Below are 233,125 nucleotides of genomic sequence, written 5' to 3'. Positions count from 1 at the left end.
TGGACCATCTGTTCATCTATTTAACTGCTTTCAAGAAAATGTAACACAGGAGGAGCCAGCCTCTTTGGTTTGATTCAGACTCTGCTTCCAGCACATGTCCTCTTATTTGAACTTTCTGAAACAAAAGGAAGCAAAATTCTTCCTTACAAAATATATAGAGATAATGACAATGAATAATCTATCATTGAATAGATTTTAGATGAGGATATGCAGTCTAGTTATATCACTTCACTTATACAAGTTAGCCTCAAGCACAGTAAATCCACATTTTAATGTGTTTTTTTAATTACAAAGTGCATTCATATCTGTAATGTATTTACCGAAATTGCATAAAATCATACACAATTTTTTTTTGAAAATTCTTATTTATCTCCATTCTGTTGTACCTGTCTTAACACCGTCACTTAACTAAGGTCATTCATTTACTGTTCTTCATTTGGAACATTTTCAGAAATTTCTTTAGTTGGCAAATGGTTAACTGGTAACGATGTTGGCGTTTTAAGTATTCAAGAGGTTTATTTTTCTATACTAGGTGGGAGATGTTGTTCAAACATTTGAGATCTGTTAGAGACTTAACTGAAAATATCTTGTAACCTTTGAATTATTTTTCTGTCTATTATCAGATTGAAACTTTCTTAACAGTTAAAAGAAGTTGGAATACACTGTCTTCTGTTTTCAAATCATATAACTACGTTTATTTGGAGTTGGACGTTACATTTTTAAAAATGTTATCCTTCTAATTTCCTTCCTTCTACATTACCTTTTCTGGAAGTTAACAATTCATGCTGAAAATCAATGGACAACAGTAGCTACCCTGCAGTGTCTTGGCCAAATAAATCTTGATTATGTGTAAAGCTGATTGTCCAAATTAAAGGAGGAGATTATTGTGCTCACATTTTGTAGCAACGTAGTGACCATGTTCTGTTTGTGTGGTCACTATCAAAAGCATCCCAGAAAATTCCCTCCCAAAGTGTTCTTGTGCTTTTCCTGTATTGTACGAATCTATGACTTTGCCAGTGATCCCTGTAAACTCAACTGTATTATTAATTTGTGAACTCAAGACATGGTCGGTGGGCTAAGTTTCTTGTAGAAGAACTGGGAAATGGTGAGGGCCACCGTTTTCTTGGCTGAGTATAGTTGTCAGTTCAGACCTGGAGTTGATATCAGAATCTTTTTCTCACCTGTTAATCCATCAGGTGGTAGAAGCTTTGTTACAGCACAGCCAATTAACTTATCCCCATCATCCTTTAATCTAAATATATCATGTCCTACTCATCCTATCATTGATAAATAGCAAGATTAAATATCTAGTTTTAAAAGCAGTGACCATAGGGCAAAGCTCTTTGTATCTCTCCACTAAATCGATTGTGTCTATTCTAAGCAAATAAGTTACTTCTGGTTAATGTTTTTCATATCCTTAAAGGGTAATAATGTTTTATTTTTGACCTTGGTAATATTGTTGTAAATGCAGTGCTTGAGTTTCATCTAAATTTTATGGGGAAAAGTGTTTCTCAAAGCTTTGCAAGTACTGCCCTTTATGAAGAGCAATACTTGATAAAAGGGATGTATTGTATGACAACAGAACAACATCGGGTTCAGATAGTATTCATGAATTGCTCAACCTGCACCATTTTGTCTTCGATGTCATCTGAACCTTTTCAAATATCACTGCTGTTTAACGCTGTCTGTAGTATAATTTGTCCTACGAACATAGGTGCAGAGAGGATTTTCACCTTTAAAAAGATCTGGATTTTGTAGAATGTGCTCTTGCTCAGAGGATTCCATTAATTTCATTTTTTTTTTCAGTGCCATTTGCATCTTTTGTCCAAAATTCACATTGAGAATAATCCACACCAAATACTATGTGGTATTGTTTACAGGACTTTATTCAACTGAATTCTGAATTTAATTCTATCACGTGTGGGTGTTCAGCAGTTATAGTACATGTTCACATCTGGTTCAATTACAGCCATCTAACAACCAAAAAAATGCACAATTTTTTATGTGTAATTAAATATATTCATATATAATAATGATAATATATTAGTATGCATTGTAGGAAGGCATTGCAAACTATGCAATGACCATAACTAAACAACATTTACAGTTCAACTTATTAACAGGTAAAAGCAGAGCCCGACAGGTCTGTGTAACAGGGGGAAGAGTCATAATAAAGTCTAAGTTAGCTGGAGAATGGCTGAACTGATATAAAAGTCTTTATCCAGAACTACATTACATCAATATAAACACACTTCCAATTATGTCAGTCTTATAGTCACATATGCTAACTGAGGTACCTTGATGATGTTTACCCTGTTGCAAAACTCATTCACTTCTTCAGTACCTCTTACTTTTAGACTAAGAAATCAATTTTATGCAGCGTCTTAAAGTGGTAACGTGTGACTGTTTTAATGTTAGTTTCTTCTACTTTATATTTTTTAGTCTGCTGCTGTGATTGATTACAGAATGAGCTGTGCACACTTGTTAACAGGGTCACAGCAAAGGCAAGGGTCATTTGTGCGACCTGAGTTGGTTGCTTGATGGAGATACTGATCAGCAAGGTTGAGATGTCACCTTGCCCCAATGGAACTGAAACTGGTCACTGGAACAAGCAGTAAATCATTGCCTGTAATCATCTACACAGTTACAAAAATATGTAGGTGTGAAGTTTACTGTGTAGGTGATGAATCCGAACCAACAGGCCTGTCGGATGTGGGAAGAGGAATTGGGTACATCCTCTAGATGTAGTTTTATCAAAAAAGTTATATTTCCAGTTGAGAATACTTCCAAAACTATTCAAGGCCTTTTAATAAAGTACTAATTATACAAATAGAAATTTTAATGAATTTGACTATATGTTAACATTTTAGAGGGATACAAGAACCAAGTGTCAGTGATTTTACTTTTTTTTTCTGTTCTTGAGCAGTGATTCTGTGAACCTGTAACAGAATTCATTTGAAAAGAAAATATAGCTTTATTTCAGTAATTTTACACTGTAAAGGTTTTTTTTTCACTTAAGGCTTACCTTTAACCACTAAGTTGATTTGAGGCTGTTTTGCTGACAGTATTTTTATAGGTCGTGAGTGAATGAATTCACGTTTCATCTGTAAAATAGGTATACACCAAGGCTGGAAAATATATCAGAGGGGCATATGCTTTAGGGAGCAGAATTTTCTATCCTCTCTAGTAAAGGGTGCAATCACCAACCCAGAACTAAGAAAACACCAGCAAACTTAATAAGTGTGAGATGAATGTCAATATGAAGTGAAATCAAACAAGATGTTTCCTTGACACTTTGAATGCTTTTTAAGTATTTTTTTTCTGTCTCTGAAAATATTGTAATAAGGAATATAATCTTTACATTGTTTGCCAAAGGTTGCAGGTCTTGGCAAATCTGGTTACAATCTAGCATTTAATATTGTGCCAGATATAAACTGGGAGGGGAAAGAAAATTGCAAATGAAACGTTGTAGCTTAACTACACAAATAAAAAGTTGACAGCGTAAGTTGGGATCAAACCAGTCTTGGCATGAATCCCAGCAATTGTTCAATAACAATCATCCGTTTGAAATGTTGTGCCCCTTTAACAAAACTCGTACTACTATTTGCAGAGAAGAGCATCTATGAAAGGATTTTGGTTGTGAAACAAATATTCATCATTTCAGACAGTGAGCTTTAATGTAAAGTGTAGTCCATCTTTATTTGTATCTTGTTTATTTTTTAATTTGAAATCAGCATTAGGTGCAAACTCGGCCATTCCAAAATCCCAAACTGCTAGATGAGTTCCTTCACAAGTTCCTAATTTTATCCTAACATCGGTTCCTGCCCACAACCAAGCAGCACAGTCTCTGTTTATGCCTTCTTGCACTTGCCTTTCTTCTCCCTCTGTTGGAACTTTCGCAGTCTCCTTGCCCACGTGTCCCTCCATTGTATCACCAAGCTGGTTTTGTTTGCTACAACCCCATTCTGGTCAGGAGAGTCCTCATCATTCCCCAGGAGGAGATACTTCTTCCCTGTTTTTATTTTTGGGCATTTGCAAGCTACATCCTTTGAGCGGACCCAGAGGAATTGATCTCCACGCCGTATCCGTTTCACCCCTTGTTTGTAGACTGATATGATATTCACTGTAAACTTCCACCATTCACCAGCCTTCTCTGCCTTCAAGATGTGGGCTTGAACAGCTGCAATAACAAAGAAAGGAACAAGAATATTTTGGCTGTCTTACACATTAAAAAATGCATCAAATAAATTCTTCACACCTCCGATGCAGCAACAACATTGAGTTTTAACCCCAATTGTTTAGATGACCACTCATCATTGTCGTAGCAACTGTTTCCATAGAATCTGGGAAGGACGATAGACTGAGGCTCAGGGCTATGAACTAAACTTGACAATGGAGACTGATTTTTGACAGAGGATATAAATGAAACCTTAGAAACTAATTTTCTTCCCTAGAAGAAGAAGTTTAATCTAACATGGTAGTGAATCATTCTTAATCAGCATGGAAAAAAATGCTGAAACATGGATGGAAAGGGGAGAAAGCTGATCATACTTCAGAATATATGCAGTGCTTATGCTTCAAAGGTTAAGAACTGTTAAACCAGAAGCTAATTTGAAAGCCTAGAACAAGTGATTGTTTATATCTAAGAAAATTTACTGTGTGCTGTTCGTTGTCAAACAGTAGTACATAATGTGCTTACATTCCTTTAACTGCACGGGAGAACCATAAAACAGATTGCAACTGCAGTTTGTCATTGTCCATGCTCTCGAATGCCCTATTCGCTTGGCTTTGTGTTGTCACACATTCTTACTCTCTCTGTCGGTCATTCAGTATTCCAAACTTGCTTTCCTTCCCATTTAAACAATACCAGTTAAGAGTATTCCACTCACATTGAGTTATGGCGAGTGAACCTGAATATTAAATAATAACTTTATAAATTGCCATGCATTGTTCCCTATTGCACAATATGTTCACATGTACTTTATGATTAAATAGACTTTGTCAATTCAATTCTGTTGTTAGTCTAACCCATGTGTTGTGGTCCTTTTTTTTCCAACTGCTGAAAATATTTTCTGGTTTAGCATCAACCTAGTAAATACTTATATCATGTAGGTAGAGTACTCATGCATGTAAATACTCTGAACTGTGTTTATATATGATTCTGCTTATTCAGCAGCTTTCTGAAGTAGTTACTTAAAATTACAATTACAAATAACCCTGATTAATTTCTGCAGACTTCAATTTTTTCTGACTACTTTTGAGTTTTCATCATTTTTATATCAAATAATCAACAGCAGTATCTTCATCAGAGAGCATTATTAGGATTTTCAGGAGGCAGTGAATTAACAACAATGGACACTATGACTATTCCAGAATGTTTCAGCATTCTTCTGTTCAGTATAGCAATTTATTCAAAACTATTTCTAAAATAATCACTTAAAAATGAGGAATACAGGTAGTAAGTTTGTTTCCTTTTAAAAGATGGACTGCATGGGCTGTGTTTTCTGGCTATGACTATTCCACACAAATAGACTTCACATTATTCAATAGGTGTGTGTATATCTATATATATGTATACTATATATATAAATTGCACAGCTCATTGTCTTCAGACAAATAGGATACAATCGCCTGGTATATATTTACTTCATTTTTTTAAGCAATATTCAGAAATTTGTAGTGCATTCTGAAAAATCTGATGTAAGTCTGATAATAGAAAAATGTGGCAATAATATTAAGCACTCTTATTTAGTAGTCCAGCCAAAATAACAGTAAAACTTTCCTAGTAGCAAAGAGACTTGACTGTGACTCCGCCAACAGCATTTAGGGAGCGGATCAGTGTTTGTTGATACATCATGACTGAATGGAGCAGATCTGATGATCTTTACTCATTTTTAATACATGCGTGTTACTGTGGCAATGGTAGATATAAAGGAAATTTCTAATTAAGATAAATTCTGATAAGAACAGTTTGCCTGTGAACTAATTTGAGAAATTGGTGTTGGGAAATCTCAGTCACTATTAAGAGGAATGGACTGCATGCAGAGGGTTAATGCAGAGAGCTTGAGATCATTCCAATTGCCTTTGTTAATTCACGCCTGAATGTTTCTCTGGTTCTGTAAAAGTCTACCACACACTAGTGTACGTGCCATCTTTCTGAAAGAGCACTTGAGCCATTCCACTGTTTTTAATTATGATATGTGGCATCATGAAAACAGAACTGCTTCTGACTGATTCAATTGTGCCTCAGTGTTTGACTCATTGTTGTGGAAAGCAGTAAGGAAGCAGCTCCTCAAACAATTGGCCTTTCTCTCCTGAAACGAAAAGGAAATCTGCCTAATGCAGGCAGCAACACAGGAGTGAAGGAAGCTGGGAAAGTGCATTTGGCAGAACTGACTGGAAGGTAACATGAATTGAAACAGCAGAATCAATATCATTTTATTCAAATCTGTTCACAAAGTCCATCTATCTGGAAGTATTAATTGTTAGAATGGCTGACAACTGTATTCTGTTATGAGAATAACAATGTTTCTTATGGGAAAAAAAGGTTTTAGACATCTCTTGCAACAACTATGATGTGAAAACAAGGCTGGTTGTTTGACCTAAGTTGTTCTTTAGCACATTGGCGGAAAACGGTCCAAAATGAGAAAACCATCCATAAGTCGAGCTGTACACAACGTGATTAGAAGCTGATAGTTCACTCCCTTCACCACTCTCTCAACCTTAGTACTAATATTGTGGATAGCTATGATCATCTGGTGGTGAATTTCTATGGGGAATATTTGATATAAGAACAGATAAATCTCACTCTGTGATATATGTTAACACAATATGAATTATCTGCATTTATATTAGATTCTGGATGAGAAATATAAAATTTATTGGTAGTGAAGAATTCGATATAGGCATGGTCCAGTTTAATGCATTGCCAATAGTAATTTCTAATACATGTGAAAAATGCTAGAACGTATGGACATTTTAAAAGTGCAATATTGTTACTGTTCTAATCTGGAATAGTTATTTCCACATCATGCAGCGGTACATAGCAAGAGATGTGCAGGAAGTACCAAGAATAATAAAGGATGAAATAAGTGAACAACATTGAAGGAAATGGTCAATTACACATTCACAAACGTAGGGCAGAATTTTCCCCCTCCCTGTAGGTGCTGAGAAGGGCAAATAATAGATGAGGTGGTCCTGAAGACACCGAATATGTTTTGAGCAAGATGATCCAAAAGGGACTTTACTGACTTGCCATCAATTAAAGTTCTTAAGTGACCAATTTTGCAGCTAGAACACAAGTGTGGCCTGTTTGTTGGATCGGGGTAATCAGAGGTACAGATGAGGGGCAGAGGGTGGTCTTTGAAAGCCACCCGTTGAGTCTTGCCTCTGACCCACTAACACTCCCTCCTCCTGATGCCTACCCATGCCAAGAAGATAAAGATTATTTACCTTCGTTGATACTGCACCCACCATAGAGTAGGCCTCAACTGTCAGTCCCAGAAGCTCTGATTGACTAACTGCTTGTGGCAACCTGGGGTGCCAGTGCTGAGGCCTTTGATAGGCTGAAGAAAAATCACCTGAGCTGGCCTGTCAGCTCTGAATGAGTGGGTGGGGGTTAGGGAGTTGTGTTAATCATTTGGCTAATATGCTCGCCCCTACAATTTCTTGAAATAGAGGAAAACCCGTACCCTGAGTGTTTAAATTATTCCAACACAAGCACTAAGAAAGATACATTAAATAAAATACTTCCTGGGCTATGATCTATAAATTTCACTTTTTTTTCACAAGACTATGTTACAACTAGTGCTTCTGTACAAATGCTTAACATGCTTATACTTAAAATTATGCAGAATTTACAGGTCAGAAACAGACCATTAACTGTTTATGCTCCATATAAGCTACGCCCACTGCATTTCATCTCACCCTATCACCAAGTCTTTTATTCCTTCCTGTTATATACACTTAACAAATTTCCCCTTAAATGAATCCATGCCAAAGTTTACATTAAGTCCCTCTCAACTACTTTATGGATATATTAACCTGTTAACCTTTTAAATGAGAGTAATTTCATTCTATTTGTTTTGTTTTCATAGTTCCGTAATGTTTTTAAAGATGTTACTGTTGTGAAAACTGAGCTACAAAAGTACTGTTCTAGTACAGTTACAACCTGACAATGAGAAAAATTGCCCAGGTGTGTCCTGCACACACAAAGCATGATAAATCCAGCCCAGCCAATTATTACTCCATCAATCAATCTCAATCATCAGTAAAGTGATGGACGGTGTCATTAACTGTGCTATCAAGCAGCTTCAGCTCAGCAATAACCCGCTCAGTGAAGCCCAGTTTGGGTTCCATCAGGGCCACTCAGCTCCTGACCTCATTACAGCCTTTTCCAGATGTGAGGTGATAGTGACAGCACTTGTCATTAAGACGGAGTATGAGTATGGTATCAAAGAGCTCCAGTAAAACCAAATCAATGGATTTTGGGCAAACCCCCACCTTTTGGAGTCATAACTGACACATATGAATATTTGCAAGTTTGAGAGATTTGTAACTCAGGTTGAGGTTCTGGATGTAGGTTTGCTCGCTGAGCTGGGAGATTCATTTCCAGATGTTTCGTCACCCTACTAGGTAACATCTTCAGTGGGCCTCAGGCAAAGCAGTATACATGATTCTTGCTTTCTATTTATATGTTTGGGTTTCTTTGGGTTGGTGATGTTATTTCCTGTGGTGATGTCATTTCCTGTTCTTTTTCTCGGGGTGGTAGATGGGGTTTAACTCTGTGTTTGTTGATAGAGTTCCTGTTGGAATGCCATGCTTCTAGGAATTCTCGTGCATGTCTCTGTTTGGCTTGTCCTAAGATGGAAGTGTTGGCCTAATCGAAGTGGTGTCCTCCTTTATCTGTGTGTAATGATACTAGTGAGAGAGGGTCATGTCATTCATGTAAACTGGTGGCTAGTTTTCTGCCTATTTGTCCAATGTAGTGTTTGTTACAGTTCTTGCACGGTATTTTGAAAATGACATTAGTTTTGCTTGTTGTCTGTATAGGGTATTTCAAGTTCATTAGCTGCTGTTTTAGTGTGTTGGTGGGTTTGTGGGATACCATGATGGCAAGGGGTCTGAGTAGTTTGGCAGTCATTTCCAAGATGTCTTTGACGTAGGGGTGAGTGGCTAGGGTTTCTGGACGTGTTTTGACTGCTTGTTTGGGTTTGTTGCTGAGAAAATCGGCAGATTGTGTTCATTGGGTACCCATTCTTTTTGAATACGCTGTATAGGTGATTTTCCTCTGCTCTGCGTAGGTCCTCTGTGCTGCAGTGTGTGTTGGCTAGTTGAAGTAATGTTCTGATGCAGCTTCGTGGATGTTGGGTTGATTGCTTCTGTAGTTCAATATTTGGTCCGTATGTGTTGTTTTCCAGTAGACACTGGTTTGAAGTTGCTCATTGGATGTTTGCTCTACTGTGACATCTAGGAATGGCAGTTTGTTGTTGTTTTCCTCCTCTTTAGTGAATTTTATGCCAATAAGGGTATTATTGATGGTCTTGAAGATTTCCCCTAATTTGTGTTGTTTAGTGATGACAATGGTGTCCGCCACATGGCGGACCCAAAATTTGGGTTGGATGGTTGATAGAGCTCTTTGTTTGAGTCTCTGCATTACTGCCTCTGCTAAGAACCATGATATTCGAGATCCCATGGGTATTCCTTTCGTTTGTCTGTAGGTTTTGTTGTTGAAGGTGAAGTGTGTGGTAAGGCATAGGTCCAGTAGCTTGACAATTCTGTCCTTGCTGATGAAGTTAGTGGTGTTTGGTGAATGTGTCTTTGGGTCTTCTAATAGTTTAGTCTGTGTTTCCTTGGCCAGGTTAACATTACATCAAAGGAGACCATTATTTCATCCTCTTCCATCTTTGTGTCTTTGGTCTTCACAGATTCTTAGGTGGAATGGATGGAATGGCATGAGTCTTCTACTAAGTATTTTAGTCTTTGGTGTAGCTCCTTGTTGGATCCAATACACCATGTGCCTACGGATTACCCAAAATTCACAAACCAGGAGCCCCCCTCAGACCCATAGTCCTGCTACCTGGAACACCAACTTACAGATTAGCCAAGGAACTACACAAAGACTAAAAGACATAGTAGAAGACTCATGCCATTCCATCTATTCCACCCAAGAATTCCTGAAGACCATCAAAGACACTAAGATAGAAGAGGATGAAATAGTGGTCTCCTTTGATGTAACATTAATCTGGCCAAGGAAACACAGACTAAACTATTAGAAGACCCAAAGACACATTCACCAAACACTACTAACTTCATCAGCATGCACTATATCGTCAAGCTAGTGGACCTATGCCTTACCACACACTTCACCTTAAACAACAAAACCTACAGACAAACCAGCAGAACACCCATGTGATCTCCGATATCAGGATTCTTAGCAGAGGCAGTAATGCAGAGACTCAAACAAAGAGCTCTGCCAACCATCCAACCCAAACTTTGGGTCCGCTACCTTTGTCATCACTAAAAGACTCAAATTGGACGAAACCTTCAAGACCAATAATACCCTTATTGGCATAAAATTCACTAAAGAGGAGGAAAACAACAACAAACTGTCATTCCTAGATTTCACAGTAGAGCAAACATCCAATGGACAACTTCAAACCAGCGTCTACTGGAAAACCACACATATGGACCAAATATTGAACTACAGAAGCAATCATCCCAACATCCACAAACGAAGCTGCATCAGAACATTATTTCAGTGAGCTAACACACACTGCAGCATAGAGGAACTACGCAGAGTAGAGGAAAATCACATATACCGTATATTCAAAAAGAATGGATACCCAATGAACACAGTCCGCTGATTTCTCAGCAATAAATTGAAACAAGCAGACAAAACACATCCAGAAACCCTAGCCAATCTCCCCTACATCAAAGACATCTTGGAAATGACTGCCAGACTACTCAAATCCCTTGGCATCATGGTAGCCCACAAACCCACCAACACACTAAACAGCAGCAAATGAACTTGAAATACCCTATACAGACAACAAGCAAAACTAATGTCATTTTCAAAATACTGTGCAAGAACTGTGACAAACAGGCAGAAAACTAGCCACCAGGATATATGAACACTAACTAGCCACAAAACGACATGACCCTCTCTCACTAGTATCAGTACGTACAGATAACCACATAATTACATAAAAAGGACACCACTTCGAGGCCAACACTTCCATCTTAGAACAAGCCAAACAGAGACATGCACAAGAATCCCTAGAAACATGGCATTCCAACCGGAACTCTATCACAAACACATCGAGTTAGACCCTATCTACCACCCCCTGAGAAAAAGAACAGGAAATGACATCGCCATGGGAAATGATATCACCAACTCAAAGAAACCCAAACATATAAATAGAAAGCAGGAATCATGTACACTGCTTCACCTGAGGCCCACTGAAGATGTTACCTAGTAGGGTGACAAAACATCTGGAAATGAACCTTCCAGCTCAGCAAGCAAACCTACATCCACAGAGGAATATGGTTGTTGAAGATCAGTCACCTCAGCTCCTGGACATCTCTGCAGGGTTCCTCTTGTAGTATCCCAGGCCTAATTATCTTCGGCTACTTCATCAATGACCTTCCCTCCATCATAAGATTAGAAGTGATGAGTGCAATCATTGGTGAACAATGTTGTGCACCATTCGCGACTCCTCAGGTACTGAAGCAGCCATGTTTAAATACAGTAAGGTTTGAACAATATCCAGGCTTAGGCTGTCAAGTGGCAAGTAATACTTCCACCACACAAATGGCAGGCTATGACCACCTCCAATAAGAGGCAATCTAACCACCATCCCTTCTTATTCAACAGTGTTACCATTGCTGAAACCCCCACTGTCAACATCCTCGGGGTTACCATTGACAAGAAACTCAACTGGACTTGTCACGTATTCACCTTGGTACAAGAGTAGATCAGAGGTGAGGAATACTGTAGCGAGTAACTCATCTCCTGCCTCTGCAAAGCCTGTCTACTACTTACAAGGCACAAGTCAGGAGTGTGATAGAATACTCCCCACTTCCCTGGATGGATACAGATCCAACAACACTCAAAAAGCTCAACACCATCCAGGACAAAGCAGCCCACTTAATTACCACCACATTCAATAGCATCCACTCTCTCCAACACCGATGCTCAGTAGCAGCAATGTATACTATCTACAAGATTCATTACAGAAGTTCATCAAAGATCCTTTGATAGCATTTTCCAAACCCATGACACTTTCACCTCGAAGAACAAGGATAGCAGACATGCAGGAACACTTTCAAGTTCCTCTCCAAGACACTCACCAACCTGACTTGGAAACATATTGCCATTCCTTCACTGTTGCTGGGTCAAAATCATGAAATTCCTTCCCTTAGGACATTGAGGGTCAACCTACAACATGTGGACTGCAGCAGTTCAAGAAGGCAACTAATCACCACCTTGTCAAGAGCAACAAGGCATGAGCAATAAATGCTGTGGCCAGCAATGGCAAAATTACATGAATGAGTGAAAAAATAACTCTTTAAATGTAGTGCATTTCATTTTATACTGACAAGCTGCAAGAAGATGCTTCAAAGTCAGAATCTTGAGAAAAAGGTTCTGAAACTGCAAAGTTGGATTAATCAACATAATCCAGCTAAAATTGGAAGTTAATTCAATCATTGCTACTTGTAATTAATTTCTGATGAGTGAACGTAAACCATGAAGACTGAGGAACAATTTCACTTGACAACGCTCTCAACAAAATAAAGCTTGTGGCAAAGGAACCTTTGACAGAAATGCAAAGTATGTGAGTTATATAAGTAATTAAAACCATTAAAACACTGTTAATTTGGAGAGAAACAGTATACTTAACACTAGATTGCTGAAGTCCTGAACTAAAGAGTCACAGATTTGAACTGCAGCCTTAACTGGGATCCTACATCATTACTGTACCTGGTTCTTGGCAATGAGGTTGGCTAAAATAAATCTCTTGTTAGTGGGGGAATATTTAGGGGATAGTATTTATTCTATTTTAAGGTATAGGTTGGTTTTGGAAAAGTGCATGTAACAATTATAAAAGTAATTAACTAGAGGAAAGCCACGTTCAGTGAGGGTAAGAATGGTTCCCTGCCAGATAAATTAGGATCAAAAATTAGCAGAAAAAATTAATCAGTTCATAAAGAAGAGAGAACATGGCTACAGTTAAAGTAGGAGAAAGTGAGGACCGCAGATGCTGGAGATCAGAGCTGAAAATGTGTTGCTGGAAAAGCGCAGCAGGTCAGGCAGCATCCAAGGAGCAGGAGAATCGACGTTTCGGGCATGAGCCCTTCTTCAGGAATGAGGAAAGTGTGCCAAACAGGCTAAGATAAAAGGTAGGGAAGAGGGACTTGGGGGAGGGGCGTTGGAAATGTGATAGATGGAAGGAGGTTAAGGTGAGGGTGATAGGCCAGAGTGGGGGTGGGGGCGGAGAGGTCAGGAAGAAGATTGCAGGTTAGGAAGATGGTGCTGAGTTCGAGGGTTGGGACTGAGACAAGGTGGGGGGAGGGGAAATTAGGAAACTGGAGAAATCTGAGTTCATCCCTTGTGGTTGGAGGGTTCCTAGGTGGAAGATGAGGCGCTCTTCCTCCAGCCATCGTGTTGCTATGGTCTGGTGATGGAGGAGTCCAAGGACCTGCATGTCCTTGGTGGAGTGGGATGGCCGCTTACTTGCGGAATGTTTCAGAGAACACCTCTGGGACACCCGGACCAACCAACCCAACCACCCCAACCACCCCATCGCTCAACACTTCAACTCCCTCTCCCACTCCACCAAGGACATGAAGGTCCTTGGACTCCTCCATCGCTAGACCATAGCAACACGACGGCTGGAGGAAGAGCGCCTCATCTTCCGCCTAGGAACCCTCCATAAAACAAGGGATGAATTCCGATTTCTCCAGTTTCCTCATTTCTCCTCCCCCCACCTTGTCTCCGTCCCAACCCTCGAACTCAGTACCACCTTCCTAACCTGCAATCTTCTTCCTGACCTCTCCGCCCCCACCCCCACTCCGGCCTATCACCCTCACCTTTACCTCCTTCCACCTATCGCATTTCCAACGCCCCTCCCCCAAGTCCCTCCTCCCTACCTTTTATCTTAGCCTGCTTGGCACACTTTCCTCATTCCTGAAGAAGGGCTCATGCCTGAAACGTCAATTCTCCTGTTCCTTGGATGCTGCCTGACCTGCTGCGCTTTTCCAGCAACACATTTTCAGCTACAGTCAAGGTGCTCTACTTTTCCCTTCATGTAAGTGTAAATAAATCCAGAGCTCCATGGATGACAAAGGAGATATAGAATTAAGATGAAAAGCAAAAGAATGTTCATATCAGGTGGATATGTTTGACATCCAAGTCAAACATAAAACATTCATTGACAAATTGAAAAATGAAGTAAAGAGAGGGTATGACAAGCGACTGGCAGCTAACGTAAAAAGAAATGTGAAATTCTTCTGTCAGCACATTAACAGTAACCAAGTAGCAAAGGGGGTAGCAAGTGAAAAGATAATTGTACATGGAGGTAGGGGGCATTTCTAAAGTACCAAATTATTACTTTGCATCTGTCCTTACCAAGGAAGATGATTAGATTCCCTACAGCTTGGAAACAGGCCCTTTGACCTAACAAGTCCACACCGACCCTCTGAAGAATAACCCACCCAAACTCATTTCCCCACAATTACCCCTGCCTATTGCACCCAACACTATGGGCAATTTAGCATGGCCACTTCACCTAACCTGCACATCTTTGGACTGTGGGAGGAAACCAGAGTAGCCAGAGGAAACCCACGCAGACATTGGGAGAACGTGCAAACTCCACAAAGAAATTTGCCCGAGGCCGGAATCAAACCAGGGTCCCTGGCACTGTGAGGTGTACTGATAGTGTACTGAAAAAGAAAAAGGAATTCAAACGCTTGAAGGGTATAAAGTCGATAAGGAGACGGTACTTGACAGACTGTCTGTACTTACGATTGATAAGACATCAGGGTAAGATGAGATATGCTCCAAGGTCACCATGGAAAGTGAGTGTAGAAATTGTGGAAGTGCTGGTCATAATTTTCCAGTTTTCCTTAGACTCTGGGATGGTGACAGGAAACTGGAGAATTGCAAACATTACAGCCTTGTAAAGATAAACCCAGAAATTACAAGCTAGTCAATTTAACCTTACTACTGGGGATGCTTTTAGAAATGATAATCTAATCCAGGACAAAACTAATAGTCACTTGGCAAATGTGCTCAAATTAATGTTTTTTTTTGCTAAGGTATTAGACTTGATGAGGAATAATGTTGTTGATGTAGTGTATTTCCAAAAGGTATTTTGGTAGGCAGAATGTGGAGAAACTGTACAAAATGGATGGTCCAACTTTGAAGAGGCTGTAGGGTGGAGGAACGTGGATGTATCTGTGCATAAATCATTGAAAGTGGTAAGGCAAGCTGAGAGAGCAGTTCACAGAATCAGAATTGCTTCTGTGCAGAAGAAGGCCATTCACCCTTTTCTAACTAATTCTGTACAGTATTTCTGTTCAACTAGTCAGCTAATACTGTCTTGTAATACCTCAACTGCACAACTTCCACCACACTGTCACACAGAGCATTACAGACTCTAACTACTCACTCAGTGGAAAGGGTTTTTTCTCACATCGCATTTATTTTTATGTAAATTAATTTAAATCTGTGCCCTCTTATTCTCAAACATTTTACAACTGGGAACGTTTTCTCCCTTTCCTTTCTATCCAGACCCCTCATGATTTTGAAAACTTGTATCATATTTCCTCTCAGCTTTCTCTCTTTGCTCTTGTACGATGTGCCCTACAAATAAAACCTGCATATTATGTGCTTTATCAACTGTTCTCTCTGCTTGTCCTACACATATATGCCAACTCTCTCTACTCTCAGAGTCATAGGGTCATACAGCACGGAAACAGAACCTTCGGTCCAACCAATCCAGTTACAGGGATAGAGTAGGGGGTGGGTCTGGGTGGGATGCCAATCCAAGCTGCCTGCTTCCACACTGCAGTGTTTCTGTGATGCTGATCTAAATGTCTTTTAGACATTGTAACAGTACCCACATCCACCACTTTCCCTAGAAGTTCATTTCACACATAAACCACCCTCTTTGTGACAAAAAAATTGCCCCCGTATCTTTTTTAAACCTTTCTCCTCTCAGTTTAAAAGTATGCCCCTAGTCTGGAAGTTCCCCACCCTTGGAAAAAACACCTGCTATTCACCTTATCTATACCCGTCATTATTTTATAAACCTCTATAAGGTCACTTCTCAACCTCCTACATTCCAATGAAAAAAGTCCCAGCCTCTCCTTATAACTCAAATCTTCCATTCGCGGCAACATCCTGGTAAGTCTCTTCTGAACTCTCTCCAGCTTAGTAATATCCTTCCTATAACAGGGAGACCAGAACTGGACACCGTATTCCAAAAGAGGCCTCACCAACGTCCTGTACAACCTCAACATTATGTCCCAACTCCGATGCCCCTGCACACCCTTTCCAGTAGTATTTTTCATTTGTACATATGTACTTTCTATCAAAATCTTTCATCAGTCTAACCTCAGTGATGGGGAAGATTTTAGAAAGAATTCTGGAGAGACATGGGTTAATCAGGAAGTAAGCATGGATTCAATATAGTGTTTGACATATTTGATCAAACCTTTGGAGGGGGTAATTAAATTGTTGAAGAGGGTAATATATTTGATGTGGCTTACATGGAATTTAGCAATGCACTTGATGGTAAACTGGACTTGAAATTAAAAGCCCATGGAATCAAATACAAAGGTCTTGTTGGATCCAAAATTGGTTGAGAGACAATAGACAATAGACAATACGTGCAGGAGTAGGCCATTCTGTCCTTCGAGCCTGCACCACCATTCCATATGATCATGGCTGATCATCCTTAATCAGTATCCTGTTCCTGCCTTATCTCCATAACCCTTGATTCCACAATCCTTGAGAGCTCTATCCAATTCTTTCTTAAATGAATCCAGAGACTTGGCCTCCACTGCCCTCTGGGACAGAGCATTCCACACAGCCACCACTCTCTGGGTGAAGAAGTTTCTCCTCATCTCTGTCCTAAATGGTCTACCCCGTATTTTTAAGCTGTGTCCTCTGGTTTGGCACTCACCCATCAGCGGAAACATGTTTCCTGCCTCCAGAGTGTCCAATCCTTTAATAATCATATGTCTCAATCAGATCCCCTCTCAGTCTTCTAAACTCAAGGGTATACAAGTCCAGTCGCTCCAGTCTTTCAGCGTAAGGTAATCCCGCCATTCCAGGAATTGACCTCATGAACCTACGCTGTACTCCCTCAATAGCCAGAATGTCTTTCCTCAAATTTGGAGACCAGAACTGGACACAGTACTCGAGGTGTGGTCTCACCAGGGCCCTGTACAGCTGCAGAAGAACCTCTTTGCTTCTATACTCAATCCATCTTGTTATGAAGGCCAGCATGCTATTAGCCTTCTTCACTACCTGCTGTATCTGCATGCTTACCTTCATTGACTGGTGAACAAGAACACCCAGATCTCTCTGTACTGCCCCTTTACCTAATTTGATACCATTGAGGTAGTAATCTGCCTTCCTGTTCTTGCCACCAAAGTGGATAACCATACATTTATCCACATTAAACTGCATCTGCCATGCATCTGACCACTCACCTAACTTGTCCAGGTCAGCCTGTAATCTCCTAACATCCTCATCACATTTCACCCTGCCACCCAGCTTAGTATCATCAGCAAATTTGCTAATGTTATTACTAATACCATCTTCTATATTTTTAACATATATTGTAAAAAGCTGCGGTCCCAGTACTGATCCCTGCAGTACCCCACTGGTCACTGCCTGCCATTCTGAAATGGAGCCGTTTATCACTACTCTTTGTTTCCTGTCAGCCAACCAACTTTCAATCCAAGTTAGTACTTTGCCCCCAATACCATGCGCCCTAATTTTGCTCACTAACCTCCTATGTGGGACTTTATCAAAAGCTTTCTGAAATTCCAGGTACACTACATCTACTGAATCTCCCTCGTCCTCTTCAGAGTTACATCCTCAAAAAATTCCAGACGATTAGTCAAGCATGATTTCCCCTTCATAAATCCATGCTGACTCTGACCTATCCTGTTACTACTATCCAAATGTGTCATAATTTCATCCTTTATAATAGACTCCAGCATCTTTCCCACCACTGAGGTCAGACTAACTGGTCTATAATTTCCTGCTTTCTCTCTCCCACCTTTCTTAAAAAGTGGTACAACATTAGCCACCCTCCAATCCGCAGGAACTGATCCTGAATCTATCGAACTCTGGAAAATAATCACTAACGCATCCACGATTTCTCAAGCCACATTCTTCAGTACCCTGGGATGTAGACCATCAGGCCCCGGGGACTTATCAACCTTCAGACCTAACAGTCTCTCCAACACAAATTCCTGGCAAATATAAATTCCCTTAAGTTCAATTCCTTCAGCCACTGTTACCTCAGGGAGATTGCTTGTGTCTTCCCCAGTGAACACAGATCTGAAGTACCAATTCAATTCTTCTGCCATTTCTTTGTTCCCCATAATATATTCCCCTGTTTCTGTCTTCAAGGGCCCAAGAAGCAAGAAGCAGGGAGTCATGGTAGAGGGATATTTCTGTGACTGGGAGTCTATATCCAGACTTGGGAATAGTTCTGAGGACATTTTCTGTTGATGGTGTACATTAATGATTTAGACTTAAATGTAGGGGTATAAGATGATACAAATTGGTAGGGTGGTAAATAGTGAGGAGAGGAGCCATACATTGCAGGAGGATATTAACAGACTGGTCAGCTGGGCAGCGCAGTAGCAAATGAAATTCAAACCAGAAAAGTGCAAGGCAATGCCCTTGGACAGGCTAAACAAGGCAAGGCATAATTAATTGTAGGGCTCTGGAAAGTACTGAACACCTAAGAGACATTAATGTGCATATCCACTGATCCCTGAAGGTAGTAGGGCAGGGAGAGAAGGTGGTTAAGAAGGTATAAGGGATAGTTGCCTTTATTAGCTGAGGCAAAGAATGCAAGAACATGGAGGTTATGAAGAAGCTGTATAAAATGTTGGTTAGGCCACAACTGGAGTATAGCATGCAGTTCTGGTTGCTACATTATGAGGAAGAATGTGATTGTACTCGAGAAGGTGCAGAAGAGGTTAATCAGGATGCTGCCTGGAGAGGAGGGTCTATGCTGTGAGGAAAGGTTGGGGTTGTTCTCCTTAGATTAGTGAAGGCTGATAAAGGTGTATAAGATAATGAGGAAAAGAGATAGGGTAGGTAGGAAGCCTTTTGTAATTTACATGGATGGAGGAATCACTAGCTGGGCAACTGCACCATCCGACGCCCTCCGACAGTTTGTTACTATTCTCCTCATTGTTTGTTACATTTCAGTTTTGTGTCATTTGCAAATTTTGAAATAACGAACTGTATACTCAAGTCCAAGTGATTAATACACTTCAAAGTGATCAGTGGTCCCGATACAGTCCTCTGGAGATCACCACTGTGTTCACTGCAGTCTGAAAAGCTCCAATTCACCATAACCCTCTGCTTTCTATTGTTAACTGATTTTGTATCTATGCTGCCACTATCACTTTAATTCCATGGATTTTAATCTTACCAACAGGTCTACTATGTGGTATATAACAAATGCCCTTTGAAAGGCCATATGCACTACATCAAACACATTATATTCATAAATCCTCTCCATTACTTCATTAAAGAACTCAATCAAGTCAAACACAATTTGCCTTTAACAAATCAACACTATCATTTATCATCCCATATTTTTCCAAATTCTAATAATTTTTGGCCTTAATGATGGTCTCCCAAAGTTCCTTACCATTGATGCCAGGCTTATTGACCTGGGCCAGGTGTTTCCTTCTTGACTTTACTAAATTGGGATCCAAAGCTGGCAATCCTCCAATTCTTTAGAAGCCCCTCCCTGCCCCCAGGATCACTGGAACATTTTGCTGATCAATTTCCACCCTGACTTCTATCAGTAGCCTACAATGTATTCCATTTGGGACAAGTGATTTTTCTGCTTTGAGGACCACCAACCTTTTACATCAATCCTCTATTTTTATCCTATCCAATATTGCTACTGTCTCCTGCTTAACTGCTGCTTTGATAACATCCTCTTCTCTAGTAAAGACAGATGTAAATTATTCATTTGGTAACTCAAGTATGCCCTTAGCCTCAACAAGAAATTCCATTTGGATCTCTAATTGACTCCATTCCTTTCACTAAATTTTTTTTTATGTGTTTATAAAAGACTTTTGGTTCCCTTTTATTTATACTTGTCCTCTGTCTGTATTACGAACCTTATAATTGTTAATAGCCTTTCTCTTCTATTTCACATAATTCCCCTTGGCTTTTGTCATCGAAGGAATTCTGGTTTTGAATGTCCTTCCTTTCCTCCTCACAGTAATGATTTTACTCTGTACACAAAACATCTTCTCTTTAGGTATCTCTTTGTTCAGTTGCTGTTTTGTTTATCAATGTTTGATTCCAATTCACCTGGCCCTGATTCTTTTTCAACTCTTGCAAGTTTGTTTTCCTTTGGCTCGGTATTTTTATGCAAGCTTTTGGCATCCTTTCATCTGTGAAGGATGGTAGAAATTCAGCCTCAGAAGTCCAGTGAGCTCAAAGCTGAGATCACCTTTCATCATTTGATGGCGGAAGAAGCTGATTTTGGAAAGGCAACATCTGCCACAAATATCACACATATCCCTTGCTGATGATGTACAATGCTTGCTACTGGAGCCTTCCAAAGCTAATGTTTGCTTTGGAGCTTCTCAAACCACATGACATTGTAGTGATGAACTCCTGACCACAGTTGGCATCACTGTTTGCATCAATTATCAGCTAGAGTTTCCCACTCAGTATGATTGGTATTAGGTCTTTCATGTCACTTTGAACAACATCCTTGAATTGGATTTTCCATTCAGCGCACATTCTCAACAGTGAAGCCTTCTTTGCTTGTTTACTGCTAGCCTGCTATATATGATTACCCTGGAAATGACTGTTTCATTGATGACTTTGCTTTTCTATGTGATGCTGAGGATGTGCTGTCGATACTGGAGATGTTTATCCTTTCTATAATTATTTGAATGTTGATGATATAATGATGACTGTTCACCAAGTGCTCTACCTTTGAAACCTACTCCACTTGTCTGACTTTTTTGCCCAAAATAAGCCTCAGTGCAGCTTTCTTCCACACATTTGAAACTCAAAGATGAAGAAAATTGCTATGTATCTATTTCAGGAATTCCTCCCCCTCCTTGCCCTTTACACTGTTAGTACTATCCCAGTCTAGTCTAGTGAGGTCCCCCGTTGAAGAAAGCATTGTTGAACAAAACCAGTTTTAATCACCCTACGTTAGCTTCCAGCTTTTCCACTGAGGTGACCTTAACCACTGTGTTATTGTCTTTTTTTGAATGCCTTTGGCTGCCCACACGAGGACTTTAGCTACAAGCTAATATAAACTCAGCACAACATTACAAAGGGGGCTCTCTGAGAACTGAATGCAGCATTATACGTAGGCTTTATGCACAAAACAGTGGAAAGAAATTTGTATTTAAAACCCTCCCCATAATTTTACTTCCTTTGCATCACCTTCAGTTTGGCCATATCGATTACTACCTCAGAAGGTATTAAATGATCTGTTTAACATGTCAACTTATCTTCATTTACACCTGAAATTAATTCAAGAATTTTTATTAGTTTTGTTAATTCAATGAAACTGAAGGATTGTGGTAAAAATTTACAATAATATCTTATCATTGTAGAGTCATAGAGATGTACAGCATGGAATCAGACCCTTCAGTCCAACCCATCCATGCCGGCCAGACATCCCAACCCAATCTAGTCCCACCTGCCAGCACCGGGCCCCATATCCCTCCAAACCCTTCCTATTCATATACCTGTCCAAATGCTCTTGAAATGTTGCAATTGTACCAGCCTCCACCACTTCCTTTGGCAACTCATTCCATACGCGTACCACTCTCTGTGTGAAAACGTTGCCCCGTAGGTCTCTTTTTTATCTTTCCCCTCTCACCCTAAACCTATGCCCTCTAGTTCTGGACTCCCCCACCCCAGAGATCCATGCCCCTGATAATGTTGTAAACCTCTATAAAGTCACCCCTCAACCTCCGACACTCCAGGGAAAATAGCCCCAGCCTGTTCAGCCTCTCCCTATAGTTCAAATCCTCCAACCCTGACAACATCCTTGTGAATCTTTTCTGAACCCTTTCAAGTTTCACAACATCTTTCTGATAGGAAAGAGACCGAAATTGCACACAATATTCCAACAGTGGCCTAACCAATGTCCTGTACAGCCGCAACATGACCTCTCAACTCCTGTACTCAATACTCTGATCAATAAAGGAAAGCATACCAAATGCCATCTTCACTATCCTACCTACCTGTGACCCCACTTTCAAGGAGCTATGAAGCTGCATTCCAAGGTGTCTTTGTTCAGCAACACTCCCCAGGACCTTACCATTAAGTGTATAAGTCCTGCTAAGATTTGCTTTCCCAAAATGCAGCACCTCACATTTATATGAATTAAACTCCATCTGCCACTTCTCAGCCCATTGGCCCATCTGGTCAAGATTCTGTAGTAATCTGAGGTAATTGTGGCTATTGAGGGAGTGCAGCGTAGGTTCACGAGGTCAATTCCTGGAATGGCAGGATTGCCTTACACGGAAAGACTGAAGCGACTGGGCTTGTATACCCTTGAGTTTAGAAGACTGAGAGGGGATCTGATTGAAACGTATAGGCTTATGAAAGGATTGGACACTCTGGCAGGAGGGAACATATTTCCGTTGATGGGGGAGTGCCGAACCAGAGGACACAACTTAAAAATACGGGGTAGACCATTTAGGACAGAGATGAGGAGAAACTACTTCACCCAGAGAGTGGTGGCTGTGTGGAATGCTCTGCCCCAGAGGGCAGTGGAGGCCCAGTCTCTGGATTCTTTTAAGAAAGAATTGGATAGAGCTCTTAAAGATAGTGGAGTCAAGGGGTACGGAGATAAGGCTGGAACAGGATACTAATTAGGAATGATCAGCCATGATCATATTGAATGGCGGTGCAGGCTCGAAGGGCAGAATGGCCTACTCCTGCATCTATTGTCTATTGTCTATTGTAATCATCTTCGCTGTCCACTACACCTCCAATTTTGGTGTCATCTGCAAACTTACTAACTGTACCTTTTATGCTCACATCCAAATCATTTATGTAAATGACAAAAACTAGAGGACCCAGCACCGATCCTTATGGTACTCCACTGGTCACAGGCCTCTAGTTTGAAAAACAACCCTCCATCACCACCCTCTGTCTTCTACCTTTGAGCCAGTTCTGTATCCAAATGGCTAGTTCTTCCTGTATTCCATGAGATCTAACCTTGCTAATCAGTCTCCCTTAAATTCTCTTTAAACTCCCACATCTGACAAGAAGTACATATCACTCTATCAAAGGCCATTTTTGCTCTTTCACAATGTACAGACCCAGAAAATAACACTGTCTTATTCCTCTACAAACACTGCCCCAGGTTAAATGAATAGTTATGGCTTATATTTTAAGTTTAAACAAGAAACATATCTCCGAAAACATATAATCAAGAAAGAACCCACTCTACTCACTACTGCAGATTCTCTGTAGGCCACACTTAAAACAATGATTAACTTATCTGATTCTGTGCTGTGAACTTCGCCCAACAATTTCTCCAAGATCAGTTGTAAAGAGAATTACTTGGATATGGTCGCTGTGATTTTCTTGCACATCCACAACGATAGTCAAATTATATCAGAAAACTGCTTAATAGTCTACAAGTTAATTTATCTTGCTGGTAGAAACAACCAGAAGAAATTCCTTCACATCTCTGGGACACATGCACTAAACAACCCCACCGCCCTGTGGCCGAACACTGTAACTCCCCTCCCACTCCGCGAAGGACGTGCAAGTCCTGAGCCCCCTTCACAGGCTGGGAAACATTTGAAAGTCAAGGATAGATTATTTCTGACCTTTCATTAGAATTAATAAACTGTCCCATTGCTGAATTTGCAAATTAATCATGCGGTGTATTACTCAGCCAAAGAGATCAGGGTTTAATCCCTGATTTATAGTTCTTGAATTTTCTTTGGCCAAGTGAATGGAAATTTGACCAGATTTACTGACGCTGATTACAGAGTAATGATCCCTGCAGGAAAGTACAAGTGCATTTGCATGGATAAACAATAAGATTCAGTCTTTATAGGTCTGAGGTTTGAAAGGTCTGTCAAACATACTGTCATATCAAGATTAGAAATAGGAGCAGGAGTAAGCCAATGCAGCCTCTTGAGCATGTTGCACCATTCATGATAATCACATTCATGGTTATGGGCAAAGGATACAATAACTAGTACTATATCACAAAGCTCATGAGGAGAGGTGGTACAGACATGATGGGCTGAATGGCCTCCATATGTAAGCAGAATGTGAGAAACAGTATAAAAAAAGAGTTTTAAAGAGGATGCAGGAATACAGGAACTTTGGTGTGTATGTGAAGGTGGAAGTGGCTGGATAGGTGGAGAGAGTGTTTACAGAATCGCAGAATTGATGTGTTGAATTGTTGCTTCCTTACTCTTGTATTCATACCTCTATTAATAAAGCCTCGGGTGTTGTGTGCTTTATTAACTGTTCTCTTCACCTGTCTTTTCACTTTTAATGACTTATGTTCATGTACACCTGTCTTTCTGCTCCTGCACACCCTTTAGAGTAGTACTGCTATGCAGATGTCCAAGTACTGTAAGCATTTTTATTTGGTAATTTGGAAATATGTTTTTAAAAGGCATATTATCTGATGGGAATGTCGTATTTATCGGCTGTGAAAGGAACTTCAAATGACAGCCCTTCAAAGTTGTCCCTCAGTTCTCTTTTAAATCTTTCGTCTCTCACCTTTAAACTATGCCCTCTAGTTTTTAATTCCCCTACTATGTCCTCATGATTTTATAAATCTCTATAAGATCACCCCTCAACCTCCTATACGCCAGGGAAAATGTCCCAGCCTATCCAACCTCCCCTTGTAACTCAAACTCTCCAGTCCTGATAACCCCCCTGTAAATCTTTTCTGCACACTCTCCAATTTCATAATATCCTTATCATAGCAGGATGACCAGACTGAACATAGTACTTGACAAGTGGCCCCACCAATGTCCTGTACAGCCACAACATGACTTCCCAACTCCTACACTCAATGTTCTGACCAATGAAGGCAAGCATGCCAAATGCTTTCTTAACCACCCTGTCTACCTGTGACACTGCTTCCAAGGGACTATGTACCTGAACCCCTAGGTCTGTCTGATTGACAACACTTCCCAGAATGTTGGAATTGAATCAGAGTTGAAAGGAATCAAAACTACAGAACCAGCAATCTGCAAAACCAAGGATCGTGAAATCGATTAACATCAATGGGGCCAGAACTGTGAATGCAACAGATGCAATGTTCAACTATCAATTAAACACTTCAGAGACTTATCTGTTTCTTTTTAAGCTTTTATCTTTTGGGATGACCCTCTTATTTCTAATCTGTGAATCTTTGCATATGTGGGTTGCATTAATATTTCTTCTTGTGTGTAATAATTAGTAAACTCATTCCTTTGTTAATTCAAGAAAAGCTGGCTCCTTTCTCAAGCATATGTTTACAAGGGAATCTGCAAGGGAAGGGATCCTTTTCAAATTAACCTTCTTGTAATCAATCAAAATAATGGTTAAACAATAAAGGAGTGACATTTCATACCTTTTCACCCAGAAAGTTAACAATTTGAGGTATCTCATTTGGAACTGTAACAAATTTAGGAACCTCACCCAGAGTCTGGTTGTGACAGTTCCTTTATATACTATGTCTCTATGTTCTTTCAACTAAAATGTACCACCTTACACTTCTTCACTTTGAACATCATTTGACACCAATCTGCCTATTTGCCAAGACCATGTGACAAAGGACCAGAAATAGATTGAGTCTGATCTGTCATTCAACAAAGTGTTGGCTGATCTGATAATCTTCAACTTCATTTTCTTGCCTTATTCCTGTTACCCTTGATTTCCTTATTAACCACAAACCTATCTATCTCAGTACTTAACCCAGACTCTACACATAATTGTATTAAAGACCTCTACAACTTGTACAGCCATAGAAATGCACCAGCACGGAAACATACCCCTTGGTCCAATTCGTCCATGTCGACCAGATATCCTAACCTAATCTAGTCCCATTTGCCAGCACTTGGCTCAAATCCCTCTAAACCCTTCCTATTCAAATACCCATCCAGATTCCTTTTAAATATTGTCATTGTACCATCCTCCACCACTTCCTGTAGCTGCTCAATCTGTACACGCACCAGACTCTATGTGAAAACGTTGCCCCTTAGGTCCCTTTTAAATTGTTCACCTCTCACCCTAAATCTATGCCCTCTAGTTCTGGAATCCCCCAATCCCAGGAAGAAGACCTTGTCTATTTACCCTGAGGGCTGTCTGGATTACAGGTGGAGGAAAAGCACATTGTTCGAAATAGGTGGACATTGGGAATGCTTGGGTGTGGAATGTCTGCTTTTTAAGGATATAATTAGTTGGTAGATTTTGGTGCAGTGCCATACTTGTGAACAAGGTAGAGCTCATGGAATAAAAAGGACAATAGCAAAATGGATAAAAGTTGTCTAACCAATTGGAAAAAAGAGAGTAGATTTTGATGGACATTGTTGAGAAAAATGAAGGCTTGCAGTAGAGCAGATGAGGTGGAGGAATTGGGAGAACGGAATGGGTTTGGGTGGAATATTCTTTGCAGGGTCGTGTGGACTTGTTGAGCCAAAGGGCCTGTTTCCACACTGTAGGGATTGTATGATTTTATGATTCTATGCCCCTCATGACCGTATATACCTCTATAAGGTCACCCTTAAGCCTCTGACACACCAGGGAAAACAGCCCCAGCCTATTCAGCCTCTTCCTATAGCTCAAACCCTCCAATCCTGGCAACATCCTTGTAAATCTTTTCTAAACCCTTCCAAGTTTCACAACATCTTTCTGATACTTGTCACTATCCTAAAGAAGAACAATGTCCAACAAAATCTACTCTCTTTTTTTCCAATTGTTTAAACAATCTTTATACATGTTTCTATTGTCCTTTTTATTCCATGAGCTCTACCTTGTTCACAAGTATGGCACTGCACCAAAATTTACCAACTAATTATATCCTTAAAAAGCTCTAATATATTTGTGAAGTATTGTTTCCTTTTGAAAAACAACATCAATTCCATCTGATCAGTCTATAACATTCAAAGTGCATCCTTAGGATTTTCATAATTCTTTTTATTCATTTGGATGAGGGCATAATGAGCTAGGCCAGCATTTATTCCCCATCCCTAATTGCCTAGAGGGTAGTTAAGAGGCAACCACATTGCTGTGGGTCTGGAGTCACATGTAAGCCAGGAGTCACATGTTGGCCAGACCAGATAAGGAGGGCAGTTTCCTTCCCTAAGGTCATTAGTGAACCAGATGGGCTTTTCCTGACAATCTGCAATGGGTTTGTGGACTCTTAATTCCAGATTTTTTCTTAATTGAATTCAAATTCCATCATCTGCCATGGTGAGATTTGAATCCAGATTCCCAGGACATTATTTGGGTCTTTGGATTAATAGTCTAGCAATAATACCACTAGGCCATCATCTCCCCAATAATAGACTGTTATTGATAATGGCATTTTCTTCATGACTGATATCAGGTTCACCGGTCTGTAGACTGCTGTTATTTCTGTCTCTCCTTTCTTGACAGCAATGCAATGTTTACTAACTTACTAACAGTTCTAGAATTGAGAGAATTTTGGAAAATGATAACCAATGCATGCACTACCTTGGCAGATACCTCTGGCAGAGCCCTAGATGTAGGTCATCAGATTCTGGGGACTTTTTGGTTTTTACTTCCTTATGTTTCTCCAATACTTTATCTCTGCTAATGTTAGCCTCTTGGTTAACCACTGTCACGTGTTGTAACATCCCAATGACCTTTCCTTTTAGAAAATTTGCGCAGTGGAAAAGTGAATAATTCCCCGCTGGAGTATGGTTGCAGAAGTACCCACTGGCACCTTGGCCAAGTATTTATTATTCAAATGAGAGCCTTGAGGATGCTAAGCACATTCTGTTTTGATCTCAGCACATTCTTTGCATGAAGTGCATTATAGTTGAATGGGAAAGACTCGCATCTAAATAGTGCCGTTCATGAGCACAAGACATCGAAAGCACTACACAATCAGTGAATTATTTTGTAAAAGCGTAATAACTGTTGTAATACAGGATGCAAAGCAGATCATTTGTGCACAGCAAGCTGCCACCATCTGCAATATGATAATATTTGGATTTTTTTTCGGATAATATGCAAATATTTGTGGTTTTTGATTGAAGGATAGCCACTGGCTACAACAACCCTTCAAAATAGAGGCATCCAATATTTCATATCTGATGAAGGACTTCTGCCCAAAATGTCGATTCTCCTGCTCCTTGGATGCTGCCTGACCTGCTGTGCTTTTCCAACATCACCCTTGATTCTGATCTCTAGCATTTGCAGTCCTCACTTTCTCCTAATATTTCATATCTGCCTGAGATGGTAATTTGAGAGCAGCTCCAACAGTGCTGCCTCAGTATTGCACTAGAATGCCAGTCTTGATGGTTGAATATGCTCATATCTCTATTCAACCTGCATACTTCCAGAAAGGGTCATTGGATTGTCTGTAAGAACAAGAACTCTGCAAATCAGAGATGTTGAGGCTAATTGTATTACTGCTGACAGCACCTCGTCTGTTATAACTAACTTAATACAGACTGGAGATCAAATCTGGAACCTTCTTAGTACAATTCAGCTACACACAAGATAAAGTCAGTGAGAATCTGAGGAAGCTTTACTTTTTTGTAAGAAAGTTTGAGAAGCTGAGAAAAGATCTCAGAAAAATGGATCAGGGCATTGTTTCTGGAACACAGTGAGAGGGAGTCCGTGAAAGTGAATGAGTTTGAAGCTGGATGGATCATAGAGTCATAAAGCATGGTAACAGACCCTTCGCTCCAGCCAGTCCATGCTGAACATAATCCCAAATTTAACTAATCTCATCTGATTGCTGCTGGCCCATATCCCTTCAAACCTTTCTTATTTATGTATCTATCCAAGTGTCTTTTAAATGTTGCAGTTGTACCCACATCCACCACTTTCTCAGGAGGTTCATTCCACACACAGATCAACCTCTGTTAAAAAATTTGCTTCTTATGTCTTTTTGAAATCTCTCTTCTCACTTTAAAACTATGTTCCCTGGTCTTGAACCCCCCTCCCACTCCCATTCTAGGGAAAGGACAACTACCATTAACTCTATCTATACCTCTCATTATTTTATAAACTTCTTTCAGATCGCCTCTCAACCTCCTATGCTCCAGTGAAAAAAGTCCCAGCCTATCCAGTCTTGCCATATAACTCAAACCTCCCCAAATCAGCTTCCTCCAGGGTGGTAAGGGAACAGAGGTTGGGAAAGAGCCCAAGGTAGATATTAGCACCATTCTTTTCAGTTGTTCAGGTGCTCTTTCCAAGCTGTTGGCCAGGCTGTTTGATTCTATTTTGTTATTCATCAAATAAAGGTGGCTCAGTGGTTACTACTGCTGCCTCACAGTACTATGGACCCAGGTTAGATTGTGGCCTCAGGCAACTGTCTGTGTAGAGTTTGTATGTTCTCCTCATACCTGCATGGGCTTCAAGTGTTCAAACCATCAAGTGTTCTGGTTTCCTCTCACAGTCCAAAGATGTGCAAGTTAGGTGGATTGGCTGTGTTAAATTGTTCTGTAGTGTCCAGGGATGTGCAAGCTAGGTGGATTAGCCATTGGAAATGCAGGGTTACAGGAATACGATGGGTCAGGGTGGGATGACTTTGGAGGGTCAGTGGTGAGTTGATGGACTGAATGGTCTGCTTCCACACCGTAAGAATTCTATAATTCAATGATTCTAAATTACTTTAGACAAGAAAATGGAAAGGAAAAAAACTGCAGATTGCAGACATGAAAAATTAAAACAGGAAATGCTGAAAATCCACAGCAAGTCAAGAAGCACCCGAACAAATGGACAAGTTAGCATGGCGAGGGGAGTGGAGTACTGAAACTGAAATATAATCCAGACATATCACTGTAGCAATCCTGGATAAAGACGATTATAAACAAATATATAAAATGTTATTTATATGTTTTGATACAGAGAGTGAAGCCAGACAATTCCAAGTAGGAATCGTGACTGAAATGGCGTAACCCACAGTTTGTCTCTATCACATAAAAACAACCATAACAATTACATTGAAGGAGCTAAGAGGATGCTAGAGGTGAATAGCATTTATAAAAACAGAGCAAAGCAGTGGCTAACCTACACCAAATTGGAATAGAATTCCATCTTAAAGATTATTACAGTGGATCAAGAACTGGAGATAAGGGTATTAAAATGGTGTGCAGTCCTCACTTTCTCCTATTAAAATAGTGTGCATAAGTACAATAAATAAAATGGAGGTTCTGTGATACGAGAAAAGAGCAATGGAATTAAACAAAGTACGGAGCAATTTCAGAGACATGACAGAAGTGTAATGGGCCAAATAGCTGCCTTTGGTGCTGAGAACTTTTATGAACAAATCCACAGCCCGGTGTATATTGAAAGACATTTTATCCCTACACCTATAACACTACTTTCGCTTAAAGTGAGCAATCGTGCAATACAAGCTGTCAGCAAGACTTAATTTTTTGCAAAGCACATGGATCAGTTTTAGCATTCTTCCACCAAGCTGACTGAGATTGGTGATGCTAGCAGGGGGTTTAAAAATAACCTGTTCAGCACTACCTGTGCGATTTTTGACTGTAACTGGGAAAATTTGATTCTCATTTTTTAGCTCTATGGATTTGTAATCTATGAGGCAGCTACTAGATTGTCCTCTTGCCTCTTCCAGCAGGGGAGAGTCACTTCTTGTAATTGACATCAACCCAGTTTATTGGCAGAAAAGCTTTCACTGTAATCCAAAAAGCCCTCCCGATGATCACAAGCAAAGTGGATTAGTTTAAGCCATGGCAGTCAAAACCTAGCTGTGCTGATTGGAGGAAATTGCCTGTAATTTGTAATTGAGGGCAGCTGTTAAAGTGAGCAGCAGGAGCCCTTGTATAGCCATGTGACAAATTCACATATCAGCAATACCCCCTGAGGAGGCAGAAAATCAAATGAGTCACAGTTTTCACTGAAATTCTGCCGGATGCTTAGTTCCTTGTGGTGATACCAATCATCGGCGAGGCTTGGTTTGGATCTTATCTAATCAATTATGGTCTTTCATAGACTTTGTGACAGTTTTAAACGATTATGTACGGCACTTCGAGATGCATTTACTTGAATCTGTAAAGAACGTTGCAAAATATTGCAAATTTCTGTGAATTGTCAGAGACATTGTTCGGTAGTAGTGGGCTACCAGAATTTCTTTTTAAAATGTGCCTTAAATTGTAGATTTTCAGTCACCATGTTTTAAATTGCAAGATACTTTGCACTGCAAACATAGAACTTGTCTACCTCTTGTACAGAATATATGTAGCACGTACAGAAAATTATCAATGGCCATATATTTTTAAACTTTGGAAAGATTCCCAATTCCCATTTTTTTTTCAGTCAGTATTACAGCTGGTCTTGTGATTCTCGGGTGAACGTTGAAGTAATGAGGTCCGATGGTAATGGGCTGCTGTTCATTTCAAGAATATCATTTGACACAGACACAATACATCCAGTGTTGCCATTTAAGTTGATACACTAATTGAATCAAAATTATCAGCAAAGTCTGATCTCTGTGAAATGTGGGTTTTAGAGACTGTGGTCTTATTTACTGCAGATGTACACAGTTATCTGCAGGCATCCACATCCCAAGGATAATTTGTAATAATTATCACGATTCTGAGGAACACTTTTAACTTTTCACATGGGAAAGCAATGTTTCTCTAAGTATATCCAGAATGAGTTTTACTTGGGAGATTTCAAGAATTTGTTTCATTGTATAAAAGCTACTCAGTGCAAATTTAGTTACAAGTAAAACATTTTCTCCAAAGATTTGTAAGCATTTGCTCATATATGAATGATGTCCCCTTCTGACATATCAGCCTGCATCTTAACCTTTATTACAACCTTTACTTTATATTCTCCACTGTTTATCCTATACCACAGATGTATAATTCTTTTAAAACAATCATTTTTTGCAGTAGTGGAAACCCTTAAAGGTGCTTTAACATTCTGTATGGTTTGCTTTTATCAAATTCACTCATGCGATGTGGGTGTTCCTGGCTGGGCCAGCATTTATTGCCCATTCCTAGTTGTCCTTGGGAAGGTAACAGTGGGCTGCCTTCTTGAACTGATACAGCCCATTTAGTGTAGGTATGTTTGTAAGGGAGTCACAGGATTTTAACTTAGCGACATTGAAGAAATGGCAAGTCAGGATAGTAAGTAGAAGGGAACTTATAGGTGGTGGTATTCCAATGTATCTGCTTCCTTTATTCTTCTAGATGGTACATGTGTAGTTTGGAAGATGCTGGCTAAGGAGCCTTTGTGAATTTATTTAGTGTATCTTGTAGCTGGTACACACTGCTGCTACTGAGCACTAGTGGGAGAGGGAGCAAGTGTTTGTGGATGTGATGCCAATCAAGCGGGTTGTTTATTTTCTGATTGGTGTCAAGTTTCTTGAGTTTTGTTAGAGCTGCACTCATCCAGGCAAGTGGGGAATATTCCTTCATACTCCTAATGTGTGCTTTGTAGATGGTGGACAGGCTTTAGGGGGTCAGGAGCTGAGTTACTCATTGCAGGTTTCCTATCCTCTGACCTGTCTAGTAGCCACACAATTTATATGGCTAGTTCATTTCAGTTTCTGATCAATGATAACACCCAGAATATGCTGCCTTGATTTCATGGGCAGTCATTCTTACCTCACGTCATGCTTCTACATAAATTAGTTACTGCCAATTTTAAAACTCTTTTTTAACTTTAGTTCAAGACCTCATTTAAATAAGGTTGCTAATCTTTTCAAACTGTAAGAATGATGCTATCTTTAAACCAAAAATAGTTTAATCGAGATATATGAACTTATGAAATCCATCTGGGCTCCATGCTGTGTGGTCATTTAAACTGTCCACTGTAGTTTCATAAGATTGCTCGGGGAATAAAATTTGGCAGTAATCAGCTGGTGACAAATAAATTGCAGGAGCCATGTTGGATCATCATTCTGATATGAATATAATTATCTGTCAAGGATTCGAAACCCGCTTAACCCACAATGATAGCACAACCAGTATGAAAGAAATGACCATAATTTAACTCAGATATTGAATTGAACTAGTTTATTTCGGTTCAAGAACTGATTTCCAAATTGCTACAGAGAGGGGAATTTTAAACTCCTAAAAGGGAGGGATTTTGATCAAGTGGTACATAGACATATATAAAACTCAAAATGTAACCCATCTATCTCAAACTCACCACTTCAAATTTTAAGAGAGTGGGGAAAAGGGGCAGGCTCCCAGACAGCTGACAAGAGGTGGTTGCACAGGCCTCGGTATTTCTCTCTCAACATCTAAAGGTGGTAATGACTGTTGTTGGAAGAGATAAATCCTTTTCCAGGCCCCCATCCTTGAGTTAAACTGTTTCCCTTCCCAGATTGGACCTCACTGATGATCCCTGACTACTCTGCAGTTTGGCCTCACCGCTGTGATCACTGATACCTTTCCTTTGATCACAGACCTGATAATCATCAAACAAGATCATTGAGCCCTTCACAATTGACACCACCCCTTGTAATCACTGGTTCCACTCACAATTATGGAGCTCCTTCAACTCTTCCCACCCTGAGTGATCACCAACTCTCTATTGTTGTCCCCAATTCCAAGGATGTTTAATGCTAATCCTGGGTTTCTACGATGGAAAGAGTTCACTTCTATAACCTCAAAACCATGCAAACAAACATGAAATTTTTACCAGCTGATTAATTCCCAATCATTCATCAAACTCTGTGTGAGAGTGTACTGAACATCCTGTTATCTTTTATTGTCACTTTTTTTTTCTATTAATTGTTGTCTGGAGCATCAAATCTCTTCTACAGCTCCTTGTTAATTTCTGCATCTGAAAATATTATTTCTTTAGCACAAATTGTCTTGCATCTAATAATGGTATACTGTAATCTTCTTGTCATCCAGACAACTGAAGTGTTTTCAGCTCCTTTTAAACTACCAGTGGGATCAGCATCTGTACCAAACCTCAGCAGGCAAACAGAGAATGCTGATTTCTATGTGATTACAGCGTTATATTTAATATTTCTGAGGAAGGCAGTATACAGAAGTGAAACTAGTCATTGTCATTTTTCACAATGGATAGCGGATTGGAGCCAGCAACAATCCACTGGAAGCTATACGTCAGTTTAGTTTACATTCACTACATTCCTGAATAAAATCTAAGAGATGCATTTAAGTACAGACTAAATAATAAGGGTGGTCAAACGGCAAAGTTGTTCTCTAATGCCCTATAGTTAGAGCTGATTCTTAACAAATGTTAGCACAATTTCAAGACCTTGTTACCCATTAAAAATATATTTTTAAAAATGGAAAATGAAGTATCTCATACAGATATTAAAATTAATGAACATTTGCAAATGCCTTGGCCTTGAAAAGCTCTTCAATTTTATTTCTTTGGAACTGCTCCAAAAGTCTTGCATCAATTGCCTGAAACTCGTACCCACTCACTCTATTGCCATTCACCTTGAAATACTCTTGAAGGTTTCCTGCTGCACTGTATCTTGCAAATGCATATGTTAATACTTAACAGTTCCAATGCCAGAAGTATCTATGTGGGGGATGGGAGTGGCAATACTGCATTTCCTCGAATATACCTGTCTATGGGACATGTAGTACAATTAAGATTTATGATTGTGTTTTCAGTATAACATTAATACTAAATTATGTATGTATGCTCCAAACTGCAGTGAATCACTATATAACCATATCAAAACAATCCAACATGGTCATCTCACACATAATTATTTTATATCATCAGTTACCAAGCACTATGTGCCAGCTTGTTTAATGGTAGCCCATTAGAGTTATCTTGGAATAGTTCACTTCAGAATTTGCCTTACTAGAATAGGAATATAATTTCAAAAAAAAACAAGTTATTTATATATGGAAGTATGAGAGGAGATGCATTTGCCAATTTCAAGGAAATTGCATACAACTGGATTCTCAAGAGCAAAGAATTATTTGAATGTGAACTTCTATATTGATGTGCACTTCTCCCTTGGGTGTGAGGCAAAGAAAGCTATAACCTAGTTTTTCCAATCATATTGCCAACGATAACCCATTAAAATGAATGGGCTGCTGTCAGCTTTATGATTGGAAAACTTAGACTAATAGTTATAACATTTAATTTCTACTTTTGTAAAAGCTGGATAAACCATTTGAATGTCATTTCAAGGGGTTATTTTATTTCCTAATCCCCCAATTTCCTGTGCTGATGGCATTGACTCCTTGCAGGGGTATATTCTGTGTCATTCTCACTCTGTCACTTTCTGGTGATTTACTCAAGTGACTGTTCCTCATTCAGTGATTGTTTACAGACTATTGGACTGAAAGGGCATGTTCAACTGGGGAATGAAACCTGGTCTGCACAGTCCAGCTACACATTGGATAAACTTGCAAAATTATCAAGGGATCTGAAGAGGCCAATTTCAATCACAGCTCTATGCTTCACTGCTCAGATGTAAAGTCTAGTCATAAATTACAATCTGTAACCTCCAAGATTATTTGTGTAGTGATTGTAATGAGGTCAGTCAGGTGGACCTCATAGAATATGAGTTCCCTGATTAGAGCTGCTAACCTGGTCCAATCAGGGAGCCCTGGCTGACGGATATAAATAGGAGTGTCAGAGATTCCGTTCTCTCTGAGAACTGGCTCTGAAGGAGCTGGATCAGTGTCAAGGACTCTCCAAGTGTAAATAAAAGCTGCCTTGGTGTCGGGATATCGGCCTCTGTGGACTTATTTCAGTGGCAATGAGAGAAAAGCAAACACCTGAAGAAATTTGCTTGCAACAATCATCTTTGAGTTGGGGTAAGCATTTTTGGCATCATGCTGTTATTTGGGAAGCTTGTCTTATTCAATCCTGCTGTTGAAGACTGGATCTAGTATGTGGAAAGAAAGCACTACTTTTTCTGCCCAAATGACATTGGGGCAGATGAAAAGCAATGAGTAATTCTCCTGACAGTTTGTGGACCCGCAACATTTTTGGTTATGAGGAGACGTGCTTTCCTTGAAGCACAAAAAACTCAAATCTTTCAAGAGTTAATGGGTTTAGTTAAAGAATATTACAACTTCAAGCCTCCTCTAATTCTGAGATGCTCTCGGTTTTATTTAGCAATTCGAGAACCAGGGAAATCCTTATCAAAGTTGTTGACTGTGTTAAGCTGACTGGCAGAGACATATGACTTTGTTTAACCCTTCATGAGATGCTGGGAGACAATTTGGTATGTGGAATTAATGATGTAACCAGGCAAAGGTGCCTACTAGCTCAAGTCCAATGGGACATCAAACAGAAACTACAAATGATTGATTGATTGATTGAGTACCAAAGTACAGTCAAAAGCTTTGTTTATGAGCAGTACAGGCAGATCATAGTAAGCAAGGATGTACAGATCAAAAAGACTTAGACAGAGGCGTACAGGTTACAGTGCACAGGGTGTGCACAAGGCCTATCAGGATTAATGAGATCAGGATTATTTGAGTCTAGAGAGCCCATTCATCAGTCTAATAACAGCAGGGAAGAAGCTCTCCCTGAAACTGCTAGTGTGTGTGTGTGTGTGTGTGTGTGTGTGTGTGTGTGTGTGTGTGTGTGTGTGTGTGTGTGTGTATGCAAGCTTCTGTATCTTCTGCCTGACTGAAGAGGGTGTAGGTGAGCATTATTGGGGTGTGAAGGGTCTTTGATGATGTTGGCAGCCTTTCCACGGCAGTGAGCCATGTAGGTGAAGTCCATGGATGGAAGGTTGGCTTCTGTGATAATCTGGGCTGTGCACACAATCTTCTGTAGTTTCTTATGGTTTTGGGCAGAGCAGTTACTATATCAGGCCATTATGCACCTGAACAGTATGCTTTCAATGGTGTATCTGTAGTTGGTGAGAGTCCTTAGGGATTTCGGCATGTCCACGAGCTGCGTGAGGAAGAAGAAGCATTGTTGTACCTTCTTGACTGTCACATCTATGTGAGAAGTCCAGAACAGGTTGTCAGTTATTGTCACTCTGAGGAACTTAATGCTCTCCACACTTATTACCGGTGTGGCCTTTATCTTTGGAAAATGCGGCAAGTGGAGCATAGCAGTTGCAGGATATTCCGATTGGAGTGGACACCCTTGCCAGTCCAGCTTCGGGAACACCACTTGAGTGAAGGCAATTGCATAACCTGAACAGAGAGACTCTAGGTCAGCCCACAGCAAAACCCCAAAACAAAGCCAAGCCTTGGCCAAATGGTGAAAATGTTCTTCAGGATTTGGGCCTGCAAGCCATTGTGGTTGCTGCTGGTATTCAGACTTAATTCAGCAAAAAAGTCCCACTAAATTGAGTAAGATACCTAAATTTGAGTATTCAGGAGAGTGCACAACCTGGAAAGTCCACCGACATCTGGTTTGGAACCAGATCAGAACCAATCAAAATAAATGCCTGTTTAAATAGTCACCCAGTTCCACAGGCAGTCATTACTCGTGTGGCCATTTCAGTGACTGCAGAACCAGTGTTTAACAAAATTCGCTCTGAACTCGAATCCTTAAGTTTTCACAAGACCTCAGCTTGACTGAGAACCTATGCTGAAGATTGTTTATGGATTAAGGAAACAACATCAGTTCCGGTCTCTTGTAAGAAGCAGCTGGTTCAGTTACCACTGATTGTGGTAAAAGGCTCGGGCCCAAACTTGATGGGTGAAATTGCTTGTAAGAGATTCACCTAGATTGGCTGAACATTTTTTGATGAGAAAATGGCTGCCTGAGTGAAGTCCTAATTACATACCAGAAGTAGATTCAGGAAGTTCTAGGGACTCTCAAAGGAGCCACGGCCACCTTGCATGTTGACGACAAGGCAATTCTACGATTCTGTAAGATTTGCCAAGTACTGTTTGCTTTATGGGCAAAAGGAGAGACAGAAATCAGGAGGCTGGAAAATGAAGGAATCCTCAAACCAGTCCAATCTGCAGAATGGGCAGCACCAGTCGTACCAATTGTGAAGCCCGATGAGTCAGTTTGCCTTTGTGGGGATTTAAGCAAACAGTAAACTGCTTTTCGCAGCTGCAATCTCAAATGGTATTCACCTTATAACGTCAGCTCCTTTGCCATTTATCATCCAATGGTCTGGCAGAAAGTGCAGTCCAAACTTTGAAGGCAGGTTTAAAGAAACAACCTTCAGCTTCCCTAGATACCAAACTGTTCCAGTTCCTACTTGATTATAGGACCACCCCTCATACAACTACAAGAATAGCTCTAGCAGAGTTGGTAATGGGGAGAAGACTCTGCACCAGGTCATATCTGACATTCCCGGAGCTGGGGGTGGGTGGGGCAACCATGAAATGGCATCAGGTATAACAATGCTGGACACACAAACTCTACTAAGCGAGAGAGATTTTACTTCAGGGGATGAAGTTTGGTGTAGCAACCACAGGAATGGCCCAGCACGGGTGAGAGTCATTGTCAACACGAGGTCAGGTCCATTGACGTATACTGTTTGTTTGGATTGGTGCGATGGTCCTGAATAAGCACATGGACCAGAGAGGTGCAAACATTTCTGACTGTTCTGGAACTCCTGGGTTCTCCCTCTCCATTAGGTATTGAGGATATCTCAGAATCTGAAATGGACACAGTGAATGTCGCTGCCTCAATACCTTTGCCTCTTTGTTAGGCAGTGCATAACACACAGTAGCTTGTTTCTTCTGCCCAGAGCATCTCAGAAGAAATTCATTCTCCTTTTCAGGTGGCAGAGTCAGAGGAACCTGACCCAGTGCTAAAACGCCCAGGAGGAGCTCCATAAAAAAGAACTGGCCTATGTTTTCAGACTCAGAGGGGGAGGATGTAGTGATTATAACAAGGCCATTCAGGTGGACCTCATTGAATATGAGTTCCCTGATTGGGACTGTTAATCTGGTTCAATCAGGGAGCCTTAGCTGACAGATATGAACAGAAGTGTCATACATTCTGTTCACACAGAGCTGGATCAGTGTTAAAGACTTTCCATGTATAAATAAAAGGTGACTTGGTGACAGGATACCAGCCTCTGTGGAGTTCTTTCAATGTACATTAGTAACCTCAGCAGATTCCAGCTATACACAGACATGTTGATGTTTATTGGTGATGTCACAATGTTTCACATCAATCTAATGTTCATAACAGCACATTTGTGTTTTAATAGACCGGGGAAAATGGCAAACACAAAGCTCCTTTAGTATGACCTCCATTAACCAGATGATGACTGCAAGACTTGAACAATTAACAATTCCAATAGATAATTTGCAGCATTTCTCAGAAGAGTTTGTAATGTAATGAGGAGGTTAAAGTGAAGTTGAAGCAACAATGCTTACTTGGAGTTGTAAACGTTAGCTAATTGAACTGACATTCTCACAGATAACCCTTCAACCACATAGCCTTTAGCCTTCCTCTTCCAAATATTTTAAAATAGTGATGGGACAAGATATTCGAAATAAATTCAATGATGTTCTAGCTGAATATTCCTGAGCATTTCTTCCTAACCTAAAATGGGATGTGATCAGTGGGGTTTCTATACTAACACTGAATGCCTTGACACAAAGTTGCTTTGCACGCAATTCTAAGACAGATGTTCTGTAGTTCCCTGAAAGTTGCCACCCAGGTTGATAGTGCTGTTAAGAAGGCATACGGTGTGTTAGGTTTTATTGGTCGAGGGACTGAGTTCTGGCGTCGTAATGTCATGCTGCAACTGTACAAAACGTTAGTGCCGCGTTACTTGGAATATTGTGCACAGTTCTGGTCACCCCATTACAGGAAGGATATGGAAGCATTGGAAAAGGTGCAGAGGATGTTGCCTGATCTGGAGGGAAGGTCTTATGAGGAAAGGTTGAGGGACTTGGGTCTGTTCTCATTGGAGAGAAGAAGGCTAAAAGGGGATTTAATAGAGACATACAAGATGATCAGAGGATTAGATCAGGTAGACAGTGAAAGTCTTTTTCATAGGATGATGATCTCAGCTTGTACAAGGGGGCATAGCTACAAATTGAGGGGTGATAATAAGACAGATGTTCAAGGCAGGTTATTTATTCGGAAATTGGTAAGGGTGTGGAATGCCCTGCCTGCCAATGTAGTTAACTCAGCCACATTAGGGAAATTTAAACAATCCTTGTATAAGCATACAGATGAAAATGGGATAGGTTACTTCACAGGTCAGTGCAACATCGAGGGCCAAAGGGCCTGTTCTACACTGTATTGTTCTATGTTCTCTGTTGTATGTTCTATCACTTGTAATAAATAGGTGATGCCCGCACTTAAAATAAACAAAGAAACAAGTTTCAAACCCAATGCATTCAGTATTTGTGCAGTAAGATTGTAAAGTGTGATTTCACCCAAAAGGAACTTCAATAGCTAATGCAAGCTCGAAGGATCCAGTGTATAAGAATTCCTGAAATATCTGATTTAATAACTGCTACGAATCTGTTTTTACAGGAACATACGGCTGAAACTTATACAGTTGCTTTAAAATCTCAAAAAGAATGTTGGCAGGGATGATTGTCAGATGCCATCTCAGGCTGTTGTTTTGTTCGATGGCCATTTATAGACATTCCGGGTTGTGTAATTGAACTGGTCCTGATCACAGACTGCTACTGGTATGCATTAATAATCAGTTAATGGATGCCATCTGCTCCATCATTATTGTTGGTTAAAATTTATGAAACCAATTGGTCATCCTCCTTGAGTGTGTTAGAATCTTTGTTAACTATTGTGTCCTTGGCAAGTCCTGCTGTAAACTGTAACCTTTTCCTGTTCTAAAATCATACCATAATTTTCAGAAAATTCATTCAAAAGAATCATATGATATAAACACTTTACAAGAAAAAAATATGAAAACCTTAAGTTTCTTTTTTTAAAGTAGTTGGGACCCCATTAATATCAAATGTTATACTCCAAAAAAACTTACTTGCCCTCACTTTAATATGAAGACACCTGTATACACCATCCACCGCTGTTCACCCTGCTGACACACAACTGTACAGTGATGCACAGGTCGAATTACATCATCAAGTTCACTGACAATACGACTGTAGCAGATCTCATCAGCACGACCGGCGAGTTAGCATATAGAGAGGAGGTGCAACGGCTGACTGACAGGTTTTTGGCTCTGCCCCAATCTCTGAATGTGGACAAGCTGAAAGAGATGGTTGTTGACTTCAGGAGGGCATGGAGTGACCACTCTCCACTGGACATCGGTGGAAATCGTGAAGAACAACAAATTTCTTGGTGTACGCTTGGCAGAGAATCTCACCTGGACCCTCCAACACCAGTTCCATAGCCAAGAAAGCTCAGCAGCATCTCTACTTTCTGCACAGGCTGAGGAAAGCCCCCCACCTCCCCCCAATACTCACCACATTCTACAGCAGGTTCATTGAGAGTACCCTGAGTTGCTGCATCACTGCCTGGTTTGGGAATTGCACCATCTTGGATCATAAGACCCTCCAACAGTTAATGAGAACACCTGAGAGGATCATTGGGGTCTCTCTCCCCTCCATTACAGATATTTACTCCACCTGCTGCATCTGAAAGGCTAAGAGCATTGTGGAAGACTCCACACACCCCTCACTCAAACTCTTTTCCCTCCTGTGCCATCTGGCAGAAGATGCCAGAACATTTGGTCTCTGTCAGCCAGACTGTGCAACAGTTTCTTATCCCAAGCCATCAGGCTCCTTAACACAGTATGATCGGATCTTTCCTATCTGGAATTCTTTGTATGACTTTGAATTGCTGCTAGAAAAATGTCTATTATTTATTATTCTTCTGTTACACTGTACATGCATGTTTTGCACTTCTTATACACGTTATGCCATGTATGATTGTGTAGTTTGTGCTGTCCATGTACCATCCTCGGTACTGGAGGAATGCTGTCTCGTTTTTACTGTATCAGTTGTATATGGTAGAAATGACAAAAAGCTACTCTATTGACCCCACCTCAACGACAACTGCTTCTTAATGATATAAGACAGCAGACAGGACAGTATTTCTAAATCACACTTTTCAAAATTCATTTGTGTGGTGTAGTATCATGGGCATCATTTTGCACCCATCCTTAAATGTCACATGATGATGATGATGTCTTGTGGATTTGTGTACAGAACAGCTTAGGATCTTGAAGGAGTGGCAGCTAGCATCTGGTCCTCCTCAAAGTCTCTGTAACAAGTCTATCATATCAATGTATCCTGTAATTAGTTGCTAAAGTCTCCCAAGAGCCACCTCTTGTTAGACCAGCAAGTGGTTTTCCTCTACCACACAAAACCAAGCAGGCCCTCTTGTTCCCTACACATAAAAATGATGTGACCTTTGTCATGAGCAGGGCCTCACACAATGTAGTGACCTGGCAAAAAAGAAGGGATTGCAGTCCACTTGGCAATGTGAATCCATATTAACTTTATGGTCAAATTCTGTATTCACTCCACTTGTTCGTGGGTATTAAAACTGGTTCCAAACTACAATGCTGTACATTTGGCTAATGATCAAGTATTTGGGAACATTGAGCAAATTATGGCCTACTTTGGTGTCGTTGTGATACACCTCCATGAAACAGTGTTGGTTACATGCAGAGCAATAATTTACTGATTCTAGATCTGATGTGAGCTGAGTTACATCAAAACTTGTACTTTGAAAACATCACATGGTGCATAACAATCTGTAACTGTGGTAAATAAAAGAATGCATGGCCCCATGAACTGTTACAGAATCAAACAACCTTTCAAAGAGGAAATTTGGAGGAATGAGTTCCTCTGTTCACTAATTATGGCCAAATTGAAAACAGTTTCATTATGAGCAGACTTTTATCAGTTGTTACAAATAGTGCATGAAGGAATTCTTCCCGTGTCTATTGGCATAAACCAAATAACAGAGTGGTTCAGTACAACACTCCTTAACTGCCTCTCTGAAGAGCACCAGCTATGCTTTCAAACCACAGAGGCAATTTTATATAAGCGATATCTAATCTTAAGAAATGTGCCCATGGAAATAATTGAGCCACTGAGACGAAGTGCAAGTTATATGTAAGATGCAGAAAAGTTGATAAGTTTGATTCCACACTGCGAATGCACATAATCATTTGATCCAAAGTTTGCAACCCTAATGGGCATTAGCATAGGAGACCAATGTGCTGTTCAGTTCTATGATTCTGTGCAGCAGTAAATGTCGATGAAGTTTCTAAACAAAACATGTTCAAAGTCATTGATTCTTGTGACAGCTGCTTTAATTTTACAGTGTTACCTATTATGTTTTAAGTAATATTCATTCACCATCAATTCCATCTGAAGCTAATTTGAAAATATGGTCTTTATTTTTGCTTAGTTCTTAATTTTGCTGAATGAATATTAAATGAATAGAATTGACATAACTTGTATCAGTACAAATATATTGGTTTGGAGGAACTGTTGCTGAGGGAGCTGCACATCATTTTGGAGTCCAACATAATTGCTGCAGTCATCTAAGGAGGGAATTGCAGCTGATAAATGGCGACACACATTAAACAGACAGAAATACTGTGACATGATATAAGCAATGTCTCCAACTGAGGGATTTTCAGCATTTGAAGCAACTTTCTTTCCATTTGCAAGTTAAGCATTTGAAAAACATGTTGAAAATTGTGGGCACCCTTGATTGCTGATTGGATTTAACTTGTGACCAGCTGAACCGCATACACCAGTGCCAGGTTTGATCTGCAGACAATGCTGTTTCTGCACATTGCAGCTGGAGATTTGGTCAATGTGCTGCAATTGATCTTAAATGCCTTTGGTCAGCATTGGGGAAAGTTGGCCAGAGTTCTTAGAAAGCTGTGGAGACAGGAATAGGCCATGCAGCTCAATGAGTCCTGTCTTCTGTAAAGTAATGCAATCTAATCCATTCTCTCGTGCTATCCTCATAGCCATGGACATTTTGTTCCCTCATTGGCCTGTCCAATTGCCATTTGAAATCATTCACTGTCCTCACTTCCACCACCCTTGTGGACAGTGAGTTCCAGGTTATTAACCCTCACTCTGTTTAATAGTTCTTCCTTGCAACCCTTCTGCAACTTTTTCCAAGGACTTTAAATTCTGGCTAAAGACTATTCTACAAATTCCCCATTTGCAGTGCACTACTGAGGCAGTTGAGAAAGGATGAATGATGGGATGCTCCCTCTGGTGTAGCCTTGATGAAATATAATTGGTGGCCATGTAAGCAAAGTACTGGAGGACAACAAGTGCCATCTCAGGGAAGTGGAGGGAAGGAAATTAATGACATTTTTATTTAGAAAGAAAGGAACATCAAAAATAAGAGCAGGAGTAGGTCATTCGGCCCTTCAAGCCTTTTTCACCATTCAATAGGTTTATGGCTGATAATCCAACTCCATACTTTCTGCCGATGTCCTTGATCACTTTAGTCCTAAGAACTTTTTTTTATGGTATTTGTTGACCTGGTCAATTTTCCTAATCTCCTCTCTGAAGCCATTTAATTCCTTAGATATAACTTTAAAGGTGCTACGTATCTTCTGTTACCTTGTCTGACTGGTGAAGCAACTCCATAGAGGCTGGTATCCCTTCACCAAATCACCCTTTGTTTATAAGTGGAAAGTCCCTGACACTGGTCCAGCTCCCTCTGAGCCAGCTCTCCAAGTGTCAGAATCTCTGACACTTCTCTTTTTATCTGTCAGCCAGGGGTCCCTGATTGGGCCTGTTAATCTGGTCCAACCAGGGAACTCCTATTCTATGAGTCCACCTGGCTGACCTTATTACAATCACTACAAGAGGCATACATTAATATGTCAGCCTTGGTCATGAATATGCACAAACTGTTTGAATAGAGCTACTGCCCTTATCTGATCGAACCCTTCCCTCAACCAAACCTTACAGCCATGCACTTCCAGTAAGGATCTAGATATTGGTTAATACTGAAGCAAGGTCTCAAAAACCAGATGTAGTGATCATTCCTTTCACTGCCTCAAGTGGGATCATTTATCACAACATAGACTGAACATTAAATATTATTAATCCTCCTGAAATATTCACTGGACAAACTTAATGACTTTGGAATATATATATATTAGAATATATCTTTCAGTTGATTCATGAAGTATCCTTAATGTGACAATTCAAAATCTGACAGCATTAAGTGAGCATTTACAATGTAACTATTATGATGTTGAAGTCGCCATATTACTTCAAAGCTGGAATCAATTCAAAAAAATTTAGCCCCCCCCGCCCCCCCCCCAAATCGGTGCAGTCTGAGAACATTTAAGTTTTTAACTTCATACGAAGTCCTGTGCTGTATCAAATCTGCTTTAAGAAGTGCTTGTGGGATCCATCAAATTTCTCAGTTCTTTATAAGATTAACTCCACATATTTTAAATGCTTGGACACATAGTTGAAGCATAAAAGCTCATTAGAATGTGAAATTATGTTTTTCAGAAACTCGTCACAATAAAGTTTTTCAAACAACATAATCAATCCTGTCTGTGTCAGCTTTCAGAAGGAGAAACTGGCTCATGCGTTGCCTGTTGACATAATCATAATAATAATTCTAAAAATCTGTTTAATTTCTTAATAACCATCCATCAATAATCCAGCATCTGCTGATTAAATTTCATGCTGGAACCAGCACTATAAATTTTATCTGTCATGCATAGCAACTGTGACTGATAAGAGTGGATAATTTTGTACTGTTGGCTGCTTATCTGTCAGCACAGCACTAACACTCTAAATGATCCCAAAGGGTTATCACACAAAGCTTGAATGCAAGATGTCAAAAATCCAAGAAATGAGTTACATGATAAAAGGGATACTCATTCAGTTATTTTTCCTCTAAGGATTTGTTGACTAATGATTTTTGAAACGTTTAATAGTCACATTACTTGTAATTGTTAGTAAAGCATAGTGTATAGAACTTGGATACTTATTTTTTAGCATATCTATGTAACTTTTTCTGCTCTATCGATCTCTAAATGCTTGCTTCAGGCCATATTGTTGAGGCCAATAATGTGACTGAATTCTTTGGCTGATGCATGGTGTGGTGGGAGAAGGCATGCAGAATTGGGATGGCATGGATAGGGTAATCAGTTTTTCCGTGTAGGGGAACACACCACTCAAAAGCTTAACAAAGAGCAGCCTAAAGAGATGTGAAGCAATTCAAAACATTTCTGTTAACTTAGTAACTCATTTCCCACCACCTTTGGCACACTAGACCATGATACATTTTTAAAAGAAGTACATCTGTAGCTTGTTGCTGCATTATACTGAAATTGGTTGAAGTATTTGTACATTGTTTAGATCAGAAATATTGACAAAAACTTAAAAGTTTAGGTTACAGTTTGTAAATAGAAAAATAATGGTGTGGTAAAGAACAAATGACAAACATATATGTATTTAAGCTGACAGCAGGCTTGCAAACATAATTAGAGAAGCACGTGGCCTTTTTAAAAACAGAATTAAGTGCTTAAATAGAAATATACATCTGAGGGCAGATGTGACATGGATATACATTTAATACAATATAGTGAGGAGATGGGCGTTTAACAGGTTGTACACTTAAAAGGATAACAAACTGAATTATGCATAGACTTTCATGTTCACATGTTCACAGAAAGGCAGTATCAATTACCACAAGACAGGGATTTTAGCTAAACAGCAGTTGGTATTTTGTCATTGACCTTGACATTCTTACCAAGGTTACCACTTCTGACCTAGGATGTATACTGTATTACAAAATGTATATGTGTGCATTATCAGGTGAGACAATAGCTATGGTCAGATGAAGTGTAGAATCTATTTTAAAATAAACTGTGGGAGCCATTTTAGATTTAAACTAGAAAATATAATTAGGGTACATACTGGAAAAATCTTCTCTAGAGAAAATGATTTAAACCTGGAATAAATTTCCAGGGCAAATAATAGAGGTGAAAGCCCTGGAATCTTCTAGGAAATGCTTCAGTGCTGAAGTGGCTTATTTTAAGGCATCTCTGAAAAATGAAATAAGATACAGCTTTTCTCATCCATAATTATCATGTGAATGGGAATATGTTTAACATGGAAAATATGAAATAATAAGACATACTCCTAACTGGTTTGCTTTCCTTGGAAATTTAAGCTGATCATTAGATGGAGGAAGAAAATGTATAAGAATTAAATTCATAAACAATGAGTCAATTATTATACAAATATGTATTGGATTCTGAATGGAAGAAGCAGTGTTTCCTCTTCTGGGTTCAATCTTGACTCTAAAATATTTCTTAATGTTTACTCTACCAAACTCTTTTTAAGATCAGTAATGTTTCCCACCTTTCCTTGATAATTTTTTACAATGAAATTTACTCATCGTCAAGAGCAACTTTAGGCTTTTAAGTGCAGATATGATTCAATTTCAACAGATCTGACAGATACATAACAGAAATAATTAATTTTATTCCTTTGGAATAACTCTATTCACAAACTAGGTGACATCGAAAAAGACAATGAACAAATCTGCTCTTGGACCTCTGAACTTATGACAAAAGGAGAATTATGATCCTACGTAAATAGGACTGTTGCAAAGATCCTACTCACCATAATCTTTCTTGCAATACTTTTTCATATTTATTTTCAGTTTTCCCTTGGAAGCCTTGCAGTATGAGTCACAGTCTGTTGTGGGATGAAGAAGTAAAAACACACACATCAGACTACAAAAAGAAATGGTAAAAACAGCATTGCTCAGAATAGCTGAGTCCTTACGGAATCCATCTGCTGCTGCCAATTGTGTTGTCTAATGGGTCTTATAGAGCATTCATAACGCCTTAATTTCTATAGAAAAAGTCACACAAAGAGCTTTGTCTGGTAAATACTTTGCTGTCTGCAGGCAGTCTTTGCCTTATTTGAGATCTTTAGGCCTCCCCTATTTACACCACCCAGGTCTCCTTTAAGCTACAGATTCTCCTCCTGTCAGAGTGGCACTGGCCTCTGATTAAGGCCTATGGACACCTCATTGTCACCTCACCTCGGGCTTGTGTCAAACTTTGCTTTCAGTCCATGAAGATTCTGACGACAGGTCATTCTCAAACAACAGAAGGTCAGTCAGGAAATGAGGACCCCATTGGGCATTAGCAAGGCTTTTGGTGTCCTGTCAAGATAGCTGAACAAATAAATGTCCCACAAAGCACTTTCAATTTATATTGAGCCTCTTGCTCCTGGCCATTTTATTGCTGCCTGCAATACCTCTATTTAGCTGTAATGATAGAGCACATTTGATATATTAGTTAACAAACATAAATGATTACATCCAAATATTGTTGTTAAGACTTGATCCAGAGACTTCTAAGTTTGGTAAAGTCATGATGCTCCTGAAGTGGGCTCCTCCATTGATTTATACTTATGTACCAAATACAAATCTTAACTCTCCACTTAGTCATTTACCTCAGAGGGAACTGTGAATGAATTTCTTCAGAGTTGCTTCTGTTCTGTCACTACAGCATAAACAAATGTTTCCCCCACATTTGCAGAAAAGTCAGGTGCAACTCCCAGTTATTTTCTCCTAATCGGGTATAGTTCCATGGATAAAAAATTCCCTCTAGTTTGTCATTCAAATAGCCATTTTTTAAACATTGATTACACAGTGACTATTAAGACTATTTTGGCAAGGATGATTTGGAGGTGCTGGTGTTGGACTGCGATGTACAAAGTTGAAAATTACACAAGACCAGTTTATAGTCCAACAAGTTTATTTGGAAGCACTAGCTTTCAAGTGCTGCTCCTTCATCAAGTGACAACCACCTGATGAAGGAGCAGCACTCCAAAAGCCAGTGCTTCCAAATAAACCTGTTGGACTATAACCTAGTGTTGTGTGATTTTTAACTTTGGCAAGAGGTCACAGCTCATTCAAGTCCAGTCCTATTATCTTCAGGCCAGGCTGTAACTGTAAATGATTGCTGGTTTTCCTTAAGAGTGACAAGATGGATCTGACATCAGTTGAGATCAGGTAACTTGGCAAGAATCTACTTGAGACTTTCTGAACTCTAAGATTCAGTTTCTCATTGACTTTACCAACTGAGCACATGCGTTGTTGTAGTCTCTCGATATTATTGTGGCTTTCATATAAAATGCCTTCTTCTGTGGTGATCTATTTTCAAGATAGCTACTGAAGTGTAAGTCTTGAACACACACATACACACGCTTGCGTATATACACACACACACACGCACACACATGGAATTAGCTTTCAGTTGGTTAAATTGACCTAAATGTAACAGTTCAGCTATCTGTCACTTTATTGACAATCAGCCAACCAGCAATTTGCCTGCTTGAGCTAACCTAAAAGTCAGAATGAATTTGAAACAACTTAGAAAAGAAAATTAACGGTACTGTTTTCATCAGCAAGAATGAGACAAAATTCCTTTTGGAAAAGACTGGTTTGGCCATCACCATGTTGCAACAAGACAAAATCTTATTCACAAAGTAGATGATTCACCAGAAACCCAAAATGAACTTCAGCATTTTAGAAGCAAAATTTCACTAAAGAAACTACAGATTCTTTTTCTTTTGACTTAAGTTCAGTAAGACCAGTTAAACTTCACCAATAGTATCAACCAATGCATTGTTATAACTTTTTTTGGAACTTTTATGGGCTAGAATATGAAGAAAGCTCATTGTTTTGCTCTTAGCTCAGCCAGGGCTTTATTTTCTTTTATGTTTTGAGTGAAAGTGGTTGCCTTGGCAACAGGGGGGAGAAAAGAATAAAGCAGAAACATTGCAAGTAATACTGAATTAGCCCTGAACAAAGCTAAATTCTGATCCAAATGGAAGTGAAGTCTATGCTAACTTCACTGCGTTTACAATTAAGTTTTTAAAAAGCATTGAGATTTCCCTGGTTCCTTACTTGCTGCTCATTCGAAAATGACATTTAACTGATTCAGAGGTGGGGGCAGTGCAGACTGGGAGTCGGGCATAAACTGCTATCTGTGGACAATGCAGCACAAATGAGTGCACAGTAGCAGGGTTTTCTTCTTGTTCAACAAGATTGATTGAAAAACAAATTGCTGCAAATAAAGCATGTAATTAGATTAAAGCCCTCGCCCAAGTTACCAGGACTGAAACCAAATGGTTGGCATTTGAGGAGGCAAGATGCAATTTGCATTTTTCTGTCCTCCGCTCTTTACATACAGTATGAAGCAACTTCTGGAACATTCTAGACAAGCTGAAAACATAAAGAAATGTGTTCTCTGAAGTAATTCCTTGAGGAATCTGATCAAATTGTAGAGGGATAACTTTAAAATGAAAGCACTGGCTCTGTTGATGAAATATCAGGCATCCTGTGACAGCTCAGTTATGAAATGAAAGTATAAACACTGGCCTCTTTTTGCCAGAAAAGTTCATTGTGAATAATAGTACAGCTGCAAAGAATAGGGTGTCGCATGCGCTCATTCATGACAGATAACAAAGTCTGTTTTGTCCTGAACAAACGACTTCAAATTTTATATAAAATGGAATTTTTTAACTACCCTCATAACTCTGTATGCTGTTTCCAAGAGGAATTGGCAAAGATATCAGAACATTTATCAGACCCAGCTTCTCACACCTGTTACACAGCTGTTGTGCATTCCTTTCCAGGTTGTTTGCATCACAAGCCGTTTGGAGAGGTTTATTTTGGAGATACCTGATCATAAGAGCTGTGGCATAACAACCAAGTAAGAATTCAAAATATCCCATTATTACTACAGAATATAGATTGAATTTATGGGCATCTGTGCATCTACAGGACCAGTGAATTCTATACTAGTACCATCACTGGTATTCTATTCACCACTTTCAACGTTCACTCCCATCACCATTGCCACACAGCAACAGCAGTGTACCATTCCCAAAATGCACAGTTGTAATTCACCAAGGCTTCTTTGACAGTACTTTCCAAAGCTGTGACCACCACCTTGGAAGGCCAAGGGCAGCTGATGCATGGGAACATCACCGACAAGTTCTCCACTAAGTCACACTCTATCCAGTTTTGGAACTAGATCACTATACTTTCACTGGCACTGGGTTAGAACCTCGGAATCTCCTTCCTACCAAAACTGTGGGAATCCCTATTCCTCAAATACTGCAATGGTGTAAATGGCAGATCATCACTATTTCTCCAGGCCAATTAAGGCTAGATAATACGCCAGTAATGTGCACATCCTATGTACAAATAAAAGAAACTAAGAGGACTGCATTTTCATTTAATTATTTTCTAAAGTTGCAGTACAGCAACTAAGTGACATGGATAACATATGCACATCCACAGTGTTTGTCATGGAATCCTGAACTGAGTTAAATCACTTGCACTAGCCAGTGGAACTAAACTTTAGTATAGAAAAGTGAGAAAGCTGAGAAATACTATGCTTCAGTGGACAATGTTACAGCATCTATTAAATGCTCACAATGTTTTTTTTTTCCCTTTTGTTGCATTCCAGAGTTCAGGCTTCTCCTTATAAGCATGTGTGATTGATTGATTGATTGTTTTCATGTACCAAGATACAGGAAAAAGTGTTGTTTTGCGTGCTATACAGGCAGATTGTACTATCCAGAGTGCAGAATACAATGTTACAGAAGAAGAGAAGATGCAGAGAGACAGATCAGAATTAACATTTGAAAGACCCATTCAAGAGTCTGATAACAGGAGGGAAGAAGCTGTTCTTGAACCTGTTTGTACATGTATTCAAACTTCTTTCCCCGGAGATGGAGATAACTGTAACTCTCAGTCAACTTGCTTCAATGTAAAACTCTTCCTGAGGCTGGTGATAAGACTGAGGAACAGGTGGTTGTTCAATTGCTGGTGAATTGGGCAAATAAAGATGTACAGTGCAGTGGATCTGCATGTGTGCTTTTTGCACTGTTGTCATCATTGCCTGAGGGAAGACATGATAATTGCAGAGTTTAAGTAAATGCGTACAGATGTTTTGCAATCTATTTGTGCATTGAGCATCAGGAATGTTTTTGGATCCAATCTTTTAGTCTGGTAGCAGGTTTGGTTTAGAAAATTAATTGTTGACCTCATCACCCAATTCATGTCATGCCTGTGATATGGATGTTGAACTTTACAAGAGTGTTATAGTATAAATTGGTTATCTAAATTAAGGTGAAATAGATATCATGAATAGAGAAACAGAGACTAATAACTTTGCCTAAAGACAAGTCCACATGATCTGGTAGACATTGGGAAAGAAATCCAAAATGAAACCTTTTAAAAATCAAATGCAGTTTTCACATTTTGATGATAAGGTGAACTAGTGAGATAGAGACAAATAATAAAAAAAGAGACAAAGATACTTAATGCTTTGGGAAGAAGTAGCAACAGATGCCATGAAAGAAATGGGGAAACCATTTTGTGTTAACTTTCACATGGATGTAAAAGTTAGTTTTCTTTCTAAAGAAAGAAATCTATTCTGATGGGACATGTCAGAATTTTAAGAACAAGGAGTCATTGACAAGGAGTTAGCATAATGAGCCTTACTGGTGGAAGTCAATTTTTGAAGCACACTTTGATGCATCAGTTACCTGTTAGATTAATGTTTAATTTAAATTGATTTTATCTTTTTAAAAGTATTAGAATGTAAAATATTATCCTACGATCCTTTCATTTGGTAACTGCGACAATTACAATTAAACACTGAATTAATGCTGACTTTCCAAAAAAGCAAGTTGTGGTGAGAAAATGAGACCATGTGATATATGTCCACTTAATAGTATCTTGCCTTTTTGGTGCATATCCCATGGCAGTACCTTCAAGTTTTCAGTATCCAGTGTAGTAGTGCTGCCCATATGTCACAACATGCAGTTTCCAAGCCAATTACTTTGCAAGTAAAATTCCCTTGACAAGGTACTGGCTCATTAAAATCAGAGAGAAGGACTTCTTTTGTGAAATTCGATGTAATTCACTTCTTATCTGTAAATGCAGATAACTCTCTGCCAAGGGAAATCTCAATCCTATTTTTGCCATCATAAGAAAGTTAGGTCTGTAGTGTAAATCCTGTGTCTGAGTCCAAACTGCCTCTGGAAGCAAGAGACTTGAAGAGGGTAACTTCTAATCCCACAGAAACCAACAGCAAAGGGAAATTAATATCCCAGTTACCAAATGAAAGAATCGTAGGATAATATTTTACATTTTAATACTTTAGTAATAAAGCATCTTGGGGCATCCTGAGGCCATGAAAGGTGTCATAGAAATGCATTTCTTTTTATTTCCTTGAACATATGACAAAGATTTTAAAAGTAAAGGAGAGACAAATGAAGGAAAAGCAAAATAACAAAACATTTCATGACAAGACATCTGCATCTGAATCCATAAAAATGTGGAGTTGAGACAAGTTTTTCATCTGTTTTATTGACTATAAGCAATTTTAATGGTTTGGATCTGGCCCCAGGATGGGGAGGCTTGATTAGGTTGTGTCATACTTAATCTAGTAGCTGATCTGAAGCCAATTCATTCATTGTTGATAAAAATGGAAACCAGATTATTTGTGCACTCTTGCTTTTAGAATGCAAGAACAAATGTATCCCTTTTAATAAACTGGTTTCAAAGTAAACAGAATGCATTATGTCCCATTTTAAGCATTGAAACTACAAAAGGAAAGTATGTCAAAATACAGTCATCAAGCAGATTGCACCTGACAATGGTGTAAACATTCACATGATTTATTAGTCCCTTATTATATTTCCTGGGAGAGACAAAGCAAAGAATACTAAAGAAAAGTCCTATTGCCAATTCAGGAAGAAAAGTTGGACAATTCCTTTCTACCTTTCACTTCCTGAATACAATGTGCCAGGGTCAATGGAATAATGACAGCAAACAACTTTTATATGATCGATACACCCGCTTCTCTAAGGAACTTCTTAAGTTCCTCTTCAAAGGACTGTAACAACTCCTTGCCCAGCACATATTTTGGTAAACTGTTCCAGAGGGGGATGCCTTTCTGCAAAAATAAGTGTTTCCTGGCACCTAACACAACTCTTTGCCACAAGTTTTGTAAGCATAACCTACCCACCCCCACAGTCCAATCCTTCCATTATTTTAATAACCTCAATGATACTAATTTTATTTCTCCAAAATAAATAACACAAACCTTGAAATCTGCCTTCATATTTAAAGCTCACAGGCAAAGTATTAACCTGATCACTTTCTTTTGTAACTTTTCTGGAGTCTTAATATCAATCACTATGCGGAAGAACAAAACTCAGTGCAGAAGGACAAGGTCTTGCTGAATCTAAGTAGTATCCAAGTAATGCATTCAAATATCCCAATTATTTCATCTACAACCTGAAAGTGCTTCAACACCTTTAATTACTCTTATCATTTAATTTTAATTGGTATGCCCGTCTGGAATTTCTTAAGCCCCCAAATATATGTCATAACATCCATCTACAATTGAAAAAACATCTGCCACAACTGGCCCATTCCCCTAACTTGTCCGTAGTGATCTGAAAACTACAGATTTGATCAGATTTACTAGTGAGAAAATTTAAACATTGTGTATATTTTAAGCAGTGGAGAAAATTGGTGAAAAATGTTTGAGATTTAGGCAGGAATACATTTGGGTTTTATTATAGATTACAGGATTGTTGAGGTAAAGTTTTAAAGTTAGGGATAACAGTTTTGTGAAGTTGAATTCTAGATGAATATGTAAAGTGATGCAAAAGGGCATTTTTTTTTTCTCCACTGCAGTTCAAATGTTTAACTTCCAGGATCAGTCTGTGAGGTTTCTCCCCCTGTTACCCCTCCTTGGGAATTCTGTTGCCACCAAAGGGAATAACTGGCTGCTTGAGTGAGGTACTGGGTGGCAAGTGGCACCCATACTCAGGGAAACAATGTTGAGAAAGTATGTAGGCAAAAAGTATATTAAAAAGCATGTTAAATGGATCTGATTTTATCAGGAGAGGCCTTGCTCTTAACACTGTTGGTGTGTTCTTGCTGTCAACAGAAGTCACTTAGCACATCGGTGAAGTATTTAAGTGGGTAGGGTCTTTTAAAGGTTATTTAACAGAATGCATATCATTCTTTTCTGACAATGAAAGCTAAGACTATATGAGCAATGGAAGTCATATCTATCAATCAGTAGCAATATTTAAAATAATGTGAATGATGATTTGTCTGAATGAGGATTGTATAAAGTAGCAGTTGCTAGTTCGTTGTTTTCCACCACCATAGTGTAACCCTTGTCACTTTGCAGGTGAATGTGAAGCCATGATGTCAGCTGCATACAGTTCCATTTGTAGATTGTTGCTTATCACTTATAGAAATCTGAACACGGCCATAAATCTAAAAACAAAATAATGGAGGTCAGAAACCCATTGGGTGCCGCATCTCTAGCTGTTTCCAGCATGACCTGGACATTGCCCTCTGCTGAGAAGACCAACCCATTGTGCCCCAGAAACCTCTGCCCTGCTGCTGTCACGACCTCACACAACCCTGATGATATGATGCTCTATTTACAAACTTGGACACAAAGCTCCATTCAGCATATGTTTGTCATTCACTAAAGCACATGCATTCAGCTGCAAGAGCATTCTGCTAAAAGGGCCAGGCAACCAAATTGCAGGTAAAATAGCTTAGAATGACTTATGCTGGTGCAAAGATTCTGAAGTTACTGTGGGATGCTTTCTGCCAAGAGGTGTCCTGGTGAGTTCTTGGATTTGGAAGGTCATGTTACTGCATTGTCACAAGAAAAATGGAGTGTTCAGTGACATTAAGACTGCAACAAGCAAGTAAGGTAGGATAGTCTGCACTGTCAGGATTCGCAGCATGACAGGGAAATGGAGCAGAGGTATGGAGATGACAAGCTCTATATTAAATCTTTTGCTAGCTTGGAGTCAGAATCCTCAATCTGACAAGAGACTCTTTGCCTGGTCAGCCAATGTACACCTTGGTGGACGTACCTATCAGTGTTCTCCTGTGTGCCACTCTGTTGAGACTCTTTGTAGGAGAACTCATCTGTGACTATGTCCTTAATGAGCTGGCTCATGAACTAGCCTTTCCCCTGATCTGGCTGCAGCCTACACAGGCCCAGTGACTCACCGTGTGCTGATCCCACCTCTTTTCTAGCCTCTAAGATATGGGCAGTGCCTTAGCTGATGAACTGAGCTAGTGGCTGTGAGTGTCAGATGAAGAAACAGGGTCTCCTCATCAATGCTGAGGTGCTCCTTTTCTCTCCTCTGCCAGTTGGGTCAAAGCTGAGCCAGATATCTGAAATTCCTAATCTAGAAGAGGGAAGACTTGGGGAACAAAAGTGGAGTAGGCTGGAAAGTTCACGGTCACAACATTTTGTTTCTTGTACCAGAATGCAGATTGAGGGCAAACTGGGATTTGAGAAGGGTGTAAGCCACAATCATCTTCTGAATTCAGGTGATATTGCTTTGTGATGTTGAGGTCAATCTCCTCTGTAAGATTCAGGAGATTCAAGAATTTCAGGATCCCACCAATTCCATTCTGCTCCCTTTATCATAAAGGGACAGACAGAGCAGAATGTCAGTGATCGTGTTGCCACTGTGTTTGGGTGATGTGCCTGCCATATCTGAACAGCTAGAGGTCTGAGGAAGTTGCAAGAGCTCAATGCAAGGTGGACATCAATAGAACTGTATGAACATGAATATGTGGCTTTATGCCTTTGCCCTGGAAGAGGAAGTCCTGCAGTGTGGGTTTTATGGGTGAGGTGAGAAACACCTAATCTAGTGTTCTGGTGGATAAGGTATGTCACTTTACGATGCATGCATCTTGACCACACAAATGAAGTAATTAGATGTCTTGTGGCAAAACTGCCAGGGAATCAGGAACAGACACTTTAAATTGATCTCCTTGGCTACCTGGTTTCATTTCCTTCTGAGAATGAATTCGGTCATATGCAATCTTTTTCTAACCATGAGCTGATCTTTTTTCACATTGCATCTGTTAGAATATTTCTTACACCTCTGGAAGGTTTCCCTGCCACATCCCTCAATATTTATGTCTAATATTAACTGCTCTCTCATTCTGTGCCTTAAGAATCAATTTCTGAAATACCATTCTCCTTGCTTCCATCGTTCAATAAATTCAATCGTCAAGATCAATTCCCATACACCAATAAGCCCCATCATTGTCAAGTGAGTTGATTTCATGAACTCACCTTTATATAAAGTTGGAAGCAAAAGCAGATGTCAGGTAAAAGCTGCACTGTCACTTGATCTGACACTGTCAGCCACCAGCTCAGATATTGGCACTAGAAGGTTATAAAGAGGTGGGATAGATTATGGTGAATCAGTGGGCATAGATTGGCTTCAGCTGAGCCAGTGGGAAAGGGTGTGTCAATTCCATAATTTTTAATGCAAAATAATTCAGATGAATATCATAGAATCCCTACAGTGTGGAAGCAGGCCCATTGAGTCCACACTCCCCCTCCGAAGAGCATCCCACCCAGACCCATTCCCTCCACCCTGTTCCTGGAAGCCTGCATTTCCCAGGGCTAACCCACCTAGCCTACACATCCCTGAAAACCATGGGTAATTTAGCATGGCCAATCTACCCTAACCTGCACATCTTTGGACTGTGGGAGGAAACCAGAGAACCTGGAGGAAACCCATGCAGACATGAGGAGAATGTGCAAACTCCACACGGGCAGTTGCCCGAGGAGCCCTGTGAGGCAGTAGTGCTAACCACTGAACCACCGTGCTGTCCTTTGAGAACTTTGATGGGAAGATGGACAGCGAAAGGCTGATGGACACACACACTGAGATGCTTGGAATATTGGAAAGTTTGCAGTAGCCTGTTGTCATTTTCTAGGAATATGGAGGAACCCAATTCCAACTTTGCACGGGGCTTTGGGAAGAACTTGGAGTACATTCTTTCTATTGTAGGTGATCACCATTACCGTAATAGCGCTGGTGCATCCAGCAGCATTTACTGACCAATATCTCAGCTTCCATTGTGGAACAGGCAGAAATCATTTACATCTTAGCAGTGTCATGGAAGCTCAAGCTGAGGTTAGGAGATCTATGCTAGTTATTCTGTTAGCCCAGCTTGACGCCATATCATAGTTGAGATCAATGCTATCAATGCCAGTACACAAAGGAGAATGGAGATACATTGCAATCCTGCAAACTGTCCTCCAATAGACTGCTTGGATCGTCTGGCTTTGGCAGTGGGGGAGTGGCATGGGCTTCATGGTGCACAAGCCTGCTTTGCCCCCTCAGGAGGGCAGTTTTTACCCTCCCACTATTGCCACTGGAACAAACCCCTTGCCTGTTTGCTGTGCAATCCACACTATTGTTACCCATATGAAGTGTTACAGCCTGATGTCGAGTCCTTAATACCTAGAGCTGCTCAGGGGTGTTCTGAAAGTCGATCCTGCTGAAATCTCTTTCAGTGAATATCATCAGCTTTCCACCAGCCATGCTGTGGCCTCTATGTAAGAGCACCCAGTAAGGTAAACCCCCTGCCAGATGAAGGAAGTGCAAAATAATGATATAGTAATTTTTGTGCATATTATTAAATTTGTCATCTGCTTTGCACAGGATGTCATTAATACCAGGGTATTGGTCAAAAGGATACAGTGATAATCTGTGGGATGGAAAGGTAAGGAAATGCAGCATACTGGGAATGGTAGGGTTAATTCTATGGGAATTGGGGTGTGGTTAACTGCTCAATGATGGCCTGCTCAGAGCTGGTGGAGTCTAGCTGCCTCTTCTCTTTCCCCACACCATGAAACCCTTGCCACCAGCCCATCTCCTCCTGCCCCCTCCATCTCCTCACCACTGCCCTCTCCCTCCTCCACCACCATCTTCTTCTCTTCATTCACCATGAACTCAGTTGTGGTTGAGAACACTAATGATTTGCTCTGTGACAACTGTGCTGCCAACATGGCTCTTGATGCATGTACACTCTCCATATGTGTTTAAGTGATTGAGGGGAGTCATGGGCCATGTATGGCATATGTAGCCCTTGTCAGCAAGCAGGAACCCTCTGGCCAGTTGTAATGGTCTCAAGGGGGTGGGAATGGATGACTGTCACTGGACTCTGGTATGGTGGCTCTTGCCAGGATGGTGGTTACTTACCAACATGCCCTGTGCATGATTATACACCAATTGTGTATCAAAGAAGTGAAGCCCTTGCAATTCCAGTACAGCTCCCTGTTGAGATGTACCATCTATGGAGCCACAAGCGTGCAACTGATCCCCTGCACTATTCTGTGATGCCAATAATACTTTTCAGCAACACTGATCATAGTACTTCCACTCACTGGCCTGAGAAGAAGAAAGTAAAAATGATCTCAACTCAAGGTCCCATACTGATCCCTTTAAATAGTGCTATAGCTGGGCAGTTGGGATGATTCTCTTATCGTGCTGGGCATATGCCAAGTGGGAAACTTTAGCAGAGGGCACTAACTGGATCTGTGATGTTGAAAATGCAGAAAATCACTGAGCAATGTTACAAGTTGTGACTTTGCTGGACTCTGGCATACATGTGACTCAGTGGAGCGAATGTCCTTCTAGGGAAGACTCTCCTTACAGTAAGTGATTTGACGTAATGATGTAGTGAGTCTAGTGCATTTTTGATGCCAATCTCCATAGGCAGGTATTTGTGGGAGTTCACTGTTAATGCTGCCCATAGACACTGTGGGACTGCCAGCCAAGGTGGAGGACTGAAGTGGGATGCAAGTGACAAGCTGTTGGGTACCTCCTCTGACTTTAGTCTTGGGAATTGTTGCTATCTTGTTTCTCTATTATGTATGAGAATAGAAAATTGCATACAAATGAGGTGAGAATAGATAATGAGTGTTATTACACACAAATTAGCTATTATTAGTGAGATTCTCTTCTCATTTGGCTGCTCCAGATATGCCCATTTCTGGGACTCTACGCTGTAGTATTGACACCAGTGAGAAAATTACTGCAGCTCCACTATCTTCAAAAGGTTCCCCCAAATTCATTCATCAAATCATTTCCCTTCTCCTAATTATTCTCCCAATCAACTTGTTGTTATAGACCTCTGGAGCAGGAAGGGAGTTGAAACTGGGCCTCCTGGTTCAGAGTTGTTGCACTACCAGAGCCCTACAACCCTCTTTTAATCTCACTTATTGTCCACCAATCTATTTGTAAAGTGCTCATGATGATTTTATTCCATAAGGGGCAATGCATCAAGATGTGCTTCTGAATAGAAGTAGCTTTAAATTTACATTCATTGATGCAAAAAGAATTAAATGGGGGAAAAAAATGCATTCTAGTAATAAAGAATTGTTGAAGGATAAAACTGAAGTTAACGCTGGAACTTTAGAAAGTCCAGACTTTCATATTTGCACATTGAATATAATCAAGAAGATGATATGATAAATTCTCCTGAAGACCAAGATTTAAATTTGGCCAATTGCTGGGTAAAGTGAAAATTGTACAATGAACACATTCCTGGAATTGTATCAGGTAAGTTAATTCCCTGATGAAAGCCAGGTCCAATTGTAGTTAATCAGCAAACCTTTCCTCTGGAAAGCCTAGTGTTTGAGTTGAACATGGCATAACATGCAATCTTCTTTGGAGTAAATTGTACAGTCTGTAAAATAATGGGGTACTTAGTTAAATGGGATCACTTCATAATTGGGTCAGTGTTCTGACATAGTCAGCCCACACCTAAAATTTGATGAAGGTACAAAGAGCATTTTCTGAAAATGCCAGCTGCATATTTTAAGCGAGACTAGTTAGCCCCAGAGACGGATGTTATATTCCCAGATGTCAGGATGTTGCTTTTCTATTCTTCTCTCTGCTTTGTTTTCTCAGGCTTTACTACACCATTTTCTGCTTTCTGTTCTTAATTTACTGCATATCTATTCCACCGAGTTCCTATTTAATTTTTGTTATATTAATATTTATTTTGGTTCTTTCTTCCTTGTCCCTGCTATTAAGAGATGACATTTTTCTTTCCTGGAAGATAGGTTCAGAGATTATGATCTGAACTTTAGTAAAAAATCAGCTAAGTGTCAATTTCAGGGACATCCATGTAAGGTTTTTCTCTCTGAGCTCCAGTGAGTTTTCTCACACTATCCTTATGTGTGTACTATGCCGCACTCGAATTATCTTATGCTCGCAAGCAGTGGAAGTACTCATCACTGCTGGAACTTTCCAGGATTTCCTTTATCGGCATCCTAGTTAGAAGAGCCCTGAGATGCACCTTGATCTGATGCATGGGATGGGAACCTCACCCTATGTCCAAAATGGCTTAGTATGAGCATTACAATGAAGCGTGTTGGTTTGACTCCAAAGTGCAGTGGAAGTGCAGTAGTGAACTGTATTATGAATGAGTAATGATTTGACATAATGGTGTAGTAAGTCTAGTGCATTTTTGATGCCAATCTCCATAGGCAGGTATTTGTGGGAGTTCACTGTTAATGCTGCCCATAGACACTGGGACTGCCAGCCAAGGTGGAGGACTGAAGTGGGAAGCAAGTGACAAGCTGCTGGGTACCTCCTCTGACTTTAATGTTGGGAATTGTTGTTATCTTGTTTCTCTATTATGTACGAGAATAGAAAATTGCATACAAATGAGGTGAAAATAGATAATGAGTGTTATTACACACAAATGAGCTATTATTAGTGAGATTCTCTTCTCATTTGGGTAGAAAATCAGCCTTTCCTTTCTCAATGATAGAATCTCATTTTTATGATCTCATCATATTTTCTCAACTGACCATTGCCCACATTGTTTAATGGTTTAGAAGTCTCAGCACTATGTGACTGGTCTCCCGCACTGGGCATCCCGAAGATGATTGTCAAGCATGAGTAGTGCCACACTACTTGCTTTGCCTTCTATACAACATACATGATCCAATTCTCATCTGAATCAGAATGCAGAGAATTGTTCAAGAACAGAATTCATCTTGCAACAAGCAGTTAGGACCATGATTACCTGAAATATGGTTTGCACTGATGTCATATTGCAGAAAATTTTGAGGGTCATCATTACAAAAGAAAACATTGGCCTTACTTGAGGATTGGAGAGAGAAATAATCCTTAACCATCCCTTCAGTGTTGCAGGATTTCTGCACCATAATTCTTAAGATTCCATTTCTTTCTGTCACACCCATTGCTGTTTCTTCCTGCTTTGATCCCTACACAACACCCCAATCTAATTTTCTGGCCTGAGGAAATTCAATGTACAGCATCATCTTACTGGGTATAAAATTGAAGTCGTACCTTATATAGAACCCATAGCTTACTGGCAACTAGGATTGCATTGATGTAAATGGTAACATTTCAAGAAGGGAAGAAGTACCATTATCCCCTCAAATGTTAATAATATGACCTTCTTCTAAAAGGTTCTTTGAGTAGTCAATGTCTGTTTCCAGTATTCAGTATCTGGTTGCAAAGTCTGCTGAGACTTGTATTAGCCTCTGGATATTATGAGAAGGGACCGTGAGAATCATTCAATGTTTCTACTGAGATTAGCTCTTTCATAATGTATGAATTCATCTAGTAATTACATCATAAATACAGCAGTGTTTTATATGGTGTAAGAAGTAATTTCCATTTATAGCAGTCTGCTTGAATGAAGGCAGGTTAACCCCTGCTTAACTTCCAGAAAGTTAGAATTGTGCAATAAGTTTGTGCAACATAATTAATATAAATGTTTCTTAATGTTCTGTTTCTGTCAGTCTTCTGCAATCAAAATTAATAATTTCACCAATTCATATTAATATAAGTCTAAAGTGTTTAGGTATGAGTGCACCTACACTTAATATGCTTGTATGAATTTCTTTGTTATGTTAACACACACTAAGACCCATAAGATGTAGGAGCACAAGGAGGCCATTTGGCCCTTGAGTCTACCCATAACCCCTGATCCCCTTATTGCTTAGCAATCTGTCTATCTTATCCTCAAGTGTACTCAATGACACAGCTTACATGTGGTAAAGAATTCCACACATTCACTAACCTCTAAGAGAAGAAATTCCAATCTCTGGGCTATTCTTTGCTCTGAGATTATACCCTCTGGTCCATGATCCGCCAACAAGGGAAACAACCTCTTGGCATCTACAGTGTCATAGAATCATAGAATCCCTACAGTGCAGATAAAGGCCATTCATCCCATTGAATCTACACTGACCCTCCGAACAGCATCCCATCCAGAACTACCTTCACCTATCCCTGTATTTACCATAACTAATCTACATATCTTTCATAACCATGGACACTACAGGGCAATTTAGCATGGCCAATCCATTTAACCTACACAGCTTTGGACTGTGGGAGGAAACCAGCGCACCAAATTGAAACCCACACAGACATGGGGAGAATGAGCAAACGCCACACAGACAGTTGCCCAAGATTAGAATCGAAGCTGGATTCCTGGCACTGAGGAAGCATTGCGAGCCACTGTACCTCCCCACCCTGCCAACCTGCACACCTAAGAATCTTATATATTTCAATCATATCTCTCCTTTTTGTAAAATCCATTACAGCGTTGAATAATGTAATTTAATTGAGCCCGTTCACTTCAATATTGGACTAAACCATTTCCAAGTTCAGGTATTTGATCAGATCGAGTGAACAATGGTAGTCATATGTGTGCAATAGCAGTAAGATCAGCTGATTGAGTTTGGTTAATAAAGTTTATTTTCATACAGTTATGCTTGATGTGTATATTGCCCAACAGTAAAACTAAGTGTATTGTGCAACATGTATGTGTCAGTAATTGATGGAAGTAAAATGTTACTGAAAATGGAAAATGTCTGGAAAGAGATCAGAAAATGTGGGACACAGGGCAGGAGAATAAGAGAGTGAGAGATCTTGTGACCTCCATGTGATACATTCTTGTGCAGAGAATGAGTCAGGACATTTACTAAGGAATTGACTTGCACCACCTTCCAATGTTTTTTTCCCTGAATCTATTTCCCACTTCTCCCAAGCTTCCTTGCAATGTGTGCTATCCTCCAGCTGGTTTCCAATCTTTGCCTTCATTTGTATCACTAGGAAAGCAATGTCCTTTGGTTGAGATGTTGGTGTCTATGTTTTTCTTCATTTGGTAGTATTTCCTAATGGTCATCAATTTTTGTCCCATAATTTAATGCATTATTCTGTGTGAAAATGAGAAATAAAGGAAATTGGCATATCATTACATAGATTAAACCTATAGGTTCAGCTACAATTGAACACAACTACAGACCTATCCAACTAAGCTCCTGACCATACATGACTCATTATGTTATTCTCTTGTATATTAACTAGCAAGCATTGTAAAGATACTCAGCAGGATGGAACATGTTGAATTTTGGAAGGACATTCAATGCCCTAGATTTAAGGGGTAGTCTACTAGAACATTAAATTTGTGAAGAAAATATTGTTTTATCTTATTCCCTCAAACAAGAAGTGCTGACCTCTCACATTTTGATAGTTCTTGCTGTTGAGCTGTGAATTGGATCATATTGTAACCTATTAAAGTTGTTGAATCAGTTACAATGCTTAATTTGCCACCCACAACTCAGGATGGTTTGAAACAATTAGTTTTTTTTACCTAATGCCTGGGTATTGAAATCAAAAAGGGAAGTTGGTTAAGGCTCTCATGTATTGGTACCAACATTCCAACATTCCAACTAATGTAAGGCACTCTCTGTAACTAGCATTCTTTACTCCCCACTGAATTGTCCTTTCTGCACTCTGCCTCACACTGCCAGGCAGAGCTGCATTCAGCTCCTCAGCCCTGCTCCAACATTTAGTTAGATCATGGTTGATCGGTGTCTCAACTCCGTTAATCCACTTTAACTCCATATCTTGACACACTTACCTCACATCTCACTTTTGACAGCTTCAATCATCTCAGCATCCTTTTGAAAGAAAAGTGTTTGAGAATTCCACTAGTCTTAATGTTTAAAAGGGATTCTTGAGTTTTACTCAGAATGACTCTGCTCAACCTCTAACATCAGGTCCTTTTTGTCTTGTCTCTCTCACCAGATGAAATAGTTTTGTGAATCTAACCCAACAAATTCTGTTAATATTTTAAAGATCTCGATCAGATCACCTTTCAATCTTCCAAAGCAATACAAACAAAGGTAATGCAATAGAGACTGGGATCTCCCAGGTTCCGAATAGTTCAAGACTGAATCCAGGATGCAAGATTTATGTTGGGACCCGAAAACATTCATTAACTCCATGGGAATTGCTTGAGAAGTTTGAACGTCTAATGAAAATTTACCTGTTCCCCAAAACCTAAAAAAAATTCTACAATCCTAAAATGTCTCCCTGAACTATGGTAATTTATTTCACTCAATTGTGACCCCTAAAATGCAAAACAGAAAAATCTAGTGCAACTCCTGCTTATAAGAGTAACAGAACTGATTCCTCAAGCACTCATGAAGACCTTCTGACAACAAACCCCCCATTCCTAACCCTGACATCCCCAACCACTTCCAGTGACTCCCCCAGAAGTTCTGACTTGCCTCACTTATAGGTCCATTCACTAACGCACTGAAAATTGGTTTAAAAGTTCCAAAGCTTTTCAAAGTGAATAAACACTTACGAGAATACGGCAGACAGAGCTGTAAAGAGGGAATGTGGCTTATTTTCCCCACAGAACTCAACACGACAAAGAAGCAATTGTATTTCAGGCTTGTTCAGCATTTCTGAAGGAGTGACATTGTAAGATGCAGCCAGAAATGTGGAACTTAGTCATGATACAAGAAAACAGGAGTTTGGCCAGTACATGAACAAAACGTTGCAGATGCAAGAAGTTTGAAATAAAAATAGAAAGTACTGGAAAGAAAAATACTCAGCAGGTCTGGCAGCCTCTGTTAAGAGAAAAACAGAATTAATGCTTCAAGCTGAACATGATGTATTTGAGTCAAAAATTAAATTCTTTTTCTCTCTTCAGAGGCTGCCAGACTGGATAGACTTTTCCAGCACTTTCTGTTTTTTATTACCTAGGATTGTACAACCTGTACTCATAATTTAAGCTTGTAAGTCCAGACGATGATGATGAAAATCAAGTCCTTCACCTTGGCCACTATATTTAAGCTTCCTTCGTTCCAAAGGCCTGTCCTAATTTGGAACTTCTGTTGAAGTTAAGCTGGAAGTAGTAGAGAGAATGCATTTTTTATTCCAACTGACATTGCACAATTTCAAACTGATAGTTGCTTGGTGTTTTGTCTTTGCCGGTTATACCAAACTGTCATCAAGCAGAGCAAAACTTCAGATAAGACATAATATCCAAGCTTAAATCACCAGCGGAAAGAAATAGCCACACAGCCAGCTGTTGTGGTTTGTTAACATTCAGTTGAAAGTGAGGAGATATCAAAACTATGGGAGTTTGTCCAGCTGGGAAGACTACATGTGAGAAAGATAATACGTCTAGTCTTACCGGCAGATTCCTCTGTGCTGCTAGCAGCAGTGGTAGGTGGGACCACTGGAATTTCTGTGGGAAAGAAATGCAAGCAACAGCAATGAGACATCAATATATCATCCACAAGTGTTCAAAACATTTCAAGGTCTTTAAAAATTACGTATTTTGTGTATATACCTCTTTTACAAATTCAAAGAGCATGTGTACATTCTTAATTTGAAATGTTTATTTATAATAATTGTGGAATTCTGCCTCCTTCATTCTCAGGAGTTTCTGTTGAATAACAACAAATTGGGATATTGTCTCCAACAAGACTTGATTCTTTCAATCCTACACCTTTCTGGCACTGAGTCAGCACTAAGATTGGCCATGCATGAAGGAGCACTTTCATTTCAAAAGTGGAGATTAAACTCCTAGATCTATTTTTTTTAAGCTGAGTGTTTCTGCATTTGAAGACAAGTAGACAGCATGAAGTACCAGAGACAGGGTCACATAAAATTCCGAGAGTTAAGAGATCACATTCTGACTGTCAGAGGCACACAGCACATCAGAACAAACACAATTGTATACGTCAGTGACATTATGTTATTCACCAAAAAAATAAAGCAAGGCTGTTTGAAAGGTGAGAGTAAAGAATCAAGTCTTATAGAAACAATTATGGTTGCCACTGTCTGACCTGTGTACACTCATGCTTTTAAGCTAGTTTCAATCAATCATAATTATTTTAGCTATACACATCTAGTGCAGAATGCATTTCAATTGATTTATATCCAATCATATCCTAAAGCTGAGTGAAGCTTATATGATCTAAATGAATCAAAATGTTTCCAGCTCGATAAAAATCAGGCAAATCCAACACAGGGAAGGGGAATGGGATCATCTCTTATAAAGGGAGTTAATTTGAACACATCCTGATACAGGCAGTTCAGGCTTTTGAACTTTTTTGATATCATAACTAGAATTTAATGGTTTAAAGACCTAATGTCCTTTCATGCAAGCCAGCGCACTTCATTTATGGAAGCTGTACCTCTATCTAATGCTAACATTATCCATCTAGTCTTCGAAGGTCATGCCTTATGTTAAGTTTAGTTTCCTGCAGCAGATGTGGTCTTCCAGGCAAATGGCCAGCTCTAATGTTCATATGCTGACAGTGACTTTCAAGGGTTATTCACTTAGGGTCATGAAGTTGACCCTAAGTCTCTTCTTGCTCACTGTCCAAACATGCCTCTTTTCTAGAGGAACAATAGAACCACTATCAGAATGCTGAATCTAACTGCATTAAAGGTATTCTTTCCAAATCTCGTTTCCTACTGTATATGTTTCAGTGTTATACTTCAAGAATTGCATTCACTGCTGAGCAATCATGGTGGGGTCAGAATAGGGATCGTCCTCAATTCATAGCAGATATACTAGATGTGACGTCAAATGAAGTTATGTGTTCTGTCTCATGATAATGGATAACACAGTGGTACTGAGAGTGATTGTAGTAAAGTCTATAGCTGGGAAAGTTCTCACTCCTCGCCAATGCTGCAAAGTAGCAGGTGAAGAAGGGGCCACTAATCTTGTGGAGTTTTGTCCACATTTTGTTCTTACAGAAAATTTTCCTATGATTTGTGGTTACCTCAGCAGTAACTCAGCTCTGAGGGAGCCAGAATTCCAAGTAATATTGTGTCATGATGCAAATTTTTGAGGTTGGAAAAAAATGCATAGTCAGGGCAATGCAGCAAGAATCTAGTGCTACATCTGACTTATTGTATCCTAGAATGTTTTGTGGCTGTCTGAACTAGTCCATATAAGTATACAGTCATGGTATCGATGATGCACTATTGCCGTTGGCCATGAGAATGTTTGCTGTATCAATTAGCTTTGCTTCTAAGGATAAGGACAACTTTGTCTAAGCTCTTTAGAAAAATGAAGATAATTTCTTTGGACCCAATCATTTCTAGCTTGTTGTCAGACAAATTTCAATTCAGAGCACGCTATAAAACTATTTCTACTTAGAGGGACAAAAAGATTAGTCCACGTACTTATGCAAGGGGCAATGGGAGATCGACTTTGCTGATAACCTTTCGCACATCTGTTGCATGTGATGCCGGTCACACCATCTTTACAGGGACATTGACCTGTTGTTTGGTTACAGGTCTTGCCAGCTGCACCCACCGGATGGCAATCGCATGCTGTGAGGAACATACAACAATGGGTAAGGAAAGGCAACGTAAACCAACAATAATAGAGTTTCAGAGTAAATGAGGACATAAAACAAGGGGAATAAAGAAGAGATTCACGGAGATACTGATGCAGCCTGTACATTTGCTGCTCATAATCTTTCCTTTTAAATTGTGCTACCTGCCTCAACTCTTCCCTCAGAGAATGTGGTTTGATATTCTTCATTATATTTAACCAACAAAAATTTCCCAAGTCATCATTGACACAAGGACAAAATAATTAGAACTTCAAGGTATCATTTGTTCACTTGCCAAATTCATTCAATACAAGTTCAAGAAGATTCTAGTCAGTGGACAAGAAAGCCAATCACTGCAATCAGATTTAAATAATCCTCAACACAAGAATGGTCAAGAAAAAGTATGCCGTGCAAATATTGTACAAAAGTTCACAATGAAATAAGGATCAATACTGTGACTAGTTGTGTTACAAAGACTGAAGCTTTCTTTTGATTTGATGTTAGAATTTAAATCCTTTGTACAGTCTTTGATTCTCATGAAAGTGCAGTACAAATTAAAATTATCAAGACGTCCCTTCTAAGTTGAGTATGCTCTGATTTCATAATACAAAATTAGAGAAACATATGAAGAATGGGAATGTGACAATAACTTATAAACCATACTATACAGTATTGTAATGCTTCCAATTAACACATAAGTAATTCCACTGTCCATTGTTTGAGTGGAAGTTTTAACTTCCAAATTTTAAAGATTATAATGCCTTTATTTAATACTGATAAAACAAATTTGGTGTAATCTCACTGTTCCCTCTGATGTTCAGCTTTATACCTTTGTATCTCTGAAGTGAACAGTCATTTTAATTTCTAAACAGTATTTGCTCTACATTATATAGGAAGAAATGAATTTAGGATGTGGGAACAGGAGTAGAACATTCAGCCCTTCAGGCCTGTATAGCTTTATGACTCTATGACCCTATAAAGGTTTGACAGCTAGAAATGCATTTATTGCTATTCTTTCTACTAATTTGCTGCTCAATCTCACATATCAAACACTACAGAACAAAAGTATTTTGCTGCAATGAACAGTCTTATTTGGTATGGGCCATCAAGTGTTTAAAGATAAAGTATATGTATATTATTTGCACATTTGCACTGTAAACCTACATTTATTAGCAATATACTATGTAATTGAAGTTATCTTCTCATTTATGGGGTTTTCACCCAAAATATTTTCCACAGATAGGAACACTGGAAAATAGCCTATGTTTTAAGTTACATAATGACAATAGTTGAAATGATCAAGTGTTATTTAATTGCAACCTTGTAGTAAAAATGATAAATGGGGGAAGCAATGCAATAAAAGGATGTGGTAAAGGAAGCCCAGAGCAATTGAGTCTATGGTGTTATTCTTCCCCCACGCTCTTCTGGATTATTAGTGAATCAAGATTTTGTATTGCAGCAGTCTTTATTGAATTGCAATTTGAAAACTGAGTAAACCAGTTCAATGCAAAATTGGCTGTGTTGCACAATCTTTTGACTGTTTCTAATCTATTATGCATCATAAGATAATTGGAATATTAAAAAAACTTTTCTGAAATATCATCATTAAAGGCACCTTTGTTTTTATTTTCCTCCTCTTTCTTCACTGTCTCGTGAAATATTCCCAAATTTCAATCAAGAAGCAGGGAGAGAGATGTCGTCCAAAGTACGTGGACAAAATGATGAAGCTAAATATGGTTAAATGTTGCAACAAGCTTTGAGAATTGTAAGCTTGTTTACCAGGTAGTCCAAAACCTTGCAGTATCAAAGCCTACAGCACCTTAAAACGGCCATCAAATAAAACTTCTTTTTGCATGAAATTGAGAAGTATTTTCATGGGAAATTGCTGTACACCAGTATGGCGGGATGCACCTGCTGATTTGTGGATCCAATGAAATGGTCTTTTAGGAGGTCTTAATTTGAACACAACTTTCTGGAACTAAAGAATTTCAACCGCAAGGGCAGAAATGATAGATAGATGATTGGAGGTGCCCAGCAAAAGTGTGGGTATCCATTTAGTCAATGCAATGAAAGATTGTACAATGTCAAGCCAGCTGACAAGAGACATCCATAATCTCCAAATAAAAAAATCAATTGAATATACTTCTTCTCATGGTATATAAATAGCTTGACCCAGTTACCACCATTGCCTATGCCACAATGAGGTCGTCTTTTTTTTGGACTTCATCTAGAAATGTTCTGACTTGCACATGCATCCTTCATACAAATGCATTGTTTGGGATACAATTACTTGTCTGTGCATATCAGTGAATATCTATTTGGTCTACATGTTGATGCCTGGACTGTTCTGCATTATAGCAATAAAGGTCATTACCATTTTTAAGTACAGGAGGTAATTATTCTTCAAGCAGAACAGCCTACAGCAGATAGAAGAAATTGGCATTAGGTGGTGGGGACCTAAAACTGCTCACACTCATTTGAAGGAAGCTGTGAAGATCCCAGAGATAGGGTGGTTGGCCAGAGATGATATCAGAGATAAAGAGATGCCAATAAAGAATTTGTCTTAGCATTCTGCTTCTCATTTATTACAGTCCACATTATCAAACAGTGAAAACTTCAAGTCAAGTCTTACTTTGAGTTTGTTCCATTTCTGAGGTAAGCCATTCCACTTTTCCTCTTTTCTCCCTTTTGATATTGTAATAGATACTTAATAATGAAGCACATGACTTCATCAGAACCCAGAATATGAAACAAAGCTCTCTCCCACAAATATCCATTTGAGTGGAATTAGGCAATGAGCTAGAGGTGAGCTCTGTTGGGTGATATATGAACAGCGAATGAGCGGGGTTATTTTATTCGCTATTTAAAAGCGTGAGCCCTACATTTAAAGGAAGAATGCTTTCAAAGGATTGCACATAATTACAAGGCATTCAGATTTTGCCTAAAACTGTGCAGCAGATTGGCATGTAAATACAATGAATCACTATCACGCTCTAATGAAAGGCTTAATAACTCAGCCATCCAGGCTGGAACAATGGCACCTTGAGAGACAACAGCATGCTCTGAACGATGATAGATACCCAACAGCACTATGCACTTCTCCTGTGGATGATTTAGACTCCTGCTTTTGTGGTTTTGGTCAGGGCTATTTCATAGCTGGATTGAGCATCATAGTACGAAACATTCGCATTCAACCTTACAATAGGTTTTAATTAAAAATATTATTGCACTAATGTTGCAAATACTTATGAACTGAAATCAAAACTTGCTGGAGATCACAGTGTGGTCAGGCAGCTTCCGTAGAAAGAAAGCAAGCTAATGTGGTAAGTCTAAATGACTCTTCATCACACTTATGATATTTTTGGCAAGATGTAGGGTGGCTTTGATGAGTTGATATCCATGGTAGTAATGTGAGTTGGTCTGTACATGAGGAAGTTCTGAGGATGATATGCTGAGTAGGGGAGATGTGACTGTATGTGACTTGGCAGTCCAGGGAAGCCATGAATATGCCATTCAACCAAGAGATGGTTTCTCTTCTCTAATGCTGTTAAGGCAAATGCAATTAGGAAAAGCATGCAAGCATGATGACAGGCAGATGCCATGTGTTTTTAATGCAGCTTTAATTGATTGCATCCCTGAGTTTCCCCTTCCCTTCTGGAAAGTCAAAGTAAAGGGGAAGCGCCAACAAGAAACTCACCTATCAGAGAAGACGAAGAAAAATGGCAGTCCATAGCAAATATCAGAAAGTTCCAAGATATTTTCTTACTTTTCATTCCTTCACAGGATGTGAGCATTGCTGGTTAGGCCAGCATTTATTGCCTATCTCTAATTACCCAGAGGGCAGTTAAGAGTCAACCACATTCCTATGGGTCTAGAATCATATGTAGGCAGACCAGGTAGGGATGGCAGATTTCCTTCCCTAAAGGATATTCGTGAAACAGATGGGGTTTTCCCCAACATGACCTTTGTAAGTTCTAAGTTCCAGATCTTTTGGTTATTGTATGGTGGGATTTGAACCCAGGTCCCCAGAACATTACTTGGGTCTCTGGCTTAATAGTTTAGTGATAAAACCCACTGGCCATTGCTTCTCCTGTAAATACTGATTTTCTTATGCATTAAAAAGAAGCTCCTGCCAACCACTAGTACCACCAATGTGACAATTAATCACAATATAGAGAGTTGCATTCCTTAGCGTAGCACATTGAAGTTCCAATATAGTAGTACAAAGCCTATCCTATTTTGTTACTGTTTTTCTGTGCAATGCAATATCCATGCTATTGATATAGGTTTTCTGATATCTTTCATTGGTTTGAATTGTATTCAGATTGTATTGAAAAGGCTATAGTCACAGTCTATAAATTAAAACAAGCGTGTGATCTTATTTACATTGTATTATGTTTTCATGATATCTTAAAGTCCAGAAAAGTATGTGATTAAATTTTATCAGCTTATCTGAGTCTCCCAGATGTTTTGCAAAATTTAGAAATGAGCAAGATTCCTAGGTCGATTATTAAGCAGCATCAGTAGTTTCCCAATTTGGTCATCTTCCAACACATTCCATCAGATTGGCGAGAGCTTACTCCTGGAAGACCCTATGGGGGAGAATCTAGCCAGCTCAAAGAGACTTGGAAGTTAAGAATGATATTTGGTGGACAGATCCCATTGCTGTTTGTGCCTGTGAGCTTTTAAAGACAAAACAAAAGCTGACAACCAAATAAGAGCTGTTTCCTCAGACAATATGGAAAGTATGTTAACTCAGCATGGAATAGCAACAGCAACAAGAAGTCAAAACATAGAGTGGAGTCTAAGAAAACTTTATCTCATTGAAAATATATGAGACAATTTCAGATATGGTGTTACAAATATGGACTGCTAAGCTGCTTTGCCATTTCCTGGTCAAAACATATAGGTTGTGTTTGTTTTCTTGAGAGGGACCAGGGAGATATAGCAGCTCTATAAAAAGTTCATAGGAGGGCCATGAGATTAATACATAATTTAACAACCCTTTATTACCATGATAAGCTCATAAAGCTGAATTATTTTGCTCTGGAAAAGCATAGACGTGAGGCAGACATGACTGAAGTAGCTAAAAGGATGTAGGAGCTAGGTTGTATATGTGAACAGATTATTTGAATTAAACAAGTGACAGTATGATGAAATAACTTAAGTCACTTAAACTTAAAACCAGGTAAGGTATCAAGGCATTTTACTTTGGATTTGAGCTGCCAGCTCACGCAGTGAACACAAATTCACTGTGACATTCAAAAGGGACCAGTTCTTGGAGGATGGCCATCTTGTTGAGTGCAAAATGTTGATGAGAAATATACCACATACCATTGTTATCTCCTTGGATTTGTCTTGATTGTCTTTAGAGGTCAGAAAGGAATTTTCCAAAGTTCTTTATTCCCAGAATTGGCCTGGGGTGTTCTCTTTTTAAAATATCTGGTATTTTGCTCTCTCAGGAAGCTAAAGTACATGGTTTTTGGTGGACAAGGAAGATTAGGGATCATCTTGTCTTGTCACAAAATAATACAATAAAGCAGACTTGATGAACTAATTTGAAATTGTTCATTTTAAGTGCTTCCTCTTGCACTTTAATTCATATATTTGATATTTAGGTGCCACTAGGTTGCAGTCTTTTTTCTGTTTTTGCAATGGAATGCATCTGATTAGTAGGAATAAGTGCAATGGATTTGTATACTATGGACAGAAAAAGCCTGACAACAGTGACCAATGTTTGATAAAATTGTATTTTATCCATCTGTTATTTAACAAAGGTGTGGAATAGTTTATTCTTTGAAAGCAATTGATATATTATTAGGGATTTGGCTCAAGTCTCATGCTATCTAACTTCTGGTAATGTCTTGAGATTTATGGGTGTTTTGTAAGCGTGCGAAGAAGCTTCCAAAGTTTCAGTAACTGCAAAAATATTAGCTTTTCCTTTGCAACATTTCGTAGACGAGCTGAAAAGGAGCCTTAGACTTTATCTATGGTTTCTAAGTGTGCATTTTAAGCTCCTTGATTATATTATGCAGAAAATCCATCAGAACCAAGTAAAATTGGAAAGTTGATCATAAACAGATATTTTTCATCTGATAATGGAGCAAATAGTGATCCCACACATGTAACATGCACTAAATTAGAAGAAAGAGAACGTTTAGTGACAGGATGTGCCAGTGCAAATTGTAATAAAACAAAAAGCAGGGAAATATTCTGTTGTTTTAAATGATTTGTAAATTGTTCTGAAATTTTTGAACTAAAATTACAGACAAAAAACATATTATTTTTGCTCAATCTTTGAGAAGAATAAAAACAGGAACCATTTATTGCTTTGGTATGCTTCTCTAATTTATCTTTATAACGCCCAGTATAAAACATTGGCATCAGATTTGTTTTACAGATATTAGTGAAAGAAGGGAGATGCACACTTGGAAAATGAAAGAAGCCTTTCAGTGGTCAAAGGGTTCAAAGATTCCTCCTGTGCTATGATATTCTAGTGTCTTTTAGAATTCCTGTGTCTTAACCATCAAATAATGCATGGTGCAGACAAATACTTTATTAACTTGTCCCAAAAGTGTTTCACATAAAGGTGAAAGCAACAACAATTACAATAACTTCACTTGGTTATTTATTCCTGCTTAGTTTTTCATGAAAGAAGCATACCTTTATAAACAACACAATATGCTTAATCTTGGCAACAGCCTTGCTCAATTATTATAATTAAAACCAAGATTTACAGAACATGAAAGAAATCATTAGGAAAAAATCCTCCACCACATCAACAGTCTGAAGCTTTTCCAATAATCCAAACAGCTTGTTAATTTTTTTAACAGGGACATTAAAAGTGAGTATTAAAAAAAGATGGAATCTGTTTTTTTGGGACACAGTAAGAAAGATGTTGAGCTCAGAGCAATACTCATGTCTCTCACGGTTTTGCCTGGAGCACTTTCTCTGTTATCAGTGGACACTGCTGGTGATTTGTTTCATTAAAAACAACATAGTCCCTTAGACTTTCACTAGAAAATGACCATGCTATCTGATTGGAATAGTATTTATCAGATTGTTATAATGGTCATAACACATCATGAAGCAATGGTAATTATTCCAACAGCTGGTTTTATTTAATTGAAAATTGTATACACATTGGGTTTAATCTTGGGACCCAACTTACAGTGTGCCTTTATAAAACAACTAGCATTGTTTTATTGTATAATCAGAAAATCCTTCAAAGACTAATATCTCCATGTATAATTAAAACAATATTGTGTATTGCACCATTATTGAGCCTGACATTATGAAGTGAATTTTTCAATATGGTGCTTTTCTTTTGTTAACTTAATCTTAATCTATTCTGACTGAATCTGCTGGTTTTCATTTTATCTTTGGCTTTGACATGATATGACAGCTGGAAAAGGCCTGGTGCAGGCAATATGCAAGTGATTATGCTGATGAAATACTGAAATGTACCAATTTTGTTTGGGGGAAGGGAAAGGGGTGCAAAGAAGATGGCAACAGTGAAGACTGGGGCCATGGGTTACTCTTAAGTACATAGTAGAAATTCAGATTGAAAGTGGAAGATGGCAGGAATTCAGATTGATGGCCTGTCGGCTCAGAGTGGAAAAATTCTATTTTTTAAAACTGCTCTATTTACGTTTTATATTTTAAGAGATTTGAAACGCGCCTCTAGATCAAAGGCCCAACTCTGACGAATGATTAGGTACACATGCCAAGCATCTGACCATCATAAAGGTTTGGAAGATAATTCTGTTTGTATAGACTCCAATTCTTTCATTTATAAATTACCATATTTTTAAAAAACACTGGAGCAAATACTACGATTTTTGAATTACTTTCTAATCATTTTGAAAGAGCTTCACCTGCAATATTAGCCTATTTCTTTCCCCCATTCCCTCTGGAGTTCACTTCTCAAACTCCTCAAAATCTATCTCTTGGACCAAGCTGTTGGCTGTGACCAAATATCATTTTGTTGTTTTGTAATGATCCTGCTTCTTAGTGTGGTTTATGATGTTAAAGGCACCAAGTTGTTCTCATTGTTGGTGGCTCCTCCATGTATTTAGAACACCTTTTGCTTTTACCTTTGACTATTTTCTTGATTTTTTTTTGCTGACCTGAAATGGGCAATGATGCTTCTACTCCTAATGTGACCCTTTTTGTTGAGCTTGTCAGTGCCTCCCTGAAACAGGTCTGTCTTTTGGATGAAGTGCTTTTTTCACCTGGTACTTCAAAGCATCCAAGCCACTTTGTCACTTATCTCCAGATCTGTCTCTTGTTTTACTTCTTCCTTTCAGTGCTGCTGTATTGGGTGGGTAAGCTGGAAACCTCATTAGTGTACATGCAGTTGAGCTTTGTACAGAATTAATTATAACTCAACGATTGAATGTTTGAACAAGTGCTTAGCCAATGAGTCACTCCCATGTTTTTTATACATCAGGTTCAGCACACTTTGTTGAGGGGTTGCATGGGGTGGAAGGGTGGGGGGTGGGGGGGGGGGGGGGGGGGTGGTTGGTGGCTGAATGGGGGAGGTTTTGATCAATAGGTTTCCACTATGGGAACCATTAGCACGTCTCAGCTTTTCACAGTGGTAATAAATCATGCCCTTCATTAAATGAAAACCTTTAACAGGACTCAGAAGTGTCTGCATCTTCACAGTAGCTCAGCAAAAGCCTTAGTGACAAAGAAGGAGTTTCAAGGACAAAACGCAGGTGATTGCAGATTCCAATGTGGTATAGTCTGCTGTATTGCTATCACTATCATTTAAGTGCCTGTACTTCAAAAGCCAATTAGATGTCAATTGGAGAAACCTAATACAACACCAGTGCTAAGCCTGAGTTACGTTACAGGTTCAAATTATGACTTGCTGCAATTTCATAGCTTTATTTGGAATAAACATGCTCAATTGTTAGAGATGCAAAGTTATTGTAATCCAGAGCAAAGACTTTTCCTGAATAAATTGAGCTATGAAGCAAGAGATTCTTATCAGAATGGTTAACAAACAAATACTCTTTTTATAAGTAAAGATGCCTTAGCACTTGAGTTGAACTGGTAATTGCATATGACCAACCTCATGAAGTGAGCTGAGGCAGCTGTAACTATAAACTATAGGTATGCACATTTAGTTTGGATCAAGAATTTCAGGGGAAACCCGACAGCATAGCTTTTGTAAATTCTAAATAAACGGTTTCCAGTTAGTTCTAGCTATGCTGCTAAGAAAACATGTTAAGCAAAGTTATTGGAACCAACGACATTGGAAGGGAAAAGGTTGAGACTCTGAAGGGAGATTACACAGAGTTAGGCAGAAATTTAAAAAGGAGGTCCTCAAGAGTAGTAATATCTGGATTACTCCCAGTGCTACAAGCTAGTGAGGGCAGGAATAGGAGGATAGAGCAGATGAATGCATGGCTGAGGAGCCGGTGTATGGGAGAAGGATTCACATTTTTGAACCATTGGAATCTCTTTTGGGGTAAAAGTGACCTATACAAGAAGAACGGATTGCACCTAAATTGAAAGGGGACGAATGTACTGGCAGGGAAATTTGCCAGAACTGTTTGGGAGGATTTAAACTAGTAAGGTTGGTGGAGGGGGGGGGTTGGGATCCAGGGAGATACTGAGGAAAGAGATAGATCTAAGATGGGTACAGCTGAGAACAGAAGTGAGTCAAACAGTCAGGGCAGGCAGGGACAATGTAGGACTAATAAATTAAACTGCATTTATTTCAATGCAAGGGGCCTAACAGGGAAGGCAGATGAACTCAGTTCATGGTTAGGAACATGGGACTGAGATATCATAGCAATTACGGAAACATGGCTCAGGGATGGGCAGGACTGGCAGCTTAATGTTCCAGGATACAAATGCTACAGGAAGGATAGAAAGGGAGGCAAGAGAGGAGTGGGAATGGAATTTTGGTAAGGGATAGCATTACAGCTGTGCTGAGGGAGGATATTCCCGGAAATACATCCAGGGAAGTTATTTGGTTGGAACTGAGAAATAAGAAAGGGATGATCACCTTATTGGGATTGTATTATAGACCCCGCCCAATAGTCAGAGGGAAATTGAGAAACAAACTTGTAAGGAGATCTCAGCTATCTGTAAGAATAATAGGGTAGTTATGGTAGGGGATCTTAATTTTCCAAACATCCACTGGGACTGTCCTAGTGTTAGATGGAGAGGAATTTCTTAAGTGTGTACAAGACAATTTTCTGATTCAGTATGTGGATGTACCTACTAGAGAAGGTGCAAATCTTGACCTACTCTTGGGAAATAAGGCAGGGCAGGTGACTGAGGTGTCAGTGGGGGAGCACTTTGGGGCCAGCGACCATAATTCTATTCGTTTTAAAATAGTGATGGAAAAGGATAGACCAGATCTAAAAGTTGAAGTCCTAAATTGGAGAAAGGCCAATTTTGATGGTATTAGGCAAGAACTTTCAAAAGCTGATTAGATTAGATTAGATTACTTACAGTGTGGAAACAGGCCCTTCGGCCCAACAAGTCCACACCGACCCGCTGAAGCATAACCCACCCATTCCTGTATATTACCCCTTATTTACCTAACACTATGGGCAATTTACCTGACGTGCACATCTTTTGGACTGTGGGAGGAAACGGGAGCACCCGGAGGAAACCCACGCAGACACGGGGAGAATGTGCAAACTCCACACAGTCAGTCGCCTGAGTCAGGAATTGAACCCGGGTCTCTGGCACTGTGAAGCAGCAGTGCTAACCACTGTGCGATCGTGCCGCCCACGAAGGCAGATTGGAGGCAGATGTTTGCAGGTAAAGGGATGGCTGGAAAATGTGAAGCCTTCAGAAATGAGATAACAAGAATCCAGAGAAAGTATATTCTTGTCAGGGTGAAAGGGAAGGCTGGCAGGTATAGGGAATGCTGGATGATAAAGAAACTGAGGGTTTGGTTAAGAAAAAGAAGGAAGCATATGTCAGGTATAGACAGAATAGATTGAGTGAATCCTTAGAAGAGTATAAAGAAAGTAGGACTCTACTTAAGAGAGAAATCAGGAGGGCAAAATGGGGACATGAGATAGCTTTGGCAAATAGAATTAAGGAGAATCCAAAGGGTTTTTACAAATATATTAAGGACAAAAGGGTAACTAGGGAGAGAATAGGGCCCCTCAAAGATCAGCAAGGCGGCCTTTGTGTGGAGCCACAGAAAATGGGGGAGATACTAAGTGAATATTTTGCATCAGTATTTACTGTGGAAAAGGATATGGAAGATATAGACTGTAGGGAAATAGATGGTGACATCTTGCAAAATGTCCAGATTACAGAGGAGGAAGCGCTGGATGTCTTGAAATGGTTAAAGGTGGATAAATACCCAGGACCTGATCAGGTGTACCCAAGAACTCTGTGGGAAGCTAGAGAAGAGATTGCTGGGCCTCTTGCTGAGATATTTGTATCATCGATAGTCACAAGTGAGGTGCTGGAAGACTGGAGGTTGGCAAACGTGGTGCCACTGTTTAAGAAGGGCGGTAAAGACAAGCCAGGGAACTATAGACTGGTGACCCTGACCTCGGTGGGCAAGTTGTTGGAGGGAATCTTGAGGGACAGGATGTACATGTATTTGGAAAAGCAAGGACTGATTCAGGATAGTCAACATGGCCTTGTGCGTGGGAAATCATGTCTCACAAACTTGATTGAATTTTTTGAAGATTTAACAAAGAAGATTGATGAGGGCAGAGCAGTAGATGTGATCTATATAGACTTGAGTAAGGCGTTTGACAAGGTTCCCCATTGGAGACTGATTAGCAAGGTTAGATCTCATGGAATACAGGGAGAACTAGCCATTTGAATACAGAACTGGCTCAAAGGTAGAAGACAGAGGGTGGTGGTAGAGGGTTGTTTTTCAGACTGGAGGCCTGTAACCAGTGGAGTGCCACAAGAATCGGTGCTGGGTCCTCTACTTTTTGTCATTTACATAAATGATTTGGATGCGAGCATAACAGGTATAGTTAGTAAGTTTGCAGATGACACCAAAATTGGAGGTGTAGTGGACAGCGAAGAGGGTTACCTCAGATTACAACAGGATCTGGACCAGATGGGCCAATGGGCTGAGAAGTGGCAGATGGACTTTAATGCAGATAAATGTGAGGTGCTGCATTTTGGGAAAGCAAATCTTAGCAGGACTTGTACACTTAATGGTAAGGTCCTAGGGAGTGTTGCTTAAGAAAGAGACCTTGGAGTGCAGGTTCATAGCTCCTTGAAAGTGGAATCGCAGGTAGATAGGATAGTGAAGAAGGCATTTGGTATGCTTTCCTTTATTGATCAGAGTATTCAGTACAGGAGTTGGGAGGCCATCTTGCAGCTGTACAGGACATTGGTTAGGCCACTGTTGGAATAATGTGTTCAATTCTAGTCTCCTTCCTATTGGAAAGATGTTGTGAAACGTGAAAGGGTTTAGAAAAGATTTACAAGGATGTTGCCAGGGTTGGAGGATCTGAGCTACATCGAGAGGCTGAACAGGCTGGGGCTGTTTTCCCTGGAGCATCGGAGGCTGTGGGGTGACCTTTTAGAAGTTTACAAAATTATGAGGAGCATGGATAGGATAAATAGGCAAAGTCTTTTCCTTGGGTTCGGGGAGTCCAGAACTAGAGGGCATGGGTTTGGGGTGAGAGGGGAAAGATATAAAAGAGACCTAAGGGGCAACCTTTTCACGCAGAGGATGGTATGTGTATGGAATGAGCTGCCAGAGGATGTGGTGGAGGCTGGTACAATTGCAACATTTAAGAGGCATTTGGATGGGTGTATGAATAGGAAGGGTTTGGAGGGATATGGGCTGGCTGCTGGCAGGAGGGACTAGATTGGGTTGGGATGTCTAGTTGGCATGGACGGGTTAGACCGAAGGGTCTGTTTCCATGCTGTCATTGAAACAGACTATCAAATTGACGATAACCATCCAGGTGGCTCTTGAGAAGCTGAACAGCTTGTGGCTGTGAACAATATTAGCAGAAGCATTTGGATACTTGCAAGAGTAGATGTTGCATTTTTTTTCTCCAGTAAAATACCTAAAGCATGAAGAAGGCCTTCAGCAGTTGCTGTAAGCTATGACCTTAACCAATAACTATGAGACTATGTAACTAATGTACCAGTCATCTGTGTCTCCTGCAAAAATATGAAAGGGACCTGGGAAAAAAAAAGAGATTTAACAACAGAAGGTTCCAGCAAGCAAGAGGATTACCACAACAAACACTGTGGACTCATGATTTTCCAGTTTATTTCTCTCCACCAATAAATTCAAAGTTTTTTTTGTCTGTGATTATCTTTCTATCACAGAAGCGTTACAGTGCAGAAACAGGCCATTCAGCCCATCGGGCCTGCACTGAATGAGGGAGGTTTAGAAAGGCTTTAGGGTTTTCAATGGTAGAATTATATGTTGACAGTTCATAACTGTTCACCTGTGATTAGAATCTGTTAGAATGTCAGTGAGTGGTGATATTACCTTAATCTTGGAATTTTTGCTTCCAATCATGATTATTCTGTTCACATATTTGCACATATACATGCATCAACAGAATATAGTCAGGAGCAGGAATGCTGGTTAATTTTCTGTCATTACTGTCTAAAATGATGTCTATAGTAATGAAACTTAAAATAGAAGGCAGAGTAATTGGACAGAAGATTTTCTTTATATATTTAAAATGTTGGCATGCCTCTCACCTAAAGACCAATTAGATCAAATCTAAACTCGAGTGTTGTGATTTCATTATTTGATTTTAAACTGAATTTTATTGTTTCTGAAATAAATTTCTTTTTACTTTACACTAAGAGAATATTTGATGGGGAAATTAAGTGCCTGTAGGTTTCTCGTGAATATGCATACAACTGGAATGATCTCTTCAATCCATTAACTTGTATGTAGTGCAACAGCACTTATGATTACACATGGACATAAATAATATTTACCTGCATTTCATTCTGCATAACCTGTACCTCATTGACCTATTGAAGTGCTGACTGTCATGCCAGCTGAAAATGAAAGACGTTATTTTAAATTAAAAGTGCGGAAAGTAAGCTTAGGACTTATACAACATTTTTTTTTCTCAGGCCTCTTTAGCTTGGTTGACTCCCAGTCTGTACTGAATTAGCTGACCTCAGATGGAGCAGCTGAACAATTGAACACAAAAATTGGTATCAGCAGCCCTTGGATAAAGAGGGTAAAACAAATCAACCAGCGTTCCTGTTAATGATTATTGCTGCTGGAATGCACATATCTATGCATTTTAGTTGTACTGAGGTTTGATCATGATGGTTTCTTGTTAATATATCCAGCTGATATTTACTGTCCAGGTCCCAGAGAGATGTATCTGAATGGTTCATGCGGTCAAGAGGCTAACTGATGAAGTTTTGAGGAAAACTATTTTCATAAGCTACATGGTCAGTGTGACGTGGCAATCCATTGGGCAAGGCTTGAACACACAAGGCAATCAGTGCTGTTTCAGTATTATGCACCAAAATAAACACAACAAAGTCCTTACTTCATTCTAGCCCTTTAGTCAGGATGAAAATTCTGATTATGAGACTCATGGACTTTGAAAACAAATCTGTCCTAATTTATGCTAAAAACAGGGCCAATTTCAATATCAGGACCCACAGCATAATGAGCAAAATGTTAGGTTCCAAATAGTTCATTAGAAAAAGGGTGGAGTGTACTTACATTGTTTTCCATAAGAAGTATACATTTTGATTTTACAAATTACAATAAATAACACAAAACCATTAAATGCACAACAGATGTTCATACACACTGGGAGTCTGCAAAGAAACAATTCAAAAGTAGGAACACAAACAGAAAATGCTGGAAATGCTCAGCAGATCTGTGGAGAGGAACCAGAGTTAATCTTTCAGGTCCAGTAACCAGATGAAGGATCACTTGACCCAAAATATGAACTCTGATTTCCCTCTACAGAAGGTGAACTTTTCCAGCAATTTCTGCTTTTGTTTTTGACTTCCAGGATCCACAGTACTTTCATTTTTAAAAATATAAATGTAAGACTTTGTAGGCACTCCCTTCCATTATCTTGCCTATGTGACGCTACTCCCTAAAACATCTTAAAGGTGAGAATGGCTACAGTCTGAACAAAGACTTCACTAATTGTCCCTGTTCCATAAAGCATTGATTGATTTTAGTGTGTTCTCAGGGTATCATGTATTCTCTACTCTGCAATTAATCAAATAATGTGGCTGGTTACATTACATTTAGGCTAGAAGTATCTTGACTTGATAAATTATCTGTACATAAAATTCTCCAATTGTCTGATATATTCTGAACATTCAATGCATTTGAAATCCACTTAGTTGTTGGGGTCACTGTTAAGGTGCAGATTCCTGATTGGGAAATGTGAATTGTAGCCACTCCAGCTTCATATACTTAGAGTCCTCCTCAAAGGCAAATGGAATGCAATCCTATTGCTAATAAATGGATTGAACAAGTCAACATGAGAGCAAAAGCAAATCCTATTTGATACTCATGCCACCATCTTCCACTAATGTTCTTGTCAGGAAGACACCCTCACCACCTTCCTGACCCTTCCCATACTCCTCTAGAGAAAGGGCTGTGGAATTTTTCTTTCACTAGCAAGGGCATCTTCTGCAAAGACATCAGAAGGGTCAAATTGATGTAGATGCATTCATTGGAGAGTGTAAGATTTTGACCATGAGGAATACTCAAAGCTACAGACCAATCACTTTGGAAGAAGTGAAAGAAGAGTAAGGATGGGGAGAAAGTAACAATTAAAGTTCATCCCTAACAATGAAGGTGTCAGGGTATGATTTTCAAAATGAAGGATTAAACCCAGTCTTGTCACACATGTAGCAAATAATTTTTCAGATGATAGGTCACAATTGTTTACCTTGCTCACAAAATAGCTCAAAACTGAAATTCCTTTTCAGCTCCTAAAATGAGGTAGTTTTTCAGTTCTATACAGAAACTATCTTGTTCAATGTTAACAGATACCATGTTGTACAAATGGGCTGTGTGCTTATGTGAGAATCAAAGGACTGTCTGCACGTGCACCAAACGTACTTTTTTCAAAAAATGTTTTCATTTCCAGTGAAGCTGAACAAACCTCCATGCTTGAGCTGAATAGTCATCTTTTAAACAAATGCCTCAGGTGAAATAATTAAGTTCTGGCACACTTACTTAAAAGTTGTTTGGAGCAGTAAAAAGTTTAAATCCGCGACATTGATGCGGTTTTATTTTCAGGTCTTTTCAGATGTTTAAAGCTCATTACTAGAGGTGAGGAAGAGGTAATTTGTTTCTACCCTTTTGTAGTCTCTGTGTCATGTGCCTTCACAAGCCAAGGGAATGATCTGAATTGGATCACAATAGATAACGCTCTTTTTTAGAAAATGTTATCAGAACTTGGTCTGATTTTTCTTCCCTCACTTGGGGAAATATTTACGTATCAGTATCTCCCAGTGATGTCACTTTTAAGATGTGAGGTAGATTCTTCATCCCATCAGTCTTAAGAACTGTAAAAGTTGCCAAAGTCTTACTAGACCATAGGGCTACTTTCTCAAAGAAATGACGAGTAGTAGTTTACCCCGAGGGTCACCATTCCTCAGGCAAGGGGAGATGTTGAGAAGGAGAGTCTTTCATGGTAATTTGAACCAGTGTGGCAACTGAACCCATGGTGTGTGGCATCACTGTGAATTGTAAACCAGCTATCAAGCCAATTGAGCTACCATAAGGACTACCCATTGGAGGTCTAATTCTTTGTATCACTGAATTGCCCAAAGCCAACTTATTTCAGAAGAATGAGTCTGTGAAAAAGAAAACTACCTTTTTAATGTTTGACTTACAAGTGCAACCTTCTGATCAGTTACAATGGTGATCCAAACAGAACTATTCAGTGGCATTCCTTTATAACAATGCATAAATTAATGCAAAGTGCAGGGGAATGAGACTCATTTCAGGAACCAAGGGTTTGCAGAACTCTTTCGATATGGAAACAGGCCATTTGGCCCAACAATCCACACCAACCCTTTGAAAAGTAACCCACCTAGACCCATTCCCCTACATTTACATAACCCTGACTAATGCACCTAACCTACACATCCTTGAACACTATGGGGCAATTTAGCATGGCCAATTCACCTAACCTGCACATCCTTGCATTCTGGGAGGAAACTGGAGCACCTGGAGGAAACCCACGCAGACACGGGGAGAATGTGCAAGCTCCACACAGACAGACGCCTGAGGCTGGAAATGAATCCAATGTCCCTGGTGCCTTGAGGCGACAGTGCCAACCACTGAGCCACCGTGCCACCTGTTAACAGTAACACTCTCAGGTTAGACATGGTATAGCTTGATGCAGTGTAAAACTCCTTAACTTTGTCCCAGACCAAACTTAAGAAAAACATTGATTAAAACTAATCATGGATCGTACAGGTTTACTTTATTTCAGAAAGGTTAATTTCCTTCACCCAAGATTCTGTTGGTATTTGCATGCCACCACAGCAGCAGCCACATGCAGCAAGGCAGCTGGGATTTTACCTTGCCCTGGAACTGATTAAGAGCATAATTATGAGTTGATTTCTGTCGGTCAGCAGCATGTGCTGCAGACACTTGGCAGATAACCATCTTGTGACTAACGTACTGAATTGCACCATTTTTGAAATGGGGCTTGACCTTTGCATTAGTTACAATTTGGTTAAAAGTATGACAAAAAGATTTATGCTTTGACTGTGAGTCATTGCACTTTTTAGGAAAATTTTACATAAAGTTAAATTGATCTGGAGTCTCAGCATATAATTAAATACTAACAAGACGAAAAATCACTTTTAATTAAAATAACATTAACAATACATGGCCACCAAGAGAGAATGTGACAATATGTGTTTTTCCTACTCTTACTCATTTTGTTATGTAGAAAGTCTATAATGATTCATTTATCATCATTGATCATTTGTGATAATTGCTTATCTTTTGATGCTTGCGATTAAATGAAGTATACACAGCATGGAAGAAGATTTATAGTGCCTTGTCATGTTTCAAATATCTTAGAGTTGCAAATAGAATGAATGACTTTGAAATGCAGGAACTGGTGTTATCCTGTTAAAACATGGCTGCCATTTTGTGCAGAGCAGATCCTGCAAACATTAGTGAGAAAAATCCAATTAAATATTGTTGGTAGGAATAGAAATGTTGAAACACCCTGCTTTTCAAATCTAGGTAGATAATGTAAGTAGTCATATACCATGAAGGACCATAGATATTTCTCTCCATCAGTGAGAGAAAGTTATTTATATGGCTTGAAGATCAATATTCTATACCAGCTGGTTCGCATAAGGAATGAACTTCCTGAGAAAGTGGTGGATGTAGGTGCAATTACAACATTTAAAAGACATTTGGATTCATACATGAATAGGAAAGATTTGGAGGGATTTGAATCAGGAGCAGGCAGTTTTGGATTATGTTCGACATCAACTAGTTGGACCGAAAGGTCTGTTTCCATGCTGTATGACTCTGTGTAGGGAAAGGCAAAGAGGAAAATATCTTTAACAGCAGGCAAGGGTTTAGAGTAGCATTGCATCCAAAGAGCAGTTAATTTGACAATTCAGTAATCCTTCAATATTGTGTTCAAGGTCAGTGTAATGTGTAAACCCACAATATATGAACTGAGAGTCAAAGATACTAAAAACTAAGTCAAATTAAGGAAAGTATGGACATCAGAAGAATGAATAAACAAAATATCTGTGATAAATATTTGGCCTTGCATATGAATGAAGGTCAAATTTTAAATAGGTTCATCATTTTATATGAATATAAGTCAATCTGCTAGATGCTTGTGATTTTGTTGAAAACGATGTAGCTTGTTAATCAACTGTATAAATTATTCATTAATTCACCTTTGTTGCTCCTAAAGTTCCATATTAATTTACACAATGCTCTCACTTTATGCCATTAATTTGATCATTTGCAAAATTGAGTCTCAATAATAGAATTCTGTGTAAATGGAGGCTGTAACATGATCACTGTTAACGCTGGAGAGAAGCAATTATATTATTATACACCACTGTAATCCAGCAGTGACTAAATGGTTCACATTTAAGATGTGGTGCTTTCTGATGCCACTTCAACTGCAAATTTCCTGAAGAACCATAATTGATGGCTAATTGAATAAAGTAATTAATTTTTTATTTTCATTATTCTTCTCTTTTCATGTTGCAGAGATTTTAGCTTCTCTCTTAGTATGCACTGTATGTTGTAGCTGTGTAGCATGCACATCTACATTAACTGTGTTGTTCTCTCTTAATAAACAATGTTGCGATAATGATACATTTAAACTCTGAGACTTTAACTTGTGTCAAATGATTGCTATACTTGAAACTTTTCCAGGACTAAAACAGTTTTTAAAAATCAAGAATATGGACCTAAAATGGCTGAAGTGGTAAATTAACCACAGATTGAGGCAAGCTTCATCAGACCCATGTGAAAAAGATGAAACTGTTTACACTGAAATTACCATTTCATCTAAAGAAACAGAAAATAGACAAGTGAATCAATGTCCCAAAATTCACATCTCTTGTTTTAATCCACACTTTGTATGATAATTTCATTTATTGTGAGATGTAGAGCATTACTGCCAATTAACCAGCTTGGAAAATCATTGGAGCTAGACTTAGGAAGACACACTGAACTATATTGAACACACTGATCAGCTGCTTTCGAGCAGCAGAGAGACAGAAGGAAAAATATACTTGTAAACAAGAACTGGAAGAATTTCTCACTCTCCCTGTATGTTTCTCTCATCAGTGAAAAAGCAAATTGGAGTAACAACCACCCACTGGGACTTCAACTTTATCTACACGTTTTACCACTGCTAATGGTACCAGTCAACAATTCAACAACTGTGGTCTCAGGTTGTAAAACTTCAAAGAATCTAAGGACTTTTATACTGCAAAACCTTTATTCTCCTACTCAGTACTTTCCCTTTTAAACTTGTTGCCAGCTTTTGTGGACGTGTTTGATCCCACATATTTATTATTTTTTTCTCACTCAGGTAAACCTTCATTTTCTAACAAACCATATTTTAATTAAAATAAAATATGATTGAAATAAAATGTTTGTTACAGCTGATAAACACAAATGCAATGGAGAATGGATTAAAAAGTGGGAGGCGATACCCCCTCCTCATCTGGTCAGAATAAAACCATTAAATTGAAGGTGGTGAACATATAAAAATATAGTGCACACACAATTACAGGGAACAATTACAGAATAGTAAGCTCCCTTAATGTTACCATTCCTCTTTCATTATATTTTAAGAATCAAAATAAAAGGGAAGAGGAAGAGACATTCAAATTTTCATTTGGAGACCCGTGTCCATACAGCTGTTCTTTATGCTTCTCTCCAAATGTTTGCCATTCACAGTGCAAGAACCAAAGGCAATAGGGGAGATGTATTCTGGCTCAAGAACACAAATCCAGAAGCTGACCTCAATGAAGACTGTTCAAGCACTTAATATTTGACCCCACAAGAAAAACAATTTTAATAAGAAATCTACTGTAACTGCTAGCAATGTATAGAGTTCAGGGGAGTTAGTCTTTGTTCCATATTTTAGGTGATGTGGCAGAATTGCTTGCTTGGTAACTTTTATTTTGAATAATACCACAATGGACAGTATTAATACCTGTCAGATTAACCACATTAGTCTAACTCAATAATTTTACAGATGGAGTATGCGTTTTGAAGTAAATACCTTTTGAATGCAAAAACACCTCATGCTTGCTGTACCAAAGTATAGAATTCCTCTGAACTGACACTTTATGGGTCAGCTGGTTTTGATATTTAAACTATAAACATGTCACAGACTCCCTGGCTTAGTTTTTTACATTGGCAGGAATGAAAGCTTTAACCACAGACATTCCTTCACTCCAGGCACTGTAGAAACACACAAGAAAAGTTTGATCAGTACGCGAATGGGGAATTACTGGTTAAGACTTGAGGTGTGTGAAACATCTTAATAGCAAATCTCTATTTTGTAAATGCTTATCATACTGTATTTTTATATTAGACAAACCTTTTGCGTTTTGCACACAGATGCTTCCAGTGCAGTTTAACAGATAGTATTTGATAGAGGGAAGACTGATTATTTTGTTCACTGTGTTATGGATATTAAGTTCAATTGAAGCCTTTAATACTTATAGGAGATTAAAAGGAGAGGTCTCTATAAATAATAGCTTAGTACCATGTATTGTATTTATCAACTGAAAGACATTTTGAAGGAGCATTATTGCATTGTAAAGCATTTTGCCAAAAACATGATTAAGCAGTAATTGTGTCAGCCCTTCAAAGCCCTTCAGCCCTTTATCTTCCAGGTAAAACTAGGTGAAGTTGAAGAAAAAAATGGCAAAAATTCACACAGCACGTAGATTATCATGACAGCATCTATAATTGGGGATCTGTTTCTGGGCATCCAGAAATGTAATTCTCATGACTGTTTCTCACTAAAGTGAGAATGATCTTTTAAAATTAGTGCTATCCTTCTGTGTCCAATTTGATTCAGAGCACCTGCATTTATCAGCTTAAAATAATGGGTATTTCAGTAAATAAGACAAAAAGAAATCCAGTCCGTATTGCAATCAGACATCCAGCACTGATGATACTGGGCTGAATCTTATGTTTTTCTTGGGTTAAGTCTGAGTTGTGTCAGATTATTCGGAGGTTTTGTTCTGTGGCCACAGGTCCTAATGAATTTTCTTACTGTACCTTACCAAGCTCACCTCAAACCCCATAGTAGCTGTCACATCTGATTCCAGTCCAATCTTACCAGGTGCCACTCCCAGGATAACTTGCCACTCCAGATATCCACCAGCATCTCTTGCATTTGCACCACCTTTAAAAAGGCCACTGTGCCCCCAGACAAACCCTGGCGTTCCAAAGCTCAGTCGAGAATGTTTGGTTCCGAGGAAGTTTCAGCAAGGCTGCAGCTGCAGCCCCACTAGCTCAGAGGCTGACACCTCCACGGGAATGTGAAGCTTTGAAGGCATGGGGCCACAATCTGGTGAGCACCTTACTGCCACATCTCTGCCAGTTGGCGTAGGATGAAATGCTCCCAGGCAACTGGCACTCTGAGGACTGCCAGTGTCCAGGAACCTGCGCAGTCCCAGGCAGCAGAGGATGCTGTCATGTTGGCAATCATGGACTTTGTTAGAATGCTCATGGAGGAACAGGAGCAGTGAACATTGCCCCGAAGCTGCAAACAAGTTGAAGACATTTTGGTGTCACGGGTGACAATGCACTGTATTTTGTCTGGCACAGTTTTAGAAATGGCACTGCTTTGACTGTACATCTGGTTGTTTGTCTCTCTCTGTGCAGTCCCAAATGTAATTGTTTCAGCATGAAGCATAATTTCACGGCCACACAGGATGTACAATGGATTGATGTCTGTGTTGGGAGCCTACTGTATTATCTGCAAGCATGATGGACGAGGCACATAGAGGCCAGTGATTGCTGCTGAGACATTTGGTACTTGCCCTACAATATGCTTAGCTGAAAATGTGTTGCTGGAAAAACGCAGCAGGTCAGGCAGCATCCAAGGAGCAGGAGAATCGACGTTTCGGGCATGAGCCCTTCTTCAGGAAGAAGGGCTCATGCCTGAAACGTCAATTCTCCTGCTCCTTGGATGCTGCCTGACCTGCTGTGCTTTTCCAGCAACACATTTTCAGCTCTGATCGCCAACATCTGCAGTCCTCACTTTCTCCCCTACGATATGCTTACTCTTTTTCAGCATCTGTGTCCAAAACTATTGATGTGAATAAGTTGGTCACCGATGTCTGGGGCAGGAAGGTATACAGCAAATGTAATAGGATGGCCAGAGAATAAGGACCCTGCAGGTCACTGCTCTGTCCAGAGCATGGGTCTGTGTGAAAGCCTCAGACTGACTGATGCTTTCCTCTTTGAATGACCAAACTGAACATATGAGAAGTGCCCAGCCACCTGAGTGATACAAGTACATCTAGCCAGCCATCTTAGCCCCATCCCCATCCCCATGGAGATGTGGAAACTGCCGATTTCTGGGGCATTCCCACGTCAATGTCCTGACCTGCCTGATCTGAATACTAAGATTGACAGTTAACTGTTCTTGTTGGATGTCTATTGAATCCAATTTCCAATCTCTGTCTGTCAATGCTGCATCCAGTGATGGTCCAATTAATCAGTATTGTCTTCTCCTGCTCTATGAATTGGTGTTCCTTTCTTCAGGTATGTCTTATGAATCTCAGTCCTGATGAGTGCAAGAGCAATAGCTTTGACTAAATTCCTTTTAGCAATGTTTTAAGTTCTATACTATCAAACAACTATTGATCATGTTCATGTTTTACAAACATCCAACTTACAAATGCTTGTATTTATTTATCATATAGCAGTCTAATTTTAAAATTTTAAATTTAAAGATGTGATGTATGAACACTATGTGTACGTACAAACAGCTTTATATTGTCCTACATTATGTTCAGACTTGCTTACAAATTGACTTGCGATCAGACTCAAGATGGAACCTTTTCACAAACTGGGGACAGCTTATATGTGTTACTTAATATTATCTTTTTTCTCGACCTCACATCTATTATCTTCTCAACATAATGAAAGGTGACTCCGTTCTTCTTAATATTCACATCAAGATCATTAAATCATTTGGATAACTATGTCCCCTTCAAAGGGCTGTCCAATTTTGTTTCAGGCCTCAGATGTTTCTTTACACCCCTGAAAATTACTCCTCATCAAGTATATATCCAACTGTCTTTTCAAATCTAGGTTGAGAGTGTGGTGCTGAAAAAGCACAGCAGGTCAGGCAGCATTCGAGGAGTAGGAGAATCAATGTTTCGGACATAAGCCCTTCATGAGAAACTTACCATGGAATCTGATTCCACAACAATTTCAGATTTTAAGATGTTCATGTCAAGAAATTATTTCTCATTTCTCCTTTAATTCTTCTGTCAATTTGGAAAAAAAAATCCTTTCAGGGAATGTTGGCATCACTGACAAAGCCAGCATTTATTGCCTAATCCTAATTGCCGTTGATGTACTGGGATATTGATAAAATCCTGAAAAACCTCTTCACTATCATTCCATCCTTGATATCCTTCTGAAAGTATAATATTCAGGATTTACACAATACTCCAAATGAGGTCTATTTGGTGATTGGTAAAGGTTTTTCCATTCAATGTCCTATTTACTTTCTTCACTTCTTATCAACTTGTCTTTCTGCCTTCAAGAATTTGTGAACATGTAACCCAAGATCACTATACTTTAACAGTCCATCAAAATATTTGGATTATATTGCTTTTCCATGTCATTTTGCTCTATGTTTATTTCCTTACACTTACCAATTGCATCCAATTTCCTCGCTGCCCATTTCACAATTCTATGTCCATTATTATCCTTTTCATGAATTAATATGTTGCCAGAACTTGCATCATCCACAAACTTTGAAGTTGTGGCCCTACATCCAAAGCCAGAAAGCTTATATAAAGCAGGAAAAGCAATGGTTCTAATCCAAACCCTGAGAGATCCCACCACATGTGGGCTAGTAGCATAGAATGCGTACAAAAAGTGGCCATTTGATCTGTTATGTTTATGCTAGCTGTCTGCAAGAGCAGTTCAGCTTGATCCCTTTTTCCACCATTTCCCTGTAACAGTCCAGTTTTTTTCTTCTTTATTTAATAATCCAGTGTCCTTTTGAAAGATAGGATTGATTGTCTCCACCACAGGGCTCCTAACCATCTACTGCATAAAAGGAGTTATTTCTCATGCTACCTTTACCATTTACTTTTGCCATTCACCTTATCAGGGTCCTCCAGTCTCAACCTTTCTGTTGATGTCCTTCTCCCTATCTACTCTATTGAGATCCCTCAAGGTTTTGAACACGACTTTCAAGTTCTCTATCCACAATCTCTGCTGAAGAGAACAATCCAACTTCTCCAATTTATCCATGTAATCATGCATCCATGAAACCCTTCCCATAAATCTTTTCCGCAAGCTCCTTAATGTCTTCACACCCTTCCTAAACTGTACTGGCCAGGATTGGATACAATGCTCCAGATGTTGCCAAACTTATGTTTACTTCTCCCTAGCCTTAACAGAAATCTCTACGCCCTCATTCTCTGGGTGCAGCTTCATCTTTTATTTTTGTAATGACGAGACACACAGTACTCCTCCAGTATCTTAGTCATCTTCCTGCCTTCATAAGAAATTTTCTTTTGTTATCATAACAAAGCTTTACCATTCCTTTTAATTATAATTTTACATTTATTAAACAATTCAGATTACCCTTTTATATTACCCACTATTTTTTCACTAACTCTCTATTAATGATTCTTACACATTTTCTTCCTGCATTCTCTTTATTTGAACTTTTTTCAAATGTATTTTGTACTTCATATTTGTCATAAGTGTTATTTTTCTATTTTATTTTAATCTCTACTTCCTTGGCTATTCAAGTATTTCTGGCTTTGCAAGCCCATTTGTCTTGCTTATGGAAATATGCTTGGTTTGTAACCAAAGTAAGTATATCTTGAAGATCTGGCATTGCTTGTTCATGTTACCAAAGATTTACTGCATAATTTATGGGCAGAAAATACTTGAAATTGAATAGATGGCAATAAGTTGAATTGTGTTTTGAAACCATTTGTAAACACATTCACGGCAGCAGAACATTTCAATTGAATTGCAGCCTTGTAACTCACTATTCTTCAATTTTGTACAAATAATATACAGCTTGTTTGTGGGACTTGAGCATCAATTAATTTGCCACATGGGTGTTTACACCAGATAAGGTATTAATGAGTAAATGAGCATTGATTAACAGTGAATAGGACAGGATGCTTCGTTCAGCATTCTCCTGATGGTTTCACATACTGAAATCTGCACAGCAACAATTGTATAATCACAGGCACAAATTTTGATTCAACTATCTTCTAAAGAGCTCCAGCTTACCTCAGTTGCACAGGTTAGATGGCTGCCAGCACCCCGTGGACATAAATCCAACACCTGCCTACCATTTGTGCTAGCAATAACAGAATCCTTTATCCAACTACTACTGCCCAACCATGAACTTGTCAATAACTCATTTACTTCTGACAAAGGAGGCAATCTTAGATTTGAAAAGAAATAAAAACCCTTCTGAGATACTTTATCCAAGTTGTCATTCTTCATTTGTGAGCCAGACGCCGTGACACTAATAGATGAACAAGTTTACATTTTAACCCCTGACCCTTCTCTCACTCAATTCTCACATGTATTTTTCAATAGATTTTCACAGGATTGCAATAGTAAATGTTGCCTTTTGTTTCCTTTCACTATCTTGGGACATTGAGGTCAACACGTAGTTCACCTACCATAAGACCAATTCAGATAAGTTAACTTAATATACACAGAGGAATCAAAGCTAGGACTTTCTGGTCCATAGGAAATCTAGATACTGATCTGAATGAAAAATGGAAATGATAGCATTAGATAAATAATGTATAAAGAAAGTTGATGCCATGGTTAATATCAGACTTCTGAGAGAATAGAAAACATATGTTAAAGTCAAACTAGGTGATGATGCAAGTGGAATGGGTGAAAGAATCAAGTCTTTTTTTGAAATGGTTACAAACATGGCAGTTTAAAGGTACTGGTGGCTGTTAGATGCTGCATAACATTAGTTCAAATAGGTTGTGTCAATTTAATTTACTTGACCAATTATTGGCAAGCACATGACAAGAAACAATGATGAACAAGACCTGATGGAACAATGAAATAGTACAATAAATTTTAAGTTAATGAATTGTTAGGATTTCTTAGTTTGCACCTGGAAAAGTTAAACATTGTTATGATAACCATGAGTAATTAGAAATGGAAGAGGTTGGGAAACAACCCACGTAAATTGCCATCATTTTACATCACTTGCTTCCCATACATACACCCACCATGCAGTAAGTGCAGCTCTCCATTAAAATGCTCCTTGATTCCTGTTAAACTTTCAAGAGAAAAATCAATTATCAAACTCAAAGTTAAAAAGATAAACATACACAGTCTGAAAGAGCTCAGAAGGGAATTGCCCTGATTTTACTTAACTATTATACTTTAACTTCTAAAGCTGTGTTTAACGATAAGTTGCTGTAAAACTTTATATTTCCTGAATTTCTGATGTTAAAAACATGTTAATATCCATTGGAATTTAAATGGAATTTATTTTGGAAGCTGAAAACTTTGACTAATGGCCTGAATTAATTGTTAACGAGGTTTAATGTTTAATGTTGATCTTCTGGGTTCATTACCTCAGTAAAATTAAAATTGTCATGAATGAAGTTGGTATTAAATGCAGTTAGCACCAAATCATTGTGTTCATGGATCTGAAAATGAAGGCATTTCTAGAATTCAGTACATACATGTAAAATAGTTCCTCTGAACCATTTTTTAAAAGTTTAATTCTGGCAATTAATTGGAATGATCTGTTTTTGATGCCTTGGCTTTTGTTCTGATTCAAAGCAAAGCAAAGTCAATCTAGTGTTTCAGTCCAACTTGCTTCAATTCTCAGAAGTGTCAAACATTTTAAACATTCTTTGTGGGTGACAGAAATCCAGGAATGTTTTCAGTAACATGAGCCATAGTGTCTTTTGTGTAAAAAAAGATTAACAAATATAAACTACTGAGTTAGTAGTGCACCTGTTTGGGGCTCTCTACATAACAGTTCTCTGCAAATATGTAGCTGTCTTATTCTTTGATCTAAGGGTGGAAAAAGCAAAATTTGTCTTCCAGTTTCAAAGATATGATCCTTATTTATGTACTTCTAAAATACCTTTAAGTAAAATCGAGTGTCTACTTATGCAGCAACATGCTTTGAAACTCATATCGATACCTTTCGTTCTTTATAAACCTATTACATTATTGGCCGAACAATGAGAGTAAGTAATGCAGTAATGTGACTTACATCGAGGTGTTTTCAATACATACTGTCTCCTTCAAATTAGGCACAATTTGGCAGGCTTGAAACCTGCTATTTATTCTTTGATATAACTGTCTGCCTTCCTGTAAAATTGATCAATTGGCTAATGTAGATTGTATTATTGTATTATTATTATTATTATCAACTTGTGTATGAGTACATTTGTGCTCCTACCTATTCAGAAGTCTCTAAATCACTTCAACCAAATTATTTGAGGTCTGTCGATAGATCAATCTGATTGCTTTGGTTGATCACCAATAATTCTAATTCTTCCAGTCAATTCATACTATAACTTAGAATATATAATTTTATAGATTTTTAAAACTTCCTAAAGGTTATCTGATAAGATTACTAAGAATCTTACATATTGCATATTTTTGATTGCAATATGCACTTAAATAGAGTTGACTGCATTTTCTTCATTTAAGGTCACACAATGTACCAATAAATTAGATTTCTTTACTTTCATGTGTTTTTTCTATATGTCAAAATGTCTTTCTTAAGTCAGTTCAGACATAGTTTTATTGGATAGATTTATGTATTTGTTTTATTGATTGGGTTTGGATGTTGAAATGGGTGTTGTGTACAAATTGCAGAATCTAACATATTTAGTTTGAATATACACAGTTTTATTAACATCCTCCTTTTTAGCCTAAAACTCAATCTCTCACAATGTCTTTGTATGTAAAATAATTACACTCAGTTCAATAGCTGTGCATTTTTACATTACAAAATTATCCCTGATATTAAATCAAGTTAGTAGATACATTGATTGAAACTTTCCATTAATGTATTTGCATCTTATAATTGTAAAACTATTATTCAGCATTAGTACTTTATTACAGAACTTATTAGGATAATTAGACTATTTAAGTTTAAAATGGATATATTCAATCTATGTTAAGATGATTAAGTAATTTTATGACACTCATAAGTGAATAATATTTTAATTCCAGTAGAAGTGTACCAGTAAATGTTACAGAATTCCCTATTTATCTTTAATCACTGAATTAGGAATACTTTTTCAGAACAGTCACAATTTTATTCCTCCTTTGCCCAGACAAATAAAAATGTAACACTTTATGGAAAACAGAAGTTTGTCTTTAAATAACTGTGGAATTATTTAATTCTGATTTAACTATTTTCAGATTCTCTTAATGTTACAGATGCCAGTGATTCAATATCTCCCCCATCATTTTGCAAAACGTGCTGCACTCTTATAAGTAAGAATGTTTAACACTAATTTAAATAATTAAACCTTAGGTAATTCACAAATGGCGCAAAGTAAATAAATTCAAGTTGATTAAAGAAATGATTATTTTTGAAATGAAATTTGCATTTTAGAATTGTTCAGATTGGAGGGATTAATAATGCCTGTTGGTTGATTTAAGAAGCATAATTTCTTTGTCCATTTTGGGTTCTCCATCCATTTTGGGCGTAATTACCATTTAGATTCTGACTTAATCAGAAGTGTAAAAGTAAACCTCTTCTTTCTGCCTATCAGCATTTCTTCTAATTAAGACTATTAAATCAAGGTCAACAAGATAATGCTGAAAATCCTATGTTTATCCTTTGAAAAAAAGGGGAAAAATACAAAAGGCAAGGCATGAGGACCCATTTCAAAGAACTAATATTGTTTTGAGAGGTGTTAGAGCAGTTTGCTAGGAGATCAGAATGCTGCATTGAACAATGTGTGAGGCTCTCTTTGTGCTATGGCTGATCCTGTTGAATGTAACGGCTGTGTGTTTGCTGGTGTGCACACCTGTGCTGTGCTAATGTTTTGATCTGGCAGTTCTGCTCAGTTATACGGCTAAAACTAAGAATCCTTTCACACCTTTGTCCTTTTCTGTTGTCAACCTTTGTTTATTTTCCTTCTCCTGTCACATGTGTTCTAAAAGAACGTCTCCTCAAAAGCCCTCTGTGCCAAAATGATAGGCTAAAGATATTGCAAACAAGGGAGCTCCCACCAGCGGAAGCTCCACGGTGATGGCAGACAAAAGAAAAATAATCCTCTTGCCAGGTGAAAGCCAAGGCTCTTCCCACATACCTTTGCATGCCTTTCTGTGAGTGATGGGTTTGGTCATGTCACGATAGTAGCCTTCCTTGCAGTAGTGGCAGTGGCGACCTGCAGTGTTGTGACGGCAGTTTAAGCAGACTCCTCCACTCTTCCGACCAGAAAGTTTGAAGAGTTCCATGTTAAAACGGCACCGCCGTGCATGCAGGTTACAGTTGCAAGCTGCAAATGAAAAGAAGAGAAAAATTCAGTTAATCCATTTCCAAATAATTGCACAATTACTCTCTACCCTTATTCCATGCTCCTCAGTGAAGTGCCATTCCATTCACAATATGACTCATGTACTGTACTAAACATTTGACAGGGCACTCATAATCACGAAATAAAACATAAAGCTTAGGATCAATGAAATCATAAAAGATTCAATGTTACAACTAAAAGATTGATGAAGGCAGAGCAGTAGACATTGTTTAATTGGATTTTAGTAAAGCTTTTGACAAGGGTCCACATGGTAGACTAATAAGTAAAGTTAGATCACACATAAGATTCAGGTAGAGCTTGCCAATTGGACATATAATTGGCTTGACAGTAAGGGACAGACAGTGGTGATGGAGGGTTGTCACTGGTTCCATAGGGATCAGTACTGGGTTCACTTTTGTTTGTCATTTATATAAACGATTTGAATGAGAACATAGGAAGCATTATTAGTAAGTTTGCAGATGACACCAAAATTGTCAGTAATAGTGGACAGTGAACAAAGTTACTTAAGAAATCTTGGTCAATTGGGTCAATGGGCTGAGGAGTGACAGATGGAGTTTAATCTGGATAAATGTGATTTATTGCATTTTGGTAAAACAAACAAGGACAGGACTTATACAGTTAGAGTGTAGTGTTGTAGAACAGTGAGAACTAGGGTTTCAGTCGTGTAATTCTTTGAAATTTGCATCTCATGTAGACAGGGTGGTTAAAAAGGAGTTTAGTCTGCATGCCTTCGTTGCTCAAACCATTGAATATAGGAATTTGGATGTCATGTTGAGGTTGTACAGGATGTTGGTGAGACCTCTCTGGAGTACTGTGTACAGTTATGGTCACCCTGCTTTCGGAAAGACATGATTAAAGTCAAGACAGTTCAGCAAGGATTCACCAGGATGTTGCCATGATTGGAAGATTTGAGTCACAGGGAGAGGCTGGATAGGCTAGGACTTTTTTCATTAGAGTGTAGGAGGTTGAGGGGTTGAGGGGCATTCTTAGAGTCTTTCCCCTAGGGTGAGGGAGTTCAAAACTAGGGTGCTTATCTTTAAGATGGGAAGAGAAAAACTTTAAAAAGGACATCAGGAGCAATACTTTCCAGAGAGTGGTTCACATGTGAAATGAACTGCCAGAGGACGTGATGGATGCAGGTACAGTCACAATGTTTAAAATACATTTGGACAGGTATATGAATAAGAAAGAGTTGGAGGGACAAGGCCAAAATGCAGCAAGTGGAATTAGTTTAGTTTGGGAATATGATTGGTGTGGACTAGTTGGACCAAAAGGTGTGTTACATTGCTGTATGACTGACTCTATGATCCTATAACATTTAATAAGATGCAATTAAACTCATATTTCTAGATGGAAAACTGTACTAATACCATATTATTCAGTTTCCATATCGCTCTAGGTTTATGCTTGGGTTCTAGGATCCTTGTCTTTTATTGATATTCTTCATGCTCCTTTTACAATGATAGGTTTGTCCTGTAGTGAATCTGAAGCAGTGCATTTTCTGGAATGAACTTGGCAGACAGAACTCTCAGGACTAGAATCTTAAGAAAAGAAATTTCCCTGTCCATGGGTTTCATGAAAGTAAGAAACCAGTCTAGACAGTCTCAACGTAGCCCGGGGCGAAAACAGAAGGGAGTATTTCTCTGCGCACATCTGAACTTCAAACGATCATTTTATTGACCATGCCAAGTAACCATGCAACAACCTTTGAAGTAAGGGGCATTACTTTACCACAGCATGTAACAGACTTCTCACTAGTGGAGAAATTGTCATATTTCCCACTGGGCTCATTTGACCAGGAGGCAAGCTCTGAAGCCATACCCTTTCCATGACTAGGACTACTCACTTCCATCTTTGTAACATTGCCCTTGTCCACTTATAGCACCACCAAGAATGAGTAATTTTCTGTCTGATACCCCGATATTGTAGGGATAACTCCAAACCTACCACCCACCCGATACCTGGTGTTTAAACAACATAATTAGTGAATGACCGCAATTAATTGCCCAGTATTTCATGGAAACACATTTAGAATCAGATGAACCCTCCTTGTCCTGTGGTGTCTGAGCAGGAAGATTGCCATTTGCTTCATCCTGAAACCTTTATTCATAACTTACAGTCTTGATTATTCTAGTGCATTTCTACCAGGTCTTCCATCATATGTAACTTTGAGCTTCCCATATCTAGGTCATCATCATTCTAACTAATCACCTCGGAGTTCACTACTTTACACTATCGGTAACAAGTCGATTTTAAAACTCATGTCCTTGTTTTCAAATCCATGTATTTAATATAGTTAAAACATAGAACATAGAAAAGTACAGCACAGACAGGGCCTTAGGCCCACGATGTTGTGCCGAGGATTAATCCTAATGTAAAATAAAACCTACGCACCCCTCAATTCACTGCTAGCCACATACATGTCCAGCAGTCGCTTAAATGTCCCTAATGACTCTGCTTCCACCACCACCGCTGGCAACGCATTCCATTCATTCACAACTCTCTGCATAAAAAACCTACCTCTGATTTACCCGCTATACCTTTCCCCTAACGTCTTAAAAAATGACCCCTCGTACCCATCAATCCTGCCCTGGAGAAAAGTCTGGCTATTGACTCTATCCATGCCCCTCATTATCTTGTACACCTCGATCAGGTCACCTCTTTTCCTCCTTCCCTCCAGAGAGAAAAGTATGAGCTTAGTCAACCTCTCTACATAAGGCAAGCCCTCCAGTCCAGGCAGCATCCTGGTAAACCTTCTCTGCACCCTCTCCAAAGCCTCTGTATCATCCCTATAGTAGGGAGACCAGAACTGGACACAATATTCCAAATGTGGTCTCACCAGGGACTTGTAGAGCTGTAGCAAAATCTCGTGGCTCTTAAACTCGATCCCCCCCTTAATGAAAGCGAAAACACTATACGCTTTCTTAACAGCCCTATCCACTTGGGTGGCAACTTTAAGGAATCTATGTATTTGAATACCAAGATCCCTCTGTTCCTCCACACTGCCAAGAATCCTGTCTTTAATCCTATATTCAGCATTTGAGTTTGACCTTCCAAAATGCATCACTTTGCATTTATCCAGGTTGAACTCCATCTGCCATTTCTCAGCCCAGCTCTGCATCCTGTCATGCTGCAGCCTGCAATAGCCCTCAACACTATCAATGGCACCTCCAACCTTTGTGGCATCTGCAAATTTACTAACCCATCCCTCAACCCCTTCATCCAAGTCATTTATAAAAATTACAAAGAGCAGAGGCCCAAGAACAGAGCCCTGCGGGACCCCACTGAACACTGACCTCCAGGCAGAATACTTTCCATCTATAACCACTCATTGCCTTCTGTCAGCCAACTAATTCTGAATCCAGATAGCCAAATCTCCCTGTATCCCATAATTCCTGACTTTATGAATGACCGACCATGGGGAACCTTATCAAATGTCTTGCTGAAGTCCATATACACCACATCCGCTGCTCAATCTTTGTAGTCCTGTCTTGTCACCTCCTCAAAGAACTCAATAAGATTTATGAGGCATGACCTGCCCCTCACAAAGCCTGCTGACTGCCTTTAATCACGCTATGCTTTTCCAAATAGTCATAAATCCTATCCCTCAGAATTCTTTCCAAAACTTTGATAACCACAAGGTAAGACTGATTGGTCTGTAATTGCCAGGGATTTCCCTATTACCCTTCTTGAAAAGAGGAATAACATTCGCCGCCTTCCAATCCTCTGGTACGTGGAGAATGAGGAGGCAAAGATCTTTGCCAGTGGCTTAGCAACCTCCTTTCTCAATTCCTGGAGCAGCCTAGGATAAATGTGGGCTGGCCCTGGGGACTTATCAATCTTAATGCTTACCAAAGTTTCCAGCACATCAACTTCATCAATCTTGATCTGTTCAAGTCTGTATCCCAGCTCCTCAAAGTTCTCATTCACAACAAGGTCCCTTTCCTTAATGAAAACTGAAGCAAAAAACTCATGTAGGGCTTCCCCTATCTGCTCAGACTCCACGCACAAGTTCCCTACGCTATCCTGATCGGCCCTACCTTCTCCCTAATCATTCTCTTATTTCTCACGTATGAGTAAAGTGCCTTTGGGTTCTCCCTAATCCTTCTTGCCAAGCTTTTTCATGCTCTCTCCTGGCTCTCCTCAGTCCATTTCTGAGCTCCTTTCTAGCAAGCCTGTAATCCTTTAACACTGTATTAGATCCTTGCTTCCACCACCTTATGTAAGCTGCCTTCCTCTTGATGAGAATCTCCTCTGTTCTCATCATCTAAGGTTCCTTAATTTTATTCCTTCTTACCTGTCTCAGAGAAACAAATTCATGTACCACTCACAACAACTGCTCCTTATACAGTCTCCACATGTCTGCTGTGCTGTTTCTGTGGAACAATTGCTCCCAGTCTGTACTTCCCAACTCCTGTCTGATAGCGGCATAATTTCCTTTACCCCAATTAAATATCTTCCTTTGGTAACTGTTCCTTTCCCTCTCCGCAGCTATGGTAAATGTGAGGCAGTTGTGATCACTGTCACCAAAGTGTTCTCCCACTGCAAGATCTGACATCTATCCTGGCTCATTGCCGGGCACCAAATCCAAAATGGCCTCTCCCCTCATCAGCCTGTCTATGTACTGAGTAAGGAAACCCTCAAGACATTTTCACATCCGGGTTCATCCTGCCACTCAGTCTCCAATGCCTCTAATATTTCTGATCCCTCCTTCCAGTCCTAATACCCTTCAAAATCTTTGCACTCCTATTGTAGTCTCTTTCCTGTTCCTGATTTTTGCTACTTCACTACTGATGGCCATGCCTTCGGCTGTCCAAGCCCTAAGCTCTGGAATTTAGCCCCTAAATTTCATTATCTCTCTAAAACATCCTCTTCCTTTCAGATATTCCTTCAAATTTACCTCTTTAACCAAGTTTTCGTTTATGTCTTCCAGAAGCTTCTTAAGTGTGTCAAATTGTTTTGATAATGATGCTGTGAAATGCCTTGATATATTTTGCTATGTGAAAGGTGCTATATAAATCAAAATTGTTTTTGTCTCCACAATTTGAGGTATCCTGACTATCTAAGTAATTATTATTTACTGTAATTATCTAAGTTATTAATCCCTAGCTACAGTGGACAGACTGTAAATTTCTTATAAGTGCTGGTACCAAAATGGGAATGACAACGTCAAAATGTTTCTAGCAGTTGCTGTTTCTCTATGTTGACTACTGGATGCACTTGCAATGGGATGTAATTTTTGTTTGATTACCAAATTATCTGTTGAAGGCCCATGGTGCCTGAGAGAGAAGGAAAGATGAGGAAGCAAGTTAATGCAATAAATAATTTAACCCTTTAATATGAGACTTCTGTTTCAAAAACCACCAGATTGATTGGAGCAAGCAAAAACTTAAGTGTTCCAAAAGCTTCAGTTGTCAGGAAATACCTTTGTGATTCATGAGCAAGGCTAAAGGATACAATTCTGCATTGTTGAATGTTATTCTGGCTGTCATTAAAAGTTGCTGAAGCTGCAACAGACCAAACAAATATGGAGAAACATTGGTTCTTGTGTGACAGGTATCAGTGAAAATGGCAGTCTTGAATTTTCTGTTACGTCTAATATTTCAGGTCGACGGGTTAGGGTAGAAACAAAGTTCTCAACCTGCATCTAGTGCATCAAAAAACTCCCATCTTCAAGTGGGAACTGGGCCTGGAGCTTAAATTCAGTAATGACTGAAGCAGTGTCTACAAAAAGCAGCCTGTCAAGTTTTGAATGACGCAACAGAAGGCATTTTTGACTCACATCACCCAAAATACTTCTGAATAATTTAAGAATTATGAATTTGGTTTCCTCAGAATATGCTTTATGTTGGAAGATCTTAACCAGCAACCAGCCAGGAGCTCAACAAGAAGTAATAAAAGATACACGATAGAACAAAATGAATTGGGAACCATCAAGATAAATTATTCTTTTAAAGGACTATCAGTAATAGAAAGAAGGGAAACTGAGTGAGTACTTTACAAGTTTTTACAAGTATACTCTATGGTTCAGAAGGCTGAATAAAGCAGCTTTGACTTAAGAAGATACCATATCAAACATACTAAATCAATAGGAAATCTATACTGCACTTAATGCAGGTTTTGTAAAAGCCATTACCATTGCAGTGTCTTTGTCTTTTCCAGTCATTTCCTAATGATGTTGTCAATGGTAAATGTTCCCAGAACTATCTTGTATGAAGCCCTTTCCTGCAAGTCTGCTGTCTCTACATGTCAAGCATGTTTTCTCAATCATGCAGTGGCAGAATTTCATGTGTGGGCAGATTTCAGATAAGACAACAGATAAGATACTTGAATTGCAGGCAACACAAAACTCCTTCAATGGCATGAAGAATTCAAAAAAGGAAATTTTAAAAATATTCCTCACACCTGTTTACAATCTTTGAAAGGAAGTACAAAAAAAAGTGGTTTCAGCATTATTACACAGTTCAAGGATCCAAAATGAACTGGCAGAAATAGCAGTAACTACTGTACACAGAAACACAGATAGGGATCAAAAGTATCAATGGAAATTACTACAGATTGGATTACTATATTTCAGATACTATTCAATAACTAAATCAGAATAAGTTATCAGCACTTGAATCTCCATGTGACTATAATGCAAAATAATCACATCTATTTTCATCTTTTCTGCTTTGAAATTTTAACGTGAAATCTTGTTATTGGCTTATTTGATGTGTAATTCAAAACCATCCTACAGATTTGCTTAATGTAACTGATATAAAATATCCTGGGTGTTATAATGTTTTTCTCCCCATTTTCCTCCGGGATTCTCTCGCTGCAATAGAAAAGCCTAGAAGTAAGGCAGACTATTAGTTTTGCATCTCACAACTCCCTTTAATACCATGGAGGATGTACACCTGACTGGTAATACTGCTTTGGCTCAGTTGGCTAGATGGTCAGGTTGTAAAGCAGTATGATACTGATAGTGGGTTCAATTCCAGCACCAGCTGAGTTTACCTTGAAGGACTCTCCTCTTAACCTCTTTCATTGCCTGGGGTAGAGTGGTCTTCAAGATTAAATCACCACCAGTCGTATCTCTCTGAGAGAGCAGTCCAATGGTCTGGTAAGACCATGGTGATATAAAAATATTCCCTCATTCAGTTATTCTTGAATAGTAAGGCCTTCAATCAACAGCATTTTCTAAATAGATTAGAAATTTCTCATATCACAATTGTCATATATCTGGACTATACATGTTTACTCCATACCATGGGTCTCACATATTGTGCAAACTTACATAAATTAATTCAAAATCTAGTTGAAGCATGATATCTTTTTTGAGGATTAGATCAATATGGAATCATAAATTTTTTGGCTAAGTATGAGTTGCGTCGAGTTTGGTAATGTGAAATTTGTCACGATGCTGGACAAGTGTTTTCACTGTATCTTACCACATTCCCCATTTCAACGTGAGGTACTTAGAATCATAGAATCCCTACATGTAGAAGCAGGCTACTCGGCCCCCACTGAGTCCGCATTGACCCACCGAAGAGCATCCCACCCCCCTACCCTATCTCTGTAGCCCTGCATTCCGCATGGCTATTCCATCTACCCTGCACATCCCTGAACACTATTAGCAATTTAGCATGGCCAATCCACCTAACCTGCACATTTTTGAGACTAGATTCCCTATAGTATGAAACAGGCCCTTCGGCCCAACAAGTCCACACCAACATTCCGAAGAGTAACCCACCTGACCCATTCCCCTTACCTAAATTTATCCCTGACTAATACACCTAACACTATGGGCAATTTAGCATGGCCAATTCACCGGACCTGCACATTTTTGGATAGTGGGAGGAAACCGGAGCACCCGGAGGACATGGGGAGAATGTGCAAACTCCACACAGGCAGGCCCCGGGGTGGAAATCAGACCCAGGATCCTGGCGCTGTGAGACAGCAGTGCTAACCACTGAGCCACTGTGCCATTCCAATCTTTGGACTGTGCAAGGAAACTGGAGCACTCGGTGGAAAGCCACGCAGACAAAGGGAGAATATGCAAACTCCACAAAGACAGTCGTCTGAGGCTGGAATTGAACCCAGGTCTCTGGTGCTGTGAGACACATTTTTTTACATTTTTTATTCCCGCACTACCACCTAACAGCGGTAGGTGTTTTCCCCACACACGTGTTGTGTGTGTTTGCGGGTGTGCGACACAGTGGAAGACAACAGCTGTATAAAACTTTATTCAATTTCCACCACCAGGAAGAAAGGAAACACCCACGTGGCCAGTGACAAGCAGTTGCCTTCTCAACAAAGGGCAATGCTGTGTGATCAAAAAGGTGAAGGGGAGGGCAGGGATAAAATCAAAATAGAGTTGGAGGAGGAAATAAAACACTCCACTCCATGCAGTTCCCACCTCTCCCTGAACAGCTCAGGGGTGTTGGTGGACATTGCATGCTCCTTCTCCAAAAACACCTGGGCCCCGCCCCTCCAATCACCACCAGGACAGAACCCCACTGGTCCTCACCTACCACCCCACCAACCTCCTTATACATCGCATCATCCGTCATCATTCCTGCCACCTCCAAACGGACCCCACCACCAGGGATATATTTCCCTCCCCTCCCCTATCAGCGTTTCAAAAAGAGCACTCCCTCCGTGACTCCCTTGTCAGGTCCACACCTCCCACCAACCCAACCTCCATTTCCGGCACCTTCCACTGCAACCGCAAGAAATGCAAAACTTGCGCTCACACCTCCCCCCTTACTTCTCTCCAAGGCCCCAAGGGATCCTTCCATATCCGCCATACATTCACCTGCACCTCCACACACATCATTTACTGCATCTGCTGCACCCGATGTGGCCTCCTCTACATTGGGGAGACAGGCCGCCTACTTGTGGAACGTTCAGAAAACACCTCTGGGACACCTGGAACAACCAACCCAACCACCCTGTGGCTCAACACTTCAACTCCCCCTCCCACTCCACCAAGGACATGCAGCAGATCCAGATTCCAACTATCGCATTTCCAACGCCCCTCCCCCAAGTCCCTCCTCCCTACCTTTTATCTTAGCCTGCTTGGCACACTTTCCTCATTCCTGAAGAAGGGCTCATGCCCGAAACGTCGATTCTCCTGCTCCTTGGATGCTGCCTGACCTGCTGCGCTTTTCCAGCAATACATTTTTCAGCTCTGATCTCCAGCATCTGCAGTCCTCACTTTCTCCTCGGTCATTTCTGGCCAAATGGCAAGTATCATATCATATTTCTGCCCCATCTTCCCAATGTACCATTCCCAGAAGAAATCATCACTCATCAGGTATCCGCCATAAGGCCAGCATGCCTTATGGCCATGTCATTGTCAAGAGTCTGCCATGTACCTGGAGGAGCTCTGGCATTTGTCTGCTCATGACTGGTGACTGGAAGGCAAGTTGGCACTATAATTGACTATAGTAGGCCCCAGATGCCCTGTTTGTTGGGTGGTGAACAGAAGGACCATCCTCTTCCTGGAGGTCAGACAGAAGAGGTCACCACCGTCTGATATTGGCCTGGTTAGGCATTGCCACCTGGATCAGCGTCCTGTCCAAGGTTTAAGATACCAGTTAGCAGTGTTGAAAGAAGTTCAATGTCCTTCTCCATGCTGCCCGAGCAAGTGATATTCCCTGTTCCCAGCTACCTCACGCTCACTCTAACTCTGCTACTGCATTCACCTGGCAATAAAGCTACTTCTCTGACACCCTCAGTGTTGCATGCATCATTTTCCTTTATTCACTTCCCTTTTAACTCCCATCCTGCTACACTATTAATCTAGCATCATCTCACGCCACCTCCTCACTCCCTTGAAAGAGCTCCACACCCTTCTCCCTACATTCACCAGCATTAACAGCTGCACCAGCTACCTGTATCTAACCAGTTTGCCCATTTTATGTCCTTGCATGAGAAGACATCGCACAAAAGGATGGAATGAAGGTGAGCCAGTGAGGTGTTCTGGATCTCAGAGTCCTTGGCTTCACGAGGATAGACACTTGCCATGGCTAGAGTACGATCCAATTTCTGAAGGACAAAGGCACATATCCACCTGCAAAGATACTCGGACTGGATACCTTTCCATGGCCAGTGTCTCAGGACTGATATGGGAAGTTGCTTTTGACTAATACTCTGCACACCCCAATTCACAGATGCCTTCACTCCAAATGGCGACTCCATCCATTTCCCTTCCTCTTTTTCTCTCTTTCTTTCTTCTCTTGTATACTTTTCTTCTTTCTCTTTTCTTTCTTCTCCAGGTCATGGACTCCTAGACCTGGACTTAGCACAGACCTGGCATGACTATCTTCCAGCCTGATGTGGTGACCACCTGGCCCGGTGTGACGGACTCTTGGCCCGGTGTGACAGACTCTCGGCCCGGTGTGACAGATTCATGGCCCGGTGTGACGGATTCTCGGCCCGGCGTGACGGACTCTTGGCCCGGTGTGACGGATTCTCGGCCCGGTGTGATGGATTCTCGGCCCGGTGTGACAGATTCTCGGCCCGGTGTGATGGATTCTCGGCCCAGTGTGACAGATTCTCGGCCCGGTGTGATGGATTCTCGGCCCGGTGTGACAGATTCTCGGCCCGGTGTGATGGATTCTCGGCCCGGTGTGACAGATTCTCGGCCCGGTGTGATGGATTCTCGGCCCGGTGTGATGGATTCTCGGCCCGGTGTGATGGATTCTCAGCCCGGTGTGACAGATTCTCGGCCCGGTGTGACAGACTCTCGGCTCAGTGTGACGGACTCTTGGCCCGGTGTGACAGATTCTCGGCCCGGTGTGACAGACTCTCGGCTGGGCGTGACGGACTCCTGGCTTGGTGTGATGGACTCTCAGCTCCACATGACAAAGTCGCGGCCTCTTGTGGCGGATGCTCGGCCCGGTGTGATGAACTCTCGATGGCGTGACAGACTCTCGGCTCGGCGTGACGAACTTTCGGATGGTGTGACAGACTCTCGGCCGGGTGTGATAGACTCTTGGCCTGGCATGATGGACTCTTGGCCTGGCATGATGCACTCTTGGCCTGGCATGATGGAACCTTGGCCTGGTGTGATAGACTCTCGGCTCAGCGTGACAGACTCTCAGCCCGGTGTGATGGACTCTTGGCTCAGTGTGATAGACTCTCGGCCTGGTATGATGGACTAGCGGCCCGATGTGAGACACCCTAGGCCCCGGTGTGACAGACTCTCAGCCCGGTGTAATGGACTATCGGTTCGATGTGATGGACTCTTGGCCTGGTGTGATGGTTTCTTAGCCCAGTGTGACAGACTCTCGGCCCAGCGTGAAGGTTTCTTAGCCCAGTGTGACGGATTCTCGGCCTGGTTGATAGTCTCTCAGCCCAGTGTGATGGACTCTCGACCCAGTGTGATGCACTGTCAGCTTGGCATGATGGACTCGCATCCTGATGTGCTGGTCTCACAGCCCAGTGTGATGGTCTCTTGGCCTGGTGTGACAGACTTTCGGCATGATGTGGCAGTCTCTTGGCCCAGCGTGACCTCACCATGGGCTTCCAGTCTCAAGGTGATTCATCAAAGTGTGGTCCCTCCATAAGCGCTTAAGAAAGTCTGAAATGTTTGAATTTTCAGCTATATTTCTTTATTTTCTACATAAAACTCAGAAGGTGTGACTGTACACTATTCACTGTATTGTTTAGCTTTTAAATTTGTTCTTCCTTCCTACCTCATTTTTAAGATTCTGTACCTAGGTACTTGAACTAAGATGGCACTTTGTGTGGCGACATTATACACATTTCACTGTACTCCTCTACATTTGTATTTGAGCATATGTGACAAAAAAAATCAAAGCAAGTCATGCAATTGTGTGGAGATCACTGTCCAAAGACTTCCATGTCTGTCCAATTACTAGCTGCAGATGCATTGAGTTGGTGGGAACACTGTTGCCTCATTGTACAGATGGTAGCCTGACTTTTTTTCACTGATGTAGGAAAAGGTGTATACACTCTAGACTGCTGGGTAGATAGCCATCTGCCTGGTTGGCTGATTGCCATGCATTGCACTGGCAATTATGCAGAACAAAGCTGAAATATTGAAGACATGTCAGTAGTCACCAGGTGCAAGTGAGATGTCTTTGTGGGCAATCTGTTCCTCACCATGGACTGGGCTCTCTCCCAATGTAACTACTATACCAATGTAACAGTGCACCACTGCTTGCCACTGTGCCCTGCATCACAAGTGTGGGATTGCGGACCACAATGCCACGGCATGCATAGATGGCAGGTAATGACTCTCCGAAAGGCGGGTGCCTATTGCATGTGGTAAAAGGTTCTGTGTGGCTGGTGTTTGAGGACCATACCCTCCTCTATCATTTGGCAATAGGTCATTTGGAACAAGCAGTGAGCTGAACCTACCAGATATTCTCTCAGATTTCCATATCGAGTTTTCCTGAAGGCTAGTTTGTGTGATGCATTTGGTAAGATTGCAACTCGTGATGAGATGGACTGTTAGTAAGCCGTTTAACAAGCAATAAAGAAGAGCAACTGTGAACACATTATTCCCTAGCAGAGTCCCACCACCCTACTTGAGTAAATTGAGAAAGTTACTGCAAGATATTGACATTGAGACAAGCACCCCACTCGATTCTGCTGTTGTGCATACGATTCTGCCTAAGTCTTTTTTTGGAAATAAATATTTCCAGAAACATAAAATTAATTTAGAAAAGTTTAGAGGTCTTTTGGAGTGATTTTGTTTTATTAAGAACAATATGGTCTCTGTCACTCAAGTGTTCTTGTGTTTATACAGCAGATTGTTCAACAGAAACAAAGCTGGCAACATAGAGAAAAATTCTGTTTTAGGACAGTCATAATTATATGACCATCACACCAACGTGTATTTTTCCCAGCAGGTCTCATTTTTTGAGTCTGTTTAAAGCATCCTTGCAATAATTACAACAGTTTAGGTCTCATCAAAAAATACATGTTTCTTATTCCATATTTTCTCTTAGACAGCAAAAGGCCATTGTACTGAATTTTAAATAGTTTGATGGGTTTCAGCCAAGCAGTTTTTACTGTTTGCTTGGAGTTGCAACTCTCCCATCTAGAAGAGAGCTTTGCTCATGTTTACTGTGTGGATGCCAGTGCCTGCCCTGTCTCAACAATTAAGTTAACTGAAAGCTTGTTTAAATTGCTTCTATCTTGGTGTCAGTGGGTGGACGTTGTGTCAGATGCTAAGGGGTATGTCTCATGCAGCCAGCTGCAACCCCAAGGGATTTTTTCTGGAAGATTGGCACTCATGGAACCCCAGTGAAATACAGCCTTCATAATGCATCTAAGAACAAGATAAAGGCAGTAACAGCTTTTATATAGCAACTTTACAGAAAAAAAATCCCAGGAACTTCACAAAGACTTAAAGAGCATTTGATGATAAACCAATGGAGGAGGGATTGGGGGATACTAGGAGATAGAGAAGCCCCATGGGCAATTTGTAAACTTCAAATTGGAGTTACACTTTATTCAGTGTCAAACTCCTGTGAATGATACAATATCCGAAAAGATCCGACTTCATTTGTCCAGACTCTTGACTTATATTGTGGCTTTATTGCTGAGGTGAAATAAACTGTGGTGGCAGTGATGCTGAAGATGTAGTGTGATTGCACCTATAAAATTTGTGTCTCCTGGACTAGAACCATTTGCTTCTTATTTGTCAACTTTCTCCTGAAAATGCTGGGTGCACTCAAGCAAGTCTGTGCATTAATCATGAAAATGGCCAAGTCATTCAACTATGGAGAAATTCAACTATGAACCTCCCAGATTGGAAAGTTGAAATGTCACTGATCTGTGTAAAGAATCCTGTATTAATATGTCTCTTGAAACTGCTTGCAATGGAGTAGGACATTTGATGCATTTTCAAGAACAAAGCATTTTGTTTAAACATCAAAATAATTTTTTTGTTTCATCATAAGTCATTTCTGAGGCTCAATAATCATGTCTTCAATATGTTGCTAACATGGCCAGAATAAACCATTTGATGCTAACTTCAGTGAGTGTGCTGATATTTATATCTTACTGCACTGATTTTAAAACTGCTGCGACAATGATTGAAATTTATTCATCAAATAATATTATATTACAGAATTACCATTCAATTGCAGCACTGTAACACAAATGAACACTGAACTCTGGAAGCTCAAGTTTTGTCTAGTAGTGTGGATTTATCACTGCCCCTCACCCAACCCCATTCCACTGTCTCTGGAGAGAAAATGGGAGCAAGGCGATTGTTATTTTTTTCCATAAGTACTCACTCTAGCAATGCAGGCCATTAATGCGTGCTTATTGTTAGATTCTATGAAGTTCCTTTGGTGGCAAGATAATAAAGGAATAAACAGTGATGTTAAACAGTGATAGAGTCATTATAATAAGTAAGGCATCACTAGGGTCTAATGTAATGTTAAACCATTTCTACTTGAAGCGTTGCAATATAAATACATATAGAATTCTGTCAGTCCTGTCCTTTAATTCTGTTCCCGTACAACATTAACTGTGTTCGACAGTAATTTGATGCTATCCAGTACTTTGTGGTAATGCTGAAAGCAATTAAATTTAGGTTGGATCAATAATTGTGAACAGAAATCTCATCAGGGCCTGTAAATGGGTTATTTGGAGAGTGCTATGCTGACTAAACTAAACTGGGCTTTAGAAAAGAAATAATGAAGGACATTATGTAAATTTACACTTAATTCAAGATCTTGAGATTGACAAAAAGTGACTGCTTGTGAAATCCTCATTGGGAGTCACTTTTAATAGTTGGAGAAAGGATGCTATCCTTGTAAGAGTAAATAATGCTAAAGCTATTGACACTGAGTAACTATGACGGTAGCTTGTACTGAGTAGTGTCTGTACAAGATTAAACTGTTGACAACATAGAAAGGAACTATGCTCTAAAGAGCTGAGATAAAGATCTAACCTCAAGGCAAAACTCATTCTGACAGTACAAACACTTCATCTGCTCCATTAGATAGAAACAAGCAGCATAATTTGCGAATCATTTCCTCAAGCGACTCTGGCCCTCATGCAACGCTGGGAGGCACACTGAACTGGATCTGCCGCCATAATCTGTCAAGTGACTGTTGTTAGGGATGTCAAGCAGTACAACTGACTGCTGCTGGTCACCAAGGGCTGCCAGTATTTCCTAACACATTCCCAATATAGCAATTTGCGCCCTCACTGACGCTAACAACATTTGCTAGTGCTCCCAATTAACTGGACAAATTATTCCCAGGTGGGAACATCAGACTGATTGAAAGCAATGAAATGTTGCTGGAGGGTAGCTGTTAGCTATAGTCCGACCATGTCACTAATGTGTTTGCAGACTCTTTATGTGAAGGTGCTGTCAACTTGATATTAATTTATGATCTTTAAACAGATATTTCTTTAAAAATGTGTCTGAAAATTCTCTTTGCAGGTGTTGCATGTACAGGATTGTATTGAATTGCGTGATCCTATGCCAAGTGATAATGCATTATGTCAATTTTTTTTACCATATGTTATTCTAGCAGATTGTTCAGTCACACAATAAATAGTGTCCTTAGCTTAAAATAGAATTATTTGCTCTAAAATGAATTGCATTTCATTGCTGTAAAACTTTCCACACTTGGAAATAACTGATGTATGTTTTAGTCTTAGTCCTTTCAATTGATAGTGTGAACACTATTTTAATTTGCCAAAATGGGTTGTGTACTTCTAGACATCTGTCACATTGTACTACATATTGTACAATTTGTTTTTGCACATATTTACAGAATTATGTGTACTTAATTAGCTGTAAAGTGCATTGGGACTTCTTGAGATTGTGAAATGTATTGTATAAATGCCTTTCTTTATATTTGGTTAATAAAGTCAAATCTCAGATTATGGAATTTATCATGACGCATACATTAAAGAGATTATATTTATAGAAACACTTGAACTCATTAGGATAAAGATTATTCTAGCTTTGTTCAGAACTAAGGATTTTGGGTCTTTTAAAAAAAATTTAGTATCAGCAAGTCACAAGAGATCTTCAGAAAGGCCAAAGAATGCAAATGTATCTGTCTTGTCATTATTGTTCCATGTTCAGAAATTTAATAGAATACAAGTTTTTGGCATTTTCACAAGGACTTTTGTTTTTTGTCTAATTCCCTCTTTATTTCTGATAAATTACTTATTGCAATAAATTCCCTTTTTCTCCTCATGTTCCTTGAGCCAGGAGGCACTCCTCCTGCTGGAAATGACTCCAAGTGCCTGTACTTACTGCTTGAATAAAAAAGCAGCAGGCTGCAAGCTACCAGGAGCAAAGAACAAAGAAAGTACAGCACAAGAACATGCCCTTCGGCCCACCAAGCCTGCACCAGCACATGACACCTTTCTAAACTAAAACCCTTTTGCCTCAAAGCCACTCATATCCCTCTCTTCCTGCCTATTCATGTATCCATCAAGATGCCTCTTCAACATTGCGGTTGCATTTGCTTCTATCATCTCATCTGGCACTGCATTCTAGGCTTTTGCCACCATCTGTGTATAAAACTTGCCTCTCATGTCTCCTTTAAACTTTTCTTCCTTTTTAACTTAAACCTATATCCCCTAGTACTTGACATTTCCACCCTGGGAAAAAGATTCTGACTATCCATTCTATCCATGCCTCTCATAATTTTGTAAACTTCTATCAAGTTGCCCCTCAGCCTCCAATGTCCAAGAGAAAAAAATTCAAGTTTGTCTAATCACTCCTGAGAGCTGATACTGTCCAAGTTAGGCAACATCCTAATATACCTTTTCTGTAACTTCTTAAAAGCCTTCACGTATGTCTGGTAAAGTGGTGACCGAACTTTCTACAATATTCCCAATGTGGCCTAACTAAAGTTCTGTACAGCTGCAATATGACTTGCCACTTTTTATACTCGATGCCCTAACCAATGAAGACAAGTATGCCATATGCATTCTTGACCACCTTTTCCACTTGTGTTACCACTTTCAGGGAACTGTGTTCCTGAATGCCTAGAAACCCCTGTACATTAATGTTTCTAAGAATTCTGCCACTTACTGTATACTTCCCTCCAGCATTAGATCTTCCAAAATGCATCACCTCACATTTGTCCTAATTAAGTTTTTGTGCCAAGTCTCCATCCTATCCATACCTTGTTGTATTCTCTGGCAATTCTCCTCACTATCAGCAACTCCCCCAACCTTTGTGTTGTCCACAAATTTACAAATCAGACCAGCTACATTCTCCCCCAAATCATTTACATGGATTATAAACAGCAGGGGTCCCAGCACAGATTCCTGCAGAACACCACTGATCACAGGTCTCCAGTCAGAAAAAACACCCTTTCACTTCTACTTTCTGCCTTCTATGACTAAGCCAGTTCTGTATCCATCTTACCAGCTCACTACAAATCCCATATGACTTCACCTTCTGTGTCAGCCTACTATGAGGGATCTTGTAAAAGGCCTTGCTGAAGTCCATGTAGACAACATCCACTGCTCTGCCCTCATCAATTTTCTTTGTTACTTCCTCAAAAAACTCAAACAGGCTGAAAGACATGACATCCCCCCCACAAAAGCCATGCTACCTTTTGTTAATAAATACATAATGTTTCAAATGTGAGTAAATCCTGTCCTTAAGATTCTTCTCCAATAACTTCCATACCACTGATGTAAGGTTCATTGCCATATACTTTCCCGGATTATCCTTCTTAAGCAAAGGAACAACATTGTCTATTCTTCAGTCCATTGACTAAAGAGAATACAAAGATTTCATACAAGGCCCCAGTAATTTCCTCCCTCATATCTCTCAGCATTCCGGAATTGATCCCATCAGATCCTGGGAACTTGTCTATGTTAATGTTTTTCAAAACACCCAGCACCTTTTTTACACTGATATGCCCAGGGATATCAATATCAGCCTCTCTAGACTTACGATCCACTATGTCCTTCTCCTTTGTCAATACTGATGCAAGGTATTCATTAACGACCTCACCACTTTCTACGTTTCCATACATAAATTCCCCCTTTATCCTTGAGTGGACCTATTCTTATCCTAGTTACGCTCTTGCTCCTTATTTACTCATAAAATGCAATGGGATTTTCCTTAATCCTGTTTTCAGAGAACAATTCATGTCCCCTTTTATACCTCCTGAATCCTTGTTTAATTTCTTTCCTACTTTCTTTATTCACTTCTCTGTCTTCAGTTTCCTAAAACGTACATATGCCTCCTTTTTCTTAATGTCTAAGCTCATAATTTTTCTTAGAACATAGAACATAGAACATAGAACAATACAGCACAGAACAGGCCCTTCGGCCCACGGTGTTGTGCCGAACATTTGTCCTAGCTTAAGCACCTATCCATGTACCTATCCAATTGCCACTTAAAGGTCACCAATGATTCTGACTCTGCCACTCCCACAGGCAGCGCATTCCATACCCCCACCACTCTCTGGGTAAAGAACCTACCCCTGACATCCCCCCCACCCCCGTACATTCCACCCTTCACCTTAAATTTATGTCCCCTTGTCTTCCAAGTTTCCTGAATCTTGTCTTCCTTATCCTTATTTTCACAGAAATATACTGATCCTGAATTCTAATCAACTGGCCTTTAAAAAATTCCCACACGTCGGATTGACTCTCAGACTGCCACCCTCAATCTACATTCTTCAGTTCCTGCCTGGTATTGTTGTAGTATCCATCTCCCAATTTGGTACTTTCATACAAAGACTAGCCTTATCCTTATCCATAAGAAACCTAAAACTTACAGAATTATGGTCACTGTTTCTGAAACCTCCCGTATTGAAACCACTGAGTAGCAGGTCTTGGATGGCCCCTTCCCTAGTTGGACTATTTATATGTTGCTTCAAAAAGTCTTCCTGGATACACTTAACAAATTCCCCCAGCCAAGCCCCTTGGCACTCAGGGAGTACCAGTGGATATAGGGGAAATTAAAATCACCCACCAAGCAACCCTGTTGCTTTTACATTTTTCCATGATCTATCCACATATCTGTTCCTCTATCACTTCCTTATCTCTGCCTGTGGGAGTGGCAGAGTCAGAATCATTGGTGACCTTTAAGCGGCAATTGGATAGGTACATGATAGGTGCTTAAGCTAGGACAAATGTTCGGCACAACATTGTGGGCCGAAGGGCCTGTTCTGTGCTGTATTGTTCTATGTTCTATGTTCTAAGAAAAATTATGAGTTTAAACATTAAGCTCATGTAGTACAGTCCCGCCAAAGTGATTGCAACTCACAATGAAATTTCTGTTGGTGTCACTTTCAGGATTCAGTAAGTGGACAAAGTCAAATGAACTGTTGCTTTTTAAAAAATATCAATTATTCACATATTTAAGTACAACTTTGTAACAAGAAATTTATTTTTTGACAGAATACCCACTCCTGCAATAGCGCTTTATGCAGTTAAATAGATCTGCACTTTAATGATAAATTATAAGACATACTTCTCACTATTATAGGCCAATGTGAATATGGTCAGCAAGTGACAAACAGGGGGAGCATGTGGACATCCAGAAATTAGCTGAATCAGAGGAAAGAAACAGTTCATAGAGCTGCATCAGAATGGAAGAGGTATTAAATGGTGCCTCAGGGATTACAAAGCCCTTATTGTTTACATTGTACATAAGTAATCTGGAAGTTATCGAGATCATAGAATTCCTATAGTGTGGACAGAGGCCATTCAACCCATCAAGTCTGCACCAACCCTCCAGACAGCATCTGACCCTATCCCCATAGCGAATCTGCCCATCTTTGGATTATGGCAGGAAACCAGAGCACCCAAAGGAAACCCATGCAGACACAGGGAGAATGTGCAATCTCCACATCACCACCAAAGGTTGGCTTTGAACCTGGGTCCTTAGCACTGTGACACAGCAGTGCTAACGACTGAGCCACTGTACCACCTAGGGTATGGACAGAATTAAATCTTTTATAATTGGCCAAGGATGTAAAAGTGGATGGGAGTGCAAGCAATAAATAGAGAACTTGCAAATTAAATGTTGAAAGAACTGGATAACCTGGGTGTTTTGCCCACTAAATAGAAGTTGCCATTCATGTGAAAAATGCAATGTAAAGCTGGGGAAGGAAGATTAAAAGAAGGTTATTTGTGGCATGGACTGCAGGACCTAACACAAAGATTTAGAGCCATAGTTGAATAATTTATTGAAAAAAGATAAGTACATCTTATGTTTAGACTGAGGGATTCATCACAGATGTAATACTGAGAATTTCTGGGGAGGGCAAGACCTTGGCCCCCCCCATGTCCAGTGACTGCTCTGATGTTTACACCTCAGTTGAGCATCATAGCTTTGGACAGAGTCTGATGCTGAAAGAAAGGGAAAATAGCTAAATGGATAAAGATGGGAGCAGGGGAATTGTGTTGTTAACTGAGTTTTGAGGAGAAGGAAAAGCTCAACAGACCAAGCTAGAAATAAGATCAAAAGAAAGTAAACTGACTGTAGTTTATATTGAAGTGAACATGGTGACTAAGTATAGCAAGATCATGCTAGAGCTTGCATCTCTGCTACAATTTCATAAATCCCCTTGTTCCTTCTGAATTGGTGAGATAGAATTTGATGAATGTCAGTTATCTCTAGATTCTCACAAAAATATCCTAAATCCCATGCTGATACGTGTTAATAAAATTGATTTGGTCCTCCAGTAGAGGAGGGTGGAACTGTCAGATATTCAGTCACATGGTGGTCATGTTTGATTGTCACCTTTACCATCTGGCAGCTCTTAAAGCCATCAACATAAAGTCAGCACGTAAACAAAGTAGTTTGAACACCAATAGCACACATATTTTCCTTTTCCAATAATAAATTGATTCCCTTTTTCAACCCTCGATTGATCCTGCCTCTGCAACATTCTTTGAAAGTATGTTCCCAATCCTGACCACTATATATCTGTTCATAAGTTATTCTTCATGCTATAATTACTTCTTTGGCCATTTACCTTAGACCTGTGAGTGCTTGTTCTTAATCCTTTCTCCATTTGGAACAGTTTTTCACTATCTACTCTGTCCATGTCTCTCATGATTTTGAGGAACTAAATCAAATCCATTCCCAACCTTTTCTTCTCCAAGGAAAACGACCTAAACCTCTCCAATTTTTCTGTGTAATTTAGGTTTCTTGGCTCTAGAACCATTGTCAATAATCGTTTCTGTGTTCTCTTTAATGCCTTCATATCCTTCCTACTGTGTGGTGCACTCTGATGAACTCAGTGTTCCAGCTGAGGCTCAGCCCGTGTTTTACAAGAATTTAAAATAACATATTTTCTTTTGTATTCTCTGTACTATTGATAAAGCTGAGGATGTTATATGTGTTGTTAACTATTCTCACAATCAATTTTGTCCCCTATGATGTATGGACATATAAACACAGATTCCTTTGCTCCTGTCATCCTTTTAGAATTGAACATTTCATTTTATCTTGTCTCACTGCATTCTTCCTGCAAAAATAAATCACTATGTTTCTCTGCATTGAGTTTCATCTGCTTCTTGCTGGCTTATTTCAACAAAATGTTGATGACTTTTGAAATTCTCTGGTGTACTCCTCACAATTCATAATACTTCCAAGTTTGAATCATCCATAAATTTTGAATTTGTACCCTGCACATCAAGATATAGGACATTCATATATATAAGGAAGAGCAGGGGTCCCAATGAATGTTTGTTCTAAACCAGGCTCCCACTCCAAGATACCTCTGAGGTACTGTGTATAGGTGTGATGACACATTGACTTCCACATTCAGAAGTTACTGCCATGTGTGGACCTTAAAGGTCAATGCAATGAAAACAAAAAGTGGGATTATTCATCACAATCACAATCTTTGGGAAACTGCATTAAAAAACATCCTCCACTTCAAATGTTGTCTGTGATAAGTTTTGAAACTGAGTTTTTCTGGTACACAAAATGGATTATCGCAACTGTTTTGACACAACTCTGGAGCTGATAGGATTTGAATTGGGCCCTTCTGGCCTAGTGGTAGGGACATGAACATTTCACAAGAGCACCTGCACATATTTTCAAATCAATTTGCTCAAAGATGTTATGACATATCACGTGAGTAGGTGGGATTAGAACCCAGGACTCGTGGTTCAGAGGTAGGGACACAGGAGCCCTTACAGATCTGTAATAGTGTTAACATCTAGGATCTAGTAACTAGGATCACAGCAAAGTGATAAATACTGACTTTCTCTGATGCTACTCTCAATTTGCTGCAACTTAACTCATTGTTCTTTTTTATAGCACTAGTACTAATTGGACATCCTAAATAAAATGGTTGAGAGCACTCTACAAGTTGTAATTACTTTTCAAACATGGAACTCAATATTTAATTATTAATTTTCTAATACACTGTTGGCATGTTATTAGAGTTTATCATACACAGTATTGACTTAATTCACAAGATAGTTACAGATGAGAGGCTAATTCAGGTCTGAGGAAGGATCACCAGACCCGAAACATGAACTCTGATTTCTCTTCATAAATGCTGCCAGATCTGCTGAGCTTTTACAACAACTTCTGTTTTTGTTTAATATTAGTTGATCTGTCCAGAAGAGTCTCAACACAGTTATCTCTCCCCAAAACCCCAATACTAGCCACATTCCCCCAGCATTACATTGAATTGATTTCTTTTTTAAAAATTGGACTTTGTCTCTTCCTCTCTGCCCAGAAATCTATTCCAAATGCTGCTTCCTCTCTTTCTAAAGAATATTACTTCTGCTATCTGTTCTAAGGATGCCTCTTACTGGCTTGAATTTAAGTCCCGACGTAATTTTGTACTCAATTGAAAGTTATCGTCTGCATTTACCTCTTCCTTGCACTTATTAGCTTGTGTACATCAATAAGACCACTTCTACTTTCCACACTGAAAAGCCCAGGTTTCTCCTGCTCTTTCTCACATCACAGACATGACACTTAACATAGACCTTGTTGCCCTAAAATGGAGGTTTGCAACACCTGATATATTTTCCTCCAGGAATTTTATCTAGAATATCCACACATTCATTGTCTGCAAACCAACAGATAGTCAGGAACCAACTTGTAGATATATTCTGAAGAAGGATCACTGGATCGGAAGCATTAATTCTGCTTTCTCTCTACAGTTGCTGCCTGTCCTGCTGAACTTTCCAAGCAATTTCTATTTTTGTTGCAGATATGTTTCTTTGAAACTTGCATAAATAAAAGAAAAGACTTGCATTTAAAAATCTCCTTTCATGACTATGGGATGCCCAAAGTACTTTGTAGTCATTGAAGTTCTTTTTATGATGTCATAGAGTTATAGAGTGATGATGTCATAGAGTTATACAACATGGAAGCAGACCATTCAGTCATACTTGTGCAAGCTGACCAAGTTTTCCAAACTAAACTGATCCCACTTACCTGCATTTGGCCCATATCCCTTGAAACATTCCCTTCTCATGTACCTATCCAAATGTCTTTTACATGTTGCAACTGCATCTACCACTTCCCCTGGCAGTTCATTCCACTACGAACCACACTCTGTGTGAAAAAGTTGCCCTTTTAAATCTTCCTCTTTTCACCTTAAAAATATGCCCCCCTAGGCTTGAACTCACCCACCTTAGGGTCAAGACTTCTGCTATTCACCTTTTCTATGCCTCTCATGGTTTTATAAACCTGCATAAGGTCACCCCTCAATCTTCTATGCTCCAGCGTAAAACATCCCACTCTATCCTAATTACTCAAAACCTCCAGTCCCAGCAACATCTTGGTAAATTTTCCTGTTGTAAAACAGGAATGGTGGCAACTAATTTGCACTTAGCAAACTCCTATGTTGCAATGACCATGACATCTACATTTGTGATTGAGGGATACATGTGACCTACAATGGGGATATCTCCTACACTGTCCTTTAATTTAATGCCTTGGGACCTTTGACATTGAGCCAAGGAGTAGACAGAGCCTGGGTTAGCACCTTATCTGAAAGACACTGCTGCCAGCACATCAGCACTCCCTTATTACTGTACCAGACAGTCAACAATGGCTTTTGTGTTCAAGTCCTGGGTCTTTAATTTAGAATCTTGTGATTCAGAGGTGAGTGTGCTGCCGACCAAGTCACAATTCACAATCTGTATGTGCTACTTTTACACTGACTTATTTATTTTGATTACCTTATTTAGTTTTTAATTTATTGTTGATAATATGATCTCTAAATATGCTGTTCCTTCCAAAAGTAAGTCATTGTTATTAGCCTTGTGTTATTCAGTTGAATTTGTGACGAAAAGTCCCTCAATTAACCTTTCACAGCTTTTTATATAACTTTCATTGACAGGCATTCAAAAACAATAAAAACTTTTTATTAAAATGCTAATCATTATCAATGACAGAATTGTATGAGAAATACCTTACAGTCAGCTACCTGTACATGTTATTACAATAATGCTATATTTAATGAACATAAGAACTTGGATTTTTCTTAAACATAATCGCACCAGCCATTGCACTGTTCATTTTAAGAGACCTTAGTGGGTTGTTTTATAATTTTTGAAGTATTGATTCAAATTAGTGTTGACACTGGAAACAAGCAGCTCACATAGACCATCAGCCTTGCTGTCAGTATAGTGTAGGCCCTGAGGGAGTCTAAATGACAGAGCTAATTGTCTGTGATAAACTAATTAAATTATGCTGATAAGATCTTGGTTAGCGCCCAAGGTGCAACACTTAGCACGGAACATACCCTAGTTTATTGCAATGTACATGCAGTGAGGTCCTCTCAGTCAATCAGCATTTTGTCAATACTATCATCAGAACCTTTCCCTTTTTTTAAATCATTCTGCAGCTCTATTTATTGATGTAATTTGCAGCCTATTTGACAGGAGTGCAAGATTAGGGGAAAAAATTACAGCTTCATCTATAGAACCAATTCAAACCAAAAACAACATGCATTTAGATATCAAATGCAATATTGTAAAATATTTTAAGGTGCTTCACAGATCCATTCATAAACTTTGACATTAAACTGCAGAGGGCTATATTAGGACTGGTGACCAAACCTCTGGTGAAAGAGATAGATCTTGCATGAAGTACACAAATCCAAAGTCATGAACTGTTTAAGGCCTCAGAACTTACTTCCACATTGCAAAGGAATGTCTTATTGACATCTTCATTTATTTAAAACTTGAACGTCAGGTTGCCACATCAGTAGCAGTTAATGTCTTCATCAGAAGTGACTTTACCATGTCATGCAACCATAGAGTAATTATGGCACAGAGCAAGAATGAAATGCATGCTGTCTTTGTCGAGCAATCCAATCAGTTAAATTCCCTGATGTCTTTCTTAACTCCCATTTTTAGACTACATTTTCTCTTCCAGGACTGAACACAATTGATGTCTTATCCATGAGTTAACTAAATTCTTTCCTTCTAATGTTACTTAGCTTGGATGTTAACCAATTAAAAATTGAATCTTTTTATGCATTTATATTGACTGAAATTTTAATGTTTTGGACAAATATTACATGTTCATGTCATAAAATGTATTTGAATAAGATGCTCCAAATAGTGAATTCTATTTTCATTATTTTATCTACTATTTTCTTTCACCAATATGGATTGCACGGGGTGATGTATGAATGGGACAGTACAAAGTGACTGGGCACAGAATGAAAAATACTTCTGATCCTGGAAATCTAAACATAATCAGAACATGCTGGGGGCAGCCAGCAGGTCAGGTAGCACTCTGAGAAAGAAAGAAAAATAATTAACACTTCTGATAACTCTCATCAAAATTTGTAAAAGATGTTAAATTTATTGGCTTAATTCACAAACATTGCTGGGCCTGCTGAGTGTATCCAGCATTTTAAAGTTTAAGTGATGCGTAGCAGTTTGGGTAGCTATAGACATTCTTTGTGTCAACAGTATGGTTGATATTTCAAACAGCTACTTTCAGTAGATTAATTACTTCATTTATCAATGATTTCTACAGCCTATAGCAATAAAAAATAAATTGTGTCTCACACCACTGCATCACACACAGGACAGAGTTTAATGTCTTTCTGTATGGCAGGTTTTGTGGTAAGGGGTGAAAATGTGTTGCTGGAAAAGCGCAGCAGGTCAGGCAGCATCCAAGGAACAGGAGAATCAACGTTTCGGGCTTAAGCCCTTCTTCAGGAATGACTTTCATTCCTGAAGAAGGGCTTATGCCCGAAACGTTGATTCTCCTGCTCCTTGGATGCTGCCTGACCTGCTGCACCTTTCCAGCATCACATTTTCAGCTCTGATCTCCAGCATCTGCAGTCCTCACTTTCTCCTTGGTGGTAAGGGGGACAGTTAATTAGCTGGGAGGGTGAGAGATGGGGACTGTGCTGTTTTCCTGCCTCTTTCCCAATTAGGCTTGTAGTGAGAAAGAACAAGAACCCTGTTAAATTGACAATTAGTACCCCCTTAACAGCCTTCTCACATCCTCACTAGTATTCGCCCAGGAGCAGGCAGCAGACTCACCAGAAGGGGATCCCAAAATGCAAACCCTCTTCAGGTTGCTTGTAGGCTTTTATGAAGGAACATTCATTGAAAGGGGCTGAATGCCTGATTGAGCGAACCTGTCGAGACCCAACCAATGTCCTTCCTATCCCACCATCTCACTCCCTGAACTCCTTCTCACCATTACTCACCCGTGGCCAACATCACTTGAAGGCACTGGGTGAGCACAATACTGGCACCTCCCTAGTGTTGCCAAGCAATGAGGAGCTGCCAGCTTCTGATTGGCCAGCAGCACTCAGTGGGTGCAATTTCTATCTCAAAGGATCCTTGATTCAGGCAAAGGTTCCCCACTGTCTGATTAAGTGTATGATTAGCACTTAATATATCAGACCTTCCTGAAAAGTGGCAACATGAGGCATTCACCAGTTCTTCAACTGTCTCCTTTAAATATTTCCATACTGCACCCAAATATACTGTTGATACCTGCATCTCCTTTGTCTTTGGCTTGGGCAATTAGTAAATGAAGAAACTCAAACCAGAAAAACAAGATAAGCCACATTAATAAACTAAGCATTGCATTATTGCAGGATACTAAGGGAAGGAATTACACATAAAGATACCACATTTTGTTGCATGGAGGTAATTCACCATTTGTCTTGAAAACAGTTTAAAATTCTGTGCAACTAAATATTCCCCTCCAGACTGATAAATCTATAGGTGTCCAGTTATAGTTCCTTTGTGCAAAGATTGTTGAATGGATTAATAGGTCTGCAAATGTCTCAAATGTCGAACACCTTCATTCCTCACATTGCAGAGAGCAACCAGAAAAGCAACAAACTATGACAACTCTGCCATGGTTCAGTTCAAGGAGGTGAAGAAAAACACTGCTAACTGCGGTTCTTCTTCTGAAGGTCTTGAAATGTCTGTTGTTTGCGGCATTTTTTGCAGGAATGCTTAGTCTACAAGGGAAGCAGGTTTAACATAGCTCAAGGTGTTAAACTAATTCTCTACAAAGCTGATGAAAACATAAGCCCAAGTGATCCTCTATACCTCTGGAATCTTCTTTACATATGGTAAGGAGTTGAAGCTCATCCCTGTCACTGCATTGGTTTCTGAAATCTCCAAACATGTATTCGTGCAGATGCAGAATCTCAAGGTTTAACTCTTTCATGTAGTGGGACTTATCAGTGACTTTAATCTACATGTACATTGAAAAAATCAAATTGGCAGTAATAGCCTAGGTGAGGAGTTCATAGAATAGTTTTGACAATAGCACATTGTGGAATCCACTACAGGATAAGTATACAAGCGTTAGTTAACAATCACATAACACCAAGTTATAGTCCAACATGTTTATTTGGAAACACTAGCTTTCGAGGTGCTGCCTCTTCATCAAGTGGTTGTGGAACATGATTTGGTATTGTATAATGAGACAGGATTAATTAATGAACTCAGAGTAAAGGCAGCCCTACATAGCAGCATAGCATATGATTGAGTTTTACATCTAGTTTGAAAAGGAGAAGAATAGGTCCAAGATTAATATTTTAAACTTAAGACAAAAATTGGAAGGAAGATTTATATGAGGAAGAAATAAGGAGTTTGCAAATGGATATAGATAAATTGAATGAGTTGGAAAGATCTGGTAAATGGATAATAATATGCAAAAATGCACTGTAGTTAACTTTTGTAAGAAGACTGAAAAGCAACATATTAGCTCATCACGACCTTCTCAAGGGCAACTGAGATGGGCAATAAATGAAGGCCAACCAGCGATGGCCACATCCCACAAAATTAATACATTTAAACGAAGAACTTCAATAGAGGACAACTGTGAAATTCTGAGGCGCAGAGGGATTTGTTTGTTTGAGTGCACAAGTCACAAAAAATTAGAATGGCATTTTCAGCACAATAGCTAATGGAATGTGATCCTTCGTTTTTCAAGGAATTGAACATAAAATCAGAAGGTATAAGAACAGAAGTAGGCACTTTGAGTTTGTTCTGTCAATCAGTGAAATCATGGCTGATCTGGTAGTCCTCAACTGCACTTTCCTGCCTGTATCCATAACCCTTGATTCCTTTATTGATTAAAAGCAAGGCAAATTGAATGTGGTCATTGGTTGGTGGTGGGAGTGGTAATGATTAATAAAAGTAGGAATATTTTACTACATTTTGTTAGGGTGTTAGTAAGGCAATGTGCACAGTTTTGGTCTCCTTATTTAAGAAAGGACGCAAATGTGTTAGAAGCAGTCCAGAGAAGGTTTCCTCCACTAATACCTGGGGTGGGAGGAATTTTCTTATGAGAAAATATTGGACAGGCTAGGCCTGTATGGAGAATGAGAGGTGAACTTATAGAGAATCATAGAATCATAGAATTCCCACGGTGTGGAAACAGGCCATTCGGCCTGACAAGTCCACAACGATCCTCTGAAGAACATTCCACCCAGATTCATCCCCCTGCAGTTTGCATGGCTAATGCATCTGACCTACACATGCTTGAAAACTATGGGTAAATTAGCAGGGCCAATCCACCTAACTTGCACATCTTTGGACTGATTAAAACATGTAAGGTCCAGCCAGGGTGAATGCTAAAAGAATGTTTTTCCTTGCAGGGAGACAGAAATTATGGACACAGTTTGAGAATAGAGATGAAATTTAAGATGGAAGCGAAGAGTATTTTCTTCTCACAGAAAGTCACAAGTGTTTCAAATTCTCTTTTCCAGAGATGGAGTCATTGACAGGGTCACCGGTGAGGCACAGTTAGATAGCTTCTTGGCAAACATGGGAGTTAATGGTTGTCCTAGAAAGGGGGGAATGTGGATTTGAGGTCACAATCCAATCTGCCAAGATCTTGTTGAATGGTAGATCATGCCCAAGGGGCTCAAGGCCTGTTTCTCCTCCTAATTCATATGTCCAGAAGTGTGCAAAAGGTACAATTAGGATTGATATCTGGAAGTATTTTGCATAAAGTGCGATCCACACCTGGAATGAATTTCCAGATAGATGTGAAAAGCCTGGAATGGTCCAAGATATGAGTAGGTGCTGAAAAGTGTGACTGTATGGTCTTCCAGGATTAATGAATAAACTGATATAAATGGACTTCCTCATCAACAGTTTCTTTAATAGTCCAGTCAGCATTTTTTTGTTTCACCTACCTTGAGCTTCTCAGTTGTTTGAATCTATTTTAAATACATTTAATCAAACAAGCTGGTGAAGAATATGTCTGGCAATGAATTAATAACTTTAGAATTGTTTTCATCTTAATCCCTTTAATAAGATGATACGAGTCTTTTGTGAAAAGACTGAATGACGAAAGCACCTGTGTTATGAATATTGTTCCAAGGACTTGTTTAATGCTAAACAGTTGAGCTAAAAAAAACTTGACTCTTTATTTCTCAAATTATTGCATTCACATCAGGAAAATAAATACTCCAAATCTTGCTAGATAATTTCAATAGATAAATCTATTTTACTTAATATGTACTGAAATATGATTTCAATTTCAGAGTAACACACTAGCAAATGTAAATATTTCCAGATTTTGGAGTCTGAAAGCACAGGAAATAGTTTGTATCTCAGACATAACTTTGGTCTGATGTTAATTGAAGTAGATCAGGAAGATTTATCTGCTCATGGCACCAGGATGTTGCTTTGCAAGTGGGAACCTATTTTCTACCCGACAGCCATGATCAAACTGCAGACTTTCAATTAAGCTCCTCTCTCTATTGCAAGTGCTAGGCACCAAGGATTTGGAATGAGATGCTAAGCAGTTTTATGAAAAACGTATTCTCAAATGAAATGGGCCCAGTTTACCACAAATGCAGTCTGCTATTTGGCTGCTTCACAATAAAACAAAGCAGAACAGAACAAAATGGAAGAAATTGCATCTATGATTTCAGGAGAAACTCTGGTTATGCAAAAAATAACACAAGTCATGACTTGAGCCTTACAACTTACTCATGTCCGTGTCTAATTTTACTTCTCATACTGTTCCCTGTCATGTCTCTTAGTGTGACCAATAGTCCATATGGTGTAATGTTATTCAGTGGCTTACTTTTAGTGAATCATCCAGTCACTTATCCTGTGTGGTTGGTGTGATAAAGGAAAAAGTCACCACTGAGTCTGACCATCGTGGTTAGTTTCCCACCTGTGATTACATTGACATAGAATGACATATTTGAATTCTGGAAATAACAAGTTTTTCCACCCTACTGGTTCTCCTTTAATATCCCACATTATCATGCTCAGTTAGGAGACTGCTAAGAGCTAGTCCACTGACATCTCCACAGATGTCACAAAAACAACATCTTGGTCAGCCTCTCAGGAGGTGGCTTTAAGCTGCAGGAAGGGAGTGAACAGCCTACTTCCCCTCCTTCATACACTCAATGCAGCCAAGGCCAGCAAGTGTTTTATTTCCCCCTTTTGTGAAAGCAATATTGTCATATACTATAATGACAAGACAAAAGTAATAGCTTCTAATTTTGTACAAACACAGACTTAACAGTGTTGCTTCACTTCCTTTAACATATGCAGTTTGACTTTAATTTCATAGGAAACGCTTAACAACTTTGCATGATCCCTTTGTGCATCCTGTAAAGAGTGTTTTGAATTAAAATGTATTAACACTTCAAGGCAATATAACTGGAAGGCTGCAATATTTGTCCAATATAAGTAATTAAAACCACGAACATAAACCTCAGAAAGAATTTATAAATAAATTCAAAGCAGTAACATAATTGGGGTGCACCGCAATATCCCACTGGAAAGCTTTGAACTAACAGCTGTTTCATCTTTAAGGAAAGGGAAGGATGTAATTGTATAATTTAAGTTAGAACTTCTGTTAAGATATGACAGTCCAACATTTTGTGCTGCATTTACCTTAACCAGCATTCTTCCTAATGGTTCATCTCAGCTGTAAATAAAACTGCAACACACATTCATTTGGGTATTAGATGTATTTAGAATTAAATTGCTTTAAATTGATCTGAAAGGGCAAATATCTCAACCAAAGATATTAGTGTACCAAAATATCAGCAAGATTCTTATGCTTAAGTTTGGAATGGAGCTCTAAACCCATAATAAGTTTCTAGACCCTTGTGAATTAGTGGTTATCATGGAATCAATCGAACACTGCTGGCTGGGATCATGCCCAAGTATATGGATGAAGGAAATAGTGTATTATGAGGTAATGGCAGACTAGTGGGGCTAATGTGCGAAATTGCAATTTAAGCACTAAGCATTTTTCCTTTGCCTGTTTTGCTTCAATATTTTTGTTTCAGTAAATAACAACAACTAGAGTTGTATAATTCTTGTATAAAATGAATTTATTACTATCTTGCAACTGGAAATAGTCCATCTACAACTTAGACTTTGTTATAAAATTATATTATGGGTAACTATTACAATGATGCAGAGCCTTAAATACACAAAATGTAAATATTATGAATGAAAACTTACTGCCATTTCAAATCAAATGACATAACAAATGATTTTCTGGGTATCTCCTATTAGACCCTTTAATTGAAGAAATGTTTGTGAAAGTCAAAACATTTCTAAGCTTATGGAAACATTCCCCACAGAGCTGCAGTAATATCAACGGCTTGTGAAGTTTAAAGAACCAATAATAGTAGAGCTATGATCATCATTGCCACACTTTAACAATATAAGGAAGAGAACCTCATAGTTCCTCTAAATAGATGATCGAATAAGTAAAGTGACAGTGCCGCTGACATCAAGTGAAATGGTTTCTTCACCATAACAAACAGTGTTGGATTTGCCTTTATAGACCACACATTGTTGCACTTTCTGACCCCTACAAATCTTTCCAAACATGGAAAGGGATATAGCAAACAAACATATAACAGAAAGCTGCAACATTTATAAAAAATTGGGCATGCACAAGTGTTCAAATTTAACCTGATATGACAAGTATGAACCATTTTCGAATCAGTTTTGTAACATAAACATTAAAAAAAAACTGAAGTGTATCACTTGACCAGACGTGTAAATTGGAAACTGCTTGTTTGTGGATTAGAAACAGTTTGGAAAGTCTGTTTTACTGACACTGAATGTTGTGAGGTAGTAGGCAAGAGGACAGGAATGTTCACTAAAGGCATAAACCCCATAGCACACCCCAGTAATTCACATGCTGCAAAGCCAGGTAATGACTAACACCGTCAATGTTCATCCATTTCTTTTCAACAAACTCAATCAGTAAGCTACCTTGCACCAGCTGGTGCTTCAATGCAAAGAAGCCATGGAATCAGTAACCATCACTCTATTACATAGATATTCTTTCTGTGGAGAGCTAGTATTTTGACCAAAGTATGAAACCAGGATCAGAGATTATAGTGATGGTGAAGTAAAAATCCAAAGCATGATGTTTTATTTTTTTAAAAATTCTTTCGGCTTAAGGATATTATTTTCTCTTACAGCTTAAACATTACCTAAGATGATCAAACATTTCCAAGCTATAGTAACACAGTCTCTACTGACTAACTTCTGGACCACCAAACCCAAAGCACAGAAATTACACATACATCATTCTTACATGCTAACAAAACATTGATTTAAAAATATAATCTTTGACTTTGTCTCTGGTTTTGCACCAGCAGAAGATATGCATGAGTAGTAAGAATGACTACTGTAATTTAAAGGAGGTTACAAGTTTCATTATGACAGCCATGAAATTAGTGATCTGGTTCCTCAAAATACGTGGGAAGGCAAGTCGTAAAGAGGACACAAGGAATCTTCGGAGGGACAGAGACTGATTAAGTGAGTGGGCAAAAACTAGGTAGATGAAGTATAGGGGGTTCATGCTATTGTTGTGATATTCATAGCTCACTGTGTTCTTAGGGAACAATTTCTGGTACTTGTTCAACTGTTCCTTCTTGTGTTTTTATTTTGGCACTTTGCCAAAAATGTATTCATTCTTATGGGAAATAAATCCCCATTCCTCAAAATCATTGAATATTTCTGAAATGTATCTCCTATGGATAGCGAAGACCTTTTGTTTTCCCCCAAATGTGGGAAAAATGTGACGTAATGCACTTTGACAGGTAGAATAGAAGAGTTGAATATTATTTAAATGGGGTAAGACTGTGGAAAAGTACAGCACAGAGTAATTTGGGAATCACTGTGCATAAATCACATAATACTAGCAATTTCAGCAGGTAATGGGAAAGGAAGATTGATTATTTCAAAGAGAATGGAATATAACAATAACAAGATCTTGCAAAAACTTTACAAGACACTAGACAGACCACAGCTGGAATACTGTCAACAGTTTTGGTCCTTCCTCTTATCTAAGGTAAGAACATGTTGGCATTGGAGGCAATCCACAGAAGGTTAGTTAGTTTCATCCAGATTGCAGAGGGGTTGCCTGATGAAGAGAAGTTGATTAAGTTGGACCTATACTTATTGGAGCTTAGAAGAGTGAGGCACGATCTTATGGAGACATTCAAGGTTCTTAGTGGACTTGGCAGGGTGAATGTGGAAAAGCGTTTTCTGCTGTGGGAATATCTAACACCAAAAGGCATAATCCTAGAATATGAAGTCCCCAGTTCAACAAGAGATGAGGTGGAATTTCTTCTTTCGAGGGTAGTGAAGCTGTGGATTGTTGTTGAAGTTGAGTCATTAAGTATGTCCAAAGCTGAGATGGACAGGTTTTTAATCAGTAAAGTATGAAGGGTTATGGGGAAAGACAGGAAAGTTATTAGATTAGCCAATGTCTCATTGGATGATAGAGCAAAGCTGATGGGTTGAATGTCTTACATCTGCTCCTAATCTTATGGTCTTATGCTCTTATACCAATAATCCAAAATAAAGAAATTTCCAAGTAGGGCAGTGCAGATTTCCTTAACTAAATTGTATAGTCATCAAGATTGCTTCTAAACTCCCATTTTCTTTGGTTGGTGTTCCAGTTTGCAGGTCATGGTCCTCCTTGACCACTGATAGCTGCAAGTAGCTTCTTCGTTTCCAATTCAAGCTCTTCCTAATAGGGAGATTATGCACTATAAGTACACTTCAAATCGTTCAGTTCACTTTGCTTACCTTGCATTTTAAAAAACCTTGCCCTAAGCTTGCTGATTATCCAATGGTGGAGCACACCACCTTGTACACCTGAATGCAGGTATTATGTTCTATTGGCATCTTCAAGTTATGCCTCAAGGAATTAATTCTTGCCAGAATCCATGCCTCAAGTGACCCAATATTTAGCATGCACGTACGCGTCATTTGCAAATTCCTCAGCTGGAAGCCTCTTCTAGGGATGAATAAGTCATGCACTGATCCCAAATAAATACTGGGCATTCACATGCAAGAATCTTTGTTATGCATCCCAGACCACCTACATAGTGACTGCACAGAAACCTTTGATTTGGATTAATTATGGCCACTCTTATCTTCATATATATGTAGTTGATCTCATACTTGAGAAAGGCACTGCTAGGAATGTGCTGCTGTGTCTAGGAATGTCCGAGTCAGTAACTCTTCTGGAACAATGCATTGCTCATATCTTGAATGTATGGAACAATGTATTCTGGCAAATGCCTGCAAAATCTTCCTCAGCTGATTTGAATGAGTCAGTGTTAAAAACATTCAAAACATCTTCCACGAAGGAAGCAAAACTATGTCAATACAACTGCTTTTCTGAGTTTGAAATATTTATCTCATTAATTACAGTTTCAACCTGTAAGCATTTACAATGCGTGTTTCTAAAATGATCAGGAAAGACAACATGATCGCTTTAATTTGATCCATCTCTTACCTAATATGCTTAATTGCTGTTGTTGTATCTGGCTTACAGATTTACTTCCCAAATTCAAATTGCAAACTGGTAACTTCCACATGGTTAACTATTTTCTGATACATAACACAGCTTTTTCCAAGTGTTATTAGACCATCAGAAGTATTACTGACACCCAGAAATTGCTCCGTTTATGTCTAAAGGCATGTAATTAATGATAGAGATGTTGAGAGTCTGTACACTGGTGGGATTTTGAGAGTTAGCTGTTAAGAACCAAAATGTTATTCTTGAGCAGGCACACATTGCACTCTCTCCTTGCACCACACTGCCAATTGTTGTTGGCCACTTGCCAGGAAAAGTTTTGTTAAAGTTAATGACAGTATATATAATGTTATATGAATAATGTGAACACTTGACTGTAGCTTTTGCTTTCTGAAATATATTAATATGATCCCAGACACAAGTAGATATTTGATTTTCATGTTTTCTTTGTGAGGATCTCTGCATTGTGCTGGTAAACAACTGAATGAACATTGTTTCTGGTGCCTTACATTAAGTGTTATTTTGGTTATTTTTCTGGATTAGTAATCCAGAGATTTGAATGTATAATCTAGCAGGCATATGAAGCAGATATCAATAAAAATGATCGTGGAACTGCCAGTTTTTTGTAAAACAAAACTCCACATGACTCATTCATATTTTTGAAACTTTTCATCCCTCTTTCATTTAAATGATATGTGACTTCTTTCCCATATCAATATGGTTGTCTCTAGACTCTGAAGTCTCAGGGCCTAATAAATAACTTAGCTGCATCCTGTAGCCAAAATAGAACAACTATAGATGGACATTCTGCTACATCATGAAAATTTTAATATGTTCAAGCTGTATACTGCTGAATTAATACTTGTTTCAAACAAGGTGCTTAGGAAATTGCTTAAATTCCTCTGATGGCTAAATATAGGGCTTAAATTCTCACACTGATCCATGTGAGCATCATACTTTCAATAATCTGAAACCATTTTAAATTTTAGATCAATTGAATGAACCCAGGAACTGAACATTCTACATTAGCTTACTGATTTTGTTACCTACCTCCAACAGGATCTTTCAAGGCTTTGTAATATTCCGCTAAGAAGTGCTTTAGGTGGAAATTAGCCAGCCTTATTAAACGATAATTTGATAATTGAATAGTAAAAATAATGCTTAGTAGAATGACAGCAGACAGCCTTAATTATTGTTCTTCAGAAGTTTGGAAATAGCAATAAGTTATTAATTATATTAAGTCCCTGAATGTTAACCTTTATACAGTGATTAGTTGATGACTACCATCTCTTTTTGATTGCTTCATCCAGATTTTCAACTTTGAGAAGGCAGGCTGAGATAAACTTTGTAAAAATAACTGCGATAAAGGCAGTTTTAAAATTTCGAAATTCCTTGAAAGCTGTCAAACAAATATCAATAAGAGATGCAGAACATTTGTACTCGAATTGAGTGCATTGACCTACTTCCCTGGATGTCTTGTAGACACAAGATCTATATTATGGGACTCAATCCTATATGTATCGTGACACGAAGAAACAAGGCAACAGCACGATACTGTGTAGACCAAATGCTGAAATTTGGGCATATCTGGCTAATATATTAAAGTAGGACCAGCTCAGTTATGAAGACCTTTTGCCTTGGTATAAAGGCTGCCAGTCTTCACTCTTTAGATTCATGCAAAAAGAATGATTGTCTTGATAGACAAAATAACAAAGGTTTGCTGTTTCTTGTGGAATCTTGCTCGAGGATAGAGCTGGAACTGTCCCCTTTGGAAGTACTGGTGAAGGAAAGAAAGGTCATAATTACAGTGAATACATCAAAGAGATTGAATTTTGGATTCAAATATGCTTATTCCAGATTGTGGCTCCATCAGGACCATTCTATTCATACTAACACTGCAAGTCATTTTCCGAACAGCTGTAAACAATATGAGGAAATTCTACCTGAAATTCACTGGCCAACTGCAGATCAAATAACACATTTTCCCAGAATCTTAGGAAAGTTATAACCATATTTATATGTTATAGGAGTTTATAAAACATTCCACAGAAACTTTATAAACGATATCTAAATTATCTGAATAATTATCTGTTGCATTCAATCACAACTTACCCTTACAACAGAATAAGGAATAGGTTGCCAACAAAAGCCGGAATTTACATTTATTATAAATATACAAATTAGGAGAAGGAGAGGCCTCTTGAACCCTTGAGTTTGCTCTGCATTCAATAAGATCATGGCTGCTCTGATTAATCCATATTTCTGCATATCCCCAATACCCTTTCATTTCTTGCTTATCCATGAATCCATCTCGTTCTGCCTTAAAAATATTTAAAGTTTCTGCTTCCACTGCCTTTTGAAAAAGAGAGTTTCAAGAGACCTTCTGTGAGGAAAGGTTTCTCCTCCGATTTCAAATGGGTAACTTCTATTTTTAAACAGTGATCCCAATTTCCAGATTCGCACATAAGGGGAATTATTCTTGCCACATCAACTTTTTCAAAGCACCTCAGGATTTTACATGTTTCAATAAAATCACCTCTTACACTTATAAACTTCAGTAGCTACAAGCCTAGTCTGTCCTGTTTCCTCATAAGACAACCTACCAATTTCAGGTATTGGTCCAGTAAGCCTTTTCTGAACTCAGAACAATGCATTTCCATACTTGCTTCAATTAAAAGACCAAAACTGTACTCAAGACTCCAGATGTCATTTCACCAATGCCCTGTACAACTGCAAACTTACTTTTGTCTTCAACTCTTCTTCGAATGAACACCAACATTGTATTAGCTTTTTGAATTTACTTGCTTTACCCGTGCATTAACCTTCTGATTCATGAAGCAGAACATTCAGATCCCTATGCAACTCAGGCCTCTGCAATCTCTAGTATTTTGATATTATGCTTCTTTTTCATTCTTTCTGCCAAAATCGACAACATCACATTTTCCCACATTAGGTTCCATTTAATAGATCTTCTCCAACATAGTTGACCTATTTATAATTTGTCGCTTTTTTATGTCCTCTTCGCAGGTTAGCTTCTGACCTATCTTTGTGTTATTAGCAAATGTAGCAATCATACTTGCAATCTTTTCATCTATATCATTTCTTAAACAGTAAAATCGAGGCTCCAGTGCTGTTCCCTGTGACACACCATTATAACTTGTCAAATAGAAATGACCCTTTTATGACTTCCCTTTGTTTTCTGTGAGCTAGCCATATTTCTATCTATTGGATTAGTGGTGCTGGAAGAGCACAGCAGTTCAGGCAGCATCCAACGAGCAGCGAAATCGACGTTTCGGGCAAAAGCCCTACCATATTTCTATCTATGCCAATACATTACCTGTTACACCGTGAACTTTTATTTTACACAATACCCTTTGATATGGTGCTTTTATCAAATGTCTTCTCTAAATCCAAGTACAGCATATCCACCAGTTTCCCCTTTATTCACAGCACATGTTCCTTCCTCAAAGATATCTAACATGATTTCCTCCACAAAACCATATTGATTCTGCCTGACTAACTTGAAATTTTCTAAATGCCTGGCTTTAACATCATTATTACAATTGTTCTATTGAGTACCGACATATGCTAATCCTTTATTCTTATATAATACTCTATACAACGTAAAATTTCACTTGAAAATTTCAACTGCATCAAAAATAACAGCAAACATTTACATTATATGAAAGAACAAAGAAGGTCATTGTATGTAATGGTTCAGGAATGTGCATGATGTCTGAACTTGCATAACGGATTACCATGTTGTAAGTTCCTCCTACCTAGACATTACTTCTGTGTAGTATCTTGTTGATGTGAATCATTAATTTGGTATAGATTGTAGTGGGAACAGATGAACTACATGCAGGAAACCCCTCATTTATCAGTCCTAGAGAGCAGGCAATGGCAAATATAAGTGGACGTTGACTGTAATGGATCCCTTCCTTATTTGCCAGGTTTATGTCAGTAAATCAGATAGAAGCTCCTGATTTCACCAGTACTTCATTTGTACTCATGCATGAACAATGACCACCAGAGGGCAATTGGCATCTGTGGCACTGTCTCCTCTTTAGGAATCACCCCCATTCAAGTGTAAAAGACAGAAGAACGTCAGTCAAAAAGGTGATTGGCTAGTGAATGTTAGAGTAACCACTAAATGGCTAGTTATTCAGAGTTTTGGCTATCGTGCCTTGATTAAAGCTTTAGGTAGAAACATTGTGTATTCCTTCCATTGGCTACATATTTACCTAAGGCTGTGGTTTGGCTGATTAACATTACAATTTGGACCAGTTTCAACCTGTTGTTTGTGTTCAAAAAATCACTTGGAGCCCATATACTAAACAAACAGAAATCAAGTTCCAGACTTCAGTCCCTGCCTTCAGGTTATGACTTAATTTGGAAAAGAAAATTCTTCTGAGTTTGAAAAATTCCAGTTGATTTTGTGTCTCATCCTGGCCAGTGTGCTGAGAATAACAATGGGCTCAGGGTACAAAGTCAACTGTGACACTGTGAGAAATAGGGCATGACTGCACAAAGTACTAAAAAAACTGGAAGGTCTCCATCTAAACAAATACAACTGGGCCAGGGAGGAAAAGGCTGTGCTTTTCCTGTAGGGGAAAGGACTGCCCGGTTTCAGGGACTGAAGGAACAAAATAAACTGAATGACTTCCCGTGGGCTGCCAATTCTGCAACACTGAGTGCAGTATGTGTGCTGGTTCGGTGTCCTTGGTGACAATTTGTAACCACTGCTTTTGACAACTCCTTAGTGGCTAATCCAGCTCAATCTTTTTAGCCTTTCCACAGCATAATCCCCAGATTTCTTTCTAGAATGCATTAGCTGGATTAACTGAAATTTATTAGGCTTTCACTTCAAAGCAATCATATCTTCTGATTAATTGGTTGTATTGTTCAAACAAAGAAGGGAGTACTGACGGTAGATTTGACTCTCCCTTTTTAATGGTTTCCTCTTAATGGTAATAGAACTGTATTCACCAATTAGCTGGGAACAAACCAAATGGAGTTTCTCAGTGTTAGTTCGAAGTTTACACTGGTTTGTGAAATCAGCAGGACAGCTTTGTTCCTATCTATGTAACCTGTCTTTAAATTTAAGGAGTGCAGTCCAGTTGTTGAGCCTTTTCATTAGCACTACTTTTAGGATAACAAAAAAAATCATTTAAGCCTATAGTAATAACGTTGTAAACATGGAAAGAGTCAAAATAACTTATATTTCTTCAGTGCCTTTCATGACCACATGATGCCTGGCTTTAACATTTAGCATCAAGTGCTTTGCAATCAATGAGGTGTAGTCACTGTTATAACATGGGAAACATGGCAGCACAGCAAGATCCCACAAACAGCAGTGAGATTGATGACCAAATCATCTGTTTTACTGAAAACTTTAAAAGATAATTATTGGTCAGGACACTGAGGAGAACATCATTGCTTTTTTTTGAAACAATGTCAAAGGTTTTGGATCTTCTTTCATGGGATTTGAGTAGTGCATTTTAGGCCATTCCTAATTGGCCCTGAGGAGGTGCCTTCTTGAACAGCTACAGTCCATCTGCTATAGCTATCTCTATGATGCTGTTAGGGGCTCTTGTGATACAGTGTTGGTGTCCCTCCCTCTAAGCCAAGAGGCCTGGAAGTATGTCATAACATCTCAGAGCAGGCTCATTAGAAAATATCTCTACAATGCTTTAGGGAGGGAATTCTAAGATTTTGATCCACTAATAGTGACAAAAGTGACAATAGCTCTGTGTCAGAATGGGGAATGGCTTAGAGGGGAATTCACAGTGTAGATGTTTCCATGCTCCTACTGCACATGTCCTTCTAGGTGGTAATGATATCAGGCTTGGATGTACTGGATAAGGAGACTTGGTCATTTGTAGCAGTTCACCTTGCATATGGTACAAACACTGCAGTGATTGTGGTAAATGAAGTGAATGTTTGAGGCAGAAGACTGACTATCAATTAAGTGATGGTTAAGTTTTGGATGGTGTCAAATTTGTAAAGTATTATTGAGAATGCACTCTCCAGGCAAATGGAGAATATTCCATCACACCCCGACTTGTGCATTTGAATGATGGGCACACTTTGGGAATCGACTGGAGCTGAGTATTTTGTTAAAGAATTCCCATCTACTCACCCATTCTTACAGCCACAGTATTTATAGATATAGAATCCCTACAGTGTGGAAACAGGCCCTTCGACCCAACAAGTCCACACCGACCCTCTAAAGAGTAACCCATCCTGACCCATTCTCCTAAATTTACCCCAGACTACTACACCTAACCTACACATCCCTGAACATTATGGGCAATTTAGCATGGTCTATTCACCTAATTCTGTACATTTTTGGATTGTGAGAGGAAACCGGAGCAACCGGAGGAAACCCACACAGACATGGGGAGAATGTATAAATTCAAAACAGAGAGTCGCCTGAGGCAGAAATCAAACCCGGATCCCTGGCAACAGTGCTAACCATTGATCCACCATGCCGCCCCTAGTGGCATTAAGGTTTTGGTTAATGGTATCCCCCAGGCTGTTGATAGTGAGAATTTATGCCATTGAATATCACAAAGCACAGATTAGATTCACTTTTGTTAGAGATGGTCATTGCCTGGTACTTGTGTGGCATTAATGCCACTTGCTACTTATAAGCTCCATATGATGCTGTCCAGGTTTTGCTACATATGGACTTGGACAGCTTCAGTAGCTGTGGATTCGCAAATGATACTGAACATTGCACAATTATTACCAAACATTGCCACTTCTGACCTTATGATAGAGGGATGGTGATTGCTGAAACTACTCAAAATGCTTGGACCTCGAACAAATCCTGAGAACCTACTGCAATGATGTCATCTGACTGCAATGATTGACTTCCAACAGCCACAACCATCTTCCTTTGTGCTCGGTACTCTAACCAGTGAAAAGATGAGCTCCTAATTCCCATTGACTTTAGTTCTACAAGAGCTTTTTGATGTTACATTCAGTCAACTATTGTCTCGATGTCAAGGGTAGTGATTCACATCTCATCCCCGGAGTTCAGCTCTACTGTCCATGTTTGGATATAATGAGGTCAAAAACTGTATGGCCTGGCAGAGCTCAAACTGTGTGTCGTGAGCAGATTATTGCTGTGGACATTTTACTTCATAATACTGTTGATGTCACTTCTATCATTTTGCTGATGTTTGAGAGTTGCCAGTAATTTGCTGTGTTGGATTAGTCTTGCTTTTTGTGGACAGAACATACCTGAGCAATTGTTGGCATTGTCAGATAAATGCCAATGTTGTAGTTGTAATGAAAGAGTCTGGCTTGAGCACAGCAGGTTCTGGAGCACAATTCTTCAATACTCATGCTAAAGTTATCTGGTCCCATGGCCTTAATTATATCCATTGCCTTCTGTCACTTCTTAATATTATATCGAATGATTTGAATTGACTGAATGCTGGCACCTTTGAACATGTGGATCTCAGAAAGATACTAAGATTGATCGTGCAATTGGCAGTAGTGGTTGAAGATGATTGCAATTGCGTCAGCCTTCTCTTTTGAACTGATTTGCTGAGTTCTTCCATCATTGAGGATAGAGATATTTGTAGAGCTCCTCCACTTGTTAGTTGTTTCATTGTCCAACACCATTCATGGCTGGTCGAGGCAGGATTGCACAATTTAGGTCTGGTCTGATGGTTGAACAATTTCTAAACTCTGTCTATCATTTTCTGCTGCTGTTTGGCATGTACATAGTCCTGTGTAGTAGATTCATGAGGCTGACATCTGAAAACTTATGGATGACCGGTGCTGTATTTGGCATGAACATGGTAATGGTATATTGAGGGACATGCTGGGTCATGACATTACGGATTGTCATTGTATACACTTCCACGGCTGCTGGTGGACCACAGCACCTAATGGATGCCCAGTTGTAAGCCCTGTTCTCAATCTATCCCATCTAGCATAGTGGCTGCGATACATAATATCATGGGAAGGTGGGTTGTCATCTCCACAAATACTGTGCGGTCACAACTATGAATACAGACATGGACACATATATCTGTGACAGGTTGATTAGTGAGGATAAAGTCAAGTAAGATTTTGTCGACTTTTGGTTTCTCAAGATCTGCTGCATGCCCAGTTTCACAGTTCTTTCCTTCAGGACTCAACCAGTTAATGGTATTATTGAGTCATTCTTAGTGAGGGACATTGAAGTCCTCCAACCTCAGTTCTTTTACCAATTAGTAGTCAACAGGAAGGAGTACTGATTCATCAGCAGAAGAGGAACAGTTGCTGATAATCATGAAGAGGGTGCTATACTCAAGTTTGACTTGGTGCCATGACATGTCACAAGGGATAAAGCCAATGTTGAGGACTGCCAGGGCATTCCCTCATGATTATATACCACTGTGCCAACAGCTCTTGGACATTTTCTGTTAAGTTCTGATTCCGTGAGTATGACTATGACTAGTCTGCGGGATAGCTCTCTCTATACAGCTACAAGCCCCCAGATGTTAGAAGAGAGGACTTTGCAGGGTGGACAAGTTTGGTTTTGCTGTTTTTAGTGCCTAGGTCAATTGTGGGTGACCTGTCCAGTTTAATTCTTTTTGGACTTTTCTGTATGCTCACCAGGGTAGATGAGTCCTCAAGTTCTCATCCAATAGGTGCCATCTCCAACACTTAGATAATATGCTCAATTTTTAATTATGCTCAGTTACAGAATTGTTGACTGGTAAAACTTCACATCTCATGATCATATTTGAAATGAAAATATCTTTCCATATTAATATAATCCATGACGTGATATTAAGATATTCCATAATGAATATTCAAATTTTAATTAAACCTTGCTGCATGAGAATTTCACGTGGAATCTCTAATGACAGATTGCTCGAACTCTTGAATAATGTGTAAACAGCTAACAATGGCCATTTGAGCCACTTTCCCAAAGTTACAGCTGGATGTCAGGGGAACCCCAAAAATAATTTGAGGTATGACTGAAAACCAGGTTTAGACACACACAACATCCTACCTGGTTGGGAGAAATAAGTTAAGTTTCTGTTTTATGAAGCTGTTCCTGAAATAGAAGCAGCATTCAAAAATTGGATGGCATTATGACAGATTAGGTTTGCTCATTTCAACTTCAACTTGGCTTTCTCATGAATGAATTATTAGCATCTTCCCAACTAAGTGTGTCCGTTGTATTGAGTTGGCCTCATTAAGTAAACATGTCCCTGATTCATTTTGAGCTTGGCATAGGGAACCTTTCAGAGGCCGCTTAAAGGTGATGGCCATGCATAAGAACAATGATGAAGAAAAGACAAACTTACTAGTTCGCAAAATAAGCCAGTTCTGCATAACAGATGAAGTGGAATAAGAGTCAAGCGATCCATTTTTTTTGGAAGGTGAAAGAAATAAGGTACCAAATGAAGTGATAATAAGGAGAGTGGTCATGTTTGAAACTTTAGGCAGGGGAATTCTTAGCCCACAGGTTCACAGTCCCTAGCAGTTCATGAGGACGTTTTACTGCTGGAACACATTACATTGTCAATTCGACAATGATTACTGCCAATTGAAAAAGAAACAAACATGCACATTCTGAGTGGGAACCTATTTCAACAGGAATAATCCCAGCAAACTCTAGCTTTTAGTAGTCTTGACCGGTCAATTTGTGGACCTTTGAGGGCCTCCTCGGGAAATGAGTTGCCTGAAATGCCTGTCTCTCAACTTAGTGGGCGGCACAGTGGCACAGTGGTTAGCACTGCTGCCTCACAGCGCCAGAGACCCAGGTTCAATTCCCACCTCAGGCGACTGACTGTGTGGAGTTTGCACATTCTCCCCGTGTCTGCGTGGGTTTCCTTCGGGTGCTCCGGTTTCCTCCCACATCCAAAGATGTGCAGGTCAGGTGAATTGGCCATGCTAAAGTGCCTGTAGTGTTAGGTAAGAGGTAAATGTAGGGGTATGGGTGGGTTGCGCTTCGGCGGGTCGGTTTGGACTTGTTGGGCCGAAGGACCTGTTTCCACACTGTAAGTAATCTAAAAAAAATCTTCTTCAGATTCTCATCAAGACAGAGTTGCATTAAATCAGTGCTCTCAAGGGGTGACGGGGGAAGATAGGGTAAATAGACAAAGTCTTTTCCCAGGGGTCGGGGAGTGCAGATCTAGAGGGCATAGGTTTAGAGTGGGAGGGGAAAGATATGAAAGAGACCTAAGGGGCAACTTTTCACACAGTGGGTGGTATATGTATGGAATGAGCTGCCAGAGGAAGTGGTGGAGGCTGGTACAATTGCAACATTTAAGAGGCATTTGGATGGGTATATGAATAGGAAGGGTTTGGAGAAATATGGGCCGGTTGGGATATCTGGTCGGCATGGACGGGTTGGATCGAAAGGTTTGTTTCCACGCTGTACATCTCTAGGACTCTATGACAATGGAGAGAAATGTCTTCAAAGCATTGAATGCAATTTAAACTCACGGGGCGGCACAGTAGCACAGTGGTTAGCACTGCTGCCTCACAGTGCCAGAGACCTGGGTTCAATTTCCGCCTCAGGCAACTCTCTGTGTGGAGTTTGCACATTCTCTCTGTGTCTGCGTGGGTTTTCTCCTAGTGCTCCGGTTTCCTCCCACAGTCCAAAGATGTGCAGGTTAGGTGAATTGGCCATGCTAAATTGCCTGTAGTGTTAGGTGAAGGGGTAAATGTAGGGGAATGGGTCTGGGTGGGTTGCTCTTCAGAGGGTCGGTGTGGACTTGTTGGGTCGAAGGGCCTGTTTCCACACTGTAGGGAATCTAATCTAATCAGAAGGTCTCAAAAGCTTCAGAAACAGCTGGAAAATAAAGTTGGGCTAACATTCCTGATTGTGAGAGATCATGTCGTCTGACATTTCAGTGAAACCTTACTAAATCACAAACTAACCAATGATACCTGCTTGAGTAATTTATAGCTGATTTGGACCTGTTATCTTGTCTAATCCGGGCATGTTTGATAATGTCACTGAACTAACCTTCCCCCCACATTGTCTGCAAAATCCAGGAAATTCCCACAGCCTCAACAACTTACATGCTTATCATAACTTGAAGGTGGTAAAATATCTCAAAATATTCCACAAACGGTTATCAGCCAGAACGTGACACCAGGCCACATAAAGAGATATTGAACCAAGTAAACAAATATTTAATCAAGATAGTAACTTTTCAGGATCATCTTAGGAGGCTTGCGGTGTCCAGATGGGGAAAGGTTTGTGGGAGGAATTTTGGAGCTAGCAAGCAAATGGCACAAATAGACTCATAGAGTCATAGAGATGTACAGCATGGAAACTGATCCTTCAGTCCAACCCATCCATGCCGACCAGATATCCCAACCCTATCTAGTCCCACCTGCCAGCATCCAGCCCATATCCCTCCAAACCCTTCCTATTCATATACCCATCCAAATGCCTCTTAAATGTTGCAATTGTATCAGCCTCCACCACATCCTCTGGCAGCTCATTCCATCCATGTACCACCCTCTGCGTGAAAACGTTTCCACTTAGGTCTCTTTTATATCTTTCCTCTCTCACCCTAAACCTATGCCCTCATGTTCTGGGCTCCCTGACCCCAAGGAAAAGACTTTGTCTATTTATCCTATCCATGCCACTCATAATTTTGTAAACCTCTATAAGGTCACCCCTTAGCCTCTGACGCTCCACGGAAAACAGCTCCAGCCTGTTCAGCCTCTCCCTGTTGCTCAGATCCTCCAACCCTGGCAATATCCTTGTAGATCTTTTCTGAACCCTTTCAAGTTTCATAACATCTTTCCGATAGGAAGGAGACCAGAATTGCATGCAATATTCCAACGGTGGCCGAACCAATGTCCTGTACAGCCGCAACATGACCTTACAACTCCTGTACTCAATACTCTGACCAATAAAGGAAAGCATACCAAACGCCTTCTTCACTATCTTATCTACCTGCGATTCCACTTTCAAGGAGCTATGAACCTGCACTTTAAGGTCTCTTTTTTTCAGCAACACTCCCTAGGATCTTACCATTAAGTGTATAAATCCTGCTAAGATTTGCTTTCCCAAAATGCAGCACCTCGCATTTATCTGAATTAAACTCCATCTGCCACTTCTCAGCCCATTGGCCCATCTGGTCAAGATCCTATTGTAATCTGAGGTAACCCTCTTCGCTGTCCACTATACCTCCAATTTTGGTGTCATCTGCAAACTTACTAACTGTACTCTTATGCTCACATCCAAATCATTTATGTAAATGACAAAACGTAGAGGGCACAGCACTGATCCTTGTGTACTGCACTGGTCACAGGCCTCCAGTCTGAAAAACAACTCTCCACCACCACTCTCTCTCTTCTATCTTTGAGTCAGTTCTGTATCCAAATGGCTAGTTCTCCCTGTATTCCATGAGATCTAACCTTGCTAATCAGTCTCCCATGGGGAACCTTGGCGAACGCCTTACTGAAGTCCATATAGATCACATCTACTGCTCTGCTCTGCCCTAATCAATCTTCTTTGTTACTTCTTCAAAAAACTCAATCAAGTTTGTGTGACATGATTTCTCACTCACAAAGCCATGTTGACTATCCCGAATCAGTCCTTGCCTTTCCAAATACATGTACATCCTGTCCCTCAGGATTCCTTCCAACAACTTGCCCACCACCGAGGTCAGGCTCACTGGTCTATAGTTCCTGGCTTGTCTTTACCACCCTTCTGAAATAGTGGCACCACGTTTGCCAACCTCCAGTCTTCTGGCACCTCACCTGTGACTATCGATGATACAAATATCTCAGCAAGAGGCCCAGCAATCACTTCTCCAGCTTCCCACAGAGTTCTCAGGTACACCTGATCAGGTCCTGGGGACTTATCCACCTTTAACCGTTTCAAGACATCCAGCACTTCCTCCTCTGTAATCTGGACATTTTGCAAGATGCCACCATCTATTTCCCTACAGATTATATATTCCATATCCTTTTCCACAGTAAATACTGATGCAAAATATTCATTTAGTATCTCCCCCATTTTTTGTGGCTCCACATAAAGGCCGCCTTGCTGATCTTTGAGGGGCCCTATTCTCTTCCTAGTTACCCTTTTGTCCTTAATATATTTGTAAAAACCCTTTGGATTCTCCTTAATTCTACTTGCCAAAGCTATCTCATGTCCCTGTTTTGCCCTCCTGATTTCCCTCTTAAGTATACTCCTACTTTCTTTATACTCCTATAAGGATTCACTCGATCTATCCTGTCTATACCTGACATATGCTTCCTTCTTTTTCTTAACCAAACCCTCAATTTCTTTAGTCATCCAGCATTCCCTATACCTACCAGCCTTCCCTTTCACCCTGACAGGAATATACTTTCTCTGGATGCCAATAGTGGACAGATTAAAATGCAGGATGCACAAGAGGTCAGAATAGAAGGGATGGAAAAGGTTTAGTGAATTGTCGGGGCTGAAAGGGATTACAGAGATGGGGAGGAGTAAGGCATTGAACAGTTTGAAAACCATGCATGTGACAAATGTTATATTAGATAAAACAAATGAAAATAAATATATATTAACTTGCATGATGTGCTTGTACAGAAAAAAAAACACTTGTGTACAGGTGATCCATGGGATTTCTATCATACAGGAAGGAAACAAACAAAAGCAAGAAATTTGCGAACAGGACAGACATTCAAAGATGTTCAACTTAATTAAGCAGTTGAGGTAGAGAGCTTGTACACTTCAACTCTATGTATCGGCAGATTGAGAGTAAAGATTTACTTGAATAAAATAAAGATTAGATGCATAGAACTCTCTGGGCATCACACTAATAGGCATACATTCAGGACATAGTTGGAAAGAAGAAATTGCCAGGTCTGAACATCAAGGACATTCAAGGATGCAAATAAAAAAGAATACCTCTTCAAATCCAAAAGCAGCAGCTTCATCCAACGAAGAACAAAATACTTGTTTCAAGAGAACAACCATTTTCCATGATGAACAGTTGCAAGATTAAAGATCCTCTGAATGATGTTATGACACAACTACTTAAGTTAGCAGGGGAGGAGTTCCTCTGCAAAGAAAATTCTAGAGACTAAGGATCTTCCAGACAAGATATTGAATCAACTATTGTGTTTAGCAAAAACAACATCCTCTGTGAAGAGCATCCAAGGGATAAAAAGATCCTTCTGTAGAGAAATGGTTCAAAGACCAATCAATGTTCAGATCAAAATTAAGGCCAACAGTCTTCAAGCCAAAGATACACTAATTTCCCAGGTTAGAAGAGAACATGTTCTCAAAAAATTGTACAACCACCAAACCACCTATGTTTGTGAAGTCAGAGATTTGGTGGGATTGTGGTAAATATGAAAGTACTTATATACATTAAGATATAAATGTTAACTTTTGGAAAAAAAAGGACTCGGGGCAAATGTTGCATGAGGTAATGATTCTGAAAAAGTTTAATATTAAAATTGCATTAAGTTCCATCCAATCTGAGTATGTCACAGAATTAGGCAGTCTCACATGAGGTCCCAAATATGACAGAAGTCTCCTGATATTCTTAAGTAATTGCGCCTAACTGGTCAATGGTAACTTGTGCCTTTTCCATCAGATAAAACAAAATGAGGGACAGACAATCAATGATGTTCAACTTAATTAAGCAGTTGAGGTAGAGAGCTTGTATACTTCAACTCTATGTATCGGCAGATTGAGAGTAAAGATTTACTTGAATAACATAAAGATTAAATGCGTAGAATTCTCTGGCCATCACACTAATAGGCATACATTCAGGACATAGGGAAAGAAGAAATTGTCGGGTCTGGACATCATTTTGTTAAAACTCACCAATGGTTTGCCCTGTACCACTCATAATTGGACAGACCCTAATGCATAGCAAAGAGGATTAGTGGCAGCACCATACAGTAACCACAAACTGCTAGATGTTGGTAACCAGAGTCCAGTACAAATATATTAACAATGTCCCTGCAGCACAATCTGCTACTGCCTTAGTTGTAATTCTAACTATCTGTGATCTATGCTCTTCTTTCATAATCAGTATTTGCATTTCTGCCAGTAAATGGGAGCATGAGGCTAATGTGCAAGGGTGCAGCCGGCCTCTGGTACAGCCTAGCCTGGCTGGCAGCCTACTGTTGATCTTCCTTTTCTACCTCCAAAAAACATAATATGTTGTGCCAGTATTGTGGATGTTCCAAAAAAACTGAAAAAAAAACACTTGGCCTTCAGCCTCCTGTGCAATTAAGTAGTGACAAAGAAAATAGGAACAAAAAATGCCAAAAACTTTCTGGAGACAGCTTCAAATTATATCAACAAGTCTTCTTCTAGCTCTCTGTAATACTGATAGGTATTTTAAATAGGCAGGCTTATGAGTCAAAACACCTGGTCACAAATATTTAAGAAATCCTGTGAATATCTAATTGATGTCACTGGGGACTTCAGATGGTTAGGTCTGCTATAGGCTTGATCAGGCATAAATGTTTTCAAGATTTACCCTCATCTCCTCAAAAAAGAACTAATTGCTGTTTATAAGTGTTTTTCAATTATGACCTTCAGACAAAATCAAACCTTGTCCCTGTTCCAAATCATTGGAATCAGTTGTTTCCACAGGGTGTTTTGCAAAGCCAACTATTCCTTTTGCTCTGATGCCCTAGTTAAAGTTGCATAAGAATAGCTATAAAACTCTGATAGGCCATTTGAAGTCCTATAAAAGTTGTGTAAAAATGTCACTAATCACCTGGAGTAGAAGCTATGCTACAGTTACACAGAACTCTGGTAAGACTGCATCCAGTGTACTGCATTCAGTTTTGGGCAACACATCTCAAGAAGGATATATTGACATTGCTGGTGCAAGGCAGATCCACCTGCATTCACAAGTCTAAGAGTTTAAGTAAGGTGACAGGTTCTACAGGCTGCACCTGTACTCACAATGCACACAGTTATGATTTGATCTAACTGGAGTGTTTAAGATGATGAAAGACCAGAGACTTCAATGGCATCATCGATGTGGATGGCCGAGCCAGAGGGGCTGACAGCAAACTGGATGCCATGGCCGGATTCTTAATGGAAATGGTTAAGGTCACCAAAATGCATAATGTCTTCAACAACCCTACAGATGGAGCGCAGTGTAGACACACGTGGTCATTGCCAAATGGGTCTGTCTGCTCAAGGATAGATTTCCTTTTTGCAACTGCAAATTCTCGGTCAGATTCAACCATGTGTTCTTCTATGACCACTTCCTCCTGCTGGCTGACTGTCACCTACAGGATGACCAGTGGGCCAGCAAGTGAATATGGAAGCTGAACATGAAATAACAGATCCCAGAAAACATTGAGGAGCTCACAAGGCAGTACAAAGGTTGGAGAACCGTAAAGCCCCTCTTTTCGTCTGCAGTGGACTGGTGGGAAACAGTCAAGGGGACCATAAGGAGATTCTTTCTCCTCAAAGGTGTTCAGAAGACAAGGGAGAGACAGGGAAAACTGTCCAAACTCAAGAAAAGTGTACAGAGTCTATTCTTGCAGCAGACAATGGGGATCAATGTTACGGAGGATCTCCAGGAGATGAGGAGCCAGCAAGTCTCAATCTTTGCCTCAGAAGCCTCTAAAATAACCTCCTGGTCCAGGATCCACACCATGGAGCAGGACGAGATTTGCTGGCATTTCTTCTTCCAGAAGCTGCCTGAAGGAAGAAAATAGCTCAGTAACATCATCTCAGTTTGATGTGCTGAGGATCAGTAAATTCTTTTATGCTGAACTGCATGCCATGAAGCACACAGACAGTGCATTGCCCCCAGTCATTCCCGTCCTCTGTCATGGAGGTCTTAGACAATAACATTCAGGAGAGGCTGGACCAGCCATTATCTCCGCATGAGCTGACCAATGCCCTCGAGTCCTTAGAAAAGAATAAAACTCCCTGAGCAATGTCATACTGGCTGAGTTGTATTCAGCTGTGTGGTACTTGATTGGCCAGGACCTGCTGGAGGTGTATGACATCAGACAGCATGTTAAAATCCATGAGGAAAGGTATCATCACCCTCCTCTACAAGCGGAAGGGGGAGAGGGAGGAAATTTGAATTTGGCAACCAATTCCACTGCAGTCCTAAATTTTTCTTTTGCTTGTTTAACCTGTAGCTCCTTTACATGAAATAATATTTCAAGGGTTTATTTTTTCTGTATTGCTTTCTCTTTGCTTTTAGAGCAGGATACAGATCATTAATTTTTGAATTATGTCAAAATGAACAATCTATGATTTTCTTTGGTGGAACATTAACTTTTGATGCTAATAACTTTCACCAGATAAATTATAGAGTATTTAACTTTTAATTTAAAGACTACAATGTTGAAATCAAAAATAAAAGAGTAATGTCACCACTGGACACATCACAGAACATTTTCGATTTGTGGACAACAATATAGAACACATGATAATAAAAATGATTTAAAAATTGATTGAATTTTGTGTTTAAACTGGTACATAGAGCAGTTCTCCAGATGTCCAATTTGAATTCCCTTGAAACCATTATGTTTACAGTGCAGCACTGCAGCTGGAAAATCAAACAAGGCAGACTAACACTTGTATGAGTGAAAGGAAAATAGTGAGGTTTTAATGGGTGATTTAGGGGCAGGATTAAAAAAAATCTCTAACCAGTAAAATTGTAAAGTGGCATCCAGTCTAAAATATGTTCTGCATCAGTTTGTAACAAACATAGTGAAGTGCAAAACCAAATATCCAAAGTATGGTTGAAATAGTTATGCCACTGGCATTTTCTATTCTCTCTCCCCAGACAGATCATGCCAAGGCACTCATATCCTCTGGTTGCGAGGAAGAACATGCGAGGGCTTTTTTTTGTGTCAACGCAGCAAAGTGCTACCTAAAACCAGCAAGTATTGACTTTCTCAGCTTCTCACCATTGGAAATGCCGCTACTCATTGGTGTAGCTAGGTGAGAGTCCATTGAATATAGACCAAATGTGTAGCTGTTACTCCTCTCATTAACCCATACCTCTCCACTCCAGTTGGTTCCAACTACTCCACACTTTATACTTCAATAATGCTGTCACTTCAGGTTTCAGTTTCTGTTGTTTCCTCCTCTGTGCATGACACATATCACTTTTATTTCTTAATGCCAGTCCTAAACCTGCTACTGGAAGGTTAATTAAAAACTGAGCAAGCTATCTTCTAAATGTATTTCCTTTCCTCATGAGTGGCGACATAGTCTCTGTCTGACACCTCCTCTGATAACTTGGCTCTGATCATAAACTGCTTTGTTGAGAATTCTGACCTGAACCTGTGATTATAGATGGTGGAGTAGTTTATTGCCAATCAGTTGGCTTTCATGTTGGCGGTAAACAAAAGTGATTTTATGCCCAATAAAATCTCCAAACTGAACTTACCATTTTAGAACTTGTGGTCTAAGTTCCGGATGCTATGTTGATGTGATATTGATAAACTACATTTCCATAAATTCTTCAAGCACTGAGACTATTCTACTCTTATCAATAAACACATTTTTCCCAGTCCATTTTGTTCTATTTATGCATCAATCTCCAGTGACCAATTGTGAACTGAATTCTAACTTTGAACAATACCTACACAATTGCAAGTAGCATAGTGCAGGTTAAGAGGCAACAATCAGTGTATTATATTATAGTTGTCTGAGCCCTAAGAATATTTGAACCGTGCAGCACATTCCTAGCCGTAAATTGCATTAGGTAATATGTCAGGCCGTAGTGGCCTGTGTGTGGCACTGTGCCACCTGGCTACTACTCCACTTAATGCAAGACTAGATGAAATTGGAAAGCAGATTTTTACTGCATTTGACAAGCATTACTGTATATTTTTGGAGCAATGATTATGATCAATTTAAATGTGTGACTTAGATGATTTGAAATGATAACTGCAGTTCACACATGTGATACATAAGACAACAAACAATACTTGCAATAGTACAGCCACAAGTGCAAGAGCCAGCTAATATTTTGATCTATGAGTACTGGGTTAACATTCAGTGGATTACTCCAGTTCAATGGGAATGAGGTGGCCCCACTACCCCATTTGCACCTAATCAGTTCCCCTGGCCTTGCTAACGACTTGGACATTTTAAAAAAATGTTATTCTATGAAGAAAGCAACCGAGACCATGATTTGATGGATGTCAAAATAGTGTAAGAAGTGAATGAGTATTTTATCCTATTAGGTAACCATGCTGAATGATGTTGCATGGACAAAGTAAATAATGTTAATGAAAGCAATTGATCTGAGATGGAGAGTACTAAGTAAAATGTAAATGCAAATTATCATGTTAAAATGCTGGCATAGTATAAAATGGTGTATATTGCCCTTTACCCCTCCTGGATATAGTAATCATTGCAAAGCTGTCTTCATAGTGCAAACATTTTATTTTAATCTGACATCATATTTCAATTGATTTTATTCATTTGGCAAAATAGTAATTTTATTAAATCCATTATCAACCCAGATCTTAGAATGCTGAAAATTTTGAATGCATTTCATATGGATACTGAATTAAATCCTCAACCCAAGCTCTTAATGACAGGTCCAATTCTGACAAGTAAAAGATTCTTTATTAAAATTATAATGTTCAGTCATTTAAATTCCTGAATATATCCTTTGTTACATTGTTTTACCCTGTTCCCAATGGACTGGCCCACCGATGATCTAATGATTGAATCACAGCCAGGCATAATTATTTGTACAAGTTATGACACACGAAATGAAGGCAAGCAGCATAATTGGGGGAATAATATTTTAGGTGTAAATTACGACTGTGAACTTTTGAACACTTGGCTTCTAATAGTGCTCCCTCAGCTGTCAAAATGAAGATTACTGAAACTTAAAATGAAACAGCGTATGATGGAAACACAGCAGATCAGTCAGTATCTGAAAGATAGACTAAGAGTTAAGGTGGGATCCTCACCTGAAATGTTAATCCGTCTTTACCTCCCAGGTATAGAATGACCTCCTGCTTATTTACATTTGTTTTTAGTTTCAGTTCTAGGATTAACATTTTATTTTCATTCTGAGTTAGAAGTATGATGAATCTAGAATACCCACAGTTTGGAAGCAGGCTATTCAGCCAATCAAGTCCACACCAACCTTCCAAAGAGCATCCCGCCCAGACTCACCTGATTCCTGTAACTCTGCATTTCTGATGGCTAATCCACCTAGCTTGCACACCCTTGGATACTATGGCTAATTTAGCATGGCCAGCCCACTTAATCTGCACATCTTTGGACTCTGGGAGGAAACCGGAGCAGCTGGAGGAAACCCAAGTTGACACAGGGAGATTGTGCAAACTCCACACAGACAGTTGCTTGAGGTTGGTATTGAAGCAGTAGCCTAACCACTGAGCCACTGTGTGACACATGTGAATGAAGTAATTTAGTGGGTGACATGAGAAATTGGAGCAAACATACAGACCAATATATGGTCCAAGGAAACAGTTCAATGATCTTTGTGAATTCATTTTGCTTTTATCATCAGCTTTATAACTATTCAGGGATCTTCTCTAAATCCAGTGACCAGCATCTAATAATCAAATCATTTTGCTCAGTTCATATGCTTTGGGAGAGTTTATGTTGTCGCCATTCAGTGTTTATAAGGAAGCAGTGGAAATTACTGAGGTTGTATTGTCTACTTCATCAACCGGATCAACTTGATCCTAAAGAATATTGCACCATTCTGTATTAAAACCTCTGCTATAATTACCTGTTCCAGCGCATCTATGATTTAATTTTTTCGTCTCAAGTAACATGGCAGCCTACACTTCTAATTCCACCTAACCACTGGTCTTGAAAAGCATCACAAATTAATCTTATTTTTTTTTGCCAAGCAGAGAGCTGACAGCTTTATGTTTGTCATCAGCGGTACTACGGTGCAGTGGTTGCTTTCCCTGGATCCACAAGATCACCAAGGGACCCAGGGCACAGGTGACTAAGCGTTGAATGGTGGGGCGATAGCTGGGGAAGAGGGGGTGTATGATTCAGAAGAATCCGCAGGGGTGTGGCAGTCAGTGAACATCCCACCTCCTCACTTTCTGATGCCAGGTCCTTTCATTAGTTGCAGAACATTATTGAATGAGGGACCTGTCTTCCAAAACACAGAAACCTGCAAGCAAACCTGATAGGATTTCTCTTTCTGGCTCCCACATGTCGACTCCCCTGCCCACCAATGGAGGTGGCAGAATGAGGTCCTAAAGAGGTGAATTATTGCTCACTAAGGACCAAAACTAGCTGGAGTCAAAACAACATCAGGGAGTCCACCCTTCCCAATCTCTGGAGTGGGGCTTTTCCCATGAAATTCTAATTCAAGAAATAAGATTTCCAATGTGAGCCAAAGTTTTCACTAAAGTGTCAGTAGTTGCCTTCCAGTTCTAAAGGTATTGGTGGAATCTTAAATTGTTCAGGCCTCAGTAATGATTTAAAGCCTTTTTGAGTATATTTTTAAGTTTGAAGTGTCACACAATTCATTTTCTTTGCATTAAATAAGTGTCGGTCTTTATAATGGCTTTAATCCCAATGAATGCTACAAAGATGTTGAAGGACTCAGTTTGTAGTCAAATATTTTGACAGCTTGGCAGGTGTTACTGCCTTCACACACAACTGTGTTTTCTTAAGCTTATACTCAGAAGACTAAGTTGAACTGGACTTTACCTCCAATTTTCACTTTTGTTTTTGCCAAAAACTGGTATTTCTAATTGTTGGTGAATGTTAATGTGAAAAATATTATAGATGGTGTTACGAAAATGCACCCGAGAAAAGTCTGATGTGATCAATCTTTGGATTTCCAAACTCAAAAAAAAAACTGTCAAATGGAAAATCTGAAAAGTAGATGATGCTGAATGGTTTCACACAGAATTTGACTACTTTTTTGTTATATTTGAACAAATGTTGCACAGATAAGGAATTGATTTTTTGCTAAGTGCAGTGAGATTGCTGGCATCTCAGCCAGTGGCTAAAAACCAATCTTATTGTTGTGGGATTTCAGGGCAGCAGATTTTTCTCCTTAAAACAAGTTACTGAACCCTCTTGGCCTGTGATGATGACTTGGCAGTCTCACATCACATCACTTTTACTTCAGCCAGCTTTTAATTTCCAGATTTTTAATATGAATTCAAATTTGCAAAATTCCACTGTGGGATTTGAAGTTGTGTATTATTTGTTGGGAGATCAATGGTTTTATTAATATATCCAGTGAGGGGGAGGAAAGAAAATATTTGCATTCATATGATGCTATTCAGGATTACTGGACATTTCAATGTGATTTACAGCCAACAGAGTTTTGCAATATAGTCACTGTTGTAAAGTATAAAATGCAGCAGCTAATTTATCCCACAAGCAGCACTGTGATAAACGACCAGATCAGCCACTTCTGGGACGTTGATGGTGGGATAAGTATTAGCTGGGACACCAAGGATAATTCATCTGCTCTTTTGTTTTGAATGAATGTCTTAGAATGTTTTACCTTCACTCAAGTAGCTAGGTGGGGCCTTTGTGGATGGTTTCATCCAAAAGACAGCACTTCTGAAGATGCAATATTTCCTTAATATTGCACTGGAGTTTGATTTTTGTACTCAAGCATTGAGGTGGAAATTGAACCTTGCTTTTTATGATTCAGAGACTGAGGCATGGCTGATGTAGACAGGTGATCAACAGAGTTGCCTCTGACAAATCGGGCGACTGTCTGTGTGGAGTTTGCACATTCACCCAGTGTTTGCATGGGTTTCCTTCGGGTGCTCCAGTTTCCTCCCACAATCCAAAGATGTGCAGGTCAGGTGAATTGGCCATGCTAAATTGCCCATAGTGTTTGGTGGATTAGTCAGAGGGAAATGGGTCTGGGTGGATTACTCTTCGGAGGGTTGGTGTGGACTTGTTACACCAAAGGGCCTGTTTCCACACTGTAGGGAATCTAATCTAATCGAATCTCTAAAACGGTCATGGCCCAATTATACTGGACCTCTTCTGTTTCTGGAAGCATTTGACTTGCCAAGTAAGGAATGCAAACTTTAGCTGCCCTCTAAAAGGTTAATATTGCCAAGGGGTATGGAACTATATGCAAGGTTCCCTATCTGTACTGTTCTGAACCACCAGTCCTATCAAGTATTGCAGGTGCACAATGGGGAAAAGTTGCTGTCAAGGCCCTTTATCCCCAGTATAGAGAGGGATTGGAAACTAATATCCCTCGTGGTGTGTGCCTCACAAAGAATGCGTGGTGTAGATCAAGACTAATGACAATGTATTGAGATGCCTCAGAGGGAACATGGTGCTTAGAGAAAAATATTATTTCTACTACATTTTCTATAATTTGTAATTTAAAATATTTAGCCGTTCAACAAGGTTCCTCATGGTAGACTGGTTAGCAAGATTAGATCACATGGAATATAGTAAGAACTAGCTAATTGGATACAGAACTAGCTTGAAGGTTGAAGACAGGTGGTGGTGGATAGTTGCTTTTCCATCTGGAGATCTGTGACCAGCAGTGTGCCACAAGGACCAGTGCTGGTTCCATTGCTTTTTGTCATTTATATAAATGATTTGGATATGAACATAGGAGGTATAGATAGTAAGTTTGCAAATGACAGCAAAATTGGGGTTTAGTGGACAGTGAAGAAGGTTACCTCAGAGTACAATGGGATCTTGATCAGGTGGGCCAATGGGCAGAGGAGTGACAGATGCAATTTAATATGGATAGTATAGTGCAGAAGGCATTTGGTATGCTTGCCTTTATTGGTCAGAGCATTGAGTATAGGAGTTGGGAGGTCCTGTTGCAACTGTACAGGACATTCGTTAGGCCCCTTTTGAATTCTGCATGCAATTCTGGTCTCCCTGCAATAGAGTCATAGAGTCATAGAGATGTACAGCATGGAAACAGACCCTTCGGTCCAACCCGTTCATTCCGACCAGATATCCCAACCCAACCTAGTCCCACCTGCCAGCACCCGGCCGATATCCCTCCAAACCCTTCCTATTCATATACCCATCCAAATGCCTCTTAAATGTTGCAATTGTACCAGCCTCCACCACATCCTCTGGCAGCTCATTCCATGCACGTACCATCCTCTGCGTGAAAAAGTTGCCCCTTAGGTCTCTTTTATATCTTTTCCCTCTCACCCTAAACCTAGGCCCTCTAGTTTAGGAAGGATATTGTGAAACTTGAAAGGGTTGGAAAAGATTTACAAGGATGTTGCCAGGGTTGGAGGATTTGTGCTGTAAGGAGGGGCTGAATAGGTTGGGAGTATTTTCCCTAGATCGTTGGAGGCTAGGAAGGGACCTTCTAGAGGTTTATAAAATTATGAGGGGCATGGATAGGGTGAGTAGCCAGGGTCTTTTTTCCCAGGGTGCGGGAGTCTAAAACTAGAGGGCATAGATTTAAGTTGAGATGGGAACAATTTAAAAGGGACCTAAGAGGCAACTTTTTCATGCAGAAGATGGTGTGTGTATGGAGCCAGCTGCTAGAGGAAGTAGTGAATGCTGCTACAATAACATTTAAAAAGCATCTGGATGGGTATATGGATAGGAAGGATTTAGTGGAATATGGGTTAAATGCTGGTAAATAGAACAAGATTAACTTAGGATATCTGGTTGGCATGGATCAGTTGGAACAAAGGGTCTGTTTCTGAACTGTACTCCAAGGATGGAAAATGCTGCTTTGCACCAAGTTGAATTTTCCTGCAAATTCTGTAAAATTTGAGTCCAATGTATTATAATGCTATTTCTCGTGCAAATATTATGGACAAATAATATTTTTGGGGAAAAAAAAGTCTGATGTACGTTCTACTGAGTGAGGTCAAGCTCATCAAACTATTGTTAGGGAAATGTAGTCTCAGCCAATAGAAAGCAGCAGGGTAGTGTTCAGTCCAGAGAAGTAGTTTGGACCTCTATTGAATTTGGCAATTCTTTTTATTTTCGAAGCATGTCAGCCTAATCACATGGTGAAGGGATGACTGTAAGGAGGATATGGTTGAATTGGGAAGGCAGGTGGAGATCTGGGCAACATGCCCTCATTGGTAGGCAGCCAGAGTTCTTGTATGGATGGTTAAGGTGGGTGCCAGAGATGTGCCCATGTTTGTGCTTTAACTGTTTACACCATTCAAAAGTGATACCCTCCCACTAAACTTGTCAATATTAATGGAGACAATGCAATACAGCACCAATAGTCAAAACCTTTATGCAATTGTCAAGATAGTGGCTGAAGAAAGTTTGGAAGATTGTATATTACTTATTATGGACAATCTAACATAAAAATGGGGAAGTAATTGATTTTGAGCTTGCTCCCAGATACAGAGTCTAATTTACTTTATGCTCAATATTAAATTATGAAAGCAGAAGAAAACAAACCCTAAGAAGGATTGGTGAATGGGTTGCAGTAGTCAAATAGAGAAAAACATGTGTGATGGCCCATGCCCTTTAGGGGAGAAACCGTATTTTGAATTGGGATGATGATCTCTTTCGGAACTACGTTTCTCTGGGAGATGATGATGGCGAAAGCATCTGGCCTCCAATAATTGGTCAATTTATCAAGCAGCCTTGGAGATAAGTTGAAAGAAAAGGAACACCCAAAGTAATTATGGCTATGGCCTTGAGCAGGGTTTTAAGTTTTACCTTCTAGTTTGATTTGGAACTTAGAAGAATGAGAGGGGCTCCTCATAGAGGTCTATAAAATTCTAACAAGAAAGGGCAAGGTAAAAGTCAGAATAATGTTCCAAATAGCTGGGGAGTCCAGAACTAGGGGCCACAGTCCCAGGATATGGGAAAAGCCAATTATGGCTGAGGTGTTTTAGGTTTAGGTCTAGATTTATTTAACGCTGTCACTTGTAGCTAGGGTATAATGAAAAATAAGAAGAGGAAATTTCCTCACTTAGAGTGGTGAGCCAGTGGAATTCTCTGCCACAGAAAGTGCTTGAAGCCAGTCGTATTGGATGTTTTCAAAAAGGAGTTGGATAAAGTTCTTATAGGTTGAAAGGAACAAAGGGTATGGGGTTAAAGTGGGAACACAATATTGAGTAGGATGATTAGCCACGATCATATTGAAGAGCGGAGCATGCTTTAAGGATTGAATGATCAATTCTTCTTCCTATTTTCTATGTTCTATGTTTTATGGATTTATCAGACAAGTTTTTCGAGCAGAGCTTAGTTTAAATTCTGTATCTGCTGGCTAAAAGAGTGTATAAATCTTAATCACCAAAGGTCTCCTAACAGTAAATTGGACTTCTAGGGTAATAAAGAATCTATAGTATAAGATTCCAGAAATGAAGAGCATTAGAATCCAGAGATTTCTGGCCCAAAATGGCTATGGTTAACATGTTAATGGAAGCCCATACTGACCTGGGAGTCTATAACCATTAGCGTTGTTGGAGGAGATTTTAAGGGCAACCTTAATCGAGATTAGCAGAAGTCCTAAGAAATCTCAAAGTTGATATAAATCTTTGGAATAGTGCTCAGACTGAAAGCTTTATCCTCCAGTTTGTTATAAGTATCTAACCTGAGTTAGGTGTAAATGGTTGCAGCAAAAGTTTTATGTTAAGAATTTGGTTCAGATTGTACGTAACTGTGTTCATTATACTTTTAATGTTTTGAATGTAGCTGATTATTTAAGATCATTTGTGTATATTAGCATTCACGTTCTCTGATTTTTATGTTGTAAAATACTTTGTTTCAAGTCATGAACCATATGGCTTCATTCATTTAATAAATCCCTGCTTTTTGAGATTCAATAAAACCCATGTTACTTGTCACTACAGGGATTATAGTACAAACGTAGTATCTTTCATGCACTAATAAATTTTAAAAGCCAGAAAATTGTTTCTCATTGGTCCCTGGCACCGCTTCCAGACAAACTCTCATTTTCCAAAGATCAATATGACACTGACTGATGGAACACAGTAGCTATAGGTATGATTTGAGTAATGATTGTATTGAACTATGCCCTCCAACAAAGTAAGATTCCTAGACGTGAATTATTCTCTAGTTGTCAGCCAGGTTAGCCCTATCCACCAGTGAACATAGAATATTTTGTTAATTTTATATGATCACAAGCCAATAGTAAAGCATATCTTTGAAAAAAAATCTAAAGCAAGTGAGTTCATGGGGTTGTAAATCCAATGGTCATGCAAATAAATTATGATTACTGACTTTCTGAAAATACTCTGCAGAGGAATTGCCTCACACGTCAGTGACACAGTTCAATCATTAGTACAATATAATATTATCACTCTACTTGCTTGCACTTTGGCCAAGCAAAAATTGAGGGAATTATTGATTGTACTATGTATTATTCAAATCCACGTTTCATAATCCTGGGTTATTCACATTAAAAACAACTAACTCAAACTTAAAAGGATTATTGGACAATGTTGTCAATGATTATTGCTGATAAAATGACAGCTGTTGAAGCTTTTCATTTTATCTTCATCAGGATATAATGCAAGAGTGCCAAATTTCCAAGGGAGCAATAATTTATGCTACATTAGAAAAGTATGCTGACTGGCTGCATGTCAATTCTAATAGGACAAGACAGTGGGGAACTATTGTCCCCCATGCTTTTATTTAATACAAAAAAGACAAAGTACCTTGATTTTGTTTTTGGCAGAGGACAGGTCCCTGCATATACCAAGCTTCAAGTTATATATCAATGAGGTTTGCACCTTATACATTTCTTAAGAATGAAATAGATCCAATAAAATGAATGGAGGAACAATACCAAATTGGGTAAGTATAGAAAATGGCAACATTTGATACAGAAACAACATGATTTTGATACTAACCATTGGTCATGCCTCCCATATACTTCCTGAAATGTGGAGATTGTAGTGATGGAGAATTAGTTAGCTATCAGCATGTCTCCACCCTCACCAAGACACATATCTCCCATTCCACCATGTAAATCTGCTGGACACCAGTAGTTTACCCCTTAGCTACAAGTAAATCATTGGAAGGAAGTAGAGCCCGTTAATCCTTATGATTTCTCTGTGTTCTGTTGCTGTTGCCAACCAGCCATAGAAAAGTACCCTTATGCACTTTGCATGATATAATCTGCCTGTACTGCACACAAAAAATACCTTTCACAATACCTAGGTACATATGTGACAATAATAAATCAAATCAAATCAAAACAGGCCTTATATAGAGGGAGAAGATCTGCAGGTGGGCACTGCTTCTTCTCAAGCATCAAAGTGTACAGATTATGGGCCTCAGTTCAGTGTCCTCTTTTCAGGTGGTAGTGAGTATCAGGGTTTTGCCTGTGCAGATAATGACCACTTTACCCAGGAAATAAATTAAACTGCATTTATTTCAATGCAAGGGCCCAACAGGGAAAGCAGATGAACTCAGGGCATGGTTACGAACATGGGACTGGGATATCATGGCAATTACGGAAACATGGCTCAGGGATTGGCAGCGTAATGTTTTAGGAAGGATAGAAAGGGAGGCAAGAGAGGAAGGGGAGTGGCGTGTTTGATAAGGGATAGCATTACAGCTGTGCTGAGGGAGGATATTCCTGGATATACATCCAGGGACGTTATTTGTGCAAAGTGCATAAGGGATTGTATTATAGGCCCCCTAATAGTCAGAAGGAAATTGAGAAACAAACTTGTAAGATCTCAGCTATCTGTAAGAATAATAGGGTGATTATGGTAAGGGATTTTAACTTTCCAGACATAGATTGGGACAACTACATTGTTAAGGGTTTAGATGGAGAGGAATTTGTTACGTGTGTACAAATAATCTTTCTGATTCAATATGTGGATGTACCTACTAGAGAGGGTGCAAAACTTGACCTACTCTTGGGAAATAAGGCAGGGCAGGTGACTGAGGTGTCAGTGGAGGAGCACTTTGGGGCCAGCGACCATAATTCTATTCGATTTAAAATAGTGATGGAAAAGGATAGACCAAATTTAAAAGTTGAAGTTCTAATTTGGAAAAAGGCCAATTTTGATGCTATTAGGCAAGAACTTTCAAAAGCTGATTGGGAGCAGATGTTCGCAGGTAAAGGGACAGCTGGGAAATGGGAAGCCTTCAGAAATGAGATAATGAGAATCCAGAGAAAGTATATTCCTGTCAGGGTGAAAGGAAAGGCTGGTAGGTATAGGGAATGCTGGATGCCTAGAGAAATCGAGGGTTTGGTTAAGAAAAAGAAGGAAGCATATGTCAGGTATAGACAGGATAGATCGAGTGAATCCTTAGAAGAGTATAAAGGCAGGAGGAGTATACTTAAGAGGGAAACCAGGAGGGCAAAAAGGGGACATGAAATAGCTTTGGCAAATAGAGTTAAGGAGAATTCAAAGGGTTCTTACAAATATATTAAGGACAAAAGGATACCACCTTTATAGTTTTTTGGAATGGAGGAAGATATGATGCTGAGTACATGATATATTAAAGTTATAAGAAGTTGAAAAGGTTGAAAAGTTCAGTACCAACGTTGTGCAGGAATGGATATTTTCAGAGTGTAAGAACAGATTAATTGGATCACATTGGAATGCTTGAAGGTCCAGGAGTAACGTTATTTCATTGTATATCAATGATTTTTCAATTGGTGTTGAATGACTTCAACACAAACATGTGAAGAACAGATTATAATAACAATCTGGATTGGTTCCTTACACAATGCTAAAAGGCAGACGCTGACGTCTTGAGGCAATGGGAAGGGATTGCTGAGGAATTTTCCAGTTCAGGTTGACAGGAACTGGAGATTGACACAGTAATCACTGGCCCAATGTAAGTCAAATATTATAATGTGAACCCTCCAAAACCCCAGAAATCAGCATTGACAGGCATCAGCGAATATGATCCCAAATTAACATCCAGGTTCAACTTCCATGGAATTTTCATAGAATCCCTACAGTATGGAAATAGGCCCTTTGGCCCAACAAATCCAAACCCATTCTCCACAGGGTAACCTATCTAGACCCATCCCCCAACCCTATTATCCTATATTTACCCCTGTCAAATGCACCTAATCTACACATCCCTGAACGCTATGGGTGATTTAGTATGGCCAATCTATCCAACCTGCCCAATCTTCGGAGTGTAGGAGGAAACTGAAGCACCCATGCAGACACAGGCAGAATGTGCAAACACCACACAGATAGTTGCCCAAGTCTGGGATCAAACCCGGGTCCCTGGCTTTGCGAGGCAGCAGTGCTAACCACTGAGACACTATGCCATGTTCTACTTTGTTAAAGTGAAGCACTATCAATAGAATATTTTAGAATACAGTATAGATATTGTACAGTTCCAGCTATTAGCATTTACAGCAGAAGTGCTTTGAATACCACTGCTATCAGCTTTATACATGTGTTTTGCCGCATTTATTGAAGCAAGCTCAACTTGGTGACCAGTGAACTAGAAACCAATAAGTCCTGGTATTGAATTCTGGTGTGGTTCAGTATTTCATGGTGAATAGTAATCTTGGAATGGGGCAGGACACTGGAGGAATTGTATGCTCTGCTTTTCATTCCATCACAACTACTGTTTTCTGCTTACATTACCCCTCACCTCACCCTATTGCATGACCATCAGCCTGAGGCTAAATTACCATTGCTTCCCAGTAGAGATGTAGAATGGAATTTGTGCCCAAGTGCCAAAACACCATAGAGCCATAGAGATGTACAGCATAAAAACAGACCCTTCAGTCCAACCCATCCATGCCGACCAGATATCCCAACCCAATCTAGTCCCACATGCCAGCACCTGGGCCATATCCCTCCAAACCCTTCCTATTCATACACATATCCAGATGCCTTCTAAATGTTGCAATTGTACTAGCCTCCACCACTTTCTCTGGTAGCTCAGTCCATACACGTACCACCCTTTGGGTGAAAAGGTTGCCCCTTAGGTCTCTTATATATCCTTCCCCTCTCATCTTAAACCTATGCCCTCTTGTTCTGGTCTCCCCCATCCCATGGAAAAGACTTTGTCTATTTATCCTATCCATACGCCTCATGATTTTATGAACCTCTATAAGGTCACCCCTCAGCCTCCGACGCTCCAGGGAAAACAGCTCCAGCCTATTCAATCTCTCTCTATAGCTCAAATCCTCCAACCCCAGCAGCACCCTTGTATATCTTTTCTGAACCCTTTCATGTTTCACAACATCTTTCCTATAGGAGCGAGACTAGAATTGCGCACAATATTCCAAAAGTGGCCCAACCACTGTCCTGTACAGCCGCAACATGACCTCACAACTCTTGTACTCAGTACTCTGACCACTAAAGGAAAGCATACCAAATGCCTTCTTCATTATCCTATCCACCTGTGACTCAACTTTCAAGGAGCTATGAACCTGTACTCTAAGGTCTCTTTGTTCAGCAACACTCCCTAGGACCTTACCATTAAGTGTGTATGTACTGCTAAGACTTGCTTTCCCAAAATGCAGCACCTCACATTTATCTGAATTAAACTCCATCTGCCACTTATCAGATCGTTGGCCCATTTGATCAAGATCCCATTGTAATCTGAGGTAACCTTCACTGTCCACTACACCTCCAAATTTGGTGTCATCTGCAAAATTATCCTTCTTATGTTCACATCCAAATCATTTATATAAATGATGAAAAGTAGTGGACCCAACGCCGATCCTTGTGGCACTCCACTGGTCACAGGCCTCCAGTCTGAAAAGCAACCCTCCACCACCATCACCTCTTCTACCTTTGAGCCAGTTCTGTATCCAAATGGCTAGTTCTCCCTATATTCCATGAGATCTATCTTGCTAACCAGTCTCCCATGAAGAACCTTATCAAATGCCTTACTGAAGTCCATATAGATCACATCTACCACTCTGCCCTCATCAATCTTCTTTGTTACTTCTTCAAAAAACTCAATCAAGTTTGTGAGACGTGAATTCTCACACACAAAGCCATATTGACTATCCCTAATCAGTCCTTGCCTTTCCAAATACATGTGCATTTTGTCCCTCAGGATTCCCTCCAACAACTTGCCCACCACCGACATCAGGTTCACCAGTCTGTAGTTCCCCTGCTTGTCCTTACCACCTTTCTGAAAGAGTAGCACCATGTTAGCCAATCTCCAGTCTTCCGGCACCTCACCTGTGACTATCGATGACACAAATTTCTCAGCAAGAGGTTGAGCAGTCAATTCCCCAGCTTCCAACAGAGTTCCAGGGTACACCTGATCAGGTCCTGGGGATTTTTCCACTTTTATGTGTTTGAAGACACCCAGCACTTGTTCCTCTGTAACATGGACATTTTTCAAGATGTCACATCTATTTCCCTAATTCTATGGCTTCCATATCCTTTTCCACAGTAAATACTGATGCAAAATACTCATTTAGTATCTCCCCCATCTCCTGCAACTCCACACAAAGGCTGCCATGCTGATCTTTGAGGGGCCGTATTCTCTCCCTAGTAACCCTTTTGTCCTTAATATATTTGTAAGAACCCTTTGGATTCTCCTTAACTCTATTTGCCAAAGCTATCTCATATCCCTGTTTTGCCCTCCTGATTTCTCTCTCAAGCATACTCCTACTGCCTTTATACCCTTCTAAGGATCTGAGCTAATAATGTATGACTGTGAGAGTCAAATGATTAGAATGCTCCAGCTGTTTATACTTCCAGGGACTTATTTTTTGCTTCTTCTTTGTCATTCTTTTTGTCAGTTTGATCAGACTCAAGCTCAGTTCATATCATAGCAAGAATGTGCATTAATACCGGTCAGAGAGAAAGGCGTTTAATCATTGGTACCAGTTATTTGTGGTCAATTGAGGCGCACACTTCTTCAAGAATACCATCATTGAAACGGGGAGTTCTGGTGCTGACTCATTTTCCTCCCTTTTCCTACACCGATAAAATTGTCAAATGCAACATCTTGTGGAGCCTTTCAGCCTTGTTGACTTGACTCATGGACACAGTTTTTGATATTCTTTCTTTGATTGTTTTATACTAAACCATTTGAAGACTCCGCATTTGTATTTATTTAAACTTCATTTTAAATCTTGAATACATGAAAGAGATGACCTCTGAATGGTGAGGCAATCTCTTTGCAATAAAAAAAAGTAAAATTGCCTGGTCATGGAGTTTGCAGTTCTTCATCTTGTGCCAAGTTATTCATGTAAAGATAAAATGATGATAATGCACTTTCTAATTTACTGCTGCTTAAATAGTCATTGTTGATAAGGTGGTGATACTCTAGACTCTGTTTACCAGATCAATGCTATTGGCTCAGTCTGTCTGCCCCATAGTACAGTGATTAAAACAGGCCTCTGCTTAGCATTTTAAAGCAGAAAGCTGCCAGACGATTTTGCTGCCGTGTATGTTCATGATCGAGCCAGGTTACTTAAGAACTAATGATAACCAAGCTACTCACATTTGAAAGTGATCAGAGACAATTAACTGAGGTCATTGTACTTCTCATTAAATTGGCTTTTGCCAACTGGAACACAAAATAGGTTTATTGATGGCCTGAAGGAAACGTTCACAATTTTCCAGTTTTCCAGGTGAAGAAAGCCAAGTGAAAGAAAACAGAAATGAAATAAGACAAAGATTTTTTACAAGCTCTTTACAAATTATGCATAAAATTCACTATGGCCTTGGTGTATTATAGTCTAAGATTTCTGTGTTAACAATTGAGCCCTGTGTTAACACCGAGTCCCACTCACCAATTACCTTTGCAATCACTGACTTACATTTGCCTCCAATCTAGCAATGACTGAAATTTAAATTTGAATTTTTTTGTTCAATTCCTCCATTCTTCACTTATCTCTATCTCAGACACCACCTTAAAACCCTACAGCTCACTAAGAACTCTGCATTCATCCAATTGTAGCCTCTTGTACAAACCTGCTATCCTTCATAAAAACCAAAAGAAGTGCAGATGCTGTAAATCAGAAACAAAAACAGAAGTTGCTGGAAAAGCCAGGGTAACAGGACCCGAAACATTGACTCTGATTTCCCTTCACAGATGCAATCAGACTAGCTGAGCTTTTCCGGCAACTTCTGTTTTTGTTTCTGATATCCTTCAGTTCATAATTGATGAGTATGGCTTCATTTGTTTGGAATTCTCTTCTTAAACCTATCCAACTCTCTCTAAGATTTTCTCGACAACTTACCTACTTTAATGCAGCTTTTAGTCACCTACTCTGATAACACCTTAGTGCCAACTGTGTCTAAATACATTGTTATGAAACACTTTGGAATATTTTATTATGTTGAAGGCGCTATATAAATGCAAGCAAGTTATTAATTTGTGGAATATTGTAGACTATTTCAGCAAACAACACATTAAAAAAAATAGATAATTGAGAAACTACCTTGACATCTTGAGACACCAATACTATTTCTTTTGATAAATGCTCAACTATTATGAAAAAAGCATAAAATGTCTTGGTATGTAGAATAATCAACTGGAATGTTTTAATACTTTTAAAATATTTTTACTCTTACAAGGAGTTAGGGTGCATTTGTACTCACTGATGATTCAAAACCAATACTTAACAACATTTTATCATTTTATTACTACAATTGTGCACCATTATAACTTTGCAATAACAGTTGGGGTGCAAGTATACTATATATTAGTACAGATGAGAGAATGTTCCTTTGTTCTTTCTTTTGTGTAACTTTTTTTGACATGAGTCACTCAGATAGATGCATGAATACGAAAGGTTTGTAGGCCAGGAGCAGGCAGGTAGGACTAGTTTAATTTGGGTTTATGTTCGGCATGGACTATTTCATGGAGTCATAAAGATATACAGCAAGGAAACAGACCTTTCCATCCAATTCGTCCATGCCAACCAGATATCCCAACACAGTCCAGTCCCACATGCCAGCACCCAGCTCATATCCCTCCAAACCCTTCTTATTCATATACCCATCCAGATGCCTTTTAAATGTTGCAATTATACTAACCTCCATCACTTCCTCTGGCAGCTCATTCCATACACATACCACCCTCTGAGTGAAAAGCTTGCCCCTTAGATCTCTTTTATATCTTTCCCCTCTCACCTTCAACCTATGCCCTTGAGTTCTGGACTTTTCCAGCCCAGGGAAAAGACTTTGTCTATTTATCCTATCCATGCCCCTCATGATTTTACAAACCTCTATAAGGTCACCCCTCAACCTCCAACACTCCAGGGAAAACAGCCCCAGCCTATTCAACCTCTCCCTATAGCTCAAATCCTCCAACCCTGGCAACATCCTTGTAAATCTTTTCTGAACCCTTTCAAGTTTCACAACATCTTTCTGATAGGAAGGAGACCAGAATTGCACGCAATGTTCCAAAAGTGGCCTAACTAATGTCCTGTACAGCTGCAACATGACCTCCCAACTCCTGTACTCAATACTCTGACCAATAAAGGAAAGCATACCAAACACCTTCTTCATGATCCTATCTACCTGCGACTCCACTTTCAAGAGCTATGAACCTGCACTCCAAGGTGTCTTTGTTCATAACACTCCCTAGGACCTTATCATTAGTGTGTAAGTCCTGCTAAGGTTTGCTTTTCCAAAATGCAGCACCTTGCATTTATCTAAATTAAAACTCCATCTGCCACCTCCCAGCCCATTGGCCCATCTGATCAAGATCCGGTTGTAATCTGAGGTAAACTTCTTGACTGTCCACTACACATCGAATCTTGGTGTCATTTGCAAACTTACTAATTATACCTCTTCTTCTTGCATCCAAATCAATTACATAAATAATGAAAAGCAGTGGACTCAGCGCCAATCCGTGTTGCACTCCACTGGTCACAGGCCTCCAGTGTGAAAAACAACCCTCCACCACCACCCTCTGTCTTCTACCTTTGAGCCAGTTCTGTATCCAAATGGCTAGTTCTCCCTGTATTCCATGAGATCTAACCTTGTTAACCAGTCTCCCATGGGGAACCTTGTTGAATGCCTTACTGAAATCCATATAGATCACATCTATTGCTCTGCCCTCATCAATCCTCTTTGTTACTTTGTCAAAAAACTCAGTCAAGTTTGTGAGACGTGACTTCCCAATCAAAAGTCATGTTGACTATCCGTAATCAGTCCTTGCCTTTCCAAATACATGTACATCCTGTCCTAGTTGGACTGATGTGTCTTTTCCATGCTGTATTACTCTATGACTCTATGTTAATACCTCCTCTAGATGAATTTTGGATTAATGTTTTCATTATAGTACCATATATGGTATTCTACTCTATCTTTAGAGTCTTTAACTTTGGAGCCCGAGACTTCTTGATTGCTATGAGCACTTACAGATTGCCCTTCTCAGTATTGGAATGGTCCAACCTGCTTCAAAACCAGTAAAATAATTTTAGAGTAGCCATTGTGCCATTATAAACGTATTTTATGAAGGAATCATCATGTGTGTTAATTGACCTAAAGTAACAACTCTGAGCCACATGACTTATTCCCAAGATAATGCTGATCCTGAAGTCAACCAAAGGCAGTTGGTGAGGTAGTTAGTGGTCAGCAGGTCAGTATAAGGTGGGACAAAGTGAAGAGTTGGTTTGCTCAGTTGGCTGGACCGCTGATTTATAATACAGTATGACGCTAACATGTGGGTTCAATTCCTGCACCTGCTGTGGTTACCATGAAGGATTCTCCTCTTCACCCTTTTCCCCTTGCCTGAGGTGTGGTGACCCTCAAGTTAAATCACAGTAGTCATCTCTATCTCTAGTGAGAGAGTGGTCCAGTAGGACTATGGTGATGTGACACTTTACTTACAATACAGTAGGATTTGAGACTCAGTCAACCAAGGGAGGGCATATGGGTGTGAGCAAATAAAGAAATGCAGACAAAAATGCTGGTGGCTACAAGAGTGAGCCTATAATCTATTTTAAATCAGTCAATTGTGCTGAATAAGTTTGGTGCCTTGCTGGTAAATCATAATAAAATAGTATAATACATAAAACACATCACTGTATGTAATTAAACTAATATTAACCTCAAATTCGTCATATAGGCACTGGTCCAAACAAAACATCTTGAACCTACTTGCCTCTTGTTACATAATGGTAGATTTCATTTCTTATATATAAAAGCGTATTGACTAAAAGGCTTGCACACAGATCAGTACATTGCCAATTGAGTTGAGTTTCAGGCTATAAATTCCCTCATAAGTTCTTGATGTCAGCAGTATCATTAAAGTATAATAACAAGAGCACAATGGAGAAGTAAAATTCATGGCTATATGTTTCCTATCTAACCCTAAGCCATAGTGGATGTCTCAATAACAATGTAGGTCCAGGTTTTTGGGTAAAAACCCACTTGTTGTCTGGGAAATTACAGTTTTCAAAAAGAAGCATTTCTTTTCTTTGAGTGTAGGGAATAGTGTAGTATTGTATGGTAAAGTCCTAGGGAGTATTGCTGAACAAAGAGAACTTGAGCGCAGGTTCATAGCTCCTTCAAAGTGGAGTCGCAGGTAAATAGGATAGTGAAGAAGGTTTTTGGTGTGCTTTCCTTTATCGGTCAGATTACTGAGTAGAAGAGTTGGGAGGTCGTGTTGTGCCTGTACAGGATATTGATTAGACCACTATTGGAATATTGCATGCAATTCTGGTCTCCTTCCTATCAGAAAGATGTTGTGAAACTTGAAAGGGTCAGAGAAGATTTACAAGGATGTTGCCAGGGTTGGAGGATTTGAGCTATAGGGAGAGGTTAAATAGGCTGGGGCTATTTTCCCTGGAGCGTTGGAGGCTGAGGGGTGACCTTATAGAGGTTTACAAAATCATGGGGGTAATGGATAGGATAAATAGACAAAGCCTTTTCCCTGGACTGGGGGAGTCCAGAACTAGAGGGCATAGGTTTAAGGTGAGAGGGAAAAGATATAAAAGAGATCTAAGGGGCAACTTTTTCACGCAGAGGGTGATATGTGTATGGAATGAGCTGCCAGAGGAAGTGATGGAGGCTGGTACAATTACAACATTTAAAAGGCGTTTGGATGGGTCTATGAATAGGAAGGGTTTGGATGGATATGGGCCGGGTGCTGGCAGGTGGGACTAGATTGGGTTGGGATATCTGGTCGGCATGGATGGGTTGGTCCGAATGGTCTGTTTCCATGCTGTACATCTCTATGACTCTATGACTGTAGTTTGCCTGTAGCCAGATTATATTTCATCTTATTGAAGTCCTTTTATTTGGAAGAAGGGAGCAAGAATGAATTCTCCCTTATGATCAGTGTCTGGTGACTGCTGCTTGTATGTACTGATGTGTGAGATTATGTAAGGTCATGATCAAGTTGGTGAAATTGCCCTTAAAGTCACCCAGAGGCACAGCTCGCAAATACAGTCACTTGGAGAGGTACTGGAGGGTAACTAGTTTTTGTAAATTTGTTAGAGCAACAAATCAAGCTTGCAAGACAGAAAGAGGAAAAGATGAACAGATTCTTAAAACATAAAACTCCCATAAATATGCATTCCAGTTTACTTTCTGATACAGTCATTTTTGCTATAACGTGTGTTTCTTAAATATGAATTGTCTTTAATGCCATTGAAGAATTTAGACCATTATTTATAGAACACAAACTTTCCTTACCTCTATTGGTTATAACGCAATTCCAGCCCCATTAGTTTAAATGGCTTGGCTATTGTGCAATTTTCTTATAACGCCAGATCACATGGGAACTGAACTATAGCATTATATAGAACTGACTGTAGTTTGCAGGCCTTCCTGATGTAGAAACGTAATGCACATCAACGCACAACAGACTGAAAAGAAAGTGTTACCTTCCTCATCAATGCATCTAGATTTCATAAGGATTAGGATGAAACAGGAAAAGTTAGTAGCATATCATGCAGTTTCATGCACAGCATTGTGTCTATTCCATTATGTGCTATGCAAGAATTTTAAGCATATAAATAGGGCATTAAGATGATGATCTCTTTCACATTGAACTGTTCAGTGCAATGTTGCAGTATGTCTTAAATGATAGTAAAGATGTAATCTGAAAAGTCGCAAGGTTATATGAAAGCAACAGTTTCTATTTATAACAAAGAAGAAGCTAGCTAAAGATAATAAAAAGAGATATGGATTGTGATGTATTATTAATCAAATAATGAATACACAGTTGAATTTCAGCATCAGAGTTATCCTGCCTTAAAGTTCTGTCTGGAATGTTGAAGAAGATTTGAGATTCTGAGGCATCAAAGCAAACGAAAATATTTTAAGACATATTGAAAGCTGAAGGTTTTTTTTAAAAAGGGTTGGTTATGTGAAGAACTCATATATGAAAATTGTTCCTGAACCTCACACTGAAATGGAAATCTCCACTTTTCCCCCTGTTGACGTCAGTTGATAATTGCTGTCAGTCTGAAATACAGATTGCATACCAGAGGACTTAATTTATATTGAAAGTCGGATAGGGTTAACTGACACAGATGAATTATTGACAGTGCAGAATAACCCTGGCAAAATTAAATGAATTGTCAGAAATTTTCAAAAATAAAAGTTTCAAATCATAAATATGAAAATATTGTTAGAAGGGAACGATTTCAAAACAGTAATCATCTCTATATTATCGCTACAGAATACAGAAGACTATTCATACACTTTGTGATGTTACTTCAAATCCACCCTCTGCATGTCAAAAAAAGTCATTATAATGCCTTACAGTTGAGCACAGGAAAACATTTATTTCATATCTTAACCATGCTGTGGATGAGATTGTTATCCTTGCTGTATCTGTATGCTGTGATATCACAGCACACTATGTATGTGAGGTAGAGTGCTGTAAAGGTAGACATCCAATTGCTGTTTTCACATAAAATAGAAAGAGAGAGATAAAAGAGTACCTTTTGTTTCAAAAGTGAAGTAAATTCAAGAAAACAGTGTTTAGTCCCTATTAATAAGATCAAGGCAAATGTTTTTGTTGCCCAGATTTCCTATTTGAATCATTTATAAGACATTTACCCCTCAGACACTTGCTTCTCTTCTCTCCTAAAGTTGTTGACACACATTTTTGAAGAAGATCCATTGATTCCCTACAGTGTGAAAACAGGCCATTCAGCCCAACGAGTCCACCCCGACACGCCGAAGAGGATCCCACCCAGACCCATCCCCCTAACCTATCCCTGTAACCCTACATTTCCCATGGTTACTGCAGCAGATCTACACCTCCCTGGACGCTATGGGCAATTTAGCAAGGCCAATCCACCTAACCTGCACATCTTTGGACTGTGGAAGGTAGCCAGAGAACCTGGAGGAAACCCAAGCAGACAAGGGGATAACGTGCAAACGCCACACAGACAGTTGCTCGAGGATTGTATCGAACTCAGATCACTGGCGCTGTGAGGCAGGAGTGCAAACCATTATAATCACAACAAAACTGGTAATGTTTGTCATCACTGCAACTGCAAAAGTGAAATACAGAAATCCAGAAATTTTTTATCAGTAACTCCCTGAGGTTTCACATCTCATCTAGAGGGCACCACTGATAATAATCTGTAGAAATTATTAAACTCACAAAATGACTTGTTAATGAATGAAACTAGACTTTTGGCAATTCATCAATTCATAACTACCTTTGAATCATCTTAATGTCCAAGACACTCAATTTTGTAAACAAAAACAGATGTGGCATCATCTGTGGAAAGAAATCAGAGTTAATGGCCAAACTCAATGTTATGTTTGTGTAGTAAGACTTTTTTTTAACCAAAAATCCATTTCTTTCGCATATAATTTTTGATTTGCTGCCTATGAGAATTCTTCAATGTGACTGGCTTGTACATCCTGCTTCATGTTTCCCAGTTGTTGGGTACCCAGAGATTTCCTTGACAAGACAGCAAACTCAAATTAACATTAGGATGGGGAAAATCCATATTTCACAAATTGCTGAATCCTTATAGGCAGCTTTATTTTGAAATTGACACCAAATTATCTTGTTTAACTGCTGAATGTAAATATCTTCATTGATACACATTGGGTAGACTTTAATGTGTCAATTCCTGTTCAGTAACTCATTAACATGTGCAACCCTCAATACAAAATATTGACAGATTGATTCTGCTTTCACACACCCACAGTCATGTGTACTTTCCAGCAGGAATCACTGGATAGTAAATTGGGAACAGGAACTATCCTAAATTTTCCTGCCTAATTTAGTTTCACTGAAACTAGTATGCTACTGTCAGTGACACATATGGATGCAATATTTTGTGCACAAACCCAGATGGCCTCCTTCTTCAAAGACCTCAATTTCCCCCCAGACGTGGTCGACGATGCTCTCCACCGCATCTGCTCCACTTCCTGCTCCTCCTCCCTTGAACCCCGCCCCTCCAATCGCCACCAGGGCAGAACCCCACTCGTCCTCACCTACCACCCCACCAACCTCCAGATACATCGGATCATCCTTCGTCATTTCCCCCACCTCCAAACGGACCCCACCACCAAGGATATATGTATCTCCCCACCCCTATCAGCATTCCGGAAAGACCACTCCCTCCGCAACTCCCTTGTCAGATCCACACCCCCCACCAACCCAACCTCCACTCCCGGCACCTTCCCCTGCAACCGCAACAAATGCAAAACTTGTGCCCACACCTCCCCCCTCACTTTCTTCCAAGGCCCCAAGGGATCCTTCAATATCCATCAGAAATTCACCTGCACCTCCACACATATCATTTACTGCATCTGCTGCACCCGATGTGGCCTCCTATACATTGGGGAGACAGGCCACCTACTTGCGGAACGTTTCAGAGAACACCTCTGGGACACCCGCACCAACTAACCCAACCGCCCCATGGCTGAACACTTTAACTCCCCCTCCCACTCCGCCAAGGACATGCAGGTCCTTGGCCTCCTCCATTGCCAGACCATGACAACACGACGCCTGGAGGAAGAGCGACTCATCTTTTGCCTAGGAACCCTCCAACCACAAGGGATGAATGCAGATTTCTCCAGCTTCCTCATTTCCCCTTCCCCCACCTTTTCTCAGTCCCAACCCTCAGACTCAGTACCGCCTTCTTGACCTGCAATCTTCTTCCCAACCTCTCCGCTCCCCCCCCTCTCCGGCCTATCACACTTACCTTCTAACATCCTTCCACCTATCGCTTTCCCAAAGCCCCTCTCCCAAGTCCCTCCTCCCTACCTTTTATCTTAGCCTGCTTGGCACACCCTCCTCATTCCTGAAGAAGTGCTTATGCCCGAAACGTCGATTCTCCTTCTCCTTTGATGCTGCCTGACCTGCTGCGCTTTTCCAGCAACACATTTTTAAGCTTCAGGATTATAGAGTAATGGGTATAAAATGCCAAAATAACATATTTTAAGTATTAAATAAAAATTCTTAATAAAAGAATATAAATACTTTCAGGAACAATACTGTTCTGTTGTAAACTAATTCCTTCCTAAGCTTTTTTGAAATTCTAGAAAACTAGCACAAATAGTGTGCTGAAAATCAATGTGAATAATTCAGTTTCTGTTGTTTGTAAGCATGAAAAATACTTTAGAATGCTGAATAGAAGGCACAAAACAAGACCTCAAGATTTATTGAGGCACCTTATGCCAACATCCAAGCCTAAACCTATATACAATAAAACTCAGTCCCCATTAGATTGTCAAATCAATGAGTCAAACAATAATTCCAATTTTCCCTTAACAGCAGTATTCCTCTACATACTTTGATAACAATTTTGGAATATTTGAAATTCATCCCTACATACAATGTATAAAAGAATAGGTTTTGTTTTGTTTATCTCCAGACTGGGATTTTTATTTGAAAGCAAATCATCAATATTTTATTGTTCCTGTTAAACAATCTTACTGAAATAGGTTACAAGAGTGTAACAGAAGCGATATCTTTATTTGCTCGGCTTTTATTGTATTAGGCATATGAAAAGTAAGTATTTAGAGACAAAGAAAAGTTTTTGTGAGTGGCTATTAGTAGAGGTTCCATAATTTGTTGAAATTGCATGTTAGGGAGAATTTTGTCCAAAAAAGATTTCCTTCTCTTCATTTTTGAAATATTTTACACTTCCTTATATAGGAACCTATTATGGTCTAGATATTCTGAAGAAGGGTTACACCCAAAACGTCGACTTCTCCACCTCCTGATGCTGCCTGGCTTGCTGTGTTCTTCCAGCCTCCTGCCTGTCTACTCTGAATATTCCAAAAGACAGTCATTGCAGTAGTTCAGACATGAGTTGGGCCCTGGAATCTGTGGAATCCCAAATGCAACAGACTCTGTGTGAATTGCCTGAGAAACTGAAGATTCCAATGAACAATTTTCCTGCATCTGACACCCCTAAAGTAATCATTATAAATGGAGAATCTGAAAGATTCTACGAGGTAACAATCAACCCCAATGACATTCCCCCATTCCCTAACATCCCCAATACCCTTGGCACCAACCCACTAACCAGCCACCAACCTCATCACTCCCATAGCATATGCCGACATAGCTTAAGCACTCTATCCCCAACCTGACACCCTATCTATCTGGCATCCTAACCCCTTAATCAGAGCAACCCCACACTTACAAACTTATCTTTGCATAATTTGTGGTGCCAGTGTAGGACTGGGGTGAACAAAGTTAAAAATGACACAACACCAGGTTATAGTCCAACAGGTTAATTTGGAAGCACTAGCTTTCGAGACACTGCTTTTTGGACAACTACCTGATGAACAGGCATAACAATGTTGTGTCATTTTAACTTTATCTTTTCACCAAAACCGTCAAAGTCACTGACTGTGCTGCTGCATAATCAGCACACTGACTGATTTAAAAGTGGGCATAATTTGACATCCCCTAACTTTCCTTTCCTACAGGAGAAATATGTTGATTTCACCTTTGTTCCACTGATCTGAAGGAGTCAGGATCAGAATCCCCAGCCAGTAATTTAGAGCTCAATACTAATAGAAAAATGTAAGTGCAGCAACCTGACTGAAAAAATGCCATTATTTGGAATATCCAGGTCCTTAAGATTTCTGTCTTTGCTCATCAATGAAATTGCCACTCAAGTGTCACCAAAAAATTATTCCCTAATTAAAGAGGGTCAATTTCCCCCCAAAAAATGGAGCGACAAACTTCTGTCTTGTGCTCTACTTTAATAGGGAGCCAAGCAATGACACATCTTCCTCAACTCAACAAGCAAGTGCAAGTGACAGTCAGCCCTAAGATTTAGAACTCATGGTCTTCTAGAATTATAAATGGATACTAAAGTGAATCACAGGACTCTTTCTGCAAGTATTTATTTTCATGTTTGTTTCCACAATAGTTAGGGTTGGTTCACATAGGATTTGCCATTTTAAGCTATTTTACTGACAATTGAGACATTGTGTGATTCATTTATCTTCTCATTCCTTTAGACTATGGGAGAAAGATTTGAGAGACCACTGATCTGTTAATGGTAGCTACCTTTCTGATCACATGTTATCAGATAAATGTAATTTTCTCAAATCTGCCATAAAACAAATAGTTAAAATCTCAGGAATAGTGCTCTTAAATACAATGAAATTCAATATTTCTAATCAACAAAGTGCTGTTTTAGGCTTTTGTTGTGGCAACCTATGCATCTATAATCAATAAATATAAATAGTCAATGGGCAAGGAAGTGTGCAGAATCATGAATAAAATCACCATAATGTCAAATGATTCCAGTGAAAATTCAGTAATGTTAAATGTATGAGGCTTAGGTTCTTTGATAAAATACAGCCCATCTTTCAATAGCATATATGAGAATTTTGACATGCTAACGTGCTCTGCCACAGAGATAGATTATTCTCATGAATTCCAACACAGTAATTTTGAGATTTGATAAACTCTCTGTTTAAAGCACCAAAAGAGAAAGATCCTTTGAGGAAGAGAGGGACATTTGATGATACATACTATGCTCTCGTGGTCATTTTGCAGTTTGAATAGTTATTAGCAAAACATATAAAATGTCAAATCATACAGCCGACATAGTGGAAATTAAGTCAGCAGACATCTTGCCAGAAGCATGGAGTGTTCTGGTCCCTTGAGTAATACTATGTTCAGTTCTGAGCATTGAATCATGAAGAAGATATTCAGTTTGTTTAGATAGTTCAAGACATGGTTAATTTCATGTCAGAGGACTGAAAAATTAACAGCTACTAGGCTTTAAGGTTTTGAATTGAGAAAGAACTGAAACCAACATGGTAATTCTAAAAGGTGAGAGACTTAACAAACAATCCAGGTCTTTTTCAATACATAATTACAGTTGCATCACACTGTAAATTTTTTCTATAAATTCTGTGTCTTACGATCTTATACTCCACAACCACCTGACGAAGGAGCAGCTCTCCGAAAGCTAGTGCTTCCAAATAAACCTGTTGGACTATAACCTGGTGTTGTGATTTTTAACTTTGAATTGAGGTGACTGTCAGAAGGCCTTGCCAAGTTATACAAAATAGCCCACAGTTTGGAGAAGGCAGGTTTTGAGCACAAAAACATATGTTTAAACAGCGATAGATAAATTTTGGGACTGATGCCACAACTTGCTCCTTTATAACGATCAAGGTATAAAATAGATTTTTAGAGCGAAGGAGTAGATGCAAAAGACCTGTAATTATTTAAGAATGTGATACCATGGTTTGGAGTCAGGCTGAGACAAGGCACAGGAAGGAGATTCAGATGATAGGGGCTATCTAGACAGATGGGCTAAGACATGAGAAATTGCTTTTTCATTTGTATTTATGTTGCAATTACTGTGACCTGGAAATAGGTTATTTAAGTGCCTTGGGCATTTTACTGGGTTAAAGGCACTATATAAATGCAGGTTGTTGCTGTTTGCCTTTCACATTTTGGAAAAGTCTGATGAAGGGAAATTAATTTGCAGGATTGCATTAAAACATTTAAAAACATAAATATAGATTGCTTCAACCACCTAGTCTTTCTTCTGTCCTTGAAATTATGCTGTGCAAATATTGGTATGTAAATGTTTAACACATTCCTATGAAATTCCTTTATTCCCTACTTCGTTGAAAAGGAGTTAGCACATCCACTAAAGTGGCAGACAACAAAAAGTCATACCAATGTGTGAAATGCTTAAATGCTAATATGCACAGTGTCATTTAAAAGGCCTTTGTTTTTATTATTATTACTTCCTTTCCATGTCGACTTTCACTTGAGACTCTAAATTGGTAAATTCAGACACAAGACATAAGTATTCACAATTTGAGGAATCATGGGAATTAAGAATCCTTTTTGATTTTATGATGCTGAGAATTTTATTTATTAGTAGCACCACCAAAGAAGCTATTTATCAGAAATATAACAGATTGAACACAGAATTCATTTCAAAACATAACCAGGATTTCATGCACCTTTGTCAAAAAGATGCAATTAATATTAAACACCAGGAATGTAACAATGATTACTCTGCTCCTTTGTATGCCATAATTTTGATATATTTTACAAAATAATATTAGAAATCACCAGTTGAACTGAATCATTTTAACTAGTTGTATGGAATTCATTCCGCTATGTAATCAAAATAAAGAGACATGTTAATTTGATAACCCCACCAGTTCTGCTTGTCAAGCAGCTTTTGTAATTCTTTTCAGCATCATGTACTAATAGTGCTCCCTTAGGAAATGCAATGTCAAGGCAATATTAAATTGCTTAGATTAAACTAAGTGCAGATGACTAGAAATATTTCTGAGGGCATGATGCAAAGATATTTGGGATCTTCTGTTGGTAAACATAGTTGATTCTAGATAAATGCATATGTAAAATTATCATTTCATCTCAATGTACCAGATTACCTCATTGTGCAGAGTTTCTGATGTAGTCTTAAAATGTACTCCAATTATCAAAACTTTCGTTGTTCAGTAAATTACATGTTGCCAGTCAAGCACAGCAAACATCTTTTATTAATTGTGTTATTTAACTGATCTCCATTAAAGAGTAAGTCATGAAATGCCATATAACATGCCATATAAATTAGATTGTAGCAAAACAACATTGACTGGCAATAAACCGTAAATCTCTTTGTGCATTGACTCTGGATGATTACATGGTTCTTCCTTAACTGTATTGTTCATATACATCCAATGATGATTTTATGCTCCATTTTTGTAATTTATACAAAACTGTATCACTATTTTAAACTTTGGTGTCAATTTATTGTCAGAACAAACAGGAATGGAGCTATTCCCTCCAACCAATCTCAATCCTCTCTAGTGTTTGCCTATCCCCTATATAAGCAGCAGTAAGAATGTACACAATTGTAGCAAAACATTTCAGATGCTGTCTTCTTTCAAAACAAACATTCCATTTTTGCTTTTGTTATAATCAATCTGCATTAAACGTTCCAGGACATTTCCAGTGCAATGTTAGGCTTGGTGAGTGTGGTGAAAGAATAAAATTCAGGGAGAAGAATACAAGTGAAGATCAAAAACAAGTTTTGCAATGTCAAAACCATTTCAATAATTTTATGAGTACTGAACTGAAATTCTGGATCAGGGAAGTAGACACTTTGGACGATACCACAATTGGAGTGTATCAATCAAATCGCAATTCATCATGGAACCAAATAAAATTAAAGTTACATAAGAAGTTTGTTCATATTACGATTCCAAATGTTGGGCATCAATGAATTTTATTGATGCTGCTTCTTAATGCATTTAATGGACTTTGCTGAATTGCGTCTCAAATCCTTAATTATTCAGGTCATTCTGCTATCACGTGTGTTTCGTTAACACAAATTCACTGCAAAGCTATTGATAAACTGAGGACACTGTTTATAAAGTACAAACTTTTAAAATGTGTGTTGGCTGTAACGTGATTACATCACCAATACTTTAAAGCACTGTTTCTAAAGCATGATTTTCCTATACTGTGGGGTTGCCCAAGAATGCAACCATCGCATTATAGAAGAACTACCTGTAGATTTTGAGGTGATTGCTGGTATATGTGAATAGGAATAGTTTTATACTTGTGGCATTTATGTTATGATTCATGACTCTTTAGTTCTGACACCTTAATAGCTGCATGTTAAATTGTGAAGAGTTCTGCAATGTCACAATGGCAGTGCACAAATGTCATGGTAAACCTCGATCTTTGTGGTATTTAACAGTCATTCAGAGTTATAGTAAAATAAAAGAATGGAATGTGGATACTGGGGATTTGAAATAAAAACAGAAATTGCTGGCAAAACTCAGTAGGTCTGGCAGCATTTATGGGGAAAGGCAGAATTAATGTTTAGAATTATTCAGAGTTATACTTTGGCTCCACACAACTGAACTAAATGTACAAAGTTTTAACTGCCTAGTTATTTTGATTTTGGATGAAAACTCCAAACATTGGATGCCCTTGGTCCCATGACGCATTGTGATTTGGTTGATACATTCCAATTCTGGTGTCGTCCAAAGTGTCTAGCTTTGGGCCTTTCACTAATGGCATCTATGTACTGCCCTGTGCATCATCCTCTGAACACTATAATGTTAATTCCCACCTGTATAGTGGCACCACTCAGCTCTGTCTCACTATCACCTGTCTGGACCACTCCATAGAGTCATAGAGATGTACAGCATGGAAACAGGCCCTTCAGTCCAATCCGTCCATGCCGACTAGATATCCCACCAACCCAACCTCCACTCCCGGCACCTTCCCCTGCAACCACAAGAAATGCAAAACTTGTGCCCACACCTCCCCCCTTACGTCCCTCCAAGGCCCCAAGCGACACTTCCATATCCACCACAAATTCACCTGCACCTCCACACACATCATATATTGCATCCACTGCACCCGATATGGCCTCTTCTATATTGGGGAGACAGGCCGCCTACTTGCGGAACGTTTCAGAGAACACCTCTGGGACACCCGGACCAACCAGCCCAACCACCCCGTAGCCCAACACTTCAACTCCCCCTCCCACTCCACCAAGGACATGCAAGTCCTTGGACTCCTCCATCGCCAGACCATGGCAACACGACGGTTGGAGGAAGAGCGCCTCATCTTCCGCCTGGGAACCCTCCAACCACAAGGGATGAGCTCAGATTTCTCCAGTTTCCTCATTTCTCCTCCCCCCACCTTGTCTCAGTCAAATCCCTCGAACTCAATCTTCTTCCTGACCTCTCCGCCCCCACCCCACTCCGGCCTATCACCCTCACCTTGACCTCCCTCCAGCTATCGCATTCCCAACGCCCCTCCCTCAAGTCCCTCCTCCCTACCTTTGATCTTAGCCTGCTGGACACACTTTCCTCATTCCTGAAGAAGGGCTTATGCCCAAAACGTCGATTCTCCTGTTCCTTGGATGCTGCCTAACCTGCTGCGCTTTTCCAGCAACACATTTTCAGACCAGATATCCCAACCCAATCTAGTCCCACCTGCCAGCACCTGGCCCATATCCCTCCAAAACCCTTCTTATTCATAGACCCATTCAAATGCCTCTTAAAAGTTGCAATTGTACCAGCCTCCACCACATCCTCTGGCAGCTCATTCCATACACGTACCACCCTCTGCGTGAAAAAGTTGCCCCTTAGGTCTCTTTTATATCTTTCCCCTCTCACCCTAACCCTATGCCCTCTAGTTCTGTACTCCCCGACCCCAGGGAAAAGACTTTGTCTATTTATTCTCTCCGTGCCCCTCATAATTTTGTAAACCTCTAATCTTTTCTCTGGGATGGGGGAGTCCAGATAGAGGCCATAGGTTAAGGGTGAGAGGGGAAAGAAATAAAAGGCATCCAAGGGGCACCTTTTTCACGCAGAGGGTGGTGCATGTATGGAATGAGCTGTCAGAGGAAGAGGTGGAGACTGGTACAATTACAGCATTTAAAAGGCATCTGGATGTGTATATGAATAGAAAGGGTTGAGAAGGATATGGGCCAAGTGCTGGCAAATGGGATTAGGTTGGAATATCTGGCCGGCATGGACAAGTTGGACCGAAGGGTCTGTTTCCATGCTGTACATCTCTATGACTCTATGACTCTAAGGTCACCCCTCAGCCTCCGACGCTCCAGGGAAAACGGCTCCAGCCTGTTCAGCCTGTCTGTGTAGCTCAGATCCTCCAACTCTGGCAACATCCTTGTAAGTCTTTTCTGAACCCTTTCAAGTTTCGCAACATCTTTCCGATAGGAAGGAGACCAGAATTACACACAATATTTCAACAGTGGCCTAACCAATGTCCTGTTGCCAGATTGTCCAATATCCAGTATTCAAGGACCCCTAAGTATTGTGAAGATTGAAACTATATGGTTTGGTTCTTTTGGAGAAGGTTGAGTTGAGAAACTTCTCAATTCAACAAATTCATCTCCCCTAAGAGAGGATATCCACCATATGTCTGCTGCAGGGAGGCAGCGACAGTATTCCTGAAGGCCCAAGAGAGGCTAACAAAGCAACAGGCTCCATTTATTGGGAAATTGGCTCAGAATTAGTGATGAATTTCAGGCCTTCAAGCTCTCACCTCCTTCAATCAATCTTCTATTCAAGATCCTCCAGGCATTATTCCTTCAGTTTTAATGCTAAATAGTGTTTCCCAATGGGAAATTTATTTGGTTATTTTATTAATTCAGTCATAGGTTATGAGCATCACTGGCTGGCCTGCATTTATTACTCATCCCCAGTTACTTTTGAGAAGGTGGTGGTGCACTGCCTTCTTGAATCGTTGAGACCATGTGCTATAGGTTGACTCACAATGCCCTTAGGGAGGAAATTCCAGGATTTTGACTCACTGACAGTTGAACAGTGATCTATTTCCATATCAGATGGTTACTGACTTGGAGGAGAACTTGAAGGTGGTCATATTCCACTGTAACTGTTGCCCTTGTCCTTCTACATGAAAATGGGTGTGGAGTTGAGAGGTGCTGTCTAAAGGATCATTGGTAAATTTCTACAGCGCATTATGTAGATTGTACGTACTGTTGCTAATGAGCATCGGTGATGGAGAGAAAGGGTGTTTTGTGATTGTGATGCCAATCAAATGGGCTGCATGTCCTGGATGGTGTCAAGCTTCTTGAGTGTTGTTAGAGTTGCATCCATGCAGACAAGTGGGAATATTCCATCAAACTCCTGACTTGTGCCTTGTAGATGGTGGACAGGCTCTGGGGAGTCAAGGGGTGAGTTGCTCATTGCTGTATGCCTAGCCTCTGACTGTTTTTGTAGTTTATAGTGGGGGATTCAGTGATGGCAACATCATTGATTGTCACAGGGTGGTGGCAAAATTGTCTTATTGGAGATGGTCATTGCCTGACATTTGTGTGGCAAGAATATTACTTTCCGCTTGTCAGCTCAAGCCTTTCCAGGTTTTGTTGCATTTGAACATGGGCTGCTTCAATATCTGAGGTGTTGCAAATGGAGCTGAACACTGTGCAATCACCAGTGAGCATCCCACTTCTGACTTTATGATGAAGGGAAGGACATTGATAAAGCAGCTAAAGATGGCTGACCCTAGGATACTCTTCTGAGAAAATCATGCAGAGGTACCCTTGAGTTGGGATGATTATCGCCAGCAAGTACAACCATTTTCCTATCTGCAATGTATGATTTACAACCATTTTTATCCCTGATACCCACTGATTTCAGTTTTTCTGTGTCTCCTTGATGCCACACTCGATTGAATGAAACTTTGATGTCAAAAGCTGTCAATCTCACTTCATGTCTGAAATTCAGCTGTTTTATCCATGTTTGAACTAAAGCTGTAATGAGGTCAAGAGCTAAGTGATCCTGGCAGAACTCAAACTGGGTGTCACTGAGCAGGTTATTTGCTGAACAGGTGCTGTTTATTAGCACTGTTGATGACATCTTCCAGCACTTTACTGATGATCAAGAGTAGACTGATGGTGTGATAATTAGCTGGGTTGGATTTGAGTAGTTTTCTGATGACAGGACGTACTTTCATACATGACATTGTCAGGTATAGATGCCAGTGTTCTAACTGTACTGTAGATGCCAGTGTTGTAACTGTACTGTAAGAGCTTGGCGAGGGAAGTGGCATCTCCTGGAACACATGTCTTCAGTACTATTGCTAGAATGTTGTCAGGGCTATAGACTTTGTAGTATTCAATGCCTCCAAACATTTCTTGATATCACAAGGAGTAAGTTGAATTGACTGAACACTGGCATCTGTCATACTGGGGATCGCTAGTGGAGGCTGAGATGGATCATCCACTCGGCACTTCGGGTTGAAGATTGCTGTTAATGCTTCAACCTTATCTAATGTGTTGGGCTCTTCATCATTGAGGATGGAGATATTTGTGGAGCCTCTTCCTCCAGAAAGTTTGATTGGCCAACATTCATGACTGGATGTGGCAGGACTGCTGAGCTTAGATCTGATTAGTCAGTTGTGGGATCACTTAGCATCTTAGGATCACATAAAGCTGATCAACATGCCTTTGTGGAACAGAGCATTACTGCATTAAAAACACATCTAACAATACAGTGTTTCTCAACGTTTGAAACAATAGGCTTTTTTTTTGTATTTCACAGCCTGTCAAAGAAAGGGTTCTTAGAGCAGGAGGCTTCTTTCTTTCTCCACTCAGACCTGGGATACTTTGGCATTCAAAACTCCTTGGACGTGCTGCAAACCACAAGTTCTTGCTTGGTCAGATCCACCGACGTCAAGCTGGTGTTCTTTTCTGACCACTGCCTCCTCTGGCCGACTGTCACCTACAGGACGAGCAGCGGGCTGGTAAGGGAATGTGGAAGCTGAACACAAAGCTGTTGACCCCGGGAAACATTGAGGAGCTCAAGAGGGACTACGCAGGTTGGGGAACCATGAAGGCCCTCTTTGAGTCTCCAGAGGATTGGTGGGAAACAGTAAAAGGGAACATCAAGAGGTTCTTCATCCTCAAGATGTTCAGGAGGTGAGAGAGAGGCGGGGAAAACTGTCCCAGTTCCAGGAAAGTATGCAGAACCTGCTCCTGCTGCAGACGATGGGGGTCGATGTCCCGGAGGACCTCAAGGAGGTGAAGGGCCGGCAAGCTTTGCTCTTTGCCTTGGAGGCCTCCAAGATAATCTTCCAGCCCAGGGTCCGCTCTGTGGAGCAGGACGAGACGTGCTCACGTTTCTTCTTCCAGAAGGTGCACAAAGAGAGCTCCGTGCTCAGCAGCCTGAAGGAAGAAGATGGCTCGATAAGGTCATATCAAGCTGACGTCTTGAGGATCAGCAAATCCTTCTACGCCAGTCTGTATGACGCGAAGCCGACCGACAGCGCGGCCTCCCAGTCGTTCCTGTCCTCTATCACAGAGGTCTTAGATGACAGAACACGGGAGAGGCTGGACCAGCCGCTATCTCTGGATGAGCTGACCAAGGCCCTCGAGTCCTTCGAAAAGAATAAAAGAATAAAAGCGATGGCTTACCGGTCAAGCTCTATTCTACTCTGTGGGACTTGATTGGCCAGGACCTGCTGGAAGTGTATGTCAATATGCTTCTGGCAGGTAGCATGAGTGAATCCATGAGGAAAAGCATCATCACCCTCATCTACAAGTGGAAGGGGGAGAGGGAGGAACTCAGAAAATGGAGACCAATCTCACTATTGAATACGGATTATAAAATTCGGTCAAAGGTAATTGCAAACCGGGTCAGATCTGCTCTGGGGCAGTGATTCACCCTGACCAAACCTGTGCTGTGCTGAAGGAAGAAGATGGCTCAATAAGGTCATATCAAGCTGACGTCCACCAGTCCACTGGAGACTCAAAGAGGGCCTTCACGGTTCCCCAACCTGCATAGTCCCTCTTGAGCTCCTCAATGTTTCCCAGGCAGGAAGATCGTTGAGAGTCTCGGACTCCTCAGGGATATGACGCCTACATGCAGGACAGAGGGTTGGACACCTGCCTCATCAGCCTGGACAAGGAGAAAGCCTTTGACAAGATATCACACACGTATATGAGAGATGTTCTCTCCAAAATGGGCTTTGGGGAGGGAATCTGCAATTGGATCAGACTGTTCTACACCAACATTGTCAGTGCAGTCTCAATCAATGGGTGGGAATCAGATAGCTTCCCAGTCAGATCTGGAGTCAGGCAGGACTGCCCTCTCTCTCCTGCCTTGTTTGTGTGCTGCTTAGAGCCATTTGCCAAGCCCATCAGGAAGAATGCGAGCCTGAGGGGGGTGACTATTCCAGGCAGCAGAGGCCTGCAGGTTAAGGCCTCCCTGTACATGGATGACGTTGCCGTTTTCTGCTCGGATCCGCTGTCCATGCACAGACTATGTGCATATGTGACCAGTTCAGACGGGCCTCGGGGGTCAAGGTAAACCGAGGAAAGAGTGAGGCCATGCTCTTCGGGAACTGGGCCAACCAATCCTCGATCCCCTTCACCGTCAGGACTGACCACTGAAGGTGCTGGGTATTTGGTTTGGAGGGGTTGGGGCGTGCGCCAAGTCTTGGGAGGAGCGTATCAGCAAAGTGAGGCAGAAACTGGGCAGATGGAAGCTACGGTCACTCTCCATCATGGGAAAAAACCTGGTCATCAGGTGTGAGGCACTGTCATTGCTGTTATACATGGCACAGGTCTGGCCTATTCCCAGAACCTGTGCCGCTGCAGTCACCTGGGCCATCTTCCAATTTATATGGAGATCAAAGATGGACCGGGTCCAAAGGGACTCGATGTATAAAGATCTGGGCAATGGGGGAAAAACCACACTCAATGCCACCCTCATCATGATGGCCACCTTTGTGTGTGGCTGCATCAAGCTGTGTGTGGATCCCCGGTATGCAAACACCAAGTGTCACTATGTACTGAGGTTCTACCTGTGCCCGGTGTTGCGAAGGATGGGCTTGGCCTCGCTCCCGCAGAACGCTCTGAGTAGTTGGACCGTTCTGTATCACCTGTCCTTCGTGGAGAAGTTTATGAAGAAAAACACCTTTGACCACAAGTCCATCAGAAAGTGGTCAACACGTAGTGTCCGTGAGACCCTTCGGGAAAAGGAGAGGGCAGATCCTATCGAATGGTTCCCTGAGCAGACTGTCAAAGCCATTTGGCAGAATGCCTCATCGCCAGAACTTTTCAACAAGCACCAAGACATGGCTTGGCTGGTGATGAGAAGGGCTCTGCCTGCGAGATCCTTTATGCACACCCGGACTCTCAGCCGCACCGCACGCTGCCCTCGAAGCAGCTGCGGGGGGGGGACGAGACTGACACACACCTCCTTCTGGAATGTGCCTATGCAGAAGAAGTCTGGAGAGGAATGCAATGGTGTTTGTCGAGGTCCGTCCCAAGCAGCGCCGTGACGTGGGACTCCGTGCTCTACGGTCTGTTTCCCAGGACGCACACCAAGACGAACATCAACTGTGCCAGGAGGATCATCAACTCAGTGAAGAACGCTCTCTGGGTGGTCCGAAAACTGTTGATCTTCCAGCTGAAGGAGTTGACCCCAACTGAGTGTTGCAGACTGGCACATTCCAAGGTCCAGGACTACGTGTTGAGGGACGCGCTGAAGCTTGGGGCAGCTCCCACCAAGGCACGGTAGGGAAAGACCACCGTGTAACATCTGCCTGCCTAAGAAGAACAGGGGGCCCACGCAGTCATTTGGGCTCTGCTGACGTCTCAGCTAAATATATGGATATATGATTGATAAACATACAGACCTGTATATGCAAATGATAAATTCTGATCTCTGTATGCAAAGAAATGGAATGTTTACGTATGTATGGCAGGACCAACTGTACAGATCATCAAAATATTTTATGAATAAAGTTTATTTTTGAAATTAAAACAAAAAAAACCCCACAAGTTCTTGCAGAACATGTCTGACTAAAAAATTGAAGGTAACAGACAGACAAGTCCCACAATTGGATTAGTGGTGCTGGAAGAGCACAGCAGTTCAGGCAGCATCCAACGAGCAGCGAAATCAACGTTTCGGGCAAAAGCCCTTCATCAGGAATAAAGGCAGTGAGCCTGAAGCATGGAGAGATAAGCTAGAGGAGGGTGGGGGTGGGGAGAGAGTAGCATAGAGTACAATGGGTGAGTGGGGGAGGAGATGAAGGTGATAGGTCAAGAAGGACAGGGTGGAGTGGATAGGTGGAAAAGAAGATAGGCAGGTCAGACAAGTCAAGGAGACAGTAACTGAGCTGGAAGTTTGAAACTAGGATGAGGTGGGGGAAGGGGTGAATCTGTAGTCTGTACTGTTTGTCCTGTTCGGGTCCGAACTCTGCTGGTTTAAAGGTGGTCTGGAGTCCGTGTGGGATGAGTTGGTTACGGAGGCATGCACTGAGGAAGCGAATGTGGCTGTGGTACCGAGTTTGTTTCACAACATGGTTGAAGAGCTTCAGAGCAATTGAGCTGGTAAGAGTGGGAGTTCTGCATACAGGAAAGCTACCCACACCTTATCCGGAATGGACAAAAATCTCCAAAATCAGAATGGGGGCAAGAATTGCCGAATCAGGGCCTGCCCATTAAGGGTTTCTGAGTCAGCTTGCCTCAAAATCTCAGATATTGTCTTTATTCACTGCCGTTAACTGTGTTCCCTAGTTGCTGCCTCTATTTGTCATCATGATGACTGTCTGAAGCTGATTCAGACTGCTCATGACCAATGCTGATTTTTTAGACCACATGACCACAATGAAATTAAGACAGCCTACTCCTACTCCTGTAGTAACATTGACCAACTCTTCCCTCCATTGTTACAATTCTAAAAACTTCTCTCTTCGGCAAACTCTTAGTCATCTGCCCAACTGTGTCCTCATATGGTTTCATGTCAAATCTAGTTTTATAATGGTCTTAGAAAGCATCTTGGGATCTTCTATTACATCTAGGCACCATGAAATATATGCTGTGGAGCAAACATGATTACTAAAGGCTGCTAGATTGCCTGCCACACCTACCTAGTCCATATGTGACGTGCGGTATACAATATGTTTGATTCTTATTTGTTGATAAATCAAGCAACAGTGTTGAAAACATTTTTCTGGAAAGAGATTTGCACACAAAGAACTCATGTATTTAGCTACAAATGTCAAGATGTCATAGAGTCATAGAGATGTACAGCACAGGAACAGACCCTTTGATCCAACTCATCCATGCCCACCAGATATCTGAAATTAATCTAGCCCCATTTACCAGCACTTGGCCCTCTAAACCCTTCCTATTCATTTACCCATTCAGATGCCTTTTAAATGTTGTAACTATACCAACCTCTACCAATTCCTGCGGCAGCTCATTCCATACATGCACCACCCTCTGCGTGAAAAAGTTACTCTTTAGGTCCCTTTTAAATCTTTCTCCTCTTATCTTACCCCAAACCTTACCCTCTAGTTCTGGACTCCCCCAACACAGGGAAAATACCTTGTCTATTTACGCTATCTCTGCCTCTTATGATTTTATAAACTTCTATAAGGTCACCCCTCAACCTCCGACACTCCCGGGAAAACAGCCCCAGCTTATTCAGCCTCTCCCTAGAGCTCAAACCCTCCAACCCTGGTAACTTCACCACCTTCACAAAGAATAGAAAATGTAATGATATGAAATCAGTCATTAGGTATGTTCTGCAGTTCCCTAAAACATTTGAACATCTGTGCTAAGATCAAAGCTTCCAGGTGACATTGATCAGATTAGTTAATACAAGTAGCAAACTACACCTGTGACATTGCTACGCATGTATTAAGAAATCAACAGTGTTAATCAAAGTGTTGTGAGCACTTTGTTTAACAATTAATGTAAAAAAAAATTCTAGATTCTATTTTGGTTGCCCATCAGTGGTATTGCTCAGAGGGAACATAAAAGTAGTATGACTTAATTCATTTGACATATTTTCTCAGCTCAACGTAATGTTTAATGAGAAATTGTGTAGGAACATAAAAATACAAGAGCATTTCAGCCCTATGAGCCTGTACCATCATTCCAGATCATGGCTAATCATAGCAATGCCCTATTCCCATGTCATTCCTCACATCCATTGATTTCATTCGTAACCAGAAATCTATTCTCTGTCTTGAACTTTCTTATGACTGCGCTTCTACAGCTTTCTGGAGCATAGAATTCCAAACTGAAAATGTGTTGCTGGAAAAGCGCAGTAGGTCAGGCAGCATCCAAGGAACAGGAGAATCGACGTTTCGGGCATAAGCCCTTATGCCCGAAACGTCGATTCTCCTGTTCCTTGGATGCTGCCTGACCTGCTGCGCTTTTCCAGCAACACATTTTCAGCTCTGATCTCCAGCATCTGCAGTCCTCACTTTCTCCTCATAAAATTCCAAAGACTCAACAAGCCCCGAGTGAACACTTTCCTCCTCATTTCAATTTAGCCTTTTATTCTGAAACATTGTCGACTCTACAGCCAGGGTAAACATCCTTTTAGATTAGATTCTAATCTAAAAGATTAGATTAGATTACTTACAGCATGGAAACAGGCCCTTCGGCCCAACAAATCCACACCAACCCGCCGAAGAGTAACCCACCCAGACCCATTCCCCTACTTTTACCCCTTCATCTAACACAATGGGCAATTTAGCACAGCCAATTCACCTAACCTGCACATTTTTTGGATTGTGGGAGGAAACCGGAGCACCCGGTGGAAACCCACACAGACAAGGGGAGAATGTGCAAACTCCACACAGAGAGTTGCCTGAGGCGGGAATTGAACCCAGGTCTCTGGCACTGTGAGGCAACAGTGCTAATCACTGTGCCACCATGCCGCCCACATTTATGCTCCCATTTTCCTGAAAAGCCAGTTTAAATACTCCCCAGTGGCATGAGCAAATCCCCTGGAAAGATCTCAACTGACCCAGAATGAGCCCCAATGCCTCAGCAAGATAAAGCCATGCTTCCTGCACCAATTTTCCAGCGAAGTGTCCACTTTCTAAGTCATTCAATTTTTAAAGTTATTAGCATGTGCCACTGGGACCAATCCTGAGATTACTGCCTTAGATGCCCTGCTTTTCAATCTCTTGAATAGCTCTCTAAATCTACTTCACGATCTCATTCCTTTTTCTACCTATGTCAATGGTGCCAATGTGGACAACAAACCTTTTCTTCACTCTCTCCCTAAAGAATGTCATGCTGCTGCTTTGTGACATTCTTGAAATGGGCACCACAAAGGCAACATACCTTTCAGGAGTCATGTCCAGTTCCACATAAATACTTGCCTGGTCTCCTGACTATCAAACTGCCTTCCATTGTTGGCCTTCCATTCTTTCTCCCCCCACTCTTTGCGGTTGAGTCACTTGAGGTGCAGTAAACTTGAATGTCATTGCATTCCTCTGGTAAACCAGAGCCATCACCGGTAACTGAAATAGAAAACTGAGAGGAGTGGGAAGGGTGAGGGCCCCATGACATGTCAGCATCACGAAGAGGAGCAGGTGAAGTGAGGGTCCTGTGCTAGGACACAGAGATAGGAGTTGGGGGCCATAAAACTGGAGCAAGAGAAAGAGACCAGAGGAATTTAGGGTCAAAAAAACCAGCACCAGAAACAGCAAGATTTTGAAGGAGTGCAGGACCATAAGCAAGCAGGAGCAAGAACAAGAAATCGAGTCAGTCAGAGCAGCAGTTAAACTCGAACAGGAAGCCCATCTACCTTTGATGATGAAAACGACATTAGTACAATGAATAGACCTGAATGGCAGGTAATGGGTATATATGGTAAAAACAATGACTGCAGATGCTGGAAACCAGATTCTGGATTAGTGGTGCTGGAACAGCACGGCAGTTCAGGCAGCATCCGAGGAGCAGTAAAATCGACGTTTCGGGTAAAAGCCCTTCATCAGGAATAAAGGCAGAGAGCCTGAAGCGTGGAGAGATAAGCTAGAGGAGGTTGTTTTTCTCCACTTTAGCAATGCATTAAGGAAGGTAAAGTTTTGCAAACTAAAGAAATGTATATAATTTTCTACTAGGCTGAAGCTTCAGATAGGAATATTTTAATTAAAGGTATGACAAGTGAGCTCAGTCCTTTGTGAAACACAGTCTGCATAATGTGGCAAGTTTCAAATGCTCCTGGCAGTCTGGATGACGACATTCACAGAAAGTGTGACCTGTTTTACAAACTCGATTGCTTGGTTTCAAAACTTGAGGAGGCTGGAGGAACAGCGTGCTGACAGTCACATGGACAGCATGTTTTTAGACATGGTCACACAGTGGCTTAAGGAAATGCAGACAGATAAGGACTGGATGACTATCAGTCAGGAAAGTAGAGGCAAGCAGGTGGTCAGGAAATCTCTAAGGTAAATGTCACTCAAGGACAATTCTTCTGTGTTAGAAAATGGTGAGAGTTTCAGTTCCCCTGGGAGTGCACTAATTGCCCAGCTGCACAAGTTAGGAGGGAAAGATAGGAAAAGCAGTAATGGGAGAAGCTTCAATAGTGAGGCATTTCTGTGGTTGCAGACTCTAAGAGAGTGTGTTGGCACCCTGGGACCAGGATCAAGTATGTCACTGAGCAGCTGCAAGGCTTTCGAAAGAGAGAAGGTGTCAGACATCATTGTTCACATTGGGACCAATGACATTGATAGAAAGAGGGATGTAATCCCACAACAAGAAATTAGGGAGCTAGGTAATAGATTGAAAAGCATAACCTCAAAGGTTGTAATGACTGGAATACTCCTGGTGCCATATGGATTGGCATATGAATAGGAAGGGTTTAGAGGGATGAAGGGCCAAGTGCTGGTGAATGGGACTAGATTAGGTTAGGATATCTGGTCAGCATGGACAATTGAACTGACGACTCTGTTTCTGTGCTCTACATCTCTGTGACTCTATATGTTAATGAGCATAAGAATAAGTAGATTCAATGGTGGAACAATTGGTGCAGAGTGGAGGGCTTTAGATGCCTGCATCCCTGCTTCCATTTCTAGGTAAGGTGGGACCTGTACAGGTCTGATGGGTTACACCTGAATTAAAATAGGACAAACATCCTTGCAGAGAGGTTTGCCAGTGCTCCTGGTGGGATTAAACTAATTTGGCAGGGGGTGGATACAGAGTAGAGATCCGATGGAAAATAATGCACAGACATGTATAGACATATATACTTAAAAGCAACAAATCACATTGCTAGGAATGTACTATAGACTTCCAAATAGCCAAGAAGAGATAGAAGGGCAAATACACAGGCAAATCTCAGAGCAATGTAAAAGTAATAGCATAATAATTTTGCGGGTTTTCAATTTCCCCAAAATTAACCGGGAAAGGCAAAATGTGTAAGGGTAAGAAAGGGCAGAATTCTTTAAATGTATTAAAGAGAGCTTTTAAGCCAGCACATAGAAAGCCCTACAAGAAAGGACATGGTCTATACCTAATTTTAGTGAATCAAGCTGGTAAGTAGTAGAAGTGTCAGTGGGAACTATTTTGGTGATAGTGACCATAACTCAGTAAATTTAAGGTCGCTACAGAAAATGGTAAAGATGAATTGGAAGCAAGGTTATAAATTGGGAGAAGGTTAATTTTAATATGGTCAGATACGATATGGCCAAAGTGGGTCAGGATAAGCTACTTGTAGATTAATTTACATCAGAGCACTTTCTATACTCCACAGGGATTTCATTTTATTGAGTCCTCTGTATCTGATTAGATTAGATTCCCTACAGTGTGGAAACGGGCCCTTCGGCCCTGCAAGTCCACACCAACCCTCCGAAGTGCAACCCACCCAGACCCAGCTCCTTCTGACTAATGTACCTAACACTATGGACAATTTAGCATGGCCAATTTACATGACTTCCGCATCTTTGGAAACTGGAGCACCCAGATGAAACCCACGCAGACACAGGGAGAATGTGCAAACTCCACACAGACAGTCTTCTGAGGCTGGAATTGAACCTGGGTCTCTGGTTGTGTGAGGCTGCAGTGCTAACCATAGAGCCACTGTGCCAGCACCTACTACAAGCATTTCTTTTTTGTTTCTTATGCAATCCTGTACATTCCTTGAGACCCAGGATTCTCTGGACCTGTGTGTACACACTTCAGCTTTCCTGTACTCTCACTATTTCCTGTTTGAAGTTTTTGAAGAGATGGATTAGTTGTGTAGACAAGCAATTGATGTAGTAAGTAAATCAGTAAGACTACTGATAACATTTCACTTGGGAGACTGCTAAACAAGGCAACAACCTACTGGATCCAGTGCAAAGTGTCAAATTGATGAGGCAAAGGGTGACAGTCGAAGGTTTGTTTTGTGAGTGGAAACCTGTGTCCAATGTGAACCACAAGTTTTGATGTTCAGTCTCTTGCTGTTTATAATGTACATTAAAGATCTAGACATGAAAGTTGGAGGTATTTTAGTAAGTTTACAGACAACACAAAATTTACTGGTGTGGTAAATATTGAGAAGGAAAGCCTTAGACAATAGAATGATATATAGGGATGCCAAATGGGCAGAACATTGGGCAATGGAATTTAATCCTGAAAAGTTACCTCAGAGTACAACAGGATCTTGACCAGATGGGTCAATAGGCCGAAGAGTGGCAGATGGAGTTTAATGTGAGTTGCTGGAATTTGGAAAGGCAAATCAGGGCAGGACTTATATATTTAATGGTAAGGTCCTGGGCAGTGTTGCTGAACAAAGGGAGATTGGAGTGCAGGTCCATAGTTTCCTGAAAATGGAGTTTTAGGTAGATAGGGTGGTGAAGGTGTTTGGTATGCTTTCCTTTATCAATTTAAGCATTGAGTACAGGAGTTGAGAGGTCATGTTGCAGCTGTACAGGACATTGGTTAGGCCACTTTTGGAATATTGTGCACAATTCTGGTCTCGCTCCTATATGAATGATGTTGTGAAACTTGAAAGGTTTCAGAAAAGATTTGCAAGGATGTTGCCAGGGTTGGAGGATTTGAGCTATAGGGAGAGGTTGAATATGCTGGGGCTTTTTTCCCTGGAGCGTCGGAGGTTGAGGGGTGATGTTATAGAAGTTTATAGAATTATGAGGAGCAAGGATTGGGCAAATGGACAAAGTCCTTTTCCTGGGTTGAGGAAGTCCAGATCTAGAAAGCATAAGTTTAGGGTGAGAGAGGAAAGATTTAAAAGACCTAAGGGGCAACTTTTTCACAGAAAGTGTGGTGTGAGCATGGAATGAGCTGCCGGAGGACTTAGTGGAGGCTGGTAGAATTATAACATTTAAAAGGCATCTGGCTGAATAGGAAGTGTTTCAAAGGATATGGGCCAAGTGCTGGCAAATGGGACTAGATTAATTTTGGATATCTGGTCGGCATGGATGAGTTGGCCTGAAGGGTCTGGTTCTGTGCTGTACACCTCTTTGACTCTACAACTCTAAGTATGAAATGATGGATTTTGGTGGACAAAGAGGGCAAAGAAATATGCGATGTCGAGAGTGTGGTGCTGGAAAAGCACAGCAGATCAGGAGCATCCGAGGCGCAGAAGAATCAAAGTTTCACCCATAAGCCCTTCATCAGGAATGTCCTGATGAACGGTTTATGCCCAAAACGTCGATTCTCCTGCTCCTGGGATGCTGCCTGACCTGCTGTGCTTTTCCAGCACCATACTCTCGACTCTGTTCTCCAAGATCTGCAGTCCTCACTTTCTACTACCCGAAGAAATATGCGATGAATGATAGGGCCTTGGGAAGTACAGAGAATCAGAGGGATCTTTGCGCACATGTCCATACATCTTTGAAGATAACAGCAAGGTAAATAATGTAGTTAAGATACCATGTGGGATATTTGTCTTTATAATCAAGGCATTGAACAGAAGGACATGGAATTTATGATGGAACTGCATAAAACATTAATAGGACCACAGCAGTGTGCAATACTGGTCACTACACAATAGGAGGGATGCGACTGCAGGGGAGAGAGGGCACACCAGGGTGCTGCCTGGCCTGGTGTGTTTCAGTTTGTAGAGAGACTTGGTATGCTGGAATTGTTTTCCTTACAGCAGAGAAGGCTGAGAGAGAACCTTGATTGAAGTGTACAAAATTATTAATGGCATAGATAGAAAGGGTAGATTGGAAGAAACATAGTCCCTTTGTAGAGGTGTCAATAACTGGGGGCATAGTTTTAAGGAAATTGTCATGAGGTTTAAAGGGTATTTGAGGAAATATTGTTTAACTGCAACTCTTGTAAGTGTTAGAGTTGGGAACCTTCACAACATTCAAGAAGAATTTAGATGAACACTTGAAATGCCAGAGCATACAAGACCATGGGCGAAGTGCAGTAAGTGGGAGCTTTTTGCCAATGCAGACACGAGAGTTTCTTTCCCTACATAAAATTCTACATTCTGACTACATCACAAATACATGTCCGCTGTGTATTAGTAGAGTTAAATGAAATGGGAGCTGTAATCACTTTAGTCAAGTAAATTGAATGCTGAGTAAATGTGAAGACTATTCATATTGTTGCTGTTAACAATCATGATGGGCAGGCCTTGCAAGAGAGTTCTCCAAGCACTTGCGTGAAGACATTCATAATACTATAATAATGGTCCATCCATTTCTCCATAACAATCCCAAAGAATCAGTGTGAATCTGTTCTGATATAAACGACATCTATCAAATCCATCCTACATTTAATTTACTTTGAAAACACAGTATAGTTGAATTAGCGTTGCTAAGATAGCATTTTTTAATACTTTGCATTTTAGAATCATGCTGTATTTGCCATCTGAAACCATTGCAGCAATTTTGGTAATGCACCATCAGTAAGTAGATTTTTTTTAAACGTGTTAATACCTTTGGCTAAGAGGGAGGGACTCCATCTCTGTGTCACAATGGCCCCATTATCAGTAAGCACCCTGTTTAAAATTGGCAACTGTTGATGATTGGTTTTGCATGATACATTATTCTGGATTAATTTGGACAATTATGCTAATAGTTTCTTGAAACCGCAATACTTATATAAGGTGCAGTTGTCTATCTAGGTTGTTGACATATTTGATGTTGGTTGAATTAGTCTACATTTGAATCACTATTGAAAAAGACTGCAAAATTATTTTTTAAAAAAACACTTTGAACTATTTCAAGTAAATCAAATGTTAAACCTTATTATCTAAGGAGCAATTAGGATTTTACAGAGCTATCAATTAGTGAATACTAACAGTTGTTTAAATCATTGCCTCTATTTTGATTGTAACATATATTCATACACTGTCTTTTGGAAACCCCATCATCAAAAACTTTACACCAAAACCAATTGCAGGAGTGCAGCCAAATGCTGAGAATGATCATCTATTACAAATTAAAATCTTACTGTAAGATTAATTCAGGTAACACTTTAATGTCTCCCTTTGATATATGTACAAAGCACTCACTAAATCAGTCTAAACTGGGTTTCCTTAGATCATTGTTTACCTTGGAAAGCAAAGCAAGCAAATGTTTTGTGATGTGTGTGTGTGTGGTAACATTGCTCACATAACATGAAAGGAATGCATAGCAAAGGCAACGGCATTCTCACCATGATGGATGCAGTGAGTGATGAACTTTGTCACAAGGGTCTATTCGGGACCACCAAAATAATTTTTACAACTATTACAATAATTAACAGTCATTTTGTGGAAACAAAAATAATCTCAGTGGATTTATCAGTTTGGAAACTATTGGGATCATTTCTTGTCTTGGTGCATCATTACCTGTCAATATGACTGATCATCAAGCTTGCTCTTCTCTGACATATTCTATTCATAGACTATGTAAGATAATCATTAGAATCTGAATTATGTGTAGTCATCTAAGCTTTCTGAGAGCTTGTACTTAATTGGCATTTTTAGTAAAGTGTGCAAGGTCATGGCTTTTCTCCCTAGTAAGTCATATAGGGAATATGAAGGGAGAGACTGAAATAGCTATTTATAATGTATTGATGAGAATGATCTTAGAACTGACCATCAGCAGATTCCTGACTTAGCTGTGTAAGCCAGCTTCCCCATGAAATACAAATATATTCATTACAAATTCTGCTTCTGTTGTGAGCATCTAAACAAATGGTCACCAGATGTTATTCCTAATTATAAAACCTTGAGGCAGCAATGCCACTTTAACATGTAATTAGAAAACTGTCATAACACTAATGTCCCTATTTTGATAAATAATATAACTGCATATAGTAAAATGTCATTTATACCCCATTGCAAAATGATCTACATTATCAATGAATAAAGATTTCTGATTAGTTCATGAGAAGATGCAGACTTGATATTTATCAGAACTGCTCCTTGTATGATATTACATGTACTTCAATCAAATTCATAGCTACTTGAGAAAATTCCTATTCATTGTATTGCATGCACAATGAGAGTGAGCACATAATTTACTGGCTTGCTCCAAGGTATAACTGTTTACTTGCAAAACTCTATTCCCCTTGAACTGCCCATTTCCTCACTTACAGGCATTACAAAATAAGAATGCCTATTCTTTATCTTTGTCAATGCATTTCAGTGAGAAATTTAAGCAAGTTATATTGATTAGAATCAATCCCATGGCTCATCTCAGACAGCAAGATTGAGCTAACACTGTAGGTTTTACAAGAACAGCTAAACATAATAATCTATCATACATTCAATTCTGATAATGCAGCAGAGTGAAAATATCTAATGATTATTACTTGCCTTTTTAAATTATAGTTGTATTCAAAGCCACTGTTGCACTGCACCGCACAGTGGCTCAGTAGTTAGCACTACTGCCTCACAGCGCCAAGGACCTGGGTTAGATTCCAGCTTTGGGTGACTGAATGGAGTTTGCATATTCTCCCCATGTCTGCGTGCGTTTCCTTTGGGTGCTCCGGTTTCCTCCCACATTCCAAAGATGTGCAAGTTAGGTGAATTGGCCAAGCTAAAATTGCCCATAATGTTCATGGATGTGTAGGTTAAGTACATTAGTCAGGGGAAATATAGAGTAATAGGGTAGGGGAATAGGTCTTGTGGGATACTGTTTAGAGGGTCGGTGTGGACTTGTTGGGCCAAAGGCCTATTTCCACACTTTAGGGATTCTATAAATTCTAGTTGAGAGTGTGGTGCTGGAAAAGCACAGCAGGTCAGGCAGCATCCAAGGAGTTAGAGAATTAATGTTTTGGGCATAAGCCCTTCCTGATGAAATGTCGATTCTCTGACTTGTCGGATGCTGCCTGACCTGCTGTGCTTTTCCAGCACCACACCCGCGACTCTGATCCCCAGTATCTGCAGTCCTCACTTTCTCCTATTCTATAAATTCTATTATATTCTAGAAAAATAGCAACTCTATAATAGATAGTTATCAAATATTCTTTATAGATATCATACTTTATGTTTCACAAAAAATGAAAATGCTATCAAGTAGATCTAGAATATTAATTTTTAGCCCTTCCCATTATTGAGGTAGACATTCTCTTGAGTAGCGAATTTGCCTCAGTATGCTGGACACAACTTATTTCTTTTTATTATCTTAACTGTACCATACGTCAAAACCAGAACAACATCCATCTACAGTTATTACTTGAAGTAAAGTAAAACCAGACTGGGCTTTGTGTGATGCAGGCTAAACTAATCCCTTAATCTACCTGCATCCTTTCTTAAATTTAATGGGAGAAGGGGAACAGGGAGAATTCTAGGCAGAGGTTGAGGTCAGCCTTCCCACCCAGTGGCAAACTGAGGCACGCCAGGGCAAATTAATGGACATTTAAGGGCCTCTTCCTACTGTTCATGGGGGAGGGCCATGCCACATGGACAAGGCACCAGATAAATGCTGGCAGCCTGCCTTTGTATTGGGGGAGGAGTGACCTTCCTGCTCAGCCACCCCTGCCCAACAGAGAGGCCCTCCATTGTAAAGAACTTTGCTCGCTTGTCTTTTGACCAGTCCACCTGGCTTTGACCAGCTGATTGGACCTGTTTAACTTCCCTCATTTACCAGGTTCCAGGATTTTTTGAGCTGCTTGTGAACTGTAGAATGCTGCAGTCCCAGTAGTGGCCATTGCTCCCAATGACATGGCTGCATCTAAAGAGCTGCTCCTCTGATTGTAGGCAATACTCTTATCTTGAAGGTGCAGGGATCCTGATGGCAGGTAGGGAAGTGCCATGTTGCAACTTGAAATACAATGTGGCTCCCCAAAATGTCTCTACTGGTGGACAAATCTACAACCTCAAACATTAATCACTAACACTAGTTTTAAAGATAATATATCCCAAACAATGTGCTATCTAACTTATTCTTTTCATTCTTGTTTAAGTTGTTGACAATTTCACTATACATAGTATTTGAATAGGCTGTTCACTGGGGATGTTGGTTAGCTTGGTTGACTGAACAGCTAGCTTGCAATGCAGAGTGACACCAACAGCATGGGATCCATTGCTGCACCAGCTGAAGTTTACAAGAATGTCCCTCAGATTAAACCATTAGAGTCATCTCTCTCTAATGAGAGAGCAGCTCTATGGTCCGGTAGGTAACTTTACCTTTGTGCAGGAACTTATAAGGAAGAAAAGTAATGCAGCAAAAAGCATATTTCAGAGAATGCACATGGATCCTGGACAAAACATTTCTGTTTGACATTGCAGTTGGCCTAACACAACCTATCTAACCATGAAGGCAGTGCATCAGGGCCTCCTGATGGACTGTTGGTAAATATAATGGATATTTCTAATTAGCTAATTATTAGCTAATATTAGCTAATTTCCAACTGTATCCCTTGTTGATGCTGACTGGACAACTCTTTGGGAGGTGGTTTATGGGAATATGAATAAACTTTACATTCATGGCCGAAGGAGAAGAAGCACCAATGGTGTCTACTCCTAATTGCACTTGGTTGGCAAACATACATTTGTAGATGTTGCGACAAATGTATGTAACATAAAATTATAATTTGAATTTGAATAGGGACAGATGAATGTTGGTATCTGATTGGGGAAGGCAATTATGTAAGAGGTCAGAACTCAGCTGGCACAGTGATGTAAATATATCATTTCCAAGAAAGCATGTCATTCATTTAAGTGCCTTGCAGATCATAGAGTCATAGAGATGTACAGCATGGAAACAGACCCTTCGGTCCAACCCATCCATGCCGACCAGATATCCGAACCCAATCTAGTCCCACCTGTCAGCATCTGGCCCATATCACTCCAAACCCTTCCTATTCATATATCCATCCAAATGCCTCTTAAATGTTCCAATTGTACTAGCCTCCAACACTTCCTCTGGCAGGTAAAAACAAGGGCTGCAGATACTGGAAACCAGTTTCTAGATGAGAGTGGTGCTGGAAAAGCACAGCAGTTCAGGCAGCAGCCGAGGAGCAGGAAAATCGACTTTTCAGGCAAAAACCCTTCATCAGGAATAGCTTCCTCTGACAGCTCATTCCATACATGTACCACCCTCTGTGTGAAAAGGTTGCCCCTTGGGTCTCTTTTATATCTTTCCCCTCTTACCCTAAACCTATGCCCTCTAGTTCTGGACTCCCCGATGCCAGGGAAAAGACTTTGCTTATTTGTCCTATCCATGCCCCTCATAATTTTGTAAACCTCTATAAGGTCACCCCTCAGCCCCGACATTCCAGGGAAAACAGCCCCAGCCTGTTCAGCCTCTCCCTATAGCTCAAATTGTCCAACCCTATCATCTGTGATGTTAATTGATGAAATGTTTATATAATTGGAAGACAGAGAAAACATACCAGGTACTATTAATTTAGCGACTAGGAGAAAGTGAGGACAGCAGATGCTGGAGATCAGAGTCAAAATGTGTGGTGCTAGAAAGCCACAGCAGGTCAGACCACAACTGAGGAGCAGGAGGGTTGACTTTTCAGGCATGAGCCCTTCATCAGGGCCTCCTGATGGACTGTAGGTAAACATAATGGACACCACCAATACATATTAGCTAATTTTCAAATGTTATCCCTTGTCAGTGCTGTCTGGACTTCTCTTTGGGAGGTGGTGTATGGGAATATCCATGAACTTTGCATTCATGGCCTTCATGACCTTATGCACGAAATATCGACTATCCTGCTCCTTGGATGCTCCTGACCTGCTGTGCTTTTCCAGCACCACACTTCTGGACTATTAATTTATCTTTGACTTCAGTTTAGAATAATCATGAGGTCAGTTTTGGGAACAGTTTCCTTCTAGCAGAAAAATCAAGTTTTCAGTTCAGGAGAAAAGTCATCTGAACAGAAGGGTTTTAATTTGTGAAGTCTCCGAGTGATGAGAGTTTGTGTAGAAGTTTTCAAATATTCAGATCTGAAAAGCGGTTTGTGTCAACAGAACTGAAAGAAGATTCAGGCCAGCAGAACTGGAAAATAATTATGAAACTGTCACAGCATCTAAGAAGAAGAATTGGAGAGAGTCAGTTAAGTAAGAAATGATAGCATTGAGATAAGAATGATATTTCTATGTGATTATTTATGATGGAGATTGTTGCAAAATAAGTTGAAACTCATTTTGAAGAAGTGTCACTAAACCAGATGATTAACTTTGCTTTCTGTCCAGACCTGCCAGACCTGGTGAGTTTCTCTGGCAATTTCTGATTTTGTTTCTGATTTCCAGTCTCACAAGTTCTTTGGTGTATTTTTTAAACTTTGCTGTTTATCTTATGATCTTTCTAAACTGTCATATATGGAGAGCTTTTCTTTCTTTTGCAAACAAATGTGTATTCTTTCATTTAAGGATGTTGGAAACCTCACATTAAAATGGTCAGTAATTAACAACTATGGCAACCAGTTGCAAAATTAAATCTATGATCTATCAAGCCAGGTTTCAAACTGGAATCTGACTTGTTCTGTATTACCATTAGTTGAGATCATAACTATGCCATCCATCATCTATCATCAAAACATATTAATAATGATTTGGACTTGGATCTATATAGGATATAATTTCAAAGTTTGCAAATAACAGAACATTTGGAAATGTCTCAAACAGAGGAGAACAATGATTGACTCTAAGTGGACACAGACTGGATGGGCAAATAAAATGTAACACAGATGTGTGAAGTGTTAAGCTTTCATAGGAAGAATGAGGAGTAGCAATTTAAACTAAATTTAGGAAGGAGGGAAACAAGGAAACTTGGGGTATGTGTATTTTGAGGATAGCATCATGTTGAGAAACCACCTTAAAAAAAACACCTATAAGGTACTCAGTATATTCATTCGGGCCTCATACAAAAAGTTGTGCTACAAGTGTAAAACACTGGTTGGACATCAGCTGGGATCTTGAGTTAAAATATAGGCATTAAATTTGTAGAAGAATATAAAGGTCTCACAGAAGCTGCAGAAGAGATTTACTAAAATGGACCATCATTATACAAAAGGGTTGAGAAGCTACGGTTCACTTTTTTAGAGCAACGAAGGGTGAGAGGAGATTAGATAGAGATGGTAAATAATATGGTTGAACTTGATCCCTGTGACAGAATTGTTGGTAACCAATGGACACAGACTTAAAATGATTGGCAGAAGAACCAGAGGTGGTATGGGGACATACCTTTACCCTCATCATAGAGATCAGGCAGCATCCAAGGAGCAGGAGAATCGACGTTCGGGCATAAGCCCTTCTTCAGGAATTCCTGAAGAAGGGCTTATGCCCAAAACGTTTATTCTCCTGCTCCTTGGATGCTGCCTGACCTGCTGCGCTTTTCCAGCAACACATTTTCAGCTCTGATCTCCAGCATCTGCAGTCCTCACTTTCTCCTCATCATAGAGACCCCACCATTCCACTTAAGCTGCACAGCTACCTCTAGGATGTTCCATTGAAGAATGATCAGCGTGCTGTCAGCAACTTATAGTAATGGAAGCGGTAGGGAAAAATACAGAGTATGTGGTCTTCCAATCAAATAAAATTCTCAGTTTAGTTGGGATCTTGCTAAGTGAAATTTAACTGCGTAAATTGCTCAATAACAGCAGGAGCTGCAGTACAGAGTCGCCACTTATCTTGATTTGGAGATGCTGGTGTTGGACTGGGTTGTACAAAGTTAGAAATCACACAACGCCAGGTTATAGTCCAACAGGTTTAATCGGAAGCACTAGCTTTCGGAGGGCTGCTCCTTCATCAGGTGGTTGTGGAGTATAAGACTGTAAGACACAGAATTTATAGCAGCTCACACCTTCAATGTGCTGACAGATACCAATTGTTAAAGTTCACTTCAGAAAGGAACATTTTAAAAACAAGTTTTGTGATTTACATATGAAAGAACTGAAACCAGCATGGTCATTCTAACAGATGAGAGATTTAACAAACAATCCAGGTTTTTTTCAATATATAATTTCAGCTCCATCACACTGTAAACTTTTGCTATAAATTCTGTGTCTTATAATCTTACACTCTGCAACCACCTGATGAAGGAGCGTCGCTCCGAAAGTTAGTGCTTCCAATTAAACCTGTTGGACTATAACCTGGCGTTGTGTGATTTTTAACCAATTATCTTGAAATGCTTTGGGTGGCCTGAGGATGCTGATTTATTTCCAAGGATGCTGATAGGATGCTTTGTCTGTACGTATTATATACGCATGTATTTAATCATGGGATGTGGGCATTGCTGGCTAGGTTTGCCCATCCTTAATTGCCCTTGAGAAGGTGGTGATGCGTTGCTTCTTGAACTGCTGCAGTCCATGCCGGGTTGGTGCACCCAAGGTGCTATTAGTAATGGAGATGCAGGGTTTTGACTCAGTCACCGTTGTCTGATATTGCAACAACTGTATCAAAATGCCGCATTTCTCAGGTGACGCGTTATGTAAAGTCAATGCCCTTCTCACGGTGTGTAAGAGTTTCGAAACGTTTTTGGTTGAAACAGCTGGTCACATGATTGTTCTAATGTGCCAACACCATTTTTATTGTTGGCCCGTCAGACCCGAGAGAGTGAGAAAAATAACTTCTTTTTCCCTGTTAGGGTCTCACTGCTGTACAATGGTGAAAAAATAGCTGTATGCTAGTATTGATTAATAGCGCACCATGCCGTTTATTAACGAGTAATCTCCACGGGGGGCAGTATGTTTTGGCAGTTTAAGTGTAGCCTACCCAGAATCGCCTCCCGGAAGGCCTAAAATAAATACTAGGTTAATTATTTTCCAAAAACCGGATGTACTGGCACTTGACGACTTAACGTCTATTTGTTTGCATATGCACCAATAGACTAATTATTATATGCATTTGGTGCTATTTCTAACCAGTGAAAAAGACGGATGGAGATGTTCAATTGTGAAATGTTGAACTTGAAGGTAAAGAGCAACCCAGCAGTAAAGCAATTTGCTAATGTTATTGACATAACTGTTAACTTTTTATTGTTCACTTGTTCGGCAACACTTTGAAGGGAGAGGTGGATGTTTGAGGTTGGTGCTGAGAAGCTGGTTAGCAGGTTGATTGTTTGTCTCTTTATGAGTCCGGGTGTGAACCACAAATATTCGGTGCTGATGTATCAGCGCGCCTGCTCCAGCCACTCTTCTCTCCCCCCCCACCCCCCCCGACCGCGGTTCTGTGCTCCAATGTGTTTCCTTCAAAGCAGAAGCCGGCGGCCAGAAAAGCTCAAAGCACTTTCCAGATCTCTCGCCCTCCTGCCCCTCCTCCCATTCTGTCATTTCAGCGCCAGCCGTGGGCCTTACGCAACTTGTCAGAGTCACCAAAAGCAGCGAATAAAAGCGTGAAAAGCACACCCCCACTCCCGCTTTGTGCGCCCAGGGTCTTTTCACTGGAGGTATTTTCTGCACGGTCACTGCCATTGTCATCCTAGCAGAAAATGAGAAGTCATTGCACCCCCCCCCCCCCCCGACAATGTTCAGCTGCGAAGGGTTTATCTGCACAACACTGGGCCTGCGAAATTCAGGCTAACCTCGCAGCACTCCGTGAGTCTGAGCTGGGTGCTGTCTATTTCATGCTGTTATTTCACCCAGTGCTCATTGGATCTGACACTGGGTATTTTCAAATCCCATTCACTTTTCCGACTTAGGCTGAGCTTCAACCTATAAATTCTTACTTTGGAAATAACAACAGTCTGACTCCAGGCTGGGACAAGACAGACTCTAACCTCACACTTTCGTCTGAGATGTCAACTTTATATGTACAGTGATAAAACCTGAAGTTATCTTGAGGCACTAAATTCTGGGATTTACATATTAATATCAATCGAAACCTGCATCACCGGTCTAAGTGATTAAACATTTAACATCAATCTAGATTTGTCTTATACATCGCGTCCGTTGTAAGACACTTTGATCTTTTGCTATAAAGACTGTGTCCTATGATCCTGCCCCACTAGCTACCTGACGAAGGAGCGGTGCTCGAAAGCGTGGACTTTCAAATAAACCTGTTGGACTATAGCCTGGTGTCGTGTGATTTTTAACTTTGTCCACCCCAGTCCAACACCGGCACCTGCACATCATTCTGTAAATCCGGTGTAGTAAGGCTGTTGCAGTGCTAGTGTTCCTATCTCTGTCCCAAAGGGTGTGTCATTGACAAGTCCATCCTCTTTTGCCTAAACCAGCAAGGCACTTCTCCTCAGCGCGTGAGCAGGCTCTTGCATTACCGTACTATGGGGCGGGAACAACCTGGGGATTTTTTTTGCAACTAAACTATAGAAAATGAGGTTAAATCCTTCAGCAGATCCAAGCTGTTAACAAAACCGCGGCGCAGATCACCTCGCCGCTTGAAAGGGACTTTGTTTATACCAAATCGACAAAATCGTGGTAAACGGGAGGATTGATGCATTCCTAAAACATATTCAATAAAATTAAAAGTGAAAGATGAAACTGTGTGAAATAATAGATCTCACAGCGTCACTGTTTTGTCTCAATGATACGTTTGTTTTAAGTGGTGGAAGAATTAGGGGAAGGGTCTTCAGCAAATATTATATGTATTGATTCCCTAGCATAACCAATGAAAATTGAACTCCAGAATTCGGATCCGGCCTCATATGTATTTGCTTCTTATTCATAGGGGACTAACGTGGGGTGGGAAAAAAGACACTGGCTCCTCTCTGCAGAGCGAGCCAAAAAGCATCAAGGGTTGAGTAAACCATGAAGCGGCTACTCGGTAAGACTGAGACTGGAGAAGTGGACGCGGTCGATAAACCTGAGCTGTATTTTCCGTAGAGAAAGCCTGGCTGAACCATTCGGTTGGGTGTTCAAATGAGGGAAGCACTCTGCACAGAAACGGGTCAGTTGCAGAGTATTTCCAGAACAGGTTACTGATGCGGAGATCAATCCCCCAAACCCATTCAACAGGCTCTTTCAAACATCAGACGCACACCTCCTGAGCACAACGTTACTTTCAGATTCCTTTCTCTTTTAGTAAAAGCAAAACTACCGCGGATGGTGGAAATCTGAAATAAAAACAGAAAGTGCTGGGAATGGGCAGGAGATCTGACAGCATCAGTGGGGGAGCATCTCCTTGATGTATTTATTATTTCTGTGTTCAGCCCCTTTCCCACCCTGTCGTTTCACGCGCCTCTGTATTCGTATCTAGAACAGCTTTGACCATCACTCTTAGCGACAGCATGGCCCTCACATCATTGAACACGAACAGCCAGGCGCTTTGGGGACAAGTCCCTCAGGTCGCCGCGTGGAGTGAGATCTGTTCAGCGAACACATCTTGTACACTCTGTCAGAGCCCTCTCAATCTGATGTTGGCCAGTTTGGTCATGGGACACTTGAGTGGCTCGGTATCCATTCATTATTAATATCAATTGTCAAAAAAGCACTCGCGAACTTCTGAATACGCTTCAATAAGTATTTACTTCCCGTTCTCATTTAAGGACGTATTTCATTTGAGTGCTCTTGCCCGAAAATTCTGGAGAAGACCCGAAACAGGCATTTTCTATCCGACCCTTTTAAACCATTCTCGCCTTGGTTGATATTTGTCAAAACAAATCCACATACGCATCAGTTAATTAAAACAGAACTAAAACTGCCTTGGGCAAACTGATCACCGCTGCAGGGCGAAATTTCAGTTAAATGGGCAACTCCCTACAGAAAAATAAATAATTAAATAATACCCCATGAAAACAACAGACAGATTACCCCAATTTATGGGGCTTGGGGCAATAAAACCGATCACCTCAAAGGAGACATCAAAGACACAAGTTTTGTTGTATAGTAGCTGTAAAATTATAAATCCTTTTTATCACAGTGAGCGCCGGTAAATGACAGGGTGGGTCCTAATCTCCCTCTGGGATGACAGAGTTCGTGGCAATGTGGGATTATTCGATGTTTAAACAAAATCTCTCCTAAAATCCCCTGGATTACACTCCAACTGGCGGGTCTCTTCATGGTGATGAAATTTGGGCGCGTTTTTGTGTTAACTGCACCTCGCCGACCTCAGAATGGAACAGCTCAGTTCTGCATTAAACATTTTGAATATTGGGAGTTGTAATTTCAAAGATACTGCTGGCGAACGGATGGTTTGTGTCAATAATTTCTCTCGTTATTGTTGATCAAAAGCTCTCTCTCGCAATTGCAATAGTGTGCTGCAGCGAAGTTGTTAATCCTATATACTTTCACCTTTGAATATCTGGCTTGAGTGTATCTCAAGTTCAATGCAAATTCAAATCTATAAATAGTAACCGATAGACTTTGGGAACCGATTGATTTATTGAAACTAGGGTTATTGAGGACCAATAATGTACTCAATTAGCTCTTTTTGTATAGTTAATTGGATTCTGGTTATTTCGATTCCTCGCTTTTGAATCTGAAAAGCAGCCTCCGTGAATTTTATCGGCATTGAGTTAAACCACATCAATTTCCACAGTCTTTCTAAAGCACATGCAATGTGATTTATTGCCAATTTGACACTCTCCGCACTGATGGTTAATATGTGTTATTCTTGTAGATCGTAAATCACGCCTTGCAAGCTTTCTTTCCCTTGAATATCAATACGATTTGAATTAGCAGCTTTTAAAGGCTGAAAATGGCAGTTTCTGAGCCTTTTCGACTTTGTGAAGCTGTTGGTAAGGAAGTGGTCAGCTGGCGGTGGCTGTCCAGATATTAGCAGGGAGCAGAAAGGCACGGAAGTGGTCCTTTGCTCCCCAATATCTCCCGCCTTTAATAAAGTCAATGAACAGCTCAAACAGGAGGGTTGGCTGAACCTTGAGTTGATAATTAACACAGACTGTTATTCGCTACAACGTTTACAAACCACACCACAGACCTGCAATCTGCAGGCTGCTAAAGGAATGAATCTGGACTATAGATAATAGAAAATGATGCAAAGAATCTCAGAGACTCCTGGAGAAACTCAATAGGTCTGGCAGCATCTGCGGAGAGAGAAACAGAGAGAGCCCTTCGAGGCCAATTCTGAAGTCCATTGCAAAGAAACGGTCTGTGCTGAAGGAGACTCGAACCGAGAACTCTGATTCTCTCTCCGCATATGCTACCAGACCTGCTGACTTTCTTCAGGACTCTCTGTGTTTCAGATGTCCAACACCCGCTGTGTTTTGACCTGATGTAAATCATCTTCTTGAATCGGACAAATACGTGAAAAGCCAGATGGTACTAGGAAAGTGGACAGTGGCAACGTTTTTAAACCCCCTCATTTCCTCAAAACTCCACAGTTCACGGGCTTATTTGTCTTACCCTCTCCCGGACAATACGAAGATCTCGCGTAAAATAGATGGGAAATGTTCTCTTACCCACACACTCGTTGGACTCTCTGGCCGTGGCCCTTTGCCAGGGTCGATCGTAGTGGAAAGGTTTACATCTGTCACACTCCGGGCCAGCGGTGTTGTGCTTGCAGTCACAGACCAGGTTCCCGTCCCGGTCCTTGATGCACCGGGAAGCGTGACCATTGCACTTGCAGCGGCCTCCGACCTGCAGATCGGAGACGGCGTAATAATAGGACTCGCGGGCGAGCTCCGAGTCGTCTTCGTTCTCATCCCCGAGGGTATGGAGGCGGCTGAAGGCCACTTTGATATCGGTGGCGGTCACCCAGTCTTGGAGGACAGGGCTGTTGTCAAAATCGTGAGCCGAGGGGCGACCGTCCAAGGTGCTGAAAGCGATCAAGCCCCCAGTGAATGGATGCATGTCAGTGTGGGAGTCAGTGCAGATAGCCTCCTGCTCATTCTGCTTAGTGATCACAGCCTTGTTGGGCTTGGTGTACATTTTTCTGCACTGGGTCGAGTAGAACTGAAAGGGGACCCAGGATTTGCCGTAGTCCATGGATTTGTAGATGACCATTGACTCAGGGCGCGGGGAGCAGAACTGGAGGCTCACGTACGTGACTTCGAATTTCTTGCCCAGCGAGAGGGTGAGGGTGACATTCTGGGGGTATTGGATGTAGTTCTCCGATTGCCAGCAGGTCAGGTTGTGGGGGTTGTTGAGGTCGGTCAGGTAGGCTGGAGGGTGAGCCTTTTTGGGATCCATGGCGTCACAGATGTGACAGCTCCTGAAGCGCTCGTCTCCCTTCTCGGTCACCACGCAGTACCTGGACGGGGGGTTGCCGCAAGTGCTCGAGACTTTCACTTCTTTGCCGAACGCCGAGTTGACGAAGTCGGGGATACAGCGCCGGGGGCTGCTGTTCTCGTCGTAACAGGGGTCGGGGGGTGTCTGCTGGGCTGCAAACATGCTCATGCCATAGCCCCCGCGGACTCCCTCCGCCAGGCAACCGAAACCCGCAAAAACGCACACAAACTCCCAGAAACTCCACAGCATTTTGTTCTGCCTTGACAGTGCAGCCTCGATTTCCGTGACGAACGATCCTAGTTAAGAGAGAGAGAGAGAGAGAACAATACGCGGAAAGATCAGTTGCATACATTAAAATAGCAGTTAAAAAGAAACCTGTCCGCCAAAAATAAAGTTTGCAGATTTCTTTGCATTCTGGCGGGGAATGTTCTGTGCAGACTGTTACCTGTAAAAAGGACGCTTTGATGGAAAGCGGAACAATGCAAAGACCGATGCCGCTTGCTTCAGCTGGGAGAGCGTTTTCTATAGTGTTCATCCGTCATTCCCGCGGCCCCTGTATCAAGGAGAGTCCCCCTTTCCTTTGGGACTCTGTCTCTACGCCTTGTGTCTGCATAGAAAGTGAATGACGTGCACAACTCCTGCTAGCTCGAGGTCATCCTGTGCCCTGACGGAGAGTGTCATTGCACACACACACACACACGGAGCGAAAACAACGACATCCACTGGTAGTTTATCAATAGCAAGCAAGCATCCTTTCACATGGAGCTCCAGCCACAGAACGAGCCCAATTAGACTGTTTACAGCCTCTGCAATCATTTAACACGTCCCCTTCAAACTGGTGTAGCCCGACTCTATAGCGTGGAGGATCTCAGATAAGGAATTCTTGTTTTCAAATCGAGGAAAGAACTTCAGTGTGCTTAACAATAGGGATGGCCTGGACGGAATGAAACATGCCAAATAAAAACCTGCCGTGGAATTATATTCCCAAATATGTAATCTCTTGTGCAGTGGAAATTATGGGTGTGAACTCAAATCACATTAAATTGGCAGGTAGCTGCCCGGTAATAAACGCTGTCATGTCGTTCTGCTCCCAATGGGCCGACTGCGGCTGTATTGTAAAATCTAATCTTTGTCGAGGCGGTTGTAAGTAACTTGCCCATCGACTCCACCGATCATTTCACATTTTTTACAATGTGCAGCTTTACGATTTTCGCAGACGTATTTATATCGTTAAATCTCGCCTTCCCAAATCCATGGCGGCGGTGCAATGGAAACTCATAGAAAAGCATCATAACCGCATATGTTTAAGTCGACGCTCAACTTATAAACATTGGGGGTTGTAATCAATGAGGGATCAGCGCGAGTTAAGCATCTCGTCGGATGTACATTTTGTCGTTTCAGCTATCTCCACTCTTTCCTACTTTGTGAAAGCTCGAATACTTGTTCATTTGCAACTGTTTGATGGAGTACAGGGAGCAGCCGATATATACATATTCAAATTATAACTGCGAGTGTGTATGTCGATGTGAGTGGGTCTGGGGTGGGGGTCGAGAGAATGAGAGACATTTTGTACTTTACGTTACATCTAAATTCCCACACATAGTTCGATTCCAGCGGACACCTGTCGCTGATTTAACTGTGCTTGAGCTGAAACATAACAAGCAACGCCCAAATAATGCATCGAACCAATTCGCAAATCAGTGGGGCACACAGAACTGTCAAAGGCTCAACCTGATGTCATTTAGAAACACACTTTGTTGGTCTAGAATTTAAACGGATATCAAGATACAACTACAAAAAGTGCAATTAAAATGTTAATGCGTGTCATAATGGTCGAGGAAGACATTCCCCAGCAGTTTTGTTAGAACACAAAGGGCTACCACAAATTCACATGGAAACGATGATTGACACCGCAAGGAAATTGTTAAACTTGGTGCCAATGCAAGGCCCCTTCCAAACACATTCCAAAAAAAGTTGCTGAATAAAAAACGTGCTCACCCAGCCATAAAAATGTTAAACAGGAACTAGTTTCCAAAGGTATATCTTTATGTAGGCAGTCTTAAAATAAACTATGAAAGGTGTTAGGAATTATCTGTAAGGCGATTCCAGCCTTTGTAACTCGAAAACTGTGTGTGTGTGTGTGTGTGTGTGTGAAAAGTAGCAGCTTTTCTGTATCTACATGAACCAAGCCAACCCGTTTTGAATGTATATTGTTGTCAACCTAATGATCGTGGTAGCAAAGTAAGGGGGAGAAAATCAAGAACCTGTTATTGTGGCAATCACAGTTCAGCCCAACTACAGATTTAGACTATGCAAATTTGCTTATACAATGCTGCTGCAAAGGCTCCGCTTGAAAAGGGAGGCTGAATAAATGGGCTGTTGTAAATTGAATTAGTCCCTGATTAATCTCGCCTCAGTCCTGCTCTCTCAGTGGGGTGGCTTTGGGATTCCAGCGTTGGCCCTGCAGGAAAGCCCCGGTTCAGCAGCCTGGCCTGTCCCCTGTCAGCATGCTGGAGGATTTGTTAACTGTTCACCGTGAAATAGCCCATAATACCTTAGCCAAATCGTTTTTACAACACGATCACCCTGGACTCATCGGGGTCGCTACCTAGATCCCAATTAGGAGGTAGACAAACCATTACCACTAATAATAGTAACCTAGGGTTTAGGTAGTGGGGGGTGGGGGGTGGGGGAGCGCACAATTTAGAAGAACAGCGATTTCATTTGTTTTGCATGATAAACACGTATATTCTATTGATCTTTCAGGAACCTTTTCAGTCAAATCTTTGCGTGTTGGAAGTTCTAACCAGTTCAATATCACTATATTTGAGAGTCGCTATCTTACATCTCAATTAGAGGACAGAAGTAATGTTAGAATTAATGTTAGAATTTTGTTAGAATTAATTCATTTTACAGTTTTGACCGATACAATACCAATCTGATGAATGTATTTGTTTCAGTAAACAGATTATCCTGATTCAAACTGGGGTCAAACTGTTTCTGATGTTTTTTCTGAGTTTGATTTCAGAAGAAATTAAAGTTCAGATGGAAAACTTGAGGAGTTAATAATTTAAATAATCTATATTTTGTTACATACTGTACTTTCATTAGCAACTTTTAAACGGATAGATACGAGGTACTATTAGCAGATCAATGAAAATATACATTCTTAAAAAAGATAAACGGCTTAAAATACCATTGGAAATAAAGTCGAATAGTTTGATTGCGGTGGACAAATTGCAATTCTATATTGAATTCAACCATCGGTAATTACTTCCAAAATACTTCTCAAAAGATTAAACTCGACAACACCTAGACAACATAAAACAAATAAAACCTGATTTCAGATTAACAGTTCCTTTTAACAGCACCATTAAGGTTTAAATTTGTTGGGATTTTAACCTTACACACGTTTCTAACAGATTTTGTGATCTGAGCTATTCATCTTTGAAGCGTTGTAGAGTAGATTAACATCATTTTAAAAGATTTTACCATCAGCTCTTTTTTTCAATTGTAATTCACCGCCTATTTCGCGGGTTATGTAAATATATTTCGAACGAACTCTGGAGTCATTATTTAAAAATAAACTATTGGGCGTATACTGAAGAAATTCAGCCCGTTCGGTTGAGAGATGTGTAATTTAACTGATGCATTTTGTTTCCGCGTTAGTTTTAAACCAAGTGTGAGTAGCCGAGGGGTTGAGAGAATGTCTTGTAAGTTGTTCCGATTCTGTTGACAGAGCATGTTATCAATTTATATATATATATTTTGTCGAATAGCTCGCATTCTCCATATTTTACACATTATTCCTTATTGCTGATATGCTGCTATTCAACTTATGATAAAACGAATCGAAATGGTGCTTATGAATTCAACATACAAGACATCTTCGGTCTAACAGTAATGGAAAGCCTATTTACTGCCAAAGTTCTTCCCAAAGAGAAAATGGATATTACGAGAGATGTAACTGCAACTCAACAAACCCCCATGTGCTTGTAATTTTTTTTCTTCATTGGTGGAGCGTGGGCGTCACTGGCTGGCCAGCATATATTGTCCATCCCTAATTGGAGTATTATATTTAAGGGTTATACTATTTATTATTCTTGGGTTAATCGAGTGTGAAGAAATTAATTTGGAAGCCTTTGAGCAATCTTTAACAGAAAAAAAAAGTCATTTGGTACCGTCAGAATGCAGGCAGCTCTGTCACAATGACGAGCTAGCGAGTTGAGTTGCTGTGTTCTCATGTCTATTATTTTGTCCCTTCGGTCAAAGCGGATGATTCTCACATCAGCAATATCTGGTCACAGAGCCACAGAGTGAATACAGCACAGGGGACGAGCCAGATGACCTCTCTCCAGTTTGTTGATGACAAGAACAATGTTTGTCTTGTCCAAACACACTGAATTAGTTGAGCACTGTATTCGAGGCTCGCACTTCGCTGCAATTGAAGACAATCAGCAAAACGTTTGTTCTGCTCGGGAAAGCGGGCAAGCTTTTGTGCAGTGGGTTGTTTTTCCACTGCAACCGCAGAAAGTTAATGTAAACGATAAGACCACTGAAGGGTTTCACAGGTTTTCCAATCTTCTGCAGCACAAAGGCAGTATACAACAGAAGTGATCCTATTCAGAGCCAGTTGTAATATAGATTCTAAAACTTGTTTCATCCGTTGACTTGGGTACCAAACTGCAACCGTGTCTTATCGTAAGATTCGCTTCTTTCATTGCACTTGTTTAAAATGACAATTTACTGCTAAACTCATGGCCATCTTTGTGTACCCGTCCTGTGACGGACACTCCGTTCTTTAGAAGTAAGCACGACTTTCCAACAAACTTATCACTAACCAAAGTTTCTCTTCTGATGGCTTCAGCTTTGAAACCTTCAATAATCGCCCCTTAAGCCTGATATAGAGCGGGACTTTACCCCGGAGGGCGTCTACTACCGCCCAGGGCACATAAGCTTTGTTTTGTGATTAGGAAGCCTCACATTGAAGGAACGGCTTGCCTATTCTTGTTTGCAAAAGCGGAGATGGGATAATTTTCCGTTCAGAATCATTTTGATTTTCATCCTGAGCGCTAAGAGGGAAAAGCTATGCTCAAGTAGCCCATTGACACTAAATTGTGACCAATTAATTCATTCTCTGAATGGGTTATCCTGATTGAAAATGCGACGGTTCGCAGTGTGTGGGAGAATGTGGCGTGGTCACGGATCCATTTGCGATATTAAGTGAACTCGGGGAAGGCTCCACGCGTGTTCACCGCAGGCTGGAAGACGCTAAAGTGCCCGTTTTCCAGGTTGCAAATTCCTGACATTTTTGTACAGGTACTGAGGGAATGTTGTTTAAACACTTGTACATATCGCACTTTCGCAAGGACAGTCCGTCCATGTAAATCACGGGCGAGTGTAATATTGATCAAGATAGTAACTGTATGGTAAACAATACTCGAGCGTTTTATTAGAGCAAACGGTTCATGGCAGATCGCTGTCATAAACATTAATGAGTAATTTATTGATGCGTATCTAGTTTAACAGATCGCATTTAACTTAATTAAACAATAGTTTAACCCTTCTCATTGTTTTCATTCACTCGAATCCTGGCGTAAACCTTTGCAGATTATTTGACGTTAAATTTGATAAATATGACGTTTGAACTGTTAATGATGTTTAAAGAGTTGCTATTGACCAGAACTCTAATCGGCGATCACATTTCATGGGTCAGTGAATAGGCTATAGAAGCTGAGTCAATAAAATATATTTAACATTTAGATTGATTCCACTTCTTGCTAAACTTGGTTCTAAAAGGCTGGAGTAAGAATAGAAAAGTCGCTTTAACTTAAAGCGAGCGATATTTGATTTGGGGAAGTATTTGGGGGGAGGTGGTATGAGAGGAGCAAATAAAAAAAAGAAGCGATAAAGGTAAGATATCATCATTTGTCTCTTTATCAAACTTTTAGCTCCTTCTGTTTAAACAAAAAGCGAGAATGCTCAGCAGGGTAGAGCTCGGTAGCAGAATCTGTTCCTGACGGAGTGAACTTCAGTACAAAGATGTTAGTGTCAACCTTTTTAGTTATGAGTTCTCAGAAAGTGCAATCGTGTCAGAAGTGAATGTCGCCCTACTCCTGGTTGGGATCTCACGCTGAACATGAGTCTGCAATATAATAAAAAAAGGCAGATGAACTGGCATCATTTGAAAGAATTCGGTCGAACGTACGTTTACAATTAGCGCTGGTATGGCAGAACTGAAAAGTTGGGAGAGGCGAGTGTACTTTCTATCCTTTGGGGGCAAAGTTTTCACTGCTGCAGCTGTGTGCGTGACACTACCTTGGGACCGGGAGCCTAATGGTTTCATCTCCCTTGAACTGCAGTGAAGGTACAGATGCAAAGTCAGTTCTCCATTCAGTTACCCCGACCGACCAATCTCGAGCACGCTGCAAATGCACCCTTGTGTGAAATCCAGGCAGCCCCACCCCCACACTCCTGCCCACACACAAGAAGTCCTACTCAGTAATTGTCGGTTTATGGAAATTCACGAAGCCCCTGTTTAAATAAGCAGCGAGTAATCGGCGGCGATTTATTCCGCGGACTGACAGTTCCTTTGAACAGTAACGGAATGGTTTTTTTTTCTGGCTTTCTGAAAGCTTTTCTTAAAAAGATTTTTTTTCAGATGAGACTGTAGGGATGAATGCAGGCATTATGCAGCCCAGTCGCTATTCTGAAATGCCAAATTAATTACGAGGGGTTGGTTCTGTGCAAGGGTCTCTGCGAGAAGGCTTCGCTGTGAAATTATGTGTTTTAGGAAAAAAAATTAAACAAACACGCCCCGCTAACCCCCCTACCCCCCCAAAAAAAAGAACAGCCAGGAAACTTTCAAAGCTGTCCAGAGAGATACTAGGCCAGCACATAGATGAAAGCGCGAGCACTTTGAATAATTTAACATACTTCTTATTATCGCCCACACTTTTGCATTCTTTTATTCGAATCGCCTTTTCATGATTGCAAACCCTTCACAGATTAGACATGGTAAATTTGTAGCCAGACCAAAATGACCCCAACAGCTGCCGAGCATCGCTCTTTCCTCTGGTAGATAACCAGTTTGCACTTGCCAATATTCTCGACTTTACCCCGGCCAAACTCGACCCCACTTCCCACGGTTGGAAAAGCAGATGGACTCTGACCTGAACCGTGCAGCGAACAGCAGAATTACCCTCGGAATAAACTATGGTCTTAAAAGAAAATCAGGGTAACCTTCCTCCAGAAGGGTTGACACCAAATCTTTGTGCGATTCCGAGCTTCTTTATAAACTCTGCCAAAGTCAACAGCCCCCTGTTTTTACTAATAATTTAATTTTAATGGAAGGGAGGGGGCGGATCCCGGGAACAAATTGAAATCAACCGGAACGATTCCTTCAATTAGACTTCCTCAGACCTTTCTTTTCTCTCTTTGAAAGTTCTTTATGACGGCTTGTGTGCAAACCTAATGTCGTTAAACGACGCGTTTGCCGCACGATCTATAATCCAATTCACAATTATGAGTGTTATGAACGGGTGTGCAACTTTAAAAAAGAGTTTTAATTCAACGTTATCGTACTGTCAATATAAACAAGCCAATGAAAGTGTGCACAGCCTGGTACTGCAACGGTTTCAGAAGCAGATCCAGTCTTGGTCGCAAAAATAGAAATTGCTGGAAAAAAACTCAGCAGGTCAAGAAGTAACTCTGGAGAGAAAGCGGAGTTAACGTTCCAGGTCCAATGACCCTTCTTCAAAACACAGGGCCCGAAATGTGAATTCTGTTTTCTCTCCCCTTTCCCCTCCAGCAATTTCTGTTTCAGATTTCTAGCATCCGCAGTTTCTTTATTTGGTTTTTGTTTTCATCCAGTCTTGGTATTGGCTTTTGTTGTAAAGGCCGAATAAGATTGTTGAAGCAGCACAAGTCAGCTCACGCGATGCCTCTGTGAGTTTTGTTTAGGTCTTTGAGGTCCATACACAACTGTGTAAAAGGTTCAGATCTGGAACGGATCTGAATGAGTGAACTCGTAGATTCAGTTCGAATTTGGATCCCAGTGAGAGCCAGAGAATGTGTGTGAAATTGTGTATATTCTGTGAACAGAGTCATGGAGTCATACAGCACGGTAACAAACCCTTTGGTCCGACCAGTCCATGCCGAACATAATCCCAAACTAAACTAGTTCCAAATGCCTGCTCCTGGTCCGTATCCCTCCAAACATTTCTTATTTACGTATCCATCCAAATTGTTTTTAAATGTTGTAATTGTACCCACATCTATCACTTCCTTGGGAAGTTCATTCCACACGCCAACCACCCTCTATGAAAAAAAAGCTCATCTCTTTTTTAAAATCCCTCTCTTCTCACCTTAAAAAGTGCCCCAAGTCATGAAATCCCCATCCTAAAAAGCGGCAACTACCATTAACTCTATCTAGTCCCCTCATTATTTTGTAAACTTCTACAAGGTCTCCTCGCAACCTGTGTACAGCCTATATGTGTGATGTACGCAATTGTGTGCATAACTTATAAGTGCGATATGTACATGTATAATTTTATATATCCTGCATATGTTTCTTTACAATTGTGTGCAACATTTATGTGTGATGTCTATATATGTCATTACGTATATCCTGTATCTGCACTTATACATAATAGTATACATCCTGCATATGTGTACATCCTTTATAAGTGTTAAGTGCATACGTATAATTGTGTATATCCCTATTACTGGGGAGACAATGGCTTTGAGGCATTATTGCTAAACTATTAATTCATAGACCAAGGCAATGTTGTGGGAACCAGGTTCAAATCCTGCCATAGCAGATGGTAGAATTTGGATTCTCTAAAAAAAATCTTGAATTAAAAATCTAATGATAATCACGAAACCATTGTTGATTGTTGAAAAGACGCATTTAGTTCACTTTTGTCCTTTAGGGAAGGGAACTGTCATTCTTACCTGCTCCGGCCTACATGTGACTCAGACCCACAGCAATGTGCTTGACTCTTAATTGCAATTAGGGCTAGGTAATATATGCTGGCCGCGCTAGCGCCGCGCTATCCCATGAATGAATTCTTTAAAAAAGGGTTGTGTACATATATCAATTCTGCACATGCGTTTACATTTAATAGTATACATTATGTATTTGTGTGTATACACAATTGAATACGTCCTCTGCAAATGTGACGTGTAATCCCGTATATGTGTGTTCTACATGTGTAATATAAAAGAAGCAGGGAAGTTATCCCAGCCAAAATGTTTCCCTTAATCAAAATTTGCAAAACCGATCATGATCACACGACTGGATGTGGGGTTACTCTATTGTGAGTAAACTGGCTGCCTACACTGCATTGGTTGGGATGTCCCCAGATCATTAAAGACACTACATGAATGCAAGCCTTTTTTCTGTGTAGTTTTGATGTGTATTGATGTGTATGTGTGCATACATCTGGGAATCAATGCATATTCAGATCGCAACACCTAAGAATTTACATTTGCTCACCACATGTGCTGGAGCACAATTGTTTCAATTATTTTTGGAAGTCTGTGTCATTGCATTGCGAACCTGACGAGGTCACAGAACCTCATATAACAAGAACCACAATCTTAAATTGCCATTCACTTTCTCAACATTGTATTGATTTACACATTTAATATTATTTAATACGATATCATTGACAACCATACCCACTTCCATCTCATAACCGAATTAATTCAAAGACTTACAAATTAATATAATCGTACGTTTTAACGACCATCAATTTCTACTATTCTGGAGGGCAAGTGCGTGGAGATTGTCAATACATTTCATTGCTTTTCGTGATAATATTTTATATTCCAGGATTGATACTTAATCCCGTGTAGGAGCGTCACTGTTGTTCAGAGGAAACTCTGTTTCCAATAATTAATTTCTGCATTCAATAACTCGCGAGCGATTATTGGTAAAACCAATTTAATAAAAAAAAACACTGCGATAATACTTTTTTAAAAAGGTAGTTGAAATGTTCCTGCCCCTTACTTGCCAAACAAAATCTGCCATTAACTGAATCTTTGAAAAACAGTAATATTGCCAGTACACAACACAGTATATCAAATAGCCAGAAAACAAAAAAAGTCCACAAATATTAAAATTAATTAAAAATTTAAAAAATCCCGCTGAACACAAGCGCAGTTTGGAGTAAGCACATTCACTCAGATGTTGCGTAACATTCCAACACTCCAGTGAGGGCGAGAGCTAAGCGCCTCTATGAGAAAGCCGGTGAACCCCAGGACAGGCCAGCCTCATATTCACCAGCAGTGTGGAAGTAGTCAAACAGATACTTTCACAAAGCATTCTGTTACCTCACGAGGTTCGCTGATGCCGTGACACAGATTTCCAAAAATAATTGAAACAAAACATCAATAGCCAGTTAGATTTGTGTGATAGAATGTTCTGCAGGGACCAGGGGGCGGAGACACAAACACGTTGAAAAGTGAATGTTGGACAACGTTGAGAAGGTCGACAGCAAAGAAATCAGCGCAGATTGATACACTTTCAAATGTACTGTTAGATTGGTCTCGTCCAATGAAATAAAGGAAAACAAACTAAAGTACCACAAATAGAAAGTCTAGTTTCATTTACAGAGTCCATTTTACCTCCTCATTTGGTTGGATTTTGAAAATTAATACCGAAAGGCGGGAGCTCCGCCATTTGGCAGTTTTTGGGTAGCATATTTTACACTAAAGGTGTGGAATCTAGTCCCTGCGACTGTGAAGATAGGTACCTCCAATTCACCACCGCCGATACTAAACCACATTGATGTTAAGACTGGGCCGCGTTTGAACTGTTAACTGGCTAAACCTTTCCATTTTTGTCCCTAATGACCGTGTTGCTCGTTCTGCTGGAAATTTAAAACATTTTTCTTTACGGTAGTGTGGACTCGATTTGTAACAGCTCGGAGAGGCTCAAATCTGTTCAGCTCCTGAGCCTGTAATTGTCATCCATAGGGCAATGGACAACACGTCTCGTTTAGGCATTTTTCCTGGGAGAACCCTTTCAGCTGCAAATAGTACAAATGTGTGTTCGGAGGCATGTCTAAACCACACCTTCAGCAGGCCAATTATTCTCGCTGACTGCTTAATTGAACTGCTTTTCATTCAATGAATGATTTTTATCAGAAATTCAATCTGGCTATATCATCCTGAAATATGAATTTCCTTTTATTTTCGGCCGCTCTATCAGAAGTCTCGTGAACTCTGCATTCCCGCAACAGGACCGACAGCTGAAGGACAAATGAGATGGGACACTTGTGGTCTGGTTGTCTTTGAGCCCCAGAAAGTCAGTGACAAACAGCACCTTTTTCAATGCAAGCATGCACTTTAACTTGGTAGATACGGGTGGCTGCAATCTGAGCTTTTAAATTCACTTCATTCGTGTACTCGCGTAGTGTGCTACCTCGGCTATGACCAAACAAATCTATGTTTATTAATACTTTGCAATAAACCAACACATCCAAGAAAATTGGTTTCAACTCGAACATTTCATATCAATATTATAGCCAAGTGTTTTAAATATTAATGTGCGAGCAACCCGTCAGCGCTTGGGTGGGCGAGTTAATAAGATGGAACCCATATCAGCTTCATCCTGCAATTTTAATATATTAACATATTTCATCGCAGCAGCAAAGCATGCAACATTTGCTTGATTTCTGAAGCAGAACCATTGGAGAAAAGAAAATGTTCCGTTGGGAAGGGGGCGGGATATTTAGAGATGGAGCTTTACAAGAATTGTCAATCACTAAACAGGCGCATTTCATGGCGCTGCTCACAGTGAGGGATGAGAATATTCTATCTATAACATACACTTAGGATCAACTAAGTGTGAGGGAAATCTGTTACAAACAACGCATCTTATGCAAGAGACTATCACCTGATGAAGGAGCGTCGCTCCGAAAGCTAGTGTGCTTCCAATTAAACCTGTTGGACTATAACCTGGTGTTGTGTGATTTTTAACTTTATGCAAGAGAAAGTCTGGATGTTGAGTAGTATTGGTATTGCCGTCCTAACTGCGCACAATGCTGCCACCTACTGATATATTACTGAGTTTCATCCGAATTTTCAACCAAGCGATTTCAGTGTCTTGATGTTCACAGCAATTAATGTTACTTTAAATATGTCGTCATTAGATATTAGCTCTTGAAACAATAAAAAACTCATAAACTTGATCAAGCCAATAACATTTGAGAGGCGTTTGCACTACATGCTGCTTGTTTCGAGAAAAGCAGGGTGAATAAAAAGGTTTGTTTAATGGCTGTAACCCAACTTTATTATGGACTGAGACTTTTACGGACAGGCCTGTTAATCCCGGGTGTGGGAAGAGAACATGATACCCAGGATTAGCTGGAGACAGCGCAGGAGATGCCAACCCGCTCCGAAAGGCCGGACTCGGTTATATTTTGAGCGGAGGCAAAAAACAATGACTGCAGATGCTGAAAACCAAATACTGGATTAGTGGTGCTGGAAGAGCACAGCAGTTCAGGCAGCATCCAACGAGCAGCGAAATCGAGGGCTTTTGCCCGAAACGTCGATTTCGCTGCTCGTTGGATGCTGCCTGAACTGCTATATTTTGAGCGGAGCTGAGGCACAGCGTTTTTGTTTGTAATTCCGAAGTTGGCAACTAAAGCGAGTAGCTTGACCGAAGAGCCAAACTCTACTTTGGACGAAACAAGAGATTCGAAAGAGGGGGGTGGGGGCTACGGGGGTCAGGGGAAGGAGTGGTGGTGGTGGGCAAGGGAAAATTTACGGTAACGGCATTTCAACAGGTGGAGAATGAAAAGACCAGTTCTGCTTCTGCTCAGACTAGTTCCAGTTGCTTGACAATGTGTGACCATCTGGGTTCTCTACTGGTTAATTTTAGGAGTGCTGTTACCGAGCAGACTAGGATTGAGGACTGAGACCGAAGGCATTGGTAAAAGATTGACACAAACACCGAAAACTTGGTAAACTACGAAACAACCAAAATCTGTTTTGGGGACAATTGGCTGTTTGCCGTTAATCTTTCTAACAAATGGAAAATCAGCAGCTCAAACAAAACAACAACAAAAAAAAACAACTTTGAGGTAAACCTCCAGGTATTTTGTACCAACTGCCCCGATTCCAAACTGGATCCAGCCATTGCCAAACCTTGGGAGATGCAACGGGGCAAAGAAACTCAGCGAAAAAAGTCAATTCGTTTGATGAACTCATTAATCAAACTCCCGCAACCAAGCGATATTTGGATCAAGTCTAATAGATTGACGTAGAATAAATGTTTTCAGCTCCGAGAGCGAAACTAACATGTTTTATACATGTGATACCTTGTCTAAGTCGAGGACCCTGACCGCTTAAGTGTCCAAAGGGTGCAGGAGAGGACATCCACAGTAAGAACTTTAGCGACAGTGAACAGTGGGTTACTCAGAAGGGGCGCTTCTTGTGCCGAGGAATAATGAGAAGGGCTGGATATTAAAATAAACAGAAGTCACGTACAAAGATGGAAAGCTTGTGTGTTTACGTATACGTGTTTAAAAACAAACGCGTTGAGTGAAAAGAGAGAATTACAGACTCGAAAAAAAGGCTTAAATTTTCAAGAATTTCAGTGTAAAGCGAAGATGATAAATTTATTGGTTTGAAAAGGTTAAAATACATTCTGTAATAGAACGCAGAAACGTTAAGGGAGCAGATGTATTTAAATCTTGTCTCTGAAATCCATCTACTTCAACACAAAGAGGAATTTTGCGCAGCTCAGGCGCACAAACAAGAGAAGGAACACCGACTGATAAGTTTACCCAGAGGCGCAATTCACAGAGCGGAATATTTGTGGTACTAGAATTTAGCCAACTGTTTCGAAACATTCTCAAGACTATTTAATGCAATACACCAAAGACTGTGTGCTTTTAGTACAACTATAAATTATTCCAGGTGTGAAATTAGCAATACGCAACGACAGAGATATTCATTGCTGTTCAACCTTCCTGTGTCAATAAGTTGCAGGAGAATTCATCACTGCCATAACTTGTGGTGATTCCCCTAAAACATTACAATTAAAGTTAGAAAAAAAATCAATGGGATGCTGACATGTTTATAGAATAAACTTTCAAACAGTCACTCATGGTTGGGTAGGAAAGATCAAAAGTTCATTTTTAAAAATCTTTTGGCACTCAGCTTAAACACACAACAGAATGTCAAGGGTATGACTAAATGCTTCTGACATGTCCCTCATTTTGCCAACTTTTCCTGGTCTCGGTGATTAAACTGTCCTCAAACCCAGGCTGAGACATCACTTGGTGTTAGCGTGAGGGAGAAACAGCTCAACCCATCGGGCCGTTCCCAGCCATGGCCAGTGTTTTAAGTGAGTAGCAGGTCATGGCTGGGTGCAGGGTGAGTGTCAGTTATGTGACTGAAAGCTGCCTTCCTCTATACCGATTCTCATTAGGCTGCAGTCTGAGGATAGAGGGGGGTGGGAAAAGAAGACTGCAAATCCATTCGCTCTGCGGTTTGCCACCAACACAAAGGCAGGACAGAACCTTTCCTCTTTTTTTGTTTCCTTTTTTTGACTTTGACACTTATTATAAATAGAGTCGTGTCCCTAATCGGGGATCATGCCTCAGTTTAATATCATTGTGCAAACGCGTACCAAACACTGCTGGCATTTTATAAACCCGTTTAGGCATCTGCTATGCCGAGAGTACCCCCCCCACCCCCCCAACACACACACACACACAAAGGCTTTGCAATAAATCTAGTTTTCTTTCTTTTTCACTGTAAATTTAAAACAGATGGAATAATCTCAGATATTTGTTAGTACGGAGGGGTGAGAGTTGTTTGGCTCTTGTCCCGTAGTGCTGGAACAGGGAGGTACATGTTTGCCCAGGTGTCAGCACCCAATCTGTCCCTACTTGGTCTCCGAAGGCGTGAAAGGAATTGTCGAAACTGATGAATTGCTAAACAACAAGGCCATTTAAATGTAAATACATCGGCGCGAATATTGAACCCAATCCCGGGGCGGGGTGATAGGTTTCTTTGCTCATTGACAAAATCACTTCCCGTAAACAGTAACCCGCTCCGTAAACCTTGCTCCAAAACAAAGTGTGATTGACTGAGAAGTAGAACAGACAGATGGCCGGGGGGCGGGGGGTGGGTGGGAGGAGGGTGAAAAAGGAATTTTTCTTTGAACCCCCAAAGTTTCCACTCCAGTTTTGTACAGTTCCAGTCTATATGACGACGTTTCACCCGTTAGAGTCTAACACCGTTAATCAGAGTCTGAATTAATAGTTCACCCTTTCGTTTGCCCAAGTCGAATGGAGTTTTCATAAATATTTCATTGAGCTTCAGTAAATTAGGATCCGAGGCTTTTGCGTTCCTGTCATTTCATCATTAGACCACGGAAGGAAATGGCGATCTCCTGGGACCAGCACTGGGTTAAGTTTCAATTTCCGAACCTGTGATTTCAGTGGGTGAGAGTGTCTGCACCATAGCGTTGAGTGACCCACACAATGCCGTTTCTCCCTCCTCCGGAAATAAAAGAGCATGTAAAACTAGGATTCATCCAGATGTTACAGAATGTACCAGCCGCACATTGTAACACACCACACCGCAAATGCGCTACAATTGGGAACCAGAACTAATTACGTTTCTGAAAGAAAACAGAAATTGCTGGAGAAACTCAGCAGTTCCGGCAGCATCAGTGGCATGAAAGCAGAGGTAACGTTTAGTCAGAACCAGTATCCGCCGCTTTCATTCTAATTGTGTTTTTGTCCACATAGTGCAAGCGGTTGGTGAACTTTCTGCGTTATCTTCCCGCTGTCACTAAAATGAACTGGCAAGATCCATAAAGGCCAACGACCGACAACAAAACTCTGCCTGCCTTATCCCTGTTGGGACTATCGGTCATTCATGCTGTTGCTGGTTGCTGGCGAACTTACCTGTCAGTGGATAGGACTTCGTGCCTTGTTATCAAAACTACAAATATAAACTTAGCGGCATTTGCTGAACTGCCATCCCGAGGCAGCCCAGCCTGAGCAAACGTGGTCACGTGCTCATTAAGAAATAAAGAGTTTGCATTTGTACAGCGAGGTCGCCAAGGCAGTACCTTTGACGAGTGGTCACCTTTGTTGCCGAGGACAATACACGTTCCATTTACCTTGATATTCGTGGTCTCTCTAGGATGAACTCCAGGAAGTACCAGTCATTACTACATTGTACTAGGGCACATCGTGTTGTTTCTGAAATGCCCTTTTGTCTCATTAAAAGATAGATTTAGACTGGGGAGGCATGGAATATTCACAATCTCTAGTTGCTGAAGGATTTCCTACTGAGTACTTTCAAGACTGGAGGATTTGTTTCCATGTTGGAGAAATGGTTATTTGTGTCAATTCGTTTCTAACCACCTCTTTGTGTATTATCAACGTAAAACAGTGACAGACCTATCTCTCAATCTATCCAATCCTACACAACTATCATGGCTTCTGTTCACATTGTATACCTCTTGCCCATCCACCTGAAAACCATTCAAACTCCCAGAGAGGGATAAGACCAAATATAAACACGGGCAATTAGGGATACTAAGAGTTGAAAAATTCCTCATTCAACTGCAGGAAACTGCTGTAACCCTGATTAATGTTACCCAGTACCTGTTATGTGAGGTGATCTATGTTCCAGCCAGAAACAAATCCAGTTTTCACATGACAAAATTTAGTGGTTCAACATTCATCGCAAAAACTAGGTTCATTCCTCTCTGGTATAAGTTAAAATAGTCTAAAAACTTAGGCACAACCCTTCAGAAATTTCTATAAGTTAATGCAGAACATATCATGGAGCTGTCGATGCTTTGCAATCCATGCAATATCACCTCACCTGCAAAATCTGAAAAGCGTGACTAAAGTACAAAAAGAATACAAACTCTGAACTGCTGTGCTTTTCCAGCACCACTCTCATCCAGAATCTCAGTAAATCATGGCTTACTGAACTCGAGCAACATAAATCAATTCATGATATTTGTGGCTTGTTAATCAGTGACAAACTTCCTTTGTGATTGAAATTTAAAACACAACTTTTAAGGAAAATGCTGCAGTGTAATTTTAATGTCACCAGACTGGTAATTTAGAGGCCCAAGCTAATACTCTAGGGACTTCGGTTCAAATCCCACCATGGCAGCTGGTGGAATTTAAATTCACTTTGGAATTTGAAAGCTTGTTTCAGTAAAAGTGAAGTAATTGTTAAAAACCCCACTTTATCCAATCCCTAAACACGTCGCCAAGAGCACAGCAATTAACTCTGTAATGGCCTAGCAAGCCATCCAATTGTAACACACCGCTGCAAAAAGCAAAAAAAAGACAGATACTGTATGAACCATCTTGTATTGAAACAACGCACAACCTTGTCAACATTGTAAAACTCTCTGGGAACTTGCATCAAAATTGGGAGGCCTAAGACATGGAATGGGGATGACTACCCTTGATGTCAAGCTGTATTTTACTGCACGTGGCAGTAAGAACCACAGCAAAACTGAAATAATGAGAATTGTGGACAAATCTCAGCTGGTTGGAGCCTATTGGTAACCTGATGCAGGTTTACTTTGTAAATGTGAACATAGGAGTTTATAACTGGCGGGTATCATAATTAATTTATTCCTTCCACACATGTATTCAGTTTTCAGCACATTAATAGCGTTAGAACATAAGAATATAAGAACTAGCAGCAGAAGTCGGCATTCAACCCCTCAAGCATACTCTGCCTTTAATATGGTTATGGCTGATTTCATCAGCCCCACTTCCACACTCCTGACTGCCTGCTCTCCATTAGTCTCTAACCCATTACTAATTAAAAATCTGTCTATCTCCTCCTTAAAATTACTCAATGTCACAGCATCCACCACACTTTGGGATATGAATTCCACAGCTTAAATAAAAGGTGTTTTTTCAATGCAAGATGTGAAAGGTTCTATATATAAATCCAGATTGTTATAAATTACATGAATACATTCATGCATGAATTATGGGAGGGGACACTATACCTTATTCTCAATAATTGCCAAGTATTGACCATATGATATTTTTAACAACCATGTTTCCTATGGTCAAAGAAACCTGTACAAAATTGTTATTTTAAAATTTAAGACATTTTCAGAATTTCTGATAAGGCCTGAGCAAGGATCAGTCTTTGCAGACATGCCACTGTTCATTAAAAAAAATTATATTGGTCTGCTTGGTTATGAATTGAAAATAAGTAATGGAAATGCATCTGATTTAGCTATTTAGGCCATGGTGCAAATATTAAGACCATTCCAAACTGTCCTGTGGACATTCTTAGTCCTGCATTTGCTTGCTCTTAATTCATTTCTCAACCCTCTTACTGTAGATGTTGTGGCGGAGAGTGAAGTAATAGTATTTAGCAAGGGTAATTTTTACGATACACATGGGAGGTAAATGGCCATTTTAAAATTGACAATAATACCTGTATAAATATTATGTCAATTAAATATAGACTATCAGGGACTGTATTTCACACATAATATCACCAGAAATAAAAGTTAAACCAAAATAAAATGGTAATGGTTTTTGTCTTTGAGTATCTATGTGTGGACCAGGAATCCCGAGAGGAACATTTTGTTTCCGTGGAAAGATTTTGAAAAAGAAAATACTTGCACTTACTGCCTTGGACAAATTGGTGACATTCTGGAGAACTTCACAATCAATTTGAGGTGTAGTGCCTTCAGGAACCATGACAGCCAACATATGCACAACAAGCTCCCCCAAACTGTAATGAAATGATTTTTAGTGACATTAGTTGATTATTGTTAAGCAGGACACCAGGAGAACTCCTCAACTATTTTGAAAAAGCTATGTCCAACAGACAGTTAGATGGTCTACTGTCTCAGCTGAGTATGTACCTCAGATAACGCAGCTCTCTTCAAATATTACATTCAAAAATAAGCTCAAATTACGCATTTAGCCAGAAGAGTTGGGCTCTAAATGATGACCTTCTGATTCTGAAACAAAAAATGCTGTCACTGAATCATGGCTGACTCCTTGATCCCAGAAGTTGTGAACAACTTATTCACATATTTTTAACATGATGAAGGATTAGAACCAGCAATGATTTGTTAATTATAATATATCCTTGTATCAGAATCATAAAGAGTTCAATTATTTCATTGTCTGTGATGAACGTACTTGACTCTAGTCGTAAGTCAGTATAGAAATGTTAGCACTGATGCTAAATGACTAAACCCTTTCTTGGCATGATGCTTATTTTATAGATCCAAGGGTTGATCTTAATCCCACTAGCCCTGTCAAAACTGAGTGAACGTCTAGTTAAAGTTCCCCTGCAACTCAATAGGATGTAGCTTACAGATATGATTTCATCCTGACATTCTGAACAGTCAATAAAGATAATTCCCCAGACATCAATGAGGTTCTTCTGTAAATATATCAGTTAGGGAAACTGTAATGACTTTCCAGTTGCGACAGCTTGGTGAGAAGAGCAACCAGGATGGAAACCAGCTCAAAGGAATGCTTTTCCATGTTTTTTTTTGCACTGTAGAAATGTATGAGTGATCCTCTGAGGCTGACAAGGAGAGCTTAGGTCTTCCCTGCCCTGAGCTTGACAAGCAGAATTACAAAACTCCATTGATATTCTCTCCCAGCAGTACCCGTGTCTGTTCCTTCCTGCCGGTGACCTCCTGAACCTGGCATTGCACTCCAGCTCACCAGCAGGCTGATGTTTCCAACTGGTTCTGGCCAGGAAACTGGCTGAAGGTATGCAGAGTTCAATCCTTCCAGGCCCTGTGCTATTTGAGGTGAGGACAGTTTGTCATCTGCTTTATCTCCCAGTACCCCATTCTCCCCTAGAAGAAAAGTCTTTTTTCAGCAAGAGATGATTAAACCTGGGTTTGAGTACCTCCACACATGGGGTAGCGATTTAGACAATTAATCTGACAGACAATGAGCTTTTCAGATGAGAGAAATGCTAAAAACTTTGCTGCTGCTGATATTCTGTGCAGACATTTTGGTTTGACACTGAATAGTAAGATGCAGCTGCAACAGCTGTTGTATTCTTGCCATAAGCACAGATGTCAGGCTTAAGTACTTGCAATTCCAGTGACTCTGTCTCGTCATGATCTTATAAAGACTGACATTCCAATTATGATGATAGATTAAGCTTTACCAATCCCTAGACTGTTAAAATTGCAATATACCAGAATTCACATTATAATAACAAGTAAGAACATTGTGGTCAGGTGTCAAAATCAACTGACTTTGTTAATCAGTGTTGATCGCTGAAAATAGGATCAGAATCTATATTCAAATCAGGCTGTAATGTGGGTTTGACAGAATCTATTAGATTAAAAGTGACAAGTGACAAATATAATTTATAATAGCTTACTAATACAATTAAAGTTGTGCTGTTACTTCTCCGTACTCATACATTTATAACGATGTAGGCGAAACTGAGTACTGCAGATTTTTACCTGAAACGTCGATTTTCCTGCTCCTCGGATACTGCCTGACCTGCTGTGCTTTTCCAGCACCACACTCTCGATTCTTAAGAGTGGGCAGACACACAAATTATATGTTGTATTTTGTTTATTTGCTTTTTATGTGATGTCATGAATGTTTGGCTAATGTCACTAGGTTCTATAGTATGGATCTCTACCTTAGATGACACTGACATGTGTGGGGAGTGCAATAGCTGAACTAATAAATCTATGGTGGGTGCTAATTATTGCAACTTGTTTTGAAGTACTGCAGAATTATTTGTCTCAAAATTAAAAAAAAAGCATTGCA

At 40.1% G+C, this 233,125-nt stretch overlaps 1 protein-coding gene across 2 annotated transcripts; it reads right to left on the bottom strand.

The window, feature by feature from the left end:
• Window positions 1-1,868: 1,868 nt before the first annotated feature.
• LOC140463960 (netrin-1) lies at window positions 1,869-213,575 on the bottom strand. 2 transcript variants are annotated; one of them, XM_072558469.1, is made up of 7 exons: window positions 212,773-213,571; window positions 211,559-212,623; window positions 98,865-99,053; window positions 68,701-68,850; window positions 66,692-66,745; window positions 47,932-48,006; window positions 1,869-4,180 (listed from the first exon to the last, which is right to left on the bottom strand). In XM_072558469.1, exons 2-7 carry the CDS (start codon window positions 212,574-212,576, stop codon window positions 3,852-3,854), a joined length of 1,815 nt encoding a protein of 604 aa, XP_072414570.1. In that variant the 5' UTR covers window positions 212,577-212,623; window positions 212,773-213,571; the 3' UTR covers window positions 1,869-3,851. The 2 variants fall into 2 exon arrangements, with proteins under 2 accessions (XP_072414570.1, XP_072414572.1); XM_072558471.1 differs by lacking the exon at window positions 68,701-68,850 and having other exon boundaries at window positions 212,773-213,575.
• Window positions 213,576-233,125: the final 19,550 nt, after the last annotated feature.

The sequence above is a fragment of the Chiloscyllium punctatum genome, chromosome 39 (genome assembly GCF_047496795.1).
Source record: "Chiloscyllium punctatum isolate Juve2018m chromosome 39, sChiPun1.3, whole genome shotgun sequence".
NCBI lineage: Eukaryota > Metazoa > Chordata > Chondrichthyes > Orectolobiformes > Hemiscylliidae > Chiloscyllium > Chiloscyllium punctatum.
Note: the sequence above shows the minus strand (reverse complement) of the source record. Positions and strands in the feature narration are given on the sequence as shown.

What these genes read in the sequence shown, in the direction of transcription:
- LOC140463960 (XM_072558469.1), bottom strand. Translation starts at nt 212,576, where the DNA reads ATGCTGTGGAGTTTCTGGGAGTTTGTGTGCGTTTTTGCGGGTTTCGGT. An exon ending in TCCCATTGCCCCTTGCATAA is followed by an intron (nt 66,746 to 68,700) that starts GTACGTGGACTA and finishes TCTTTCCCACAG; the next exon opens with AAATTCCAGTGGTCCCACCT. An exon ending in CAGCACAGAGGAATCTGCCG is followed by an intron (nt 48,007 to 66,691) that starts GTAAGACTAGAC and finishes ATCCCACAACAG; the next exon opens with ACTGTGACTCATACTGCAAG.